The sequence below is a fragment of the Hemiscyllium ocellatum genome, chromosome 12 (assembly GCF_020745735.1).
Source record: "Hemiscyllium ocellatum isolate sHemOce1 chromosome 12, sHemOce1.pat.X.cur, whole genome shotgun sequence".
Lineage (NCBI taxonomy): Eukaryota > Metazoa > Chordata > Chondrichthyes > Orectolobiformes > Hemiscylliidae > Hemiscyllium > Hemiscyllium ocellatum.
In genome coordinates this window covers 73,982,285-74,270,642 of record NC_083412.1, presented here as the reverse complement: position 1 = coordinate 74,270,642, position 288,358 = coordinate 73,982,285, and the positions used below count along the sequence as shown (strand labels likewise).

Genomic DNA, 288,358 nt, shown 5'->3' with positions numbered 1-288,358 from the left:
CTGACCAGGAGAACTTCAAACACTCCTGGTTTCTCCAGGAGAGGTAAAAAAAATTCCTACTTATGAATCATATGTTTTTAGGCCACTTCTGACTTGGTCTCCTCTTTCCACAGAGCTGTGATCAGACATCAATGTTTAAATAATGACCCTGTTGGCTTAAGCATAAGACTGTAAAAGATGGAAGGCCATTTGACCTATCAAGACTGCTGCTCCATTCACTGAGGTCATGACTGATCTGATTACGGTCTTAACACCATTTTATTGCCTGTCAACCTTCATCCACGTAAATCAGGGGTCTGTCTGTATCTAGGCTTGGTATACATTCAAAACACTATTCACTGGGGAAGTACATTTCCAAAACTAACAACTCTCTGAAAGTAGAAATTCCTCCTCATCTCAAAACTGTTGTTAAACTGTACCCCCTCAGTTCTACATTCCCTGCCAAGGGGAAAGATTGACTCTGCATCTATCCATTTAATCCCCTTCCAAATCTTACAAAGGTCAATAAAACCATTTCTCATTCTTCTGCTATCTCCAATCAGTATAAGCCCAACCTGCTCAAGCTTTCCTCATAAGACAAGCCCTTTATCCTAGGAAACAAACTGCTGAACCTTCTGAACTGCCTCCAATGCAAGTTTACCCCTGATTTAATGGACTAAAGCTGTACACAGTAATGAAGGTGTGCTCCCACCAAAACCCTTTACACTTGTTAAATTGTTAGATTCTGCTACCTTTATATTCCATTCGCTGTGCAACGAAGCTGCTCAGAAAAGTGCAGGTGAAATATCTAAGCTGTTTGGAAGAGAGCAGAGCATTATGGTAAATCCTTGATGAAGGTTTCTTAGAGCAGGCTGTGTTAGAAAGACCCTTTCAATTCAAAACTTTATTGTTGTTTTATTTCAACGTGTTCAAATACTCTTTAAATGGAAAACAATAGTGACCCACTATTGACAAAACCTGCCCAGAAAAGCAGCTCAGGACAAAGCAAGAGCAAACAAACACCAGGCACCTGTTTTCAGGCAGACCATATGTAACAATGAAGATTAAATATTATTTAATAAGGCAACAACTAAGCAGTGGACAGGGCAGGATAGGCTTCCCTGAGCTAACACAACAGGAATGAAGGCTGAACACATCATTCAGCATCTCAATCTAGCCAACAGAGGCTAACTAACTCAGTTGGAGCATTTTAAAAACAAATTACTCCATAACAAAGAATAGGACTCACCTCAAATTACTTAGCCCCTTTAAGAGTTTCTACTCACATATTGTTGCTCACGGTGAAAGGAGAAATTAATATGAAGCAAGACTCCCACCCCCAAGATCAACAAATCATGACATGATAAAGTTACTTATTTCTGTGCAGCATATGTGCTTAATGAAGCTCTTACACATTCATGTGAGGGCAACATATATGACCATTGAAGGACAATAAGATGTTCACATAAGAGAGGCTTGGCATTCTAACTGGGGACTGGGTAATATTATCTAAAGATTTCCCAGACTTTGCATTACTAATTCATATCAGCAGGAATGTCCTGTTAGCAATTCTAAATCTTTTAATGCAGGAATAAATGGCAGTTTTGCGGAGGAAATTATGTTTCTCTTATGATTAAACTATGAGCCAAAGTAAAGTAAGTTATTTGACAGGAAAATAATTTTACATAATAATAAATCAGGGAAAAAAGTCATTTACATCTCAATGTAACCTCCACAACAAGCAAAGGGACTAAAACAAATGGTCACAAAAACCAACATCCAGACTGTAGAAACAATTTATTATGGTATTCATGTGAGGAGATTGTAATTTGTCCCTGAGATTGCATTTCATCCCTGATTTGGTTTGGCTTTAGTTCATTTCACATCAGAAAGTTACATGTTTATCAGAGGAAGCTGTTTCTGGTTGCATTTAAACATAAATAGCTTTTACTCCCCGATCTATTAACTTGTAAAATTGCTTTCTGATTTAAGCAATTTTGTTTATTAAGCACAAATAAATACAACAATATGTTCCACTGTAGGACAAAATGTTTAAATCAAGCATGCAGATAAATAGCAGTGGTTTTACATATATCAAAATGTATTCATTCCTGCCTGTGTTTACTCCAAGAGCTGAAGAATTTCAAAGGGTGTTTGTGAAGTTTTTTTTAGATCTTTGGGGTTGGCAAACAAAGTGGCGATCCATTTTTTCCTGATACAGGTTGTTCAGTGGTTGTATTAATCTGCTTAGATTTGTCATTTTTACAAATCTCTCATTCCTATGTGTGTTTTAAAAGCTCCAAAACAACAGTCAACTCGTCAATACTAAATCATCTCTGCTCTGAATCCATTCAGATTGAATTGCAGCAGTGACTTGGTGAATTCCGTTTACAAATCCTTATCACAGCAAGTCTCTCTCGCGAACATATGAGAAGTGGGAAAACTATGGGAAATGGATATTAATCTAGATGTTTATGCTTTGTTTAGAAAACCAAAGGACTTCCTTTCTGTGTCACAGATTCTCTTTTTGTTATAATTTCTGAATTTCTTCAGTTGTTAATGAAGTTTATTTTCACATTTCACATCTTACCAAATGACTGACTGCAGGAATATTAACTAAAGTTAACTAACAATTACAACATTTGGTTTGTCTTCTTGGTTTTTCTTAACTTTTCTTAACTTCCTCAATTTTTTTAAAAATGACAAAAATGAAGAGCCACTTAGATAAATTTATGACCATTTCATTCTTGCTCACAAAGAAACTTAATAGTTATGAATGTAGCAGGTGGGAACTATGACCTGCTAGTAATCCAGAACATTACACCATAAGAGACATTTGTTTCATGAATACAGCGTAATTTTCAGCAAACAGTAACTACACTCTGGTTTCAGAAATAAAATACACTATATCCCTTTCCACAAACCTCAGGGAATATAGGTTGCCTCTACAGCCTTCAGTTTTAGTCAGTAGTTAGACAGTGTACAAGCTATGATAAGTTCTCAAAACAGTCCTGAGAGTTCAGTGGAAAGTCTATACAGTATCTTGCAGAATCACCAGTAAAGGTAACAAAGTGATGTAAAAGAGATATTCCAATGGTGATCAAAAATCTACATTATTACACGATATGGCGAAACTCCACGATGGATATTCTCTGCCAGTTCTATTTTTTAATCATGCGGTTTATAAAATCATGAGGGCCATGGAAAGGGTAAATAGACAATGTCTTTTTTCCCAGGCTAAGGGAGTCTAAAACTAGAGAGCATATGTTTAAGGTCAGAAGGGACATAAGGGGCACTTTTTCATGCAGTGAGTGCTGTGTGTATGGAATGAGCTGCCAGAAGAAGTGGTGAAGGTTGGTACGATACAACATTTAAAAAGCATCTGGATGAGTATAGAATAGGAAGGATTTAGAGGGATATGTGCCAAATGCTGGCAAATGGGACAAGATTAATTTAGGATATCTAGTCGGCAAGAACGAGTTGGACTGAACAGTATGGTTCTTTGCTGTATGTCTCTATTACTCTGTGACTCCATGATTGTGGGCAATTAAAAAATTAACAGGAGAAGGAGGCTCCACAGCTATCCCCATGATCAGTGAAGAGGGGTCCAATACATCAATGCAAAAGAGAAAACGAAATCATTTGCAACCATCTTCTGTTAGAAGTGGCAAGTCAATGATCAATGTCAACCTCCTCTTGTGGACACAGTCTCACAAATACCAGACTTCAGTCAATTACGTTCATTCCATGTGAGTCTAAGAAGTGTTGAAGACATGAGATAGCACAAAGATTATGGTCTTGACAACTTCCTGGCAGTAGTATTTGTGAACTGGAAGTAGCTGAACCTCTATCTATACTATTCCAGGACAGCTTCAGTATTGATATTTACCCAACATGTCTGGAAAATTGCCCAGATATTTCCATCCAATCCATTACCAGCTCCTGAGTCCACTCTCGTTGTCAGCGCAGTGATGGAAGATGTCATTGACAGTGTTGTAAAGTGGCATTTACTCAACAACAGCCTGCTTACCAATGCTCTGTTGGATTATATTAAGACCACTCAGTTCCTGATTTCATTGCAGCTTTGGTCCAAACACAGATAAAAGAGCTGAATTCCAGAAGTGAGATGAAACTAATTGACCTTGACATCAAAGCAGCATTTGACAAAGTTGAACATATGATGGGTCCCTTGCAGCTTTGAAATAATTGTAAATCTGGGGTGAGGGGAATACTTAGCACTAAGAAAGACATTTGTGGATTTTGGTGCCGATGACCTCAGTCCTGGGACATCATGGCAGAGATTTGACGATAAGATCATGAGATGTAGGAAGAAAAGTAGGTCATTCAGCTCATCGAGTCTACTGTGCCATTCAACTCAATCATTGCTGACTTGATTTGCTGCCTTATTCTCTTACTAATTAAAAATGCACCTCAGACTGGGACTTGCCCTACCTGCCTGTCTCCTTTTCCACCTATCCACTCCACCCTCCCCTCCCTGACCTATCACCTTCATCCCCTCCCACACTCACCCATTGTACTCTATGCTACTTTCTCCTCGCCCCCCACCCTCCTCTAGCTTATCTCTCCATGCTTCAGGCTCACTGCCTTTATTCCTGATGAAGGGCTTTTGCCCGAAACGTCGATTTCGCTGCACTTTGGATGCTGCCTGAAATGCTGTGCTCTCCCAGCACCACTAATCCAGAATCTGGTTTCCAGCATCTGCAGTCATTGTTTTTACCTCGTTGATTTTAAATCTACTAAGACAACCCAGTCTTGAGAGCCCTCTGCAGTAAAGAATGCTGCATATTTGCAACCCTCTGAGATACATAAGATCTCCCTCTTCTCTGTTTCAATGACCAACTCTCACACTGAGATTATGCCCTCTGTTCCCAGACTCACCCACAAGCAGAAAAAAACCTTCCCACATTTACACTGTCAAGCCCTCCAAGAATCTTATTTGTTTAGTTTGATTCTTCTAAATTCCAATGAATTCAAGTCCAACCTACCCAAATTTTCCTCATAAGAAAATCCCTTCATCCATTGTGAATAATCTAGATCAATTTAATGAATCTTCTCTGGAGTGATTCTAACTGTAGAATACCTTTCTTTAGAGAAGAAAGATACATGGTTCACAGGACAGTATAGTTTTAGTTAGACCTATTTTTATACACCAGTCCCTCTGGGATAAGGGCCTACACATTTGTCTGCCTTATTTAGGCAAATAGAGAATTATTTTATATTCATTCTTAGGATGTGGATATGATTGGTTGGGCCAGAATTTGTTGCCCATTGTGACAACACTGTCACTTAACAAAGGTATTTTTGAAGAGAGGCTGTAAAGGCAAAGGTGCGCAAAAGTCTAGGGAGTTCGAAAACTAAAACAGTTTGACAATGGAATGGGAGTGGCCAGTTCTCCCAGTTCATGGCTTTATTAGGGTTTTGTTTAGCTGTAGCAGTCTCAAGATGTATGAGTCCAACAGGGTTGCAAGCTTCAGTAAAGGATTCCTAACTGACTTTCTCTGAAATCTCTCTGGATGTTGTTCCCACCTGCCTGTAAGAATCAGTGCTTGAATTTACTTTTTTGCTAAGGGGTGTGTTTATGGGATGTTACTATATTGGAACAGTTCATTAGTTAAATTGTTGTATCAGGTTGGTTAAGTGTCCCAATAGTTAAGTTATTTTAAGTTCTGCTTTGTTTCATTTGTGTTTCAACTGTAGTGTTTAAACAAATTCTGTTTTTCTTATAGCTGACTAGTTTGACCAGTTACATCATACCTGGAGCACCCAACTCACATCCACCTATAAAATAAGAAAAAGTTAGGGCCTAGGCTACCATCTTAAAACATTCTGAGGGGGTCTGGCCTGGTCCGTAATACCATCTCCAATTGCTCTTGAGAATGTGGTGTTGGTGTTGTTTTGAACCACTACAGCCTATTTGCTGTAAGCAGACCACAGTTTTATTTTTTTCTTTCTGGTAGTTGCAGTTGATACAACTGCATGGCTTGTTGAATTAAGGTCCACATGTAGGCTATACAAGCCTGGTGGTTTTGTTCTCTAAAGAATATTTCTGAAGATGGTGAGTTTTTATGACAATGATTTCAAGACCAACATTAGACTTTTAGTTCCACATTTTTAAAAAAATTATTGAATTCAAATTCCATGATCTAACTTGGTAGGATTTGAGGTTCCAAGAACATTACCTATGTCTCTTAACCACTATTCCTGTGACTATACTTACTAGGCTATCACTGATATCATCATATAGAACAGCGACTATGAGAGGTCTTTTAGATTACTCCCATCAATGTCTACTTCCCCTTATTATTTCTCATCTCTACCCACATGGATCCTACAGCATATAATTTAGACAATGTCTTGCTGCTGTATTTTTCCATCTTGTATAAATAAAGCTATGCTACCACCTATCTGTTCCTGCCTGTTTTTTTTTGAGAAAATCACATATCCTTAAATTAAATATTTAGTTCCCAGCTTTGGTATCCTTGTAACCATATCTCTCACTATGTTTATAAGATAGTACCCATTCATCTATATTTGTGCAGTTGATTCATTTATTTTGTATTGAACATCATTTACATTTAAGTGAAGAACCATTAACATTGTCTACTCTATCCCCCTTACTCTCCTGTCCTTTAGATTAGATTCGACTACTTGCAGTGTGGAGACAGGCCTTTCGGCCCAACAAGTCCACACTGACCCGCCAAAGCGAAACCCACTCATCCCCCTAGATTTGTCCCTTACCTAACACTAGGGGAAATTTAGCATGGCCAATTCACCTGACCTGCACATCTTTGGATTGTGGGAGGAAACCGGAGCACCTGGAGGAAACCCACGCAGACACGGGGAGAACGTGCAAACTCCACACAGTCAGTCACCTGAGTCGGGAATTGAACCCAGGTCTCTGGCGCTGAGAGGCAGCAGTGCTAACCACTGTGCCACTGTGCCACCGTGCCCTGCTCCTCCCACCTCTGACTTGAATGGTTTCCTATACCATAGTGCCATGCTCAGTTAATTTATCATGCCTATAGTCCCCAATCTCATTCACATTGTTTGTAAGAACGTCATGATTATCAGACAATTGTAGGATCAGAGGCTTTTTGAGAGTTGCCCTTTTCATCCCCAGATGTGCCTCACTTACAATCAAACCCTCATGTACTTGATCATAAACCAAGTTTGATTACCTCATCTAAATGGTGTGACTGTATTCTGCAGTGAATTATGTCAATAATGTTTCTCCTCCCTTAAGGGTGCAATTTCTGCAGTGATCCTCAGGATAATGTCTTAAGCTCATTTATCATCAATAATGTTGTCAATGAATCTCCATCCAACTTAAGGTCAGAACCTCCAGGATGCTTGCCTGAAGACTGCACATTGCAATTGAAGCTCCTCAGATACCAAAACCATCCATGTTACAGCACCAACACCAAGGGATTATTCAGACATAGGTTAATATAAATTCATATTCAAGCCATACAAGTGACTGGCAATGACCATCTCAAACAAATGAAAATTAAACACCCCCCCCTTGAGGTCTAATGACATTCCAATCACTGAGTACCCCATTTTCAATGACAGGAGTAGATCAGAGACTGAGTCCAGGAACAGGTAAATCGCTTTCTGACTCCCAGTGGCTGTCTACAAGGCAGAATAATTCATCACGTACTTGGGTGAACGCAGATTTAGCTCATTTGAGCATTCATGCCATCTGATAGGAATGAATGCATTTGACAGGTGTCCGCCCATTACACCTGAAACATTCATACTCTCCACACTAGTGCACAATGGCAACAGTGTGTTGTTTCTACAACATGCACAACAGCATTTCACCAGGACTCCTTCAACAGCACCTTCCAAATCCATGATTTTTATCACCTGTCAGGACAAGGACAGCAAATGCATGAGAACACCACATCCAAAAGCATTTCAGTGAGTCAGACAAAGTTGTGGTTTACAGTCTTCCTTGAATCATTGTCAAGTGTTAGTCAGACAAATCCCAGAGCGATCCCCAATAGGTGTTTATATGTAAAGTAGCCATAGTCCCAGAGGAGCACAGGGCTGTTCTCTCATTAGACAGAGGGCCATCACATCTTCAGCATGGGGCATGGGGTGAGAAGGTGAGATCTTCATAGTGACTTCAGCTGGTGCAAGAATTGAATTTAGGCTGACTGGCATCACTCTGCATTGTAAACCAGCCATTTGTGTATAGCTACACCATGTAGAATGTAGCCATTCTAAAAAAAGTGGTTCAGTGTCTGCTACACAAGGATAATTAATGATGGGCAATATGTACTGGTTTTGCCAGTGATGCTTACCTCCCACAAATGAGTACTAAAATATCTCTGTTATTAACAACTGCCATGCTAGTCCACAGCCAACAGATCAAATCTAGGCTCTGCAGAATGCTGGTGAACAATTAAATAACTCACCAGAGGAGGAGGCTCCATAAATATCCCTGGACTCAATAATGGGGTGTCTACCAAGTTAGTGCAATAGATAAGACTCAAGCATTTGAAACAAATTTCAGCCAAAAGTATTGCATGGATGAACCATCTCAGCTGCTTCCAGAAATCCCCAGCTTCATAGATATTTGTCTTCAGCTAATTTGATTCATTCCACGTGATAGTAAGAAATGGTTGGAGGCACTGGATACTGCAAAAGCTACGAGCCATGACACCATTCTGGCAATAGTGTTGAAGATTTGTGCTCCAGAACTTGCCGCTCCCCTAGCCAAGCTATTCCAGTACAGCTACAACACCTGCTCCTACCTGACAATGTGAAAAATTGCCCAAATATGTCCTGTGCACAAAAAGCAGGACAAATCCAATCCAACCAATTATCACCATGAGTCTCTATTCTTGATTATCTTGTAAAGTGGTGGATGGTGTATTAAACAGTGCTGATAAGCAGCATCTGCTCACTGATACCCGGTTTCAATTCTGCCAGGGCCACTAGCATGGACAAAAGAACTCAATTCCAAAGTTGAGGTAAAAATCTTTGATCCCAAGACAGTATCTGACTGAGTGTAGCATTGAGGAGCCATAGCATGACTAGAATCAAGAGGATCCAGGGGAAAACCCTCCATAGCTGGAATCATTCTATTATAAATGAAGATATTGGTGGTGTTAGAGTCATCTCAGCACCAACACTTCTGCATGAGTTCCTCAGGGTAATGTCTAAGGCCCAACCATCATCAGTTGTTAATTAATGACCTTCCTCCCATCATAACGTCAGAAGTGGGGATGTTTGCTAATGATTGTGAAATCTTCAGCACCACTCATGACTCCTCAGATACTGAGCCAGTTCATGCCCAACAAGTAGCAAATACCATTTGCACTGATGCGTCCTTAGCCCTATACTGTACTCCCTGAGTAGCCACGATTGTGTTGCCAAATTCCAAAATAATGGCATTTACAAGTTCGCTGATGCCACTATCATAGTGGGGCAGATACCAAAGAATGGAGTGAGAGGGCTTGTTGATGTAGTACAATGAGAACAACCTCTCTCTCTCAAAATCAGCGAAACTAATGAACTGATCATTGATCTCAGAAAGAAATGAGAACACGCCCCCATCTATATCAACTGAACTGCGGTTGAGAGGGTAAAGCGCTTCAAGTTCCTCGGAATGATGATAACCAACAACCTGCCCTGAGTTCCCATGTAGATGCGATAGTCAAGAAGACACAAGAAAGCCTCTTCTTCCTCAGGCAGCTCAGGAAATTTGGCATGTCCATAAGAACCCTCACCAACTTTTACAGCTACACCATTGAAGGAAACTGTCCAGGTGCATAATGGCCTGGTGTGGCAACAGTTCTGTCAAGGCCCATAAGAAATGACAGAAGGCAGTGTGCCCAGCCCAGGCCATCATGGAATCCAACCTTCCATACATGGATTCTATTTATACTGCCTGTTCTCAAGGAAAGGCTACTAACATCACCAAAGACATATTGCACCCCAGTAATGATCTCCTACAACCTCTTTCATCAGGCAAAAAACACAGAAGCCTGAACACACATGCCAGCAGATTCAGGAATAGCTTCTTCCCGGTTGTTATTACACTGATGAATGGACTCTCTAGCGTCAAGTTATGCTGATCTCACCTCGCACACGGCCTGTGCAATGTAACCTGGCTGTCTCTGACTAAGTCATTTTGATTGTACATTCTTGCTTACCATGATCTGCCTGTACTGCCTGTACTGCTAATAAATAAAGCTTTTCACTGTACTTCGGTACATGTAACAGTAAATTAATCAATCAATCAGTAATGCTAGCCAATGACTATCGCCAACAGGGCAGAATCCAATCATTTTGACATTCAATGGTATTACTATTGGTGAATTCCCTACTATCAACATGCTGGAGCTGTTGACCAGAGACTATACTGAACTGAACTAGACTAGCCATATAAATGCTATGGGTAAAACAGCAGGCCAGAGGCTAAGAATCTTGCAGGAAATACCTCACCTCCTGATTGCCTGAAGCCTGTGCATCATTTACAAAGCACAAGTCAGAAGTGTGATGGAACAATCTCACTTTCCTGGAAGGGTGCACTTCATACAAGAATAAAGAAGCTTGACAAGACAAGCTTGGCTTCATTGCTCAGACATTTGAATGTAGGAGTTGGAAAGTCATGTTGAGGTTGTACAAGACATTGATGAGGTATCTTCTGGTGTCCTGTGTATAGTTCTGGTCACCCTGCTATAGGAAGGATATTATTACCTTCAAGAGGGTTCAAAAAGGATGTTATTGGAAATGGAAGGTTTGAATTATAAAGATAGACTGGTATTTATTTCACTGGAACATAGGAGATTGAGGGGTAGCCTTAAAGTGGTTCATAAAATCTTGGGGACCATACATAAGGTGAATAGCCAGAGTCTTTTCCCTAGGGTTGGGGAGTTCAAAACTAGGGGGCATATTTTAAGGTGATGGGAGAAAGGTTTAAAAGACAATAAGGACCAATATTTTTACACAGAGACTGGTTCAAATGTGGAATGAACTGCTAGAGGAAGTGGTGGTTACAGATACTTACAACATTTAAAAGGCATTTGGATAAGTACATGAATAGGAAAAGTTTGGAGGGATATAGGCAAAACACAGGCTAAGTAAGACTAGCTTGGTTTGAACATGATTGGCATGGATTAGTTGGACCAAAGGGTTTGTTTCCATGCTTTATCTCTACGCCTTTATGATAAAGGAGCCTGCTTGACTGACACCACAAGCATATATTCCCTCCATCACTGACGCTTATAACAGCAGTGTGTGCCATCTTCAAGGTACAGAACAGAAACTTACCAAGGACACCCAGTAGCACATTTTAAACCTAAAGCCATTACCCTCAAGAAAGACAAGGGCAGCAGAAAATAGGGAGTACAACCAGCTACAATTTCCCCTCCAAGGAAACTCACTACCCTCACCTAGAAATATATCACCATTACAGTGGGGTCAATATCCTATACCAACTTCCTTCTCAGCAGTGTTGGGTACCTGCACCGAATTGACTGCCAAGGTTCAAAAAGGCAGCTTCCCAATACCAACTAGGGATGGGCAATTAATGTTGGTCCTCTGAGCGATGCCTGCATCCCATGAACTCTTTTTTTTAAAAAATACCCAGGTTTGTTCTATTTTTGGCTAAACGTTCGAGTTCTTGAAAAGACCCAGCAATGAAAATTGGACAAACAGATTCACCAGGGTTATTTTCAGTTGTCAGTTTCATTTCTAATGGAGGGCTTCTGTCCGAAACATCAATTTTCCTGCTTCTCGGATGCTGCCTGACCTGCTGTGATTTTCCAACACCACTCTAATCTAGACTCTGATCTCTAGCATCTGCAGTACCTCACTTTTGCCTAGGAAGGTAAATTGTGTGTTTTTGCTATTCAGCTCTGATGCAAATCACATACAGTTCACTTTCTGAGTTTGTGCAGTGCTCCCTGTGCTGTCTTTACGGTTGGATTTCAGTTCTTGGAAGAGAATCAGAGTCCCACAGTATCGCTCAGACCAGCTAAGGAGGTATATGGAGGCTGCTTCCATCTATTGTGTAGTATTGAGGATAGGAAAAAGATCAATTAGATGTCTTTCAATGAACTGGCATCTTTAGTACAGTTGAATGCTAATAAATAGCTCACAAAAATAGGCTTCAATTAGGATTATGCTTGGAGGATTTCTGTAAAATGTAGATATTAAGAGCTAATTAGGAAACATTTGGAGCACAGGCCATTTAATCAGTCACTCAGTAACTCAGTTGAAACAAAACTAACAGAAAACGCTTGACAAAAACATAATCTTTGATGATTAGATTTCTAAAAGGTGCTGCTGTTTCTGAGTGGAAGTTGGCAGTGGGCTGATTATATTTAGCAAGCACACCATTCAAGCTTGGATAATTAGGGGGCATATTATGCTGGGATCAGAATTTTGTATTAAAGTGTTACGCATGGATCAGAAATTTTGAACAATTGAAATGAATGTTAATGTTATTTGGTACACTGGAATTCTATGGATAGATTAAGAATTCATTAATCAGGATAATAAAACACTTTTGAAATATTCCAAGCTGGGATCAATCAATTAGAATACTTTTGCTTGACTTCCAGTTGTACGTCATTTCATTTTCTTTAATAAACAAAGTCTTGTACTTCATTCTAGTATCCAGACAGAAGTAAGCTACTGATAACCTTGAAGGGATTAGGCGGGTATTAAAAAAAAACTTTCTTTTTGGGGCCAACAAGCCATTTGCCACATACTTAACCTTTGTTAATTAATACCAAAAAAAAACTTCCTTGGCATATGCATGCAACTATTGATGAATTTGTTCTAGTTTGTATGAAAGTTTTGTTTCTCCCAGGCATATTCATTTCATAATGTAACATGATACAGTGTTTATGTGACTTTAATCATATAAGGATTACCAGCAATTGCAAGAAAGCATGGGATAGGCCTCAGTTTCAGGAAAGTAAATACATCCTCAATAAAGCAAACATGCCAAATGCTGTAAAATGAAACTGGATAAATGTCTCCTGAATATCATAAACAGATATCAATATTATTGCTGTGGTACCTTTTGGTAATATTGTGGTAAGCCTTTTAAATCTCTCTTAAGGATATTGGAATTTTCTTGCTATCCTACAGATATTTGTCAATTTTTGACACAGTAAATTGAAGCCTATACATGATTCGAGAAAGCTGTCAGTTTGTTTAATGCAAAGAATATGAAGTTATTCATAAATATTATTGGAAGACCATTATTGATTAATTATAGTTTGACCCAGATATTTTCATAGTTTATGTAAGTAGTTATGTAAATGATTGGAGTCATTTACATAGGAAGATGGCTCTTGTTGCTGGACGTCAGTCATCTCAGCTCCAGGACATCTCTGCAAGAGTTCCTCAGGATAATGTCCTAGGCCCAACCCTTTAGCTGCTTTGTCGGTGACTAGGAGAAAGTGAAGCCTGTAGATGCTGGAGAGACAGTTGAAAAGTGTGGCAGTGGAAAAGCACAGCAGATCAGGCAGCATCCAAAGAACAGGTGAGTTGACGTTTCAGGCATAAGCCCTTCATCAGAAATGTAGGCTGATGAAGGGCTTATAGTGAAATGTCGACTCTCCTGCTCTTCGGATGCTGCCTGGCCTGTTGTGCTTTTCCAGTGCCACACTTTTTGACTCTGCTTTGGCAGTGGCCTTCTAAGGTCAGAAGTGGGAATGTTCACCAATGATTGCACAACATTCAGCACCATTCACCATTCCTCAGATACTAAAGTAGATCATGTCCATATGCTATAAGACCTGGAAAATATCCAGGCTTGGGCTGACAGGTGGCAAGTAACATTCATGCCACATAAATGCCAGGCGACAACATCATCAATAAGAGACAATATGAGCACTGCCTCTTGACATTCATTTCAATATGAAGAGGTTGATTAGTTTGACATTGTTCCATCTGTGGGAGGTGTTAAGAATGCAATCTCAGGATCTTGTGGCATCAGATATAATCAACTGGTTATATTGTATCTGTTATGTATTATAAAATCTGGAAAAGGAAGAATATGCATGGAATTGGGGGCAAGGCAGAGAATGGCAGCATGTGATTAGTTACTTAGGACAGCCAGTATGGATTCAAGATTGAATGGTGTTCTGTGCTGTAACATTTTTAATCTATCTTCTCTTTGATAAGCCACATTTCTTTTGTTGGCAGAATAAACAGATTCTGGAAAGGCCACATCTGCCGCAAACATCACACATAATGTTGTCCCTTGGCAAAAGGGCAGGATGGTCTTGACTGACATCCTGTTTGTAGGCCTTCTCTTTTGGAACTTCTGAAACCACATGGAACTCCTGCCCAATGCTGTTGTCACTCTTTGCATCGATCATCAACTCAGGTTTCCCATAATTGATATGGAGGGCTTTATACACCACTCTTGAATCAAAGCTTTGAGCAACCTGTTGGTGTCTTAGAACAGGCTTCCTCCGAATGTTTGGAGGAAGGATGCCACTAAGAATGATTATCCTATGTTTTTTTTTAGTCCTCATGAAAAGAATGCATTGAAAAGGTAGGCAAAAATCTGGCCAAATAACAAAACAGGTGTGGGAAAATATGGAATGAAATAGGGCAAGATAATAAGATTTTACATTGTCTTTCTCAAACTTTGAGCACTAAATATAAGTATTAGACCATAATATGCTCTGCTATGGCAGCAATGGTAACTGTAAAGGATTCTGAAGGTCTGTAGAGGGTTCAGGAACAATCAAAATAGTATAATCTTGGTGTTTTGAAGATACTATTTGAAGTGATTGGTGCGAACTTTCATCCTCCTGTGCATGGATCTGCTAGAGCAGTACAGGCCTGAAGAATGTTGGCCAGAAAGGAAATCATTTAACTCTGATTCTATTTAAATGAATGGATGGAAATACAGACACTCCCTAGTATAGTTTGGTACTCTCCCTAATCAATCGTACCCTATGCATGGTCCCAAGTGATCCAATGCCCCAAAAGGAATCAAATTAAACTCAATTCCATTCACTTCAGAAGAACAGCATTGAGGAAATATAATTGAGGATTTTTAAAATGATGATTTTTTTTGGCCGTCCCTTAGGATCAAGGGTGACTTAGAGTCGAGATTATTTACAATGTATTAAGATGATTAGAATGATGTCTAGCCTGTAAACCACTACTGAAAGACTCAATGGGCTGTCTTGGAGTATTTATTTCACATTGAATTTGCAGATCCAGGAATGAATTATGTGATGAGTGTCCGGCCATTACAGTGCTCTAAAAGGGAATTTGACAAATCCCTGAGGGAAAGGGACTCTTCTAGTTAGATTTGTGATATATAGATGAATCTCTGAAATCCTCTGGGATTACTTGTGTTAGTGATCGGACCTCATCACAGCCAACTAAATAAAATAAATCAGGTGTAAATGAGTTCAATTTCAAGGACTGATATCTAGCCCACTGAGGTGACAGAAGTCTGCAGTTCTACAGCATTATTCAGAAGAGGACAAATGTCCAATTCAGTTAACCTCGAGTGTCTTAGTGGGGTGTGGTCTGGTGGGGAGCGGAGGGGGTTAGAGATAGTGATACTTGCATTTAGCCAATTCTGAGTTTGAATTTCTCGGGTTTGTGTGAGATTGGATCACTGGCTGATTGCTGATGGCATGATTGGCCTGGTCATATTATCTTGTTCTTTTATATTTATTAAGCCAATTGTGTAGGACAGCCTACACTGTGGAGTGCCATCCACAGATTCTATCAACAAACACATCGACCTGGACCCAATATACCGGCCACTGCAGTGGACAGCTAGAACTGACAACCGGAAGCGGCAGAGACAAGCCACTATAAATGCTGGAGGAAACATCACAGAAGCGCTTCACAGGAGGGTCCCAAGCACTGAGGATGTCACCTAGACAGGGGATAAAACGTTTGCAACATAAATTCCCAGCTCGGCGAACAGAACCACAACAGCTCACCCTCTGCTCGGATTTGGATGATACCACGATGCCTTGAGGTAATGTTTGCCCTGAAAAATAATATCCATTAGGAACACAAAGTCTAGAGGCCATTGTCAATTGTCATGATGACCAAATTGCATTCACCATGAATTACTGCGTGATTCAACATATATGTTGAGATCATCAGGAATAAATAATGTCCTGCTATTTGGCATGTGCCTCAGACATCATATAGTAGAGAGTCACAAAATTAATCTTCATCTGAGACATTTCCAATCAAGGTTAGTGCATAAGCACAGATGATGTCAACAACACTTCAATGAGATGATGTACATAGAGAGATGATGCGTTTAGAAATTGTTACTGATGGTTCAAATGGATCAGTCAATCTGTTGTTGACTGTGAAGTCTATACAATGGTCATTGTGGTCTCCTGCTTTCTTGGCACACCATTAGAAGGCACAGTTATTCTAATGCTTGCCGACTATTTCAAATACTCTGGTCTTCTGAAGAGTGGCAGTGTTGCTATCAAACTTGCATAGCCCACAGTCAATCAGTGCCACCTTGTGTTGCAGTAGAGTGTAAGTCATTGTTCATTCCAGCATCCAAGTTGGTAAATTTCTCCTTTCTTTATAATATGTCAAGGATGGTTTTGATATATTACCATTGCAAAAAAATATTATTGTTGTTTAGAAACTTGGGCCCAGATTGGACAGAATTATGTATACCTTAATGTTTGATTCATATTTCTCTTTTGTGTGTTAAGGGGAGAAACCATAGTTTTAGTTTTACTTTTGATTTCAGTGCTGACAAAGAAGAGATAGAAGAGGGAAGAAAAGAACACTTACCTAACAACAAGGTGTCACATGGCACAAGAAGATAGAGACAGAAAAAAGTCTGTTAGAGAAACAAAATCATCCAGCAGAACATTCAGAGAGAAAAAAAATCTTGTAGCATCATCAATGAAGTTTCACAGTCCCCAAAAACATTGGGGCAGAAGATAAGAATGGCTTAAAGTCATGAGAAGAAAAGTTCCAGAAACAGAAATCAGTGGAAGAAGAGTTTAAGGAACTCATGTTAAGAAATAAGTATTAGCAGTTTGTTTGAAGCTCTCAGGAAGAGATATTAACAAAAGAAACAACTTTGGGTGAATGCAGAAATTCACTGAAGATTACAACTTGCCCACTGAACAAGGGACTTTGAAGTGCAAATAGGGAGCCTTTTACTATGACTTGAATATCTGTAAGAACTTTGCTTAGGGTAAAATGGCTGAATCTTTATTTCTGATATGTGTATTAACTTCATTTTGACCAGCTCTTTTGTACCACATAAAATAATTCATGCTTCTCTCCATTTATGTAATGAACATGAATGTGCTTTTGTTCAAAAAATTCACTTTTGGTAGCCACTAATGAATAAACTCCATGATTGATGACCGTGCTAAATAAATTGTAAAAATAAAACTTAAGGTCTATCAAACCTGATTTCACTCTGGGGTCTGACTTATTAAGTATCACAATAAACTGGGATTACAACAAATTACTAATATTATATTCATTATTATATTATAATTTTAACATATAACTATATCATATAACTATCATAATCAATGCTGCTTTTCATCATTTATATAACTAATTTGAATGTGAACATAGGAGGTATAGTTAGTAAGTTTGCAGATGACACCAAAATTGGAGGTGTAGTGGAGAGCAAAGAAGGTTACCTCAGATTACAATGAGATCTTGATGAGATGGGCCAATGGGCTGAGGAGTGACAGATGGAGTTTAATTTAGATAAATGTGAGGTGCTGCATTTTGGAAAAGCAAATCAGAACAGCACTTATACACTTAATGGTAAGGTTCTTGGGAGTGTTGCTAAGCAAAGATACCTTGGAGTGCAGGTTTATAGCTCCTTGAATGTAGAGTCGCAGGTAGATAGGCTAGTGATTGGTATGTTTTCCTTCATTGGTCAGAGCATTGAGTAAAGGAGTTGGGAGGTCATATTGCAGCTGTACAGGACTTGGTTAGGCCACCTTTGGAATATTGTGTGCAATTCTGGTCTCCTTCCTTTCAGAAGGATGTTGTGAAACTTGAAAGGGTTCAGAAAAGATTTACAAGGATGTTGCCAGGGTTGGAGGATTTGAACTACAGGAAGAGGTTGAATAGGCTGAGGCTGTTTTCCCTGGAGCATCGGAGGCTGAAGGTTGACTTTATCGAGGTTTATAAAATCCTGAGGGGCGTGGATAAGATAAACAGACAAGGTCTTTTCTTGGGGTGGGGGAGTCCAGAACCAGAGGGCATAGGTTTAGGGTGAGACGGGAAAGATATAAAAGAGACCTAAGGGGCAACTTTTTCGCGCAGAGGGTGGTACATGTATGGAATGAGCTGCGAGAGGAAGTGGTGGAGTCTGGTACAGTTACAGCATTAAAAGGGCATGGTACATGAATAGGAAGGTTTTGGAGAGATATGGGCCAAGTCCTGGCAAATAGGACTAAATTAGGTGAGGATATCAGGTTGGCATGGATGAGTTGGACCAAAGGATCTGTTTGCATGCTGCATATATCTATGATTCTATGACTCTATCTCATCACAGCCTTGATTCAAACATGGACAAAATAGCTGAATTCAAGAGATGGGGTGAGAGTGAAGGCCCTTGACATGAAGGCTGTATTCAACCAAGTGTGGCATCAAGGAGCCCGAGCAAAACTGGAATCAATGGGTATCGGGGCAAACTGCCTGCTGATTGGAGTCAAAGCTGGCATGTAGAAATATGGTTGTGGTTGTTGCAGGTTAGTCGTTTCAACTCCAGGACATCTCTGCAGGAGTTCATCAGGGTAACGTCCTAGGCCCAAGCATCTTCAACTGTTTCATGAGTGGCCTTCCTTCCATCATAAGATCAGAAGTAAGAATATTCAGCACCATTCACGACTCCATATTCAAATACAACAACAGCTGGATAATATCCAGGCTTGGGGTGACAAGTGGCAAGTAAAATTTGCGACACACAAATGCCAGACTATGACCGTCACCAATAAGAGACAATCTAACCATGGCTCCTTGACATGCAATGGTGTTACTATCACTGAATCCCCCACTATTAAGATCCTGGGGATTATCCTGATGAAGGGCTTATGCTCGAAACGTCGAATTCTCTATTCCTGAGATGCTGCCTAACCTGCTGTGCTTTGACCAGCAACACATTTGCAGCGATTATCATTGACCAGAGAATTAACTGGACTAACCACATAAACACAGCGGCTAGAACAGCGGGTCAAAGATTAGGAACACTGCAGCAAGTAACTCACCTCCTGACTCTCCAAAGTCTGTCCACCATCTACAAAGCACAAGTCAGGAGTGTAATGGAATATTCCTCACTTGCCTGATAGTTGCGGCACCAAAAACAGCCAAGAAGCTTGATACAATCCCCACCCTTATCTACATTCTGTACGGACCATTCCCTCCCTGACCCCACCAACCTCTAAATACATTGTATCATCCTCTGCCATTTCCACCACCTACAAACAAACCCCACCACCAGAGATATACTTCCCACTCCACCCGTATCTGCATTCCGTAAAGATCACTTGTTCTGCAACTGTTTTGTCAGGTCCACACCCTCCACTAACCCACTCTCACCTCTTGGTACCTTCCTCTGTCCCCACAATAATTGCAAAACCTGTGCCCACACCTCCCCCTCACCTCTGTCCAAGGCCCTAAAGGATTTTTCCACATCCATCCGAGATTTATCTGCACTTCCACACATGTCATCTACTGTATCCGTTGCTCCCGCTGTGGATTGGGGAGACAGGAGCCTACTTGCGGAATGTGTCAGAGAACATCTCCAGGACACACGCATGAAGCAAACCCACTATCCCGTGGCCGAGCACTTTAATTCCCCCTCCCATTCCCCCAAGGACATGCAGGTCCTGGGCCTCCTCCATCACCAAACCTTTACCACGTGCTGCCCGCATGAAGAACGCTTCATCTTCCGCCTTGGGATCTTCCAACCACATGAGATCAATGTGGATTTCACCAGTTTCCTCATTTCCCCTCCTGCCACCTTATCCTAGATCCAAAGTTCCAACTTGGCACCACCCTCTTGACCTGACCTACCTGTCCATCTTCTTTCCCAACTATCTGCTCCACCCTTCTTTCTGACCTATCAACTCCATCTACCTATCACTTTCCCAGCTATCTTCCCCCCAGCCACACATGCCCTCCCATTTATCTCTCAGCCCGTTTTGTCCACTAGCCTCATTCCTGATGAAGGGCTTTTGCCCGAAACATCGATTCTCCTGCTCCTCGGATGCTGCCTGACTGGTTGTGCTTTTCCAGCATCACACTCTCAACCGTTCAGGACAAAGCAACTCGCTTAATTGACATAGAACATAGAACATAGAACATTACAGCGCAGTACAGGCCCTTCAGCCCTCGATGTTGTGCCGGCCTGTCATACAATCTGAAGCCCATCCCACCTACACTATTCCTTTCACGTCCATATGCCTGTCCAATGACGACTTTTTTGCAGCAGAGAGCGGCGGGAGCTGGGCAGAAGTGAAGTAGGAGCGCAAAGCCGGTCGGGAAGATAAGTGATTGTTATTTGAGTGGGTGTGTTCTAGACCCCAGGTTCTACAAAGTACGGCCTCCTCTAACCTAAATTAAAAGTCCACAGACTTGCCCCAAAAAGCGGGTCCAAGGAAGTTCCTGTGGATTGAAGTGTGAGGCTTTAGCGTGAAGCGTGGAGAGATAAGCTAGAGGAGGGTGGGGGTGGGGAGAAAGAGTGAGTGGTCAGATGCATGGCAGATGCAGTTTAATGTGGATAAATGTATGGTTATCCACTTTGGTGGCAAGAACAGGAAGGCAGATTACTACCTAAATGGAATCAATTTAGGTAAAGGGGCAGTACAAAGAGATCTAGGTGTTCTTGTACACCAGTCAATAAAGGTAAGCATGCAGGTACAGCAGGTAGTGAAGAAAGCTAATAGCATGCTGGCCTTCATAACAAGAGGGATTGAGTATAGAAGCAAAGAGGTTCTTCTACAGCTGTACAGGGTCCTGGTGAGACCACACCTGGAGTATTGTGTGCAGTTCTAGTCTCCAAATTTGAGGAAAGACATTCTGGCTATTGAGGGAGTGCAGCGTAGGTTCACGAGGTCAATTCCTGGAATGACGGGACTACCTTACACTGAAAGACTGGAGCGACTGGGCTTGTATACCCTTGAGTTTAGAAGACTGAGAGAGGATCTGATTGAGACATATAAGATTATTAAAGGATTGGACACTCTGGAGGCAGGAAACATGTTTCCGCTGATGGGTGAATGCCGAACCAGAGGACACAGTTTAAAAATACAGGGTAGACCATTTAGGACAGAGATGAGGAGAAACTTCTTCACCTAGAGAGTGGTGGCTGTGTGGAATGCTCTGCCCCAGAGGGCAGTGGAGGTCCAGTCTCTGGATTCGTTTAAGAAAGAGTTGGATAGAGCTCTCAAGGATAGTGGAATCAAGTGTTATGGAGATAAGGCAGGAACAAGATACTGATTATGGATGATCAGCCATGATCATATTGAATGGTGGTGCAGGCTCAAAGGGCAGAATGGCCTACTCCTGCACCTATTGTCTACTGTCTATTGTTATTTGTCTATTGGCTTAAATGCACTTCAACCTGGCGAATCTACTACCGACGCAGGCAAAGCATTCCATAGCCTTACTACTCTCTGAGTAAAGAAACTACCTCTGACATCTGTCTTATACCTATCTCCCCTCACTTTAAAATCGTGTCCCCTCGTGTTTGCCATCCCCATACTTGGAAAAAGGCTCTCCCTGTTCACCCTATCTAACCCTCTGATTATCTTATATGTTTCTATTAAGTCACCTCTCAACCTTCTTCTCTCTAACGAGAACAGCCTCAAATCCCTCAGCCTTTCCTCGTAAGACATTCCTTCCATACCTGGCAACATCCATTAAATCTCCTCTGCACCCTTTCCAAAGCTTCCACATCCTTCTTAGAATGCGGTGACCAGAACTGTACACAATACTCCAAGTGTGGCCATACCAGAGCTTTGTACAGCTGCAGCATAACCTCCGGGTTCCAGAACTCAATCCCTCTATTAATAAAGGCCAAGACACTGTATGCCTTCTTAACAACCCTGTCAATCTGGGTGGCAACTTTCAGGGATCTGCGTACATGGACACCGAGATCTCTCTGCTCATCTGCACTCCTAAGAATCTTACCATTAGCCCAGTACTTTGCATTCCGATTACTCCGGCCAAAGTGTATCACCTCACACTTGTCCACATTAAACTCCATTTTCCACCTCTCAGCCCAGCTCTGCATCCTATCTATGTCTCTCTGCAACCTACTACATCCTTCGTCACTATCCATAACTCCACCAACCTTAGTGTTGTCTGTAAATTTACTAACCCACCCTTCTAAGCCCTCATCCAGGTCATTTATAAAAATGACGACAGCAGTGGACCAACACCGGCCCTTGCGGTACATGGCTAGTAACTGGACACCAAGACGAACATGTTCCATCTGTTTTCTTTCAGCAAGCCAATTACTGATCCAAACCGCTATGTCTCCCACAATCCCCTTCCTCCGCAATTTGTATAATAGCCTACTGTGGGGAACCTTATCGAACACCTTGCTGAAATCCAAATACACCACATCAACCGGTTTACTCTCATCTACCTGTTTGAACACTTTGTCAAAAAACTCAAAAAGATTCATTCGGCACGACCTACCCTTCTCAAAACTGTGCTGACTGTTTTCTAGATGGTTATAAATCCTATCTCTTATAACCTTTTCCAACACTTTACCAACAACTGAAGTGAGACTCACTGGTCTGTAATTACCAGGGTTATCTCTACTACCCTTTTTGAACAAGGGAACCACATTTGCTATCCTCCAGTCCTCAGGCACTATTCCTGCAGACAATGATGATTTGAAGATCAATGCCAATGGCTCGGCAATCTCTTCCCTTGCTTCCCAGAGGATCCTAGGATGGATCCCATCCGGCCCAGGGGACTTGTCTATTTTCACACTCTAATACCTCTTCCTTGTGAACCTCAATCTCTTCTGGTCTAGATGCAAGTATCTCTGTATCTTCCTCACCAACATTTTCATTTTCTATAGTGAACACTGTCTAAAAATATTTATTTAGTGCTTCCCCTATCTCCTCTGACTCCACACACAACTTCTCACTATTATCCTTGATTGGCCCTAATTTAACTCTCGTCATTCTTTTATTCCTGACATACCTATGGAAAGCCTTAGGGTTAACCCTAATCATGTCTGCCAACAACTTCTCATGTGCCCTCCTGGCTCTTCTAAGCTCTCTTTTTAAGTCTTTCCTGACTTCCTTTAACCCTCAAGCGCCCTAACTGAGTTTTCACGTTTTGTCCTAACATAAGCCTTCTTCTTCTTCTTCTTGACCAGGGATTCCACTTCCTTAGTAAACCACGGCTCACGCGTTCTATATCTTCCTCCCTGCCTGACAGGTACATACTTATCTAGGACAACCAGCAGCTTTTTCTTGAATAAGCTCCACATTTTTAATGTGCTCATCCCTGCAGTTTCCTTCCCCATTCTACGCTTCCTAAATCTTTCCTAATTGCATCGTAATTTCCCTTCCCCCAGCTGTAACTCTTGCTTGGTGGAGAACACCTATCCCTTTCCATCACTAAAGTAAACCTGACAGAATTGTGATCACTGTCTCCAAAGTGCTCACCTACTTCCAAATCTAACACATGGCCAGGCTCGTTACCCAGTACTAAATCTAAAGTGGCTTCGCCCCTTGTAGGCCTGTCTACATACTGTGTCAGGAAGCCCTGCTGCACACTCTGGACAAAAACTGACCCATCTATAGTACTCGTACTGTAGTGTTCCCACTCAATATTTGGATAACATGCAAACATGCACGCCCTCCACCCTTGACGCTCAATAGCAGCAATGTGTACTATTTACAAGATGCATTACAGAAATTCACCAGCAGCACCTTCAGACAGCACCTTTCAAATCCATGACCACTTCCATCTAGAAGGGCAAGAGCAACAAATATATGGGAACACCACTACCTTCAAGTTCCCCTCCAAGTCACTCACCATCCCGACTTGGAAATTTATCACTATTCCTTCACAGTCACTGAGTTAAAATCCTGGAATTCCCTTCCTAACGGTATCATGGGTCAACTCACAGCAACCCACTGCAGGGGCTTAAGAAGGCAGCTCACCACCACCTTCTCAAGGGCAACTAGGGACAGGCAATAAATGTTGGCCAGTCAGCACCATACACATATCCGACAAATAAATATTAAAAAAGCACTGAAAAGGTCAGAGCATTAGATGCAACGAGTTTAAATGATTCACTTAGTAGAAACCTGGAAAATGAGGTTTGTTTCACAAAAGAGCCTTTCTATCTGTGTCACGTTTTTCTGTGCATTGATGGAGTGTCCTTTACAGAAAAATTCAGCAACAATTCTCAAAGGAGCAATTAAATATTAGATGTATCCTTTATACAGTATCAAATGAAGATATTTATCTTCTCCATAATTTTACATATTTAGAATTTCATTTGAAAATACTGTTAATTGCTGCCCCAGCTGCAAATTTATAATGATGAATAATACCCCAATTTAGTCTATTCCATCTGTTTACAGGGTGGTTCAACTGCTTCCCAAAGAAATCCACCTTGCATTCTGCAGGCCCTCAAATCAGACTGACAGGAAGCACATGGCAGGTTAAATAACAGGAAACTGCAGAAGAAAGTGTCACCAGGCGACTCTAAGACGGCTTTGAAATGGACGCTAAGCCCCACGAGATCAGTGAAAAGGTCAATCAATGGAAGAGGTTTTGCCTTTTGAATCTGGCTATTATTTATTTCTACAAACATTAATTGACCCAAGGAGGTGCATACCTGCTGCTGCCACTCAGCTTACTAAAGTACAACAAATATTATGAGTTACTTGCCTATAGACCCCATTCTCTACCTTACCTTTGATTACATTGCAAAGTTGTGGTTAGCTTTTTATTCTCTCAAATGCAAAAGTGAAGTTAATTTGTTTCTCACTTTTCTAAGGCAATTTTCCATTTTGAAATTTTAAGCTGGGGGAAAGTGGCAGATCCAAATGTTGGTTTCAAATTGAATGCCCTGTCTGCAGTTCTGTGTTGTTGGCTGGCAGCAGGCTTTTAAGGGCTGCTAACTCCCTGGCTAAACTAACAGGGATTCCAGACCATATCTGCACTATATTCAATCTGTACAGGGATTATAAATTCCCAAAGTCACATAGGGATGTCACTGTGCAGTGCTTCCACACCATGCGAACAATCCATCCTTTTCCTGCTACTGCAATGTTGGGTACGCAATGAGTTCTCTCACACGTTATGTGGCTTTTGCAAAATATTTAGACCATGGATTCGAATCCTCACTAAAACATCAACTGTGTTTATCCAGTGTATGATATTTAAATGTGGCACATGTCGATCCTGATACACTCGTTCAAGATGATGTTTTGGTCTTCAACAATGAGTAATGAGCCTATCAACTTGGTATTTCACTTTGACACTTTCCTTACATCTATATTAGAACTCTGAAATGAATTGTTTTATAATCATTGCATTGACTACATAAAAGAAACATGATTGAATCATATCATTGAACGCAATCAAAATAATCAAAGAGGATTGGTGAGGACAGAGCGGTAGGTGTGATCTATATGGACTTCGGTAAGGTGTTCAACAAGGTTCCCCATGGGAAACTGGTGAGCAAGGTTAGATCTCATGGAATACAGGGAGAACTCGCCATTTGGTACAGAACTGGCTCAAAGGTGGAAGACAGAGAGTGGTGGTCGAAGGTTGTTTTTCAGACTGGAGGCCTGTGACCAGTGGAGTGCCACAAGGATCAGTGCTGAGTCCAATACTTTTCATCATTTATATAAATGATTTTGATGTAAGCAAAAGAGATATAGTTAGTAAGTTTGCTGATGACACCAAAATTGGAGGTGTAATGGACAGCAAAGAAGGATTACAATGGGATCTTGATCAGATGTGCCAATGGGCAGAGAAGTGGCAGATGGAGTTTAATTTAGATAAAGTGAGGTGCTGTATTTTGGGAAAGCAAATCTTAGCAGGACTTATACACGTAATGGAAAGGTCCCAGGGAGTGTTGCTGAACAAAGAAACCTTGGAGTGCAGGTTCATAGCTCCTTGAAAGTGGAATTGCAGGTAGATAGAATAGTGAAGAAGGCGTATGGTATGCTTTCCTTTATTGGTCAGAGTATTGAATACAGGAGTTGGGAGGTCATGTTGCGGCTGTACAGGACATTAGTTAGGCCACTGTTGGAATATTGCATGCAATTCTGGTCTCCTTCCTATCGGAAGGATGTGGTGAAACATGAAAGGGTTCAGAAAAGATTTACAAGCATGTTGCCAGTGTTGGAGGATTTGAGCTATAGGGAGAGGCTGAATAGGCTAGGGCTATTTTCTCTGGAGTGTCGGAGGCTGAGGGGTGACCTTATACAGGTTTATAAAATCATGAGAGGCATGGACAAGATAAATAGACAAGGTCTTTTCCCTGGGGAGTCCAGAACTGGGTTGGGAAATGCAGCATGATGCTGAACACGTTTAAAAGCCTCGTGTTTGGTCCTTCAGCTATGCTGAGGTGAGCTGTTTGCAGCTGCCATGATGCTGCTGAAAAGTTGCGCACTTGAAAATTGTATCCCTTTCTACTCAGGTAGGAGATATGGAATTCTGGTTGATTACCCCAAGTCTCTAGCTGATTCAGGCAAGACATATTTTCTGTTTGCCCCACATGATATCAGGTCAAGAGTTAGGCCTACTGGAATGCTGTCATCTGGTCCTTCCAAGCACCAACGTGATTTTTCCCAACGTGATTTATTTTCACATCATTGGTTAATATGGACTATTGACCTTTAATTTCATCAACTGATTGAAGACCTGGAACTTTGTTTGAGAGAAAACACCTTTAAATGAAACAAAGAATCCCTGCATTAAAATGGCTACAGAGGTCAATTGATCTATAGAGACTAACTTTCTAAAAAGCCTCCAGTGTAGACCAACAGGAGACATGTCTGCAGAATGTCACCCATGATATTGTTCGAACTATTTGGAAATCAGAAACAATCATCTAATCTTCAGAAACTGTCAGCAACAAAAGTTAATGTATCAAAATCTATTTCAGAAAAGAGTGTGGAAAGATTTACCTAGCTGTATCAATGGCATCATGATAGATTTGACAATGGGATACTGAAACGCTTTTGCTTCCATGGACTGTGTGCCAATAGCCAGTTGTTGGATGATTGATACTCTGTTGGGAAAAGCTATGATTATAGACTTATCTGTTTGTTACAGGGGGAGTAATGTCAAGAAGGCCTATGGGATGAGATAGCAAAATGCTCACTTTCTCTCAACATTTTCTTTCAAAGTCAAACATTGCCTCTGTCACAAGTTAGAACAGAACACAGTGTCAGATATGTTAACAATAAAGGGAACATCATGTATCTTATCATCCACAGTGGAAAATAGTTGATTGCAGTTTAAAGGAGACTGTCTCCAGAAGAACAAGCAGCTTACAATGGCCACAATGCTACAGAAATCTCAAGACCGCTCCCCCACCGCCCCCCTCCCCCACCCCCATCTAACAAGCCTCAGATCTTTACCAGAGTGAGTTAAAGAAAGTGACTCTTTAATTTAATATGTTATATATCACTGGAATAGTGCACTGGAAATCAAGCCATATTATTCCTGGAGTCATAACAAAAGTTAAAGATTTAATATAAGTACACAAAAGTCCTAAATTTACCTATATGTTAGATCCAGGCTGACAGAAAGCGCAGGCCAAGTTTCTGTACCATTTATTATAAATAAATAGATTCTAGCTATAGATAAACAAATGTAACTATCAAGATATAATTCTACTAGTTAAAACTTTACTTCCCTTATAAAACTCAGCTTACAGACAGACACACAATAAAAAGCTTGTTAAAGGCTGAGAAATGACTGTGAGGCAGATCAATGGTCCCTGTCCACAGTGCACTGAGATGATCATTTTCACTTGTCTGCTTGATCTTCCTTGTCTGGGAAATTTCACTTGCTTGCAGGAGGCTTAGAGCAGTTGATTCACATTTATAAATTCTCTGGTTAAGACCCACAGCTTACAGCAGCAGAAGAAAATCAATTGGCTTTCCTCATTGGCTTGAGGTGATTTTACTAAAGAAAGAAGGCTCTTTCCCTTCTGAAAGTCCAAAAGCTCTGACTATATTGTTCACACCCACAAGCTGTCTAGCTACCTGGGAGCCAATCACATGGCGGTAGGCAGGCAGAAGGCCTTTGGCAGCAACAACAGGTTACCATTCCCAGTACCAATCAGCCAAATGTATTTTTTTGTTTTTTTTCAGGAGATTCTCAATCTCCTAGTTATAATACCCACTCCCCCTCCAACAGCAGTGGTGCTATTTCCTGGTTACATTTTGTTTTATAATTATCCCCACACTACCACCTAACAGTGGTAGTGCTTATATTTTTCCCAGCACCCATGTTGTGTGCATGCAGGTGTGAGACACAGTGAAAGACACAAGGTGTACAAATCATTATTCAATTACCACCACTAGGAAGAAAGGAAACACTCAAGTGGCCAGTGATCAGCCAAATTTATTGGATGATCCTCAACCAAAAGACATCCCTTGGTTTGAGCTCATCTGCAACCAGATTTCCCTGACCATTTGAACAAACAGCAATGGAAATAGCACCAACAATAAGTGTCAGGTCAGTTGTTTTGAATAAATGCAGAAATGCTTTCCATAATCCTTGGCTTTGAAAACATTTGAAAATAATGTCCTTTTCCTATTTTAGACCACAAAACAAAAATAAAGAAAAACACAATGATGAAAATCAGTAATTTTCAATTATTGCTGTTGTCTGTTTGGCTTGTTCCTTCATATAACTTTACACATGGTCAAATACATATTACATTGAAAAAGTAGATATATTAAAAAATTCAACTCTGTTATAATCAACCTCAAGAGTGAAAAGACAGGAATTTACTTATGCCTCCAGACTTGGTTTGTAAAGTTATGTCTGAATGAAGCTAATGTACAGTAGGTGGCATAACCATTCATTGCTGGACAAAGGGCTGATTACATCATCCGATTTCTTAAGAGTAGCCCATTAACTATCCTATGGATCTCAACTAAGGTGCAGCACTTTATTGAAAACAGTATTTTTTGTCTAGATTTCTTGGCATTCTGCTCCACTAACCATTGATGTAGGTTGATAAGGTGTGTACTCATCTCAGCCCACCATTCACATTCTCATACCCTGCCGCAAGGTACATCTGAAACAACTGATCAGTTGAAAAAGATGTCCTGCAGAACCTACCCTGGCCAGTGGAGAATGCCACAATTTGGCTTGCAACATAAGGCTTCTCTAGGAATCACAAAGCTCATTCGACACTCGCCTTTAATGGCCCTCTTCAGTTCCATTGCCCGTGGAACTATTCAGTACATGCATAATGTAGGCTTTCATCAGACCCTGTCTAAAAGGGCAATCAAGGTCCTATTCATGGTATAGACATCAATTTCCATATTAAATGAGGACTACTGCATGAAACTGACAGGCACTTTGGACCAGGTGGTACCTCCTTTCAATATGGAGCTGATTGCACTGCCAGTGTTAACAGGGCAGCAAGGCTACAGATCCCTTCTTTTTAGTTATTACCATTCCATTGAAAGCAATCAAATTCAGCCTCACTAACTGCAAATCATTTGCAGCTAATTGTTGCAATTTGAGGGTGAAAGACTACCTGGATGGTTGAATAATCTGCAGGTTTATTTTATTTATGGTATCCTCCCATGTTAATAAATGACATAGATAACAGAAAGCTAATTCTTAGGGTTGGAGATTGTGATTGGTTAGTTTTATTGGTCACTTTATTCAGTTTTGTGTAGTATGCTACTAGTAAATTCCAGTAAACTCACAGATTACGGCAAAAATCAGCCATTTAACAGAATTATGACAAAGAAGATAAATCTATGACACAATTAATGGCTTTTCCAGTCCGTACATCAGATATCCAGGAAACTATCAAGGAACACTGGGGCATTCCTCTTTCCTGTGCAAATAGGGGTATCAAGTGGCCATGAAGATATTATTAATGCAGCTTCAACAAATCACTGCATTTTACATAAATTGGAAAAGGCAACTTCATTAAAAAATGTAAGAAAATTAAGAGTTTCACCAGTTCAATCATTTTTAAAGATGTATGATTTTAAATTTTTGCATACCATCACTTTAGTTAGTTTTAGAATCTTGTTTCAAGTAATGTCAGGAATTTTATCAATAATCTGAATCAGAGGCATTCTGGCGACCATCAATCATAGAAAAATAAATTATTTTCACATCAGTGATTCGTGAAATACAATTGATTTATCCTAGCTCTCTGGGGGCAAGGGTGAGTGTCTAAGCATTAGTGCTCCTGTGGAAGTACATCTCCACAGTTACAGCAGAGAAATGGGAGATTAATAAATGGAGGTGTAACTGTTTCGGGGGTGTGGGGAGAGACAGAACGGTAGAGTTATGGGTGGAAGTTAGATGTTGACCAGTCTTTTGTTGATTGCACAAGCATCTGTCAGTAGTTCTTATGCCTGATGTTTTTGGTGAATTGATCAGCCCAAGGAGATTCCTTTGGCTGCCCCCCAGGGGTGCATTTGTATCATATTCTCCTTGTTGCATAGTAGAGTTGATGAGGATTGGGGGAGGGGGGGGGAGGGGAAATGTCAGAGTTTAGGGTCAGTCCCTATGCCAGTTCTCTAACAGATATGACAGACGCATATTTCTTCTTCACAGTCACCAGTGTCAGCTAATCCAAACTGAGTCCAAGCAGGGTTGAGTCTTAAAATAACTGACAGCTAAATGATCACCACCACAGAACGATCAAGATGAAACCTACTGATGCCCTAATTCAGGAGTGGTTGATCCCTTGGCTGCAGTCAATAGCATATTACTCTGGTGTCCTCCTCTGCTGAAATGATAGGTCTCAAAAAAGGCTCAGTCAATGATGCCAAGAAGGATTTTTTCTAACAAGTAGGAGATTTTGAAAGATCCCAGTCAGACTTTGTGAGACACAATTTTTCCATTGAATAAAAACAGAGAAATATGGTTGAACTTAAGTAAGTCTGGAAAACAATAACTGGCAGTTCATTTATTCTGAAGGACCAAATGGTCGAATGCTGGAATATAGACTTTGTCGGCTCTGAAATCTGGGTTGAACTGGTTCAGACACAGGAAACAATGGTTTCCTTTCTCACCAACAGTTGCTGTAGCTTCTCAGTGAAGGATCTCAAGTAAAATACGGTCAAGCAGTCAGAATTTATTTTGCATCGACAAAATTCTACAGCCCTAAAATCATCCCTAGTTGTTAATATTTCTCCAAGAGGTCATGGGGAGAGTAAGTGGGAGGATAGAGCAATGATTGAATGTCTCCAGAGATGAAGGAGTGATGGCGTTGATGCTTTCAGATTGGTCTGTGATCAGCAAAAAAAAACTCTGTATTAAATCAAGCCATGCCGTACCTGGCTAAGTATAGTTGGATTCTACCTTTTTACTTTCTAGCTGAACAATTTTGGCTAGCTGTATCATTAAAAAGATCATACAGATTAAATTGACTGGCATTGGCTGCTTAGCAGTGTTGATTTCTGATCCTTAGGCAGAAATGACCATGCACTGCACAATTCTCAGCAGCATATCATTCCCACCTTGTGTGGCATTTTAATACTTTAATGTAGTTACTTTTGGATTTTTTTTTATTTAACCTATCTTTCTAATCAACTTATTCAGAGATGTTATTACACACATCTGCAGCAGATCGAATTTGAACCTGGGTCTCACAACTAAAGCTGAAAATGTGTTGCTGGTCAAAGCACAGCAGGCCAGGCAGCATCTATTCCTGAGATGCTGCCTGGCCTGCTGTGCTTTGACCAGCAACACATTTTCAGCTGTGATCTCCAGCATCTGTAGACCTCATTTTTTACTCTCACAACTAAACGTAGGGACGCCACCAATGCTCCATAAGAGGGCCCATAGGATACCAATTTCCTTCCCTAAATGGCATTAGTGAACCAGCTGGGTTTTTCTAACAATCAATTCATGATCATTATTAGACTCCTAAATCCAGTTTTTTATTGAATTCGAATTTCACGATCTGGTATAGTGGGATTTGAACCCAGATTCCCAGAACATTACCTGGGTCAGTGAATTAACAGTGCAGTCATAATTCTAATAAGCCATTGCCTACTCTTAAAAAAAAGGTCAGAGGAGGCCATGAGCACTGCTCTCCAGTACCACAAATTTTGGATGTGAGTACTGTATCCCATGTTTAGGGACATTGCAGCTGTCAGCACACCCAAAGTATGATGGGATAGCCTCACCCTAGCAGAACCACTTTCATGATCATGTTTTCTCCCTTGCCAGGTAAGTACAGGATGAATAATATGAGAGAATTTATTTTCGAATAAAGGCACAAAAATCCTTTGTTCAGAGTTTAGTTTTTAACCTAATCGTTTTTGAAATTTACAGGTGGATACCATTCAGTGGAGAGGGTCAGAATTTCAGAACTGTTAAGACACAGAAAGAGGCTATTCAGCCTATCATGTCTGCACTGGCTTTCTGAGCAGCTAAACTTAGCACCAATCTCTTGTACCATAGCCCTGCACATTGAGGAAGATACAAAGAACTCTTACTGAATCTTGTAGACCGTGCACTCTGATGCAACTGAGTGGCAGTGGTGGAGGGAATGGATGGTTGTAGATGTGCCAATCTAGTGGGCCTCTTTGTCCAGGATGGTGTCAAGCTGGTTGAGTGTTGTTGGAGATGCACTCATCCAAGCATATGGAGAATATTCCATTGTGACTTATGCCTTATATATAGTGAATAGTCTTTGGGGAGTCAGAGTTACTACTGCAGGATTGCTAGTTTCTGGCTTGCTCTTGTAGCCACTGTATTTATATGGCTAGCCCAGTTCAGTTTCTGGTCAATGGTGACCCCAAGATGTTGATGGAAAATTCAGTGATTGTAATACCATTGAACGTCAAGGGATAATGGTTAGATTTTATCTTATTGGAGATGGTCCCTCTGTCGTTTGTGTGGCGTGAATGTTACTTGCCACTTTTCAGCCCAAGACTGGATATTGTTCAGGTCTTGGTGTTTGGACATGGGCTGCTTCAGTATTCGAGGAGTCATGAATGGCATTGAATATCATGTAACTATCAGCAAACTTATCCACTTATGGGAAAGAACAGCAAGATTTAAAAAGTCACTGCTCTCACTCACTAGGAGCTATCTAAAGTCAAAGAAGAGAAGTGTTTTTCACCTGCATATTATTGGATTTTATTAACATTAATAGTTTCAGTAAAGTCTGCAAATAAGGTTAAGCATTCTTGATAATTCCCACTTTCCGGCACTTTTTACAACTATCCTACGCATCCAGTTGCCCTGAGTTTGTATTCCTTAAGGATATAGATGGGTGGGCAACCCCACTATATATCTTTCTCATTTATTGACTTGGTCTCAGTGCTCAAGCTAACACATCATTTATCTGTCCAATATTACAAGTTCATCTAAATCTGCTAGAGCGAGTCAGGCTAACAGTTAACTATTTGTAGAGGATGGTGACATTAGTAAAGGGAAGAAGTTCATGTTTGATGCTATCCAGCAGATCTTTGATGACAATAAGCAGCAGAGTAAGGTTATGAAGTGAAGTATGTTTCCCTGAGGAACTGCTGCATTGAAATTACAGCCAGTAGCCCACTGCCTATATATCAATGCCCGATCTTTGTGTTTTCTGAGGAGGGTGAGCATTTACCTCGACAGCTCCTGGATATAACACAAGAGAGCAGTTCTCAAATGTACCTTTTCAAAGGCTTGATTTATATAACTACACTTTCTATGACCTGGAAAATGAAATGCTGCCTCAGAAAAAATTGTATGAAAACGCACATGTGGAACTAAGCTTCGCTGAGTAATTGGTAGAAAATAATGGGGATCATGCATCCACATTGCAAACTATTCCTCTCACCGTTCAAAGCTGTAAACTAGCTATGCTAAAGTCAAAAAGATGCTCTTATTTTAATAAAACAATGGAATGGTTTTGCAATAACATCTTGATAAATAAATTGAACAAAGTATTGCAATAAAACATTTGATCTGTACTGACTCAATTTTAACATTTTCATCCTTGATTCCAAATTCCATCATATTCTCATCCCTTGCTGTCTGGGCAAACCACATTACCCTCTGAACTCCTTCAGTTCTGTGCATTTCTATATCACCACTTTTAATTCCCCCATCACTCATAACCAGACCTTCAGATGCATTGGTCTAATGCCCTGCATTTTCCTCCTCCTCTCTTCTTTTAAGATGTTCCTCAAAATCTAAGTGTTTGACTAGGCCACAGGCCAATGACTCCTAATCTGGATCAGTTTCAAATTGTTATCAAGTAATACTCTTTGCCATATGACAATAAAATTCATCAATGTGACATTGAAAGTTTCAAATAGATACATTTCTGCTCAGACAAAGAACTTTGTGAAAGACAAATGGTTATTACGACATGGAGTTTGATAGTGTCGGCTTCCTTAACTGCTAGATCATATCTCGAAACAAAAGCTGGAATATCTGCTCACATATTGTCAGGCCTGAGAGCTCGATAAAATGCAGAGATGTACTCAATGGAGGGGCAGACTGCCCAATCCCCTGACTAAAAAGTCAAACAGAAACTGACTAAATGAAATCGTGCCCTCCCTGCAATGATATTGCTCTGTGCTTGGTGTTACACAGATAATAATGTGATTTCCAGCAGCTCTTGCAGTCTTAGCAGTAGCAGAGTTTGTGAGAGGTCATTGTCAGGACTACAGACAGATCCATGAGGAAGGCATCCAACGGATTCTGGATCAAAGTAGACCAGTGTGGAGCGAATGGAATTTGTCAGGGTGGGATTGGAAGATGTGAGGCTGTATTTTGCAGTGCAGGTAAGGAGGAAGGAAGGGGTTTACTCAATTCTGTACATTGTCCCTGATGAGCGAGGGACACCTTTTGATTATATTATCCCCACCTCACTGTTCAAAAACACTTTTTTAAAAGAGCTATCGATTCCCAGTTAGCTGCCCACAACAACCATGTGCAGTGTACTTCCAGGATCAATTAAGCATGTATCAATCTTAATTGACTTATGATTATTTGTTTACATATGGTGACCATATGATGCAACTGTATTGTGCAGCTAAGCTAGTGGATTATGGGAAAGCTTCTTGACCTATTTTATCGGCCATCCCTCCCTTCCAGTGTGGGCAAATAACATCAACCCCTGTTTTCAGCAACAGCAAACAAGCTGAAGTGTAATTTAATGCAGAAAGGAAATTGTTTGCCTCCTCTCACCTGTTCTGCCTTTTCCTTTTTCAAACATAATGGCACTCTTCTCATACTTTGTGCAATGTTTTTTTTCTTTTCAAAGCCCAGTATTCTGAGACTATTTGTCTGTGGAGGACACTGAAATCAAATCTTATGTTGACCCAATGTCCATATTTTTCCAACAGGGCTAACAGTGCATTAATGAATTTTCGCCTTCCTTACCACTGAGGTACTAAGGGCCACTGGAGAAAAAAAGACACTTGCATTTATATAGCAACTTGCATAAATGCAAACATCCTGAAGTACTTTGCATCAATTAGGTAGGTTTGAACAGTAATAATTTTCGTAGCATAGAAAACATATTATCTATAGCAAGTTCCTACAAATCATGACAAGATAATAACCATGCAATCTGTATTTGTGATGTTGATTGAGGGATAAATATTGGCAGAACACCAGGGAGAATTTCCCTGCTCTTCTTTAAAACAGTGTTGTATATTTTACTTCAACTGATGAGAATAAGCAGCACATTACCTTAGAATCTACTGGTAGTCACCCTGTCACTGCTGCACTCTCGGTAAACCTGAGCTAATCCAAAGCTCTGCTGCCAACGTTCTAAGTTCCCTTCACTTACCACTTCTCGTTGGCTGACATGGTCTTCGATATTAGAACTCTCATCCTTACTTTAAAATGCTTTTATATCCACACCCTTTTCAAATTGTCTAATGCCCTTCCAGTTCTTGTTCTCCTCCAATTCTAGCCTTTTACACATCTCAGAGTTTAATCAGTCTACCATTAGCAGACATACCTTTCGGTATTTTTACAATAAACATGTTACATCTCTCCCTTGACCCTGCACTGATGTAAAAAACCTTCTTTAACCAAACCGTTTCAACTGTTATTTATCTGTCCTAACTCCTCCTTTTGCGGTTTTGTTTGTTATTTATTCCTGTGAAGTGCATTCACTAAGTGAAAAGTGCTATGTAATTCAAATTGCAGTTAACATCAAGGGTGGAGTAAAAAGTTAACTATACCTTTACTCACAGCATAGCATGTGCCAAAGGGCTATGCCATAGTGATATGAGATTGCATGGAATTGGACAAAAAAACCAAAGAACTGAAGATGCTGGAAATCACTGCACTTCCTTTTCACCTCGTCAATCCTCAAAGCCAGACATTTCTGCTCACTAATAAAATTTCCCTCTACAGATGCTTACTAATGAGTTTTTTCAGCTTTATTTTACTTTTTATTTTTAAATGATATTGCCATTTGAGGGACAGTATTGTGTTTCCTATGTTGAGGCTGTGAGTACACAGCAAGAGGGGGTTGGTTAGCTCACTGAGTTGGTTTGCAATGCAAGGTGACACTAACAATATGGGTTCAATTCCTACACTAACTGAGGCCTTTACAAAGGTTCTACCTTCTCAACCACACCACTTCACCTGTGGCACGGTAACCCTCAGGTTAAACTCACCAGTAGTCATCACTGTCTAGTGAGAGAGTTGTCCTCTGGGATGACTGTGACTTTAGCTTTACTTTACACTTCAGTTGGCTTATAAAATGCTGTGAAACTTAAGGTGACCATGAAATGCATTATAAAAGTCTGATTTTTTATCTGCCTCTGGGTGAAAGAACACAGAGAGTTAGAAGACCAGTAGTTACTGCTCCCAACCACAGCCCTAAGCACTGAGATCCATTCAGTCAGGGTAGTTTTGTTTCGAAAGGACTGCCTACTGCTAGGAATTGTCAGCAACAAGGAAGAGCTACAAAGGACAGGCAACAAAGCTCATCAAAGCCAGATGTTGAGTCCACTGAAACCAGCAGTTCAAGAAGGTAGATGCGGAGCAATCACTTCAGCATGTTAATGGATGCCTTTCCGATGATTCCATATTAAGCTGGGAGTCAACTGCAGTGTTCCACTGCAGCACAGCTGAATTTGTGCAGATAGCTGATGTCCCATTAGCTTAAACAAACATACAGTGAGTGACAAAGAGCTTGTCATATTATAGATTCCACAGAGCTGCATGTATGAAGCAGATTAACTGAAGTTTGATTCTAGACAAAGATAAGGGAGCTTTCACATTGATTGGACGCTGCATCAAATCCTTGCTGTATAATGGGGAAACATCACTTTTGTGTCCATATTTTTGGGCATGAAAAGGAAGTCAAATCCATGAAAATCATTTCCGGTTGTCCAGCCCTTGTAGTTTATGCTACTTCAAAACATCCGTCCGAACGACTGTTGTGAAAGCAAGAAAACAATGAAACACAGAAATGAACCAAAATGAACAGAACCATGATCAAACAATTCTACAGAACGGGAAGCATCACACACACACACGCGCGCGCACACGCGCACACACACACACACACACACACTACACTGAGCTTTGGCTTCATGATAACTCAAGTGTGAACATTGCTGTCCAACAAAGCCAGGGACCCAGGTTTGATTCCTGGGTGGCTGTATGTGTGGAGTTTGGGCTACCTTGGCCATGACTTCCACTGCATCTTTCCTCAGCCTCCCTAACTGCTCTATCTCTCTATGTCCACCTCATTGGCTAACCTTCCAACTGAATATCTCCTTACATGGCTTGGTGTCATATTTTGTTTTCCAATATGCCTATCAAGCACCACAAGAGTATCATTATGTTAATGGTGCTATATAAATAGAAGTAGTTGTTATCACTGTTGCTGTTGTTGTTGAATTCAACTCCCTTGACTTCCAACCTCACCCCTGACAGGGCTGGAAAAATTCAACCCTATATTACAAGAATTTCTGTGGGGTTCAGTATCTATGGATCAAGAAAGACGATATCAATTACGCAGGAGCATTTTCTGTTCAAAATCTGAACGTAGCTCTCCTAAATTACTTAAACTAAAACTAAACACTGACACAATCATATTTTAATGTTAAAAGTACACCTTATGATCTATTTCCTTTCTAGAAAAGTGTTCCAGTAAAGTTAAGTTCTCTTCACTAACTCTCAAAGAGTAGAGTGATGTTACTTATCAGCATTTCCAAAGTTAAGCTTAAAACCAGACAAGATTTGGCTTAGGCATTCCTTTATACCCATTGCCACTCGAGTGGAAGCTGGGCATGTTTCACTCTTAAAATTATTCTTTTTTCTAACTCATTTAAAAATCCTTACAGACACTGTACATCATACAATGGGTATTTCAGGAGATGCTGATTGGGGAGTTTGATTCCAGAGCAATCCTTAATCAATGAAATGAATAACAGTACCCCCTTCACGAAATCGTACAAACAGCAACAATCATGTAGATTGTGTCGACACTTGTATGAAGTGACAATAGATCCCGTCAACACAGCAGTGAGTCAGCCCATCCCATCATGTTTAGTTTGTTCACTAAATTCACAGTAAACTGTCACATACAATTTACAGACAAATTAACACCAGGATTATTGATTTCTGGCAAAGAAACCCCCCCATAAGCAAAATGTCAAATTATCTGATCAAAGCAGCTGGATTTGAAATGGAAACACCCAACACAACTCTGGATTCACATTGACATATCTGTATCTACCAATCACTGTAGATTGTGATTGAGATAGAGTATCATCTAAAGCATAAGCAATTATGAAGGGGAATGGGAGTTGCACTGCCTCTGATTGTCTTTACATGTAACTTGGTCTTCTAATTAGAAATAGACTTGATGGTGGAAGAAAAAGAAACCAAAAGGTAACTGGAGTGATTTGGTGATCTGGATATGAAAAGAAAAGGACTAATAAAATACTATTATTTAATAGAAAGGAATTGAACATAAAAGTAAGGATGGAGATAGTGACGACTGCAGATGCTGGAGATCAGAATCGAGAGTTTGGTGCTGGAAAAGCACAGAGGTCAGGCAGCATCTGAGGAGCAAGAGAATCGACGTTTTGGGCATAGTTTTAGTTTCCTTATTTGAGGAAGAATGTAAATGCATGGAGGCTGTTCAGAGGAGGTCTACTAGATTGTTACTTAGAATAAATGGGCTGTGTTACCTCAAATGTTTGGACAGACTGAACTTGTTTCCACTGGAGTTTGAGAACGAGGGATATCTTCATTAATGCTGTTGACAAAGTGGATGTGGAAGAAATGATTCCTTTCATGGGCAAGCCCAGAACCGGGTTTAAAAATTAGGGGTAGTCTTTTTGGAACAGTGATGAAAGGAATTAGTTTTCTTAAAAGGTTGTGCGGCTTTGCGAAACACTGTCTCAGGAGCCAAACATAATCTCCAACATTTACCCTTTCAGGATTATAACCATGAGGTACAGTAGAGGTATTCAAATCCTCTCAAGGTTCATTAAAATTATCTAGATCCTTCTGCATTTCTGTTGGTAAACACTTGTCCTTCCTGATACCCAGCATCTCCAGAATATGCCTTGCATGAGTTAAGTGCAACATACTCACATCTGTCCCAACTCTTTTCCCCCCATGTGTTTAGAAGTCAGCTGGTGACTGCACAATGTTCAGCACAATTCGTGATCCCTCAGATGCTGAACCAGTCCAAGTCCAAATTTAACAAAATTTAACAAAACAGTGGGCGGCACGGTGGCACAGTGGTTAGCACTGCTGCCTCACAGCGCCTGAGACCCGGGTTCAGTTCCCGACTCAGGCGACTGACTGTGTGGAGTTTGCACGTTCTCCCCGTGTTTGCGTGGGTTTCCTCCGGGTGCTCCAGTTTCCTCCCACAGTCCAAAGATGTGCGGGTCACTTGAATTGGCCATGCTAAATTGCCCGTAGTGTTAGGTAAGGGGTAAATGTAGGGGTGTGGATGGGTTGCGCTTCGGCGGGTCGGTGTGGACTTGGGCCGAAGGGCCTGTTTCCACACTGTAAGTAATCTAATCTAATCTAAAAAAACCTGCACAACCTCCAGGCATAGGTTTCTAAATGGTAAGTAATATTTGAGCCAGTGCCAAGCAGTGACCATCTCCAACAAGATAGAAGCTAACCATCACACATTAACATCCAACAGCATTACCATTGTTATGTCCTCTACTATCACCAACCTGGGGTTACCATTGACCAGAAACTGAACAAGATCAACCATAAAAGGCAACAAAGAATTACTGAAAGATTAACAAAAGTGGGAACATTTGGAGTAGGAGAGAAGGTTATCCAAAAATATAAAAACAGATACGAAAGGGTTTTTTTTGGTATTTAAAAATGAGTTAACAAAATAAGTATTGGTCTTAAGAAAAATGTCAAGATTAGAATGGGGCTGGAAATGCACAACAGGTCAGGCAGCATCCGAGGAGCAGGAACATCTATATTTCAGGAAGGAGCCCTTCATCAAAAATTCCTGATGAAGGGCTCCTGCCCAAAACGTCGATTCTCCTGCTCTTTGGATGCTGCCCGACCTGCTGTGGTATTCCAGCAACACATTTTCAGCTCTGATCTCCAGCATCTGCAGTCCTCACTTTCCCCTAGTGTCCTACATTAACCCCTGCTTCGTAGCTGCTTTCATCTGGTAGGCCTATCTCAATGCTGTAGACACCCCTCAGAATGGCAAGAATTAAAGAAGCCCATGAAGTCTTTTCTTTTTGTTTGGGTGACCAGTTGTAGTTGGACACATTATTGGAGACTTCAACAAACACTTTCCATTTCTCACGGCACTACTCAAACAGCCTTCACCCCACCACCACAAATATTCCTACAACTAATAAAGAAAAATGCTTGAAGCCAACAAACGTTATTATAAATATCTCTCCGATTTAGTTTCTGGTTCACTCATGGCAGTGGGATATTTAATTCTTGGAGACTCCAGAGCAATTATAAAGAGTTGACAATCTCAGCTTTTTAAATGTTCACATGTTGTGAAGGTGGCAATGCCTGTGTTTCATCTTTCATTAGGTACAGCATCTCGGTTACCTTGTTTTGACTGGGAATGTCAGATGAAGATTACTTTTCCTGAATGCTTTCTTAACAGCCAAGTATAGGTTCTCTGAACATGAGGCTGAAATGCTCTGCTTCTGCTGAGTGTAGCAGATATTCCTACTGCTCATTCTGTTTAACTCGAGCTTCAACTAGTTACCATCTATAGTCATTTCCCAGGGAGCTTGTGCCAGCCTGTTTGTAGGAAAAGGGAATTTGATTTCATATGTGTATATACTATCCAGGTTTGCCTATTTCATGAATTGGCTTTCTGTATTCCAGTAGAAAAAGAAATACCGTACTTAAATTTTCCTTTCCTCACAATGAAATGAGTTAACTTAAACATATAATGGAAATCCCAGACTTTATATGACATTCTAGAAACCATGGGTGTAACCAATATTGAAGAGTTGTTAGCTGCACTTATAGAATTCAAAGAAGGAGAGAGGCACCGACTCATGAAGACTTGAATACTAAGGCAGAGTAGCTGCAGATGCTGGAAGCTTGAAATACAATGGAAAATTCCATACATGCTCAGCAGAATCTGTGCCGACAGAAATGGAGTTAAAAGTTTATGACTGTGATCTTGCATCACCATGGGATGAAAGATCCAGGGGTGTTGCCAATTTGCTGGATATTTCCAGAATTTTTCACCTACAAATAGTTCAAAATTTCTAAAAGCATCTATGAAACAGCTACTTCAAATCGGTGTTTAACAATCATAGATAGACACAGACTCATATGGCACAAAAGCAGCAATATGGGTCAACTGTCTTAATAGTTCATTTAGTTTCACAATGTATGTATACATTGACATAATGAATGCAGTTGCCTCTCCTGCATGGTTACATTGACCTCTAGTGGCAAATATCAACAATACAACAGCAATCATCTAATATTCATTGTGACTTGACTTCTCCTGACTAAAAAATTCAAAAACACTGCAATGATTTATTGACCATGAAGAAGGATTTCCTGTAGCATGCCACTCAATCTTTCTAACAAGGATGTAGAGCAGTTTGTTCATATAAAGCTAGAGTATTGCTGAAAGGAAAAAGCATGTTTTGTCAAAACATTTTGTCATACACTCATCTGGACAATTTTCAAGAAAAAGAAAGGGGAAGAAATATCTTTATATGGTATGAAAAGAAAGTGCTGCTTGGTTAAGTTCAAATTTAAAGCAAATAAGTTGACTGAAATTGGCCAAGGCATTGCCCTGAGAAATGAACCAGAGAATGTCTGTCACCTATTTTGTTGACTTGAAACATACATAGTGTGGATCCATGCTCTGTCTGTCTGCAGGATAATGGCAACTCTGATCAGGTCACTTCTCTCTGCATATTGCACAAACTCATAAATAGGCCAACAGGCATCACGTTTAGTTCTGAAAAATGTCCAGTCTACATCAGATTCTCAAACATTTGAGCAATGGGTGAAACTAGCTGTTTCACACCGCTACTAGCCAGGAGCAGTCTCCAAGCCAAAAGGATGCTCTGCTTACCGTGCAAATAGGTTTCTTGTGTATAAATTTCTGTGCTGGTGTGATGACAGGTATAAAGGGGCTATACCCCAAGGACTGGAAGATAATATCAAACACTATATTACTTCAGCTGTTCACATTAAGGTCCTGATTATAAGCCATGAGCTCATACTTGCAAAACTCAAAAGGCAGTCTTTAACATTAGATAATTCTACAATTGGACAAAAATGCTAAATAATCCTAAATATGCTTAGAATTATGTCGAAAATCAATTTGAAATAGCTAGCCTTGCAGTGTGGTGATTCGGTGTATACTGGAAGCAACAATTGTTAATTCATCAGGTACAGAAAATTTCAGACTGAAAGAATATGGCACCACATCCACAAATACTCACAATCTCCACCTCCAATGCTCAGTAGCATCAGTTTGCATCATCTACAAGATGCACTGCAGAAGTTCACCAAGACTCCAACAATAATGGGAGAGATACAAAATGAACATTTTGTGACATTTTCTACTGTGGAGAAAGAAATGGAGGCTAAAGAATTCAAGGAAATAAATATTGATGTGTTGTAAACTGTTCACAATACAGAAGAGGATGTGCTGAAGGTGCTTAGAAAATAAAGGTGAATACATACCCAGAACCTGATCAACTGTATCCCAGAACATTGTGGGAAGTTAGGGAAGAAATCGTGGAACCCCTAGCAGAGATACTGGTATCATCTATAACCACAGGTGAGATGCTGGAGGACTGAGGGGTGGCTAATGTTATGTCTTTAATTGAGAAAGCCTGGGAAATATGGACCTGTGAGCCTGATATCAATGGTGGGTACATTGTTGGAGGTGATTCTGAAAAATAGTATTTACGTGCATTTGAAGAGGCAAGGACTGATTAGGGATAGTCAAAAATATGGCATTGTGCAAGGGAAATTGTGTCTCACAAGCTTGATTGAGATATATGTGAAAGTAACCAAAAAGATTGATGAGGGCAGAGCGATAGATGTTGCTAATATTGACTTTAGTAAAGCCTTTGACAAGGGTCTGCACGGTAGACTGATTAGTAAAATTAGATCATATGGGATTCACAGTGAGCTTACCAATTGGATACAAAATTGCCTGGATGGGAGGAGACAGAGAGCAGGGGTAGAGGGATGTTTTTCAAACTAGAGACCTGTGACCAGCAGTATTCCACAGGGATTGGTACTGGGTCCACTTTTGCTCATTATTTGTGTAAACAGTTGGATGAGAACGTAGGAGGCATGATTAGTAAGTTTGCAGTTGACACCAAAATTGGTGGGGTTTGTTTTAAAAGCTATTCAAGGGAAGTGGGCATCACTGGCTAGGCCAGCATTTATTGACCAAAGGGCAGTTAAGAGTCAACTACATTACTGTGGGTCTGGAGTCACATATAGGCCAGACCAGGTAACCCTAACCCTATGCTTCCCTAAAGGACATTAGTGAATCAGGTTAGTTTTTCTGACAATTGACAATGGATTCATGATCATCATGAAACTCTTCATCCAGATTCTTTTGCATTGAATTCATATTCTGCCACCTGCTGTGGCAAATTTGAATCTGGGTCCCCCAGAACATTATCTAAGTCTCAGGATTAACAGTTCAGCAATAATACCACTAGGCCAGTGGCTAGTGAAGAAGGTTATCTAATATTACAAAGATATCTTGATTAATTGGGTCAATGGGCTGAGGAATGGCAATTGGAGTTTAATTTGACTAAATGTGAGGTATTGCATTTTGGTAAAACAAATAAGGGCAGGACCTAGACAATTAATGGTCGGGTCCTGGGTAGTGCTGTAGGACAGAGAGACCTAGGGGTTCAAGTAAATAATACCTTGAAATTTGTGTCACAGTTGGAAAGCATTTGACAGGCTTGCTTCATTGTTCAGATCTTTGAGTATATGAGTTGGGACGTAATATTGAGGTTGTACAAGATGTTGATGAGCCCTATTCTGGAGTACTGTACACAGTTCTGTTTGCCCTGTTATAGGAAGGTTATTATTAAATTGAAGAAAATTCAGAAAAGATTTACCAGGATGTTGCCAATACTGGAGAGTTTGAGTTTTAAAGGAAAGGCTAGATATGTTGGGACCTTTTTCACTGAAGCATAGGTGACCTTATAGAGGCTTATAAAATTATGAGAAGTATGGATAAGGTAAGTAGCCTTTTCCCTAGGGTGGAGAGTTTCAAACTACTAGACATATTTTTAAGTTGAGAGGAGAAAGATTTAAAAATGTCATGAGGAACCACTTTTTCACACTGACAGTGGTTTATATGTGGAATGAACTGTCAGAGGAAGTGATGAATGCAAATACAGTTATAACATTTATAAGACAGTTGGATAACTCCATGAATAGGAAAGGTTTGAAGAGATATGAGCAAAATACAAACAAATAAGTTAGTTTAGTTTGGGAACATGATTGGACTGAAGGATCTATTTCCATGCTTTTGACTCTATGACTCTCAATAGCACCTTACAAACCCATGACCATTACCATGCAGAAGGGCAAAGGTAGGAACACCAACAAATATAAGTTCCTTTCCAAGTCACTTACCATCCTGACTTGAATCCTGGAATTACTTCTCTAATGGCATTGTGGTTTTCCTGAGAGCACATGGACTGTAGCCATTCAAGAAGGCAGCTCACCACCACCTTCTCAAGGGCAAATAGAGATGGGTAATAAATGCTGGCCCAATCAGCAATACCCAAGTCCCATGAATAAATAAAATAAAAATATACAAATGCTGTCCTGCTTCAATTCAACAAAATAGGTCTCAGCGACACATTGGTACACTTCTCAGTGCAATACCTTAACTAATCAGGGTTAACTTGCCTGCTTTAAATTTAAACAAGCTTGGCAGTTAACTATAGTCATCATCTAACTAATATATTCTGCTTGGCAACTCTACCGAACAAATTCCACTTGCCGACCAATTAGCAGCCTCTTCTTACACAGAATATTGCTTTTCTTTAACATTATTATTCTTGCAAACTGTCTTGTTAATGCAAGACTAAAACGTTTGACAAAATGTGTCTATTTTCCAGAAATACTCAAAATTAATATCTTCAGTTTTGTGCTGCACTGACGCCAGTTCTATGGAACTCTAAAGTTATAAACAGTGTCACTGTGCCAGGAGATGTCCCATTCTGGGCCTGCCGCTAACATGGACATGTTGTGCATTCCCTTGTTTACTTGAGGTGAGGTCACATTTGTGATATTGATCCTTTGTTTCAAATTGATTTGACACTTGTTTCCCTACTTTGGTCTGCACTTGCCTAGATAAATGCAGCTCCATAGCACTCAAAAGCTTGACGCCATCCAGGGACAAAGCAGCCCACTTGATTGGCATCACATCCACAAGTATCCATCCTCTCCAACACCGACACTCAGTAGCACTTACAAAATGCAATGCAGAAATTCTCCAAAGGTCCATACATACCACCTTCCAAACCCACAACCACTTTCATCTAGAAGGATGAGGGCATCAGATACATGGGAACACCTCCACCTACATGTTCTCCTCCAAGCCACTCACCATCCTGACTTGGAAATATATCACTGTCCCTGGGTCAAATCCTGGAACTCCTCTCCCTAAGGGCGTTATGGGTCAACCGACAATATGTGGACTGCAGCAGTACAAAAACTCAGCACATCATCACCTTCTTAAGAGCAACTGTAGAAGTGTAATATATGTTAGCCAGCCAGCAATGTCCACGTCCCATTAATGAAAAAGGGAAATTCTGTATTTACAGTTTCTTCCTTTTACAATATGAGGTCAGCGCATCTAAGAACTTGGTGTATCAAAGGCCTCTGTTGGTCAGCCTCAACTGACTATTCATAGCACAAGGAGTTTCCTTGTTATGGCGTTATATGAAGGGACAGCCATACAACTCACAGGTCAGATGCTATTGCCTTTCTATGACAGTAAATGAGAAGTAAATTGTTTTCAGGGGTTTTGAGGTGAGCTGCTGCATACAGTTAGGGAAGTCAAAGTTTTTGGTTACTCATGTCTACACAAGATACAAGGGCTGTGGTTTCATTGCCTGTTGTCTACAACCAACCAAAATGGAGCAGAGGCTATAGGGTGGGGAAGATCTGTGAAGCACAATATGGAGGTGCTGATGTTGGATTGGAGTGGACAAAATTAAAAATGACACAAAACCAGGTTATAGCCCAACAGGTTTATTTGGAAGCACTAGCTTTCAGAGAGATGTTTTGTCAGGTAACTGTGAAGCAGGATCATAAGTCACAGAATTTGTAGCAAAAGATTATAGTGTCATGAAACTGAAATGAAACCTGCAACCCATTTTAAATGATGAAAAACTGAACAGCAATCTAGGTTTGGTCAATATATCTTTTCAGACGTTGTGTGATTTTTAACAAGAGCTGTGAAGAGAGAGAAGGTGACGAACTGTTCATGCAAGGTCCTATACACTTTGTGTTCTTCAAGAGCATTTTTGTTAGCTCCATCTGATCCAAGAGCAATTCCTATCAACACAAGTTGGTGGCAGAATAGACAGTGAAGAAGGTTTTCTAAGATTACAAAGGTATCTTGATCAAATGGGTCAATGGAATGAAAAATGGCAGAATGGCATTCAAACTGGATAAATGTGAGGTATTGCATTTTGGTACAATAAATGAGGATAGAGTTTATACAATTATTGTTAGGGCCTTGGGTAGTGTTGTAAATAAGGAGAACCTAGGAGTTAAGGAATATAATTCTTTAACGTTTGCATCACATATAGACAGGGTGGTTAAAAATACATTTCGTAAGCTTGCCTTCATTGGTCTGTTCTTTGAGTATAGGAGTTGAGAAGTCATGTTGAAGTTGTACAGGAAATTGATGACGTCTGTTCTAGAGTACTGTGTCCAGTTCTGGTCGTCCAGTTATAGGAAGGATATTATTAAGCTAGAGAGGGTTCAAAAGAGATTTACCAAGATATTGCTGGGTATAGAAAGTTTCAGTTATAAAGAAAGGCTGGATAGGCTGGGCCGTCTTTTCATTGGAGCATAGTATATTGAGAGGCAACCTTTTAGAAGTCTATACAATAATGAGGGCTATAGATAGAGTTAATGGTAGTTGTCCTTTCCATAAAATGGAGGTTTCAAGATGTGGGGGTTCATTTTTAAGGTGAGAGGCTAGAGAATTTTAGAAATATATGAGGTTTAAATCTTTTACACAGTGGGTGGTTCACATGTGAGGAAGTGGTAGATGTTGGTATAATAACAATGCTTAAAAGATGTTTGGATACATACATGATTGGAGAGGTCTGGAGGGATATGGGCCAAGAGCAGGCAGGTGGGACTAGTTTTGTTTGGGATTATGTTCAGCATGGAGTGGTTGGAGCGAAGGGTCTATTTCCAAGCTCTATGACTCTAAGAAGGTAATCACAGAAGTGGCTACCACCTTTAACTATCAGTACATGTAATTTATTTTTGCACAGACAGTGGTTCATTTGTGGAAACAACTTCTAGAGGATGTGGTGGTTGTGGATTACAACATCTGAAAGATATTTAAATAAGTTCATGAATAAGAAATGTTTGGAGGGATGAGGGCCAAGTGCAAGGAGGTGGGATTAGTTTAGTTTGGGATTATGGTCAATCTGGACTGGTTGGACCAAAGGGTCTGTTTCTATGCTGTATGACCCAATGACTGTATAACTCTAAGAGTAAGGAGAATGAGAGAGGCTTTAATTGAAATGGGATATAAGATATGAAAACTAAATTAGGCCATTCAGCTCTACCTACTGATCATTGCTGATATGACTCTCATTCCATTTCTTGTCTTCTCCCTGGAATTCTTGATCCCCTTACTAATCAAGAACCTATTTATCTCTATCTTAAATACATTAATGACTTAGCTTCTTCAGACTTTTGTGGCAATGAGTTCTGCAGATGCATAACCTGTTAGCTGAAGAAATTCCTCCTCATCTCTGTTGTAAAGGGTCATCCCTTCACTCTGAGGCTGTGACCTTGGGTCCTACTCTCTCCTACTATTGGAAACACTTTCTCCACATCCACTCTATCCAGGCTTCTCATATTCTGTAAGTTTCAATCAAATTCCCCCATCATTTTTCTAAATCCACTGAGAACAGGCCAAAGGTCTTCACCCATTCCTTATACGACAAGTTCTTTATTACTGGGATCAGTCCTGCGAACCTCCTCTGGACTGTCTCCAATGCCAGCCCATCTTTCCTTAGATATGGAGCCTAAAACTGCTCACAATGTTCCAAGTGCATTCTGTCCAGAGCCTTATACAGCCTCAGCAGTACATCTCTACTCCCGTATTCCAGCCCTCTCACAATGAATGCTAATATTGCATTTGCTTTCCTAACTGACAACTAAACATACATGTTAACCATGAGAGAATCCTGAACTAGTCCCTTTGCACTTCCGATTTCTGAAGCCTTTCCCCATTTAGAAATTGTCTATACTTCTATTTCTTCTGACCAAAGTGCATAACCTCACACTTTCTCACATTGTATTCCATCTGTCACTTCTTGGCCATTTTACTTGCTAGTCCAAGTTCTTCTGCAGCCTTCCTCAACACTACCCACTCTCTATCTATTCTTGTATCATCTGTGATTTATCAACACTCAGAATCCTAGCTTCTCCAGCACCTTCTCCTGAGTGATGGTCACTACGCTAACCTCTGTTCCCTGACTCTCTTGAAGTTCTGGTATGTTACTGGTGTCTTGCACAGTGAGAACTGAAGAAAAGTTCCTATTCAGTTCCTCCTCCGCTTTTTGTTCCCAAAAAATACTTCTCCAGCCTCATTTGCCAGTCCACTCTTGCCTCTCTCTTACTCTTTAGATTTCCTTAAAAATTTCTTAAAAACTTCTTTTACATTGTTAGCTAGATTACTCTCATATTTCATCTTTTCCCTCCTTTTTAGTTATGCCCTGCTTGTTTTTAAAGGCTTCTCAATCCTCTGGCTGCACCTGAATCATGCTGTCAGCCACCATTGCCTCACACTCCCCTTAGTATGTTTCTTCATCCTTGGGATGAATTTCTTCTGTGCCTTCTGAATTAGCCCCAGAAATACTTGCCAATGCTGTCAGGATCCCCTTCCAATCAACTCTGGCCAGCTCCTCCCTAACGTATTCATAGTTATTGTTACATCTGATCTAAACTTCTCCATCTTAAACTGCAGGATGAATTCTTTCATATTACAGTCACTGCCCATTAGGGCTACCTTCACCTAAAGCTCCCTAATTAGGTTTGCCTCAGCACACGTCACTAAAGCCAGAATTGTCTGTTCCCTAGTGAGCTTTAACACAAGCTGTTCCAAAAAAACATCTCACAGACATTCCACAACTGCCTTTTCTTGAGATCTACTACCAACCTAATTTTCCCAGTCCACCTGCAACTTGAAGTCCCTCATAAATATAGCAACAGTGCCTTTCTTACATGCGTTTTCTATCTCCTGGTTTATTTTCTTCCCCACATCCTGATTCCTACTATTATCTGTTTGGTTTGTTTTTTTTTAAATTTAGCCTCTAACTGCTCAAATTCCCTCAACAGAACCTCAAACCATTCTGTCTATCTTTGGTACCTACATGGACCGTGACAAGTGGATCTTTCCCCTTCCACTCTAAGTTCCTCTGCAGCCCAGATGAAATATCCTGAACGTGGGCACTAGGCAGGCCAGACAACCTTCAGGGCTTTCGATCCTGGCCACAGAGAACAGTGCCTGTTCACCTAACTATACCATCCCTGATTACGACTACATTTCTCTTTTCTCCCTCTTCTTGAATAGCTCCCATGGTGCTATGTTCATTTTCTTCATACTCCCTACAGCACCCACTCCCACCCAAGGAGCAAACATCCCAAAGTGTTCGTCAAGCTCAAGGGCTGAGGCTCCTTCAGAACTACCTTCTGGGTCCCTCTACCTGCTTCCCTCATACTCACATCCTCCTGTCCCTGATCACTTTCAAGGTAGTTCATCTAAGGGGTGTGATCTGCCTCCTGAAACATAGCGTCCAAGTAACGCTTTCCCCCTCCCAGATGTGTCACCCTGCTCAAAGCTTAGACTCCAGCTCATCAACTCTGAGTCACAATTCCTCAAGTAATCAACATTTTAGATTAGATTAGACTACCTACAGTATGGAAACAGGCCCTTCAGCCCAACAAGTCCACACCGACCCTCCGAAGAGTATCCCAACCAAACCCATTCCCCTTCATTTATCCTGAACACTATGGACAATTTAGCACAGTCAATTCACCTGATCTGCACATCTTTGAACTGTGGGAGGAAACCGGAGCACCCAGAGTAAATCCACACAGAGGCAGAGAGAATGTGCAAACTCCACACAGACAGTCACCCGAGGGGAGGGACTCAAACCCAGGTCCATGGCACTGTGAGGCAACAGTGCTTACCACTGAGCCACCATGCAGATGCAATCACTATGAACCACAATGGGGTCTACCAGTTCCCATATCGTACAAGCACAATGCATCACCTGACCCTACATCTCCATTTTAATTACCTAGTTCTTAATTTGATTTTTTAAAACTTTCATACTTGTCCTTTAGCCTGTAAATATTTCCCTATTCACCTACAATCTGAAAGTAATCTATAATAGATGGTCAAATTTGTTGCTATCACCAATGAATTTATGGTTTATCTGTTTCTTCAGACAGAGTGGATGTTGCATACCATCACAAACTTTGAACCTTATTTTAACATGTAATGAGCAACTGCCTGAGGACATTGATAGCTTGTACCCCAATGTTCCTGATGGTTCTGTGGTTCTCATGAGGATTGTGTTGGCTTCCCATAATCACGAGACAGGTTGGGGGTGTGGAGGTGCGATGTTATTAGCCTCACATACAGGAATTAACTTTCACCCTGAAAAGCCATCCTCTGGTTTTCAATGGAGGCATGAAGATACTGGAAGTGGCAAATCCCCTCAGGATAAATGGATCATGGCTGTTACCACAATAATGAGCAGTCTCTGGCCTAATGTACAGTGCTTATGACAGTATGTTAATAGATTTTTGTTTTGTCTTTACTCTGTTGTGGCATGTAGATGTTATTGACAAAGCCAGTATTTGTTTGTTCTTGTTTTTGGCATTGGCCTTCCTGCGCCATTTCAGAGGGCAGTCATGAGTTAACCACATTGCTGGGGGTATGGAATTATATATAGCAGTCACTGTTGTGCCAAAGGATAGTAGTGCTGCTCTCCTATTTGACAGAGATGATGGATGGTGAGTTGAACCTGAGGGTCACCATGCTTCAGGTGAGGGCTGGGGTGGGATCTTTATGGTGACATCAGCTGGTATGGGAATTGAACCCATACTATTGGCATCACTGTGTAGCACAAACCAACAATCCAGCCAACTGAGCTAACCAACTCCACCTGATCCAAGAAGTTATATATAGACTAGGTTGGGTAAAGACAGCAGATACTGTTCCCTAATGGAAAACAGGATAGAGTTTTGTGACAATCAGTAATATTCATCATGATCATTATTCCTGAGACTAACTTTCAATTCCAGACTCTTTTCTGAATTAGCTATTATGGATTTGAGCAATGTCCCCAGAGTGCTTGCCTTGTTTTCTGTATTATTGGTTTAATGACATTACTACAATACCACCATCTCCCCAAATGTAGTGCCTTGTGTACCTGGACCTTATTCCAATGTTACAGGATCCTTGCAGAGTCAGAACCTGCGAATGATGGCAGTGTGTACATCTGGAAATTCTGTGATCTTGCCAAAACCACATGCCCTCTCACCCTGTCTCTCCCAGCTAAAGGACAAAATGATACTTAGTTTCCATGGCACAGATGCTTTTTCATTAATAATCCACTAAGGAGTAGATCATGGAGACTTGTCCAATATGTCCCATTCTACCAAGCGGAAAAATCCAGATGCTCTAAACTGCAATGTTAACTATTGCCTATGCATTCTCTAACAGTGACATTGTTCGACCCAGAAAGTAGGAGGAGGCCATTTGGCACTTTGAGCCTGTTCTGTAGTTCAACATGATCAGTGCTGATCCTCCATCTCAACGCGATACTCCAGCCTTCTCTCCAGACACTCACCGCCTTTAATATCTAAAAAAAGTCATCAATTTCTTTCTTGAGCATACTCAGTGACCTGGCTTCCCCAACCTTCTGCAGTATCAAATTTCATAGGTTGACCACCTTCTGAGTGAAAGAAAAGTTTCCTTATTTCAGTCCTAATTGGCCAACGCTGATATCCTAAGACAGTGGCCCCAGGTAATTGACTCCCCAATCATGGGAACTATCTCTGCAGTTTCGATCTGGCCCTGTTAGAATTTTAGAGTAAAAAGTGAGGTCTGCAGATGCTGGAGATCACAGTTGAAAATATGTTGCTGGTTAAAGCACAGCAGGTTAGGCAGGATCCAAGGAATAGGAAATTCGACGTTTCGGGCATAAGCCCTTCATCAGGAATGAGAAGGGGGTGCCAGGCAGGCTAAGATAAAAGGTAAGGAGGAGGGACTTGGGGGAGGGGCGATGGAGGTGGGATAGGTGGAAGGAGGTCAAGGTGAGGGTGATAGGCCGGAGTGGGGTGGGGGCGGAGAGGTTAGGAAGAAGATTGCAGGTTAGGAGGGTGGTGCTGAGTTGAGGGAACCGACTGAGACAAGGTGGGGGTAGGGGAAATGAGGAAACTGGAGAAATCCGAGTTCATCCCTTGTGGTTGGAGGGTTCCCAGGCGGAAGATGAGGCGTTCTTCCTCCAACCGTCGTGTTGTTATGTTTTGCCGGTGGAGGAGTCCAAGGACCTGCATGTCCTCGGTGGAGTGGGAGGGAGAGTTAAAGTGTTGAGCCACGGGGTGGTTGGGTTGGTTGGTCCGGGCGTCCCTGAGGTGTTCTCTGAAGCGTTCCGCAAGTAAGCGGCCCGTCTCCCCAATGTAGAGGAGGCCACATTGGGTGCAGCGGATGCAATAGATGATGTGTGTGGAGGTACAGGTGAACTTGTGGCGGATATGGAAGGATCCCCTGGGGCCTTGGAGGGAAGTGAGGGAGGAGGTGTGGGCGCAAGTTTTACATTTCCTGCAGTTGCAGGGGAAGGTGCCGGGAGTGGAGGTTGGGTTGGTGGGGGGTGTGGACCTGACGAGGGAGTCACGAAGGGAGTGGTCTTTGCGGAACGCTGATAGGGGAGGGGAGGGAAATATATCCCTGCTGGTGGAGTCCGTTTGGAGGTGGCGGAAATGACGGCGGATGATACGCTGTATACGGAGGTTGGTGGGGTGGTAGGTGAGAACCAGTGGGGTTCTGTCTTGGTGGCGGTTGGAGGGGCGGGGCTCAAGGGCGGAGGAGTGGGAAGTGGAGGAGATGCGGTGGAGGGCATCGTCGATCACGTTTGGAGGGAATCTGCGGTCCTTGAAGATGGAGGCCATCTGGGCTGTGCGGTGTTGGAACTGGTCCTCCTGGGAGCAGATGCGGCGGAGACGAAGGAATTGGGAATATGGGATGGAGTTTTTACAGGGGGCAGGGTGGGAGGAGGTGTAGTCCAGATAGCTGTGGGAGTCAGTTGGTTTATAGTAGATGTCTGTGTTGAGTCGGTCGCCTGAGATAGAAATGGAAAGGTCTAGGAAGGGGAGGGAGGAGTCTGAGACAGTCCAGGTGAATTTGAGGTCGGGATCGAAGGTGTTAGTAAAGTTGATGAACTGTTCAACCTCCTCGTGGGAGCACGAGGCAGCGCCGATACAGTCATCGATGTAGCGGAGGAAAAGGTGGGGGGTGGTGCCAGTGTAGTTGCGGAAGATGGACTGTTCCACATATCCTACGAAGAGACAGGCATAGCTGGGGCCCATGCGGGTGCCCATGGCAACTCCTTTAGTTTGGAGGAAGTAGGAGGATTGAAAAGAGAAGCTGAACACCCCCCACCAACCCAACCTCCACTCCCGGCACCTTCCCCTGCAACCGCAGGAAATGTAAAACGTGCGCCCACACCTCCTCCCTCACTTCCCTCCAAGGCCCCATGGGATCCTTCCATATCCACCACAAGTTCACCTGTACCTCCACACACATCATCTATTGCATCCGCTGCACCCAATGTGGCCTCCTCTACATTGGGGAGATGGGCCGCTTACTTGCGGAACGCTTCAGAGAACACCTCAGGGACGCCCGGACCAACCAACCCAACCACCCCGTGGCTCAACACTTTAACTCTCCCTCCCACTCCACCGAGGACATGCAGGTCCTTGGACTCCTCCACCGGCAAAACATAACAACACGACGGTTGGAGGAAGAACGCCTCATCTTCCGCCTGGGAACCCTCCAACCACAAGGGATGAACTCGGATTTCTCCAGTTTCCTCATTTCCCCTCCCCCCACCTTGTCTCAGTCGGTTCCCTCAACTCAGCACCGCCCTCCTAACCTGCAATCTTCTTCCTAACCTCTCCGCCCCCACCCCACTCCGGCCTATCACCCTCACCTTGACCTCCTTCCACCTATCACATCTCCATCGCCCCTCCCCCAAGTCCCTCCTCCCTACCTTTTATCTTAGCCTGCCTGGCACCCTCTTCTCATTCCTGATGAAGGGCTTATGCCCGAAACGTCGAATTTCCTATTCCTTGGATGCTGCCTGACCTGCTGTGCTTTAACCAGCAACACATTTTCAACTGTTAGAATTTTATACATTATAAGCTTTGCATGGTCAGGAAGGAGAGATAAAATCCAGAGTGAGACACAGCCCAAATGAAGATATGGTTTGAGGAATATAGAGGCAATGCAGGAATTCAGCGTAGAAGGGAAGAAGTATTTTTTGCTCACTTTGTTAGGATCATAGTTACAAGATTTTCTTTAAAAGGAATAGGGACCCAGCACGAAACAGATAAACCATGAATTCATTGGTGATAGCAACTAATTTGACTATCTATTATAGATTACCCCCTACACCTCACTCAGGCCCTTCACAACCCCCAGACCTGATGTCTGGACCCAACTGACCCCTGACCCACCACACTTCCACATCATTACCCCGACCCCTTCCTCCCATTGCTGGACCTAATTTGACAACTCTTCCTCTGCCACTTGGCCCATCCCATGTTCCCTCCCATCACACCCCAACCAACCCAAACCCCCACTCTGGTGATCCAGGTCTGACCTAATCCACCCCTGCTGACCAACCTGACCTAAACACACACCCCACCACCCTGTGCCCCACCTGAATGGACCCAGCCCTCCTGTCAGTATTGTTGCCTTTGCTTCACTCTCACCTCAACTGACAAACTGGACTTGACTCACCTGACACCCCCACCCCACCATTGGATCTGCTTTAACCCAGAGACGCCAATGAATCTTAACACCAGGTCACTTATTTGGCCTCCTTGCCACCCTGCACTCTAGCAACCTAACACTTTCCCACTTGTCATCCTACCCACCGGGATGCTTACCCACTTACTTAGCTCATTATGATGTAATAATTTGACATTGTGCCCCGGCACTCTCGTCCCTCTCTACGTGATACTCTACCCAGCTGCCATCCTATTTACTTGTCCCCTTGGCAATTTACCTACCTGGCACCTGACCCAATACTCACCTGGCATTTTATCCTTCTGCCCACCTGATACCTTACTTACCTGGCCCTCTATCCATCTGGTATCCTGTCCTCTCAGCACCCAAATATCACACTTATCTTCTGTGTTTATAGTTTCACAACAGCTGTTGTAAACCATTTCACAGCTCACTACTGTGAAAAGGGGATGTGGCTTGACTTCCTCTGACAGCTCTGCACCACAAAACAACTGTCAGGAAATGCAGCTCCATATTTCTGAAGGTCTCTAGTGAGACTCTCCTCTTAGAAAAGCAGAGCTCCCAACTTTTGTAAACAAAAAGGAAGTGCTAGAGTGACGATCTGCAGAAAATCCGAGCCTTAGTATTTACAGATCAGAATACACTGTCTTCTCAAGATTCAATCTCAAGGATAGAAGAGGAAACTAGACCCAGTATAACATGGACACGTTATATGTGTTATTGGATATATCGTATTCACCTAGAAAACTACATTTCACACCATTATATGCATTATTACATTCTCTGACTGAAAGATAAATAAAGTTGGATGAGGAAATGTTGTTCACAAAGGGTTTAACTATTCAAAATAAAACAAACTATTTCCCACTGTGAATGTATATAGAATGCATGGAGGTAAAACATGATTCACTGTGAGATTGAGCAGAACATTTTGGTGTCCATTGCAATCGTCCGATCAGTACTGAAGCAGAAACATAGAAACTAGGAGCAGGAGTAGGCCATTCAGCCTTTTGAGCCTGCTCCACTGTTCATATGATCATGGCTAATGCTCTACCTTAATGCCACATTCCCATTTTCTTGCCATATCGCTAGATGCCTTTAAAATCTAAAAAATTATCAATCACTCATTGAATATGGTCAGTGACGTGGCCTCCACAGCCTTCTGTGGTTGACAATTCCATGGGTTTACTACATTTTGAGTGAAGAAATGATTCGTCATCTCGGTCCAAAATGGTTGACTGTACATCCTGAGGCTGTGTCCCCTGGTTCTCGAATCCACAAACCGACAAAAACATATTCTCTGTATTTAGTCTGTCCAGGCCTCTGCCACTTAAAGTTTTCTACATTTCAGTCAGATCCCCTCTCGTCCTTCTAAAACTCCAGCGAGTACAGGTCCAGTTGAACCAATCTCAACTTACAGGACAGTCCTGGCATCCCAGGTACAAACATTGTGAACCTCCACTGCAGTCCCTCTATGGCAAGTATATCCTTTCTTAGGTAGGGAGACCAAAACTGCATGCATATGTTCAGGTGCAATCACAAGAAGGTTCTATATAAGTACAGTAAGACATCCATCTTCTGAATTCAAATCTTCTTGCAATGAAGGCCAACATATCAATTGGTTTCCTAATTGCTTGTTGCACCTGCCTATCTATTTTCATTGATTAGTATACAAGGACACCAGATCCCTTTGTATATCCACATTTCCCTATATATTGTCATTTAAATTATAATCTTCCTTTGTGTTTTCACATTCACATATATACTTTCACATTTAGCCATGTTGCACTCGCACACTTTTCTAAGTCAAATTGAAAGCATCTTTGCATATTTCTCAACTCTATCTTTGACCGTTCTGCATTATCAGAAAACATAGAAATGTTACATTGATTCCCTCATCAAAGTGCTTTCTATATGTTGGGAAAGCTGGGTCCAAGCACCAATAGTGTTTGGCTTGACAGTACAAGTAAAGCTTTCATTTATACTCTATATTTTCAGAAATCAACAAATGATTTACAACTTTATTTTGTTTCATGTGACCTTACCTAACTGGTGGAGAATCTCACATTAGCCTCACTGATCTGCAATATTGGATTTTCCTCTTAACTTGTTTGTAATAGCATCATTTAAAATTACTTTTGATAAGTTCAATTCATTTGACAAATCTTGTTTCTTTTATCTTGCAATTAGATTGTACAATTTACATTCAATTGCCACTAAATCTTAAGAAAAATACCTACAATCATAAAATATAAGAGACCCATCTTTAACCTCTTTTAATATACACAAACATTTTATTTTCCTATTTCACTTTGTTAGACTACATAACTTTGTTAAAATGCATGGAATTCTGACTCAGGGGTAAGAATGCTACCACTCAATTCATGCTCAATGTTATACTTTGCACAAATACTTGATGAAAACAAATAACTAAATCTTGTGGATTGTTGAGGAAAGAAGCGCAAACCCAAAGCTCATCAGGACAGAATCACAAGAATGCCAAATCTCAATGAGAACAATAATTCATATTGCATGAGAAAATTTTGCTGATTGGTTGACAGGTACACTCTGATTGGTAGAGACACTGGCCTGGACAATGCATTGGGAAACGATTCTCTGCCCAGCTTCTTTTCGTATTTGGAACAGGCAAATCAGCTCTGACTGATATCGGCATTTTCTTGGGGAATACATCAGAAAATGGCTTTCTCTCAAGCATTTATTTTGTTGAAAAACACAAAATGCATGGACATATGCTTTCTATTTGCAAAGGATGAGGACCTATGCGAATATGAGTCATTTCTAACTAGCATAAACGAGACTCACAGGTGATGTTAAACTGGTTGTCTTGTCGGAAGGGAAAAGCCTATTGGTACTGCATAATTTTGTTTTTATTAAACTGCTTTGGTACTGCTGTCCATTCATGACCTTATGAGGTAAGCAGAAGGCAATGTCTGATTTGGGGAACCATTAATGTTTTGGCATGCTTTGGTATTAGGCTGAGAAAACAGAGTGGGACCTGTTTCCAAGATCTCCAATGAGGTCAAACTTACAAGAGCATGAAATGAAAGGAATCCCATCTCTTATTTTGATAAGTGAGGATGGGCTTGCAGTAGACACTAATAATGAATGCTTTAGTGGATTCCTCAACATTCATATCAAGGGTAGGGAGTTTATTTGATTGCTCCATTTCAAAAGGTACATTTAGTGTGGGATGAGGTATATTAAGGTGTGTAAGGAAATTTGTTCAGCAACTGCAAAAAAACTATGCAAGAGGGAGAAGGAGGGACAAGGCAGAGAGCGGGGGTTGTGGGGTGAGTTCACACAGTGCTTATCCACCAGGCCAATGTTATGAGTGTGGTGGAGGGTCAAGTTCATCACTGCATAGCAAGACTCAAAGCACATGAGCAGAAGGGCAAATTCAACCCCAGAATGCACTGGGAAATTCACTTACAGTGACACAGTAAGCTTCATGAGCTACTCCTCCAACCAGAGTTGATTTGCCTGGCTTGCATACAAACAAAAGCTTGACAGTTTAATATTTCCTGACCCCCATCAGCAGCAAACTGAGAGGGAAGGTGCAGTTATGGAAGGAGGAGATGATAAGAAAGGGCAAACAGAAAGGGAGGTTGCCAGGTCTGAGAGGAACAGAAGAAAGCAGCAAGTGGATGGGGAAGAGGGAATGATGGTACAAAGAGTGGAGAGAGAGGTGGAGGCTGCAAGTCAAATGAGAGAGAGAGAGAGAGACATGCTGCAAGGGGTGGGAGAGAGATGGAGGTTGAAGACACTCTGTAAGGGGACACAATAAAGGAGGGAAGATGCAAGAGGAGAAGAAGAGGGTGGGAAACTACAAGATGGGATGTGGAAGAGAGATGCTGCAAAAGATAGCAAACAGTTTTAAACTTGGCAACAAAAGAATGCTCAGCTAACTGGAATCTGGGAAAGCTGAAAGTTAGGTAATGAATTCCTTGCAAATTAGTACGGACTCTCTAGTTTAAGGTTGAATATCTTCAGTAGCTATTATAATGAGGAGGGGAAATTAGTGTATGGTATTGTAATGAACGCTGTATTAACTGTTCAACTTTAAATCTGAGACTGAGACCAAGTGAAAAGGATAGTTACTGACTGTGCACCATTTGGAAAATGTAACATGATATGGAAACACATTAGCAGTGACCTCACCCATCTGCAGAAGGTGTGTTTAGAGCAATGGCTTTTTTGGGTGCAGAAGTTTATCAGTTATTTTGAAAATACTATTTGTTGCTAACTTATGCCTGTTGCTTTGTGTCAATCTAGATAATGTGGGATCTAAGAATACAACACATTCATTGTGTGTTGTGGCTTCAGGATGAATGGAGGGTTGGTTTTCACTGCGGATATTGATGTATTCTTTGAGTTCTGCTTCTGTACAGGTCAAATTCCTCAAGCCAACAGAAAGATAAAGGGCCTTCTTAATATGTGAGTGTTCTAATTAGCTAATTAGAATGAAAAAAGGGCCCTGAAAACCAAAAATTGAATAGTAATAATTGAGAAAAACACGAGAAGAGTCCAAAGAAATAAAAATTGATTCCTGATCCTAAATTCTGAGGGATGTGAAAGTGAGCAGTAAAGTTGGTAATGGTGGTGAGGGAGGCAGGGTGGGCAGGATGAAGAAACTAAGGATAAAAAAAGCTCCACAACTTCTATCCTTCTTACAAGGAGGCCAGGATCATTTCATATGGTACAAGCTACATTAATAAGGTAGACATTGTTACTAAGACTAGAAACTGCAGGCAAAACTCACCAGGTCCAACACATCTGTGGTGAGAGAAAGCAGAGTTAGTATTTTGGAACGAGATGCTTCTAGACCTGCTACATTTCACCAGCAATTTCTATTTTTGTTTCAAATCTCCAGTATGTACAGTGCTTTGTTTTAGTTTTGTTATTAAAACTACAGGGAGGTTTGTAGATATATGTTTCCACTGTACAAAAGGCTAAAGCCTTTCCCTACCCAAGACCCTATGGGTGGAGCTCAATGAAATCTATAGCAGCAAATCCCAGAACCTTTACCTTATACAACAGTATATAGCTTAGGAAGTGTAACTGCCCACAACAGAGAGACCCGGTAGCAGATATCTATATCATTGACTACAACAGCACACAACCCTATCATGCCAAACTCTGCAAGACATGTCAGATCATCGACATGGACACTACCTTCGCACATGGCAGATACTCATGCGAATCAGTCAATGTTGTCTATCCCCAATGCTGCAGGCAAGGATTCCCCAGACATGGTTTATTGATGAGACCATGCAGACACTGCGAAAACAGATGAATGGACATTGAGCAACAATCATCAGGCAGGAATGTTCTCTCCCACTTGGGGAACACTTCAGCAGTCAAGGTCATTCAGCCTCCGAGCTATGGGTAAGTGTCCTCCAAGGCAGGCTTTGAGATACACAACAACGCAGACTCGCCCAACAGAAACTGATAACCAAGTTCAATACCCATGAAAATGGCCTGAACCATGATCTTGGGTTCATGTCATGCTACATCTGACCCCACTATACTGTTCTATATTTGTAAAATTTTACTTACTGTCCCGTTTTGATACCATCAGCTTGATAAATTGTCATGATCTCTCTACCTTTATTAGCTTGTGGGATTTTGGATTATCTATTACTTTGGTCAGACCCTCGGCATGCAACCCTTATACCTATTATGTTATTCTACCCATTTGGTTTGTCTCCAACACCATCCTCAGTTGTATGATTTTTTAATCTCTCTACCCATTGATCTCTCTGCCTATAAATGCTCTGCGTGTGTGCTTCTCTCTCACTTCTCCTGATGAAGGACCAACACTTTGAAAGCTTGTGATTTCAAATAAATCTGTTGGAACTATAACCAGGTGTCATCTGACCTCTGACCGTATTTTGTTCCTAGCATTGGTTTCTTCAGATCCCCTTATTGCATTCATAGAAGTTTTCGAATTCTCTGCCTATTGACTGAGTGGATGGATTTTTTACCTAAACCTGTTTCTCTCTGTTGCCAAATAAATATTGAACACTTTTAGCAACACACCTACAGTTTAAGGTGTGGTCTGAATTTTTAAAAGACAGATAATTAATTTCTCAGAAGTTTGCCCTAAAGGTTCAGTTGTAACTGGCATTCCCAATTGTGAAATAAACTGGCTGTAATAACTTCTTAATGACTTCAAAGCAGTTGAATACCTCGCATAAATCTGAGTGAATATCTGGCCTATCATTTGAAACATCAGCTCCTCGGTAAATATATTTGCCAATATCAACTGCGATCCTGTTTTGGCTTGATATAAGGCATAAACCCTAGCAAATGAGGACAACAACCATTGTTACACCAGATATGTTCCGAATAAACCTGCTCAGAGATGTTATTGTTGACCTCTGGAGCAGGTGGGACTTGAACATGGGTTTCCTTATTCAGAGGGAAAAAGTAAGTATTGCAGATGCTGGAGATCAGAGTCAAGAGTATGGTGCTGGAAAAGCTCAGCAGGTCAGGCAGCATCTGAGGAGCAGGAGAATGGATGTTTCAGAATGAAGGGCTTATGCCTGAAACGTCAATTCTCCTGCTCCTCGGATGCTGCCTGACCTGCTGTGATTTTCCAGCACCACACTCTCATTCCTGATCCAGAGGTATAGATGTTCAAGCTACACCACAAGAGCTCCTACCACATTGTACAACCATCTTGGACTCAAAATATTAGCTCTGTTTTTCTCTCTCCATAGATGCTGCCGGACCTGCTGAGTTTCTGTCATGTCTCCAGCACCCAGCTTTTATCTTGGGTTTGTGACCCTGGTTTTCAAGTACTTGGTTACACATTTCTAATTAAACTGTTCAGAAATGTTTTTATGTACCGCTGGAGAAGGTGCGATTTGGTCCAAACATAGGGACAGTACCACTGCTACCACTTTGCAATACAATTTCAATGTTGCAAATTGGTTCCAGGTGTCTTTCAGCATTGGGAGAATTAACTACTTTGGGGACATATATTAGTCTTAGGTAGGACAAAAGAATGGACGATAATAATATCAGTAGTAATGACTGCATTTTTTTCAGACTTGTTCTCATTCAATAACCTTCTGACTTCATATTAGAAGCCTGACCATTGCAATGGATATTCTTTGTTGTTTTTCAATGGTCATTACTTCTTAAAAGAGATTTAAGTCAAATCATTTCATCTTACACTTTTAGAATTAGAATTTGTTTTATTGTCACATGAACCCAATGAGTGCAGTGAAAAGTTTGCAATGTCGCCACTTATGGCACAAGTTTAGGTACAGAATACCTAGGTATAGATACTTAGGTATTTGTTACAGAGTTGAAAGAATAATAAATAACACCCAGCATCGGAATACAAAGCTTTAAAAAAGTACTCTAATTACTCAAGAAGTCCAGCAGAAGAATAAAACGTTTTTTAAAAAGTACTTTATTGGTCAGAGTATTGAGTGTAGGGGTTGGAAGGTCATGTTGCCGCTGTACAGGACATCGGTTGGGCCACTGTTGGAAATTGCGTGCAATTCTGGTCTCCTTCCTATTGGAAAGATGTTGTGAAACTTGAAAGGGTTCAGAAAAGATTTCCAAGGATGTTGCCAGGGTTGGAGGACTTGAGCTATAGGGAGAGGTTGAATAGGCTGGGGCTGTTTTCACTGGAGCATCGGAGGCTGAGGGGTGCTCTTATAGAAGTTTATAAAATCATGTGAAGCATGGATATGATAAATAGACAAAGTCTTTTCCCTGTGGTGGGTGAGTCCAGAACTAGAGGGCATAGGTTTAGTGTGAGAGGAGAAAGATATAAAAGAGACCTAAGGGGCAATTGTTTCACACAGAGGGTGGTATGTTTATGGAATGAGCTGCCAGAGGAAGTAATGGAGGCTGGTACATTTGCAATGTTTAAAAGGCATCTGGATGGGTATATGAATAGGAAGGGTTTGAGGGATATGGGCCAGATGTTGACAGGTGGGACCAGTTTGAGTTGGGATATCTGGTCGGCATGGATGAGTTGGACCAAAGGGTCTGTTTCCATGCTGTACATCTCTATGACTCTATGACTAGTCAAATTGCAGTCCTTTTCACCAAGTCTGCCAGCTTGGAGCCTCTGGACTGCACTGGGCCAAGTCTCCAGACCGTGCTGAGCTTCAAAACCTGAAGCCTTGATTGTAGTTCAAAGGGGTCTCACCTCACCTGTGGTGGCCTCTCATCTGTTACTCACCTCCAGTCCAGGACTTGCCTCTTCACTGCAGCCTCCAGTCCGGGATTCACCTCCTTGTACCGCACCTCGATCCGGGACTCGCCCCTACTGAACTGTAAACAAAAATCCAACTTTAAAAAAGAACCGACAATCTATATAGTGTAAGTAGAAGGTGCTGATTGATTGGACAATGGTGTTCATACAGTTGCAGCAGCAATTGTTCAATGTAATTCTTTCTGATCTAATGAAATTCAAACTTGGCTATTGGATAACATTCACTAAATAATCCTAACTCTGCTAAAAATGCCATGAAGGAAAAGATTTAAGATTATGAACCAGTATGGTTCAATTGTGAATACTGGAGGCTATATATATATTCAAACACAGGGTGTGAGAATGCACTCACTAGCATTGATCATTGAACGTTTTGCAACAATGTGTCTCAGCTAGACTACTGGAATTGACAACAATGAATATTTGTGCCAATTACCTTTATGATTCAAGATCCACTCAAACAACTTGAGATCAGGACAGTACATAAGGAGTGCTACACTGCTAAGGAACTTCCTAGAAAATGTAATGTTTTACACAGAATCACAGCAGCTTGATGTGGAAGATCGCTTGGGATTTTATCAAAGGAAGACAGTGGATCTCTACATTGTTTCAATCAATATCCAACCCTTTACTAAGAATACGTGAGAAAACACTGAATTAATCTGGAACTGAGTCAATGTGGATATCTGAGTGTGAAATTACTCCATGTCATTTGTAATGACCAACACAAGATTTGAGCTCTCTGCTAATTTAAGTGATATCACTGTGTAGCCTAATGCTGAAGGTGAATTGTTACAAAGTCAACTTGCTCCTCTTAAAGGCAAAATCCATTGTAACTGCAGCAAGGGTTGGGATTGTTTTGAGAACAGTTTCAGCAGAAAGAGAAATGGAAATAGTGCAAGATGCCAGAGTGTTTGCTCCATTGGGAGCTATGCTATAGATGGTTGTCAGGAGAAGAAAGTCTTCTTCTTCTTGGGTCCAGGAAGCTCTGCAGACAGGCATTATAAAGGCAGTGGAAGCAGCTAACTATAGATCCCAGGATAGCAGATGCAGCTGCAGTACAACAACATTTTTATTAACATTAAGAATAGTCAAGGTCAGTGAAAGTATCTTTACATACCTTATCTGTACAAATTAAACACTAGTCTTACACACTGCTTCATTCATCACTCTCCTCCTGCACACTCTTTACCTTGCATAACTCATATCTAACATTCTTGGTCTCACCCCACACACTTAGAGTTGATCCAACTCTTACATGTACATCTCAGTTGCAAATACTGCCAGCTATTCAACAACATAAGATACTCAATCAAAGACATCATAACAAGGGAAGTCAGGGACAACGTAAAAGCAAACAAAAAAGCATACAGTGTGGTGAAGGTTAGTGGGAAGCCAGAGGTTTGGGAAGACTTTAAAAACCAGCCAAAGAAAACTGAAAAAATCAATAGAGGGAAAGAAGATGAATTATGAAAGTAGAGTAGCTAGCAATACAAAAGAAAATTGGAAAGAGTTGTTTTTAGATTTCTGAAAGTAAGACAGAGGCAAGAGTAGACATTGGACTACTGGAAAATGAGGCTGGAGGAGTAGTAATGGGGAACAAGAAAATGGCAAAGGAACTGAACAGGAACTTTGTGTTATCTTCATGATGGAAGAAACCAGCAGCACACCAGAACTTCAAGAGAGTCAGGGAACAGAGGTGAGTGTAGTGATCATTACTAAGGAGACCGTGCTGGGAAGTTGTAAGGTCTGAAGGTGGATAAGTCACTCAGATCAGATGGACTGCACTCCAGATTTCTGAAGCAGATCGCTGAGCAGATTGTAGAGACATTGATGGTGATCTTTCAGGTATTACTGGAGCCAGGGAGAGTCCTAGTAAACTGGAAGATGGTTAATGCTTAAGAACAGAAGAAAACAGAAGACAGGAAACTATAGGCCAGTCATCCTGACCTCAGTCCTTACTAAGATTTTAAAGTCCAGTATTAAGGATGAGATTGGAGAAGAATGAAAGGTAAAGTAGAGCTGAGTCAGCACGACTTAGTCGTGGGGTAGTCATGCCTGACAAATCTGTTGGCATGGTAATGCACAAGTTAGAGAAAGGAAAGCCAGTGGATGCGATCTATTTTGATTTCCAAAGTGCTATACAGGAAGTTGTAAAATTAGATAAGAGCCCATGATGGTAGTGTCAAGGTACTAGCATTGATGGAGAATTAGCTGATGGGCAGAAGGCAGAGAGCATGGATAAAGGAGTCTTTGTCAAGATGGAAACAGGTGACTAGAGGGGTTTCTCAGGGGTCCATATTGGGACCATAATTATTCAGGTTATACATTACAATTTGGATGAAGGCTATGAGGGCAGTGTTGTTAAGTTTGCAGATGACACATAGGTAGAGAGCTGGTAGTGTTGAGGAAGCTAGGATATTGCAAAAGAATCTGGACAGGCTGGGAGAGTGGGCAACGTAGTGGCAGATGGAATACCATGTAGGAAAACATGAGATTACGCACTTGGGAGAAAGAATAAAAGTACAAACTATTTTATGAATGAGGAAAAGCATTTGAAAACTGAAGCAGAAAAGTAACTGGAACCCCCAGTTCAGGGTTCTTTTGAGTTTAAAATGCACTTTTAGTTTGCAGTTAGGAAGGCAAATGCAATGTTAGCAATCTTTTCAAGGTGGCTGAAATGCAAGAGCAGAGGTCATCTGCTGAATCTGTTCAGATCATATTTGGAATATTGTGAGCAGTTTAGGGCCCCGTATCTAAGGAAGATATGCTGATGTTGGAGAAGGCCAAAACGATGATTCAGGGGATGAATGATTTGTTATGTGAGGAGTAGTTGAGGACTCTGGGGGTGTACTTGATGGAGTTTAGAAGGATGAGGGAAATCTGATTGAAAGCTAAGGAATATTGAGAGGCCTGGATAGAGTGGAAGTGGAGAAAATGTTTCCACTGGTAGGTGAAACCAGGATACGAGGGCACAGCCTCAGAGTGAAGGGACTAAGCTTTAGATCTGAGATGAGGAGAAATTTGTTCAGCAAAAGAGTGATGAATCTATGGAAGTCATTGCTACAGAGGGCTGTAGAGACCATGTCATTGAGTGTGTTTAAGGCATAGGTTCTTGATTGCTAAGGGAATCAAGTATTATGGGGAGAAAACACGAGAAATGGGTTGAGAAACATAGCAGCCATGTTCACACTTGATGGGCTGAATGGCCTAATTCTGTTCCTCTGTCTTATGATGTTAAGACCACTCTTGGCATTTTGCACAGTTTTGGTCTCTGTATCTGAGGAAGGATGTTCTTGCTATAGAGGGATAGCAGGACTGACAGATGAGGAGAGGTTGAATTGGTTAAGATTATATTCACTGGAGTTCAGAAGAATGAAGGGGAGGGCTCATAAAAATTACAGTAAAATTCAATCAGGAGTGGACGTGATCGATGCTGGAAGGGTATTCTCAATGGAAGGACAGTCCAGACCAGGGGTCACCATCTAAGGATACAGGGTAACCCATTTGGGACCGAGATGAGGAGAAAACCCTTCACCCACAGAGTGGAGAGCCTGTGGAATTCATACCATAGAAAACAGTCAAGGCCAAACCATTGTATTATTCCAAAAAGGAATTGAATGTGATACTTGGAATGAAAGAAATCAAAGAATATGGAAGAAAAGCCAGGTACTCCAAATAATGCCTGGGAAATATGCAAACACTTTGACCAGTTCATTAATCATAAAACACATGTAACCAGATGGTCTTACTGTATGAGACAAACAAAGTACTGCAGTTCAATATAGTTTTATTAAAACACTTACAAGTTAAAGAAAATGATATTCTTACACAAATTGAATTACCTTTTTTTTCCCAAACTCGGCTGATTGCCTGAAAAGCACGTATACTACCTTCTCTGGTGAACATAATTGAGTTGCTGGACCCATTCACTGAGCTCTGTCAACTGTGCAATCAGACTTATTTTGGTACGAAGGTGGATCTCACACGGACTCCTCACCAGCTGAGTCTTTGTTGAGGGAATGGCAGGCATTCCATACTATCCTCCCTTTCTGAACCCTTCTGGAATATTCTCTGATTTCAGCCAATGGGTTACAACACCAAATCATTCTTGTTGTGTCCATCCCCTTTCCAAGGTATGATTACTGCACAGAGCTAAGCTATGTGGCCAAAACTGGGGAATACACAAACATATTGTTTCTCCCTAATGTTCCGTCTGAGTACATCTTAATGAGTTTTGGGTAATAACAACTCTCCCATTGTTAGTGTCAAGTATACCTTTTCATTTTGCAAAACAAATCAGGGTTGGTCCTTGTTTGCTTTTGACTTGTAGTAACCTTGGCCTCTTTACATTCCATCAGGCCCTGTCAGAAAGTTTAGCCAGTTTTATATTGGGTCTATTTGCTTAGGCCATTGGCCACTTGGCCATACAGGTTATTGAATTGGATGATCAGCCATGATTAAAATGAACAGCAGACTAGACCAGAAGGTCCAAATGGCCTATCCCTAGCTCTATTTTCTTCATTTCTATGTAATTAATGGAAAACAGGCAGGGTTACATGTCATCAAATAAAAGAGGGGATGCTGCTTTCATTTTAGAGAAATCAGTGGTGGGATTGAAACTTTAGGGGTAGACCTAAGACGTTCTTACCTACATCTCCTTTTCATATACACTTTCTCCTCATCCTGTGATCTCTTCTGATTTATTAGGTGTAGATGGTGTAAAAATACAGCTCCTGTTTTCCATCCTCTGCCTCATCTCATCCTGACCATTATGCCTAGATCCCTTCACATGTACAAGGAGTGCCACTGGTCACTGCTCTGGGAGAATGCCATATACAGGAACACGGGGTGTCACAGCGACTCAGTGGTTAGCACTGCTGCCTCACAGCGTCAGGGGCCCGGGTTCGGTTCCAACCTCGGGAGACTGCCTGTGCAGAGTTTGCACATTCTCTCCGTCTCTGTGTGGGTTTCCTCTGGGTGTTCTAGTTTCCTCCTACAATCCAAAGTTGTGCAGGTCAGGTGAATTGGCCATGCCAAATTGCCCATAGTGTTCATGGATGTGTAGGTTAGGTGCATTAGTCAGGGGTAAATGTACAGTGATAAAATAGGGGAATGGGTCTGGGTGGTTTACTCTTCATGGCCTGTTTCCATACTGGAGGGATTCTATGAAGAATAAATACCATAGTATAATCTGACAATCACCAGTGCTGATACAAACACCACACACTTTACAGGGGAAGATAAAGAGGCAGGACCTGCACATAGTATGCCATTGAGCTGCAGCCAAGTGAGGATGAAAGGATTTTATAGCTGCTATGGTCTCAGCCAGGTTAGGAGAGGACTTGAATAGGAAAAGACTGATGGGCACGCATTTGGAAATAGTTGTTACATTGGCCTGTCAGTGAGAAAATCTGATGGCACTGCCAATGAGCACAGTGGAATCTGTCTTCCATTTTAGACAAGCCTTTGCATAGAAATTAGAACCATTCCTATTCAATGCAGAACTTACATTTATGAACCAGACATAGTCAAAAATCACATGACACCAGGTTACAGTCCAACAGGTTTATTTGAAATTGCAAGCTTGTGGAGTGACACTCCTTCATAAGGTGTAGTGAGAGAGGGCTCACCGACACTGAGCTTATAAGCACAGAAATCAAAGGATCGTAAAATTGGAGTAAGTGGAGTGAACAAACTGAAGATGGCAGATACAGAACTCTGCAAGAAAGTAGATGCAATTTTTGATTGATTAACATGCAAATTCAGAATCTGTTCCAAGTCACAGCCCAGAGATAATTAAAAGTTTTATCAGTATTTGCCTAACTTTCCAAACTTCAATTAGGCATAGATACAAAAGGGGACACCTCAGGTCAGACACTGAATTGCAGGTGTGAGACCTCGTTCAGAATCTGTCTCTGAGTTTTTTTTCCGAAAGCAGGAATTTATCAATGGATGTTATAGCTCAGTTTCTGTAGCTTCAGTGAAAAATCAGATTGAGGTCACAAAATCTCCATTTGGTGTCATGCATTCTCCTATATTGCCACCTCCGGAGCAGACATCAGTACTCAATGGCTTGCAGAATCTCATGTAGACAAACCAAGCAGCATCAGGAGGTGGAGAAGTTAACGTTTCAGGTGTAACCCTTCTTCAAGACTGGGGATGGGTGTAGGGGAGCTGCAGATAAAAAGAGGGTAGGGGGAACAGGGTGGTGAGATGGGGATAGGTGAACACAGGTAGACAGTATGACCGGTTGGTCGATGGGACAAATGATTCCAGTAGGTGGCTGAGAGGAATGGAAGGGAAGGGAGTTGGGGTATGAAATTGGAGAACTCAATGTTGAGTCCTTTGGATTGTATGCTAACCATGTGGAAGATGAGGTGTTGTTCCTCCAATTTGCAGCTTGATTCATTGTGGCAACGGATGAATCTCATAGCAATCCTGAAATCTGTTATCCAACAGGTGGTGCAACCTGAAGCCAGAGCTGCTTGAATCCACCGCGCAGTTTCCCCAGTGAAATCAGCAGCCATTGTGTGTATAGTATATCTCAAGCGACGTGCACACAAAAATCCAGTGTATGCAATGGACGGTGCCCTGCACCATAAGAAACCTGCGGACTTGGCAGAGCCACATCCTCACTCTGGTCAGAGAGAACATAATGACCTACCCTTTGCTGACATAAAGAGGATTTGCAACTTTTCCAATGCAGCTGCAATGAACTGCCATATGATTCACACTTGCTTCATGCACAACAATTCAGGGCAATAGTCACAGTTACAATCACTGCCAACACCACTTTTACCATGCTCTGAATCTGCAGATCTGGTTGCAAGGGAAGGCAGAGTTCTGTGAGAGTTGGAGTAATGATTCAAGATGTGCATAAGTATAAGGGGCAAGAAGGTGACCAAAAGAAAATGGCCGACGTATGAAATTGACTAACTTAGCTATAGCAGCAGCACTAACACATAGTAGATGGCTGAAGTAGTAAACAAGTTGCAGCTGTTTCGAAGCAAGACCACAAGGTCAGCAGAAGTCAGAAAACAAGCAGCTAGATAGATAGCAGAATAATGAAACCCCTTGACAGATAACAAACCAGACAATGGGCGACCTTACACATAGCAAAAACAAGTCCAGACAGCAAAACCACAAGGCCGAAAACGAACCTCGTGACTGATAACGAGGGACAAACGTTGAGAAACAACTTGAGGTGGACAATGGGTGGTTGTCAGCTGCCTGGGAAGATTGTAAACACTTGAGGGGGAAATGTGTCCAGCTGCACTTGCAAGATTGGGGTAAACAAGTAATGGAAAAGTACCGGTTGCTCGAGATTGAGAATCACCTGACTCAACAGGGGTTGGAGTTTAAGGGTATATCAGGGGATGCTTTGTAACGATCAGGGTCCCTTTCTTTGAGGGGTACCCAACTCTGCAGACTTGCTAATTGCTAATAAACTTTGTTTTCCTGAATTCGTCTTGAGCTGACTTTTTTACGTCTAACAACTTGGGGGCTCGTCCGGGATCGACACTCCGGCTGCGAGGGGATTGAGAAAGGACATCGGGGAAGGTGCACCCTGCCGAGTTTGGCAGTCCCTGAGTGCTTGCTCGTCGCCCCACGCGGCTTGAGCGAGTGATATCCGGAGGACTCAGGAAAACAAAGAACAGGGGACCGAGGCAGAAGGGACGTTTTTTTTCGATCGAGTAATTTTGGTGCACCAAACCCAGGTAAGATACCTTGCAGATGTCTGGTTTAAGGAGGAGCATGCGTCACGGGGTCCTACAGGCCTTCTGTGGAGGCGTGGCACACGCGAATCTGAGAACCGGAGGGTCCTGCTTGTGTTCCTGGGCGATCGAGGGCGCAGAGGTCTGGTTTAAGGAGGAGCGTGCGTCACGGGGTCCTGCAGGCCTTCTGCAGAGGCGTGGCACGCGCGAATCTGAAGACCGGAGGGTCCTGCGGGGTAAGTGTGTTTTGACACGGATACTTGCAGAGGTCTGGTTCAAGGAGGAGTGTGTGCCACGGGGTCCTGCAGGCCTTCTGTAGAGGCGTGGCGCGCACGAATCTGAGGACCAGAGGGTCCTGTGAGTGTGTCTTGACACGGGTAAATCTTCGTAAGTCCTCGGAAATGGGAAATAAGGAATCAAAAGCAAATAAGGAAGAGGGAGGTCCGAACGTGGATAATGAGAATTTTTTTTTACCAGCAGCTTGCAGTAAGACCGACAGAGAGAGAGAGTGCGAGAACTGCTCGAAAAACATTTAACCCTCTGTGATTCGGTTTGAATGCACATTGGTTTGTTAGTGATTGAATGAGGAAGTTTTATTCACTGGAGCTTGAGTTCCAGGATTGTTTTAAATGTGAACTTTATGTAAACTTAACATGATTTATTTTCAATATGTGAAGGACAGTTGTAGTTTCAGTTCAACAGTAGACTGTCGGAAAAAAAAAAGACGATAACTTCCATGGTTATTATCTGAGACCTTGGATTCGGCCATTAGAATTTTTTTAAAAAAAATACTTGAATTGACAAATTATTGTAAGACAGCTCTGATTATTTTACGACCTAAAGTATTGTAATTAAGAAATAATTGGTCAGGAGTACATAAGAAAACTAATTTTGGATCTAAATTAGAGTACTAAATCTGGGTGATTAAAGTGGATTTCAAAATTGGGAACTGTATGCATTTTACATTTTAAATATTAAATACTGAATAAATGGACGTAAATATATAAATATGTTTACAAGTTAGGAACAGGCTTTAAAGTTAGTCAAGCATGAATTAATAAATTGGTGTTTGAGGATATGAGAAGCTAGGAACATTGCAATATTTCTTAAAAAAGGAAGAACGTATCGACTAAAGTGCCGATAGGGGACAAGGAGATTGGGTTTGTGTGTGACCCCCTCACCAGTGGGGAGGTCGGAACATTTAGAAGGAAATGACGGTCCTGGATGAGAATCCGATAGGATTGTCAGAACAAATCAATTTTTGAGGCCCAGTCTGTATATGTGGGCTGAGTTAATGTCTATTTTTGAATATACTATTTACTGGGGGAGAAAGGAGACTTATATGGGGATACTGGATAGGGAAAGTGTTAATTGAGATTAAAAAAACTAGTAGCAGTGCCAGTATTAAGCTTGCCGGACAATTTGGCATGAGAGGGGGATGGTTAGGGGTGAAGACAAATATCTCCTTCAGAACCCTAACTGGGACCACCACAATATAGAAGGGTGGAATAATATGTTAGACATGCAAAATTTGATAATCCAAGGGATACAAACTTGCATCCCCAAACAACAAATTTTAGCTAAGGTTTTCGACCTGAGGCAGGGAAAGGACGAGTCTCCCTGTGCATTCATACACAGATTAAGGGAGTCGGTTAGGAAATGTTCGGGTATAGACCCAGATGGGGAAATAGGATGACGGATGGTAAAGGTTCACTTCGTGACAAAGACATGGCCTGATATCCAGAAGAAGTTACAGAAGATAGAGAACGGGAACGGTAGAAATGAGTCGGAGTTGTTACAGGAGGTTCAGAAAGTATTTGTATAGAGAGACATAATGGCGGAGGAACGGAAGGCTAAGATAATGGTAGCAGTAGTAAGGGAGGACTGTATGAAAGACAAAAGGAGTCGGATAAATAAGGTGGTTATCTAAATCTGAATATTTATGTCTTTGTGGGCCGGCCCCGATAGGAATTTTGTGTTGGTGAAGATTTGTGTGTGTCTTTGTGTGTGTAAATTTGATTGTAAAAAAGTCTCTGTGGATGTGAGAAGTTGTGTTTGTGTATGGATTTTTTTTAAAAAAAGGCTTCTCAGCTAACAAGCAGTTTAACACTTTGTGCTCTGGCTTGAATTCATCTGTTTGTTAATGGTTTTATGTGTGAAACTTGTTGTTTGTCATTTGATTCAGTGTGCTATTTTTGATTGTAATTTTCTGAATGCTCAACGTTATTTTTTTTCTCATGATATGATTTTATTAGAACTTAAGGAGGACCCTGATACTGGGAGAAAACAGCAGTATAGGTGGACTATCTTAGCTGAAGGTTTTACCGAGTCACCAAACTTGTTTGGACAGATCCTAGAACAAGTTCTTGAGGGCTTGACTTTAAGACCAACTTTAAAGTTAATTCAGTATGTGGACGACCTCCTGTTGTCCGGTCCCACCCAAACTGACACACAGCAGGGAACCAATGATTTATTAAACTACCTTGCAGTGAAGGGATTGCGAGTTAGTCAGAACAAACTACAGTATGTGGAACGGGAAGTAAGATATTTAGGACATCTATATGAGGCAGTGCTCTTAGATAGAGTGGACCTTAAGATAGAGGTGGGAGCATGTTCAAATCCGGCTGACTTCTTATGGAAAGGAGGACCATTCATGAGATTGAGTGCAAAGTAGTAATAAGTTAGAACAATTCCAAATTCACACGACATGAGGGGTGGTATCCACCTTCAGGAAAATGAGGCAGGGGAGCAGTGGCTCTGGAACAGATGTACAAAGAAAAAGGCTGCTGATAAGGCAGGGGGGAACAGAAACTCTGAGGGTAGATGCGACTTAATATGGGTAACTTGAGAGTGAGTTTCAGGACGTTGAGACAGTAAGTAGACTGTATTGCGCTGAGATTGTTCGTGGGGGCTATACGGCGCGTAGGGCTGCATTGAAAAACGGTAGGTAGGGAGCGGGAGCTCCAGGGGCGGATGCGCCCAGACACAGGGAAAACATTACATTTGACAACTGCGATGTGCTTGAAAGAATTAAAATGTTACTGACAACCGACCCTGAACAGTTCCATATGTAGAGCAGTGACCTCCGGGAAAAAGGGGGGGAAGATCTGCCACATGGGGACTGCCCAGCAGTACTGGAGACTGCGAGTGGAGATAGTTGTGGAAAAGAATTAGCACTTGAAGACCTGGTGGTCGAGGGGAGGTCGCTATGAGCTCCGATGCGCAGACACAGGAGACAGTGACAGGCAGACATAGACAGAGAGACCAACATCGTATGAGAGAGAGAGAGAGAGAGAGAGAGAGAGAGAGAGAGAGAGACTGGCTGTGTGTGAGGACCTACAGAGAGAGAACGGAAGCTATTACATTTTGTTGTGTTTCTGGCTGAAAGTCATCTGTTCGTTAGTGCATGAATGTTTGAGTGTTTATCACCTAGAGCTTGAGTCACGAGATATGTGTATCTGTAAATATGTTGAGACCCTGGGCTTCGCTGTTTCTCGTTTACTTCACCAGGGACTCCTGACTCAGACACCACCTCTGGATTTCGCTGTGCACACTATTGAACCCGGTGAAGGGGTTTTGATCAAACACTGACGACAGTTAACTCTCGAACTTGTGTGGGACGGCCCGTTCCTAGTACTCCTCACCATTGAACGGCGGAGAAAAGCTGGCAAATGGCCAGTCACCTCTCCAGTTAAGAAAGGAGTCTGGACAGCCGAATCAACACGTGACCCACTATAACTCAGACTGAACAGACTTTGGTTAACTGACTATACTATGGCGACGTGAGTGCGGGGACTGTTTCTTCAGAATTGTATGTTAATCTTGTTTTGTGCTTTGATATATTGTTTAAGTTCTTAGCACTAGTCAGAATTATGCTGCTATTCCTGTTACTTCTGAGTTTTGCTCATATATCTTTTTCAGATGTTGTGTTAATGATTTCTGTTTCGGAATTTCCACAAGTTATAAAAATTGATGCTTGCAGCCTAAGTAGAATGCCCAGATGTAGAGTTTCAAAGGGAATATCTTTCCTCCAAGATATTTCTTCACACCCTACCGAACCGCAAAAGCCACCGCCTAGCATCACTATCCATAGAGCCCCCTTTAGCCCAGCCCTAAACTGTTTCGACAGGAAGTGTCATCCTATATATATATCTCACCATTAAAAATGCTTCCTCTGAAGACTCATTTCCCCATAAAAATGGGTCTCAACTCCTTAGTAAGGATTTAAAGATAGAGATGACAGTGTATGGGAAGCGTTTTGTGGGCTATTGTTTTTGAATTGGCGTCGGACGGGGACAGCCTTTGGGATTCCTTGATTCTAAACTGCAACCTTTAACCCCTTACACTGATCCAAAGTCACTGCAGATTATAGAGGTTAAAGACCTGAGACAGACTCTTGAAATAGAAACAGGATATGGATAAACAAATGCCTGGATTGAATGGGTTAAATATACTGTAAAAAGCCTGAACAAAAGCAATTGCTATGCATGTGCCTCCGGTAGGACAGTGTCTCAGGTAGTTCCCTTTCCGCTCGGGTGGGAGCGAAACAAATAGGGCATGGAATGCACGATAGCCCTATATCAAGATGAGACTGCATGGAAAAATCCGAATTGTGCTTCTTTGTCTTTGATGTTCTCTTCCTTGAAAGGACATAAGAGGCAAGCTCCCCCTGTGTTTTCTGCCGCTGTTGGGAATCACACATCGTGTGTTTATAGACAGGGTGGATCTATTGATTTGGGGGAGCTGAGATTGTGTTCGGTGATTAAAAATGTTACTGAAGCAGTGGAAGGAAGAAATTACTCATCTTTAAACGTTCCCCGAGCGGATCTGTGGTGGTATTGTGGAGGGAAAATACTGAGACCTACCCTGCCCCTTGATTGGAAGGGGATATGTGCAATTGTACAATTGGCAATACCATTCACCTTGGCATTTGAAAGAGAACATTTAGTTGAGAAAAAAAAGGAAGAGATAAGAGATCACTGCTATCCACTTCTTTTGATAAAGGGATTTATCTTGATTCAATAGGGGTCCCTAAGGGGGGTGCCTGATGAGTTCAAAGCTCGTAACCAGACTTCAGCAGGCTTTGAATCATCCCTATTCTGGTGGGTTACTAGTCGTATGGCTTGGGAAAATAGACTGGCCTTGGACGTGCTCTTAGCTGAAAAGGGGGGCATTTGTGTCATGATAGGCTATCAATGTTATACTTTTATTCCCAACAATACGGCCCCTGATGGCTCGGTGACCCGTGCCCTGGAAGGTCTCCAGGCACTGGCTGATGAGATAGCTGAGAATTCAGGTGTAAATACTAATTGGACTGGCTGGCTAGAGCGGTGGTTGGGTGTTTTTGCCCTGCTGCTAATCCTTCCTTACCTGATCCCCTGCTTTCAGTCCCTGATTCAAAAGAACCTATCCCAGCTTGAGGCCATGGCCATTCCTCAACATGGGACCCGTGAGCTTAAAGTCATGTTGCTTCGCAAGTCTCCTACCTGACTGATTCCTTATGCACATCCTGAAAAGAAAAAGGGTGGATTGTGAGAGTTGGAGTAATGATTCAAGATGTGCATAAGTATAAGGGGCAAGAAGGTGACCAAAAGAAAATGGCCGACGTATGAAATTGACTAACTTAGCTATAGCAGCAGCACTAACACATAGTAGATGGCTGAAGTAGTAAACAAGTTGCAGCTGTTTCGAAGCAAGACCACAAGGTCAGCAGAAGTCAGAAAACAAGCAGCTAGATAGATAGCAGAATAATGAAACCCCTTGACAGATAACAAACCAGACAATGGGCGACCTTACACATAGCAAAAACAAGTCCAGACAGCAAAACCACAAGGCCGAAAACGAACCTCGTGACTGATAACGAGGGACAAACGTTGAGAAACAACTTGAGGTGGACAATGGGTGGTTGTCAGCTGCCTGGGAAGATTGTAAACACTTGAGGGGGAAATGTGTCCAGCTGCACTTGCAAGATTGGGGTAAACAAGTAATGGAAAAGTACCGGTTGCTCGAGATTGAGAATCACCTGACTCAACAGGGGGTGGAGTTTAAGGGTATATCAGGGGATGCTTTGTAACGATCAGGGTCCCTTTCTTTGAGGGGTACCCAACTCTGCAGACTTGCTAATTGCTAATAAACTTTGTTTTCCTGAATTTGTCTTGAGCTGACTTTTTTACGTCTAACAAGTTCCATATGTGCATACGTCTCACCTAAATTGGGGTTAGTGTTCCAAGAACACCTTTGATAGATACGTCCTGCTGAGATTCTAACTTACTTGCTAGTTGTTGATTACATCACGCTTGCAAACTATTCTTTTTTTCTACTGATATATGTTTAGCTACATATATATATTTAAGAGAGGGCATTAGCTGAAATGGCATGGTGAAAATGACAGTACTGATTTGATATCAGCACTTGTTATGTAATCTACTCTGCGCAATTCCTCCTAACACAGTCATCAAGAAGACACTCAGCGCAAATGTGTTGCAAATGTGTACATCTGAAATGGACACAATGTTGCTACCAAAATACCACCTATGGCTCTGAAACTAGGGGTACAATAGAATCCAATTTTGTGGTCTCTATTTGATTATTTACCTGTTTTTTGTGGAAGCTGGCATTTGTAATTTGACTTCCATATTTCTCTTTGGTACAACAGTGATTAAACTTCACTGGCTTTTTTTGGATGTTGTGACTATATTCTTTGCAACACTCATTCTATTTACATTAGTTACACAGATGCCAGTCAGGTGTAGATAAAAGTAACTTTCATTTTCAATGAACTGATTTACCGAGTTGACCACTCTCAGACAAAATCAGAGACTCCATACACAAGAAAATATAAAAGAAATAAATAAAGTTTTCCCTCTCCAGCAACATTTCTAATAAGTAGCACTTCTTAACATTAAAGAGTTCCTGTTAATGCCACAGACTTAAATTGAGTACTTCACACATCAACAGCCAACCACCCAACCTCCTTGAATCATGAATCTACCCTTGCAGGGTCTGCCTCAGTTGTATAACTTCTGTTGTTCTCAATCAGGCACAGAATGATTGTTTTAATTTCAAAATATACTTTATTCATAAAATAAATCTTTGGTCTCTGTACACTTTGTCATGTCGTTCACAGATATACACATTGCATGTCTTAACCTTACAAATAAACAGATTGAATTAATCGAATTTACAGTTGTCATATTTATCATATTTACAGTCCCTTTATTAACTAACCAGCTCTTATTATTTAGCTGTGGCTTCAGCGGAACCCACCTAGTGAGTGGGTGCCCTGTTAAATGATTGCAAAGGAGCCTTCTTTAATCCCCAGTTTATGGGGTTACCATTGTCCATTTGACTGTCCTGTCTCTGGGGTAGCCGTCTGCATCCCCAAGGTGAGCTCGAACTGCTGGACCTTCGCTAGGCTGAGGTAGCTATCCAGCTCCTCACTGGGGTCATTTACCCGCTCTGGTGTCATTGAGCCAAGGCAAGGGTCTGCATCGTCCAGTTCTGTGTCTAATAATGGGACTGTCAGAGGGTCACAGCTTTCAGTTGCTTGTAGTTGTGGGCAGTGGGTACCCCCGGTTCTCACTGGGTGGAGTGTGGACTTCGGGGGGTCCGTTGTTTCCTGGTTGGGAGGAAATGCGCTCCTCATTATCTATGGTGCTCTGTCTCTTCTTCTATTGGTGGTGACCTTCTTTGCGCCCGTCTTCCTCATCCGAAGCGCTGTCTGTCTCTCTCTCATGCAGCTGTCTTTTCCCCCTTTGCTGGGAGTCTTTGGGGGCCTGGCAGGATTTTCTCTTCCTGTTTTTAACAGGTATCCACTCCTCTGCCTTCTCGATTACCTCCTCCTCCATTGCTTCCATCTGCCCAGCTAGAGCTAGGATCAGCTGCTGTGTCTCTCCGCTGGCTGCTGCCTCCTCCACTCCAGCCTGTTCTTCTTTCTGGGTGCCACCAGTCTCCGTTTCCCTGCTGTCTGGGTGAACCTTGCTGGTCTTTGGGGGTCCACGGCTCACATTGCCACCTCCAGCCATCTGTGCGTAAGTGGGGGCCCCTGTCTTGGGCAGGTCTTGTACATGTGGCCCGCCTCTCCACACAGGTTGCAGCTCTTTGCTTCCTGACAGTCCTTAGTCAGGTGACCCTCCTGTTTGCAATTCCTGCAGATGGTCACCTTACAATCCGCCACCACGTGTCCCGCCTTCCCGCAGGTTCGGCACACTTTCGGCTGCCCTGCGTATGTCTGGTAGCCTCTGCTCCCTCCAATTGCGAAGCTCGAGGGTGGGTGGAGAATGTTCCCATTACCAACGACCCGCAGAGTTACCCTGACCTGCCATTTACTGGTCCAGATCCCAAAGGGGTTGATCACATCAGTGGCTTCTCCCTCAACTTGGACGTACCTTCCCAGGAAGGTCAGGACATCAGCCGCTGAAACATAGGGATTGTACATATGGATTGTAACAACCCGACTCCTCTGTGCAGGAAGCACACACAATGGGACCGCCGACAAGATGGAGAATAGCGGCTCCCCTTCCTTCGCCTTGAAGACCTTCAGGAGCTGCTCACACTGCTTCACACTCCTGAAGGTCGGGCACAGAATGATAGATAAGAATGAAAGAGGGTAAACTATCAAAGTGACTGAGAATATATTACAAAATTAACAAGCATCATAACATTTAAATGCAAAGGTCTACTTGTTGCAGTTGACAACATTCAGCAACAGTCATTAGTTTTCCAAGGTCTGCAGGTACACACTGATACAAAGTAATGACATTCAACTGCCACAGTCACTGAGAATACATATAATAAACAAATAACGTAAAGCATAAATGCAAAAACTCTATTTGTAACAGATGACCACATTCTGCAAAAGTCATTAGTTTTCCAAGGTCTGCAGATATGGTCTGAAACCTGCGGATCACCCTAGCATGTCCTCATTCACTTTATAACATTTCAAGCATGAACTATTCTATCTAGGTCACCTTCAAAACAAACGTATTGCATAAAAAATTTAGTTCCCAAACTATTCAAAATGTCAAACATAAACAGCATAAGTGATAAAATGTGCTGCAAACATTGCCAGAAACTTACAGATGTCTTTAAATAAAGCTTTTAAATCTACTTCTTTAAGGACACCGTCACAAATAAAGTAAAAGTGATGAAATCTATCAAGTCTTGCAGATTTTGCCAAATGATCAGCTTTTCTTTGCCTCAAATATATCATTTGTAATCTAAAACCAGTAATATTTATTTGTCCTGCATACTATTTTTTATCAATGTTTCGATTTACTGTGCAACCTGTTGCAATCTCTGAGAAACCATCTTAAGTGAATTTCTGTAGAGGTTCTGCCAAACTGAATTTCTAGTTGATCATTTATTTTATTTTTGTAAGGTTTCTTCCTACAATTCCTCCTACTGCAAAAGAACTGGGACATCTCTTCCTGGCTTAGTTTTCTGTATTTTATCGTGTAGACTGGGACTGCACTCACTAGAACGTAGAAGAATGAGGGAGGGATATTATAATTCATTGAGGCCATGTTTTTGCTTGTAAACAAACAAAGTACTCGTGTTGTTTGGACTGATGTCTGAAGTAGGACATTGTACATGGACAGATATAGTAGACTTAGTGTTGGATTATCAGTCTCTAGAGGGATGCAGAAGTCAGTGACATTTCTAAACTGACAGTATCATCACCACATTAAACTGCACTTCGGAAAGAGAACTTTTAATACTCAGGTAGAATTAGCAGGTGTTCAATCACATGCAACTGAACAAATCTGACCATCGACATATTATTAAAACTTTGTTCCATAAAATATTTTGTATCACTTTGTAGGACTACAGGATAGATTGGATAAAATATTCTTTATCTATTCAGAATAGCAATCTCATTATCTTCCTATTGTAGGATCTATTTCTTGAATGAGCTCTTGCTTTAAGTAGACTTGTGGTAATCCATTGCATCTTTTGATCACCATCAGAATGAATGTATTCTGCAACCTTAACACGCTCTCCTCACCTCCGAAATTGGGGCCCTGTTCTACTGTTGTTTTGCTATTTTTGGAAGTGTTATTCCACACTTTCATTCTCAATTCCATTAAAAATCCTATACATGTCCATAAATGACTTCAACCACAATAATAAATTTCATTGAAGGGTGGTTCTATAATAGGAAGCCAAACTGAAATACTAGGTTGCGTGTTCAAGCAACATGATGAAAAGCTAGCCCTCTTTGTCTAAAATATTTCATTCTAACATAAAATAGTCGACAAAAAAAATTGGAGTTCTCCAGGCACTGTAGTAACATCCCTAACTCTGGGCTGAGTTCAAGACCCACCTGGAACCCTGGAGATATCATAACGTGTTTGAAATTATTGATTAAAATTACTATTAAAAATAATTGTTCAAAAACACTCTGACATGTGAGTATAAATATGTAAAAGAAGTTTGAATTACAGAAGCAATGGGGACTAATTTCAAATTAGCTTTCTAGATATAACCTCACATGTCTGTGGTAGAATCCATAGATGCAAAGTCAAACATATAATTTTAAAATAAGTTACTTGAGAAATACAGTTAATTCATTGAGGTGAGCCACTAGTGCAGGAAGCTCAATAGATAAACTGGGTTGTATGATTCCCAGTTGACCATTCAAAGCTTTCACCTTAAGGTTAACATATTGGATTTTCCAGTTGCTTCCACCAACAAGTGTGCGGATGAGTCCAAAAAGTTGCTCAAAGATATCCACACACTGTTTGTTCTTATGAATGGTTCCTACCACAGCTATGGCAGCTATCCCATGTAGAGAGGTTGCACATCTCATTCCATTCTCACTGATGTTGGGATTGAAGACCAGTTCTTCATCCTTGACCACTGGACAGCAAGCGCAGACTGATGATTCTTGAGCTCTGATATTGCTCTGTTTTGTCTTCAGGGACAGAATAAGCAAAGTGAGGCATTGCATCATCCCAAAAATGCTGTGGACCCCACTCTTCTGGTTGTCGGCCAAATAAAGGATTTTGGGAATTCAGGAGAATAAAGAACCATTGGCAGAACTCCTTTCCTATTATTTGGCAGTCGCAATCTCCCCGTCTGAGATGATGCCTTGGACTAGAATGTTTTAAGAAACAGAAATAAAGTCAGATCATTAGAACATATAAGTTAAGAACAACAACAGACATTATTACATTTGTTGTGTAGGGAATGCAAGAGGGGGTTGCAACTTTGCTCTTTCTCCTTCCTGAGAATTAATGGTTGAAATTTTCACCAATAATTATGTGGTGAACACAGAGGAAATTTGTTAACTACTTGCAAGGACCTAAAATCTACAAACAAAAACCAAGATTTTCTCAGTTTGTGAGAAGAACACAGAATGCAACGAGAGGTCTTCCCTAGATCCTCAAGGAACATAAACATTCACAGAACAATAAATTGAAAATTACGGGATAGTATTCAGATCATTAAAAAGACAAAGAGCATGTTGCACCACCATACTATCTATCTCCTAAACTTCCATCTCTTGAATTAAGTTAATGCAATATGTAAGGAAGATGTCAGAGTTCTGTTCACAAATATGAAAAGAATATAGGAACAGAAATAGGTCAGTCACTTGATTCAATTAGATTGTACCTGGTCAGTATTTTCTCTGCATCTATTTATTTTTATTTACTAACTTATAATTCTCGTGTGTGTGTGTGGGAAATAGTGTCTCACAAACTTACAGTCATCAAGTCATATAGTACAGACACAGACCTTTAGTCCAACTCATCCATGCTGTCAAGGTTTCCCAAACTAAACTAGCCCCATTTGCCTGCATTTGACCCATATTCCTCTAAATCTTTCCTATTCATGTACTTGTCCAAATGTTTTTTTTAACTGTTGTGAATTTCCTTTGGCAGGTCATTCCACATACAAACTACTATCTATGTGAAAAAATTGTCCCTCAGGTCCCTGTTAAATCTTTCCCTGCTCACTTTAAACTTATGTCCTCTAGTTTTGAACTCCTCTACCCTAGGGTGAATTGCAAAAGTTTTTTCCCTATCTATGGTCCTTTATAAGGTCACTCCTCAACTTTAGATGCTGCAGGGGGAAGAAAAAACCTTTCTGCTTTTCCTTATAACTCAAACCCTCCAGTGCCACCCACATCCTTATAAATCTTTTCTGCACCCTTTCTAATTAGAGTGGTTTCAAATTGGTGCTACCAGCAAATATTCTATCTAAATATTTGCTTAGTAAACACTGCTATAAAACAAGACATAAAGGAATCCGGCATTTAGAAAATTCTATTGTTCCTGCAACACTCATGCAAGAAAAGTAGAAATCGCAAGTATTTGCCATCCATTAACAACATACAAAATTCTACCCAGTAACCATGGGTGTGAGAAGGTCAGACAATACCTTGTCTGCTCCACCCGAATCCCAAAAGAATATGTACGCCTGGATGCAGCACATCTTATTAACAACCCATTTGGCCACAAGCAAATTTCTGTTGTTGTGCAGTAACACTCCAGCAATTTGATACCTTCACCTTGCAAAGTGCTTTGCCTAATATGCAAATGATCTAGAATACTAATAGAATAGGCAACTCCAATTCTGGGCAACTTCCATCACCCAACGCATCTAAATGGTAATTTCTTTCCAAATCTGCATTCCTGAAAGAAGTATCACATATGTTTGACTGTTTCATTTTTCTCAGATTCTAAGATATTGATTGTGTTTTTAGAGAATGTAACCAAAAAAGATTGATGAGGGTAGAGAGGTGGACGTTGTCTACATGGACTTTGCAAAGCCTTTGACAAGGTTCTGCGTGGTTGAGTAATTAGTAAAGTTAGATCACATAGAATTCAGGGAAAGCTTTCCAATTGGATAAAAAATTGGCTTGACTGTAGAAAACAGAATGCTAGTGGAAGGTTGTTTTCAGACTGGAAGCCTGTGACCAGTAGCATTCCACAGGGATAACGCTAATTTCTGAAAAGCTTTTGCCCGAAACATCAACTCTCCTGCTCCTCGGATGCTGCCTGACCTGCTGTGCTTTTCCAGCACCATACTCTCAACTCTAATCTCCAGCATCTGCAGTTCTCACTTTCACAACAATAAGGGGTGGCATGGTGGCACAGTGGCACAGTGGTTAGCACAGCTGCCTCACAGCATCAGAGACCCGGGTTCAATTCCCACCTTGGGCAACTGTCTGTGTGGAGTTTGCACATTCTCCCCTTGTCTGCGTGGGTTTCCTCTGGGTGCTCCGGTTTCCTCCCACAGTCCAAAGATGTGTGGGTCAGGTGAATTGGCCATGCTAAAATTGTCCATAGTGTTAGGCGTAGGGGAATGGGTCTGGGTGGATTGCTCTTCAGAGGGTGGGTGTGGATTGTTGGGCCGAAGGGGCCTGTTTCCACACTGTAAGTAATCTAACCTAATATTATGTCCATGTTTGCTTGTCATTTCTATAAATGGTTTGGATGAGAATTTAGGTGGCACAGTTAGTATGTTTGTGGATGACATCAAAATTGGTGGTACAGTTTAAAGAGAAGAAGGTTATCTAAGCTTACAAAGTGATCTTGATCAATTGGGTCAATGGGCTGAGATGTGACAGATGGAGTTTAATTTGAATAAATGAGAGATAATACATTGTAGTAAAACAAAAAAGAGCATGACATACAATTGACGGTAGTGCCCTGGGTAGTATTGTAGAACTGAGAGACCAAGGGGTACAGGTATATGATACTATGAAGTTTGCATCATACATAAACAGGGTAATTAAGAAGGCATTTCACATGCTTGCCTTCATTGCTCAGACCTTTAAGTATAGGAGTTAGGATGTAAAGTTAAGGTTGTACAGGGCATTGGTCCGGCCTTCAAAGTTTGTGAGAAGATTTGTAGCTCGGGTGCTCGTTGTTGTGGTTCTGTTCGCCGAGCTGGGAATTTGTGTTGCAGACGTTTCGTGCCCTGTCTAGGTGACATCCTCAGTGCTTGGGAGCCTCCTGTGATCTTTCTTCCGGCATTTGTGGTGGTTTGAATCTGCTGCTTCTGGTTGTCAGTCCCAGCTGTCCGCTGTAATGGTCGGTATATTGGGTCCAGATCGATGTGCTTATTGATTGAATCTGTGGATGAGTGCCATGCCTCTAGGAATTCCCTGGCTGTTCTCTGTTTGGCTTGTCCTATAATAGTAGTATTGTCCCAGTCGAATTCATGTTGCTCGTCATCTGCGTGTATGGCTACTAAGGATAGCTGGTCATGTCGTTTCGTGGCTAGTTGGTGTTCATGGATGCGGATCGCTAGCTGTCTTCCTGTTTGTCCTATGTAGTGTTTTGTGCAGTCCTTGCATGGGATTTTGTACACTACATTGGTTTTGCTCATGCTGGGTATCGGGTCCTTCATTCTGGTGAGTTGTTGTCTGAGCTGTTGGTTTGTGTGCTGTTATGGTCAGGCTTTTTCTGGAGAAATGTGTGCAATCTGGTGAACCTGCTGTAGGAAGGATATAATTAAATTGGAGAAGGTTCAGAAAATAAACACCAGGATGTTGCTAAGACTGGAGGGTTTGAGTTATAGAGATTGGCTGGGACTTTTTTCACCGCAGCATAAGAGGTTGAGCAGTGTCCTTACAGAGGTCTATAAAATCAATGAGGAGTATAGATAAGGTGAATAGCAAAGATTGCCCACCCCCTCCCTATGGTGTGGCAATTCAAAACTAGGGGGGACATTTTTTAAGATGAGAGGAGAAAGGTTTAAAAGGGATCCAAGGGACAACCTTTTCACATAGACAGCGGTTTGTATGTGGAATGAATTGCTAGAGGAAATGGTGGATTCAGCTTCAAGTACACCATTTAAAAGGCATTTGGATAGGTACATGAATAAGAAACAAAAGATCAGTCCTCAGCAGAGGCCTTACCTTCATTCCCCTATGCCCTCGGATTAATGAGTTCAACACGCGGCGAGACATTGAACAATTCTTCCGCCGCCTTCGCCTCCGTCCCTACTTTTTCAACCAAGACTCTCGCCCACCCTCTCATGACCCCTTCTCCCGCCTCCAACACACCCCATCCACCTGGACACCCCGTGCTGGCCTCTTACCTGCCCTCGATCTCTTTATAGCCAACTGCCGCCGCGATATTAACCGACTCAACCTGTCCACCCCTCTTACCCACTCCAACCTCTCACCCTCGAAACATGCAGCCCTCCACTCCTTCCGCTCCAACCCCAACCTCACCATCAAACTGGCAGACAAGGGAGGCACGGTAGTAGTTTGGCGCACCGACCTATATACCGCTGAGGCCAAACGCCAGCTCGCAGACACTTCCTCCTACTGCCCCCTTGACCATGACCCCACCTCCCACCACCAAACCATCATCTCCCAGACCATCCATAACCTCATCACCTCAGGGGATCTCTCCATCCACCGCCTCCAACCTCATAGTCCCACAACCCCGCACTGCCCGTTTCTACCTCCTGCCCAAAATCCACAAACCTGACTGCCCCGGCCCACCCATTGTCTCAGCCTGCTCCTGCCCCACTGAACTCATCTCCGTGTACCTCGACACGGTTCTGTCCCCCTTAGTCCAAGAACTCCCCACCTACGTTCGGGACACCACCCACGCCCTCCACCTCCTCCATGATTTTTGCTTCCCTGGTCCCCAACGCCTGATCTTCACGATGGACATACAGTCCATGTACACCTTCATCCCCCATCACGAAAGACTCAAAGCCCTCCGCTTCTTCCTTTCCCGCCGTACCAACCAGTACCCTTCCACTGACACCCTCCTTCGACTGACTGAACTGGTCCTCACCCTAAACAACTTCTCTTTTCAATCCTCCCACTTCCTCCAAACTAAAGGAGTTGCCATGGGCACCCGCATGGGCCCCAGCTATGCCTGTCTCTTTGTAGGATATGTGGAACAGTCCATCTTCCGCAACTACACTGGCACCACCCCCCACCTTTTCCTCCGCTACATCGATGACTGTATCGGTGCTGCCTCATGCTCCCACGAGGAGGTTAAACAGTTCATCCACTTTACCAACACCTTCCACCCCGACCTCAAATTCACCTGAACCATCTCAGACTCCTCCCTCCCCTTCCTAGACCTTTCCATTTCTATCTCGGGCGACCGAATCAACACAGACATCAACTATAAACTGACTGACTCCCACAGCTACCTAGACTACACCACCTCCCACCCTGCCCCCTGTAAAAACGCCATCCCATATTCCCAATTCCTTCGTCTCCGCCGCATCTGCTCCCAGGAGGACCAGTTCCAATACTGTACAGCCCAGATGGCCTCCTTCTTCAAGGACCGCAGATTCCCCCAGACGTGATCGACGATGCCCTCCACCGCATCTCCTCCACTACCCGCTCCTCCGCCCTTGAGCCGCGCCCCTCCAACCGCCACCAGGACAGAACCCCATTAGTTCTCACCTACCACCCCACCAACCTCTGTATATAGATTAGATTAGATTAGACTTACAGTGTGGAAACAGGCCCTTCGGCCCAACAAGTCCACACCGACCCGCCGAAGCGAAACCCACCCATACCCCTACATTACCCCTTACCTAACACTACGGGCAATTTAGCATGGCCAATTCACCTGACCCGCACATCTTTGGACTGTGGGAGGAAACCGGAGCACCCGGAGGAAACCCACGCAGACACGGGGAGAACGTGCAAACTCCACACAGTCAGTCGCCTGAGTCGGGAATTGAACCCGGGTCTTCAGGCGCTGTGAGGCAGCAGTGCTAACCACTGTGCCACCGTGCCGCCCACGTATCATCCGCCGTCATTTCCGCCACCTCCAAACGGACCCCACCACCAGGGATATATTTTCCTCCCCTCCCCTATCAGTTTTCTGAAAAGACCACTCCCTCCGTGACTCCCTCGTCAGGTCCATACCCCCTACCAACCCAACCTCCACTCGCGGCACCTTCTCCTGCAACCGCAAGAAATGCAAAACTTGCGCCTCATTTCCCCACCCCCCACCTTGTCTCAGCCGATTCCCTCGAACTCAGCACCGCCCTCCTAGCCTGCAATCTTCTTCCTGACCTCTCTGCCCCCACCCCACTCCGGCCTATCACCCTCACCTTGACCTACTTCCACCTATCACATCTCCATCGCCCCTCCCCAAGTCCCTCCTCCCTACCTTTTATCTTAGCCTGCTGGACACACTTTCCTCATTCCTGATGAAGGGCTTATGCCCGAAATGTCGAATTTCCTGTTCCTTGGATGCTGCCTGACCTGCTGCGCTTTTCCAGCAACACATTTTCAGCTCTGATCTCCAGCATCTGCAGACCTCACTTTCTCCTCCTACATGAATAAGAAAGGTTCAGAAAGACATAGGCTAAATGCAGGCAAACTAATTTTGTTTGGGAAACTTGGTTGGTATGGATGAACTGGACCAAAGTGTCTGGTTCCATGCTGTATGACTCTATTACATAAATCTGATAAATCTCAGTTTTCAAATTTTCAATTCAACAGCTTATTGTGGGAAAGAGTTTCTGACTTCCATTGCACTGTGAGTAAAGAAATGCAAACATCCCCTAAATGACGGAGCTGTTTTGGACTCACCTAAAAAGAACAGAAAATGCCCTGAACCAAATGAAACAAAAGCAGGAAATACTGGAAAAGTACAGCAAGACTGCCCAACATCTGCAGAAAGAATATAAAAGTGTTTTTTTGGATGTAAGTATCTTCCTCTAAAGCAGAAGTCAGTTGAGGATCAACATAAGGTACATGCACTGCTAGCTTGACAATGAGCTTCTAGTATTTTCTGTGGTTTATCAGATTTTAACTGCTACAGTATATTGTTCATCCACAATAAATGTTGCCCACAGTACTGTTTTGGTGCTTTTCAAACTGGTATTAAGCAACAATGATAACTTGGAAAGATCAGTGACCTATGTCTTCAATATAGAAGGCACTGATGAAGTAGCAAACTTAATAAGATGCAGTGAACCACAACTTTAGATAATTGAGTCACATCCCAAATCAAGATATATATCAATTCTGAACCAAGTTATAGGAATGCAATTAATTAAAAATGTGAATAAATCATTTAACTCAATCAGTCTGGTCCATAATTTTGTTAGTCACATCTGTTTTATTGTTTTCAACCCAACTCCTTTTCCAGACCCCTTAACAACTATTTCCTTAGAAAGTATCTCCCATCTTTTATTATACATCATCTAATATTAAATCTACTACAGTTTGCATTTGCAATCTTTTGTGCAACTTTGTTTTTTCTGCAGATCATAGTGTCGATTTATGAACATATAATCAAAGCTAATGAAAAAAATTACTTCCTTCTAATAAACATGAACATATAAAGACCTTGAGTAAACTTTGGTAATGTAGAGGTTCAGACTCAAAATCTCTGCAAAACATGAAACATTTGTCATGGGAATTGTAATTACCTGTGCAATATTCAGATGTATGTTCATTTGCATTGTCAATTGCCTCTTTGCCTCATCCTGTGTTTGTGCTGTTATTTGTTCCTGCAATTTTCTCTTGATTCCCTCCTCAGCTTGTCTTCTCTGCTGCTCTTTGGATTACTAGATTACTTAATGTGGAAACTGGCCCTTTGGCCCAACAAGTCCACACCGACCCTCCGAAGAGCAACCCACCTAGATCCACTCCCCTAAATCTAACACTACAGGCAATTTAGCATGGCCATTTCACCTAACCTAGGCATTTTTGGACTGTGGGAGGAAACTGGAGCACCCGGAGGAAACCCACACAGACACGGGAAGAACGTGCAAACTCCACACTGACAGTTGCCTAGGGAGGAATTGAACCTGGGTCTCTGGCGATGTGAGGCAGCAATGCTAACCACTGTGCCACCATGCCACCCACAATGCTCACCTCACCTGCTCCTCACTTTTCCTTCTCTGCTCCTCGAATTGCCTTCTCAACTGATCCTCCCTTTGCCTTGCCTCCTCTATTTCTTTCCTTGCTTTTTTCACTTCTTGTGCCAGTGTTTGTATCTTTGCATTTTCGATTTCCTGCTTCACCTTTTGCTCAGACTCTTCTTTTCTAATTTGTGCCAGAAGGTTGTGTCCTGTTTTATCTGTTGCCTCTTTGCTCTTCCATTCTTGCTGCATCCAATAGAACCAAGCTTTATCAATAAGTTGCCGTTTGTCTGATGCAACAGATATGGTGACACCATGTTGGATTAAGTACTTCAATATAAACTCTCGTACAACCTTCCCCCATTTTAGTAGTTCTTCAGCACTTTGGCTACAGTTTAGAATGACACTGATGACATCTAAAAGAAAATCATGTACGTTTTTAAATTTTTCATATATGCAACATTCATATAACTTTCATGTAAACAACATTGTTCAGTTGCTTACTCAGTTTCAACTTGAAACCATTCTCTTAGGCAGTGCATTCCAGATCCTAACAAATCACCACATACAAGGTTTTCTTCATGGTGCTGCTGCTGCTCTTTCTACACTCACTTTAAATCTGGCTCTTGTGCTCAAGATAGCAGCTTCTCTCTCTCTATCTGTTCTGAACAGGCCTCGTGATTGTTAACAGTTCAATTCTGGTCTCCCTACTTGAGGAAGGATGTTGTAAAACTTGAAAGGGACCAGAAAGGATTTACCAGGAATTTGCCAGGATTGGGGGGGTTTGAGCTTCCGGGAGTGGCTGAGGCTGTTTTCCCTGGAGCATCGGAGCCTGAGGGGTGACCTTATAGAAGTTTATAAAATCATGCAGGGCATGGATAGGGTAAATTGACAAGGTCTTTTCCCTGTGGTTGGGGGAGTCGAAAACTAGAGGTCATACATTTAAAGTTAGAGAGGAAAGATTTAAAAGGGACATAAGGAGCAACCTTTTCACACTGAGGGTGGTGTGTGTATGGAATGAGCTGCCAGAGGATGTACTGGAGGCTGGTACAATTATAACATTTAAAAGGCATCTGGGCAGGTACATGAATAGAAAGGGTTTAGAGGAATATGAGCCCAATGGGACTGGATTAATTTAGAAAGTCTGGTCGGCATGGATGAGTTGGACGGAAGAGTCTGTTTCTGCGCTGTACATCTCTATGACTCTATGTTGAATGCTCTACTGCTCCTTCTTCTTATGTTTCTTCCTGCATTATGAAAGGGATAGTGAAAAAAATATAGGGTGTACAGCAGGTGCCAGCTTGATAATACAAGTCAGAACAAGGCTAAATACAGGAAGTTCAAGATGGAATTGATGAAGGAAATGAAAGAAGAGCGAGCATTAAATGATCCAAAAGTCTTTTAGCATGTAATAGTGAAAGAATGGATGGATTGACTTGGGATCACTAATGTGATCTATACATTAAGACTGAAATATTTATTGACTGTTTTACATCTGCACTTACAGTGAAAGAAAATGCAACCAAATTCATGTTGGAAGAGGAGGTATTTGACATGATGAATGTGTCTTAGTTGAACTTAGTTGAACAATGTTGTACTTGTAGTTGAAAAATCACCAGAACTGAATAGGATACATTGAATGAGAATGGGACAAATAAAGGCGGAAAATGCAGATGCAGTTGCCATATTCCTTTGATAAAGAATTAGTGCTGGAAGATTGGAGAATTACAAATATTAAATCTATATTTTAAAAAAAGGTATGTAAGAATAAGCAAAGTAAATACAAACCTGTTGGTACAACATGGGTGATGGTAAAGCTTTTAATAATACTAATCCTGAACAAAATTAACAGTCACTTGAACATTGGTGTATTAATTAAGGAAAACTTACATAAAGTTGTTAAAGGCAAATGGTGCTTAAATAATTTGGGTCACTTGATAAGGTAAAAAGAGAGGATTAATGAAAGTAATGCAGTTGATGTGTACAAAAGGTATTTGATTATGACCCACACAATCAAGGCTCAAGTTCAATTTAATGGAATAAGTGGGACTCAGAGCATGGATGTGAAGTAGACAGAATGTTAAGAAACAAGGAGTTTTTTGGGTTAAGTGTATCCAAACTGATAGACAGTTGGGATAAAAGAGGCTATTTTTGTAGGCTGGCAACTTGGAACTATTGGAGTGCCACAGTATAGACATTACTGTATAATGACTTGGAAGTTTGTAGGTGATATAAAAATAGGTGTGAAAACAAGTGCAGAATGGCACAAGAAGTCTGGAAAAGGTATTAACAAGTTAAGTGAGTCGGCAAAAACTTGGTAAATCAAACATAATGTGGAAAACTGTGCACTTTGACAGGAAGAAGAGGAACACAATGTTATTTAAATAGAGAATGACTGCATTAAGCTAGAGAACACAGGGAGTTGGGGGTGCTAATGCATGAATCACAAAAAGATAACATCCCTGTTCACCCAGTAATAGGAAAGCTAAGTGCAACATTGGAATAAAGTAACCCATAGGGAGGTCTTGCTAAACCTATAGAAGGCATTCATCTGACCACAGTTGGAATATTATGAACTGTCTTGGTCCCTATATCTAAGGAAGCATACTAGCATTGAAGGCAGTCCAAGGAAACTGATGTAAGGGATGGAAGCATTTCCTTATGAGAAGTTGAGTAGTTTGGGCTTGTACTCATTGGAGTTTCGGAGAATGAAAGAAGAACATAACAATGCCCTTTTCACTACTCTGCCTACCATGACTCCACTTTCATTGAGTGACAGATGTACAGCATGGAAACTGGCCCTTCTAATGCCATTTGTCAGCATTTGGACGATATCTTTTTAAACCCTTCTTATTCATTTACCCACCCAGATACCTTTTAAATGTTGTGATCGTACCAGCCTCCACCACTTCCTCTGGCAGCTCATTCCATACATGCACCACCCTTTTCATGAAAAAGTTGCTCTTTAGGTCCCTTTTATATCTTGCCCCTCTCACCTTAAATCTATGGCCTCTAGTTTTGAGCTCCCTCACCACAGGGAAAAGACCTTGCCTATTCACCCAATGCATGCCCCTCATGATTTTATAAACTTCTGTAAAGTCACCCTCAGTCTCCAATGCTCCAGGGAAAATAGTCCCAGCCTATTCAACCTCTACCTAAAGTTTAAACCTTCCAACTCTGGCATTATCCTCGTAAATTCTTCCAGAAGCCTTTCTCGTTTAACAACATCCTTCCTATAGCACGGAGACCAGAATTGCATGCAATGTTTCAAAAGTAGCCAACTCAATGCCCTGTACAGTCACAACATGTCCTCCCAATCCCTATGGTCAATGCATTGAAAATAAAGGCACGCATATCAAACACCACCTTCACTATCCTGTCTTCCTGCGACTCCACTTTCAAGGGACTATGAACCTGACACTCCAAGGTCTTTTTGTTCAACGACATTCCTCAGGACCTTACCATTATGTAATAAGTCCTGCCCTGATATGCCATTTCAAAATTCATCACTTCACACTTATCTAAATTAAACTCTGCCTCTGTTCGGCCCATTGGCCCATCTGATCAAGATCCCATTGTATTCTGAGGTAACCTTCTTTGCTGTTCACTATACCTTCCATTATAGTGTCATCTGCAAACTTACTAACCATACCTTCTATGTTCACGTTCAAATCATTTATATAAATGTCAAATAGTTGTGGACCCAGCACTGATCCTTGTGGGTATACTACTGGTCACAGGCCTTCAGTCTGAAAAGCAACCCTCCACCACCAACCTGCTTTCTACCTTTGATCCAGTTCTTTATCCAAATGGCCAGTTCTCCTTGCATTAACCTTGCTAAACTTGAACTAACCTTACTAACCAGTCTACCAAGAGGAACCTTGTCAAATACCTTACTGAAGTCCATATAGATCACATCACTGCTCTGCCCTCATCAATCCTTATTACTTCTTCAAAAAACTCAATCAAGTTCGTGAGAAACAATTTCTCATGCACAAAGCCACATTGACTTTCCAGCATCTGCACTCTTCACTTTCTCCTGATTAGGGACAGTCAGAATTGAATTGAAAAGTGTGGTGCTGAAAAATCACAGCAGGTCAGGCAGCATCCAAGAGCAGGAGAGTCGACATTTCGGGCATAAGCCCTTCATCAGGAATCCCTAATCAGTTCTTGCCTTTCCAAATACATGTAAATCCTGTCTTTCAGGATGCTTTCCAACAACTTGCCCACCATAAATATCAGGCTCACTAGTCTTTGGTTTCCTGGCTTTTCCTTACCACCTTTCTTAAATAATGGCCCACTGTTAGCCAACCTCCAGTACCTGACCTACAGCTTACAATAACAAAACAACCTCAGCAAAGGGCCCAGCAAACTCTTCCCTAGCTTCCCAAATAATTCTGGGTACACCTGATCAGGTTCCAGGGATTTATGCATTTTAAGACATTCAGCAGCTTCTCTCTATAATATGGACATTTTTCAAGTTGTCGCTTTTTATTCCCCTATGCTCTCTATCTTCCATACCCTTCCCCATAGTAAATACTGCTGCAAAATACTCATTTAGTATCTCCTCCATCTCCTGCAATTCCACACATACGTGGCCTTGCAATTCTTTAAGGGCCCCTATTCCCTCGCTAGGTACTCTTTTATCCTTCATGTATTTGTAAAATTCCTTTGGATTTTCCTCAACTCCATTTGCCAAAGCTAGTTCATGTCCCATTTTTGCATTCCTGATTTCCCTCTTAAGTATACTCCTCCTGCCTTTATACATTGAGAGATTCACTCTATCCCTGCTCTCCAGACCTGACATATGCTTCTTCCTTTTCCATGACCAAAACCTCAATTTCACTCATCATCTGGCATTCCCTACACATACCACCAAAAACTATGAACCAATGCCAGTAGATGTAGGAGCAGAAGTATGCCATTTCACCATTCAATGCAATCATGACTGATCTGATAATCCTCAACTCTGCTTCCCCACCTTTCCATAACTCTTGATTCTCTCACCCATTAAAAATCTATCTCAGGCTTGAATATACTTTATGGACCCAGTCTCAAGGGACTAGTGGTTCAGATTTACTACCCTCACAGAAGAAATTTCTCCCCATCACTGCCATAAATGGACAACCTCCATATTCTGAGATCACATTCTCTGGTCCTAGACTCATGATCATGGATGTTTTGTGTTTAATTCAATTTCCCCATCCAATCACCATATTGCTTGATTCTTTGTGGTCAAAACCCTGTCATCTCAGTCATAAATATACTGTATTCAACAAAGAAGCATTGCCAAACCCTTTCTGGACATAAATGCAAATATTCAGAATGGAGGAAGCGAGGACTGCAGATGCTGGAAATTACAGCTGAGTGTGGGGTGCTGGAAAAGCACAGCAGGTCAGGCGGTATCCGAGGAGCAGGAGAATCAATGTTTTGAGCAAGAGCCCTTCCCATATTCACAAATGCAGAGTGAAGCTCTTGCTTTATTTATCCTACTTCTACTTGTTCGTACGAATGTTCATGACTGGATCATAAGACCATAAAACACAGGAGTGGAAGCAAGGCTGTTTGGCCCATCGAGTCCACTCCGTTATTTAATCATGGCTGACGGGAGCATCAATTTACTTAGCCGCACTCTCCCCGCAGCCCTTAATTGATCAATCTCTGCCTTGAAGACACCCAACGTCCCTGCCTCCACGGCACTGCGTGGCAATGATTTCTGTGGCAAGGCCCACCACTCTCTGGCTGAAGAAATGTTTCCTCATTTCCGTTCTAATTGGACGCCTCTCTAATTTTAAGGCTGTGCCCGTGGTCCCTAGTCTTCTACCTAACGGAAACAACTTCCCAGCATCCACCCTTTCTAAGCCATGCATCACCTTGCAAGTTTCTATTAGATTTCCCTTCAACCTTCTAAACTCTAATGAATACAATCCCAGGATCCTCAGCCATTCATCATATGTTAGGCTTACCATTCCAGGGATCATCCATGTGAATCTCCACTGGACATGCTTCAGTGGCAGTATGTCCTTCCTGAGGTGTGGGACCCAAACTTGGACACAGTATTCTAAATGGGGCCTAACTAGAGCTTTATAAAGTCTCAGAAACGCATCACTACTTTCCTATTCCAACCCTCTTAAGATAAATAAAGCATCTTCCTTTTTAAATGCAGCCTATCCCACCTTTTGGTTTTATATGCTAATCTTTCACTTCCACTTATCTGGAACTGACCAGTTCTCACCCTATTATGAATTGGTACTGATTCAATTAAATATTTTTGCCATAGATTTAGTGTTATTCTCCTTATCTTGTGAAATAACTCCTCCACCTGACAGAAAAATGATCCTTTTAGGCAGCCATAGTTAGATTGTGACCTGGACTGTAATTACATGGACAAAAAAATCCAACCTATTAAGGGATTGTGTTTTGTTTAGTTCCAGGAAAGAGGGAATTAGTTGGTTGTTATGCATTCTTTGAGATGGTGCTGAAGTTAGGAGAATTGACCAGATATTTTGCCTAATGACCACAGTGCAATTCAGTCTAAAATAATGCAACTGAATGAAGAGCGTTCTCTTTGCCCGACCAAACTTCCTTCTCTGCAAACCCCAGTCTTGGGAGTCATAAGGCTGAGTAAGGCTCTTGTAACTGCAGTGGTGTATTCATCTTCTTTTTGGCAGCTGCTATTATCATTTTGATGTTCCACAATATCATTAGGTCTCCTCCTTTGTTAGTTGGTTCTTTAACCTTTTATTTGGTGTTGGCATACCTCTTGTTTGATTATAAACTAATCTACATTTTGTACTGTAATGTTTTGCATCTTTCTTTTTTAAAATCCTGGCCAAATTTAACATTAATATCTAGTTGCCATTACATCTCTTTGCAGAACCGTGCAGATGCAAGCATGTTTTTACAGTTTTGGAGGGGACATGCAAATGGAGTAACACATACTGGAATTGAGGAACCCCACCTGTTTCTGGAGAGCTGACATATTCTGAAACAAATAAATTGTCTTACATGAAAACAGAGAAACACCTCAAAATATTTAACAGCTCAGGTAGCATATCTTTTCTTGATGTAAACAATCAGCAGTGCAATCTAATTGTTCTAAACATATAAAAAGAGAAAAAACAACAGTTTGAGGTTCTGGTCCAAGATTTTGCCTGATAAGGAAAGGGCAAAAAATACTTTCCATCCTAAAATAACCTGGGACTGCTGAATTTTAAGTATTGTTTCCATTATGAAACATGATTAAGTGAAGTTTTAAGAGCTATTTAGGAATACAGAAAAACAATGCACACAAATTACCTTCACACATTTAAAAGTATCACAGACATTTGGTTACCAAAGTGTGACCAACACTTGTAGAACTCACTCTAAAGGTGAGCCCCTACCTTCAAAAGGCAGAAAACTATATCAAAAAATCAAGAGCTATTAAAAATAGGCCTGTTATATCCTGCTCTTTAAAAATATTGCTTTTGATACATTAACATTTGGAATTTTTAAAATCTCAAAAGTTTGTTTTTCTTGGCATCATTGGTTCAAATCGATCCTTTTTTCCCCATTACCGCAATTGAAATGCTGTCAAAATTACATTACATTGTGTATTAGTAAAATGATCTTAAATGCAGTGCAACTAAGTTTTAAACAAAGAAAAATATGCTTTCAAAAGTTTATGCATTATATTTGTGAAAATTTGTCCCATTCAATATTCTGAAGAGAAAAAGTTGCCTGCACTGATTTAAACATGCATCAAAATCTAGCCTACCTATCATCTAGTTACAAATTGAAAGCAGGTACAACTCTTAAGACACATTCTGGCAACTTAAGGCATGAGCAATTGCCTAATTCTACCTACCCTCTTTCATCCATATGTTCGTCAGCTTGTTGCTTACAGTGTCCTTCAGTGTATACAAGTCACTGGGGCTTACAGATTGTAGGATTTCAGTGCACCCTGCTTGTTGCTTCAAAGAAAAGTGAGAAATGCTTTTTTTGGTTTAAGTCTGAATTTAGTAAAATGTTTAAAACAAAACTGGAGAAAAAAAAATCTAATTTCCTTTAAATGGCAAAAGTGCCTCAGATATTGTTTCCAAAATTTAAAACGTTCAAAATACAGATCAGCGTACTTAAAGCGAAGTCAGGATAAAGTCAGGATGAAGTGAAACTTACAGAAACGAATTGCATAATGGAAAATTGAAACTCAAGACTAGCTGATGTGAACAGGATGTATCAAACAAAAAGTACACACAACTAATTTGTTTCACTTTGCTGAAAATGAGAGCTTTTGAAATACTCAACTCTGTAAAAACATTAGGGCCCTCCACCTTCATTAACTTAAATTTTAAGTAGTACACAAAATTATAGCAACAACAACAGACCCACAGATACCCAGATGTGACTTGAGATTAAACCTAAAATTTTGGCATTACATTGTGAAGGTGCCTTCAAAATAATCTGACTGCAGTCCCAGTTAGTGTGGTAAGTGGTTAGAGCAGGAGAGGCAGCAAGTAGGAGAACATGAGCAATGGGATTTGGCTCAATATCATATCATTATGAAAGCATACAACCTTATTTTTGTATCAATGCACTTTATACAGTCATCATCTTCAGGTAGTAGATGGCTTTAATTATAAACAACAGCTTAATTTTACTCTGGTTAAAAGTCTTGGCCAAATTATATCACATAGCTCCAAGTAAGCATGTTCAGAAATGCTCCAGGGAATTAAATTTATTTTCAACAAAACAAATCCAGCAGTTACTGTGATCAAGGACTGACTCAGCGACCAGTTTTATTTGTTGAAATATGATACAGTACCTGCAATTCAAACACACAAAGATCATTTCTATTTATAACACATTCACATTTCATTATGTCTACAATATCTTACATTAACATTTGTTAACTATAAATCCAATCTTCAATAATAATCAACAGAAAATATATACCAACAATCAGAACTAAAATATTGAAATGTGCATTTAGGAAGAACATAAATGTAGAGCTGGTGCCAAATAGATCGTTGAGTCCTACTGTTCATACTTCAAATGGAGTGCTAACAAAAAAAATTTAATTTTCAGCTGTCTTCAAAATGGATGCACAATTAAAGTTGAATACTTTGAAGTGTGAGCTTTACAGATCTGTTCACAATGCTTGTGTCATACTCTTAATGCATACTAAAAATGTTAAAATTATATTGGTAAATTTGGACAGGACTATCATATTTCAACACGGCAGGCACTTTGGAGGTCAGCTATGATATAGTTAAATGGCAGAAAGGCTGAACAGCCTACTCTGTTCCTATATTGAGGAGATTCCTGGCAGAAACAAGATGGCTCCTTAATGATACTCAGCATATTGGACAAGCTGCTTAACCATTTAACTAAGCTCCAACAGTTTCGTTTTATCAATGGACCCAGCTGATGATATTTTGGAAGAAATTTCTCATCTATCAAGATTAAGTGCAGGTAGAATTAAGTGTCAGCAGAGTTGAAAATGGTATTAAGTAACGCCTGGTGGGGTACCTTGGGAGGTGAGCTAGGTATTACCTCTTTCTTTTCCTTATATCTGCTTTTTTTTGGGTGAGTGTGGGAGGCAGATGTGGTTGCCCTATGTAAACCAAGATTCTATAAATAGCAACGTAATGAGTGAGTAGCTAACTTGTTTTCGACTTCTTCAACCAATACTGACAATTTTAATTTGTGACAAAAACAAGCCACTGAGGACAGTGGAAATCTGAAATGTCCACAAAATTATAACATGCATTCAACAGATCTGGTAATGTGGAGATGGTATCAGAATTAATATTTTAGGTTTTAAAACTTTCAACAGTTGTTAAACATTAACTCTGTTTCTCTCTACAGATGCTGACAGACCTGCTGAGAACCTCCAGCATTTCCTATCCTGAATTTTGGATCTCATCTGAGGATCAGCAACTTCCAACTCTATAATACTGCCACAGCACTACCATACAGCATCAACCTAGTTTATTTGCTCATCAGACTAGAAGGAGGTCAAAGCCAATATTCTTAGTCAGGAGCCAAGTGCCAGCAACAAGGAGTCAAGCCGAAACTGAGAAAATAGCCTTATAAAATACATAAATCAATTATGATCTAAGAGGAGAGCAAATATTCATCAGCAGCAATGGTAGGGGCAGAAAAAGCGAGGGAATCTGGTGAAACAACATTTGTCTGTTGAAGGCCAATTTTGTAACATTTCTTCGCTCAGGAATTTTGACAAAATCGCACATACTGGTAGAATGCTGTATGAGCAATAGTCTGTTTCCATAAGTTTTTATTTGGCACCAGCATTTACACACTAGCATGAATGGTAGTACTAGTTGCAGCACAATATAATTTATTGCCTTCTAGCACAAATGGAGCGTTACTGCTTCATAAAATCTGAAGTGCAATGAGCAATTAGCAGACAACAATCTTCATAAAGGGCAACAGGCCACACAGGTTCAATCACAAATTCCTCAGCTGTGTTCTTCAAACACTTGCAGTAGCTCATTGGATTCATATTTAATGACAGGTGGCTCTGAATCGTCACTAGTCTGGAGAGTTGGTGTTGTTGTTGTTGCACCATGACCAGTGATCTTTAGGTGAACAAACTTCATCTTCCAATTGTTCTCACTGCTCGGGCAACGGATAAGACCAAAGATTTGCTCAAAAATTCCCAGGCAGACTGACTCTCTGTGAATGGTACCAGCCACTGCAATAATAACTAATCCATGAGGTGAATGGATGCACTTCAGTCCACTATTAGTCAGGTTAGGATTCAGGAATAGATGTTCCTCTTTCGTCAATGCTAATAAACGAAGGCTGACCATAACTGCACCACTGTAAACCTCCATCTGCTGTTCAGAAGTTCTGTAGGAAAATTTAAGTATAACATCTTCCCAAAAATGTTGGGGGCCCCAGTCTTTCGACTGTTCTTCCAGTAATGGATTTTGAGAGTTCAGAAGCTGATAAAACCACTTGCAGAATTCTAGACCCATTGCTTGGTAATCGTTCCTGTAATTGGCTGATAAATCATTCTGTGGGACATAACTTGCTGATGTGCTTCCTGAAGAATTATTTGTCTAATAGAGAGAGAAAAAAAATGTACATTTATCCACAGCAGAGAATACACTCTGTGTCTGAATAATAAACAGATTGAGCGAGGATTTACTTTTTGCTTCATTTCATTTGAAAGTAGCTATAAAACCATGCACAAATTTTCTGTCACAAGATTAAAATTGAGTAACTGCATTTGTGAAGACCTCTTTCTTGTATAGGATTCTCTAATTAGCCACGATTTCATTGAATGCGGAGTGACTCTATAAGCTAAATGGCCTACTTCTCTTCTTATGGACTTGAGTAAGGGAAAGGGCCAGAAGAGCATGAAGGAAGCAATAAACAGATAATGGTGTGGCCCTTTTCATTCATACCTTGGGTACACCTAACCATTTTTCTTGCTACTTATGTAAAATCCTTGTTCCCAGTAGTCCACCCAAGCACTGTTGTCACAATGCTATAAAGTACTGATTTTTGAATACCACTTTGATTTAACAAATGGATTTTTATTAACTTAAAAATGATTTTAAAAAGAGCAAAAAATGATGACTTCAGTTGGCCACACAGATCATCTAATCAATGTAAATTGGGCAAGTTCCTGAAATTATTGTGGATCAGATAAAAGACAACCTGAATGGAAATTGACACATTTCCCCAAGGTTAATGAAACCAGTCAGCCAGTTTCTTGGAAGGTGTGCAAAGGCCCTCATCTCCTATTTTGAATTATACCAATATGAGAATAATCACACGTTGGAGATGAAACCTTGCCTACAATGATCAAGTCTGAAAATAAAAGGAGACGGGGAATATTTTGGTGACAAAAACAGGAAGGCAGATTGTTATCTGAATGGTGTCAGTTTAGGAGAAGTTGAGGTGCAACAAGACCTGGCTGTCAAGGTAGAACAGTTGCTTAAGGTTGGCATGCAGGTACAGTAAGCTACAAAGATCAAGGGGTATGGAGAGAAAGTGGGAAGGGGACACTGAAATTGCGTGATGAACCATGATCATATTGAATGATGTGCAGTCTTGAAGGGCTGAATGGCCTACTCCTGCACCTATTTTCTATGTTTCTAAAGTCAGTCCGAGCTCTGCTCATGTGCAAACTGTCTCGCTTGTGCAGGTGTCATCTTCCCGAGTGACACAGCCAATCCAAAGCTCTGTCTCATGTATCACATTCATCTGGCTTATCCTCCTACATCTGTATTCATTTGCACATGGGACTGGGAGTAATATGGAGAATACTACATTTGAAATCCTGCTTGATAATTGTCTGCCTAGCTCTCTAAATTCTGATTGCAGAAAGACGTTATACGTTGGGATTATTTCCCTTACGTTATCTTTAATCTATTTTAGATTACTGTACTTGGTATGCATTACATATATTTGTACATTATTTTGGTTGTGATTTTCCCTCAATCCTGGTATCTCTCAATTAAATCCCAAGTATAGCAAATTCTCTAAAATACTTCTTTAAATTTACAGCACTTTCAAGCCAGCTCATTATAGTAGTTTATCACCAACCAAGGTGTGACTTTTCCTTCACTCTCCTTTCAAACACAGCATGGGGCTGGGTCCAACCAGCTGAATGATGTTTCTCTTTCATTGCCATCGAAGCAGTGTAAGCCTCATGACGTGTTCATGATTTACAGCCTCCCAACAAACTCTCCAACCCATATTCAAGACCTTGACTTTCCCCATCTCATGTGTTCAGCATATTGACCTCCTCTGCTCACTTCCTCGTTTTGCTTTTTAGCCACATTCACCTTCCCACTGCCAACCCTACTTCCTTTACTGTTTATCCTAGAAAATAACTCTCCGGATTCATTTAGGGCTTAATTTTTAAAATCCCACTTTCTAATCTTTGGCCCTTCATTCATCATGACAGATTTGCAGTTACCTCTTAGCTCAAGCATGTCCTTGACTCCACCTGTAAGTTCCTCATCCGCTTTTAAAATCATTAGCCTCACACAATCTGGGTGCTGTCCAGGCACGAACCCTACCCCAGTCCTATAAGTCCAAGAGATGCAGTCTTAAATGGATATAGTGGACAATTGCTTTATGCAGTCAGTTAGATCTGCTTAGGCCTTAAAACACCTCACTAGTTCTGCTTCCATCTGATAAATTGCTCACTTTCCCAGGATCATTATGAATGCAAAGGTAACACCCCAGATTCTCTCTCTACTGCAAACCTTCCTAAATGCTTTTCTCCTGTGTCCTCCATTCTCACATCCAACAATAAGCAGGAGCAGCTCATGGGTTTCTTTGTAGCAAAGATTAAACCTTCAGGTCGTCTACTTCGGCCACTTCCCTCTCTTCCCCATATCTATCAAGCCAATCTTCCAAAGATCCCCCTTGCTCGATCCACTGTCCACACTATCTCTCTAAGCTCATCTTGACCACAAGATTGATCGAGATTTTTGAGAAAGTAACTAAAAAGATTGTCGAGGACAAAGTGATAAATGCTGTTTACATGGCCTTTAATAAAGCCTTTGATATGGTTCTGCATGGTTGACTAAGTTACAAAGTTAGATCACATGGGATTCAGGGTGAGTTTGCCAACTGGATACAAAATTGGCTTGACAGTAGGAGACAGGGGGTGGTGGCGGGAGATTGTTTTTCAAACTGGAGGCCTGTTACGGACTAGGACAGACCACTCAAAACATTCTTAAGCAGGCAGCCTAGACCGTAACTTTGCAATTTGTTTCAGTAAGTGTACAGTGAAAATTACTTGGAGTAAGTTAGCTAGATTGACTACCAACATTTAAAACAGACAAAACTTTATTCACAAAATTACGGAATGAATCACAAAGACAGAATATAGAATACCCACAGAACTCAGACTATCCCAAACTAGACTTAACTATGCTGTTCCGAATAGACACAACAGTCCCGATAAATAAACCCCTTAAACACAGAACAAAAAATAAAACAAAGGCTTACAGGTTGAAGTTAGAAGAGCAGAAGGACAGAGCATCCAGCAGCCTGTTTCCACACAGCTCTACTGCTGAACTTTCTAACGTTCTGAACTGAACTGCTTAGCTAGAGAGCTGGTCATACCCCTTCACTTGGACAACTTACTTCTAAAAACATAAAAGCTTTGGCCTAAAGTCTCATCTGCTTACGTATAAACAAAAAAGCCTCCCATAACCTTTTATTTCCAAACCAAACCCAATGATTTCAGAGCCCAGAGTGTTTTACAACCCCTCTGAAACAAATCAAGGACACAGTATCCTTGAGAAAAGGAACAACTTTTAGAGAAAAAAAGGACCAGCAGTGTTCCCACAGGGATCAGTAGTGGGTCAGCTTTTACTTATCGTTTATATATAGAAGCTATGATCAGTAAGTTTGCAGACGACTTCAAAATTGGTGGTATGGTGGACAGTGTAGGAGGTTATCTAAGATTACCAAAAAGATCTTGATCGATTAGATCAATGGGCTGAGGAGTAGCAGATGGAGTTTAACTTGGATAAATGTGATGTAGTGCATTTTGGTAAACAAACAAGGGCAGGGCTTATCCAATTAATCGTAGGGCCCTAGGGTAATGCTGTAGAACAGAAAGACTGAGGGATTCAGGTACATAGTTCTTTGAAATTTGTGTCACAGGTAGACAGGGTAGTTAAGGAGGCATTTAACACACTTGCCTTCATTGTTCAGACCTTGCAGTGTAGGAGTTGGGATGTCATGTTGAGGTTACAGAGGATGTTGGGGAGGAGTCTTCTGAAGTATTGTGTGCCATTCTGGACATCCTACTATAGGAAGGATATTATTAAATTGGAGAGGATTCAGAGAAAATTTACCAGTATATTGCCAGAAATGGAGTTATAAAAGTAGGCTGGGACTTTTTAAATCACTGAAGCCTATAAGGTTGAGGGGTGACCTTATCGTGGCTTACAAAATCATGAGGGGCATGGATAAGGTGAATTAGCAAGAGTCTTTTCCTAAGGATGGGGAAGTTCAAAACTAGACTGCAAATCTTTAAGATGGGAGGAGAGAGGATATGAAGGGCAACTTTTTTTTTAAAAAACACAGAGTGTGGATCGTGTGTGAAATAAATGGCGAGAGGAAGTGGTGAATGCAGGTACAGTTACAATGCTTCAAAGATATTTGGAGAAGTACATGAATATGGGCCAAATGCAAGTGGCTGAAAATGTGTTGCTGGTTAAAGCACAGCAGGTTAGGCAGCATCCAAGGAACAGGAAATTCAACGTTTCTGGCATAAGCCCTTACCCAAGCATTTTTTACCCAAATGCAAGTGGGACTAGTTTAGTTTGGGAATGTGAATCTAGTTGGACCGAAGAATCTGTTTCCATGCTGGATGCCTCTATGACTACCCATTTCCTGCTTCTTTGACCCAATTCATATTAAACTACCAAACATCAAGATTCTCTTCCTGGCTTCTGCATTAGCTGAGATCGTTAATGATTCTCACCCCTCAGGCACTGTCTTGTCTCCTTTAGAGCAGCTGGCATTTCCCACCCACACCCCCTCCGAAAAAAACTGGGCTCCCAATCCGAGCAAACTGCTGTTCAATTTCCAACTGCCGACCTTTCCCCCACCCACTCAGTCTGTAAGTATAAATCTGCCTCTAAAGCCTGAAACCATATTTTGCTGAACAGTGTCTGAACATCTCAAGTCAAGATTTTGCCTTAGCCATAGTTTCAAAATGGATATTACAAGTTATAAATGGCATCCTTTGGGACTCTGACAAAGATGTACTCTCTCTCTCTCTCCATCTTTCTATAACTTTTGACATTGTTGACCACACCATCACCCCCTCACATCTCTCCACAGCTGTCTTTCCAGATGGGACTGTATCAGCGAAAAATGGCTTCTTGTCACAGTGGTTATGGTAGTAATGTCACTACCCCAGCAGTCACGAATCCGAGGCTAATGTTCAGAGATATAGGTTTAAATATCACCGATGTAGACAGTGAAATTTGAAGTCAACTAAAATCTGGAATTAGAAGATAATTTAGTAGTGACCATCTAATCACTGCTGATTGGTACAAAAACCCATCTGTTTCTCCACTGCTCTTTAGGAAGATGCTTGTAACACTGGGGCATCGTACAGGAATTATGAGGAACTTCCATATGGGGAGACAGTGGTGTGGCGGCAATAGGACCCAAGCTTTCACTCTAAGGTAGAGGCTCAAATCCATAATAGCCAGTGGAATTTTGTTAATTTAGTTCAAATTAAAGTAAAGAAACCTGGAATTGGAAGCTAATCTCAATGAGTGATGACGGATGTGTGCAAAAACTGATCTAGATCATTAGGAGGTATGTCCTTTAGGAGGAATAACATCAAAATACTGCAGAAGCTTGAAATCTCAAACAAAACCAAAATGCTGGAGAAACTCAGCAGGTCTACCAGCATCTGCACAGAGAGAAAAACAGGGTTAACATTTCAAGACTCTCCTTCAGAACAGAATTCCCTCTAGAAGGAAAATCAGTTGTACTTATCTGGTCCAGACTACATCTGACTCTAGACCCACACCAATGTGACTGATTCTTGACTGCTCTCTGAAATGGACCCTAGTAAGCCACTTAGTTCAAGGGCAGTTAGGAAATGGCAGTAAATGCTGGCCCAGTCAGTGATGTCCATATCCCAAGAATCAATATAAATGGAAAAGAAAAATTCTGATGCACCTCAAGGACATATGTTCAGAGCCCTCCTATTTGATATCTACATGCTACCCTTACATAACATAATCCAAAAACCTTTGGTTTACAAATACTGATAAAAACCAGCTTGACCTTACCAATGACTCTGCACTGTCTTTAGATTGCCAAAACTGCTTGTCTATCATTCAATAAAAATTAAGAAAACTGAAGCCATTTGTCCTCAATCCTGGTTCTGTTCCCCAGCTACACACCTGTGTCATCACCGACTTTTCTGGCTCTGTGCCCCTGTCAATGTCAGCAATGCATGAGGTCATCTACTGCTGAAACTCTCATCTAACATTTTTTATTTTCAGTCGACCATTCCAACAAACTCTTTGTCAGTAAACAATGATTTGCAGTCTGGAAAATGCTGTTATCCAAAATATTGTTGTTCAAGTTCTAATGCATCCGATCCACCTATTCCTTACTTGCACTGAGCTACACTGGCTCTTGCCTTAAGCAAGATCTTAATTTTGAAACTCTCATCCTTACTTTTAAATCATTCCATTGCCTCCCATCCCTCCCTATCTCTGAAAACTCCTCCAACTCCAAAACCTTTAAGAAATTTGCATTCTTTCTTCTAAATCATCTATTATTCTTGATGAAATCCAACTTCTTTGACCAAGGTGCAAGTCATCTGAGCTAGTCTGCTTAGTTCTAAATTCTGCTTCACAAAGTTCCACTGAAGTGCTTTGGGACATTTTACTTTGTTAAAAGGTGACAGATAAATTCAAGGTATTGTTGTAGCTTCAAAAAGATAAATTGACGAAAAGAATACGCAACCTCAGCAGTAATAATAAAGAATGCTGTGTTTTAACATACTAATAGGTTAGAAAATTCTCTTGCTTGAATTCAAATCAAGGTTGGAAATACAATTAACTAACTAGAAAGCTGGACTTCAGTGACCAACATTCTCTTCAATCTTTACTTCTATCTCCACTTGGCAATAACATCACAGGGCAAGGCATTATTAAAGCTGGTAATAGCTGAGAGTACAAAGACACAATGGAATTGAAAAGGACTGATGTAGGAAACAACCCAGAGCACACAACTTCTACCTGGCCAACCTAATTCAAATAAATGACTAACTGTGGTTAAATTACTGCTTTGAGGAGAAAATACCTGCAAATTGGCATAAAAGTTATTCAGGCAAGATCTCTATGGGGTTAAGATATGCTATTTGCAACAGGAATTCATAATTTTATCAACTGGTCATATAAACATAGGTGAAAATGTGTTGCTGGTTAAAGCACAGCAGGTTAGGCAGCAGATGCTACCTAACCTGCTGTGCTTTAACCAGCAACACATTTTCAGCTCTGATCTCCAGCATCTGTAGACCTCACTTTTTACTCGAAGATATAAACATAGGACCAGGAGTAGTCCATTCAGCTCATTGAGCCTGACCCACCATTTAATATGAATATGGTTGATTTTTTTTATTCATTCGTGGGATGTGGGCATTGGCTGGCCAGTATTTGTTGTCCATTCCTGGTTGCCCTTTACAGATAACTGCGGTTGTGTACCCACTTCAATGTCTTTCTCCCCCACACTGTCCTCATATCTATTCGTGTCACTGGTATTTAAAAATCTGCCAATTTCTACTTTAAACATCTTCAATGACTGAATTTTCAAAGTCCTCTGGGGTAGAGAATTCCAAAGGGACACAATGTTTTTCAGTAAATGATTTCTCCTCGTCCTCCTCGTGGCGTCCCCCTCATCTTGAAATTGTATTCCCTTGTTCTCAACTCTGAAACAAGGGGTACACTTTATCAGCACCTACCCTGTCTACCTCTACATATTTTGTAAGTTTCAATTAGATTACCATTTTTTAAAAGGAATACAGGCCAAGTTTCACCAAGTTCTCTTCATGAGATTTTAAAGGTGAGAGGAGAGAGATTTTAAAAAGGCATGAGAGGCAATTTGTCTTTTTTAGCACAGAGGATGGTTCGGGTGTGGAATGAACTTCCTGAAGAAGTGGTAGATGTGGGTACAATTACAACATTTGAAAGACATTTGGATAGATCATGAGTAGGAAAGGTCTGGAGGGACATGGACTAGGAGTAGGCAGGTGAGACTAGTTTAGCTTGGGATTATGTTCGGCATGGAGGGTTGGACTGAAGGGTCTGTTTCTGTGCTATAGGACTCTATGACAATTGCCATCACAAAGAACAAGCCTTGTGAATCTTTAATGCACTCCCCCTATGGTAATAGCATCTTTCATAAGGAACTGCTAGCAGTATTCCACACGTGGTCTAACCACAGTTCTATATAACTGAAGCAAAACTGTGCTATTACTGAGTGCAAATCCTCTTCTAACAAAGGCTAACATTCCATTATCTTTCCTACTTGTTTGCTGCACTAGCACATTTGCTTTCAATGACTTACTACGTTTTGCTTTGGTCACAACTAGAGTATGTGTGCAGTTCTGGTCACCACATTATAGGAAGGAAGCGATTGCACCGGAGAGGGTACAAGGAGATTCACCAAGATGCTGTCTGAGATGCAGCAGATTAGCTAGGAAGACAGTCTGAATAAGCTCGGGTTATTTTCTGTACAGCAGAGAAGGCTAAGAGGGGGCTGAGGTGTATAAAATTGAGAGACAAAGAGGGTGGATATAAAGAAACTGTTCTCCTTCATTGAAGGGTCAAAACAAGGTGGCATAATTTTAAGGTGAAAAGCAGGAGGTTTAAAGCAGATTTGAGGAAAATATTTTAGACACACATTCTGAAATGCACTGCCTGGGAGGGAAACTGAGGCAGGAAAACTCTCAAATCCTCAAAAAGCACTTGGATGAACACTTGCAATGTCATAACATTCAAGGCTATGGGCCAAGTGCTGCAAGATGGGACTAGTGTTTTTTGTTGATATAATACAATGGACTGAAGGACCTCTCCTCCACTAAATGCTTTTATGATTAACGAGGAGGATCAGGTCCCTTTGTACATCTACATTTTACATCTCATACTATCAACGAAACATGCTGTGTGTCTGTTCCTCTTAGCAAAGTGGATAACTCATTTTTCAACATACATTCTATCTGCTACATCCTTGCCCACTGACCAAATCAATCCAAATTCTCTTAAAACCATCTTGCCCACAAACTTTCATACTTAGTTTTGCATCATTCACAAACTTTGAAACATTAAAGTTGGTCGCCACATCCAAATCACTAACATACATTGCAAACAGTTTGGGCCCAAATACTGATCCTTACAGTACCCATCAGTCACAGCCAGTCAGCATGTGAATGACTAAAGTAATTCTACTTTCCTGCCTGTTTACCAATCCCTAATCTATGCCAAATCCTTACGTTCAATTTAATTTGCTTTACATTTTGTTAAAGTACTTCCTGTAAAGGACTTGAGCAAACTTTCTGAAAATTCAAGTATGCTCTGCCCACTGACTCCCCTTTATCAATTCTGTTAACAACATCCTGTAAAAGCTCCAAAAGATTTGTCAAACAGCTTCACTTACACAAATCCATGCTGACTATGGCCAATCATTATTATCCAAGTACCTACTTATTGCATCCTTTATAGAAGATTCTAGTATTTTCATTACTACAGATCCAAGATGCTCCCCAGTACATTCATTATGTCCACAGCTATCTCTGTCAAAGCTCTGGGATGTAGAATATCATGTACCAGGGACTTACCAACCATCAGTCCCATTCATTTCTTCAAACTAACCTCCCTACTAATACGATCTTCCCTCAGTTCTCAATTATTGCCCGTCCTTTGGGTCTCTAATTCTTACATCTTTCCTCAAGATGACAGACACAAAGCAATTATTTAGCTTCTCTGCCATTTCTCAAATATAAATTCTCCTATTCTGCCTGTACGTCTCTTAGCCAAATGTTTCCTTTTTACATACCTACACAAGCTTTTACTGTCTTTTCTTGCTCACTCATATTTTATTCTCCCTTCATCATCAAATACAGAACTCTTTTTCCCAAAACTAAAGATACCTTTGCTAAACAAAGGAAAGGACACTGACTTGAAGTGACTGCTATTTTGCATCTGTGAAGACACCATTCCAATCCATGGAGAGGCACAGGAATCCCAGAGACAATTACACCAAAGAGGGTTGAACAACTTCTTTCTGGTGGATCATTTATTCACACAATGTCGGAACATTAAATATTCAATCACCTTGACAATGACTAAAAGGAAACTGAGTCATGAACCAGTCACCTACATTATTTAGAGAATGCAACCTACATGGAAAGATGCCATGTGATCAGACAAATCTTCTCAACACTCGCTAAAATGTTTAGTGTGAATATTTCAATTTGAAATTTAGGTAGAGAGCACCCAAGCTGCCAGAATAAGGCCCTAACCGACTATCTCTCTGGGAACTCTCAGGAAAGCCTTTGAGTCACGTTTGTAGCATGATAACCCATGTTAAATCTTTTCTGTTGCAGGGTATCTTAAAAAACAATTTCAACTCAGCAACAGTAATTCCAGGGGAAGGGGATCCACAGCTATCACCACAAAGCAAATGTTTCAGTGAAAAACATCCAGATGCAGTCAGTAAATTCATAATGTCTGTACATTTTAACCTTCATTTTTGCCTTCGCCAAGTTTAAACTTGGGATAATCTGTAAAGCACTATTTTTCTACATGCTTGAAACTTGAATGGGTGCTCGGGCATGTTAATGCAAAGTTTACATTTTTGCCATTTTCTAAATATTTTTACCTAAGAGGGCATGAGCAATAAAATTGACGATCCATTTGTAACTAGAAGTGGTTAGGCCTACGACTCCATTCTTGAGGAACAGTTGCAGTAACACACTGGTCCAGAGATAATTGTTACCCAGCAATCAAAAGCACGTTCTTCTTTTGTTCAGTGTGATTTCACAATCGGAAGGATGTTGGGTAACTTGAAAGGGTTCAGAAAAGATTTACAAGGATGATGCCAGGGTTGGAGGTTTTGAGCTATAGGGAGGGGTTGAATAGGCTAGGGCTGTTTTCCCTGGAGTGTCGAAGGCTGAGGGCTGACCTTATAGAAGTCTATAAAATCATGAGGGGCATGGATAGGATAAGTAGACAAAGTCTCTTCCCTGGGGTGGTGGGGAGTCCAGAACTAGAGCGTATAAGGTTTAGGGTGAGGGGGAAAGATATGAGAGAGACCTAAGTGGCAACTTTTTCACACAGAGAGTGGTACGTGTATGGAATGAGGTGCCAAAGGAAGTGGTGGAAGCTAGTATGATTGCAACATTTAAAAGACATCTAGATGGGTATGTGAATAGGAAGAGAGTCAAGATTAGAGTGATGCTGGAAAAGCACAGCAGGTCAGGCAGCATCCTGATGAAGGGCTTTTGCCCGAAATGTCAATTTTCCCTGCTTTCTTGGATGCTGCCTGACTTGCTGTGCTTTTCCAGCACCACTCTAATCTTGACTCTAATCTCCAACACCCACTTCTACCTCTATGAATAGGAAGGGTCAGGTGCTGGCAGGTGGAGCTAGATTGGGTTGGAATATCTGGTCGGCATGGACGAAATGGACCGAAGGGTCTGTTTCCGTGCTGTATATCTCTATGGCTCTATGACCAAGTAGAAAGTTCTCCTTCCAAGTGCCATTGAAATTCTGGGGGCATTCCATGTGGCCACATTTGATTCTCGATCTTAAGAGCAATCATTCTCACCTCATCAAGAAGCAACACCAAAACTGAAAAAAACTGAGGGCTACTGAAAAAGTGATGTAAACAGAGTTAAAGATATGGATGATAATTTAAAATCTATCAATATGGCTCAAATTTCTAAAAGAAAGGGTCACGATGTTACCCTCATCCAGGATGATGATACTGATAGTCCAGTTGGACATGAAATATTTGCTTAGTCTTTCACAGAAGAACATTATTAGGAACAACTTTTACAGAGGCAGAAAAATACAGAACTGATTATGCACAGGAGACTACTGATTAAGATAAGGACCCATAGTCATCACTTGATGTCACAAGGAATTAAGGGCTACGGGGAGAATGTGGGTAAGTGGAGTTGAAATGCCCATCAGCCATGATTGAATGGCGGAATGGACTCGATGGGCTGAATGGCCTTACTTCCACTCCTATGTCTTATGGTTTTATAAAGGTTGTTAAAGATTAATATCATTATAATGAGGTTTAAGAGATTATATATAGGGATTATTTCTAAAGGTAAACTGAATTACTTTAAGGTAAACTAAGTGGTCTGTGCTCATGTCTGCCTGACTGCAAATCAAGGTGCTTTAGTTTTTGAGATTTAAAAGAGCTTATTTTACTAAGAAAAAAAGTGCAAAATGTTTACACCGGGAGACAATGTTAGTATCTTGTGTGCTAACAATAGATAATACTTAGACTTTGGAAACTAAGTGTAAGAATGTCAAGTTGTAAGCAGTCCATTTACTTTTAAGACAAAAAAAAGAGAATGGGCTTTAAGAGGGAATGGGTTTCTAAACAACCACAGAAAAGTGGGCTAGAATGCCAGGATGCAGGAAAGGGAGAGCAGCTACAAACAGCAAAATGCTATAGCCCATGATGAGAGCTTGCGTCTGTAGCACAAGAGGTCAAATTTGTTACGGTTAAAACAATGTGGGGAAAAAGATCTTCAGAAAAACATGAACCACGAAAGACAGTTCTGAATTAAATTGCAGGCTGGAGATGGAAAAGATCAAAGACAAACATTCAACAGTTAAGAATCTGTTTTGCATTATTCTGGGAGAGTTGAATGTCTATTTAAAATATGGTATATGATTACTTGCATTAATTTTTCCCCAGTCATATTAAAATATCTGTTCTGCAGTTTAAAATACAAGTTGGCAACTAAAATAACATTTAGTCAATCGGGCTTTTAGTCTTTTTTTTTACAGTAACCAAAGTAAAATATCATGCTGTGTTATTCTTTTAGAAATGAACTGAAAGTTGAAATTCTTTTTGTCAAAATGTAAACAATCTTTACAGGGATTAGAATAATTAACTCTTCCAAGAGAGATTATCCTGTATCCAATCTGTTCAAATTCTTTTTGAACAAATCTAAATCAGCTGGACACTAGTCCTCAAAAATAAAACAATTATTTGAAGAGAGTAATCTGAATTTCAAAATCACGGTTTTCAAACTTAATTTTGTTTTGAATTTCATTGTAAAAATATTTGAAAATAAAACTGTTACAAGACGATGCCACTTCAAGTGAAGTACCTGGGTTTCAGCGCAGTCTTCACGCCAATATTCTATAACTTTCTGAACAAGCTGGTATTTCTCCGCATTAGATGGCATAACAATATTATGTCTTGCTAAATATTGAAATATTATCTCACGGTGGATCTTCTTTCTTTTCAGCAGTTCTTCGGCACTCTGACTGTAACTCAGTATCGCATCTATGGCTTCTGCAGATGAAACAGCAGTAAGATGGTTATAAAAGTTAAAATGCTAATCCAAGGTGCACAGAAATTATTTTGGCTAAGCCTTTTGAAAACTCTCAACATTGTAGTTCATTCCCATTTCTGTGGTTATTTCTCCCTATTCTTGCACCCCCCCCCTCCTTCCCCCGCCATCGTTCCTTCACTTCTTAATAGGACAATAGCATGGTTGAAGAGACCTTCACTGAAAGGAATAGCAGACTTAGTCTCCTGAGAAACTTCTCTCCAGTACTTGTTGCATTAAATGTTGAAATGTAATGTTGATAAATCACAAAAGTCCCTACAGAATAAAAGACAATCTTGCTTTGATTGTTCAAGATTTATGAACATTCTGGCATGCCATTTTTTCCATTTCCATGGTTTGAGAAATATACTCACACCCCAAAAGTTTGTACTAATACCAACTGATTGCCTTGATTTCCTCAGGTCACTGCTTTTCCTCCTACATTATGCAAAGGCCAAATACAGACTAAGAAGAGAGTTAACATTTCCAGTCCATTATGACTCTTCTTCGAACTGGCATGAACTGGTTCAGAACTCTGCACAGTCCAGCTGGGTTTCTCCAGCATTTTGTTTGTGCCAGATTTCCAGTATTTTGCTTTCAATGGATTAAGAAAAAAAAATTGATCTTTCCAGCAATTATCCACATACATTTGACCAAAATCTTAAAACCAATGTGCTTTATATTTGTCATCAGCTATTTGGGGTGGGATGGGGTGTTCGATAAGTAAGGAGTTACAGGACTTTCAGCCAGCAATGAAGGAACTGAGATATTGCTCCAAGTCAAAAGGTGTGCGGCCTGCAAGGGAACTTGTAGGGTCATGGTTCTCACGTGTATCTATTGCAGCTCTAGTGTCAGAGGCCACGAATTTGGAAGACATTGTCAAAGGGACCGTGTGGAATTGTTGCAATGCATATTGTAGATGTATTATATCATTACGACCAAGCTGGGGGGAAATCAACCCTGGTTCAATGGTAAGGAAAGGTGGGCTTGCCAGAGATGTCTAAAAGATTAGATATGAATGTGGCGAAGATACAACACAGGACCTATATTGCATGCTGTTTGGCATGCAGATATAGAGCTAGGTGACCACCACCCCTCAAGTTCTAGCTCACGTCTAGCCAAACTGTCCCACTGCTACAAGACGGGAATCTACCAGATGTGAAAATTTGCAAAGGTAAGTACTACCCAAAAAAAAAGGGCAAACTGAACATGGCCAATTAGTGCTCTATCTGAGGCATTCCTTGACTTTCATGTTTGTTTCAATATTAAAAATGTGTCTACGAAGGCTATACGTCGTGGTATTGTGCTTGGGAATTGCAGAAATGATCCACCAACTCGGACCAACCGTTTCACTGCACAAGCATGACTACAGTATCTTTGAAAATGCACTGTAAACTATATATAGCAAAGTCATATTTGAGTGGTGGGCAATGAAGACTATTGGCTACAAAGTTGAGGTTAGTGTTAAGGGGAACAAAGTTACTTGGCTAGCTTTCACAATGAATTTAGTTGAGATTTTCTGGTTTTTGGATGAGGTCATGTGATTTTCAGTTGCAAACCCTTAACTCTAATTGAGGCTGTTTCATTTGGTCCCTAAAACAAACCGATTCGGTTCTGGTTGCTCCATCACAGGAAGGATGTGGAAGCATTGGAAAAGGTACAGAGGAGATTTACCAGGATGTTGTCAGGTCTGAAAGGAAGGTCTTATGAGGAAAGGCTGAGGAACTTGGGTCTGTTCTCATTGAAGAGAAGGCGGCTAAGAGGGGATTTGATAAAGACATACAAAATGATCAGAGGATTAGACAGAGTGGATAGTAAGAGTCTTTTTCCTCGGATGACTACGTTGGCTTGTCCGAGGGGACATATCTGCAAATTCACAGGTGTTTGATTTAAGACAGATGTCAGAGGCAGGTTCTTTACTCAGAGTGGTCAGGGTGTGGAATGCCCTGCCTGCCAATGTACTTAACTCAGCTACATTAGGCACATTTAAACAGCCCTTGGATAAGCATATGGATGATGATGGGATAATGTGGGTTAGATGGGCTTCAGATTGGTTCCACAGGTTGGCGCAACATCAAGGGCCATATATGTTCTACGCTTTATTGTTCTATTTTCTATTTGTCTACACTGTCTACACAGCAAGGCAACGGAAGTTGTCAATGCAGTCAAGTAGAATTCGCTTTGCAATACACTGCTCACTACCCTTTAGTTCCTGTTTCACTAAAGCCACTCGGCTCCTGAGCCCATTACACCCTTGCTCCAAGCATGGACAAAAGAGCTGAACTCCATTGGAGAGGTGAAAGTGACTGCCCTTGACATGAAGGAACCCTTGCAAAACTGGAGTCAATGGCAATTAGGGAGAAAATTCTTCACTAGTTTGAAACATATCCAGAACTAAGGAAGATGGTTGTGGGTATTGGAAGTCAATCATCTCATTCCTGGAATATCACAGCAGGTGTTCTACAGGGGAGTGTTCTGCCCAAATATCTTAATTTGCCTCAATGACCTTCCTTCCAATCATAAGGTCAGTGGAGGCAATTTCTGCTGATGGTTGCACAATGTTCAGCACCATTCAGATACTGAAGCAGTCAGTGTACATTTGCAGCAAAACTTGGGCTGATAGGTATCAAGCAACTTAATTGTTTAAGTACCAGGAAATGACCACCAAAAAACAAGAGAGAATTTAATAATTTCCCCTTGAAATTTAATGGCATTACCATCACAATCCCCATTGACCAGATCAGAGGCTGTGAATTCTACGGCACCTACCCACCACTGACAGAGCACCAGTGTGATGGTATACCCTCCACTTGGATGAGTGCAGCTCCAACAACATCAAAAAGCTTATCATCATCCAGGACAAGACAATCTGTTTGAAAGGCAACGCAGCCATCACCTTGAAAATTCACTTCTTCCACCACCATTGCACAGTGTAAACAACTTCTTCAGCTCTAGACTAATGAGTACCTCAACCGCCAATAAATGAAGCACTATTTATATGAGCTGTATATGGACATCGGTCTCCTGGCAAATGATTGGATCACCCTTTTCACACATTGTGAAACAACCACAAACTGATAATTTCCATGGTTTGCAGCTTGATGCAGTGCAGAGGCTTGAGTGTTGCATTGATCCCAAGAGCAATGCAGTCAGTTCTCAATTCCTGGCAGGACCATCCATGACAGTAAGTTTGAAGGGGAGGAACCAGACAAGGCACAATCCAAAACAGGTCCTCGATGGTGATCCCAGGCAGTGGATAGTTGTATCATTTTAATGGCTTTGATGATGAACAAAGGCTGCAGCAGGAGGAAGATCACTAGTTGTCAAGATTTCCTTGCCACTGGAACTGGATCGACTTTCTATCAAAGAGTGTATGCCGACTGATGTGCAACAGTGTTCCATCGTTAAAAGATCCCGCACAAGTGTCTACCTAAAGGAATTCAAACTCCCAATCCCAACACACACATGCACGTCCTGCGGTGTTTGGCAACAGATAATGGGGACAGGATTGAGAGATCTGAAATGCAGGTGATGAAATTTGAGTCAGTCATTTCACTCTTGGACTAGGAACAGGAGTGTGTTTTAGCAGCCCTCTTCAGGATCAACTCTGCTTGCCCCACATAGGGAAGGGGCTAGAAAAGGTGCCCTAAACATAGTGTGTTCCATCACCCACTTGGCTAGAAAACCACATCTAGCAGGCTCATCAACCTACAGTGCTCAGCAAATCCAAGTGAAATACCAAGAGCAACACCAACCATCCTACTGGTCTTCATTGATCTGACCAAGGCTTTTGACTCAGATAATCAGAAAGTGCTATTGAAGAACCTGTCAAGGATCAGCTGTCTACTCCAATTCATCAACAACAGCTGAACTTTCCACAGCAAGGTTTTTGCGATGGTCGTCACCAACTCTAATAGAGAAGAAGTCTGAGGTCAAAGGAGTGGTCAAGCAGGGATGAGTCACCGCCACTCTTCAGCTTGTCAATAACAACCTTCCTCGTGGTGTGGACATTGACTGCAGCATTGACAGGAAACTTTTCAACCTCAACTCATTAAATCCAAGAGGTAAATGACATCTCACTTGCAGAATTTCATTATGCAGATGACAATGTTGTCTCTGCTCTCTCATAAGAAAATCGGCAAGCTTTGCTTAACATCTTCAGGGAAGCATATTGAAGAATTAGTCTCAGCCTCAACAAGACTGACATCCTTTAATGACTCCTCACTGGTTAAGTTTCAGTTCCTCTGATTTGAAGGAAACAATTGTTCAAGAATACCTGTTGGCGGAAGGAAGTATGAAAAAAAAGAACAGGAGAAAGGAATGCCAGCAACCTCAAGGCTGAGGACCACTTCCACCACCTGGAAACACCTGCCAAATGCAGGATTAGCAATGTGGCTCCAGGATCAGGCCCTTTAGCCACACGAGGATGCACAGAACCCATGACCAGTGACTCAGAATTTCCCAGATAGGTGAACTACTCTTTAGCATGATTGCTAACAACAAAACATCTTCAATGATTGTAGTTTGTGATTCAAAGTTTATAACACTGACTTCCAAAATAATGGTCAACGTCACATTCACCCTGACTTCAGGTTTCAGCTATCTGGCAAATAATATCTAAGATTCAAACAAAGAGTAATTTTACACACTTAAAAACATACTGGCAAGAGTGATGCTGTCTAGGCAAAAGAAAGTGTTCATTTGCATTACTGTTGACTACACTACAGAAATTGACAGAAAGAGAAAGTGAAAGTCAGGGAGGCAAGAATTCAGTTTTGGGGGGAAGGGAATATCAGGAAGATGAGTCAGTTGGGCTGGGGGAGATAATTTAGGAGCAATCCAGAGTAGGTGCTGGGTCAGAAAAGGGGGCAGTCTTGGGGCAGACTGTGAGGGTGATGGGGTGGGGCAGACTGTGAGGGTGATGGGGTGGGGGGGTGGGGCAGACTGTGAGGGTGATGGGGTGGGTGGAGGGGGAAGCAGACTGAGAGAGTGATGGGGGTGGAAGGGGGGTCAGACTGTGAGGGTGATGGGGGTGGAGGGGGGTCAGATTGTGAGGGTGATGGGGGTGGAGGGGGGTCAGACTGTGAGGGTGATGGGGTGGGTGGAGGGGGAATCAGACTGAGAGGGTGATGGGGTGGGTGGAGGGGGAATCAGACTGAGAGGGTGATGGGGGTGGAGGGGGGGGTCAGACTGTGAGGGTGATGGGGGTCAGACTGAGAGTGTGATGGGGAATCAGACTGTGAGAGTGATGGGGGTGGAAGGGGGGTCAGACTGTGAGGGTGATGGGGGTGGAGGGGGGTCAGACTGTGAGGGTGATGGGGTGGGTGGAGGGGGAATCAGACTGTGAGGGTGATGGGGGTGGAGGGGGGTCAGACTGTGAGGGTGATGGGGTGGGTGGAGGGGGAATCAGACTGTGAGAGTGATGGGGGTGGATAGGGGGTCAGACTATCAGAGTGATGGGAGTGGAGGGGGTCAGACTGTGAGGGTGGGGGGATCAGGGGTCAGTCTGCGAGGATGATGGGGGGTGTGGGTCAGTCTTGAGGTGGGGGAGTGTGGGGGTCAGTCTCGGAGTAAGGTGTGTGTGTGTGTGTGTGGGTCAGCCTCGGGGTAGGGTGCGTGGGGCAGTCTCGGGGTAGGGGTGGGTGTGTGGGGCAGTCTCGGGGTTGGGGGTGTGTGGGCGGGTCAGTCCAAGGGTGGGGGATGAGACTCAGGGTGGGGGGAAGAGACTGAAGGTGGGGTGTGAGTCTGTGTGGGGGGGGGGGGGGGTGAGTCTGAGGGTGGGAGTGAGTCTCATGGGGGTCAATCTCAGGGTGGGGGATTCAGTCTCAGGGTGGGGGTGAGTCTCAGGGTTGGGGGGGTCAATCTGACGGTGGGGAGTAAGTCTCGGGGTTGAGGCTCAGTCTGAGGGGGGTGGGTCAGTCTGAGGGTGGGGTGTGTCAGTGTCAGGGTGGGGGGGGGTGGTGTATGGGGTCAGTCCGGCCCGCCGGGCCCACCTCGGACGCCGTCGATCTTTAACATGCGGTTGGTGACGGTGTCGGCGACACTGAAGAGCTCACAGTGGCCCAGGCTGTGCAGGATCTCGCGGAGGCCGCCCCGCTCCCTCTCCGTCAGCACGGCCATGGTGATGGGCACCCGCCTCCGCTCCGGGCACCGCCACAGCCCCGCGACAACGTTCCCCCACACACACCCCCGGCACCGCCTTAATGAGGACCCGGAGCCTGATCCCCGCACACAGCGGGCGCCATGACACTGACGGAGGGAAGGCCCCGGGGACCGCTGTGAGGAGGGACCGTCAGGCAGACTCTGTCTTTATCGCTTTAGGATTTAAAACAAAAGAAACATGATCAGGTCGAATCAATAATTCGACTCTCTCGGGGTGGGGGTGCGGAGGCTGTATTTTGTCGATCTGTTCTGATGTTGGTCAGAATGTCCTCGGTATCACGGTCCGGCCGGAAACATTTGACGGGTGCACCTTCCCCCCCACCAATCCCCCGGCCGGTGTGTAGGGAGGGCACTAGGACCATGAGGAATCTGCAGTCACCGGGAGGCTCTCTCTCTGTGTGGGTCCACCCTCCACCCGGGAGTATCACACAGTACCGCGTCTATCAACCCCAGAGAGAGACAGGAGACTCCACCCCCACCCCACCCCACCCCCCCCCCCCCGGGGGAGACTCCACCCCCCCACAGACAGACAGAGAGTATACACCCCCAGAGTGTGTCCTCCGAGAGAGAGAGAGTTCACCTGCACACCGAGAAAGTAAGTGAGTGTGCGCGCGCGTACCCTTGACGAGTGTGTGCGCGTACCCCTAACGAGTGAACGCACGCGCGTACACTTGGGTGAGTGAGTGTGCGCGCGCGTACACTTGACCGGGGGGGGGGGGGGTGTGCGCGCGCACGTGTACCCTTGATGAGTGAGTGGATGAGTGGGTGCACGCGCATTTACACTTGGTGAGTGAGTGAGTGAGTGTGGACGCGCGCGTACCCTTGAGTGTGTGAGTGATTGTGTACGCGCGTACCCTTGACGATCCCTGCCCGGATCTACCTCCTTCCCAAGATCCACACACCTGACCACCCTGGCCGACCCATTGTCTCAGCATGCTCCTGCCCCACTGAACTCATCTCGACCTACCTCGACACTGTCCTATCCCCCCCAGTCCAAGGAACTCCCCACATACGTTGGAGACACCACCCACGCCCTCCACCTCCTCCAAGACTTCTGTTTCCCCGGCCCCAACGCCTCATCTTCACCATGGATATCCAATCCCCCTACACCTCCATCCGCCATGACCAGGGCCTCCAAGCTCTCTGTTTTTTCCTCTCCCAACGTCCCCAACAGTACCCTTCCACCGACACTCTCATTTGTTTGGCCGAACTGGTCCTCACCATTAACAATTTCTCCTTTGAATCCTCCCATTTCCTCCAGACCAAAGCGGTAGCCATGGGCACACGTATGGGCCCCAGCTATGCCTGCCTCTTTGTTGGCTACATAGAACAGTTCATCTTCCGTAATTACACTAGCACCACTCCCCACCTCTTCCTCCGCTACATTGATGACTGCATTGGTGCCACGTCATGCTCCCTCGAGGAGGTTCAGCAATTCATCAACTTCACCAACACATTCCACCCTGACCTTAGGTTTACCTGGACCATCTCTGACACCTCCCTCCCCTTCCTGGACCTCTCCATTTCCATTAATGACGACCGACTTGACACTGACATGTTTTACAAAACCACCAACTCCAACAGCCACCTGGATTACACCTCTTCCCACCCTACCTCTTGTAAAAATGCCATCCCGTCTTCCCAATTCTTTCGCCTCTGCCGTATCTGCTCCCAGGAGGACCAGTTCCACCATAGAACACACCAGATGGCCTCCTTCTTTAGGGACTGCAATTTCCCTTCCCACGTGGTTAATGATGCCCTCCAACACATTTCGTCCACATCCCACACCTCCATCCTCAGACCCCACCCCTCCAACCATATCAAGAACAGAACGCCCCTGGTGCTCACCTTCTACTCTACAAATCTTTGCATAAACCAAATCATCCGCCGACATTTCCGCCACCTCCAAAAAGACCCCATCACCAGGGATATATTTCCCTCCCCACCCCTTTCCGCCTTCCGCAAAGACCGTTCCCTCCGTGACTACCTAGTCAGGTCCACTCCCCCTCCCATCCTGGCACTTTCCCCTACCACCACAGGAACTGTAAAACCTGTGCCCACACCTCCTCCCTCACATCTATACAAGGCCCTAAAGGAGCCTTTCACATCCATCAAAGTTTTACCTGCACATCCACCAAAATCATTTATTGTATCCGTTGCTCCCGATGCGGTCTCCTCCACATTGGGGAGACTGGGCGCCTCCTAGCAGAGTGCTTTAGGGAACATCTCCGGGACACCCGCACCAGTCAACCACACCGCCCCGTGGCCCAACATTTCAACTCCCCCTCCCACTCTGCCGAGGACATGGAGGTCCTGGGCCTCCTTCACCGCTGCTCCCTCACCACCAGACGCCTGGAGGAAGAACACCTCATCTTCCGCCTTGGAACACTTCAACCCCAGGGCATCAATATGGACTTCAACAGTTTCCTCATTTCCCCTTCCCCCACCTCACCCTAGTTCCAAACTTCCAGCTCAGCACTGTCTCCATGACTTGTCCGGACTTGCCCTACCTGCCTATCTCCTTTTCCACCTATCCATTCCACCCTCTCCTCCCTGACCTATCACCTTCATCCCCTCCCCCACTCACCCATTGTACTCTATGCTACTTTCTCCCCACCCCCACCCTCCTCTAGCTTATCTCTCCACGCTTCAGGCTCACTGCCTTTATTCCTGATGAAGGGCTTTTGCCCGAAATGTCGATTTCGCTGCACTTTGGATGCTGTCTGAACTGCTATGCTCTTCCAGCACTAATCCAGCGTGTGTACACTTGCCGAGTGAGTGAGTGTGTGCGCACGTGTACACTTGACGAGTGAGTGGGTGTGTGCGCGCACGTATATACTTGATGGGTGAGTGGGTGCGCGTGCATGTACACTTAGTGAGTGAGTGTGTGCGCGTGTACACTTGAGTGTGTGTTTACACTTGAGTGAGTGCATGTGTACACTTGACGAGTGAGTGAGTGTGTGCGCGTACACTTGACGAGTGAGTGAGTGTGTGCGCTTACCTTTGACGAGTGAGTGAGTGTGCGCACACGTACACTTGACGCGTGAGTGTGTGCGCACGTATACACTTGAGTGAGTGAGTGTGTGCACGCACGTGTACACGTGAGTGGGTGAGTGTGTACGTGCGCATGTACACTTGAGTGAGTGTGTGCACACGTGTACTTGACGAGTGAGTGAGTGTGCACGCGTACACTTGACTGAATGAGAGTATGCGCGTACCCTTGACGAGTGAATGAGTGTGCATGCGCGCGTACCCTTGACGAGTGAGTGTGCATGCGCTTACCCCTGACGAGTGAGTGTGTGCGCACACGTACCCTTGACAAGTGAATGAGTGTGCGTGCACACTTGATGAGTGAGTGTGTGCGCACGTACACTTGACGAGTAATTGTGTGCACGCGTACCCTTGAGTGAGTGAGTGTGTGCACATGACGAGTGAGTGAAGTGACTGTGTGCGCGCACACTTGACTGGTGAGTGTGCGAGCATGTACACTTGACGGGTAGTGAGTGTGTGCGCACGCATGTACACATGATGAGTGAGTGAAGTGAGTGTGTGCGCGCGTACACTTGACGAGTGAGTGCGTTCGCGTACTCTTGACGAGTGAGTGAGTGTGTGCGCGCATACACTTGACGGGTGAGTGATTGTGCGCATGTGTACTCTTGATGGGTGAGTGAGTGCGCGCACATGTACACTTGACGAGTGAGCGAGTGTGCGTGCGCATACACTTGACGGGTGAGTGAGTGTGCGTGTGTACACTTGTCGAGTGAGTGAGTGTGTGCGCACATGTAAACACTTGATGGGTGAGTGGGTACGCGCGCATGTACACTTAACGAGTGAGTGAGTGCGCTTTTACACTTGAGTGAGTGCACGCGTACACTTGACGAGTGAGTGAGTGTGCACACGCGTACCTTTGACGAGTGTGTGCGTGCACGCGCATACCCTTGAGTGAGAATGTGTGCGCGCGCGTGTACCTTTGATGAGTGAGTGCATGCACGTGAACCATTAACGAGTGAGTGTGTGCGCGTACACTTGATGACTGAGTGAGTCTGTGACGCGCATACACTTAACAGGTGAGTAAGTGTGTGCGCGCGCGTACACTTGATGAGTGATTGAGTGTGTGCATGCGTACCCTTGACGAGTGAATGAATGCACGCGCACGAACCCGTGACGAGTGAGTGAGTGTGCGCGCATGCACTTGACGAGTGAGTGAGTGTACGCGCGTGCGTACAGCTGATGAATGAGTGTGTACGCACGTACCCTTGAGTGAGTGCGTGAGTGTGCGTATACTTGGCGAGTGAGTGTATGCACACGTACACTTGATGAGTGAGTATGTGCGCGCGTACCCTTGACGAGTGAGTGCGTGCACGCGTACCCTTGACGAGTGAGGGAGTGTGCGTGCACCCATACACTTGACGAGTGAGTGTGCGCGCGTACACTTGAGTGAATGAGTGTGCGCACGTGCATACACTTGACGAGTGATTGAGTGTGTGCCCGCATACCCTTGATGAGTGAATGAGTGTGCGCGCACATACCCTTGACGAGTGAGTGAGTGCACACGCATAGACCCATGACGAGTGAGTGAGTGTGTGCGCGTGCACTTGTCGAGTGAGTGAGTGTGCGCGCGTGCGTATACTTGACGAGTGTGCGCGCGCGCATACAGTTGACGAGTGAGTGTACACACGTGTACCCTTGACGAGTGAATGCGTGAGTTCGCCTACACCTGGCGAGTGAGTGTGTGCACGCGTACCCTTGACAGGTGAGTGGGTGCGCGCATGTGTACACTTGACGAGTGAGTGAGTGCGCGCACGTGTACACTTGACAGGTGAGTGGGTGCGCGCATGTGTACACTTGACGAGTGAATGTGTACATACGCGTACCCTTGACGAGTGAGAATGTGTGCGTGCGCGTGAAGAGCGAGCGAGTGCGTGTGCGCGTAGGTATACTTGAAGAGTGAGCGTGCACTTATGATCTGGAGGAATCGGTGTTGGACTGGGCTGGAGAAATCAACTAGGAGAAAGTGAGGACTGCAGATGTGGAGATCAGAGCTGAAAAATGTGTTGCTGGAAAAGCGCAGCAGGTTAGGCAGCATCCAAGGAGCAGGAGAATCGACGTTTCGAGCATAAGCCCTTCTTCAGGCAGGCTGGAGAAAGTTTAAAATCACACAATGCCAGGTTTTGGTACAATAGGTTTATCTGGATAGACCACACCAGACTCCATCCTGTCCTCCCCTCCGCCCCGCCCCACCCCACCCCACCCCTCCCCTCCCCACCCCACCCCACCCCTCCCCTCCCCACCCCTCCCCTCCCCAACCCCAAAAAATAATTAATTAAGGAGATAGGCTTAGACCCTTTTATTCTGAGACTGTAACCTCTAGGTCATGATCCTATAGCCAAGGAAATCTCCTTTGCAGCACTTATGAATTTTCCATGTTTCTATGAAATCACCTCTCATTTTCCTAAATTATATCCAGGTAATCTCCTCAGGTGACAGTGTCACCGTTCCAGGAATGAGTTTGATGAATCTTTGCTGCACTCTTTGTGTAATATATATACATCTTTAAGCAAGGAAACCAAAACTTTGGAGACGTGTACAGTTGCAGATAGACTTCTTTGCTTCTGTTCCCAAATCTTTTTGTGATGAAGGCTAACATATTGTTTACCTCTCAAGTTGCTTGCTGCACCTGCGTACTGGCTTTCAAAACATCAAAACTTTCCGACCTCTCACCATTTAAAAAAAATGCACTGCTTTACTACTGTCAGAGTGGAAACCTCACACCCATTTATATTATATTGCATCTGCCACTTTTTCCTCACTTTCACTGCTTGTCTAAATCCCTATGAAACATCTTTGGATCCTCTTCATAACTCTTATTCTCACTAAGTCTCGTATCATCTGCAAACGTGGAAAAGCTGCATTCGTCTGTATTTGGATGCATTTCCAAGTAACATATGTTGGAGACGCTGATACAGTTTCACTTGCTTATTATAAAACCATTGCAGCAGAAATAGGCCATTCAGCCCACCGAGTTCACTGACATTCAATAACATCATTGGCTTATTATGGTTATTATTATAAATCATGATAATAAAAGTACCAGTGCCCAGGACTAGAACTTTTATAGGAGGTATCTCCAGCTGCAGCTCCTGAGAGCTTAAGTTTTGGAGCTGGTGTAGCGTTTGGGACACTGCAGAGCATCTGCAAATCTGAGAGTATTGTGGGTACTATATAGAGAGGTAGTTACTCCACAGGCTAAAACTCCACAAATAGGGAGTGAATGGATAATTACCAGGCAGAATAAGAGTGCTTGACAAACAGTGCAGAAATCTCATGTGGTCATTACCCTGCAGAACAGATTTATCATTTTCGATACTGTTGTGGGGGAAATGGCGTCTCAAAGGCAATGGCCAAGTTCCATTGCACCTTTGTTAGCTCTGCTCCGCAGGAGAGGAGGAACAAATATGGAAAGGCAGTAGTATTGAAGGGTAAGTAGATAAATATTTTAGTCACTACAAAAGCAATTTGCTAAAATAAACTAAGAACTGCAGATGCTGGAAATCTAAAGCAAAAACAGAAATTGCTGGAGAAACTCAGCAGGTCTCGCAGCATCTGTGGAAAGAAAGCAGAGTTGCTTCTTGGGTGCTAGGGTCAAAGATATTTCACAGGAGCTACAGGATATTCTGAAATGGAAGGGTGAACAGCCAGTGGTCATGGTATACATCAATACCAGCAATGTAGTAAAAAAAAGGAATGAGATCCAAAAAGCAGAGTGTAGGGAGTTAGGAAGCAAGTTCAAATACAGCATCTCAACGGGAGTGATCTCAGTTAAGTGTAGAAAATAGCAGGATATTATCAAATAAATGTGTGGCTACAGAGATGATGTGAGGGGGAGGGTTTGAGATTCCTAGGACGTTGGGACTGGTTCTGGGGAGGTGCGACCAGTGCCAGCTGGATGGGTTGTACCTGGACGGGAACTTGTCTCCTATGGATGTATTTATTAGTGTGTTTGGGAAGGGTTTAAACTAAAATAGAAAGGGGATGGGAACTATTCTAAGAGACAGAACAGAGGGAAACAAGTGAAACAAAAAAAAGACAGAATGGGAATAAACAGTGGTAGACAATTCAAGGGCAAGAATCAAACAGAGCCACAGTGCAGAATAATATGAACAAGACTGGGCATGTTAAAAAGGCAAGCCTTAAGGCCTTTTGTCTTAGTGTGTGAAACATTCAGGATTAAGTGGATAAGTTATTTGTGTAAGTGGATCTAAGCTGGTCTGATATAGTTGGGATTCCAGAGGTGTGGCTGTAGCATGATCAGGGAAGAAAATTGAACTTCCAGGTGTATTCAGTTTTTTGGGAAGACAGGCAGAAAGGGAAAGCATTACTGGTTCATGAGAAAATTAAGGCAAGAGTGAGGAAGAATATTAGCTTTGGTGAAGTTGAATCTCTATCAATGTGTAGAAAACAAAATACCATGGGCAGATAATGATTCCAAGCATTGTATATAAACACTCAAATTGTAGTTGCAATGTTAAGGAAGGTATTCAACAGAAAATTAGAAATCCAAGCAATAATGGTACAGCTGTAATTATGAGTGATTTTAATTGGTATTTGGAGAAGGTAAATCAAATCATTGGTGTGTCATAAAGGAAGAATTCCTGGAATTTATATGGGATGGATTTCTGGAACAATACAGTGAGTAATCAACTAGATATCAGACATTCTTGATTATGTATTATGTAATGAGAATGGATTAATTATCAATTTAGCTGTGTGAGAACACTTGGGGAAGAGTGACCAGGGTATGATGGAATTCTTCATTAAGATGGAGACTAGCATAATTGATTCTGAGACTAGGTCCTGAATCTAAATAAAGGAAATTACAATAGTATATGAAGTGGAGGATTGTTACTTAAACGGATAAAGGTGGATAGACAAAGGCAAGCATTGAAATAGTGACTGGATGAACTGCAGCATTCTTACCTGGCACAAAAATAAAACGAGAAAGGTGTCCTGACTGTTGCTAATAGGAGAGTTTCAGGATAGTATTATTGGCATACAAATTGGCCGCAGACCTGAGGATCAGTTTCAGTTTCAGCAAAGGAGGAAAATAGATTATGAGAGTAAGCTTTCGGGGAATGTAGAAATTGAGTGTAAAATCACCTAAAAGTTTGTGAAGAGAAAAGGATTAATAAAGGCAAATATAGATACCATACAGTCAGAAACGGGGAAAGTTATAGTGTGGAACAAAGATATGGCAGACCAGTTAAATCCTTTGTTTCTGTGTTCACAAGTAACATATAAGAAATATTGGGATACACGGGGTTTATTTAGTGAAGGGAAGAGCTGAAGGAAATCTGTATTAGTCAGGAAATTAGTGTTGGCGAAATTGACAAGATTAAATGCTGATGCATTACCGTGTTAGAGACAAAAAAATTGCAGATGCTGGAATCCAAAGTAGACAGACAGGAGGCTGGAAGAACACGGCAAGCCAGGCTGGATGGAGGTGTGGAGACGTGATGTGCTACTGGATGGAGGTGTGGGGGTGGGGGTGGGGGTGGGGGGGGGGGTGGGGGTGGGGGTGGGGGTGGGGTTGTTGGGGGGGGGGGGTGGGGGGGGTGATGTTCTAGCAGGTTCTGCATCTTTTCCATTTACAGGGAAGGTACCTGGGGTTCGGTTGTGGGTGGGGCGGGGGGGAAGTGGGGGAGCGGTTGGTCGTTGGGGTCAGTGAGGAGAGTGGCACAAACCAAGGACTATCGAAGGAAATGGTCCTTGCAGAAGGCAAAGAGGGGTGAGATGGGGAAGATGTTCTTGGTGGTGAAGTCAAGTTGGAGTTGGCAGAAGTGTTTAAGGAAGACGCGTTGGATGCGGAAAATGGTGGACTCGTAGGTGAGAACAAAGGGGACTCTGTCTTTGTTATGTTGGGGGTGTTTAGAGCAGTGGAATGAGGCATGGAAGTGGTGCAGCGAAGGGCTGTGTGGATGGCAGAGGGAGGAAAAGTACATTGCTCAAAATAGGTGGACTTTGGGATGCTCGCGAGTGGAGTGGCTGCTCATGTGAGCAGATGTGACAGAGCCAGAAGAATTGGGAGAATGGGATGGAATTCTTGCAGGATACTGGGTGGGAGGAGTTGTAGTGCAGGTAGTTATGGGAGTCTGTGGGTTTGTAATAAATGTCCAACTGGAGACTGTCACCAGAGATGGAAATTATGAGGTCCAGAAAGGGGAGGAAGGTGTCCGATTGGATCAACTGAATTTGAAGATGGGGTGGAAGTTGTAGGCGAAGTCGATGAACAGCTCCTGTTCAGCCCAGGTGCAGGACGCCTCATTGATGCGGTCATTGATGTAATGGCATAAGAGTTGGGACACAGTGCCTGTGTGGGTACTGAAGGGGAACTGTTTGACATAACCAACAAAGAGGCAGGTGTAACGGGGGCCCATTTGGGTACCCATGGCTACCTCCTAGAATTAGAGGAAGTGGGAAGAGTTAAAGAGAGGGTAAGGACCAGTTCGGCAAGGCAGTGTAAGGTATTGGCGGAGGGGCACTGGATGGATTTATTGGAGAAGAATATGCGGAGGGCCTGGATGGTGTCCTTGTGGGGTATGGACATGTCTAAGGACTGTACTCCATAGGGAAGAAAAAGCACTGGAGGCCAGGGAACTGGAAGTTGCTGAAGAGATGGAGAGAGTGGTCGGTGTCGCGGATGTAGCTGGGAAGTACCTGAGCTAAGGGGGACAGGATGGAGTTGCAGTGGGATGAGAAGGGTTCGGTGGGGCAGGAGCATGCCGAGATGGTGGGTGGGCTGGGGTAGTTGGGCTTGTGGATCTTGGGGAGCAGGTAGAACCAGGCAGTGCAGGGCTGGGGGGCTGAGAGTTTGGAGACAGTGGAGGGGAGATCCGCTCCCCACCTCTCTCTGCCTTTTGCAAGGACCATTCCCTTAGACAGTCCTTGGTTTGCACCACTCTCCCCATCGATTTCCACCCCTTCCCTTCCAAATAGAAAAGATGCAGAACCTGCCGGTACACCACCTCGCTCACCTCTATCCATGGTTCCAAACAGTCCTTCCAGGTGTTACAGATGTTCACCTGCCTCTCTTCCAACCTAGTTTATTGCATGAGGTGCTCCTGATGTGATCTTCTCTACATCAGGGAGACTGAACCTTAACTTAGGGAACAGTTCAACGAGCATCGCAGGCAGGCCCACAGGAGTCAACTGGACCTCCCAGTCACTGCCCATTTCAATTCCCCCAACCACTTCCATTCCGACATGACCATCCTTGGCCTTCTCCATGGCCGCAATAGAGCAAATTAGAGGAACAACACATCATCTTCCGTCAGGGCAGCCTACAGCCCGGCGGACTCAACATTGAGTTCTCCAATTTCAAATAACCTCCCTCCCCATCCCTGACTCCCTCCCCCTACCTTCCATTCCTCCCAGCCAGCAAACAGATTCATCCCTCCTATTGTCCAACCAACTCGTACCCTCTACCTGTCTTCACCTATCCCCACTTCACTATCCTGCTCCCGCCACCCTCTTTATCTGCAGCTCCCCCCACACCCACCCCCAATCCTGAAGAAGGGTTGCACCCAAAACATTGACTTCTCCACGTCCAAATGCTGCCTGGCTTGCTGTGTTCTTCCTGCTTCTTGCCTGTCTATGATACATTACCAGGGCCCAATATTCTACATTCTAATATACATAAAGTGTAGCCATAGAACTCGTGGATGCATTGAATTGAATTAGCTTTATTGTCATGTGTACTCAAATGAGTTCAGTGAAAAGTTTATATGTCGCCACTTACAGCACCATCTTAGGTCCAAAGATACCTAGATAGTCTCTTCAGTTGCAAGATTAGTTACAGTGTAACAATCCCACCAACACAAGGCATCGTCTTTGATACAGAGTAGCCAGGTGCAATCTTTAGTTACAGAATAGAGAAATGAAGAATAAAGTTACATTATAGCTATACACCATATCGACATTGGTCAGAAAAAACAAAAAGCAAAATTAAAAAGGCAGTTTCACAGTCTCTGTCCAAGGGTTGTTCGGAGTAAACCAGCACAGGGCACCTCCATGTGCCCACAAGCATACGCTCATAAACATAAATAAGAACTCATTATATTAACAAAAAATTGACAAGCCACTTATATCATCAAAAAATTACTTATTGTTAATGCTGTACATTCACAGCATTTCACAAGCAGTTCTCATTGTGTGTTCATCTTGTTGTGAAACAATTGTTGCATCAGCTTAATCTCCTGTTACATTCCCCACCCAGATACATCCTGCACCCAATTTCTAGATTGCTAATTTCTGTATTCATTTCTCCATTATCCCAGTAAGTGACTATGAGCTTGCTTGCCAATAAACAGTGTCCCATTTTAGCCCTTGGTCACACCTTGGCCCAAGTTAGCCATACACCAGTATCCTCTATTTATAATTGACCTGGGGCCCTCAAGGCACCATAAATTTCAGATATACTCAAAGCCACATGTCTCTAATGACTTTGCATTTGATATTTCTCTATTAGCCTCCTCTAGTTCTGGATAAATGTGAGCAAATGGAGCAATATAGACCAAGCTATCATTGTTTTATTTTGAGACCTCTTACTGGTTGGTTCTAGTTGGCTCCTTTTTAGTTTAGTGCCACTGTTTTGGCCTTTGTTAGAGCTTTAGCAAATTCTTCATTTCACTTTTACTTCAAACTGGACAAAAGAGATGGGGTCCATGATGAAGTGTGGAGCAGGCTCTGAGACTGAATGGCCAACTTCTGCTGTAATATCTTTTGTTCTTAGGGAGGAATGTAGATGAGGCTCTCGGAATGTTTCAGCAAAAGATTGGGAATTTAAGTTTTCATTATTGTCAAGATAAAAATAGTTACACATTTTGGGACAAGTTTGTGACTGACTTGGTTTTACTGTTTTCAAGGCTATCCACATACCAAAACATTAGCATGACTTCCCTTTAAAGGGTGCACACATTTGCTGAGGGCTTCTGCTTTTATCATTTCCGTTTTCAGCAAGTTTTAAACATATTTACGCAACCTGTTTGGATGTGCTATGACATATTTCCATTGCCATCATGTCCTGAGGTGGGACCTTCATTTATTGTTTTGCAGCATTTGGGTGTCACTGGCTGGGCCAGCAAGTATTTCCCATCCTTAGTTGCCCTTGAGAAGGTGCTAGTGTGCTGTCTTGAACTGCTGTTAGGGAGGGAGTTCCAAGATTTTGACTGTGTGACAATAAAGGAATGATGGTATATTTTTACACCAGGATGGTGAGTAGATTGGAGGGGAACTTCTAAGCAGTAGTGTTCCCATGTATCTGGTGTTCTGTCTTTCTGGAGGGAATTGGTTGTGCATTTGGTGTATGATGTCTGAGGAGCTTTGGTGAATTTCTGGAGTGCAACGTGGAGACAGTACAAACTGCTGACACTGAGACGTAGTGGTGGAGGGAGTGAATGTTTGTGGATGTGGTGCCATCATGCTATCCATGTACAAGGATATATCCAGGTATAAGGAGAATATTTCATCACACTCCTGAGTTGTGCCTTGTATATGGGGTGGGCAGGCTTTAGTCAATGGTAATCCCTTTGATGTTGATCCTGGTGTATTCAATGATAGTAATAAGCTTGCACCTGGACCTCCTGGCCCAGGTGTAGGGACACTGCTACTCAGCCAAAAGACCTGTTTTGCAAACTTTTAATGTCAACATCTACAGAGTAAGAAGTAAAATCTATATAGTTTCAAGAGAGATCTAAATGCAAAACAATTGTGTCAAATTGTCTTATTTATTTTGAAGGATGTAAATTTAAACTTGACCCATATTATTGTTGTTATTTGGCGTATTTAATTAATTATTTATTATGTCCATTTTCTTTACCATTGAAAAATCCATTGTCCACTGTTTCTGGCCTCTTGGGCAATTGTAAGTATAACTGCTCTTCCTAAAACCTACTTCTTCGACCAACTTTGGTCATCTGTCCAAATATTAGATTACTTACAGTGTGGAAACAGGCCCTTCGGCCCAGCAAGTCCACACCGACCCGCAACCCACCCATACCCCTACATTTACCCCCTGCCTAACACTACGGACAATTTAGCATGGCCAATTCACCTGACCCGCACATCTTTGTGACTGTGGGAGGAAACCGGAGCACCCGGAGGAAACCCACACAGACACGGGGAGAACGTGCAAACTCCACACAGTCAGTCGCCTGAGGCGGGAATTGAACCCGGATCTCTGGCGCTGTGAGGCAGCAGTGCTAACCACTGTGCCACCGTGCCGCCCCAAATATCTCCTTGCTTTGTTTCAAAATACTCTTGAGAAGTGTTTTGGAATATTTTGTTGTAATAAAAATACTACATAAATATTTATTTTAAAAGAAATTCTTTCATTTATACATTGCAATTCAAAATCACTGGATTCTCAAAGTACTTTAAAATTTGTAATTTCCCTTAGACAAAAGAAAATCCCTGGAAACGCAACAGCATGTTCAATGGAATTGAAAAGGCTGTGCCAATGTTTTGGGCTGAAATTATTCTCTTGTAGAATATGAATAACAAGAGTGACTAGCATTTTAACTGAATCTGTGAACAAGTGGCAGAGCTGGAGAAACAAATATAAGAAAAATAGGACATTGTATTTGCCGAAAATAATCTGAATCAGGAAAGACAAAAGACAGAATAAAGAATCCAAGAACACTTAACAAAAGGAGTGAGAGAGACAAATTGCAGATAAAAAGAAAAAACCTAAATATCTAATGTACCTTTTTTGACTTTAGGATGTTCCAAATTAATTCATAAAGTCTTGCAAAAGCATAGCATCTCTCTCAATCTCAGGAAGTCCCAAACTGCTATACAGCTAAAGAAATGGACACGTGAGAAGCTGTTGCTGAGAAAGTTTGTAGCTTTACCGTTACGCATCCGCTAAGGAAATGCAGGAAAGCGCTTGACCATGGTCGTCAGTGCCAATTTGTTTCGAAGAATTGGGGACATGTGTTCTTAGTGGTTCGGTGTAAATAAGGTGAGAACATTTGTTCACTTGTGCAATGTGTGGCACTATTTCTTTCTCACCTGGGGGCTGGAGACACACATGTTTCACAGCGAGATGTTGGATAACTAGAAATTCTGGTTATTTTGAAGACTCTTAACAAAACTCATACTCAGTAGGAAAAGAACTTGTGATTTAATAAGCTGAGTGGAAAATGCACATTATAGAATAATCCTGATACACTTTAATGCATACCACACTGAGCAGATGTGAATTTATGAAGCTGAGTTCCTCATTTTGACTGTTCTGGAATGTGAATGTCTCATTACCCTTACAGGCTAGGAAAACATGAAGGCTAAAAACTGACATAGAAAGGAAATTGGAAGATGTTCATGTGTGAGTGAGAGAGAGAAAAAATTCTTCTATAAATTACATTCACTGACCGAAGGGTTCAAGGTTCACAGAGTGAGAGAGACAGACAGAGAGACAGGACAGAAGCTGGTGGAAAGATTAACCCTTTGTGGTCTGATTTGAGTGAACATTAGCTTGTCATGGATTGAATGTTTGTGTGTTGTTCCCTGGAGCTCGAGATCTGAGAATGAGGTAGCAAAACAGGATTGATGAGGGCAGAGCAGTAGATATGATCTATATGGACTTCAGTAAGGCGATCGACGAGGTTCCCCATGGGAGACTGATTAGCAAGGTTAGATCTTATGGAATACAGGGAGAACTAGCCATTTGGATACAGAACTGGCTCAAAGGTGGAAGACAGAGGGTGGTGGTGGAGGGTTGTTTTTCAGACTGGAGGCCTGTGACCAGTGGAGTGCCACAGGGATTGGTGCTGGGTCCTCTACGTTTTGTCATTTCCATAAATGATTTGGATGTGAGCATAAGAGGTACAGTTAGTAAGTTTGCGGATAGCACCAAAATTGGAGGTGTAGTGGACAGTGAAGAATGTTACCTCAGATTAGAACAGGATCTTGACCAGATGGACCAATGGGCTGAAAAGTGGCAGATGGAGTTTAATTCAGATAAATGCGAGGTGCTGCATTTTAGGAAAGCAAATCTTAGCAGGACTTTTACACTTAATGGTAAGGCCTTGGGCAATGTTGCTGAACAAAGAGACCTTTGAGTGCAGTTTCATAGCTCCTTGGAAGTGGAGTCACAGGTATATAGGATAGTGAAGAAGGCGTTTGGTATTGCTTTCTTTTATTGGTCAGAGTATTGAGTACAGGAGTTGGAAGGTCATGTTGCGGCTGTACAGGAAATTGGTTAGGTCACTGTTGGAATATTGCATGCAATTCTGGTCTCCTTTCTATTGGAAAGATGTTGTGAAGCTTGAAAGGGTTCAGAAAAGATTTACAAGGATGTTGACAGGGTTGGAGGATTTGAGCTATAGGGAGAGGCTGAACAGGCTGGGGCTGTTTTCCCTGGAGCATCGGAAACTGAGGGGTGACCTTATAGAGGTTTACAAAATTATGAGGGGCATGGATAGGGTAAATAGGCAAAGTCTTTTCCCTGGGGTTGGGGAGTCCAGAACTAGAGGGCGCAGGTTTAGGGTGAGAGGGGAAGATATAAAAGAGACCTAAGGAGCAATCTTTTCACACAGAGGGTGGCACATGTATGGAATGAGCTGCCAGAGGAAGTGGTGGAGGCTGGTACAATTGCAACATCTGGATGGGTATATGAATAGGAAGGGTTTGGAGGAATGTGGGCCGGGTGCTGGCAGGTGGGACTAGATTGGGTTGGGATTGCTTGGTCGGCATGGACGGGTTGGACTGAAGGTCTGTTTCCATGCTGTACATCTCTATGACTCTACTTAATTTGCATTCTGTGAATCTAAGATGATTTTAAAAGAAAAAATGTTTTGTCGGACAATGATACTGGACATGTTAGCTGAGAAAGGTTACTTCATGACCTTTCTACATAGTTTAGAGACTAGTCTCTCATTATGATGTATTGTTAAAAGGGAAGGTTATCTAGCCAAAGCAATCAGCCATTTGGGGCCTTGCTGGATCAAGGTTTCCCACGTTGGTGTGCATGTGGTTTAAGTAGTCAGGCGTACACAGACCTGTCAATGAGTTTCTCTTCCTCTGCAAACTTTTGCCATTTTATTGCTGCTTGTCTGAATAAGGACATGTGGTGTTTTTGTAATTTTAATACCAAATTTTGTATAAAAATAGCTTGTTTGCAGCAAGAAGGAGTTGTAGCCTGAGAGAGCTCTTAGGGGTAAGAGCTGGCACCACTACTCTGCTAGTGTTTTCAGAACCTTAGCTCAAGCTTGGCTTGTAGGAATCTATGTTATAGTGTAACATTGATGCCATTGTTAAATAAAGGTAATAATTTAAACTAAACTGTCTGTAAGAGTTTTATATTCCACTCTATCACAGAGTACGATCTCCAGGACGAACCCAGAGAGGCTTAAGGGTCGAGTCCATCAGGGATTCCTGAGCTGTCTCAAATTGTTACTTTAATATTGCAATGCAGGAAAGCTAGAATCGTACATAGTGTAATTTGTACACAGTAGACTTTACAACCCAAGGATATAAGGAATAGGGCAGGAAGAGACTAATTAAGACTGCTTCATCATTCAATATGATCATAGTTGATCTTGAACTTCAACTTTACTTTCCAGGTGCTCCACAAAGAGCAGTGAATGACCTGACTGGATAATCTACCTTTCCAGTGATGGTGGTAAAGATTTAAAAAATAGACTTTCCAATATTTCTCTGCTTTTCCGATAGTGCCATGGGATCTTTTCCATCTACCTGACAAGGCAGTGAGCACCTCAGTTTAATATCCACCTCAAAAATCGCACGTCTGACAGTGAAAAAGTCATACAGTTCTGTATTAAGTGTCAGCCTAAGTTAGTCTTTGGAATGGGACTTCAACTGCTAAGGCATTGCACAAGTGTCTCGCAGGAATCTTATGATTGAGACAAGTCTTCCACTCAAAAAGCTTCACAACATGCCTAAAATTATAACAAGGTACTGCTTATACAATGCAGACATATGAAATAGGAACAAAAATAGATCCTTAGGCTTGCTTCCTCATTTAGTAATGGCCGAAGACAAATGCTCACTTTACTTTTTTACTTTTTCACCATCTGTAGTGACTCCCCCTATCCATTCTTACATTCCAAAGTAATTTCCTCACAAACAACAATTTCTAACTCTTGATTAACCTTTTTAATCGTTCTCTGCATGCTTTGCATTCTGACCAATCATCTCACCTGCTAAGTTATCGTTGTGTCGTAGGTTTGCTCATCCCAGAATAGAACAAAGATTCAAATCTTCCTGCTAAACTTTAACCCACAGTTTGGGAATCAAAATTGTGCTGTAGTCATAAATGGTTTTGAAGGACAGATAAGAGCTGTAAAAGTGTCGTTATCTGAAGTTCCTTCAAAATCTAAATTTAGGGGAAGACAATGGCCTGGTGACATTGCCGCTGGATAAGTAATTCAAGTAATCTTCTGGGGACAATTCTGACAATTGTCGGAAAGGTCCTTTAGGGTAGATGACTGCCTTCCTTACCTGGTCTGGCCTAAGATCCACAGTAATGTGGTTGAATTTTAAATACTTCCTAAATGGCCCAGCAAGCCATGTATTAACGTCTAGAAGGGAAACAAAAGAATGAAACCAGACAGACTACCTGGCAACAAGTAATGTACTGGAAGTAACAAAGGCAAACAGAACCTTATTAACCCAAAATCCTCTTTAATAACTTCTGGGGACGAGTGCCAAACTTGGGAGAGCTGTCTTACAGACTGGTCAAACAACAGCCGGATTGTAGGCATTCTCACAAAATTGTACCTTACACACAATGTACCAAACAACACCATCACCATCCCTGGCACTGGCAGGGCAGTCCCTGCAAAGATGGTGGCACAATGATACGCAGTTGGGAGAGAGCTGTCCTGGGTCTGATAAACATTGATTGTGAACCCTAGGAAGTCTGATGGCATAAGCAAGGAACACTGAAGCTAATGATCATATTACATCCACCCTCAGCAGATGAATCAGTACTCCTCCACGTTTAACAGCATTTGCAGGAAGCACTGAAGATGGGAAAGGCATAAGCTTACTCGGGGGATCTCAATGCTCACCACCAAGAATGGCTCGGCAGCAGCACTACTGACCGAGCCAGTCGAGACCAAAAAGGCATAGCTGAAAGACTGGATCTGCAGCGCGTGGTGAGGAAACCAACAAGAGGGAAGCGCATATTTGACCCCATCCACCTCATCTGTTTGTCACCGATGGATCTGTCCATGATAGCATTGGTAAGAGTGACCACTGCAGGGTCCTGTGGGGTTGAAGTGTTGTTTCCACGGTTCACAAAGACAGCTCACCACTTCTTGAGAGCAACTCTAAACCGGCAATCAGTGCTGGCCCAGCTGGCGATGTCCACAACCCGTGAGTGAATGAATAACGAAAATTCTCCTTTTTAAAACCTGAAATAAAACAAGTTAAAGCTGTCTGAGGGTGGAAGAAACTTTGCTGGACTACTTTGATTGACGTCCAGGTTAGAGAGAAAAGAAATACCATTTGGTTTTAGATTAGATTACTTACAGTGTGGAAACAGGCCCTTTGGCCCAACAAGTCCACACCGACCCGCCGAAGGGCAACCCACCCATACCCCTACATTTACCCTTTACCTAACACTACGGGCAATTTAGCATGGCCAATTCACCTGACCAGCACATCTTTGGACTGTGGGAGGAAACCGGAGCACCCGGAGGAAACCCACGCAGACACGGGGAGAATGTGCAAACTCCACACAGTCAGTCGCCTGAGTCGGGAATTGAACCCAGGTCTCAGGCGCTGTGAGACAGCAGTGCTAACCACTGTGCCACCGTGCCGCCCATAAATATCAGTTGAGTACTTTCTGAAGTTGATTGAGTTTCAAAGACAACAATTGTCTCTGTATTCTGAATTCACAGTTTAATTAACAGTTTGAAGGAACAATTGAAAAACTGTCTAAATGGAGGATTGCTTTGATAAAGAAATTAACCAATTCAGCACATTTAAAGGTTTGTTTAAATGAGTTTTTTTTAAAAAGCTCTCAAGTGTGTCTTGAGTGACAGGTCTGAGAACGTAACATGTAGGATAAGAGGTCGGCCATTCAGCCCATCAAAACCACTACGTCATTCAATGAGATCATGGCTAATCTTTTAATCCTCAACAGCAGCTTCTTGTCTTTTCTGTATAATACTTGATACCCATGATGATTAGAAATTTCTCTATCTCAGTCTTGGATATACTCAGTAAGACAGCTTTCTGTAGTAAAGAATGCCACAGATTCACTATGTTTTGAGAGATGAAATTCCTCCTTATCTGACGTAAATGGGTGACCCCAGACACTAAAATGGTGCCCCCTGGTCCAAGACTCCTCCACAAGGTGAAATAAACTCCTCCATATACCCTGTCAAGTCCCCTTGAAGTCTTGTATGTTTCAGTAAGGTCATCTTCTAAATTCTAATGAGTACAAACTCAACCTATTTGACCTCTCTCCTTAAGAAAATCCCTCCATACCCAGGTTATACTTAGTGAACTTTCTCTCACCTCACCCCCAATGCCAGTAAATTTTTCCTTAGTTCAGGAGACCAAAACTATTCACAGTCTTCCAACTGCGGTCTGGCTTGTGCCTCATACAGGTTTTGAAAGACCACCTTACTTTTACACTCTGTTCTCTTAGAAATAAAGGCCAACGTTGCATTTATCTTCACTTTCACCAGCTGAACTTGGATGCTAGCTGTGTGTGATTCATGCAGAAGAACTCCTAAATCCTAAATTGGTTTCTGCAGTCTTTATCAATTTAAATAATATTCAGCCCTTGTTTCTTCCTGCCAAAGTGTATAACCTCATGATTTTCTACAATTGTATGTGAAATTTGTTTTAGATCTTGTTTTAATATACCTGCACAACTCCAGTGTTTTTCCAGTAGATAAGTGGCTATGATGGTGACATGAGGAGTCTGAAGGAGCTTGTAGAGGTAGGTTGTGGGGGATGGTGGTGGGAGGAATGAATTGGTATGGAGGCCGTGATGGATTACTACGAATAGTCCTAGCACAAGAGGGAATGCAGCAAAGACTCACTAGACTGATTCCTGAGGTGGTAGGTTTGTTGTATGAGGAGAGATTGGGTTGACTGATATCCACTAGTTTTGAGAAGAATAAGGGCAATCTCATTGAAACATGTAGCTGGATAGGCTGGATGTAGGCTTGATGTTTCTCATGGCCAGGGCTGTCTAGAAGAAGGTGTAACGGTCTCAGGATATGCAATTAGACTGAGATGGGGAGAAACCTCTCCACTGGAAGGGTGGTGAACCTGTGAAATTCTGTATTACAGAATGCTACAGAGGCCAAGTTGCTGAATATGTTTAAGAAAGAAATAGATATATTTTGAGAGACTAAAGGTGTCAAAAGTATATGTGGAGAGAGCACAGTGTACTGCTGAGATAGAGGATCAGCCGTGATCATGTTCAATTATGAAGCCGGTTCAAAGGGTCAAAAGGTTTCCTGCTGCTATTTTCGATATTTCCATGAGTTGACATGTGCAGGTGATGGTGGCATTGGCATGGGGGTATGAAAGTTTCTAACTTGAACTCACCACCGCAGTAGCAGAATTCCAGCCTCTAATAGGCTGTGCCCCACCAGGATGCTGTCAGAGAAGTTTGATCTGAAGAGCTACTAACTGGATCCTCAAGTGGTTGCAATTATTTATTTTACATTCCCAAATTATTCAGTGGTAATAATAATAGGTTTGATGTCACTGAAGGTGTTTTGTGACCTCATTGAAGTGGCTCTGGGTTCCAAACTTATTCTTGAGATTTTACTTTGCACAATTGTGGGATGACTTCTGTACTGTGGTAGTTTTGATTTGTGATTCAATGGTATGTGAATCATTATGATTGATAGATCCATGATTTTTATTCTTGTATATAATATGTATGTCAAAGTTTTGGGGACTACTCTCGTGCTTAGGTTTGTTTCAAAACTAGGAGACTTCTGTATTTGCTTTCATGTAGGGGAGCATTGATTGGCATTTTCCATTTTGCGGCACCATTGTGCAGGGCTGGAGTGTTGAACGATGTCTGGCTCATGATCTCCACCAAGGACAGGGTATGCCAAGTTGGGCTGTAAGTTAGCATGACAAGAGTTTACTGATGAGCTTCTCGGTGAAACGCAAGTCTTGATGCTGAAGTCCTACTTAACCAGAAGCTGGTTAGAGGCTGGCAAGCTTGCCAAACAAAAGCCATCCCCCAATTGGGTAAGGCTGCCATCCTGGTTTTAAGTCTAGTTACATTTCTGCTTGCCAGGAAAGCAGGTATTTGAGCTAGTGGCAAATTGAGGGTCGTAATAGGCCACGTAATGGGCCTTAAATGCTGGCCAGTCTAGAAGGTCTCACAGATCTTCTCATTCAGCACTTAATTACTGAGTTGCAAGAAGAGTGCAAGTAATTCTCCAGGGCCTATTTGCCCTTTTTGCAAACTTTCACACCACCTTCAGTGAATGCACAATTGTCCCCGAGGGCAGAATTTTTTTTGGCTAAATCTGTGATGGATTGAAATGTTTGGAATGTTGTTACTGTGAGGCCTAGTGAGTTATCTTATCTTATCTTAACAAACTCGCTACATTAATTACCTACACAAAATTGACTTGATCATAGAAGACAGCATGTTGAGGGGGGATGTTTTTCTGACTTGACATCTGTAACCAAGGATCAATGTGGATCTCCATTGTTTGGAATCTATATAAATCATTTGGATGAAAATGTCAGCAGTCTGAATAAGTTACAGATAACATGAAAATTGGTATAGAGCTGTGGATCGTGAGGAAGGTTTCCAAAGGATGCGGCAAGATATAGTTTAATTGGAAAGTGGGGTGGAAAAATAACAGATGGAGTTTAATCCGGACAAGTGCAAGGGAATGAATTTTGGGAGGTCAAATGCAAGAGTAAAGTATACTGAAAATGGTAGGCCTTTAAGAGCATTGATGTGCAGTGGGATTTTGGGCTACAAGTCCAAGTTCCTTGAAAGTGGCAGCACAAATGGATAAGGTAGTAAAGAAGGCATATGGCATGCTTGCCTTCATTGGTCAGAGCATTGAGCATAAAAGTTGCAGTATAAAACTTTAGTCCTCATTTAGACTATTGAGTCCAGTTCTGGACGCTACATTATAGGAAGGATGTGTAGGCTTTGGAGAGCATGCACAAGAGGTTTACCAGGAAGTTATTTGTATTGGAGTAAATTAACTAGAAGGAGAGTTTGGACAAACTTGGACTGTTTTTGTGCGAGCATTGGAGGCTGAAGGGCAACCTGATAAAAATTATGAGATGCCTGGATAGCATGGATATCCCAGTCCGAAAATAACGAGTACTTGGGGATGTAGGTTTAAGGTGAGTGTGAGAGAGAGAGAGACTAAAGGAGATATTCGTGGCAGGTTTTCTTACACATAGAGTGGTATGTGCCTGAAATGCACTGCCAGGGATAGTGGTAGAAGCAGATATGACAGCAATGTTTACAAGTCATTTAGACAAATACACGAGCAGACAGCGAAAAAGCTGACTATAATGGCATCATGGTCAGCATGGACATGGTGGGCCAAAGGATCTTTTGCTGTGCTGTACTGTTCTATGTCAGTAATATAAAATGAGATAACTTATATAGTAAAGGAAAAGCTGAACGTGTCTAACTCACTCGTTCTATCTTTTACTTACTTTAAAGAAATGGAAATGTTTATGTTAATAGATAAACTATTGTGCCATTACATTCCTCCCAGTCAAGTTAATCTTGTCCAGACAGCATTATCTGAAAACTATCTCAATATCTGTTAGTTTGATGAGCTAGATTTGCTGGTTTTAGAGCCATTGCATGAGACCTCTAGTCTAAGAATATTGACTAAACTTAGTAGAATTTCCCTTTTTGTTCCTCAAAGTGAAGCACAGCATTCAGAACGCATCTCAAATCAGTACTTGGGTTGCCACTAATGCCCACCCAAATTGACTTTCATAAGTCTTCAGAAAGAAGAGAAAATTCATAGGAAAGCAAGTTCTGACTGGATATTTTAAGATGTCTTATTTGCAGTGTTTTCTTCTCTACAGGTCATGAATGGTCTGATCCACTAAATTACTGTTACACATTGGCCCTGTAAGTATTTTTAAAATAATACTCAGTTTTTTAAAAAGAATTTAAACTGTTGGCAAATTGTAGCATTGAAGATGTAAATTGTTATCCATGCTAAAATCTCAGTCATGTATGTAATAAATTATCCCAGCTTGGTTATTATGATTGTATTTTGTTAATATTTAATTCTTAATGCAGACACTTAGCATGGTGTGTAGAATGTCTTGCTTGAAGATACAAGATTCACTTTTGGGGTTATGTGTCCAGTGGGCCCGATGGCCTCACTAAGTAGGGATTCTTTCCGCTGCTCACTATTACCCTGTCCACTTAAATCCCTGTTATGTGAAGTGATAATTACATACCGGAGACACTCAGTTGGCTCACTGGTGGGAGGACCAGTTGACACCAGTTAAATTGCTGCTGATAACGTTGAGATGGGATGGTGGGGGGCACGATTGTGGGCAAGCAACATGCAAGTCAACCATTGGATTTTATGTGCCTAACCCAACTTCAAAATCAGCATTGAAGAAACATACAATCCAGACCTATGCTCATAAAACCACAAAACAAACGGTATGTACCAATATAATGAAAGTATATTAGTACACTGAAGCAAAGTATTACAGACGTTGGACATCTGAAATAGATTGGAAAAAGCCAACTATGAAGGAATTACAAAAGAGTCCCGGAAGGTAGAGTGAACACTTTTGAAAAAAATGCCAAAATAGATCAGTAAGAAATCAATAGAGCTCACTAGTTAGATAAATACCATGTAGAATTAAAGGTTAGGATTAAGTCTAAAGAAAAAGCCATTTATAATGTCTACTAACAAGGAAGAGGGTAACTGAAAGGGAATGTAATATGTTTAAGAAAGACACTAAAAATGGTCAATTAAAGATGTGGAGAAAATATAAAATGAAAAACAGAATAAGAAATTAAAATATGCTACAAACAAATGATAATTAAGATAATGGTATACTCAAATGATAAGCTCTCAGAAAATGATTGAAATTATGCAACCACAATATGATTAAATTTTACACTCAAATTGGAAAAGAGAAGATTGGTGCTAAGACTTAAACGTAAAGACAACTATGTGGCTATAAAGCTGAGCTAGCTGAAGTGAACTGGTATACTAGGCTAGGGTATAGATCAATTCACTTGGGTTGAATCTTACGTTTTGTTTTGGTGAAGTCCTAGTAGTTTTGAGCTTTTTTAGTATTTGTATTTTGCCGCGAGGCTGAGCAAGTTTTTCTTTCCCGTATCTTACCAAACCCAGCTCACTAATTGCTTACCAAGCCCCTGTGGCATGTCTCCCATCTGTTTCCCACTCCATTTTACTGTGCATTGTTCTGAAACAGTTATTGTGAGTACGTCCGCTGAGCTGGGAAGTTGGTTCACAGACATTTTGACATCCTCAGTGCTGTGGATCCTCCTGTGAAATGCTGCTTTGGTTGGAATTTAGTTGGTTTCATTCCCGCTGTTTCCGGTTGTTCGTTGCAGTGGTCGGTATATCGGGTGTAGGTCAATGTGGTTTTTGATGGAGTCTGTAGCTGAGAACAGCCAAAGAATTTCGAGAAGCATGGTATTCATCCACAGCCTCCATTAATAAACACACTGACCGAGACTTGATATACCAAGCAACTGGAAGTAGGGGAATGAAACCAAATAAATTTGTGTGGCACAGTGCCAGAGACGCTGGTTCAGTTCCCGCCTCAGGCAACTGTCTTTGTGGAGTTTGCACATTCTCCCCGTGTCTGTGTGGGTTTCCTCTGGGTGCTCCGGTTTCCTCCCACAGTCCAAAATAAAATGTGCAGGTTAGGTGAATTGGCCGTGCTAAATTGCCCGGAGTGTTCAGTGAAGGAGTAAATGTAGGGGAATGGGTCTGGGTGGGTCGCGCTTTGGAGGGTTGGTGTGGACTTGTTGGGCCAAAGGGCCTGTTTCCACACTGTAAGGAATCTAATCTAATTTAACCACAGTAAAGCAGCACTTCACAGGAGGTTTCACAGCACTGAGGAGGCCACGTAGAAAGGGGACAAAACGTCTGCAAACCTAATTCTCAGCTCAGCAAACATACCCACAACAACTGACTAAAGTAAAGATTGGTCCTTTAGAGGATGAGAAGGGGAATTTAGTAATGGGATATGTGGAAATGGTATGAGTTATTGAATAGGTATTTTGTATCAGTCTTCACAGTGAACATCATGAATAACACGCCAGAAATTGACAAAGCGGTAAAGGTAGGTGAGGACCTAGAAACAATAATTATCATGAAAGAGGTAGTGTTGGGTAAGCTAATGGAGCTAAGGGTAGACACGTCTGCCAGTCCTGGAGGAATGCATCCCATGGTATTAAAAGAGATGGCAGGAGAAATGGCAAATGCACTTCTGGTAATTTTCCAAAACTCATTGGACTCTGGGACAGTTCCGGCAATTTGGGCAACAGCAAATGTGATGCCACTGTTTAAAATGGGAGGCAGACCAGTTAGCTTAACTTCTGTCATGGGAAAAATGCTTGAGTCTATTATCAAGGAAGAAATGGCAAGGCATCACAATAGAAATTATCCTGTTGGGTAGACAGAACATGGGTTCATGAAGGGCAGGTCAAGCTTAACTATTCTGCTAGAATTCCTGAAGAAATTATGAGCCCAGAGAATAGCAGGGACCCAATAGATGTGGTATATCTAGATTTCCAAAAAGTATTCAACAAGGTGCCGGACAAAAGGCTGCTGCATAAGTTACAGATGCAAGGTATTACAGACAATGTATTAGCATAGCTAGAGAATTGGTTAACTAACAGGAAACAAAGAGTGGGAATAAATGAGTGCTTTTCTGGTTGGCAATCAGTAACTAGTGGTGTGCGTCAGGGATAAGCGTTGGAACCACAATTATTCACAATTTACATAGATGGTTTGGAGTTGGGGACCACATCTCATATCAAAGTTTGCGGGTGACACTAACATGAATGGTAGAGCAAAGTGTGCAGCGGACTGTGAAACTTTGCCAAGGGACTTAGGTAGTTCAAATGAGTGGGCAAAGGTTTGGCAGATGGAATGCAATATTAATAAATGTGAAGTCTTCCATTTCGGTAGGAAAAACAGTAAAAAGGACCATTACTTGAATACTAAAAAGTGTCCTTGTACATGCATCACAGAAGGTTGGTCTGCAGGTACAATCAGTAATTAGGAAGGCAAATGGAATTGTGTCCTTCATTGCTAAAGGGGTTAAGTTTAAAAGCAGGGAGATTGTGTTGCAACTGTATAGGGTGCTGATGAGGCTGCATCTGGAGTACTGTATGCAGCTTTGGTCTCCTTACTTGAGAAATAATATACTGGCACGAGAAGGGATGCAGGGGAGGTTCACTAGGTTGATTCCAGAGTTGAGGGGCTTGGCTTATGAGGAGAGACTGAATAGACTGGATTATATTCCTTGGAATTTAGAAGAATGAGGGGGGATTTTATAGAAACATATAAAATTATGAAAGGAATATATAAGATAGAAAAAGAGAGGATGTTTCCACTGGTGGGTGCAACTAGAACTAGAGGGCAATGCCTAAGATTAAGGGTAAGCAGATTTAGGACTGCATTGAGGAAGGACTTGTTCATCCAAAGGATCGTGAATCTGTGGAATTCACTGCCCAATGAAGCATTTGAGGCTACCTCGTTGAATGTTTTTAAGACAAAGATAGATTTTTGAACAGTACAAGAATAAAGGGTCATGATGAGCAGGCGGGTAAATGGAGCTGAGGCTTCAACATGATCTTATTGGCTGGTGGAGTAAGCTCAAAGGGCCAGATGGTCTACTCCTGCTCCTAATTCTTATGCTATTTATGTTATGTTCTAACTACAGCTGGCATCCAAGCTACAAATCTTTACACAAACCTGGAACAACACGCCACTCAGCAGCTATCCACTGTAATAGTGGCATCCCTTGTATTTGCACTGTCTTTAAAAGCCCACTGTGCATTCAGGCAAACATTTGTCAGTCCAGAGCTATTCCACATAATTCCTGACTGAGATGTGATAGACAGAGGGAAACTAGTGACTGCTTTGTGAGAAAGAACTTAGAGGTCCTGCTGGATTGTATAGTGGAGAAGTAAGACTTTCTCTTACTCCAGAACTAGCAGTGGAGGCCTTGACACCAGACCATTAAGATTAGATTAGATTACTTACAGTGTGGAAACAGGCCCTTCGGCCCAACAAGTCCACACCGACCCGCCGAAGCGCAAACCACCCATACCCCTACATTTACCCCTTACCTAACGCTACGGGCAATTTAGTATGCCCAATTCACCTGACCCGCACATCTTTGGACTGTGGGAGGAAACCGGAGCACCCGGAGGAAACCCACGCAGACACGGGGAGAACGTGCAAACTCCACACAGTCAGTCGCCTGAGTCAGGAATTGAACCCGGGTCTCAGGCACTGTGAGGCAGCAGTGCTAACCACTGTGCCACCGTGCCGCCCCCCAAGTCTGGGATTGCCACCCTGATTAAAGCAGTCTCAGCCATCTGGAGGAATGCTCAGCACTGTAGGAAGAAGATCAATGATCTCCATTCTGACAGGGTAAGTGCCACCGTCCTCTCTCTGATACCTCACACTGTCTCTATCTCTGCTACTTGTCGTATCTCCTACTAAAGCTCATGCTGTACCACTCTCAATCATGCCTGCAATATCTTTCTTCACTCACTGTTTCCCACCACAACTCCTGACATCACTAACCATCTGTGCCTTCTGCCCTGCTTACTCATTTGGTTGGGACATCTCCCCACATGCACCAACAGTAACAGCTTTGCAACCCACTTTCATCTCCCATAACACTTGCCTGTCTCACATTCCTGGTGGTGACCAGCCCACAATGATGGCTTGCATCCTGGGATCCTAAAAGAGTGTAGGCTTGGATGTAATTTTCCTAAAATCCTTGGATCCTGGAGAAATATCGCGAAGATGTCAATGTGTCACCCCTATTCAAAAAGGAAGAGAGGCAAAATGTGGGCAATTGTGGACTGATTAATATCTATATTGTTGGAAAAATATTGGAATCAATTATTAAAGAAAGAATAGCAGCACATCTGAAAACTCATAATATAATCAAGTAGAATCAGCATGGCTTTGTAAAAATGAAACATGTCTGTCTAATTTATTCTAGTTCTTTGAGGAAAGCCTAACCATATTAAATAGAAGGGAATCAGTAGCGGTATTGTCTTGTAGAAGTCCGAATACATTCAACATGGTACCCGACAAAAGGGTAAGGCATAAGATGAGAGGCCATGGTGTGGTAGTATATTGGCATGCATAGAGAATTAACTAATGGATAGGAAACAGTGAGCGAAGATGAGGGGTTCTTTTTCGCACATGTGACCGGTAGTCAGTGAGGTTCCACAGGGATCAGTGCTGAGACCATATTTTAATGACTTAGAAGAAGAAAGCAATGTACTTTAGCCAGGCATGAACAGATTGTTTATAACTGAGTGTTTTAATATTAATGGGATTATATTTTTACTGTGTGTTTTAAAAAGTTTATTATAAGTAGATGGTTTGCTTTATTCTATTCTAATCATCATTTCTTTTGTTAAAAAACATCTGTTGTGCAACATTGCATGCTTATGTTTCATCAAGAGACCACTGTGTTGAAACCAAAATAAAATCCAATATGATCTATCCAGATAGGTTTCAGTCTAGGATCTAACTTGTCCAGTAATAACATCTGACTTACAGAATGGTAACATCACCACTGAGATACCTTCCTATCTATGCATTTGTCTGCTCAGCCTGTTTAATAGCATCTCCGCTGGATTCTTAGAGTTGACACATGAATCGAATTAACATTAGGATACTTTAGAATTCACACCCACACTATCGGTACAATACAATGGGATGATCTGTGCCAACATGTATAACTATGAAAATATGTAGAAGTCCCAACTTAGTTATTGTATATTGTATACATTGTCTACAATTCCCACTCTGTTTTAGAGAGTGGTATTGCTCTTTTATCAACTTGGGATAAACTTTATTTCTGAGCAAGAAATGCTAAAATGTTCAGTGTTTACAGGAAGTAAGAACAGAGTTTAGGGAGTGAACATTTTTTTAGTCATCTGTGCTTGACTGTACTAGGGTAAACTGAGATAGGTGATCTCACTTCAAAAGTAGTTTATTTTTGTGACGTGTTTTGAGATGAGCCGGAGGCTGTGAACTGCGGCTGTTAAATACAAGCACTTTTTCTCCTGTAACCTGAGCTCATTTGGGGCAATTCTATCTTTTAGAAATTGAGAATGCAGTGCCAGGCACACGGAGAAGAAGGAACAAAGGGACACAGCGTTGATAAGCCACAGTGAATGACTTATTGTACAAGGCAGCTGTGAAGGAACTCCAACAGTAGGACATAAACAAATGCAGATTGGCAAAACATTCTTCAGTCCACAAATCTGAAATGGAGGCAGACGAACCAGTGGCCCTGCAGGAATTAAAAGGCAGGATTACAGTTTACACTATTGCAGGGTGTCTTCATTGTTTACGGGCCAAAGCTCGCTTGAATAATCTGGGTCTCCCGTTTTTTGAAGTCAATTTAAAGGATAGTCCTGAGATACATCAGCAGATTATCAATCTCACTGGGTACCTTACTGTACCACAAATCTTCTTTAACAACATCCATGTTGGTGGAAACAATGATTTCACAAATTTGGTACGTATAATTGGTTATAAATATACAATCATATGATAATGCAGTAAGTGAGTAGGATGTTTTCGTTATGAATGTTCAAGCTTCGGTGTAACTGTCTCATTTTTATTTGATTGGTAGAAATTCAAGGACAAAAATGTTAGTGTTAGAGAAAAATTGCCAAAGTGACTTTGCTGGGTTAATGGATATTTGTAGGTACTGCGACAATTAAAAGATGTCTCAAAGTGCATGAAGTGTTGTGGTCTGTCACTGAATTAGCATGTCATAATGCAAATTGGTTGATCCTCAACTGTTACAGCCTAATTAGATTGTCAAGAATAATTTTGTTTTGTGTTGAGCATGTGTTATTTATAAGCTGCCAACACTGATGTAAAAGCAAAGCAATTTTCCAGTATTGTAGTTTGTGAATAGTGTTTAATGTATAGAAAGTTTTAATCTTTCATGTATCTCGCAACATCAGCAGATAGAACAGATATCCATTCCATTGAATCAACTGGTTCAACCGGTTCTGACAAAATAAAATGTTTGAAATCATTAAGGTTCATTTGACTCTGCCTTTCTTGGTGCAACATGTTATTGAACAGGAATGAGTAAGGCAACAAAAACTGTGCAAGTTATCAGGTCAGGCAACATTTTTGTTTCTCTCTCCACATATACTACCTGAATGTTCCCAGTAATACAGTTTGAATTGAATACGAAGAAGTAACATAACTTGTGGTTAAAGATCTTGATAACATTGTCACTATGCAGTGATTTTCACAGAAGAGCAAAGCAATATGAATTAAATAAAAATCGAAATAGCAGGTCAGTCAGAATCTGTGGAAAATTAACACTTTTAATGACCCTTCCTCAGAGCTTTGGAGGTAACCTTAATTCCAAAAATATGAAAATGAACAGTGAATGGGGGAGGTGCAGATTCAATAAAAAAACTTTGTGAATGCACTAACTTCTGATTAACTGAGATCCCTCCAACTTTTCCAGTCTATATGCACATTGAAACATGCCATGATTGTTGCCCTGCCTTTCTGACAAGATTTTATTACTTCCTCCTCCATGTTCCAATTTATTACAGTAGCATACTGATTACTACGTTAATGCTGCCATTGTCTCAATAAGGGAGGAGTGAATAGAGAAATGGAATAGGATAAAAATAAATGACTAAATAGTTGGCAGCACAAAGATAAGAAGTTTTATTTTAGAGGTACCTAATACAATACATGTTGTCTTGTGGACGAAAAATTTCCAACAATTTGGAATGTTTGAAGACAATATCTTAAGAATGGCCCTTTGTAGGAATCTTTTTGTTTGTATGATTGTCTCGATAGCTCTCTGTTGGGTTAAAAACTATGAGCAGTTCTACAAATGAACGTTGCAATGTACCTTTTTTTTCCGATTACTGCAGTACAGTAATGAGAGACTACAAATCACTCCTTTTTTCACCAGTCACCAGATGAGCTGGACAATCTGATTGACAATGTTAAGAATAATCCAGTACCTTCCGATGCACCTCCAATTCCTGAACCAGAAACAATTGTAAAAAAAGCACCAGTTGAAGGTAAGTAGAAAGGAAGATAACATATATACTAAGGATAACTATTAAGATCATAAGACATAGGCCATTCAGCCCATCCAGTCTGCTTTGCCATTCAGTCATGGCTAATAAGTTTTCAACTCCATTCTCCTGCTTTCTCCTCATAGCCTTTGATCCCTTGATAGTCAAGAACTTACTTATCTCAGTCTTAAATATCCTCAACTACCTGGCCTCCACAGCCTTCCTTGGCAACGAATTCCATAGATTCACCACTCTTTGGCTGAAGAAGTTTCTCCTTATCCCTGTTCTAAAGGGTCTCCCCTTTACTTTAAGGCTATGCCTTCAGATCTTAGTCTCTTCCACCAATGGGAACATCTTCCCAACATCTATTCTGTCCAGGCCATCCAGTATTCTGGTTGTTTCATTTAGATCCCCTCTCATCCTTCTAAACTCTATCGAGTATAAACCCTCAAACGTTCCATATATATTACATTTTTCATTCCTGTGACCATTCTCGTAAATCTCCTTTGAAAACCCTCCAGGACCAGGACATTCTTCCTGAGATATCGGGCCCAAAACTGCACACAATAATGTGGTCTGACCAGAGCCTTATAGAACCTCAGAAGTACATCCCTGCTTTTATATTCAAGTCCTCTCAAAATAAATACCATCATTGTATTTGGCTTCCTAACTACTGACCTGACCTGCAAGTTGACCTTGAGAGAATCCTGGACTAGAACTCTCAAGTCTCCTTGCACTTCAGACTTTTGAATTTTCTCCCCATTTAGAAAATAGTCTATGCCTCTATTCTTCCTCCCAAAGTGCATGACCTCACACTTTCCCTCGTTGTACTCCATCAGCCACTTCTTTGCTCACTCTCCTAACCTGACCAAATCCATCTGCAGCCCCGCCCACCTCCTCAATACTACCTGTCCCTCTACCTATCTTTGTACCGTCTGTAAACTTAGCCAGAATACCCTCAGTTCCTTCGTCTAGATCGTTAATGTATAAAATGAAAAGCCGTGGTCCCAACACTGAGCCTTGTGGAACATCTGTTGTCACTGGCTGCCATCCTGAGAAGGACCCTTTTATCCCCACTCTCTGCTTCCTGCCAGACAGCCAAGCTTCTATCCGTGCTAGCACCTTGCCTGTAACACCATGGGCCCTTATCTTACTCAGTAGCCTCCTGTGCGATATCTTATCAAAAGGCCTTCTTGAAGTCCAGGTAGATAACATCCATTGGCTCTCCTTGGTCTAACCTGTTCATTACTTCCTCAAAGAATTCTAGCAGATTTGTCAGGCATGGCTTCCAAATGTAAGGTAAGTACACCAACCAAATATGACAGGCTGCTGTGTCTAATTTTGTTTTCTATTCAGTCTATAATTAGTTGAATATTCAAAAGCTAAAAATTATTAAATGTATCTTGAACTATTCAAGAATGGATGAAGGATGTCACAATTTATAAAATGTTATATTATTGTTGAATAGCAATATTAAAATGATTCACCTTAATGGGATATGAGGTATGTGGAAAATTAGAAACAGAGTCCGAGAACTCTATAGTGTAGAAAAATGCCTTTCAGTCCATTGAGAGAAGGGGACGGAGTGGACGGGAGAAGGGAACAGTTGAGGCGATAGGGAGAGGTGTGCAGATATGTATAGAAGGAGCCCAGAGGGAGATATGAAAGTGGTAGGTAAACAAGGAGATGAAGGATAGCAGGAGAGAAGAGAGGCTGAATAAGTGGTAAAAAGAGCTAAAAATGAGAAAACGGGTTAAGCTATGCTGAATGCAACCCACATAATGTGACAATGGGCCCAGGAGTACATGGACGTGGGTGACTGTGCTAAAAGCAACTCATTTGTTAACATGACCGGGTTTGGGGGGGGAGGGGGTGTTAAAAAAAACATGAAAAATGGAATCAGGCTCAAAAGTTGAATACAATGTTGAGTCCTAGACGTTACAAGGTTCCCAAGTAGAAAATGAGATACTGCTCTTTGAGCTTGCATTAAGGCTTGTTGGAACACTGTAGTTGACCTGCAACAGAGATGTGTTGAAATGACAGACAATTGAAAGCTGTGGGTCATTTTGCAAACTGATCAAGTGACCACCCAGTCTGTGTTTTGTCTCCCCAGTGTAGAGGAGACCACATTGTCAACAGTGAATACATTAGAATAGGCTGAATGAAATACTAGATTGGCAGGGGGGTGGAATCCTGAGCAGCAGGGAGGCAAATACAAGGTTCAAAGGAGATACAGTAGTCAGAAATAGGAAGTTGAAGAGACAGGTGAGGCTGGAACATGATAGGGAGCAAGGAATGCCTGTTGGATTAAATGGCATTTATCTCAATGCAAGAGGGCTGACAGGTAAGGCTGATGAACTTGGGGCGTGGATAGATAAGTGGGACTGGGATATTATAGCCATGACAGAAACATGGCTGAGGGAGGGACAGGACTGGTAGCTTAATGTGCCAGGGTACAGTTTCTTTAGGAAGGTACAGAGGTGGTGGAAGGAGAGAATGGGGAGTTGCATTTTTGATTAAGGCATGTATCAGATGAAATAATTAAACGATCATCCAGTGAGGCTTTGTAGGTGGTGCTAAGAAATAAGCAGAAAATGGTGACATTATTGGAGTTGTACTCTAGCCCCCAGGTAGTCAATGGGAATTAGAGGAATAAATAGCAGGGAGACTGGGGAGACTTACAGGAACAATAGGGGTGTCACAGTAGGGGATTTAAATTTTACTAACATAGATTGGGACGGCCAGAGGGTTCAGAGCTTAGATGGGGTGGAATTTGTTAGGTGCTTTCAGGAAAGTTTCCTCAAGCAGCATACAGATAGTCCTACTTGGGAAGAGTCAGAACTCGACCTACTCTTAGGAAGTAGACAGGACAGGTGACGGAGGTGACAGTGGGGGAGCACTTTGGGATCAGTGACCATGTTCCTATTAATTTTAGAATTGTTATGGAGAGGGACAAAACTGGTCCACTGATTCAAATTCTAACCAGTATTTTTATGGAATTAGACAGGAGCTTGCAGGGGTTGTTTGGAGTAGTTTGTTTGCAGGCAAGGGAACCTCTGGCAACTGGGGGCCTTTAAAAGTGATATAGCTAGAGTTCATGGTCTGTAAGTTCCTGTGAGGGTGAAGGGCAAGGTTGGCAGGAATAGGGAGCCCTAGTTGATGAGATATTGAGGTTTTGACCCGAAAGATTAGATTAGATTAGGTTCCATATAGTGTGGAAACAGGCCCTTCGGCCCAACAAGTCCACATTGACCCTCCAAAGAGTAAACCACCCAGTCCCATTTCCCTCTCACTAATGCACCTAACACTATGGGCAATTTAGCATGGCCAATTCACCTGACCTACACATCTTTGGATCATGGCTCAGGTACAGGAAGCTGGGATCGAGGGAAACCCTAGAGGAATACAGAAATTTACTGAAAAAGGAAATCAGGAAGTCGAAAAGGGAGCAGGAGATAGCCTTGGCCAAGAAGATTAGGGTGAATCCAAAGAGGTACTTTAAATATATTAAAGGAAAAAGAGGAACTGGAAAAAGAATAGGGTCCCTGAAGGACCAAAGTGGATATGGATGTGTCATACCGCAGGAGGTGGGCAAGGTTCTCGATGAATATTTCTTCTTTGTGTTTACCTTGGAAAAAAACATGAAGACTTAGGAACCTGGGCAAGTTAGTAGTGATATCTTGGGGACAGTCCATATCACATTAGAGGAAGTGTTGGATGTATTAAAATGTATGAAGTTGGTTAAATCTCCTGGTCCTGACCAGATAGATCCATGAAAACTGCAAGAGGCAGAGAAGAAATTGCAGTGGCCCTGGCTAATATGTTTGCATCATCGTTAGCCATAGGTGAGATCCAGAAAGACAAGAGGGTAGCGAATGTTATGCATTATTCAAGAAAGGCTGCAAAAAAAAGCCTGGGAACTATAGACCAGTAAGCTTAACATCTGTGGTAGGTAAGTTACTTGAGAAGATTCTGAGGGATAAAATATACATCCGTTTGGAAAGACAGAGTTTGATTAGGATTGATCAGCATGGCTTTGTGAGTGGGAGATCATGCCTCACAAATTTGCTAGAGTCCTTTGGTGAAGTGACCAGGATGGTTGACAAGGGCAGGGTGATTGACATAGTCTATATGGATTTCAGTAAGGCCTTTGATAAGGTTCCATATGATAGGCTGCTCTGGAAGGTTAGATCGTATGGAATCTAGATGAAGGTGCAACTTGGATATAAAATTGGCTTAATGGTAGGGAACAGAGGGTAATAGTGAAGGATGCTTGTTGGACTGGAGGCCTGTGACTAGTGGAGTGCCTCAGGGGTCGGTGCTGGGCCCATTACTATTTGTTATCTATATCAATGATTTGGATGAGAATGTACAACGCATCATTAGATGACACTAAAAAAGGCAGCATCGTGGACAGTGAGGAAGGTCATCAGAAATTGCAACAGGACCTTGATCAGCTGGGGAAATGGGCCAACAAATGTCAAATGGAGTTTAATATAGATAAATGTGAGGTGTTCCATTTTGGTAAGTCAAATCAAGGTAGGAGTTCCATGGTGAATGATAGAGCCTTAGGGACTGTAGTGAAACAGAGGGATCTTGGAGTTCAGGTTCACAGTTCTCAGAAAGTGGAGCCACAGATAGACATGGCAGTGAAGAAAGCTTTTGGCACACTGGCCTTCATCAGTTGGGGCATTGAGTACAGAAATTGGGAAGTTATGTTGCAGTTATACAGGACGTTGGTGAGGCCGCACTTCGAGTATTGTGTTCAGTTTTGGTCACCTTGGAAAGATGTTATTAAACTGAAAAGAGCGCAGAAAAAATTTTCAAGGATGTTGCCTGAACTCAGTGGTCAGCTTGCACAAGCTAGGACAATTTTCTTTAGAGCATACGAGACTGACAGGAGACCTTATAGAGGTGTACAATATCATGAGAGACATGGATAGGATGAATGTACTTAGTCTTTTCCCAGGGCTGGGGAATTGAGGACTAGAGGGTATCAGTTTAAGGTTAGAGGGCAACGAATAATAGGGAGCCTGGGGGGCAACTTCTTTACACAGAGGGTGGTACGCATGGTGAATGAGCTGTCAGCGGAAGTGGTCAAGGCAGGTATATTAACAGCATTTAAAAGGCATTTGAATAAATGTATGAATAGGAAAAGATTAGAAAGATATGGGCCAAGTGTAGAGTAATGAGGTTAGCATGAGCAAACATTTTGGTTGGCATGGACCAGTTTGGGCCAGCGGGTCTGTCTCTGTGTTGTAGGATTCTATGACTACAGGAAAGTTGTTGCTTCACCTGGAAGGTACATCTGGGGTCTCAGATAGTGAGGAGGGAGAAGGTAAATAGCAGTTATGACACCTCCTGTAATTGCATAAAGAGTGCTGTGGGAATGTGGCAAAATGTTGGGAGTGGAGTAGGAGTATCCCCAAAATATCCTGAAGGGAATGGTCCCAAAGAATGCTGACAAGGGAGGGGAGAGGAATATTTGTCTGGTTGTAGCTTCCCATTGGAGGTGATGGAACTGGCAGCTGACAGTCCTTTGGATGCAGAGACTGGAGGGGTCATAACTAAGGACCAAAGGGACACTTTCCTTGCTGTGGGAGGGAAGGGATGAGGACAGAAGTGCAGGAGATGTGTAAAACACAGAAAGGTCTCTGGGGAATCCTTGGTTGAGAAAAAATGGTGGACTTTTCTGAGGCTGCCCTGCTGGAGGTAAGTATGGTCAGAACAGGGAGATGGAGAAATGGGATGGAGTCTTTGCAGAAAATGGGATGTGAGGATGTATAGTCGAAGTAACTGTGGGAGTTGGTGCGTTTGTCTTGGATATTGGTATCTAATCAATCCCCTGAAATGGAGACAGAGATGTTGAGAAAGGGACGAGTCAGAGATGGACCAGGTGAAGTACATTGGTACCAAAGACTTGCATAGGAATTTAGGTAGCAAGTAGGATCATAAAGTAGTAATCTCAGTGCCACATGCAAGTGAGTACAGAAGTTGGAGGATAAAGGCAGGTGAATGTGTGTCTGGAAAGATGATGCAGGAGAGAGGGCTTTAGATTCCTGGCACTGGTACTGGCTCTTGGGAAGACGGGCACCTATAGAAGATGGACAAGTTGCACCAACAGAGCTGGGACTGAAATCCTTGTGGGTGCTTCGCTAATGTTATAGGGATGCTTTAAAATTACTTTTTAGTTTTTTTTTAGGTTAGATTCCCCACAGTGTGGAAACAGGCCCTTCGGCCCCAAATCCACACCAACCCTTTGAAGAGTAACCCACCCAAACCCATTTCCCTCTGAATAATGCACCTAACACTATGGGCAATTTAGCATGGCCAATTCACCTGGCGTGCACATCTTTGGATTATGGGAGGAAACCGGAGCACCCAGAGGAAACCCACACAGACACGGGGAGAATGTGCAAACTCCACATAGACAGTCGCCCGAGGCTAGAATTGAACTTGGGTCCCTGGTGCTGTGAGGCAGCAGTGCGACTGTAAATTGGCAGGGATCTGGGAATCAAGGGAGAATAATAGAGGAATGTAGGAACAAGAGTAAGCCATTTAGCACCTTGAGTCTGTCTCAACGTTCAGTAAGGTCTTGGCTGATCAGTCGCCTAGCTCCATATGACTGTCTTTGGTCCATATCCCTTAATACCTTTGCTTAACAGAAACGTCTCTATCTCAGATTTACTAGAGCTTACCAGAGAGTATCAAGTCTTAAAGAATACTTAATACAGCTGGCGCTAGCATGGAGAATAATAAATTAATAGGTGAAGTTGGAGAAAGGGAGAAATATATCAAATCCAAATCAGAATTATTGTGCATCTATGTAATGCCCAATGTACAGTAAATAGAACTGGAAGTTATAGGTGCAGATTGCCATGTCAAAATATGATGTAGCAATAACAGAGACCTAGCACAACGAAGGGCAAGGCTGGGTATAAATATTTCTGCATATAATTTATTCAGGAAAGATAGAAAAGAAAGGAAGGGGGAAGTAATCTTGGTTAAGGAGTATATTGCTGTACTGGAGCAAGAGAGTGTCTCAGATGGTTCAGGGACAGAGTGAGGAAGGAGGAGTTGAAAGGGCTAGTGTTACCTTCTGCGATTAGATGGGAAATGGATATTGAATATATAGTTTATTCCCAGAAATGGAAACACTGAAGTCAAATAAGGTGAGGCAAGGATGGAAAATAGAAGTAAGATTGATGAACTTTCCAATTCAGGACGAGAGCAGACTGACATTGTTGTTGTTCTGGGGAATGATTGGTGGGTGGAGTGCCCAAGTCGGACTGGAACAGTGAATGTTCCAAAAAGAGGCATGCGTGGTTAGGACCCATGCATGTGTATATAGCCACACCTTTGACCTGGAGGAATTCGTTTTCCCTGTTTTCCACTGTTTTTGAGCTACACCAAACATATACATTTTGTGAGCTTTTCCACCACACTGTCTGAAATATTTGTGCTCACAGGCGTCTTCTAAGTCCTTCACCCCTTTACCCAACACAGAGCTAGTGACCTTCCACCTTTCTCAACTCCTGAGTCTTGACTCCAATACTTATGTGCCTGCTGGTTCTTATTACAGCTTCCTGAGGTCCAATAGGAAGTTATTCACTGCACTTGGCTGCCTCCCAGTTCTACTACACAGCATCTTGAGTAGTTCAACTGTCTTCTCAGTGAATTGCAACATTCCAACATTGGTCCTACCTCTCTCTGTCTTTCTTTCTGTAATTTCCTGTATTTTTTTGAACTGTTCTTTAGTCATTTCCAAACTGTCCTGACTGAGCTATTGAAAACCTTGCAGTAAGCCTGTCCCCTCCCCTATGCTGGCCAGAACTGCATGTTATTAACTGCATCTGAAACAGTCTCTTGGAATTGAATGTACATGGATGGATAAATTCTTGCAGAATGCTGGAAATGGGTTTCATCATAATTGGAGTGACCAGAAATTTACCTGATTTGATGGAATAATTATGTGGTTAGATTTTGTGGATGTTGTTCAAAGACAGAACAAGCTCAATCAAAGAGTTGTGCAGAATGGGGACTGTTCATGCCTCTTTTCAAGAAAGAAGACCTGTTTTGATTAGGGACGGTTATATACATGGTGAAGAGGAGGTGGCTAGGGCTAGAAGACAACTTTTGGTTTTGGTGTTAGGTTTTGTAAGTGAAATGGGCTTATAAATTACCTGAAACAGAAGTGTGATTGACATGGATAAGCATTCATTATTGAGCATTAATTTGCACTTGACAATTCAGCTATACCGCATTGTTGGACCACAAATCAAATTCGTAGAATCCCCACTGTATGCAAACAGGCTATTTGGCCCATCGTGTCCACACCAACCCTCTGAAGAGCATCCCGTGCCTTATCCTGTAATCTTGCATTTTCCATGGGTAATTCACCTATTCTGCATATCCCTGAACACTATACGCAATTTAGTATGGCCAATCCTCCTAACCTGCACATCTTTGCGACTGTGGGAGGAACCCAAAGGAAACCCATGGAGACATGGGGAGAATGTGCAAACTCCACACAGATAGTCGCCTGAGGCTGGAATTGAACCTGGATCCCTGGTGCTTTGAGGCAGCAGTGCTAACCACTGAGCCACCGTGCCAGCCCAAATCTGTCCCCAAATGTCTGATTATTCCAGATTGTATTTGCTGATGAGAAAACTAATCTAAAATGTGGAGGTGGCGGTGTTGGGCTAGGGTGGGCAAAGTCAGAAGTCACACGATGCCAGTTTGTGGTCCAACAGATTTATTTTAAATCCCAAGCTTTTGGAGCACTGCTGCTTCATCAGGTAATGCTTTTAAAGCAATTTTAATGCATCTATACCCAAAAATGCCAGAATATTTTACTTGCTTTACAGAATTGAAAAGCAAAAGAGATGAATATGCAGACCTGATCTTGGAATTCAAGGAAAGTGGTATTATTGGCAATCACTGGTCTTGTCTGAAAATGCATCAAAATACCTTCACTGGGAAGAAATTAGTCAACTGGCTGATGGAAGTCAAAAATCTTGGTGAGTCAGCTCGGTGAAGCTTCTTGTACACACCGTGATTTGAAAAATCATTCAAACAAACGCTTCCCGTCTCTCGGTTGCATACAGAGGTTTGCCTGTGTGCAATGATAACATTTTAAAATTCTGAGAAATTACATCAAGTTGCATGTTTAAAGAAGCTCGGGTGCCGCAATTAATTCATCAAAAGGAGAAGTTCTTTGTCCATGCTTTACGAGCACAATTTTTAAGGGGATAAAATTTTGTTCAAAACAGTAAGTTTTTTTTTAAATTAAAGTGAATAACAAAGTGTTCTTTCCAAATCTGTACTTTGTTCATTTCAACAGCATGTTGGATTTGTGCCACACAGCAGCATGACACAGCACTTTTTAGAAAACAAATCTGCCTGTAATTTTCCAATCGCCTAATGTAACCTTGCATTGTTTACAGCACCAGTTTCAGCTGGCATAAGGGAGAAACTAAGATATGAATCTGATATTTACATGGAGTTAGGGAAGGAACTGGGGGGAGGGGGGCACTTTTAACAGCGAAGATGGCTAGTAATGTTCAGACTGTGAAAATTCTTCTGTATGATGGACAGCAGGTGAAGTCTCTTACACCCTTCTGCCAATTGCGGGCATTAAGTGGCAAAATATTGGGAACTTCACTTCCTCATCTCACTACTTTTTTCCACGTGGTAGGTGTCTGTGACTGATATAACTTGATTGGGCTTCCAGGTGGGAATTTGGGGTGGAGGGAGCAGAGAAAAAGTCTCCTTCTGATCAGAGTTTCCTCCAACTCGCTCATAATCTGTGCACCCAGCGACTTCCCTGCCACCTCTTATCGTGGGCCCCACGAGGACATCTCCTGCCGATCCACTCCAACTTACCTGTCATTCTGTTCCTGTTTGAGAACTGCACCCAGTACCAGCACTAACCATGGGGCGGGAAAAGGGTGGGGACGGGATAGCAGAGACCTACCTCCCATTACATTGTTCCATAGCTCTCAGACATGGGACTTTCTCCACAGATGGGGCAGAAGACCCATCTCAAGCCAATTAACACGCCTCAGATCATTAAATAGCTGTCTGGCAGCTTCCTTCCCCAGAACAAGTTGGGATTTTCGACAGTCCTTCTGCTGGGAAAAGCAGGAATCTCCACCACCTGTAAAGTGAAAAACTATGTAAGGGTATTTGAGACAATATTGGTACTGGATACAGTGTGGATCATTTTCTTTGCATGTGAATACTGAGATGGCAGGGCGGCAGATTGAGGGCTTGTAATGGAAGGGTCAAAAGAGACAAAGTTTTGTTAACACAACATTTCATTTTGTAGTACTTGGTATATTATTTACAAGAATCCCCGAACATAGCTGTATTGGTGTTTTCACAGATCCATTGCGAATCAAGATGATCATCTTCATTTGTGCTTCTAAAAGTTAATAGCAGTAAAGAGATATCAAAAACAATTATTTTTCAATGTGCATTGTAAAGCAAAAGTAGTCAGAATTTAAATTCAGTCCGCAGTGTTATGCATCTCCTTTCTTGTTCAACTACCCAATTTTGACACTTTTTTAATTAAGAGGTGCCTCATTCAAACTTTTATACAAACACTTGGCTATTTTAAGCATGAACTGATACCTGGTGTTTTGATTGGGAACACTTTATGAATGGAGTGTCCAGTTCTGAATGACTAGAATGGAAAACTGGTAGATTTAGCACATAATTTCTTCATATCTGGGGTTCCATTTTAAAACAAATTAGTCTGAAACAGAATGTGTCTTTCACCAATTCGATTACAAAAAGGAAGCCATAAAATTCATTTTTCCGTAGCTGAACAAATAGAGGTGGGATAGAGTGGAGGAACCTTTTTATTCTGCATTTGACACCGCTGTATATATAATGGAATGCTTCATTCTGACTGAATGTGAACATTATGGAATGGTGTTCCATTTCCTATCACTCCCATTTCCAAATGTAGAATGCTCTACATAATGTAGAACAGAAGAATTAGCAGCAGGAGTAGGCCGATTGGCTCCTCAAGCCTACTCTGCCATTCAGTAGGATCATGGTCAGTATGATTGTTGCCTTAACTACAATTTGTTTCCTGTTTCCTATATCAATCTGTGAATAATTTAGGGGAGGCAGTGGCCTAGTGATATTACCACTGGACTGTTTATCCAGAGACCAAGCTAATAAATATTTTGGAGACAGGACTTGTATCCTACATCTCTATGACTCTAATAAAAATCTGGAATTAAGAGAGTCATGGTGACCATCCATCCAAATCCATGACCATAAAACCCACCTGGTTCACTAATGTCCTTTAGCGAAGAAAACCGCCACCATTACCTGGTCTGGTCGACATGTGATTCCAGATCCACAACCATGTGATTGACTCTTAACTATCCTCTGGGCAATTAGGGATGGACAATAAATGCTGACCTATCAAGTGATGCCCTCATCCCGTGAATGATTTTTTAAAAAAACTTAGGATAATGGTGTCAATGCTGAGCTATTAATTATAGAATGTCTTTTGTTATGCAAGTGACATATTCGCTGGGTTCTCAAGGAATTCTTCAGTTACAGATTTCCAGGTAGGAAAAGGGGAAAGAAGATGATCCTAGAGGAAAGATAAAATGGCTAAAGGAACATGAAAAGTTGGGTAGGCCAAATGGTCACTTGAACCTGCTTCAAAATTCAATAAGATCATTGTTCATATTCTACCTCAACACCTAATCTCTGTATTGCTGAATTCCCTTTCATGGAAGTTTTAGTTCAAAGATTTTATTTCAAGAACAAATTAGCAAAGGGAATTTCTTTTCTTCCCATTGCATGAGGGGAAGGGTGAAGGACTGGGCAGTAAACCAGCCGTCAATATCTGTACAGGAAAAATTTAGAACCTTACTGCACTGGTGCCTTACACAGAGGAATGGTAGGGAAAACTGATGTGTAAAAGCAAAAATACTAATTTAACATTTGAATCTATTATGTGTTTGGATTATTGAGCATTTACCAATGAATACTTTGTATCTTTTGCTGATGGATCTTTATTTAACATAGAAAATGCTGCAGCAATTGACATAGCGAAAGATTTGATGGTCAAAAAGTTTTTAAGCCCTTTGACTGCAAAAGAATTTGAAGACAGCGACACTCTATACAGATTAATGGAGCACGATTTTACTGCATCACTAAACACTGGAGCTACAGCAGAGTATGATGCAGTTTCTGGTAGGTAATGCCTTGTGCCTGTTTCACTGATGTCTACTGCAAGGTTGTTTAGCAAGAGTTTCACAATTGTGATGGATAACATTTAAAATATATTGGTTACTGTTAATAAATTTGGCTATCTCTCTCCACGCTCAAATGGTTTTAATATCAAAACAATACTAATTGTGATTTCCATCTACGAAGCCTTATTGTCAACCACTGCAATCGTACATTCAATATTTTTGCTTAAACATTACTTTACCATCCCTAACCAATATTCTAACTTTAAGAATGATGTCAGATTGGGCGAAGGAATATTCAAGACTGAGAAGCAAATTACAGAGGACATTAAATTTGCAGAATGGATAAATAATTGGCAAGTGAAGTTTAGCACAGATAAACATGAGAGAGTACCACCTGCTGGGAAGATTAAAGATATCACTTATTACTTGGAAGTTGTGGATGTAGGTTGGTAGAGGAATACAAAAATCTCAAAGTATAGATATAACAATCATTACAAATTACCTCACAGGTTAAACAAGGCAAACCATCAGATCACGAAATATTGCAGCATTTGTAGGCCAATTGGCTCATCAAGTCTGCTCCAGCATTCAGAAACCTCACTTTCATGACTTTCTCCCCCTTGATTCCCTTACTGATTAAAAATTTGACTATCTTAGCTTTGAATATGCTTAACAACCCAGCTTCGACAACCAGCTACAGTAAAGAATCTTACAGGTTCACTATATTCTGAGAAAATAAATTCCTGTTCATCTGTGTCTTTAATGGGTGACACCTTCCTCTGAGATTATGGCTTGTAGTTCTAGTCTCTCATACACTGGGGAAAAGAACTCTTAGATCTAACCTGTGTCACTCCTTAAGAACCTTATATATTTCAATAAGTTTGCTTATTCTTCAAATATCCAAATGAGTACAGGCTTAACTTCTGAACCTTTTCTCATCAGAAAATACCTCCACCACTAAGATCAACCTAGTGAACCTTCCTTAGACTGCTTACAATGCTCATATACTTTTCCTTAGATAATAGGCCCAAAACTGAACAGTGTATTCCAGATGTGGTCTGACTGGTGCTTTGTGTAATTTTCACAAGACTTCCCTATTTTTATATTCTACTCCCTTTAAATTAAGGCCAACACTCTATTTGCTATCCTGACTACCTGCTGAACTTGGATGAAAGCATTTTTTGTGTTTACACCCGAGGTCCCTAAATCCCTGTCTGCTGCAGCTTTCTGCAGTGTTTCTCCATTTAGATAATAGTCAGCTCCTCTATTCTTCCTTCCAAAGTGCATGTCATCATGTTTTAACATTATATTTCATCTGCCGAGTTTTTGCCCACTCACATAACCTCCCAGAATGTATCAACTCTCACTTTCAGGATTAAACTGCATCGCCCACTGTTCTGTTCATCTGACTAGCCCATCTATAATCATTTTGTATTCTAAAGCTTTCCTCCTTGCTGTTTGCTGCACCACTATTTATCGTGTCACTTGCAAACTTACAGAACAAACCAGCTAAATTTGTAGCTAGATCAGTATGAACAATACAGAGGAGCATTGAACTCTGCAGTACACTGTACATAGAAACATAGAAAACAGGTGCAGGAGTAGGCCAATGGACCTGCACCACTGGTCAATATGATCATGCTGATCATGCAGTTTCAGTAACCCATTCCCACTTTCTCTCCAGACCCCTTGATCCCTTTAGCCACAAAGGCCACGTCCAGCTCCCTCCTGAATATAATGAACTGGCCCTAACAGCTTCCTGTGGGAGAGAATTCCACAGATTCACAACTCTAATTTGAAGAAATTTTTCCTATCTCAGTCCTGAATGGCTTACCCCTTATTCTTAGATTGACACCCCTAGTTCTGGACTTCCCCAACATTGAGAACATTCTTCCCACATCTAGCCTGTCCAGTCCCTTCAGGATTTTATCTGTTTCTATGAGATCCCCCCTCATTCTTCTGGATTCCAGCAAAGGCAAGCCCAGTACGTCCAATCCTTGTTCACATGTCAGTCCTACCATCCCAGGAATTAGTCTGCTGAACCTTTGCTGGACTCCCTCAATAGCAAGAATGTTCTTCCTCCGACTAGGAGACCAAAACTGCACTCAATACTCAAGGTGTGGCCTCACTGAGGCCCCGTAAAACTGCAGCAAGACATCCCTACTCCTACACTCAAATCCTCTCACTATGAAGGCCAGTATGTCATTAGTTTTCCTCACTGCCTACTGCACCTGCATGCGAACCCAGGTCTCGTTGCACCTCATATTTTCCGAAACTGCCACCATTCAGTTAATAATCTGCCTTCCTGTTTTTGTGACCAAAGTGGATAATCTCTCATTTATCCACATCATATTGCATTTGACAGATGTTTACCCACTGAGCCAGCCAGTCCTAGTCATCCTGCAGCCTCTTAGCATCCTCCTCACAGCACACTCTGCCACCCAGCTTAGTGTCATCTGCAAATTTGGTGATATCGCATTCAATTCCTATGTCCAAATCGTTACCGCTAACTCAAATATCCAGTCATCAAAAACAGCCTTCAATCACTTCCTCCTAATGTTAAGTCAACTTTGAATCCAGTTTCCCAAAGAATCCTGAACCACATGGATTCTTGCCACCTTGTCCTATCATATAACACCCTGTCAAAAGCATTACTGAAGTCCATTTGGATGACACTAATAGCTGACTACCCCTACCCTCATTAAACTTAAAAGGGTGCAGAAAAGATTTACAAGGACGTTACAAGCGTTGGAGGATTTAAACTTTAGGGAGAGGCTAAATAGAATGGGATTATTTTCCCTGTAGTGTCCGAGGTTAAGGGGTGACTTTATAGAGGTTTATAAAATCATGAGGGGCATGAATAGTGTAACTAGTCAAGGTTTTTTTCCTAAGGTGGGGAATCCAAACTAGAGGGCATAGTTTTAAGGTGAGAGGTGCAACCTTTACATGCCCAGGCTGGTGTGTGTATGGAATGACTGCCAGAGATGTGGTGGAGACTGGTACAATTACAATATTTGAAAGGCATCTGGATGGGTACACGAATAGGAAGGGTTGAGAGGGATATGGCCCAAATGCTGGCAAATGTGACTCGGTCAGTTCAGGATATCTCACTGGCATGGAAAAATTGGACCAAAGAGTCTGGTTTCATACAGTACAACTCTGTGACTATCTACACACACAGTCACCTCAAAATGTTGAATCAAATTGTTAGACATGATCTCCCCAGACAAAGCCAGACAGACTATCCATAATTAATGTTTTTCCCTCCCCATGAAGGTTAATTCCGTCTCAGAATTTTTTCAAAATTTCTTCTACCGCTGATGTTAGACTCACTGACCTATACTTCTCTGGTTAATCCCTCCCGCCCTTCTTCACCATATAGCTGTCTTTCAGTCCTCTGGCACCTCTTTTGTGTTGATAGCTGCTAAGGTTAGGGACTCTGCAATCTCCTCCCTTGCCTCCCACCTGAGAGCAACCTGGGACACATCTCACTGGGCCTGACAATCTATCCAATTTTAACCATTAATATCACTTTTCCTTGGAGATAATTTATTCAATATTATCATAGTCCCATTTGTAGATTTCTGTAGCTACACCATTCTTATTCGTAGTGAATGTGGATGCAAATGTAGAGAATCCCCAAATGTCTGATGGCTCCGCACACACATTGCTATTTTGGTCTCTAATGGGCCCTAATCCTTCCCTGGTTATCTTTTTTGCCTCTAATATAAACTGTTTGGATTTTCCTCTGTTCTACCCACCTGTGTTCTTTCACGTCGCTGTTCACTAATTTCTATTTTGAGTAACTTCCTACATTTGAAATGTGCTTCTCAAGCTTCTGATATTTTCAGCCCTTGTGATAAACTATAAGTTCCCCTTACTAGTGTAGATTACCAAGAAGTTGCAGAACATGGCAATTTCCCAATAAAGCCACCCCCAAAGACATGAAGAGTGATCAAGTGATGTTGAACATTTCCAGCTAAACTCCCATCAACATCAACTTGCATTTATAGAGTGCATTTAACAAAGTTAAATGCCCAAGAAGCTTCATGAAAGTTGTCAAAGAGAAAAGTTTTAAGGTGTGTGTGTGTGTGTGTGTGTATGCGCACGCACGTATATACACATGTGCGCACTTACATCTCCAGTGTTTAGAGCCTTTACAACTGAAGGTACTCTGGAATGAAGCAAATCATACAATTCAGAAAGCCAGATGTTACAAGAATAGGGAGAAGTGAGGCCATGTAGTATTGTAAACAAGGAAGAGAATTCTCACATTTCCTCCCAATCTGTTAACACTGCAAGTTGGTACGGGTTGGAAAAGACCAAATGCAAATTAAGATCCAAGCATCAGAGATTTGAATTCTGGATGTAGGTTTCCTCGCTGAGCTGCAAGTTTGGTTTCAGACTTTTAGTCACCTTACTAAGTAACATCATCAGTGAGCCTCTGGATGAAGCTCTGGTGGCCCACTTTTTATTTATGTGTTTAGGGTTCTTTGGGTTGGTGATGTCATGCCATGATATCATTTCCTGCAGTGATGTCATTTTCTGTTTTTCTTCTCAGGGGGTGGTAAATGGGATCCAAGTCAATATGTTGTTGATAGAGTCATAGAGATGTACAGCACAGAAACAGACCCTTCGGTCCAACTCGTCCATGCCAACCAGATATTCCAACCCAATGTATTCCCACATGCCAGCACCCGGACATATCCCTCCAAACCCTTCCTGTTCATATACTCATCCAGTTGCCTTTTAAATGCTGCAATTGTACCAGCCTCCACCCTCCTCTGACAGTTCATTCCATACTCATATCATGCTGTGTGTGAAAAAGTTGCCCTTCGATCTCTTTTATATCTTTCCCTCTCACTCTAAACCTATATCTTCCAGTTCTGGACATCCCCACACCAGGGAAGAGACTTAGTCTATTTATCCTATCCATGTCCCTCTATAAGGTCACCCCTCAACCTCCGATGCTCCAAGGAAAGCATCCCCAGCCTATTCAACCTCTCCCTATAGCTCAAATCCTCCAACCCTGGCAACATCCTTTGTAAATCGTTTTTGAACCCTTTCAGGTTTCACAACATCCTTTCAATAGGAAGGAGACCAGAATTGCATGCAATATTCCAATGTCCTAGTGGCCTATATTCCAATATTCCAATGTCTTCTATAGCTGCAACGTGACCTCCCAACTCCTGTACTCAATGCTCTGACCAATAAAGGAAAGCACTCCAAACGCCTTCTTCACTATCCTATCTACCTGTGATCCACTTTCAAGGAGCTATGAACCTGCACTCCAAGGTTTATTTGTTCAGCAACCCTCCCGAGGACCTTACTATTAAATGTATAAGTCCCATTAAGATTTGCTTTCCCAAAATGCAGCACCTCGCATTTACCTAAATTAATCTCCATCTGCCACTTCTCAGCCCATTGGCCCATCAGATCAAGATTCTGTGGTAATCTGACGTAACCTTCTTCGCTGTCCACTACACCTCCAATTTTGGTGTCATCTGCAAACCTACTAACTCCACCAAGGACATGCAGGTCCTTGGACTCCTCCATCGCCAGACCATAGTAACACGACGGCTGGAGGAAGAGTGGCTCAACTTCCGCCTAGGAACCCTCCAACCACAAGGGATGAACTCAGATTTCTCCAGTTTCCTCATTTCCCCTCCCCCACCTTGTCTCAGTCAAATCCCTCAAACTCAGCACCGCCTTCCTAACCTGCAATCTTCTTCCTGACCTCTCCGCCCCCCACCACCCCCCCCACCCCCAGCCTATCACCCTCACCTTGACCTCCTTCCACCTATCGCATTTCCAATGCCACTCCCCCAAGTCCCTCTTCCCTACCTTTTATCTTAGCCTGCTGGACACACTTTCTTCATTCCTGAAGAAGGGCTCATGCCCGAAACGTCAATTCTCCTGCTCTTTGGATGCTGCCTAACCTGTTGCGCTTTTCCAGCAACACATTTTCAGCTCGGATCTCCAGCATCTGCAGTCCTCACTTTCTCCTATTCCGAATCAGTCCTTGCCTTTCCAAATACATGTACATCCTGTCCTTCAGGATTCCCTCCAACAACTTGCACACCACTGACATCAGGCTCACTGGTCTATAGTTCCCTGGCTTGTCCTTACCACGCTTCTTAAACAGTGGCACCTCATTAGCCAACTTCCGGTCTTCTGGCACCTCACCTGTGACTATCAATGATACAAATATCTCAGCAAGAGGCTCAGCAATCACTTCTCCAGCTTCCCACAGAGTTCTGGGGTATACCCAGGGGTGTTAAGTATTTAGATGGAGTACAGGTCCTGAGGATTTACCCACTTTTATGTGTTTCACGGTATCCAGCAATTCCTCCTCTGGAATATGGACATTTTGCAAGATGTCACCATCGATTTCCTCACATTCTATATCTTCCATGTCCTTTTCCACAGTAAATACTGATGCATAATACTCGTTTGGTATCTCCCCCATCTCCTGTAGCTCCACACAAAGGCCACCTTGCTGATCTTTGAGGGGCCCTATCCTCTCCCTAGTTACCCTTTTGTTCTTCATGTATTTGTAAAAATCTTTTGGATTCCCCTTAATTTTGTTTGCCAAAGTAATCGCATGTCCCCTTCTTGCCCTCCTGATTTCCCTCTTAATTATACCCCCACTGCCTTTATACTCATCTATGGATTCACTTGATCTACCCTGTCTATAATTTACTTATGCTTTCTTCTTTTTCTTAACCAAAAGCTCAATTTCTTTAGTCATCCAGCATTCCCTATACCTCCCAGCCTTTCCTTCCACCCTAACAGGAATATACTTTCTCTGGACTCTCGCCTCATTTCTGAAGGCTTCCCATTTTCCAGCCGCCTCTTTACCTGCAAGCATCTGCACCCAATCTGCTTTTGAAAGTTCTTGCCTAATACCATCAAAATTGGCCTTTCTCCAACTTAGAACTTCAACTTTTAGATCTGGTCTATCCTTTTCCATCACTATTTTAAAATGAATAGAATTATGGTCGCTGGCCCCAAAGTGCTCCCCCACTGACACCTCAGTCACCTGCCCTGCCTTATTTCCCAAGAGTAGGTCAAATTTTGCACATTTTCTTGTAGGTACGTCCACATATTGAATCAGAAAATTTTCTTGTACACACTTAACAAATTCCTCTCCATCTAAACACTTAACACTATGACAGTCCCAGTCTATGTTTGGAAAATTTAAATCCCCTACCATAACCACCCTATTATTCTTACAGATAGCTGAGATCTCTTTACGAATTTGTTTCTCAATTTCCCTCTTACTATTAGGGGCCTATAATAAAATCCCAAAAAGGTGATCATCCCTTTTTTATTTCTCAGTTCAACCCAAATAACTTCCCTGGATGTATTTCTGGGAATATCCTCCCTCAGCACAGCTGTAATGCTATCCCTTATCAAAAACACCACTCCCCCTCCTCTCTTGCCTCCCTTTCTATCCTTCCTGTAGCATTTGTATCTTGGAACATTAAGCTGCCAGTCCTGTCTATCCTTGAGCCACATTTCTGTAATTGCTATGATATCCCAGTCCCATGTTTGTAACCATGACCTGAGTTCATCTGCCTTCCCTGTTAGGCCTCTTGTCTTGATATAAATGCAGTTTAATTTATCAGTTGTGCCTTGTTCTCTGCTTTGTCCCTGTCTGCCCTGACGGACTCGCTTCTTTTCTCAACTGTACCAGTCTCAGATTGATCTCTTTCCTCACTATCTCCCTGAGTCCCCCCCTCCCCCACCTTACTAATTTAAATCCTCCCGAGCAGCTCGAGCAAATCTCCCTATCAGTATATTAGTCCCTTTCTAATTCAGGTGCAAACTGTCCTTCTTTTACAGGTCACTTATACCCCAGAAGAGATTTCAATGATACAAAAATGTGATTCCTTCTCCCATACACCAGCTCCTCGGCCATGCATTCATCTGCTCTATCCTCCTATTCCTGCCCTCACCAGCCCGTAGCACCAGGAATAATCCAGATATTACTACTCTCGAGGACCTCCTTTTTCAATTCCTGCTTAACTCTCTGTATTCTCCCTTCAGAATCTCATCCTTTTCCCTTCCTAGGTCATTGGTTCCAATGTGTACAAGGACCTCCTGCTGGCCCCTCTCCCCCTTGAGAACATTCTGCACCCTCTCTGAGACATCCTTGATTCTGGAACCAGGGAAGCAACACACCATTCTGAGTTTTTGCTGCTAGCCACAGAAACGTCTGTCTGTGCGTTGGACTAGAGAGTCCCTTAACACAATTGATTTCTTGGAACCCAATGTACCCCTCATTGTATTAGAGCTGGGCTCAATACCAGAAACTTGGCTGTTTGTGCTACATTTCCCTGAGAATCCATCACCCCCTATATTTTCCAAAACAGCATACTTGTTTGAAATGGGGGTAACCACAGAAGACTCCTGCACGAGCTGTCTACCTCTCTAACTTTTCCTGGAGTGAACCCATCTAAGTGACTGTATCTGAGACTTTCCCCCCTTCCTATAACAGCCATCCATCACATCCCCTTGCTCTTGTAATTCCTCACTGCCACTAATTGTCTCTCCAACCGATCCATCCGATCTGATAGTATTCACAACCAACAGCATTTATTGCAGATATAATCCTCAATAGCACGTAAATTCTCAATAAGCTCCCACATCCGACAAGAAGAGCATATCATTCTACTAAAGGCCGTTTTTGCTTCTTTCAATCTACAGACCCAGAAAAAGCACTGTCTTATTTCTCCACAAAACATTGCTCCGGGCTAACATAATACTAATGGCTTATATTTTTAAGTTTACTCAAGACACATTCTGAATAATGCATATAATCAAGAAAGAACCCAGTCTACTCACTACTGCAGACTTACTGTAAGGTCACACTTGGAATGCCATGCTTCTCGGAATTCTTGTACATGTCTCTGTTTGGCTTGTCTGAGGATAGATGTGTTGTCCCAATCGAAATGGTGTCCTTTCTCATCTATATGTAAAAATACTAATGAGAGTGGGTCAACTGGCTCAAAGGTGGAAGACAGAGGGTGGTGGTGGAGAGTTGTTTTTCAGACTGGAGGCCTGTGACCAGTGGAGTGCCACAAGGATCGGTGCTGGGTCCTCTACTTTTTGTCATTTACATAAATGATTTGGATGCGAGCATAAGAGGTACGGTTAGTAAATTTGCAGATGACACCAAAATTGGAAGTATAGTGGACAGCGAAGAGGGTTACTTCAGATTACACCAGGATCTTGACCAGATGGGCCAATGGGCTGAGAAGTGGCAGATGGAGTTTAATTCAAATAAATGCGAGGTGCTGCATTTTGGGAAAGCAAATCTTAGCAGGACTTATACACTTGATGGCACAGTCCTAGAGAGTGTTGCTGAACAAAGACACCTTGGAGTGCAGGTTCATAGCTCCTTGAAAGTGGAGTCGCAGGTAGATAGGAGAGTGAAGAAGGCATTTGGTATGATTTCCTTTATTGATCAGAGTATTGAGTACAAGAGTTGGGAGGTCATGTTGCGGCTGTACAGGACATGGGTTGGGCCACTGTTGCCTGCAATTCTGGTCTTCCTATCGGAAAGATGTTGTGAAACTTGAAAGGGTTCAGAAAAGATTTACAAGGATATTGCCAGGGTTGGAGGAATTGAGCTTTAGGGAGAGGCTGAACAGGCTGGGGCTGTTTTCCCTGGCGCATCAGAGGCTGAGCAGTGACCTTATAGAGGTTTACAAAATTATGAGGGGCATGGATAGGATAAATAGGCAAAGTCTTTTCCCTGGGGTCGGGGAGTCCAGAACGAGAGGGCATAGGTTTAGGCTGAAAGGGGAAAGATATAAAAGAGACCTAAGGGGCAATCTTTTCACACAGAGGGTGGCACGGGTATGGAATGAGCTGCCAGAGGAAGTGGTGGAGGCTGGTACAATTGCAACATATAAGAAGCATTTGGATGGGTATATGAATAGGAAGGGTTTGGAGGGATATGGGCCGGTGCTGGCAGGTGGGACTAGATTGGGTTGGGATATCTGGTCGGCATGGATGGGTAGGACCGAAGGGTCTGTTTCCATGCTGTACATCTCTATGACTATGACTTTATATCTTTTTGTGGCTAGTTGATGTTCATGTATCCTGCTGGCTAGTTTTCTGCCTATTTGTCCAATTAGTGTTTGTTACAGTTCTTGCAGGATATTTTGTAAATGACATTAGTTTTCGTTGTTTTCTGTATAGGGTCTTTCAAGTTCATTAGTTGCTGTTTTAGTGTGTTTGTGGGTTTGTGGGCTACCATAATGCCAAGAGTCTGAGTAGTTTGGCAGTCATTTCCGAGATGTCTTTGATGTAGAGGAGAGTGGCTAGGGTTTCCGGACGTGTTTTGTCTGCTTTTTTGAGTTTGTTGCTGAGAAATTGGATTGTGTTCGTTGGGTACCCGTTCTTTTTGAATACACAGTATAGGTGATTTTCCTCTGCTCTTCGTAGTTCCTCTGTGTTGCAGTGTGTTGTGGCTTGTTGAAATAATGTTCTAATGCAACTTCATTTGTGGATGGTGGGATGATTGCTTCTGTAGTTCAGTATTTGGTCCATATGTGTTGTTTTCTTGTAGATGCTGGTTTGAAGTTCCCCATTGGCTGTTCATTCTACTGCGACATCTAGGAATGGCAGTTTGTTGTTGTTTTCCTCTTTAGTGAATTTTATGCCAGTAAGGATATTATTGATGATCTTGAAGGTTTCCTCTAATTTGTTTCATTTAGTGATGACAAAGATGTCATCCATGTAGCAGACCCAAAGTTTGGATTGGATGGTTGGCAGAGCTGTTTGTTCAAGTCTCTGCATTACTGCCTCTGCTCAGAACCCTGATATCGGAGATCCTATGGGTGTTCCATTGGTTTGTCTGTCAGTTTTGATCTTGAAGGTGAAGTGGGTGGTAAGGCATAGGTCCACTAGCTGGACGATATTGTCTTTGCTGATGAAGTTGATGGTGTTTGTTGTATGTGTCTTTGGTTCTTCTAATAGCATAGTCAGTGTTTTCTTGGCCAGGTTGATGTTGATGGATTTAAACAGGGTTATTACATCAAAGGAGACTATTATTTCATCCTCTTCTATCTTGGTGTCTTTGATGGTCTTCAGGAATTCTCGGGTAGAATGAATGGAATGGCTTGAGTCTTCTACTAAGTGTTTTAGGCTTTGGTGTAGCACCTTGGCCGATCTGTAAGTTGGTGTTCCAGGAAGCGAAACTATGTGTCTGAGGGGAGCTCCTGGTTTGTAAATTTTAGGTAATCCGTAGAAGCGTGGTGTGTTGGATCCATCTGGTTTAATGTTTTGGAAATCGGTCTTTCTATTTCTCCGGATTTCTGAAGTTTTTGAGTAGGTCTGAGATTTGGTTCTTTAGTTGTGGGATTGGGTCTATCGCCACTTGTTGGTATCTGCAAGCAGTGAGTTCGCTTTCTAAATGTAAAGTCTTTGATTTAAAATGGCTGTCAAGTGTCCTTTGTCTTGTATATTTTTGGAGTCCTTCTAGTGCTTTCCTTTCTTGTGTACTGAGTGTGTTTCCTTCCTTTTTCCTGCTTAATGTTGATGCAACTGTCTGTCTGATGGTTTGCTAGGTTCCTTCTGTGAGTTTGTTGTCTTTCAGTCTTGTTTCTAATGCTGCTAAGAAGTCTTTCTTGTCCGCATCCTGGAAGTTGTAATTTAATAGAACATAGAACGATACAGCGCAGAACAGGCCCTTCGGCCCTCAATGTTGCGCCGACCTTTGAACTATTCTCAGCTCGTCACCCTACACTATCCCATCATCATCCATATGCTTATCCAAGGATTATTTAAATCTCCCTAATGTGACTGAGTTAACTACATTGGCAGATAGGGCATTCCACGCCCTCACCACTCTCTGATAATCCTCTTACTAAGATGGCTTTTTCAATGTCTGTTAAGGGTCAATCAGATAAGTTTTTTATCCATGCTTCTGTGTTGTTATTTTGTGTAGGTTTGTCCAGTTATGTTTTCATTTTCTGTGTCTGTTGCTGTCAAAAGGCTTGTTGTACTGTGTCTGTCCATTAATGGTCTATTGCATTAGTGAGTAAAGTTTTTTGGCGCAAAATTTCCCGGTTGTATTTACAAAGTCTGTCATGGGCATCATTAATCATCTCTCTAAGCATTCTGTGACCGTTTTGCTCTGCTATTCTTTTGGCCAGTGGGGTGTTAAGGGGAGATTTGTATATGACATCCATCCTAAGACAAACCAAACAGACACACGTGAGAATTCCTAGAAACATGGCATTCCAACCTGAACTGTACAAACAAACACATTGACTTGGATCCCAATTACCGCCCGTGAGAAAAACACAGGAAATGACATCACCACAGGAAATGACACCAACCCAAGGAAACCTAAACGCATCAATAAAAAGCGGGCCATACCACCAGTGCTTCATCCACAAGCTCACTGATGATGTCACCTAGCATGGTGTCAAAATGTCTGAAACCAAACCTTCCAGCTTAGTGAGCAAACTTACATCCAGAACCTCAACCTGAGCTGCAACTTTTCTCAAAACTCGCTAGAGTTTTGAATTGGCTAAAGTTTATAATGGAACTTAATTAGAACATCTGAGATTTTCAAAGTACATGAACTAGGAGAAAGTGAGGACTGCAGATGCTGGAAATCAGAGTCGAAGAGTGTGATGCTGGAAAAGCACAACAGGTCAGGCAGCATCCGAAGAGCAGGGGATGTTTCAGGCATAAGCCCTTCATCAGGACTGAGGTTTGTGGGCCAACCGGACTGAGAGATAAATGGGAGGGGGGTGTGGGGAGGTAGCTGGGAATGCGATGGGTAGATGAATGTGGGGATGATCGTGATGGGTAGGAGTACATAGATGGAAAGGAAGATGGGCAGGTAGGGCCATTCAAGAGGGCAGTGCCAAGTTGGCAGGTTGGGACTGGAATAAGGTGGGGGGAGGGGAAATGGGGAAACTGATGCAATCCATATTGATCCCATGTGGTTGAAGTGTCCCAAGACGGAAGATGAGATGTTCTTCCTCCAGGTGTTGGGTGGTAAGGATTTGGCAATAGTGGAGGCCCAGGACCTGCATGCACTTGGCGGATATGGAGGGGAAGTTAAAGTGTTCAGCTACAAGGCGGTGGGGTTGATTGGTGTGGGTGTCCCAGAGATGTTCTCTGAAACGATCCGCAAGTTGGCATCCTGTCTCCCCGATGTAGAGGAGACCACACGGGGTGCAACAGATACAGTGGATGATGTGTGTGCAAGTACAGATAAATTTCTGTGGATGTGGAAGGATCTTTTGTGGCCTTGGATGGAGGTGAAGGGGGAGATGCAAAGATGTCGTCTTCTTTGGGAAGTAGGTGGATGAAAATTGGAAAGAAACATAAATAAAAGCAGAAATAAAACCTGCAATACTGGGGACTTGAAGTGAAACCAGAAAATGCTTCGAAAGAGCTGCTGCATACTTCCATAACTGAAGTACATTGACGGATTTTCCAAAGTGACAGCTGAATTTTAGAGTATGTTTGACCACACAGTGTAATAATTTGCTAAATAATTTTGTTGCAGAGTGTGGTATCATGGCGTTTACTCATTCGTAATTTTCTGCATCTTGAAGCTGAGATGTCCAGTAAAGGCAAAAAATTGGGCATTAATAAAACAAAGTGAAGTGCTCCCTAAACCAGCACAATGTCCCTCCACCATCCTCCAAAAAGAACAATTGTATTAATAACTTAATTTTTCATGTTCACTTTTAACATTAACCTGCTGAATATTCTGTTATACTTCAGCTTCTAAACACTCTGAAGCTATGAGAGACTTAACTCTGAAGCTATTCTCAGAACACATTACACCTGATGGCAAGGTTAGTCAGTTTATTTTTCCTGAAAAAATAGTCTATATTTAATACTCACTATACATTGTTAAAGTAGTATTGAAATGTTCAACCTTAATCCTAGTTTTAGTAATACACTGTATACATTTAAAATATTAAGTGCCTACTTAGATTTCACTACAATATTTATGATAATTATTTCATGAATAACTTTAGCTTGACTTGAGATACAATTAGGAAATAAAATTTTCATTACCAAAATGTAATCTAAAATTGCAGAGTAACTGCAGCAAATTAATCAGTAACATTTTTTTTTCATTGTAGTTGGTAGATTACAAATCCATGGTGAACAGTCCAGTTTTTGATGATTACTGTGAACTTGCAACACAGCTACAACGCATGGATGTTGAAAGTCTCACGAGAAAGGAGAAGCTAGCTTTCTTCATCAACATATACAATGCATTAGTTATTCATGGAAATATTAAACATGGATCACCAAAAAACGTGTGGCAGAGATATAAAGTAAGATGTTGTTTCACGATGAATAACAACTTGCACATGTATTAGTGAGTGTTTCATAAAGAAGCCTCATGTCTGAGTATGGTTAGAGTGTGTGCCAGGGAGGGAGGTTTGGAGAGTTAAAGAGAACGTCAAGGCAATAGAGCAAGGTAACGATACAGGTGATCGTAACCAAAGTGTGCCAGGAAGTGAAAGATTATGCAAGCACAAAAGTCAACAAATAAGGTCAGAATAGGGAAATACAATAAAAAAAGTAGGAGGCTCTTTTTTCTGAATGCGGACACTTAAGATCAAACGTTAAAATTTTAAAACCTTGAACACATTTCAAATCACTTTCAGGTTTAATAGAGGCAAGCTGAAGAGCAATCAACCAACCCGCTCCTAGGAGACAGCTTGGCAGTTTAAATAATCTTAATGAGGCTGGTCGACTCTGATTAATGTGTTTTGCAGATTTAACTGTTGTGCAGGGTTTCTGAGGAGACCCCAAAGTGAAAGAGGTGAAAATGTCTTTATAGCATTGCTTGTGGGTTAGGACAAGAAAGATGTGTTCCCCCTGCCCTCAAATTAAAAAAAACCCTTCTCCAAACTCCCCCAGAATGAGGAATTTGCCAGACCCCACTGGCTTGTTCAGATACATGGGTGTTATTAGTTTCATGTCACAAATTTCCACAATTACCCTTCTTTTGAAAGCAAAGGACATTGCTGATCTTGAGGTTATTTATGGCAGATTTTAATTCATAATTATCACATTGGAGGTTGCTTGATAAAATGCTCCCATGTGATCAAAAAAGGATAGTTAGTTTAACAATTTTAAAGGATATCTATTGTGTGTATATATATATATATATATATATAGAACCATCTAAAACTTGGTTTCTGATTGTTGTAGCAGACAGGGATTTTCATACCAATAGTTGGACCTAGATTCAAATCTAGATCATGCAGGTACAGGACTGATTTCTAATCCATTGAGTCACCCTGTTTGCTACATAAACATTTATAGTATTACTTGCTTAATGGTCATTGATACAATTTATTAAAAATTATAATATTTCATGATGTAAGTGTCACAATATCTCATGCCATCATTTGTAATCTTGAGTGAAAATGCTGTAGCAATCTACCACAGCATTCTTATTCATGTTTAAATCTACCTCTTGAGTAGCTTTGATTTGCTTGCCATATTGGAATCATCTTCTGAACGTAATTTCTGCATTTTGTTTTTAGTTTTTCAATTCTGTAAGTTACGTGATTGGTGGAGAAGTCTATACGTTGCAAGATATTGAAAATGGGGTACTTCGTGGAAACCGTAAAGGCATTGCTCAGATCTCGAAACCATTCTCAAAGGGCGATCCACGTCTTAAGGTCAGTTATTAATGGTCTTTCTGTGTACTGCTGAGTGTATGTAAATAAGAGAATTCATTGGGTGATTTCTATGTATATAATTACCTATAGATTGATCATTTTTGTTCTTCCCAAAATGTATTAATTTTAAAATTATAAAACTGGACAGAAATCATCACATGATGTCATTCGAACATATGGCCTTTACCCTGCTCAAGATGCAACTGTTTTAAGTTTCATCAAATCTTATTAGTAAATCCTTCAAACTGGAAATCAAAATAACCGAACAACCTTTAATAGTTAGCTGTATCTGCCCAGTACAGCCAAGCAGTTCAAATATTAAACTCAGAATTTGATTTGAGGCAGAGGGTAATTTATTTCAATAATTGTTCTGATCCAACTAAATTTTAAGATTAAAAATAGCAAATTTTAAATATTCAGTGAAGGAGCCAATGAGGACTTTCCAAATTAACTATACAGGAAATTATTCTTAATGTTCAAGTCGCCATCACTATATTTACTCCTCTCCTAACTGATTACTGATGCTTCCACATTCAGGTGCGAAACTAAAGATGCTGGTGTTCTGCTTTATTCATCACACCCTATATGCAATTATTATAGCAAATTGTAATAATTCGCTGAAAATTTTACGACTGTTAAATCATTTTCATATTTCTCCACAGTTTCATCTTTGTGTGGGTCATGTTTTGTGTTCCATGCTTTCATTGAAATCAGCTGTTTTGACTATCAAAGGCTTTCTTCACTGTTTTGTAAATGAAAAGTTGAACAGCTCAGATAACCTGAAGAGCTTGACATTATCTTTTAGAATTTTTTTCCAAAAATATGGGGTATTTAGAAAATTTGTACAAGTACACTACATAAATATACTAATTTAATATTACAGGTAGTAGGCACTTTGTACAGCATTAGAAGATACAACCTTATTGTATTTCCTGTAATATTAAATTGTTTACTTTAATACAGTACAAAGTGCCTCCTTGTACTCATTATTACAGGATTTAATTACCTTGCATATTTAGATTTTAGATTCAAATCAGTTTGATACTGTAGACATAATTTTTGGAAAATAATTGTTAGAATTGCTAGGGGAGGGAATGGCCTATTGGGATTAATGTTAGACTGTTCACCCAGACACTCTGGTAATAATCTGAGAATCCAGGTTTGAATCCTGTCATGGTAGCTGGTGGAATTTGGATTCAATTAAAAATCTGGACTTTAGAGTTGAATGATGACCATGAAACTGGTGTTGATTATCTGAAACACCCGTCTAGTTCACTGATGTCCTTCAGGGAAGGAAATCTGCTATTCTGACCTAGCCTACATTGGACTCCCAAGCCACATCAATGTGTTGACTTTTAACTGCCCTCTGAACAATTAGGGATAGGTAATAAATCCTAGCCTGGCAAGAGATGCCCAGATCCTGTGAATGATTTTTTAAAAAAATGTATTTGACATTCAATCATCATTGTTGTAAGATTCCATCTGGCTCTTCAAGTCACTGAATCGTGACCATAGACCTTTGAACACATCAGGCAGGGTGTTTTTCCTTCTGTGCTGTCACTCTGTCTCATCAATAAGGCATTGGATCTCAAAGCTTGATGACATTGTTGTTGTCATTGTTGGTGATCCATAGCAAGTTCCTCATGTCACACTTCAAGGACAGCTTTAGAATGTGTGTTTTCTATATCCTGACCTGGAACATTGGCTATTCTTTTTCGATAGCTGAAATAGGTTCAGTAGATTGGCTATTGTTGCAGGAGTATTCTCTGAATGCCGTGGATCTGATCCTTTGGTTTACTTCGGAAGAGATAGTGGGACCATGGCTGATGCAATTTCTGTAGCACTCTTGTACATTGCTGATACACACTCCAGATCTCAGTACACTGTACTTTTGTTCAGATATGGAGACCTTTGTTGACAACACTCTGTCATAGTTTTTACATGGTTGAACTGGCCCATCTTAACTGGCACTGGATTCTGTCATCAATGGTGATCTTTTGAAAAAGGTATTTGCTGAGGTATGGGAAGTGCACAACATATTCCAAAGTTTCTCTTTCAGCATCTGTAAAAGGTGGAATATTTGACTGACCAGGCGTGAGTCAATATGAGTTCTGTTCTGGCAACATTTGAGGACAGGCTGAGTTTCTTGAATGCCGAACTGAAGAGTGAGAGTGATTTGCAAATTTTTCGTAGAGTGGATAGCATCACTGTAGTTGTCCACAAACTACACATCACGTGTATAGTATCGTTTCGGCATGGGAGGTCAAAGAGTTTGTCATGGACAGTGACACCGTGGCCAGTCGTGAAATGCCCCTGTCACATTGATGATAAATAGTATACCGGTTACCTCTCAGCTTTGCTTAACAAGAATCTGAATTTTAAATGCATCGATTTCAGACTTCCTAATCAAGACAGTTTAGCTCTATGGTCTGGGTTCAAGTACCACCTCCCCTGGAAGTGTGCCATACCCTGTCCAACTGGTTGATTGAAAAATACTTCTTTTATCACGATGAAACATTTAAAAGATTATGAAGATACTTGATCATCCATATCTTTGGAACATAGACCATAGAGCCTTGTGGTTTACTGAGTCAAATGCCTTGATCTGATTGATCAATGCAATGAAGAGTTCCTGCTTTTGTTTTCAACACTTCCTTTGGATTGTGTGGCAATAGACACCAAGTTAGAGGTCCCACTAGTAAGCCTAAAGCCACGCTGCATCTCTGAGTGGATTTCCTTAGGAAGTAGGCCATTTAGGAGAATGCGTTTGTCCTGCTACGGGCAGGAAGGAAATAACTCGGCTTAATTTATATTGCTTTGTGAAAATAGCTACAATTGTCAAACTCCTGAAGTCACTGTGACTGGAGATGGTGGTGGTGTTTGTGGATGTGCGTGGATTGGGGTGTCAGAAAGTGGGTTCGATGGAGTCTTTTTCCTCCCAAATCCATAGGACATGCACATGGTGTCTTGATATGAGCAAGAGTAACAAACATAGAATACCTCTCCAATCAGAACTACTGGCTGTGTTGTTTTTCATACATTTGATTACATGCTGCAGCTCACCATTCATGGTGTTTCACCATGATTCTGCTACAAAGTGATTCTAAGATGGTAGCAGAGTAGGACTCCTCAGCTAGGGCTTGTCTGCTTTGTCCGCTCCTTTCTTTCCCCTCTCTTTTGTGTTTTATTCTTTCTTTCTATGCAGTGATGTCCTGAACTCCTGGCTTCATGGACTTGGTAAAAACAATGACTGCAGATGCTGGAAACCAGATTCTGGATTAGTGGTGCTGGAAGAGCACAGCAGTTCAGGCAGCATCTAAAGTGCAGAGAAATCGACGTTTCGGGCAAAAGCCTTTCCTCAGGAATAAAGGCAGTGAGCCTGAAGTGTGGAGAGATAAGCTAGAGGAGGGTGGGGGTGGGGAGAAAGTAGCATTGAGTACAATGGGTGAGTGTGGGAGGGGATGAAGGTGATAGGTCAGGGAGGAGGGTGGAGTGGATGGGTGGAAAAGGAGATAGGCAGGTAGGGCAAGTCCGGACAAGTCATGGGGACAGTGCTGAGCTGGAAGTTTGGAACTAGGGTGAGGTGGGGGAAGGGGAAATGAGGAAACTGTTGAAGTCCACATTGATGCCCTGGGGTTGAAGTGTTCCGAGGCGGACGATGAGGCGTTCTTCCTCCAGGCATCTGGTGGTGAGGGAGCGGCGGTGAAGGAGGCCCAGGACCTCCATGTCCTCGGCAGAGTGGGAGGGGGAGTTGAAATGTTGGGCCACAGGGCGGTGTGGTTGATTGGTGCAGGTGTCCCGGAGGTGTTCCCTAAAGCGCTCTGCTAGGAGGCGCCCAGTCTCCCCAATGTAGAGGAGACCGCATCGGGAGCAACGGATACAATAAATGATATTGGTGGATGTGCAGGTAAAACTTTGATGGATGTGGAAGGCTCCTTTAGGGCCTTGGATAGAGGTAAGGGAGGAGGTGTGAGCACAGGTTTTACAGTTCCTGCGGTGGCAGGGGAAAGTGCCAGGATGGGAGGGTGGGTTGTAGGAAGGGCGTGGACCTGACCAGGTAGTCACGGAGGGAACGGTCTTTGCGGAAGGCGGAAAGGGGTGGGGAGGGAAATATATCCCTGGTGGTGGGGTCTTTTTGGAGGTGGCGGAAATGTCGGCAGATGATTTGGTTTATGCGAAGGTTTGTAAGGTGGAAGGTGAGCACGAGGGACGTTCTGTCCTTGTTACGGTTGGAGAGGTGGGGTCTGAGGGCGGAGGTGTGGGATGTGGACGAGATGCTTTGGAGGGCATCTTTAACCATGTGGGAAGGGAAATTGCAGTCTCTAAAGAAGAAGGCCATCTGGTGTGTTCTGTGGTGGAACTGGTCCCCCTGGGAGCAGATACGGCGGAGGCGGAGGAATTGGGAATATGGGATGGCATTTTTGCAAGAGGTAGGGTGGGAAGAGGTGTATTCCAGGTAGCTGTGGGAGTTGGTAGGTTTGTAAAAAATGTCAGTGTCAAGTCGGTCGTCATTAATGCAGATGGAGAGGTCCAGGAAGGGGAGGGAGGTGTCAGAGATAGTCCAGGTAAATTTAAGGTCAGGGTGGAATGTGTTGGTGAAGTTGATGAATTGCTCAACCTCCTCGCGGGAACACGAGGTGGCGCCAATGCAGTCATCAATGTAGCGGAGGAAGAGGTGGGGAGTGGTGCTGGCGTAATAATGGAAGATCAACTGTTCTACGTAGCCAACAAAGAGACAGGCATATCTGGGGTCCATACGTGTGCCCATGGCTACCCCTTTGGTCTGGAGGAATTGGGAAGATTTGAAGGAGAAATTGTTAAGGGTGAGGACCAGTTCGGCCAAACGAATGAGTGTGTCGGTGGAAGGGTACTTTTGGGGACGTCTGGAGAGGAAAAAACAGAGAGCTTGGAGGCCCTAGTCATGGCGGATGGAGGTGTAGAGGGATTGGATATCCATGGTGAAGATGAGGTGTTGGGGGCCGGGGAAACAAAAGTCTTGGAGGAGGTGGAGGGCGTGGGTGGTGTCTAGAACATATGTGGGGAGTTCCTGGACTAGGGGGGATAGGTCAGTGTCGAGGTAGGTAGAGATGAGTTCAGTGGGGCAGGAGCATGCTGAGACAATGGGTCAGCCAGGGTGGTCAGGCTTGTGGATCTTGGGAAGGAGGTAGAACCGGGCAGTGCAGGTTCCCAGACTATGAGGTTGGAAGCTGTGGGTGGGAGATCTCCTGAGGTGATGAGGTTCTGTATGGTCTGGGAGATGATGGTTTGGTGATGGGGGGGTGGGGTCATGCCTCTTGGCGGATCCAGCATGGCAATCTCTTGGCCTGGTGTGGCAGTCTTTCAGCCCACCTTGGCCTCAGCGTGGACCTTTGGCCTCCAGATGATTCTGGAGGGCTCTCTAGGCCCTGCTAACCTCAAGGTGAAGCCCGTCAAGGCCTGGTGTGGACTAGATAAGAGGTGTCAGAGGGGACTGGATTGGGAGAACTGTTATTTCTTTATTTTTCTAATTTCTTCCTATGATCTGAAATGCTGGACATTTATTCCTTGATGTTTCTAAATTGTTTTTTCCCTAAGGATTTGTACTTAAGAATCTGTACCTAGGTACCTTTGCGTGCAAGATGGTGTAATCTTTCTACTGTACTCATTTGAGAACATGTGACAATACAATCATAGAATCCCTACTTGTGGAAGCTGGCCATTCAGCCCATTAAGTCCAGACTGACCCTCTGAAGAGCATTCCACCTAGACCTCCCCTCCCACCCACCCTGTTTTATCCCAATAATCCTGCATTTCCTCTGGCTAATCCACCTAACCTGCACATTTCCTGGACACTATGGGCAATTTAGCATGGCCAATCCACCTAATCTGTACATCTTTGGACAATGGGAGGAAACCTATGCAGGTCTGGGGAGAATGTAGAAACTCCACACAGAGAGTCGCCTGATGGTAGAATCAAATCCTGGTCCAATGCGCTGTGAGGCAGCAGTGCTAACTGCTATGCTACAGTGCCACCTCATGATAAATAAAGCTAATTCTAAGGTAATGGAGAACGGCCTGGCAGGTACCAACTGTCACTGTAGTCAATTTTTCAAAACATTTTTCCATTTGTTGCCAGGTGGGGTGTGTGGGATAGAGAATGTCCAACAGACTCTGTGTGCTGACCATCATGACAGGCCAAGCTTTTTTGAAGCCAGTCTTTTGTAGTCTGATGTCAAATGGACAAAATCCCCTTCATGCACAGGATGGTGTGTCATCAGCACTGATATCAGTATTGAAACCGTTGGGACAGTCTCCACCTGAACCAAGCTGGGACCAGTGTTCTGGTGAAAAGGGAAAATAGGGTGGTCAACAGGACTTTAAACTAGGAAGCTGGGAGGAAGGAAAGGGTAAAACTCCAAGACGTAGAATGGCAATGCAAAGCAAAGCTGCAGGTTAAAATCAGTGGGAGTGGATTCAACTGCACTGAAAAAAACAAAAAGAAAAGAAAACTCATGAGAGGTTATTAAAGTCTCCAGCACACAAAATAGAACCGAGTGTTTGGAAAGGGTGAGGAATTAAACTTCAAACACAGTGGGTAAACGAGTGACAATGAGAAGAGAGAATGGTAAATACAGGACTGAAAGAGTTATATCTAAATCCACACAGTACAAGGAAGAAGGTAAATGAGCTTGTGGGCAGATCGAAATTGGCAGTTAAGACATGGTGGCTGCAAGGGGATTAGGACCAGGAGCTAAATATCCAAGGATATGCATCCTATCAAAAAGACAGGCATGTGGATAGAGGCATTGTTCGTAAGAAATGAAATTAAATCAATAACAATAAATGAAATAGGGTCAGATGATGTAGAATCTGCGTAGGGAGAGTTGAGGACCCATGACGGTAAAAAAACCGTAATGGGAGTTATGCACAGGCCTCCAAACAGTAGTCAGGATGTGGGGCACAAGATACATCAGGAAATAGAAAAGGTGTGTAAGAAAGGCAATGTTACAGTGATCATGGGGAATTTCAATGTGTAGGTCGACTGGGAAAATCTGGTTGTTAGTGGATTGCAAGAATTGGGTAGCACTGGTTAGCAATGCTGCCTCACAGCACCAGGGTCCCAGGTTTGATTCCAGCGTTGGGCAACAGTCTGTGTAGAATGTGCACATTCTCCCCGTGTCTGCATGGGTTTCCTCCGGGTGCTCCGGTTTCCTCCCACAGTCCAAAGATGTGCAGGTTAGGTGAATTGGCCATGCTAAATTGCCCATAATATTCGGTGCATTAGTCAGAGGGGAATCAGTTTGGATGGATTACTCTTCAGAGGGTCAATGTGGACTTGTTGGGCGGAAGGGCCTGTTTCCACACTGTAGGGAATCCAAACTAATCTAAAAAGATATTTGTGGAATGTCTATGATATCACTTTTAGGAGCAACTTGTGGTGGAGCCCACTAGGGAACAGGCATTTCTTAAGGTAAAGGAACCCTTAGGAGACAGTGACCATAATATGATAAAATTTACTCTGCAATTTGAGCGGGAGAAGGTGGAATCAGGCGTAACAGTATTACAGCTGAATAAAAGCAGCTAAGGAAGCTGCTGACCAGAATGGACTGGGAGAGGAGCCGAGCAGGAAAGACAGTGGAACAGCAATGGCAGGAGTTTCTGGGAGGAATTCAGGAGACATAGCAAAATTCATCCCAAGGAAATGAAGCACACTAAAGGGAGGATGACACAACCATGGCTGGCCAGGGAAGTCAGGGGCAGCATAAAAGGAGGAAGCATAGAATGTGGCAAAGAGCAGTGGGAAGCCAGAGGATTGGGAAGCCTCCAAAGATCAACAGAGGACAACAAAGAAAGAAATAAGCAGGGAGAAGATTAAATATGAGGGTAAGCTAGCCAGTAATTTAGAAATGAGTGCAAGGGTTTCGTTATGTATCTGAAGGGCAAAAGAGAGGCCAAAGTGGACATGGGACAGCTGGAAAATGATGCTGGAGAAATAAGTGCTACACAGAAGGCTGCTGAATAAGATAAGGACCCATATGTTAGAGGCAAGGGACTAGCATGGATAAAAGATTGGCTGTCCGGCGGAAAGCAAAGAGTGAGGAAAAAAGGGTCCTCAGGATGGAAACCTGGTGACTCGTGGTGTTCTACAAGGGTCAGTTGTACAGTGTTGGGGCCACAACTTTTAATTTTATACATTAATAATCTGGACAATGGAACTAAGGGCATTCTGGCTAAGCTTGCAGATGATACAAAGATAGATGGAGGGATAGGTATTGTTGAGGAGACTGCAGAAGGATTTGGACAGGTTAGGAGAGTGGGCAAAAAAGTGGCAGGTGGAAAATAGCGTAGGGAAATGTGAGGTAGAATTTTCTTTCCACTTTGGGAGGAAGAATAAAGGTGTGGACTATTTTCTAAATGGGGAGAAAATTCAAAAATCTGAAGTACAAAGGGGCTTGGGAGTCCTAGTCCAGGATTCTCTTAAGGTTAACTTGCAGGTTGAGTCAGTTGTTATGAAAGCAAATATAATGTCATTTATTTTGAGAGGACTAGAATATAAAAGCAGGGTTGTAATTCTAAAGCTTTATAAAGCTCTGGTTAGATAATTTTTCGAATATTGTGAGCAATTTTGGGCTCCATACCCTTGGAAGGATGTATTGGCCCTGGAGCGGGTCCAAAGGAGTTTCACGAGAATGATCCCAGGAATGAAAGGCGTAATATATGAGGAGTGTTTGAGGACTCTGGGACTATACTCGATGGGGTTTAAGAAGAGTGGTGGGGATCTAATTGAAACTTAACAGAATAATGAATGGCCTGGACAGAGTGGACATTGGGAAGATGTTTCCATTAGCAGGAGAGGTGGGTACCCAAGGGCACAGCCTTAGGTGAGACACTTCAGAACAGAGATAAGGAGAAACTTCTTCAGCCAGAGAGTGGTGAATCTGTGGAATTCATTATTACAGAGGGCTGTGGAGGCCTGGTCATTGAGTACATTTAAATCAGAGGTAGATAAGTTCTTGATTGCTAAGGGGAGCAAAGGATACAGGGAAAAAGTGAGAAAATGGGGTTGGAAAAACTAACAGAGTTAAGAATGTGGTGCTGGAAAGCGCAGTAGGTCCGGCAGCATCCTAGGAGCAGGAGAATCGACGTTTCAGGCAAAAGCCCTTCACCAGAAATCCAGCATCTGCAGTCCTTGTTTTCTCCTTGGAAAACCTATCAACCATGATTGAATGGACAAATGGCCTAATTTCTGCTCCTGTGTCTTACAGCCTTATGGTCTTATCATTGTGCATTTGGCACATATTGAAGCTATGATATGTTTCCAAATGTTTCAAATGTGATCCAACCCCTTGACCACTTCTAATTGGAAGGACAAAGGCTACAGATACATGGGAACATCACTATCTGCAAGTTCCCACCCTTGAATATCGCTGGGTCACTAGAGCATTGTGGGTCAACCAAAGCCGGTGGACTGCAGTGGTTCAAGAAGGCAGCTCACCACCACCTTCTCAAGGGGCAACTAGGGACAGATAGCCAGAGATGCCCATATCCCACAAGTGATGTAATGAAAATAAAAACAGAAAAGGCTGGAAAAGTTTAACAAAATCGTAGAACAAAATGAAGCTGATGGTGGAGGTCAGTATTGTTTCTGTATAATTTAAAATCAAAATCTCAAACAAATATAGGAGTTAGGAAACAAGGACAGCAGGAAGAACGTAAAGAAAGGTAGGAGAGACTAAATGACAGCAGAAAAATTATGCAACATAAAAGGTGGGGGGTGATAAAAGAATAAATAAAGAAAGCAATTTATGGATCTGAAGGTGAAGCAACTGGTAATTATTATATTTATTATAGTTTTATTATAGTTTTATTATAAATTATAAAATTGTTGAACACAATATTAACAGCAAAAGGCTATAAGGTGCCAAATTGACATTTTGGCTCTAGCAACTGACGCTTCTTAACGAAGCATAAGGATTAGCAGCTCATCTTTCAGGTTAAATTCTGATTTAATTGTGCAGCCTAGAAGAATGTCGCTTGTCACCTTCATTCCCTGTTCTGAATTCTACCTCTTATTTTAAACGTGATAACTTTTGTTTTTTCAGGTTGCTCTGGAAGAAGTTGAACCGCTGATCCACTTTGCTTTAAACTGTGGAGTCTTAAGTTGCCCTCCAGTCAAGACCTATTCCGCCAAGGTTTGTCTTGAATCATTCCAAGATTGGTTTGTGTGTGTATCACACTGTTGCCATCTCCCCTTGCCTTCATTTTGGATGTTGCTTTAGAACAATCTCGTATAATGGAATTTTTAACCTCTCATTAACTGTCAAAACTTAATAGTAATCCATTTCTCTGATCATTTTGTATAGTGAACTATAAGTAATAGACTTTGTGAGGATATTAAACAGCTTAGTGGAATGGATAAACACATGCGATTTAAATTTAATGCAAAAAGGTGCATATATATATATATATATATATAGGTAGGAAGAACAAGTAGACATCAAATGAAACATACATTTCTAAAGGGGATTTGGCAGCGAGAGATCTGGCATATATGTGAACAAATTGTTGAAAATTGCAATGGAGATTGAGAAAACAGTTAAAACATCACATGGGAACCCAGGCAGTTTAATTAATCAAAAGCAAGTAATGTAAAAGCGTACATTTTTTACAAAACCTCATGTGGTTTAGCTTCAGCTTAATTAGTGTTTAAATCTAGATACCACGTTTGAAGAAAGATGTGAGAGTATCAGAGAGAATGCAGAAAGATATTGATGAATGATTGCAGAGCAAAAGACCTTCCGATACATGGAGAAGCTGTTGCTGTTCTTAGAGCAGAGGAAGTTGACAGTGGATTTGGTAGAAACGCTCAAAGTTGTGAGGGATCTAAACAAGAAAAATCTGTTCTCAACCAGAGGACAGATTTAGCAATAGAACCCAAGGGGCCTTGAGAAAAGAAGTTTGTGTTTGCAGCAAGTAATTAGAATCCAGAAAGTGCTTCCTGTGTGTGTGTGTTGGCGCAGATTCAGTTGTGGCTCACAAATCTAAAAAGCTGAATATAGGGTTCTTAAGGGGCTTGAGAGAGTAAATGCAGAGAGGATATTTCCCCTCATGGGAAAGTCTAGGACAAGAGGGTGCAATCTCTGAATAAAGCTGCGTCAATTCAATGCTAAGAGGAGGAGCAATTTCTCCTCTAAGCATTGAGAGTCTTCAGAATTCCTGCCGTTGAGAGCTGTGGGGGCACAGTCATTGTGTATATTTCAGGCCAAGAAAGATAAATTCTTGATCAGTTAAGAATCAACGGCAGGAAGCTTGAAATTATTTTTTATTCCTTCACAGGATGATGGCATTGCTGGCTAGGCCAGCAATAATTGCCCATCCCTAACTGCCTTTACGAGTTAACCACATTATTGTGGGCCTGCCGTCACATATAGGCCAGACCAAGTAAAGATAGAAGTTTTCTTCTCACAAGACATCAGTGAACCAAGAGGAATGATCCTATTGATTGGCAGAGCTTTAATTGCTGGTCTACCGTAAGTTGGCTGATTTCAGTTGGGAAGCAATGGAACACACAAACAGTTGGCCTGTTTTCCCAAGTGTAGGGCAAGTCTATAGCCTATCGAATTATTCGTACAGTGTGTGTATGTATCCAGACGCTGATTGTGAATAAAATTAAGCTCAGTTGTTTACCTTCCACAAATGAATATATGCACGAAATGCTGAGGCCATGGGTAAGAAGCAGGAGAGTTTTTGGAACCTTGTCCAGACACAAGCCATTTAAAAGAAATTTGGGGAGAGGAAGCAGATAATGTAGAATCTGGTCAATGAATGGTGTATTTTATTCCATTTCTTACAGCATATTGACAAGCAGCTGAAGCTTTCAGCTGCGGCTTTTCTTGATGGTCCTGATGGCTGCCAGGTTGATGTGTCCAAAAAGGAAGTTCGCTTCAGCCAGATTTTCAAATGGTACAAGATTGACTTTGGCGGAACCGATGAAAAGGTAAAGAAATAGTCACATGAACTTCACTCTTGCTGTACACAAGTGAAAATAAACTAATGAGTCTTTTTATAACACTATGTTTTAAGGCACTGTACTGGATTTTTATTCTGAGGCAGAAAGGGGGCTGGATTGAAATCGGGGAAATTCAAAACAATTGACAACTCTCAGTGTTTCCAGCAGATCCTGATTGACTCTTTTTTTTTGTTGTCTCCGAGCCCCAGCCAGTCAGTGAGTCTGAGAGGTTGGCTAGATGTCAGACAAGTAGGCAGCCAGGGAGGGAAGTGGATGGAGAGGGTTGTGGGGATGAGAAGCCTCACGTGGGAGGTTCCTGCAGGGATGGAGGTTTTGGTTCCTCAATCTTGATAGGTGGGTGAAACAAGAACATTGGATCCACCAAGTACGAGGAAAAACACTCAGCATTTACACCCAGCAGCCCTGATCTTTTAGATGTCAGGTTTTCTCTCAGGAACCAGACCAGCAAACATTAAATTTCAAATCATCCATTCATGTGAGGTTCCTCCTGCTTCATAATATTTAAAAAAATTTCAAACTACTTCCTGGAAGTAGGTTGGTTGCCCTTGGCCTCCAATGTTTCACATTCATATTGCCTATCATAATCTGAAAACATGACAGATTTCACACGTACACTAACAATTACAGCTCTTCTACTCCACCAGCACCTTTTAACGGTTGCTCTGCCTGCAGTTCATCACAACGCTTGATAACATCAAGTATGGAATGACTAGAAACTTCTTCCAATAGAAGTTCTGGAAGACTGAAGATACTGCCATTAGTCCTTGCCGCGGACTTCATTCCTTAGTGACTGATTCCATCAGTTTTTGAATGAACTACCACCACACGTTTGCACCATCAGTAAGACTGCCTACCTTCACCTCTGGAAAATCACTTAATTCTTTGGTTCATCTGATGTAAAAACAGTCACCCTTATTAGCTCTAGAGCTATTCCAATATTCCAATTCCATTATAGTGACCTCCCATTTTCTATCTTGCCTAAACTTAAGCTTGTCCAAACTCTCTTGTGTCTGCATTGTTACTTGCAACATTCACCCATCATTCATGCATAACGAAATATTTAAATGGAGAAACACTTCAGAAAGCCACAGAACAGAGGAATTTGAGAGTCTTCATTCATGAATTATGAAAAGCTAGCATCCAAGTTCAGTGGTAACAGGGAAGGCAAGTGGAATGTTGCCCTTTATGTGGATCATAAAAGTAGGGAGGCTTTGCTAAAACTGTACAAGGCACTAGTCAGATCTCAGTTGTGAACAGTTTTTGGCTGTTTGTCTCTGAAAGGATATACTGATATTGGAGACAGTCCAGAGAAGATTCACGAGATTGTTATCAGATATGATGGGGCGGTCTGAGTAGAAGTTGAGTAGATTGGGCCTGTACTCATTGGAATAGATAGGTGACTTTATTGAAACATTTAGGATTTTTAAAGGACCTGACAGGAAAGTTGTTTCCCCTCACTGGGAGAGTCTAGGACAAAAGCATATAAGCTCAGAATATGGTGTCATATGTTGAAGATAGAGACAAGGAATCTCCTCCAGGAGGATATATATCTGTGGAGGGGGGTGGGGCTGGGGAGAAGGTAGCCAAGAGAACAATAGGTGGGGGTGAGGGTGATAGGTCAAAGAGGTGGATAGGTGGGAAGGAAGATTGGCAGGTAGGACAGGACATGATGATGGTGCTGAGCTGGAAGGTTAGGTGGCGGGTAAATGAGGAAACTGATGAAGTCCACATTGATGCCTTGGGGTTGAAGTGTTCCGAGGCAGAAGATGAGGCATTCTTCCTCTAGTACACCTTGAGAATGTAATTCTGGCATTTACATATTAAAGAACCTAAATCACTATATTCCATTCTGAAAGATGAAACACTTAATCTAAACTCGTTTAAGAACAAGTTGCGTGATATTTAACTAAAGTTGTTTAATATACCATTATGACTCCATGACACTGTCACCGTTTTGCTATACATTCTGTGTTGTATGGTGATGTTCCACAACCACCTGATGAAGAGACAGTGCTTCAAAGCTAGTGCTTCCAAGTAAATCTGTTGGACTATAACCTGGTGTTGTGTGAGGTTCACATGTGGCATTCAAGAGAGCATTGGATGATTATACAGATAGAAATTTTGTGTGAGGGTATGGAAAAAAAAAGCAAGAGATTAGCACTGGGTAATGATGCTTTATTTGAAGAGCTGGTGTAGGCAGAAATGGTCGTCTTCTACACCTTAACAACTCTTTGAAGAATGCATATGACTTAACATAAATATCCTGAGATAGCCTGTAGAGGTCATTGCTGAACGTTCACAAAGTCGAGCTTTATCATACAGAAACAGATGGTCAGCTCAGAAGACATGTCAGCCTGATAGAAGAGTAGTTTTCTAGTTTATAGAAATCCCAAGACTCCAAGGGTTTGTTAGTTTGTAGCAGTTTTCAGGCCATCAAACCTAGGAAAAACGTCTTAAGCTGATGCACGAGGAAAAACTGGGAGGAGTGATTTGAGTGAGAAATTAAAGAGTTTAAAATAGGAGTGATACTTCACTGAACTTGAGTAATTAATGGATGTTGTTGGGAGAAGGATCAAATCTTAATATTTGTTCTTGAAATTAAGATGTTTCTAAATTCTCTGAAAAAATATTGGTTTGTTTATTTTACAAACCTGTATTTTTTGTTTTTAAAAAAAAGTGAATATATTCAGTGGCCATTGAAGCTAACTAAACCCTAAAACTAAAACTTATTATTTATCAAGCCAGGTTAATATTGAGATCTAACTTGTTCAGTATTTTCATCTGCAGGGACTATTAGAACATGAACTTCTCTTGACAAAGCCTTACTTTGAGAGTCAGGGCCACATTTTGTCTGATAAAGTGCCTGTAAAGCAGGGACTGTTTAACTATAATAACGTCATTGTAGAAATGCCAATTTTTGAGCTGCTGCGTTGTCAAATATGAACATGAACAAACCTTTAGCACAATTAGATAGAGAATTTTCCTAGTCTTCACCCTCAATTTTAGAACTTGCAAAGAAATAAAACTGCTGGTTATTCATCTGTTTGTAAAATCAGGTGTGCAAATTGACAGCTATGTCATACACTAATAAGGCAATCGATTGGATAAGTAGTACTTTAGGATGACCTGTGGTGATAAGGTACTATATAATACACTGATGGTGAATGATCACCACCTTTCTTAAAAGGTTAAATCACACTTTGCATTCTTCAGTATAATACATAATTTTATTCAATTTGAAGGTAAATATTTAGTTTAACATATTTGCGCTTTGTCCCTTTGTACAGCTATTGAGTTGGGTATTGGAGCATCTAGGGGAGTCACCAAAGAAGAAAGTACTAAAAGAACTCCAGGCTCAAGGGGACATCAAAGTTACATATCTTCCATATGACTGGTCTTCAAATGCTAAAGACTGATGACAGGTAGAAGTGGAAGTTACTGACTGCCTGCAATGCACATTCCAAGCAACCCATTGCATATGCTCTGTATGTCTTCCGAAATAGTAACCAAAGCTCTTTTGAATAGAAATTTTAATATAAATTTCTATGAATAAACGTGGAATTGATTGCGTGACAACTTTGCGCCCAAATTCAAGCATTGCCACTAACAATTCTATGATTTTTTGCAAGGTTTGTACTTTCTTTTCTGCAAGGGAATCTTTTCACTTTATTTTCTCCTAGTGGGGTCTGATCTGAAATTGCATCTTTTATTCAAAAGGATAGTCTGTTCCATTTGCATTATTACCATTCTCTCCAAAGAAAGTGAATGGGAACATAGACACTGTTAATTGCCCTTTAATAATTGTCTTTCAACTATCAAAGGTTGTAAGGGATGAATTATAATTTCTAAATTTTGTTTTTCTACAAGCTTGTTTTCTGAATCAAAATAAAGTCGGTGCAAAGCAATATCTAGTTCCTGACCATTTTTTTAAACTGATTAAAAAGCCATCTAAGCCTGATTGGATTTCCTGTCCAAGTTCTTATACACTCCCATGGAAGTGTGTACTTAATATATTCGCCTGTGCCGTTGGGCGTTCTAAGATATTCGCCTTATGGGTGGTACGGTGACACAGTGGTTAGCATTGCTGCCTCACAGCGCCAGCGACCCGGGTTCAATTCCCGCCTCAAGCAACTATCTGTGTGGAATTTGCACATTCTCCCCGTATCTGCATAGGTTTCCTCCAGGTGCTCCGGATTCCTCCCACAGTCCAAAAAATGTGCAGATTAGGTGAATTGGCCATGCTAAATTGCTCGTAGTGTTAGGTGAAGGGGTAAATGTAAGAGAATGGGTCTGAGTGGGTTCCTCTGTGGAGGGTTGGTGTGGACTTGTTGGGCCAAAGGGCCTGCTTCCACACTAAGTAACCTAAAGAAACCTCAGCAAAAGGTTGGATGCGTTGCTCAAAGATGCTGATACAGCACCTTGGATATGTTTTTAGTTCCTTCAACATAACATTTCAAATCATTTTGCAAAGCCATGAAGAACAGTGTGCACTCTGTCAGAGAAAGCAACACTTGTGTGGGTGACCAAGAATTTGGTCAGTTAGTTTTGAGGAACAGGTGGGAGCTAGGGCAGGGAATTGCAGTACAGGTGAGCTCGAGAGGTTTTACATGTAGGGAGACAAAATCATGGGTAGGTTTAAATTTGTATTTTCAAGGACTAGGTATTTTTAGTGTGATCATTAGAAATTATTAACCTTTTGCACAAAATGTTAAATGTTTAGCAGAAGTGAAGATTCAAGACTGAGACACAAATGTCATGTTGTAATTTATGAAGATAAAGTATGGATGTGTATATCAGCAGTATAGAGGAAGAAATTGCACCAGGTTTAGTAGCTGGTCTTTTGTGATGGAAATTACATTAATTGGGAAGTTAACTCAATCAGATTTCTTTGTGGATAAATAAGATTGCAGAATTTGGATGCAAATGCAAACCAACCATTCATGATTGACAGAATGAGGTTGCAGGTCTACTTCTGCTCCTAATCCATTTGTTCATGGGTCACTTAGAATGTCAAGGTTAGAGCAGTCAGCTTTAACTAGAGATTGTGACCAAAGGGGATGATAAAATCAATGCCAAAAGCAGAAAGTACATAACACGGATCCAACAAAAAACGTAAGAATGATTGCTCAAGATATTGGGATGCTTTATTGAAATGGTATAAATGAAAATAAGTTGAGAATTTGGAAGTGAAAGCAACAGTGATCTCAGGACCTCACTTGTAAATTGTGTACTACGTTCAGCAAATATTGTTGGAGAAAGTGCTGTAAATGTTTGGCAAACATGGAATTTTTCAGGGTCCTGGATAGTAGTGCAGGAAGAAAGCAAACATATATGTATTATATTTCTTGTATCTACACAGAAAGGTGTCAGAGAAATAGGTTGTTTCACGATGGATTGTACAGCGATAATGGTTCTGGCCAATCCCAACACTCTAAAGCCTGGCCCAAGGCGCAACTAGGACAGAATACACTCCTGCCTGGATGAGTGCAGCTCCAACAATACAAGAAGTTTAATAAAATCCAGAACAAAGTAGGTCACTGGCTCGGAACTCCATCTATCATCTACAACTTCACTCCCTTTGTCACCAGTACAGTGGGAGCAGTGCATATGGTCCACAAGATGCACTTCAAGTCATCAACATCCCCTTCCAAACCTGTGATGTCCACAATTCAAAAAGCCAAGGCCACCACATGCTACCTGCAAGTTCATCTCTAAGACGCATATATCACCTGGATGTAGGTTTGCTCGCTGAGTTGGAAGGTTCATTTTCAGACATTTCATCACCATACTAGGTAACATCTTCAGTGAGCCTCTGGACGAAGCACTGCTGATGATTCCTGCTTTCTATTTATATATTTGGGTTTCTTTTGGGTTGGTGATGTCATTTCCTGTGGTGATCCTCCTGTTCTTTTTCTCAGGGGGTGGTAAATGGGGTCCAAGTCTAACAACAAACACATTGAGTTCCAGTTGGAATGCCATGCTTCTAGGAATTCTCATGCATATCTCTTATGTGTTCCAGCCACAAAACAACATGACCCTCTCCCCCTAGTATTCTTACATACAGATAAGGAAGGACACCACTTCGACTGGGACAACACATCCATCCTAGGACAAACCAAAGAGAGAGAGACACGAGAATTCCTAGAAGCATGGCATTCCAAACGGAACTCGATCAACAAAGTCTTGGACCCCATTTATCATTCCCTGAGAAAAAGAACAGGAAATGACATCACCAACCCAAAGAAACCCAAACATATAAATAGAAAGCAGGAATCAGCAGCAGCGCTTCGTCCAGAGGCTCACTGTGAAGATGTTACCTAGAATGGTGATGAAACATCTGAAAATGAACCTTTCAGCTCAGCGAGCAACTCTTTTTGACCAAGCTTTTGGTCACCTGAGATAATACTTCCTTTTGTTGCTCAGTGTCATATTTTATATTATAATGTTGATGTGAGATGCTGTGAAATGTTTCATTATATTAAAGTTGCAATATGAATAATTAGCAGTAGTTATCCAATTAAACTTTATTATTTGGTTTGTTTAATGTAAATCACTTTGCTATGACCAAGCAAGAATTCTCAATTCCAATTCTAAGCACACCCCAGGTAAGATAGCATCTGTGGGAAAAGAATGAGTTGAGATTTCAAGTCATGCATGACCTTTCTTCACATTTTGGACAGCTACGCAGAACATTACCTTTGGTCCTGTCTCCACTTTCCAAATACTTCCTAAATATTTTCAGTGTTTGTGCTCATGGTTTTAGTATATCTATGTATGTTGGACCTTAAAATTCCCAATAATGTCTTCCCCTCCCCAAATAAGGTTATAAGTAATACCATAATATACAGGAGCAGAATGAGGCCATTTGGTCCATCAAGTTACTCCTTAATTCCATCATGGTCGATATGTTTCTCAAACTCATTCTTCTGCTTTTTCCCTGTAACCATTGATCCCCTTACTAATCAAGAACCTACCTATCTCTGTCTTAAATATTCTTGACCTCCACAGCCTTCTGCATCAATGAGTTCCACAGATTAACCACCTTGTGACTGAACAAATTTCTCATCTTAGTTCATCCTTTCAAAGGGTCATAGTCTGCCCTATGTTTGGGGACATGTTTTCCACATCCATTCTATCCAGGCATCTCAGTATTTTAAGTTTAAATCAGGCTTCCCCCACCCCCTCACAATTTCTGCTCCTTATATGACAAGCCCTTTAACCCTGGGGTTCTTCTTACAAACTTCTAATGCCAGCTCATCCGTCCTTAGATACATCATGCACAACTTCTCAAAATATTCCAAATGCAGTCTGACCAGTTCATCTTTACTTTTGTACTCCAGCCTTGGAAGCATTTCAGAAATAAAAATAAGTAATATTAACACTGTGAATGGCAAATAGAGTTTAAAAAGGCAGGTCTAAAATGTGTGTCTCAGGCATTATTAAAGAGATCCTTGTATCAGTTTAAACACTACATACTCAGGATGTCGCTGATACACACTTTGTGTATTCAGAAGATATAAACATAAAATAGCCATCATTACTTTGAATCTTTTTAGCAGTTCATTGCTTGTTGGAAGCATGACCCAGTGCTTTACAGACTGAGGTGCTAGATAACAGGCACTAAAGAGTAGGATTTTCTATCATCCTGAAACTGAGCATAGTGCTCAACATTATCAGCCAAACCCTGCTGAGGCATGTCCCACATGCATTTTCCGTTCCTTCAAGGGCTGCTGACAGGCTCCAGTGTCAATATACAGACTGTACAGGTGACAAAAATGGACTGGTATCAGTATAGCCACTGTTGTTACATTTACCAGTGTGCATGTGTGGTCAGGGGCAAGGTTGAAACAGTTAGAAAGAAGCAAAAGGGGAAAAAAAAATCAGGTGAAGAATAAGATTTTATTAACGACTGCACCAGAAATGGAGGATAATGCAGTGACAGTTCACAATCACCATGTAGAAATTTTGTGGGCCCTTAAACTTCTCAAACTCCTTGTTGTAAATCCAGTCTTGAAAGGACATTCAAGTATCTGACTGATTTCATACAACATTGATAATCTCATGGTCACCATTGTAGCTTTTTTTAAAAAAAAAATTTGATTTAACTAACTGCATTTAAATTCCCTGGCCGTCATGGTGGAATGTGAATTTGTAGCATTCATCCAGGCCTTACTAGTCCAATAACATAAGCACTTTGCCATTGTACCCCCTGGTGGCAGAAATGGTGTTGTTAAAGTCATGGATTAGTTTACCGAGCTGGTGTGCTTTTCTGCAAATGTTTTGTTAACTCGCTAGGTGATATCATCAGTGCATCTTTGACAAGGTGTTGGTGGTATATCCTGCCTAGTATGCATATATTAGATTAGACTTACAGTGTGGAAACAGGCCCTTCGGCCCAACAAGTCCACACCGACCCGCCGAAGCACAACCCACCCATACCCCTACATTTATCCCTTACCTAACACTACGGGCAATTTAGCTTGGCCAATTCACCTGACCCGCACATCTTTGGACTGTGGGAGGAAACCGGAGCACCCGGAGGAAACCCACGCAGACACGGGGAGAACGTGCAAACTCCACACAGTCAGTCGCCTGAGTCGGGAATTGAACCCGGGTCTACAGGCGCTGTGAGGCAGCAGTGCTAACCACTGTGCCACCGTGCCGCCCACCAAGGGCCCACCATACATACCATACATATATCTAGTGTGGGGTGCTGGAAAAAGCACAGCTGGTCAGACAGCATCAGAAGAGCAGGCGAGTCAATGTTTCAGGCAAAAGCACAATCTGATGAAGGGCTTTCGCCTGAAACATCGACTGTCATGCTCCTCAGATGCTGCCTGACCTGCTGTGCTTTTCCAGCACCACAGTCTCAATTCCAAATCGCTAGCATCTGCAATCCTCACTTTCACCCGGTGTTGTTAGTTGTTACAGTTCTGTATCTGAGTGGTTTATATACAGGGTCCAGTTCAATATGTCAATTAATTGAGTTCCGTTTGTAGTGCCAGGCATAAAGAAACTCTCTGGCATGTCTCGGTTTTGCCTGTGCACTAGGATGGTTACACAGTCCCAGTTGAATTTGTGTCCTTTGTCTGTGTTTAATGAGAATGTGCTGGTCATGTCTGGCAGTGGCAAGCTGATGTTCGTGCACTCATATGGTCAGTTTTCTTTCTGTTTGCCCCGTGTAGTGGTTTTCACTGTGTGTACTGGAAGAACACCTATACCAACCAGATACTGAACTATAACAGCAACCACCTAGATGCACAAACGGAGCTGCATGAGGACATTATTTAAATGGGCAAGGACACACTGCATCAACCAGGAACTCCAGAAGACAGAACAGGAACACTAATTCAAAGGATTTAAATGAAACAGGTATCCTCAGAGCACTGTCCTCTGGAACCCATGGGACAAACCCAAAGATGAAAACACTACAAAACCACATAACGACCATACCATACATCAAAGACATATCAGAAATAGCTACTTGACTATTCAGACCCACAAGCCAGTCAACATATTCCACCAGCTCCTCACAAAGTTTAAAGAACCCAACACCTACATCCAACAGGACAAACATTACCTACAAGATACCCTGCAAGGACTGTGAAAAACACTACATAGGACAAACAGGTAGAAAACTGACCATACGAGTGCACGAACATCAGCTTGCCACTGCCAGACACGACCAGCACATGCTCGGACAAAGTAGGACACAAATTAAACTGAAATGATTGAATTGTAGCACAGGCAAAATAGACATACCAGAGAATTCCTTTACGCCTGGCACTCCAACTGGAACTCAATCAATAGATATATTGATGTGGACCCCATATACAAACCATTCAGATACAGAAGCAGAATAAACAACAAAGAGATACCTCTGAACACCTTATCAAAATTGCATGATGATATCACCTAGCGAGGTGATGCATCATTTGCAGAAAAACACACCAGCTCAGCGAATGAATCCTTGACTTCATTCCACAACCCAAGCTACAAATCTTCTCAAGAATGGTGATGTTAATTTAGTAAATGTACTTAGAGTCATAGAGATGTACAGCATGGAAATAGATCCTTCGGTTTAACTCATATTAATGAAGTATCCATGTAGCAAGGTCGAAACAGAAGAATGGGAATCAGGACAAACTTAAAACAAAGGTCCTGTCTCGCACCTTGGAGAGAAATCCTCAGTCGACGACAAGAGAAAACTCCTAAGAAATTCTGATGAGAGATTGTAACCAAAACCAAGAGGAAAAAAGATTTTTATTTTGTTTAAAGTGAAATATTGAGCAGTTCCTATTTTCTTTTTTGGGGGGAAAGAGAGACAGAGAGGAGGGGAGCATAGGCAGAATAAAGCTATCTTAACACTCCTACACATACGGTCATAGCCAGCACAGACTTCAGTTAAGGCTGGGCAGCTTTCACCACCAGATCCTGGTCAGAATAAGTTACACTTACTCTCAAACTTACTTTTAGTTCTCATCAAGTCTTGGCACAAGTTGCTGTCTAGGTTACTGAGTGCTTCACAGGAAGTCTTGGATTGTTCGCAGTTTATTTTGTAGCATCCTGTGTGGACAGTGTCTAAATTGTCATTAATGAAGTTTTGGCCATTAGATTTGTCAAATCCATGGCTAATGCATTCTGGGGAAGACGTTATAAAACATAGTAGGGGACTGTGAAGGGTCGGGTTCAGATCCTGGACTGAAGTATGCAGTGGAAATTGGTAATCACTTCTGCTTTCTTTTGACATCATAAGCAGCAGGTCCTAAAATTAAAGTCTTATCCATTGGTGTCATTCAGTAAGTTTGGTTCTTTTAGACCTCCATGGAAATCATAAAATAGAACATTTCAAAAGTAAATGTGTTTCCTTTTGAGGGCACACGATTTTGAGCAATATTTAGGAAATGATCAGTCACAATAATTTTGAGGTTTTAAAAGATCATTTCATAGGATGCAAGCATCATTGGTTCGGCCATCATTTGTTGCTCATCTCTAATTATCTCGGAGTTGGTGGTAAAGAGCTTCTTTGAACTGCACAACATAGTAGGCAACCTGTAGTTTGTTGGGGAGCTCTTGACTGTAGAGGAAAGGTAAAGTTTTCTAACTTGAAGTTTTGCACGCTTGGAGAGGAATTTGCATCTAAGGACTCTTCCTTTAGATGGAGGAGTTTGCGTCTTTGTAAGTTATTGCCACAACAGTCTGCTGAGTTCTTGCAGTAAATCAAATGTATACACATTACAGATAAGATACATAGGTTATGGAGAGGTAAATGTTTAAATTAACAAATAGGGTGCTAAACAAGCAAATTATTTTGTTCTAGATTATATTGAGCTTCTTGAATGTTGCTGGACAAATAGAGAACATACTATTTCATTCCTGACTGATGCCTCATAGATGGCTGTTTGACTTTAGGAAATCAATCAAGTTACTCACCATAATACCCGAACGCTGACTTAATCTTGGGGCCATTCAATTTATATTGATAAACAACAGTAAACCCAAGATGTTCATGTGGGAAAATTCAATGATTGCAATGGTGTTTGGATCAGGGAATATAGTTGAAGATATTCATTGTGTACTATCTGTGTGCCTCAATCACTTGCCACTTATCAGCCCAACCCACAATATTATCCCAGCTCTTGCTGCATGTGTTTTGAAGTGACCCACATCCAAGTTCAGTAATTCAGTGACTATCCCCACTTCTGACCTTATAATAAAGGAAGGTCATTAATGAAGATGTTGGACCTAGGACTCTATGCTGGGGAATTCTTGCCACAGTGTGCTGGAACTAAAATTATTGTATTTAACAAGCATTAGCCCTTGGGCTTGGTATGACTTCATGACCAGATGTACCCTTTATTCCCAGTGTCTTAAATTTTGCTATGTCTTCTTGATGCTTATAGTCTGTCTTTCAATGTAACAATGCCTTTTATCAGTGTTTAATGATAGACAAGAGAATCAACAGTTAATGGGGGGGGGGGGGGGGGGGGGGGGAAGAGAGAAGAAAGAGAGAAAGGTAGGAACTGTGGAATTAAGACCACGAACAGTTCAGTCATCATCTTAGTGAATAGCACAATATGATCAAAGGACCAAATGACCTATTCTGGCAGCCAAGTCCAATGCTGCTACACCAAACGCTGCCTTCCTGTTAGGGATGGTCACTCACCTGACCCCTTCCTCCCATATTTGAGCTAAGGCTATATTGGTGTCAGGAGTCCTTGTGGAAGACAAACTAAGGGTCAATGAGTGGATGACTGCTATTTTAGTGTCATTTGAAAGCACTATCAATGATACATTCCATCATTCAGGCGATGATCAAGTCCAGTGACAGGGAGATCATTAGTAGGATTTAATTTGCTCCTTTTCTTTGTGGTGTATGCTAATGTAGCAGCTGTAATGAAACAACCTATTGGAGAACAAGCTCTAGCATAACAGCCAGGATGCTAATGGGGTTCATATAACTTTTCTTGTATTCAATGCTATCTTAGGGAACCCTGACCATAAAATTTCTTTCCTATTAGTATCAAGTTTCGAAGTAGACAGAAATTAAATTCCAGGTGAAAATATTTCTAATATATAGGAATATTAGCACTGCTCTGGAGTAACCAGCAGCATTAGTGTATTCTGGCTCATTTGATTTGATTTGATTTATTGTTATCACAAGTACAGTGAAAAGTTCTGTTTTGCAAACACAACATACAAGGACATACAGGTCATAGGGTTACTCATGTATGCTATATTTTAGTGCATAAATCCTAATAATCTTTTATGAAAATAAATTCCTGAATTCCTTTTGCTTCCAAAATAATTGGTTTTGTATCTTTTTGTTATAGACTATTTGGAAAATAACCTTTTCAGTCACATTCAAAATTATGAAAAGAATTGCATGTTCTATTCCGATAATATTTTATGGGAAAGTTTCACCACACCTTCCCTTGTAGCAATTTTCTAAATGTTCATGATTGGAACACCCTTGGCCCCAATTCTAATCACCTTATTTTGCAGGACTAAAATGTCACTTTAATCAAAATGAAGGACATGATTATTGAATTTATGCCGTCAGTTTCCCCAGAGTCTTGATCGTACTTGCTATGCAACATGGGAATAAAATTAAAAATTTTAATTCAGCCTGGTTTCACAAAAATTGTTCATTTAGACAATGAGGGGAGAAGTATAAAAGCAGGTCATCAATCCCAGTTGCTTTGCTCAGTAAATAATTATTTTTCAGAAGGAGAGTGGGAAAGAGAGCACTTTTATATTAAGCCAGCTGCTAACCCACTATTGATCACAGACCACAATGCAATGTACTTACCCACTCATTGTGCAGTTGGATTTTGGGAAATGTAATACATACGAATGGAGACAACAGTGATTTTTAATCAGTAAATTCAGGCAATGTACAAAAACCTAACTTTTTGAATCATGTTTTCAGAACTGCATCAAAATTAAACTCTAGACCATAAACTCAAAATGACTGCTGTTCCTTTATGGCTCAGCTTGAGCTTTATATTAACAAGCATAAAAGGTAGAATAATGTACAATGTTCAACAAGAAGCACAAAATGTAGAACTTGCCAAACCAAATTTTAAATAGTTCCATTACAAATAATCAATAGCGAAAAGTGCAAAAGTTAACATTTCAAAGTGTATTTAATCTTGCATGGAATTTTCTTCCAATCTCAGTTTAAAAATACAAGAAAACATTGATACCACATAAGGCTTTCCTCCCTTAGTTATCAGTGCCTTTTTCAATAAGGAAAAGAAATAAATAGTTCTTTAAAAGGAGCTTTTTTGAATTATCGCAAAACTAAGAGGAAAAATAATGCTGTGATGGAAAATCCCAGAAAAATGACCTGAGAATGACAATTGCACTTTAAAGTGCTTTAAATGAAGATCTGAACTGCTGCTTGTTTAAGGTGGGCGATTTACAATCGTTAATTGTTTGCATTCGTCCAAGCAGCATTGCATGTACAAGGAATCTGCATATTACTCAAATTTTAGTAGACATGTTGTTCATAGTTTTTACTTCCTCTTAAGGACTAGGTTTGTAGGAAACCTTAGAGTTAATAAATCAGATTGCAAAAAATTAAAAATATTTTCCAATGTACATTTTCCTACTTAAAACAGTAGCTTTATATTATTTTGTTACAGGACACAACAGTAACTGTCAACAGATACATCATATCCTTAAATAGTGTAATGCACTACTCAGGAATTTGTAATTTGTTTCATTGTGCCTTTATCCACCGGTCATTTACTATCTTACCTAAGACATAGCTATTTTATTCAGGACTGGCAATTAATTCAACAGGAACATTTTCTAGGTTGTTTTAATGCACAGATGTTAAAACTGGACAACACTGAAACCTTATGCAATGTGATAACAGGAGAAAGCCCAAATATAAAATTAGATGCATGGATATCTAATCCAAGTATTTAATTCTGTCAAGATTTAGGACAAATTGAAATGGCATCTGCTGCCTTACCACAAGTTATTACAAGTTTTCACCTGGGCTTAACCATGCTTCCAATTTCAGTCATTCATCTGACTTGATCGTTCCTATTAAGGTTTCATTCCTACATTGCAAAGTTCAGCTATTAAATTGGATAAATTGGTACTCCTATCTAAAAGTCAGTAATCAGAAATTAGTTCCCTAATTCTTCCAACCTTGATCCTTTTGTCTTACATGCATAAAGATCTCTTAAAAACAAGGCAAAAATGCTAAAAAAAAAACCAGAGCTCAACAGGCCAAACTGACCTTTATCCATACCTGATTTTTTTTAAATGCAAGTGATCAATTTAGTGTTGTTACAAAAATACTTTATCAAATTGCAAGCAATATTGATGATGCAAAAACCCAATATTGATGGGTTCTACCACTCTAAAATGTTCAAATGTAAAAAACTGGTCTTCAAAAATTATTGGATTGCATGCAGTTTGTCAGACTATTAGGCTTGTTCAAGATGAATGTAAAACAAACTATAAATGACTGATGTAAGCTTCATAAGAAGCTATTAGAAAATAAAATTGTGCTGTACTGAAATTTATTACACATGTTCATGTACCAGAGAATAAATTAAGAGGTGTGCTCTCATTTTAACTTGTCATGGTGATCATCTTTCTAATTTTACATTGCTTCAAAACTTGTGGTCACATATTTTGTCCAAAACTAAGCCTACGGGAGTGATAATTCCTCTACACACACACAACGCGGTAACTATGTGCATGTAATACTATTCATTAACAGACTAACCAACAAACAGTGACCTTGGTCCTGACTTTGAACTTTGCTGAGGCAAAGAACTTCCCTCAACAAGTAGAATGCTAACATTTATCTTTCTTGCTCTTCTTGCTTGTGATTTATGGTTTATTTATACAACTTTAAAACTGAAAAAGCAAACTCCTTAAAACTATCTCACCTAACTTTCTGAAAAGGTTGACTTTCTTCAACATTTACCAGATCAAGGAATATTTAGCCAGCTGCTTGCATTGTTGCCTCATTTTCCAATCACAATTACGAATTCCAAGACTAGCCACCACACAGTAATATCATAGATGCAACAGTAGGCGATGAATTGTTATCATGGATACTTCATTATTATTTGCAGAGCAAAGATCATTGATCAAAATTTAAAGCAAAATTATTAAATTTCTAATGTATAATTTAAAAGAAGATCAGCACTCTTTTGCAGTTAGTAATCTCCCTGCATTCAACATAAGGCATTTGAGCTGAGGGCCTGTTTGGCCAAGTAAGTTCTCAGTGTAAATTGAAGAAACTTGATTTTTGCATATCACCTTCAGATGTATCATTATTGCTTTTCCCCCTCCCCCATTTCTTGTAATGCATGGATAGGAACACATTTAGCATTTGAGTTTTGTGACAGTAAACTCATTTTTCTTGACTTCTGTAGCATTTCCAGAGATGTAAAGTGAAGGCCATCCATCGCTGTTTTCCATTCAGATCAAGGCGATTTTAAATTTCACAGGTGACTACTGTTGGATTGTTACCCTTTCATTTTCATATTGGAAACAAACACTAATTAGGAGCAGAATGCTTGCATTTTCCTCTATAAGTCAGTCCAATTTCACATTGGATTTTTTTTTGAGTTAAGACGAACAAAATGTTCAGATTTGAAAAGCTCTGTCAAGAGCTATTTTAGTGCATTAGGACTAAACTTTCGCACACTGCTTGAGGTAAACAAACATTCTAAACAAAAAACACTACATCCTTAATGCAGCAGTCTTTTAAGTAGCTAAGCATTTTGCATGTTATACCAAAGTGCATGCTATTCTGAATGCCTTATAAAAGTAGAAAAACTGGGAGTCAGAGTCCAGTGTTTAACAATAACAGCCTTAATAATTGTAATATGTACAGTCAATATCCTCATTGTATCACAACAGAAGATAAATGCACCCAGAAAGAAAAAAAATCTTTATTATGCTAGTCAACTTTGAACTTCTTGTTCACCTCTCATTTCTTCAGCACACATTAAAGAGCAAAAACTCTTCAACATTGTGCTTGTTTTGGAAGACAATTGGGCATATACATCAGGAATTCCTCAAACTGTTACAATGAATAGATTTATACTCTTCAACTGTGCTTAACTAACTTGGGTTTACCACACCTATCCTTAACAGCATTTACAATGGCCTACATGTTCCAGAAAAGATAATCGTTTGTATGGGATGCATGGTATTATTAATATGCAAATTGGCCAGCATGTTCAAAAGAGAAAAACCATTCAGTTATGAACCTCCAGAACATTCTGGTCAACTTTTGTCATTCTACCATTTGCCTCACGTTCAACTACATCTCCCCTTAACTTGCTGGTTTTGCACAACAATTGCCAGATTAAAACCTCTATTTCATTAATGCTCATAATTAACAACCCAATGATTAATTCAACTTCACTCAAAATCTCTGCTCTCAATTTAAATCATTGAGCCTCAATCCTGCATGCAGTAGCTTCTTAGAGATTTAGACAAATTTTAAAATTTAAATTATTTATTTTGTTCTCTTAATCCAATCTTTATTTCCTCACATATCACTTTCTTCACCTGATTAGAGTCAATTCACAAACATTTTCTTCATTGCCACTTCATTTACTGATACATAAACTTTACTGAGTTAGATATACTCTCGTTCTGCTTTTGACTAAGTCCCTCACTGGTGCCCTGTTGCGAGTTCACATTTCCAGCAAGATACTACACAAATTATATTCAAACTGAAGGGGGCTGAAAAAAGTCAAACAGTGCAGGCTGCGAGATGCCATACTCCAACAAGATTTAGCCCACACATGTTTTCTGGTTCTCTCCTATTGTGCTGTTAGACTACTTCCCTTTTTGTAGTGCACTAAATTTCCAATTTGATGTGGCAGGACAAATATTCATGCATTTATGTAGATCTGCACTTCATATCCATTTCTACAAAGTATCACAGATTTATCCGCACTTTTCATGACTCTTCAGTTGTAGGAGCACTTCGTGAGTAAGTGCTACTGCTTTTAAATTTGGTGTCCATCTCAAACACGTATGCTTGATATTTTGTCTTCTTTAACCTTTTCACTGTGCTGAACTTATAGACCTTACATGGCACTTGGATTAAGTTGAGATGAACTCTGTACAGTAAAATTGATATCCTAGTTTGACTTATCAATTGATATGTCAGAATGTCCATTCTCTTGCAAGGAATTCGTAGGAACCTGGAAGGCAGAAATGAACCATAATCATTCATTCATACTCATTTTACTTAAATTGAATCTTAAAGATGGACATATACAGTATAATCTATAATTCAAATTAGGAGCCCATAGACTGGATAACTTGATTTTCCAATTTGAAGTTTAATTTTGCTAAGATAATGGTTCAACAAATGCAGAATGAATATCCCAAGTAATTAAATTGAAAATCAATGACAGATACTAAACTAACATGGGAGATAGCTCTATGAACAAAAGCAAGTCTCATTTGTACATCAGATCCAATTTCGAAAGAGATCTCAAAATATTTGTCCAGAGAAAGGCATTCATTTTGTTTCCTACAGTCAATTTGATTACATTAGTCAACTGCTCAGGAATGGGCAGGATTGGCAGCTTAATTTTCCAGATACAAATGCTACAGGAAGGACAGAAACGGAGGTGAGAGAGGAGAGGGAGTGGCATTTTTGATAAGGGATAGCATTATACCTGTACTGAGGGAGAATATTCCCAGAAATACATCCAGGGAAGTTATTTGGGTGGAACTGAGAAATAAGAAAGGGATGATCACCTTACTGTGATTGCATTATAGACCCCCCGAATAGTCAGAGGGAAATCGAGAAACAAATTTGTAAGGAGATTTCAGTTATCTGCAAGAATAATAGGGTGGTTATGGTGGGAGACTTTAATTTTCCAAACATAGACTGGGACTGCCATAGTGTTAAGGGTATAGATGGAGAAGAATTTGTTAAATGTGTACAAGACAATTTTCTGACGCAGTATGTGGATGTACCTACTAGAAAAGGTGCAAACCTTGACCCACTCTTGGGAAATAAGGCAGGGCAGGTAACTGAGAAGTCAGTGGGGAAGCACTGCGACCATAATTCTACTAAATTAAAAATAGTGATGGAAAAGGATAGACCAGATCTAAAGGTTGTAGTTCTAAATTGGAGAAAAGGCAATTTTGACAGTGTTAGGCAAGAACATCTTCCGCAACTACACTGGCACCACCCCCCACCTTTTCCTCCGCTACATCGATGACTGTATCGGCGCTGCCTCGTGCTCCCACGAGGAGGTTGAACAGTTCATCAACTTTACTAACACCTTCCATCCCGACCTGAAATTCACCTGGACTGTCTCAGACTCCTCCCTCCCCTTCCTAGACCTTTCCATCTCTATCTCGGGCGACCGACTCAACACAGACATCTATTATAAACCGACTGACTCCCACAGCTACCTGGACTACACCACCTCCCACCCTGCCCCCTGCAAAAACGCCATCCCATATTCCCAATTCCTTCGTCTCCGCCGCATCTGCTCCCAGGAGGACCAATTCCAACACCACACAGCCCAGATGGCCTCCTTCTTCAAGGACCGCAGATTCCCCCCAGACGTGATCGACGATGCCCTCCACCGCATCTCCTCCACTTCCCGCTCCTCCAACCGCCACCAAGACAGAACCCCACTGGTTCTCACCTACCACCCCACCAACCTCCGCATACAACGTATCATCCGCCGCCATTTCCGCCACCTCCAAACGGACCCCACCACCAAGGATATATTTCCCTCCCCTCCCCTATCAGCGTTCCGCAAGGACCACTCCCTTTGTGACTCCCTCGTCAGATCCACACCCCCCACCAACCCAACCTCCACCCCCGGCACCTTCCCCTGCAACCGCAGGGAATGTAAAACTTGCGCCCACACCTCCACACTCACTTCCCTCCAAGGCCCCAAGGGATCCTTCCATATCCGCCACAAGTTCACCTGTACCTCCACACACATCATCTATTGCATCCGCTGCACCCGATGTGGCCTCCTCTATATTGGTGAGACAGGCCGCTTACTTGCAGAACGCTTCAGAGAACACCTCAGGGACGCCCGGACCAACCAACCCAACCACCCCGTGGCTCAACACTTTAACTCTCCCTCCCACTCCACCGAGGACATGCAGGTCCTTGGACTCCTCCACCGGCAGAACATAACAACACGACGGCTGGAGGAGGAGCGCCTCATCTTCCGCCTGGGAACCCTCCAACCACAAGGTATGAATTCAGATTTCTCCAGTTTCCTCATTTCCCCTCCCCCCACCTTGTCTCAGTCGGTTCCCTCAACTCAGCACCGCCCTCCTAACCTGCAATCCTCTTCCTGACCTCTCCGCTCCCACCCCACTCCGGCCTATCACCCTCACCTTGACCTCCTTCCACCTATCCCACCTCCATCGCCCCTCCCCCAAGTCCCTCCTCCCTACCTTTTATCTTAGCCTGCTTGGCTACTCTCTCTCATTCCTGATGAAGGGCTTATGCTCGAAACGTTGAATTCTCTATTCCTGAGATGCTGCCTGGTCTGCTGTGCTTTGACCAGCAACACATTTTCAGCCAAGAACTTTCAAAAGCTGATTGGGGGCAAATGTTCGCAGGCAAAGGGACGACTGGAAAATGGGAAGCCTTCAGAAATGAGATAACGAGAATCCACATTCTATATCTTCCATGTCTCTTTCCACAATAAAACTGATTTGTTTAGTATCTCCCCCATTTTCTGCAGCTCCCCACAAAGGCTGCCTTGCTGACTTTTGAGGGGCCTTATTCTCTCTCTAGTTACCCTATTTCCTTAATGCATTTGTAAAATCCCTTTGGATTCTCCTTAATTCAATTTGCCAAAGCTATCTCATGTCCCCTTTTTGCCCTCCGATTTCCCTCTTAAGTATACTCATACTGCCTTTATACTCTTCTCAGGATTTCCTCTATCTATCCCGTCTATACCTGACATATACTTCCTTCTTTTTCTTAACCAAACCCTCAATTTCTTTAGTCATCCAGCATTTCCTATATCTACCAGTGGACAGCGAGGAACGTTACCTCAAATTACAACAGGATCTTGACCAGATGGGCCAATGGGCTGAGAAGTGGCAGATGGAATTTAGTTCAGATAAATGCGAGGTGCTGCATTTTGAGAAAGCAAATCTTAGCAGGGCTTATACAATTTATGGTAAGGTCCTAGGGAATGTTGCTGAACTAAGTGACCTTGGAGTGAAGGTTCATAGCTCATTTAAAGTGGAGTCACAGGTAGATAGGATAGTAAAAGCACCATTTGGTATGCTTTCCTTTCTTGGTCAGAGTATTGAGTTCAGGAGATGGGAGGTCATGTTGGGGCTTTACAGGACATTAGTTAGGCCACTGTTGGAATATTACCTGCAATTCTGGTCTCCTTCCTGTCGGAAAGATGTTGTGAAACTTGAAAGAGTTCAGAAAAGATTTACAAGGATGTTGCCAAGGTTGGAGGATTTGAGCTATAGGGAGAGGCTGAACAGGCTGGGGCTGTTTTCCCTGGAGCGTCGGGGTTGAGGGGGTGACCTTATAGAGGTTTACAAAATTATGAGGGGCATGGATAGGATAAATAGGCAAAGTCTTTTCCCTGGAGTGGGAGAGTCCAGAACTAGAGGGCATAGGTTTAGGGTGAGAGGGGAAAGATATAAAAGAGACCTAAGGAGCAGAGTGGTACATGCATGAAATGAGCTGCCAGAGGGAGTAGTGGAGGCTGGTACAATTGCAACATTTTAAAGGCTTTTGGATGGGGATATGAATATGAGGATTTGGAGGGATATGGGCCAGGTGCTGGCAGGTGGGACTAGATTGGGTTAGGATATCTGGTCGGCATGGACGGGTTGGACCAAAGGGTCTGTTTCCGTGATGTACATCTCTATGACTCTATAGCAAGAATTACATTATCAAATTATTAAACTTTAGGCTAGTTAATGCAATTATGGGCTACCAGGGTTGGTACAAAACATTATGCAGCTTTTCTACACTTACTGCACATAGATTTTTGCATGGATGATTAAAAGTCACTTAACATCAGTGTAATTGATTTTTGGAAGTTTGATACCATACTTTAATGACATTTATTGTGTCAAAAAAAAAACCTTCCTGATTCAGATTTGCACTATACTTAATCAGACTTCTACTTACCAACAACAAATCCCACCTGACTGACTCAGCAGAACTAAGTATGACGGATGGCTTCTGCTGGACTTATACCTGTGTAATGAAAGGACGAACAGGAGACGCAAGACACACTGGGAGTAAGCAGTCTGTTTGCTATTACTCCCCCTGTGACTCGTTTGTGCTTCAAGCCAGTTTTATGTTTCAATATAGGAAAATATCATCTGCAGGAAACTTCACACGGTCCCATCATCAAGAAACATCACATCACTTTTAGCACTGTAACCTACCTTTTCTTTTTATATGTAATCTCTTTTAAGCCCTTTCCAAGAGTTGCTTCAAATTAGACATTTCACAAAGTACACAAATTTCCCATCAGCTTAGTCATTCATAGCCCCCTTTGAAAAAAAAATTATGGATGCACTCAATAACCAAGTTAATTATTCATACTTTGAGAACTTCAACCATTCCACTTACCTTAATCACTATCCGATTCCATAACAAAGAGCGGTCTACAATTGTCCCCAGTGCTGTGCCCTTCTAACGCTTCAACGCTGTTGAAGATCATGAAGCACTTTCGACATATGTGTCTTTCATTTTTCACATTAACTGCATTTGTATGTGAATGGGGGGGCTGATTTGAATCTGTGGCTAACTTCCTTCGTTTTGGCATACTGATATATCGTTCATCTAGGTAGCTTGGAGGCTGTGGTCTGTAGTACTTTTGTAATCTGCCATAGCCCTTATGTTCGTCCCTACCACTATTACTCTTCTGCTCTTGGCTAGAGGATGCATGCAAAACTGGAGGAACATTACTCTGTGACAGATCGCTGGCATTCTGTGACACTTCCATTACAGCACCTTTTGAAACACTGTTATTCAACACTGCTGGTGTAGACTCCGAGCTTGAAGCATCTGTTGTAAGCCGAGTCTTATCTAAATCAGCAACACCATCATTTGATATATCACCTGAGTAAAATGGATTTGTAGGGTTTGACTCACTCGAAGTGTCTTTCAAGTTACTATGCCCATTTACTATTTGTTTATTATTAATACAACAGCTTTCACTGCCTGATTCAATAGGCAAGGTCTTCTCATCTGATTCAACTGAAATATGCAGAGTATCAGTTAATTTGCCATCTCCATTTTGATTTCCACTTTGCTTGCTAACCATATTGTGAAGGTAGGTCTTTGGTTCCAATAACTCTTTTCTTGACTTCCACAGTGGAACGAGCAATTCCGTAGGATTCTGTTCACCTTTCAAACATTTGTCTTCACTTGCCTTTTCCTGGTGGCTCTGGACTTTGCTTGTCTGAAAGTTTCTTTGATCACATTCAGTGAGTCGGATAGGTTTGCCACTTAAGTAATGTTGTGCCTCATGCTCATAAAGCATATCAAGTTCATCAAACAATTTATCACAGTCACGAAAGCTGCACTGTGCCCGAAAAGCTTCGTGACCCTTGGTATGAGTTGCAAGTTCTGAAGCAGATTTAAATGTCTGGCCACAGCCACACTGTAAACAGAAATACAATTTTGGATACTGATGCCTTTTAAGGTGGTCAATCAAATGCTGGGAATGTGTGAATTTTCTTTGGCAATAACGGCACTTGCCCTTATACCACTTCATTAGGTAATCTTGCACATTTTCATCAGAGGAGTGACATTTCCGTGCATGCTTAGTCAGAAATTGAATCTTACTGAAGATCTTTGAACAACCATGGCCTGGACAACAGAGGAAACTTTCACGTTCACTCTCATTTTCCAACTCTTCTTTCGAAGCAGAACTATCTTCTGTCTGTTCTTGGCGGCACAGAGCTCCATTATTTTTGTGAGTGGTCAAATTTTGTTTAGTAAGAACACAGTTCTTCACGTTCTTTTCAGCTTGAACAGCTGCTGTATCCGAACCAAATATTTCCTTTGTCACTTGATCAACCACATCATCATCCAGTTGAGGAGCAACATCTTTATTAGGATCTTCCTGAATTTTCAAACATTCATTCGGTGGTCCATGTAGATCAGTTGAACACTGTGGCTCATCTGGAGCATCAGCAATATTAATTTTATTATCCTCGTCCTCTGTTAACTTTCCGAGTTTAGTCTGCTTATCTACACGAGCAGTTTCTGAAGTAGCTGACCTGTTTTCACTACCAAGAACTCCATTTATGAGGGTACAGGTTTCCTTCAAACCATCATTAACACTGGAAGATTCATGAGTATTTGTCCGAGCAGCAAGTTTTTGCTTTTGAAGCTTTCGCACGTGAGTCTTTAAATGTTTAAGCATTTGTCCCCTCAATCTGAATTTTCTTGCACAAATTAGGCAAGAGAAGGCACCTTTTTGTGGATGAACCTGTGCATGGCGTACAATGTGCCCACCAAGAAATTCCTTTTTACATAACACACAGCGATGCATTGAAGCAAGGTGGCCATCTGCTCTGGATGCACCTGGGATTAACTGTGGCATTTTAGTAGGTTTTTCCTTAGTCTTGATTTTTGAATTTCCGTTATGAGACAAGGTATTTCCATTCTTTGAAACTAGTTTACATCCATGAGTTAAGGCTACTTTGTCACGCATTAAAGCGAGACAGTTTTTCTTCAAAATCCGCCAGTCCCAAAATTCTGGATCAAAAGGCCAGGTGGTTTTTAAAACAAGCAGCAGCTCACAGCGAAGGAAACTTGGAACCAAACTAGTATCTTCTGTGTACAGCTGATCTGGCTGACTGTACAGACTTTCAACAGCATGGAAAGATTCCAATGTGCACTCAGAGAAAAAAACTGTAATGGTGCAAGCTCTACAGAAATCCAAATCATTTGGCAGCAGATAGGAGAGTGTTTTACACACCAAAGTTTTAGTATTTGGTTCATCTTGGTAATCAATCCGTAGAGCACGTGCACAAAGCTCCACACAGAACTGCAAGCCTTCAGCACCAACCTATGTTTAAATAATGCATATGCAAAATTATTTGATTTTGCATTTAAAACCAAAGAACAAAAATGCACTGTCACAAAATACATTAAGGCTTTAGAGAGAAGTGTCAGCAATAGCAAGGTGATTCATAATTTGCACCTCTGTAAAATAAGCAGAATAAGTCCAGTGCTATATAGATTACAGTAAATAAAGATTTTGGAGAGGCTGCACCTAAAATAAGTAGAACTGAAATCTTCCTTTACTGCAGCCAGTAACACAGCTTTTTAAAAGTTCATACAGAAGATGTCACTAACCAGGCCAGCACTTAGTGCCCATCCTTAAAATATCCAATTGGCAATTAAGACTCAACCTGGGTTAAGTCCCATGTAGGCAAAACCAGATAAGGATGGCCACATTCCTTCCCTAAAGGACATTAGTTAAACAGATGGGTTTTCATTACAATCGACAGTGGTTGTATGATTATTATAGAATTAGCTGGTTTTTAAAAAACACTCGTTTTTTTTTGTTGACGTCAAATTTCACCTTCTGTCAAGGTGGGATTCAAACCCATGTCCTCAGAACGCTAAAATGGAGTTCTAGACTATTCGTCCAGTAACATTACCCCTGTACTGTTGCCTCCCTACTTCTTAAGATATAGTCACCAGGAAGATATACATTTGTACAAACAAATAAGATTCTCTAAAATATTTCTTTTAAAATCAAAAGTTCAAATATGCAGAATCTTCATAATAAAGGAAAATGGTGGAACCAGAGAAGTGTGGAGCTTGCAGCTGCTCCTGAGTTGCAGCCTTGTCTTATGGGTTTCTTATTGGCATGATATAGCAGAAGTAGAAAATTTTCAGTTGTAGATTTTTTTTTTGGAACTTTTATAGTCCAATGTTAAGAGAAAGGAAAATGCTCAAGTGCATTCCACCCGCCTCCACATGTTTGTCAAGTGTCGATCTGGAGAGGGAGTTTTTGTTCTCGGTTTAAAACTTTTATAGTTTAAAAGAAATATGCAAAAAAAAAACACGAAGGAGGAGAGATTGTTTTACACACAATTGCTTGGGAGAGGCTTGTCTAAATGTTTGCTCGACAGTTCTGGAGAGTGTTTTTGTATTTGTCCAGAGATTTGAAAGCTGACTGATAGAGGACTAGAGGAGAAGGCTTTTTTCTGGTATCAGATAAGTTCTTGGGGGGGGTCAAAACTAGGGGGCTTATTTTTAAGGTGAGAGGAGAAAGATTCAAAAAGAACATGATGGGAAATGTTTTTGAACATTATGGTTTGCGTTTGGCATGAACTGCCAGAGGAAGTGGTGAATGCACGTACAGTTACAATGTTTTAAACACATTTGCATATGTACATGAACAGGAAAGATTTGGAGGAATATGAGCCAACTGCACAAAAGTGGGACAAGTTTAGTTTGGGATTGGCGGAGACTAGTTGGACTGATGGATCTGTTTCCATGCTCTACGACTCTACAATTTTAAAACTAGCTGGTCATCCAATGAAAAACACCAAAAGTCTGAAGCATGAATGATCAAATTTTCCAGAGAAGGCAATAATTTATGATTGAGTAAAACATTTGTACAGTACTGGCCTGCAATTAAATAGTAATTAAGGTTAAAAGGAGCTGAAGTTTCAATATTTCAACACATAAAATGATAAATTATCACTGCTACGCACAAAATCAACTAAGATGATGGGAAGGCAACGGCAGAGCCTTATTGCAAGACTATTAATCCAGAAGCTCAGCTAATATTCTGAGACCCAGGTTTGAATACCACTATGCCAGATGGTGGAATGTGATTTATAGAAATTGCCTGGAACTAAGAATCGACTGATGACCTTAAAACAATTGCCGATTGCTGGAAAAAAACCCACCTGGCTCACTAATTTCTTTCATGGAAGGAAATCTGCCATCCTTACCTGGCCTGGCCTACATTTGACACTAGAGCCACAGCAATGTGGTCCACTCTCAACTGCTCTCTGAAATGGCATAGCAAATCACTCAATTTGATCAATCTCAACAAAGAAAAACAAGAAACAACAAATTACCTGGCAGCGACCTAGGCACCAGTAAAGACAATGGCAGAAACAGCCCCTCCTCACCAGCACATTCTCAAGGACAACTAAGGATAGACAATAAATGCTTGCAAGCTAGATGCCCACATCCCACAAGAGAATATTTAAAAAAAACTTTGCTACCTCTCTAATTGATAAACTAAACTAAGATTTATAACCACTTTATGATAGCTTTGCAGGAGTAAACAGATAATTTCTCCCATCTGTTTCACCAATGAGATCACCGCTGATGTTCATCTTAAATCCATAATACCCTTGATTAAGCAAAACTCATTAACCTGATTTACAATTAACAATTGAAGCAACACCTGGCAGTCACATAAGCAATTCTAAACTTTTATCATAAATTATTCACCTAATCCCAGATTCCCTCATCAAATGGAAATCATTCATTTCCAACTGTCCTTAATGTCTTGAAAGCTTTTAATAAATAACAATGCTAAACCCCTGGGAACAATTTTAGTTAAGGGCTCTTATAGCACAATGGTAGTTTCCCCTCCTTCAGGCCAAGAGGCCCAGGTTCAAGTCCCACATGCTCCAGGTGTGCATCACATTAAACAGGTTAATTAAAAATATCTACAATCAGAGTTGCGTAACATTTCCTGTTAATTTAACCCCTGCACTGTAGTTACCAGTCTGCCAAGGCTAATATATTCTTCCTCAGCTGTGGTTAGTCTAGGGTTTTTTTATAACTACTGCTCAATCTCTACATCCTTTTCATTATAGTCCTCTCAATAGAAAGCCCGATAATTTGCTTTTCTTACTATTTTCTATAAATGCCCACAGTATTTTAATGATCAATGCACAGCAGCAAGTTGCTTACCTCATTCTGAATGACCCTAATAAAGAGGAAGATATGATTCACATTTCTGGATGTTAATAAAAGATGACGACATTTCTCTAGAAAGTGTTGCTTGGATGAATCAAGTTTCAGCTGCAGTTTGCTCCACACCAGTATCAATTCCCTGTATAAAATTAAAAGCTTACAGTAAAATTGAAGTTATCCTTACAACCACTGGAGGATAGTTTGAGGCTACTGCCCAATTAACTAATGTGCCATGTCTGGTTTACCCAAGTAGGTTTTGCACTAAACAGTTTAGAAAGTTCTTCTCTCCAATCCATTGTCCAACCCATCCAAAACAAAAACAATGTCTCCAGCCCAATTCAATGTAATCTGGCAAGAAAGCAGATTAAATCTTATAACACTTTTTTTCAAAATTCATTACTCTTAGTCCTACAGCTAGCACCACAAACATTTCAAGCGAATGTTGCTAACATTTTCCAAAGTAATGCAACTTGGATACACTAAACTACAAGCCTTTACAAATCGTTCCAATCATGACAGCATATCAATGGAATAATGAAGTATATTTTGAGGAATCAAGGTGAGGAAAAAAGGTGAATTAAAATTCAGGGCATTGAAGGAAGTCAGATCCATTAAGTGTCTTCACTTTGTCAATAAAGTGCCACAATTTTTGTTAACAACCTTTGCATAAGAATGATAAACACAAACTTGTGGAATTAATGACTCCCATTTTTTTTTAAATTAAGGAAAAATGTATGAAAAGGAGGCCATTTGGCCCAGAAACACAAATCATTACAGTGTAGGAAACAACCTTCAGTCCATCAGATCTGCAACATGAGCATTATGACCTGCGCCATTCTCTAGCCTTATCCTGTATCCTTGCGCATTATTTCCATTTAAATATTCATCTGATGTCCTCCTGAATACCGCAATGAAATCTGCTTTCACTACTCTTTCAAGCAGTGCATTCCAGACCCAAACTACTTGTGTGAAAAAGCTTTTCTTGCATCAGATTTGTTACATTCCAGTCATTTTAAAGTTGTCCTCTTAGCCTTCTCTCCAAGGAGAACAGTTCCAATCTCCCTAAAGTGGCCTCATAGTTGAGATTTCTCACCCCTGGATATTTTTCTAAATCTCTTCAGTACTCTCTCCACTACATATGTATCTTCAGAATATGTGTAATCTAGAACTATACGCATTACTCCAGCTGAGACTGAACACGTGTTTTGTACGAGTTCAGCAGCATCTTCAGCATGGTCTTGTACTCCAGATTCCTACTAATAAAGCCCAGGATACTGTATACTTTATTAACTGTTCTCCCGATATGTCCTTTTGACTTCAATTATCTACACACATGCACTTATACATCCCTCCGCTCCTGTACGCCCTATTCTGTATTGTCTACCAATGTTTTTCATACCAAAATGCATCACCTAACATCTGCTTGTTGAGCTGCTATCAACCTATGTTTATATCCTTTTCAAGGTCCACACTATCCTCACAGGATGGAATTATTCCAATTTTTCTACCATCAGCAACCTGTGCTCTGCACACAAAAACCTGGTTCATTTATGCATAAGGGGAAAGAAAGGATCCGAATTCAGACATCTGTAGCACTCTACTACAAGACTGCCTTCAATCTGAAAAATATTTATTGGCGTCTCTTCATTTCCTATTTCTCAGCTATTTCCAAATCTATACTGCGTCTGCCTTTTTTATTGCATGCATTTGTCTCAAGTTTGTGGTGTGACATTGTATCAAACCCTTTTCTGGAAGTCATTTATACTACATGAACAGTATTATCCTCATTAAACTTTCCTGCTACTCTTCAAAAGAAAACTCCACCAAATCAGTTAGCCACCATTGTCCCTTTATGAAAAGCCAGTATGGTTTTCTAATCAACCCACCTTTTCACATGTGGTTAATATATAAAAACAGGTCTAAAAGCTTCTTCATCACTAATATCAAACTGATCGGTCAGTATTTGCAGGGCTCATCCTGCAACTGTTCTTGAACAAAGGAGTAAGGAGTGTAAATCTCTAACTTTCTCAACATTTCCCCTACACTGGTTTAGGGAAGTCGAATTTTATTTCAATGCCCCTGCAAATTCTACTTACTCTTCCCTCAACAACCTTTGATGTATCTCACTCAGTTCTGGTCAACTTCAAGTATTGACAGCCTCAACACCCCCCTCTCCTCATCTTGTGATAAATTTCCTCCTCTGTCACAATGACTTGGATAGAATCCACCTTCTTGGCATAGCCAATTATCTCTTCAGTTTGACACCTCAGTCATGCCTCTGGCTCCCAAGTGCAAAACCTGAATTTGATCTCTAACCAGCCCTATTCTTCCTATTACCACAATCTTACTGTTGATGTACCTCAATATTTTTGTGATACTGTTTTATGTTGACCACCGGTCTCTTCACAGTCCCCCTTTGCATCTCTAATTTGCTTTTCCACCTTCCTCTAAACCTTCTGTCTTCCTCTTGGTACTCAATTGTGTTTTCTCTTAAGCCTGCCACAAGCACACTTTCCTATATTTGAGTTTCTCGAGGCCTCTGGATCGGTTAGTCATCTCTCTTTTGAGGACTAGACCCAAACCATCACTTTGAAAGTAGTTCATTGTTTAGCCACGGCTTCTCCTGCCAACCTTTTGTTCCAGGCGAAAGTAAAGACGGCAGATGCTGGAGATTGGAGTCAAGAGTATGACGCTGGAAAAGCACAGGTGGTCAGGCAGCATCCGAGGAGGAGAGTCGATGTTTCAGGCAAATGCACTTACTGCTCCTCCAATGCTGCCTGATCTACTTTTCCAGCACCACATTGTCAACTCCAACCTTTTGTTCCAGTCTATCTGACCCAGCTTTGATCCTACTCCGAAGTACACTGTCCCCTAGTTAATTATTCTTAGTCTAGAATGCTTATTTTCCTGTTCTATCAACCCAAACCTTAGGATACAATGATTGCTGTCTAAATATCCTCCTACTGAAACCTGGAAATGGAGTGGACTCAGAACCAGGTAACCTTTCTTGCTGAAAGTGAGGACAGCAGATGCTGGAGATCAGAGTCGAAGAATGTGGTGCTGAAAAAACACAACAGGTCAGGGAGCATCCAAGGAGCAGGAGAGTAGATGTTTCAGGCAAAAACCCTTCATCAGGAATCAGAAACCTTTTCCCCTCTCCACCTTTTGTTTGAAAATGCTGTCCTAGTCTACCTTCTGCTGTTAAAGTACAGTCTTCTCTGAGCATCTTGTACCAAGGAATATTTAACACAGAAAACCAGAGGAGCAAGCCATTCAAGCTTTAAAAAAAAATGGATGTTTCTCAGTTTATCAAATGGATCACCATGTCCTCAGTCAATGCAAGAGGCTGAATCGCAGGTAACAGCCCATCGCATTCTCTTCTCACTTTGAACTGAAGTTTTGTGAAATTACATCATCTATCTCAACAGCCTTGGATGCACACATACCCACGGTCACTGCCACAAGAAGTTAGATCAGCCTTCTTATGAGTGATCCCATGGAAAGAGACTGGCCCAAATGGGAGTCCTCGGCCATGCACTCAGACGCTGTGTGGACCAACTGGCAGGAGTATTCACAGACATTTTTAACCTCTCCTTGCGACAATCTGAAGTCCCCACTTGCTTCAAGACTATCCTCATCACCCGTGTACCAATGAGGCAACATATCATTCTGGGGCCTGGCTTGCAGCCACAGAAATACCTTTACAACTGATTTGGAGATAACTACTAAGTTCTCACACTTGTTACTTCTCCACTGTGCAGACCGAAACATGGTGCAACAAATTTGGCTATTGTTGCTTTCCCTTGAGGAGCAATAACCCTCAACATGAAACTTAAAAAATTCACTTGTTTGCTTTAAATGGCCAATCTTCTTTATTTCAGAAAAGCAATGAACTTAGTTCTAGATTATTCCAAAAGAGCCACCAAGCCTTCTACGTCCACTTTGTCAAGACCACACAGGATGTGTTCTGATCTTACTCTTTCCAACTCAAGCTTATCGAAGCCTAACCTGTCTTATTTTTCTGCAAATAACATACCCACCCTGCCATGACTACAACAAATCTTCTCTGAAGTTCTTCCAATGGATTTACATCCTAACTTAAATAACGAGACCAAATAAACAGTACTCCACATGTGGTCACACCAGTGCCCCATATAACTAGAGAATTCCCTACTCATATTCAATTCCACTAGCAATAAACAAAAACATTCTATTAGCTTTTCTAATTAATTGCTCTACCTGCATATTAGTTTTTTGTGAATCATGTATCCAGGATACCATCACCCATATTTAGAAAATATGCAAGTTCTGGTTTTTCTTATTGCAATGGACAATTTCACATTTTGTTTCATTTGCCAGATTCTTAACCATTTATTTAACTTATCACTTTATAGCCTCCTGAGATTGAAAATTGTGTCATCAGCAGCTTTAAACACCATGGCTTCAAAGACATTTATGTAAATTGTAAGTAGTTAAGGTCACAGCACCAATTCCTGTGGCATGTCACTCATTACATCTTCCTAACCAGAAATAGAGCCATTTACACCTACTAGCTCTGGATAATGAGGTAATCATCTATCAATTACAATATAATGCCCCTACATCATAAGCCTTTATTTCCCACAGTAAACATAGATTTGAAGCTTATCAAACTTCTTCAGCAAGTTGGCAGAAAGGGAGGACTGCAGATCAGAGTTGAAATGCAGAGCAGGTCAGGCAGCATCTGAGGAGCAGAAAAGTCGATGTTTTGGGCCCAAAGTGTTGAATCTCCTGCTCCTCGGATGCTGCCTGACCTGTTATGCTTTTCCAGCACCACATCTTGGCTTCTTCAGCAAATTGAAGTACAGCATATCTACTGGCCATCCTTTATTCACAGCACAAGTTAATTGAAACTCCAATATATTTGAAAATTTACTGAGTTACTGGTGCAGGAGTTTTTTTGCCTGTTTTTAAATAAAAGATCAATACTTATAAACCATTAAAGTAAGACTACAGAATAAAAGGGTCAAATCTACAAAACTTTTCAACATAAAATATATTTTGCCACTAAAGAAAATCACCTTAGTATTTTAAATTTTTAAGAGCAGTTAACATTGGAATTCTTAGAATAGAACCCGGCCCTGAATGAGAATCAAAATTTCAGGAAAATTAATGCACTTTTCGGACTGTTTAACTTATTTAGACTTGTATTGCAACAGCAAATGGAGGATGTGCACCCTCTCAATAAGGAAATTAATTAGAATGTCCATGTAAAATCTGCTTATTACCTGGTAAAGTATTTCAAGCTATTACTCACACAGCACCAATAATTTCATCTCCTAAATGAAAGCCTCAGAAGCAATAACAATATTTACCTCGTACAATACATGTCTCCATTCCGCAACTGCTGAGTAAGGAATGCCACACACAAAATCCAAGCTAATTCCACCTGCCCTTCTGAATCCAATTTGCAAATAACATCAAGAGCTTCCTGGCAGTCAATTTGGGCAATCTGATGTATTCAAAAATAGGAGGAAAAATAATCAATGAATGCTTTTGATCTGTTAATTACATTATGATCGAAGAGAAGTATATCCTTGTCAGTGAGCGGTTTGTCTTTCCTTTGAACATGATAAACAGTTTGTGTTTCTGTTCTAGCTCTTTTCAGGATCACTTTTATTGATGCCAGTTTATTATTTCCTGATTATTAAAGTAGATTTACATTCACTGCAGAATACGAGCTAGGATTCTCTGGACTGCTAGTCCCACAACATAATCATGTCACTACCATCTCCACAGATGGATAGTATGCTATTTTAGAATGCTTTGGTCATCAGATGGAGACTGAGCTGAGAAGAAATTTCTTCTCTCAGAGGATGCAGTGTTTATGGAACACCCTGCCACAGAGAGCTGTGATGGCAGAGTCGTTGTGTATATTTAAGGCTGAGATAGATAGACTCTTATCAGTCAGGGAATCAAGGGTTATGGGAAAGGACAGGAAAGTCGAAGTGAACAGTGTCAGACCAGCCACGATCCTTCTGTGAAGCAGAGCAGATTTGAGAGTCCAAACAACCTATTCCTGTTCCTATTTCTTATGGTCTGATACAACATTTGGAACCATGCATGTAAAATGTGCTCAACATAACAAAATAAAGGAATTCATACAAGGGAACAGGTGTTAAAAAGGGCTAAAATGTCCATTAGGTAACATAAAAAGAAAACATTAAATTTGATGCTCTTAGGTCCAAAAGATTTGGGAGAAGGCACCGATTTAAAGGTAAATAATGGAGATTAAATTTTAAACAAAGGCAATTAAATTTTTACTGAATAGGTAGTAAATGCAGTGTAAAGTTTACAAAATAAGACAGGATAGCAAAAACATTTCATGCATTCAAAATATAGATGAATGCTAACCCAAATTTTGTAGACAAAAATTAATTTTGTGAAATACTACTGTATTTTAGATAGGCAGCAAAACTGCTAACTGAAATAATAAAAAAAACCTGCAAATATTCAACAGTTCAGGCAGCATCTGTGGAATCAGAGGCAGAGTTATCGTTTCAAGTCAATTACCTTTCATTAGCACTCGGAAAAGTTAAGAGATGGTGCAATAACTTAACTACCTGAAAGGGAAATGTGGGAGAAAACAACACAACGAAATGTTTTCAATGGGGCCAAAACAAGATGAGATTAAAATTAAAAAGGGCTCATGCTAAGAGGTTGCAGAAGCAGTAACGCATTAAATGAAACAGAAATGTTGTGCTTGGAGGCAGTGAGAATTGTAGAACTGAAAAAAAATAAAATTTAAACCACAATAGCAAAGAAAAGGGGATCTGATACTACAATCTAAATGTCTTAATAAGATGTAGTAGTAGAAGCAGCCCATCGTGTTTGCTCCACCATTGAATGAGATGATGGCTGATCAGGTAATCCTTTGTAAAGTTGCAAAATGCCCAGGTGAAAGAGGAGTATTATTTCTTGAATTTCATTAGAACACTGCTGAAGATAGGTCAGAAAGAACAGAGTGGGAGATAAGTAGAGAATTAAAATGACAGTCAGCTGAATATTTGGACCATATTTTGAAATGAATGGAGGCAGTTCAGAGCATGGCTGCCCAATTTACATTAGTTATGCAGGTAAATTATTGGTTCACCTGAAAGGAATTCTTGAGGGCTTGGGACAGTGAGAAGGGAAGAGATCATGAAAGGTATTGCATTTTCTGCTCTGCTTGTGTAGAAAGGAGGGGGGCCTTGGGTTATCTAGGCAACTGTCCCTTTGCAATGAAGAAAGGGCAGAAGGAAAGAGAAAGATGAATTTCTTTGTAGCATCACAAAGTCATTGACAGAAATGGCTGAAAATAGCTATTGAATACAGGCTCATGGGCTGAAAAGTGAGAACATAGGGCACCCTAATGTGGTTCTGTTTGAAAGGGAAAGATGTGAGATCAGACATGCATGAAGTAGATGCAACAGAAACAGAAATTGACAGAATTGAACTGAAACCCAGGTGAGAAAGACAAGATAGCTGTGGGAGCACATGGGATTAAAGTGAACACTGGTTCATTGCCTTTATTTCTAGGGGATACCCAAGAAGTAGAGAAGTTAAGAGTCACAGCGAGTTTAGAGAAAGGTGACATAAGGAAACAAAATGGCTTTAATTTTGCAATTCAGGGAATGTGGAAGAAATTATAACAATACACCATTAATATAACAGGGGAAAAAGAAAAGAGATGACAGAGGGGACTGTAGGGCTGTTAACAATGAATGTTCATATATTCCATAAAATAGTCGGCTTAGACAAAACCATAGGGTACACCTAACAACAAGCAAGTCAGAGAGATAAAAAGAGAATTTTTTTAACAGAAGAACATGTTCAAACAGAGAGAAGATTGGTGGGTTGATGGGGTCTTATCTGGCCATCATTTGAGAAAGAAGCAGAAAACATTCATATGCCTATGTGGGATGCAGACATGGAGATGGTGGATGCACTTGCTGAAGAGGGAACTTTAACTGATAGATAGCATTGAAGAAACAAATTATTTTTCAATTTGCTCATTGCTACATAAAGTATGTTAGAGTACTTTCAAAATAAGTTATTTTACCTACTTGCTCATCACTACATAAGATGTTGGGTGGACTGGCTGTGATAAATTGTCTGCAGTGTCCAGAGATGTGTAGGTGTTATGGGGATAGGGTAGGGGTTAGGTCAATGTGGGTCGATGCAGACTCAATGGTCCGAATGGCCTCTTTCCGCACAACAGGGATTCTATAATTCTAAAGTCTATTCGAGTACTTGCAAAACCTGACAAAAAAGATTTCAATTTTTCTTAACAAATGAAACATATCATGCAACCTTACCTCCTGCAACAGAATTTCTTCTGGTGATGAGCGGCATAGCCATGTTAAAAATAAATGGAGAAAATACTTGTTTGTGCCAGTTTGAGGATGGTTTACACAGTATTTGGTCAACGTGATTGCTTCTCCAATATGCTTGTACTTCATCAAGTATTTCACTCGATATTCAAAGAACATTGGAGATTCTGATCCCAAGTATTCATTTACTGTTTAAAAACAAAAAATTGACAGGAGGACACAAATAAAGTTTGCCCAACTGAAGTACATTTTTAGAATCTTAACTTAGATTAATCAATTTCTGTGAATTGCAAAATCAGGTAATCATATAATGAGTCTAAAACTATTAAGCAGGCTAACTAACAGACATTAGAACTGCTGGTACACGAACAAAACATATGACTCTACTTGCAAATTGTAAATTGAGATGGTCAACCTTTCTTAGACACTCCTTCAGATTATAGATCTAATTTATTTTCTACTGTATCTTTTAAAAACAAGCTCACAATGAAGTATAGTATGCTTTCTTAGCAAACCCACCTTCATCTGCTTTATCGTCACCTGTCAAAATTAGGTGAAGCACAATTAATTACTACTCTATGCAGAACAAAAGTGCAGAAGAGCAAAAATGCTTAACTGCAGTCATCTTTGCCTATTTCGTAAAACTATGCATGTGCAGGCTTGTAACTTCAATTTTTGTTTCAGTTCAATTAATAATTGACACTTAAGTTTCCAATAATTCTTTCAGTAATGCCATGCATTCAGCATTAATCATACCGAAGTAAAACAGATTCCAAAATTTACTGCGTTGTGTTTAGCTTATATTGTAATGTCAGGCAGTGTTTAACTACCAGCATATGTGCAAGTAAACAAGCTGAACATTTTAACAAGAATATTTGAGCAACAATAAAACCTTTAATTTGGATGTACACAAACTATTATACCGAGAGCTATTGCTTAATTAAATGAGCTGTGCAATTAAACTCAAGTACAATCATGTCAAACTGATTAATTGATGCAATAAGCATTTGAATCAATAAGTGATTTGCGCAGGCTATGCCCAGGTACTAAACAGGCTTGCAGTTAAAACCATGTTGTTGATTAGGTAATTCCCTTTGCTGCTTTCACCACAACTGCTGAGACAATCAAGGGAATTCCAATCTCCTTGGACTGGTTGCTTTTCAAGTTCAGTTTGCATGTTGGTGATGTCGAGATGAAACATCACAGGCAACCAAATGTCTGGCAGAGCTTTGTACTTTATTAATTTTTAAAACACGACTTTGAATAAATATAATGGTCCACTGACAGCCCAGTGCGCATAAAAGTAGCTTAAAAAAGGTCTCAGGTTTCATTTTTGTTATGTTAGTTAAGCTAACATGGGGCTATGGTATATGGGCCACAATCTAGTCCATGCTTTGAGACTACTAGGATGAAGGGCAGAAAATAATAATTTGTGCTTCAATTCAAAAAATTCTGCAGGCAAATGTAAGTGTGTGGAGATCAAATGAAAACAGAATTTGCCTTATTGCAACTACTTATATTGTTCATAGGCCTATTGAATCTCATCTAATCTCACACATGAAGATTAAAGGAAGGTGCTGGAAAGAGTATACATATCCAAACTGTATTCCAGAATAAAGGTGAAACTGTTGGAATTTTAAGACTTTACCACTATTCTATCTATTCCATGCCCACAAATACTTATTCAGTCGCTACTCCATTTCTTAGTGTGTTCTTATAAATACAATCTATTCTCAACCAGTTTGTTTTAAAAAAAGGTGACATATTTTATTCAATTGCCCAACCTTGCATTTTGAAATGATTAAGACTGGATGGAAAACAATCTGCTCACCTAACTATAATTCGCCTTTTGAGAACTCCAGTCCTTGAATAGCCACTTTTTTTTTGCTGCATACCTGATGAATCTCTCAACATGCTGTACTATCCATTAATTTGGAATTTGATGTTTAAATTCTAATTTTGCTTTAAATGAAATATTTTGGGTTTTCCAGTGTGTATTGTTATGACTCATGCAGGGAGTAATTGGGTGTAATTACCCAGGGATGTCCAGACAATAGACTAAACAGTTAATGTACTCAGTTTGAGGCCATCATACTCTGGCCATCAGCTTATTACAACCAACCATGCCTGATCTTAATGCATGATAATCAATCTGTCCCAGATTCTGAACAGAGTTGCCCACCAAAATAGTGATTTAAGGTTTCTTTGAATGGATCCCCTGCTAAGTTTCTGAACTCATATTTCCCTTGCACAGCTAGAACTTTTAACTTGCCTGAAATTTGTTTCACCAGGGTTTCGAGTTGTTCAACCAATGAAATAAGAGCAAATGGCAACAGATTTGACATATCATTTTCATTTCCATTGTAGATTTCAGCAATCCACATTGAACAGATCAAACTCCCACTAGAAAATCAGTTTTAGATTGTTTTGCACTATTGAATATTCAATTGTTACTCAACAATAAGTGCAAATTTAGATTGTATTGCTCTCCATTACCATCTCTGGTTGTTGGTTTTGAGATTCCAATTCAATGCAATGACAATTTATGGATTGCAACAAGCACCAATAGCCAGTACGCTTTAATTTTAAGATAAAGCAACGTTTTCTGTTCAACATCTGTCAACTTGAGCCAACAAACTAATAAAACAAAATCCAAAATTATATCCTAGGTTATTAAAGGAAGCAGTTCGAAATAGTGGATTCGCAGTAGCCATGTCCCAGGAATCCTTAGATTCTGGAAAATTCCAGGAGGATTTTGTTACAACATGGGATAAACCCCTCTACTAATTTAAACTGACACAGAAGCTCACCTCGTGCCATAATCTGTTAAATTGAGAGGTAAAGAACCATCCCAGATCTCACTAAAGAATAAAACTGTTAATTTTTACTTTAAGTCCAAAAGATATCATTAGACAACACCTATTTGCAATTCCTCTCTCTTAAACCTATCTTTTACCTCCTACTCTACAATACTGGGCCAAATTTTTCTCAAAATCACATTTCAAAACCAGCCAACTTTATCGACTCTCCTTTGCAAGTTTTTCCCTGTATTTTCCTGGACCATCTCTTTGGTCTTCTGCTGCACAACTTTTCTTTTGGACAGGTAACTTTCAGAGAGCTATTTGCATAGTAGTCAGGACTTGCTGGTGTTCTTGGCAGTTCTCGCCCGAACTGTTCAAAATGTCCGATTTTATACCCCAAAATATCGTATTATTTCATTGGTTTGATGTCAGCCCAAACAGTAAAATTCAAATTCCCTGGGATTTTGGTATCTATGGCATAATTTAAACTGATTGGCCAAATTTGAATTTGTTTTTTTTCCATGGCAATGCAACTCCAGTTATTTGTTTCAACTAAATGTTACATTTAATTGTTCAGCACACTCTCTGCCTCTCTAGGTCTGTGCCAGCTGCCACTCTTAAAGGCACAGTACACACAATTTGAACAATAACAATAACAATTTGAAAACTTCCCATGTAGTAGTTTTATTTTAGGAAGTGAAAGAGACAAAAAAAAAATTATAGGTCATCAGAAAAGAGTTTAGAGTCTATAATAAAATATTCTAATAGCAGAACATTTAGAAATGCAGAATATGATCAAGCAGAGCAAGTATGCCTTCACTCATGCCTGACAAATTTAGCAGAATTCTAAAGGTAACAAACAAGATAGAAGAGCAAGCATTAAATGTAGTACATTTGGATTTTCAGACAGCATTTGATAAATTAACACTCATCAGGTAACTTGATAATAGCCCATGGTGTTGGAGGTGGTGCATTAGCATGGGTCGAGGATTGGCAAACTAACAGACACCAGAGTTGGGATAAGAGGGATATTTTCAGGATGACAACTTGTAACTGGTGTAGCGGCACAGGGATCAGTGTTAGCACCATTATTATTGACAATGTATATTAATAACTTAGATAAGGAAAGCGAACATAATTCACAAACTATGACCATAGGCGGGAAGGCAAGAGGTAAGGATGGCTCAGTAGCTGCAGTGGGATATAGACAGGGGTTAAATGAATGGGCAAAAACTTAGCAAATGCAGTGTGTAGGGAATGAAAGCATATGCACTTTGGCAGGAAGAATAGAGGAGCTGACCATTATTTAACTGTACAAAGACTGCAGAAAGCTATGGAACAGAGGGACTGGATAAGCATAGAAAGCTAGCATCAAATTTCAGTGCGTAATAGGGAAGACAAATGGAATGTTGGCAAAAGGAGTGAAGTATAAAAGTCGGGAGGGTTTGCTAAAATTATACAAGGTATTAGTCAGACCACAGCTGGAATACTGAATACCTTATCTAAGGAAAGATGTACTGAGGGGCAGTACAGAGATAGGTTCGCTAAACTGATACCAGGGATGAAGGAAGTATCCACTGGACCAGTACTCATTGGACTCTCAAAGAATCAGAGGTGACCCTATTAAATGATACAAGATCCTTAGAGGATTTGACAAAGTTGATGCAGGGAGGTTGATCTCCCTTGTGGAAGGATCTTGGATCAGTGGGCATAAACTCAGATTAAGGTGTCGCACATTTAAATCAGGCATGAGGAGGAATTTCTTCTGAGGGTTGTGAATCTTAAAATTTCTTTACTACAAAAACTGTGGAGAATGGGTCGCAAAGTATTTTCAAGGCTGAGATAAAGATTTTCAGTGAGGAAATCAACAGTTATGGGGAAAAGGCAGGAAAGTATGTTGTGAATTGTGACCTCATTGAATGGCAGACTCGATAGGCTCAATAGCCTACCTGTGGCCTTATAATATGGATGAAATAATTAAGAAATTTGAACATTTGACAAGAATTGCAATATTTTTCAAAACAATTTAAATTTAGTCTACTGGTTTTGCAAGGTGAAACAAGATTAGTTTTCATATTGAGAAATGTCACCCAAGTGTGATCAGTTAGCATGTTAGCTTGTTTTAACAGCAAAACCATTTTGATCAGTGTTTTTTTAAAAAAATCACATGATGTCACACTAAGTTCAGCAAAAAAAAAGACATTAAAATTAGGAGCAAAAATACTGTTTACAAACTGATATCCATATGTTCAATTAGGTAGCAAATATGACTGAAATTTACAAAGATGATTGCATAAATCTGTAGTTTAGCAACAACTGTAGTTTTCACCTTATATTCAGAAGCCTGAATCCTCTCTAAGGAAACCCAGGCACGAATACATCTGTGACAAAAAGATAGGGTAGTTGGAAATTATGATCCCCACTCCGGTCAGCTGCTTGGACCTGCTAATTTGGCCAGGCCCAGAAGAAGGTCCTCTGATTTATCGAAGAGAAAGCGAGGGCTGCAGATGCTGGAGATCAGAGCTGAAAAAGCGTAGCAGGTCAGACAGCATCCAAGGAGCAGGAGAATCGACGTTTCGGGCATAAGCCCTTCTTCAGGAAGGACCTGAAGAGCTTATGCCCGAAACGCCAATTCTCCTGCTCCTTGGATGCTGTCTGACCTGCTGCGCTTTTCTAGCAACACATTTTTCACCTTTGATTTATCCACCACTCTGCACCAGGTGCCCAATGAACAAAGGTTTTTAAAAAAACTAAACAGCGATGTACCTGTCCTCAACCAACATATACATTGTCCACAGTCTGCATTACATGCAGAATAAATATTTGAGCTTGGAAACCATGAACTACTTTAACTTATAATTCTACATGGCTGCAGCAATCAACATTATCCATACAACGTCCCTTATGGAAAGCTGGATGACTCCCATGTAGACATTCCTCCAATAGGGAACCCCCAATCACTGGTAGAATAGGTGTGCCCAGGCCCATAGATAAAGAAAGCAAAGTGGATGGTGTATAGCAGAAGCCTATATGGGAAACTCCTCCATGCCATAGAAAAGACACAAAAAACACATGATGGGCACAGGCCCTTAGAAAGGTTCTGCAATTGGAGGCCGATGAACAATTCCACTCGAGCAGGTAATTTTAAGCCTAACTTTCTTATTCTGGATACTTACAAAGGAAATAGTTTCTGTCACAACAGATTTTTATAAGCACCTGTTGAGATATCATGACACATCAGAAGTATGGGTTCAAATCCTTCCTGCTTCAAATCCAACCTTCTGGCTCAGAGTAGTGACATTACCACCATGCCAAAATAGTCCTAGTTTTTGAGGAAATATTTTTTACCAATCTGTCTGGATACGTTATTACACACCATTGAGACAGGTAGGACTTGAACCCGAAACTTTCTGGCCCAGAGGAAGGAACATTCCACTGTACCACAAAAGCCCCAAGAACCCAGTTCTTAGCTTTTAAATCAGCTTGTTCATGAATATTATGACATCCCTGCAGCAGATGGCATTTGAACCATTAAGAAAAAAAAAGCATAAATAGCTCTCAATCAACCCTAGAGTAATTCTGGTTTACTTTTCAGAGGTACCTGAATTTTGAACTCTGACACTCAGCTCCTGTGCTTATTCAACAAGATCATGCCTGACCTGATTGCTCACCCAAAATAATCTTTCATACCACTATCAAGAATCTATCTCTGCCTTCAAATGATTCAAAGGCTCTGCTTGCACTGCCTGTTGAGGAAAAAGTTCCAAAGAGGGGAAAAAAAAATCCTATCTTAAATGGCTGGTCCCTTATTTTTAAAATGGCTCTCTGGCTCTAGAGTACTATAGAAAAATTGTTTCCATATCCAAATGATTGAGACATCAGGAAATATTTCAAGTTTTCAAAAGTAGTACTAGAAATATTTAGAAGGTCAGGAAACATTGGATTTCTCTCTCTAAAAACAATGCCAGACCTCAGTATTTCCAGGATTTGCAGTACTTTACTTTTATTAAATCAAGCAAATTAGAGGTTCTGGCCAACTGGAGTGCTGGGCTCAGCACTAAGAAACTTTTCTAGCTCAGATTAACCAACTGGCAGAGCAGCATTTGCATGGTATCATTCTTTGCTGGTACGTATCAGGTACAACTTGCTCCCTTTATTTTTTCTTGGAACTTTTACCTTTAAATAATGATGCATGCAGTCAAGTCCTTACTCTGGACTAAGTTTCAAAAGGGGATCGGTTAGCTCAGTTCACTGAATGGCTGGTTTGCAATGCCAACAGCACAGGTTCAATTCCTGCACTAGCTGAGGTTACCATGAAAGACTCTCCATTTCAACTTCTCCCTTTGTGTTAAAGCATAGTGACCCTCAGCTTAAAGCAAAACCAGTTGTCTCTCTCAATAGTCTGGTAGGAATATGGCAACTTTACCTTTACCTAGGCTTCCAGAAATTCTTCACTCTAAGTTCAAAACTCAAACCCAAAACTGGCAGAGCAGGACATAAAAGGAACGGCTGTTAAAGCATTATCAGTGTGCATTACTGAGTGCATCCAAGTTCTTTAAATTACAGGAACAGCAGACAGGGAAAATGCTATTTGAAATAATACAATTGTAGTTCAACATTCTGCCAAATTCCATCCTTGGAGAAGATCAAGCCTAAAAATTAAGTTTTAGCAATGCCAATAACGCTAGTTTAAACATTTCAAATGAGATTTTAGGGAAATAAAATGCTATTAATCTACTAAATACATACCTAATTCCTGAGTTACTAACTCTTGGTTAAGGATGGACATCAGTACTGGATTTTGCCACGGGCCTCCATTTCTACTCAACCTGATTAGTACATCAAATTCTGCATTTAAGTCATTTTGTAAAACAGTGTGACATTCCTGTAGAGAAAATGTAGAATGTAAATAGAAATCAGTAGACAGGGTCATAAATACATTGTTTTAAATTAAAAGATGTGATAATAACAAGAGACAAAGCAAGCATCTTGTGACATATTGAAACTAATTTCTGTAATTAACTCCTGACATGTAAAAACAGAAAATATTACCTGAATGGTTTTTAAAAATTCGTTCCAGAACCCTTTAGATGAATCACCCTCAATGCAATACAGCAATACTTCAAAGCAGCTCCTATTAACAATGCAGAAAAGTTGAAAGTACAAATATTCTAGATCTTTGGAAACAATACAACTATTCCAGTTCATGGTGTTGCAACAAATGCTTTAAAAAACTTAAGTAGAAAAATTACCAGCCAGAAGCTAAGGAACACAAAATCAGCAAAAGTTTGATAAAGATTAGATTAGATTAGATTAGACTTACAGTGTGGAAACAGGCCCTTCGGCCCAACAAGTCCACACCGACCCGCCGAAGCGCAACCCACCCATACCCCCACATTTACCCCTTACCTAACACTACGGGCAATTTAGCATGGCCAATTCAAGTGACCCGCACATCTTTGGACTGTGGGAGGAAACCGGAGCACCCGGAGGAAACCCACGCAGACACGGGGAGAACGTGCAAACTCCACACAGTCAGTCGCCAGAGTCGGGAATTGAACCCGGGTCTCAGGCGCTGTGAGGCAGCAGTGCTAACCACTGTGCCACCGTGCCGCCCACTATAAAAGATGATGCTGGAAATACTCAGGTGGTCAGGCAGTAGCTGTGAAGAAGGAAACAGAGTTAAATGCTTCATTTTAATGACCTTTCATCAGCTGCCAAATTACATATACCTTTTGTAAATTTCCAGCAGTACATAATGACAATTTTCTATGGCAATACTGCCAAGTTCATTAGTTCATATTGAAAGTTACATACTGATCCAGCATTTACATTCCCATCAATTGAAATTTATTAGCTTGACAAAGGAAAGTTTTCATAAACATATCCTATCTTTTTTCCAGGACACTACACTCTTCACAGTTATAGAATGATGATAAATAAAAGATATTTCAAAAGCCATAAATGAATCATGCGTGACAAGGTACCAAAAATCTCTCATGTTTTGGTTCAAATATTCTCCTAAAAGTTCAAAAGAGAAAACAGATAAGTGAAAATTGATCTGATTTCCATGAAATTCAAGAGACATCTCAAATACTTGGGAATGTTGGCATTGGCAGAAACACTTGCATCCCATAAAAACCAAAAATAAAAAAAATTATCAAATCACATCTCCAATGGTTTGAAATGTCTTATTTTGGGTAACTGCAGCAGCTCTTTCCTGCAAAGCAGGTTTCCACAAAGAGTAATTTAATGAATGATCAATGAAGCTGTTTTTGGTTTAAGAAATAATGTTAGGTCAGCTTTCTTAACAGTGCCAATTCATCATTGATTAATGCAGTGACATTTAACATTAAGTAAAAATAGCAGACAGGACCTCACTTTATCATACCAGGATATTAGCCTGAATTGTGATTCATCCTAGAGGGGGTCTGGAGCTCTCAACCATTTACCCAAAATTAAATATACTTCCAGTTGAGCCAAGTTACCAACTAAGTAATGAAATATATACTGCATAATGAACAAAGGTTTGATTGGGCCCTCACCCATTTCTGAATGTTGAGACCACCACAGGTTTGACTAAATGATTTTGGCTACTAAAGAAAAGTACTATGGATACTGGAGATCTGAAATATAAAGTGCTGCAGACGCTCAGTAAATCTGACACCATGTGGCGAAAGAAAGAAAAAGAATTAGCATTAACTTCAATATGACTGCTCAGAAAAGATTTCCCTACTAATGGTTGATAATATCAATATAAAAAAAAAATCAGAATTTAATGGAAAATCTATGTTTATCGAAACAGGGTAGGATTTCATACAGATTGCTACTCCAGAGTTGACACAGCTGAGCTAATAGAGCTGCGTAACGATATGGGTAATGATAACCGGATAGTGGCAGGAAAGGAGAGAGGTTACAAACAGAGGTACACAAACAAATAAGGTCAGAAGTCAAATAGAGACAATATTCGAGGCTCTTAATCTTAATGCATACAGCAATTATAACAAGGTGGGTCAAATGGCATTCCTTCTGCCTAATAATTGCAATTCTGTGAAGATGGATGCATTGACAGTAGAATACACAAACAGTTGTGATAACCATTTCAGAGACAAGATTGCAAATTAATAACAGCCAGTATCTGAATATGCAGATACGTTCTATTTTGTTCAAAAAGCGCACGATTTGTTGACAGTCAATATTTTATAATCCACGTGACATTTTATAAATTCCTACTTTGGAAATAGAACCAGTCTGATTCAAGGTTGGAATACATACAGACTTGAACCTCACAACTTTAATGCCTTGTCTGAGCTAAGAGGTCACTATTTTTTTAAAATAAAACCTTAAGTTACCTAGGGAATGTGACTTGAAAGTAGTTCTGGGATTTTAATCAAAACTGGCAGCCCATTCTAAATGATGAAAGACTTAACAGCAATCTAGGTTTGTTCAATATATCGCATTGATGTATGACACCATGATCTTTTGCTATAAATTCTGTGTCCTACGATGCTACTCCACTAGCTACCTGATAAAGGAGCAGTGCTCCGAAAACATGTCCTTCCAAATAAACCTGTTGGACTATAACCTGATGTTGTTTGATTTTTAACTTTGTCCACCCCAGTCCAACACTGGTACCTCCACATTATCTCCTAATAAAGGATGAGGTTGGTGCACCATCATTGCGTGATCGAGGCAAGCATGACCGTGATGTGTCTGAAATTCACATTCCTTTTAAGGGCAACAATGTTGATGGAGGTAAGAGATTTAAACCTAAAAATAAGTAATGCAAGATCTTGAAGAAAAAGATGTGGACTGGGAAAGCACATTTAAAGGTAAGATGGTAGAAAAGCAGTGGCAGCCATTTATGGAAATATTTTAAAACATTCAGCAAAGATATACAAAGGAACCTCAATTATCCTAAGGACACTGGCAGGGACTCTCTGTTCAATCGATTGTCAGATAACATAGCTAGCCACGCATCGAGTCCTTGCAATCTTGCTCGGATCATCTGAAATTTGGGTTAATCAAATGTCAGGTAATCTAGGGTCCTCTGGATTCCATTAAAAAAGAAAGATCTTATAGGAACAATGTACCATTTGAGGTTAATTGCAAAACTTAACGCTGTTAGTAGAAAAGTACAGTACAGCCAGGGATTGATAAAACTTCAGAAACCAAAGGATGACTAAGAAAATAAAAGGGAGAAATTAAATCAGTGTGAGGAGAGAAAACCGGTCTCAAAACTTATAAAATATACAAGAAAAAAGGAGCAGTTAAGATGAATCTGTCTAAGTAACAGACTTTTGGGGTAAGCATTGTGTATCTATCTTTAAAGTAGAAAATACATCAAAAATAGAACAAACAAAAGGGGTGAAGGAATGTCAAATAATCCTGGCACTGGAGAAAGTATTAGGAAAATTAATGGAACAAAAAGCTAGCAAGTGCCCTGGACCTGTAGCGATCTGTCCTAGGAATCTTGAGAGTGCTCAACAGTGGATAAATTAGCTGCCATCTTCCAATACTCACTACATTTAGAAAAATTTTTTTAAGCTGGAAATGTGCAAATGTAATATCAAAATTCAAGGAGTCGACAAACAAAACAAGAAACTATATGGTAGTTAGTCTAATCTGTCACTGGGGAAATAAAAACATCAAAAAATGAGGCAGTAGCTGGATTGCTAGAAAATCAGACAAAATAATTTTGAGAAAGGCAAGTTGTATTTCAAAAACTTACAATTTCTTCGAGGACGTAATAAGTAGGATGGATAATGAAATACCAGTACGTTTGGTTATTAAGATTTCCAAAAGGTATTCAATTAAATTCTGGACTTAGTTCTATGTAATGAGCCAGTCTGCAGTTTCAAAGAGAGAAGGCAAAATTGGATGTAACGGTGTTACTGTTAAATAAAGGTAATTACGTAGCATGAGAGAGGAACTGATGAAAGCTGACTGGAAGCAGAACCTAATGGGGAAGGCAGTAGAGCAACAATGGCAGGAGTTTCTGGGTGTAATTGAGGACACAGTACAGAGATTCATCCCGATTAGAAAGCCATGGTTAACAAAGGAATCAGGAAATGTATCAAAGAAGAGAGCCTATAAAGTGGCCGAGAGCACTGGGAATTCAGAAGATTGGGAAGACTACAAAAACAGAGGATAACAAAGAGAGAAATAAGGAGGGGATCAAATATGAAGGTAAGCAAGCCAGTAATATTAGAAATGATATTGAAAGAAACTTTTACTACATCAGAAACAAACAAGAGGCAAAAGCAGAAATTGAGTTGCTCCAAATTGATGCAGGAATGCTAGTGATGGGAGATAAGGAAATAGCTTAATGAGTACTTTGTGTCAGTCTTCACAGAGGAAGACAAGAGCTATATCCCAACAATTAAGGAGAGTCAGGGTGTAGAGTGGAGTGTGGCAGCCATTACAAAAGAGAAAGTGCTAGAAAAGCTAAAAAGGTCTAAAAATTGATAAATCTCCTGGCCCCGATGGGCTAAAAAACAAAGAACAAAGAAAATTTACAACCCAGGATCAGTCCCTACAGGCCTCCAAGCCTGAGCCAATCCAAATGTTTCAAACTGTCGGTCAATTCCTAAGCATTTGTATCCCTCTGCTCCCCACCTACTCGTGCATCTGTCCACACGCATCTTAAACGAATCTACTGTGCCTGCCTCTATCACCTCTGCTGACAACGCATTCCAAACGCCCACCATCCTCTATGTGAACTACTTGCTGCATGTAACCCCCTTAAACTTTCTACCTCTCACCTTGAAAGCATGACCTCTCGTTATTCAATCCTTCACCCTGGGGAAAAAGCTTGTCTCTATCCACCCTGTCTATACCGTTCATGATTTTGTAAACCTCAATCAGGTCTCCTCCCCATCATCTTTTTTCTAGTGAAAATAAACCTAACCTACTCAACCTCTCTTCATAGCTAGCACCTTCCATACCAGGCAACATCCTCGTAAACCTTCTCTGCACCCTCTCCAAAGCGTCCACATCCGTTTGGTAGTGCGATGCCCAGGACTGTACACAGTATTCTAAATGTGGCCGAACCACATCCTAGAGTTCTCGGGGAGGTGGCTGAGGAAATAGCAGAGGCGTTGGTTGTGATCTTTCAAAAATCACTGGAATGAGGGAAAGTCCCAGATGATTGGAAAACTGCTATTGTAACCCCCTTGTTCAAGAAAGGATCAAGAGAAAAGACAGAAAATTATAGGCCAATTAGCATAACCATGGTTGTAGGTAAAATTCTAGAATCCATCATTAAGGATGAGATTTCTAAAGTCTCGGAAGTGCAGGGTCGGATTAAAACGAGTCAGCATGGGGAAATTGTGCCTGAAAAACCTATTAGAATTCTTTGAAGAGGTAACCAGTAGGTTAGACCAGGGAAATCCAATGGATATTATTTATCTAGACTTCCAAAAGGCCTTTGATAAGGTGCCTCATGGGAGGCTGTTGAGTGAGATAACGGCCAATGTTGTTTGAGGTGAGGTACTAGCATGGATTGAGGATTGGCTGTCTGACAGAAGGCAGAGAGTTGGGATAAAAGCTTCTTTATTGGAATAGCAACTAGAGACAAGCGGGGGCCCACGGATTACTGATCTGGACGAAGTGATTGAGGGCTTTCTGGTGAAGCTCGCTTATGATACAAAGTTAGGCGGTCAGGCAGGTAGTTCTGAGGTGGTGGGGAGGCTGCAGAAAAATTTAGACAGCTTAAGAGAGTGATCCCGGAAATGGCTGATGAAATTCAACATGAGCAAATGCAAGATCTTGCACTTTGGAAAAAAGAATACTGGCATGGACTATTTTCTAAATGGTGAGAAAATTCCTAAAGCCAAAGTACAAAGGGATGTAGGACTGCTAGTCCAGGATTCTATAAAGGTTGACTTGCAGGTTGAGCCCATGGTTAAGAAAGCAAATGTAATGTTGTCATTTATCTCAAGAGGGTTGGAATATAAACGCAGCGATATGCTACTGAGACTTTATGAAACTCTAGTTAGGCCCCATTTAGAATACTATGTCGAATTTTGGGCCCCACACCTCAGGAAGGACATACTGGCACTGAAGTATGTTCCGCGGAGATTCACATGGATGATCCTTGGAATGGTAAGCCTAACATACGATAAACGGCTGAGAATCCTAGGATTGTATTCATTAGAGTTTAGAAGGTTGAGGGGAGATCTAATAGAAACTTACAAGATTATGCATGGCTTAGAAAGGGTGGACGTTGGGAATTTGCTTCTGTTAAGCGGGGAGACTAGGACCTGTGGACACAGCCTTAGAATTAGAGGGGGGTCAATTTAAAACAGAAATGAGGAGATATTTATTCAGCCAGAGAACGCTGAGCGTGTGGAATTCATTGCCACGGACCACAACGGAGGCCAGGACGTTAAATGTCTTCAAGGCAGAGATTGATAAATTCTTAATCACGCAAGGAATTAAGGGCTACAGGGAGAGTGCAGGTAAGTAGAGTTGAAATGCCCATCAGCCATGATTTAATGGCTGAGTGGATTCAATGGGCCGAAAAGCCTTATTTCCACTCCTATGTCTTATGGACTTTAAATGCCAAACAAAAGGTTACCATACAAGGAAGAGCTTGTTGGAGGTGATAGCTTACCATATATAAAGGATTGACTAACAGGAAACAGAGTTATTACAAAGGGCCAGTTTGTAGATTGCTGGTTAAAGTCCATTGAGAATACCACAACAAGCAGTGCCAAGGCTCAAATTATTACAACCTACAATAACTTGGGCAAGAATTTTGCAGATGGAGTACAGTACGGCGAAATGCAAGGCTGTTTAAATGGCAAGATACTGCAGAACACTGAAATAGGATTCTTGCATCCTTACTTCTGAATTACAAAATAGTGGGAAAGTTGGTACAATAAGCATTCGAATGGTCAATTGAATGCTTGATTCCTATCGCAAGTTAGAACATTATCACAATTGTTACGGCATTGGAGCTGTTCATTTGACACAGGTGCTAGTATTCTCATACACGTGCTGCGCTTGCCCTTATAGATGGACATGGTCATGGGTTTGGAAGGTAACCCTCAGGAGTTGGTAGTGACAGTTCTCCATTTTTATGCCATTATAAGATTATGAGTCCTGAACCATCTGAAATGGACGAGAAAATAAGTTAAAGGAAATGATGGTAGATTAGCTATGGCAGACATGAATGATGATATTTCATAGCTCGAAATAAAGATCCATTTTACTGAGAAATAAAAACTCTGGGGAGCATGAACCATCCATGATAAATTGAGACAATTAAGAATGACATCAAATTGGTAAAGTATATAATGTGAAGATTAGCAATGCACCAGAAAATTGGAGAAATACTATAAACCAGGTTTGGATAATTGAAGGAGAAAACTAGCAAGAAATGTCAAAAAAGACAGGAACAGCTTGTACAAGTATATAATAGTAGCTAAGTTGGCCCCTTGGGTTGGGAAATTAATAACGGAGCCAAGGACGATGCAGAGACTGAAGAAATAATTTTACCAACCATCACTATAAGAGAAATTAAAGTAATAATAATAATAAACAATCAAGGGGAGAAAGAGAGGAGGAACTTTAAAGTGTTAATTCTTGTTGGAAGAAAACTTAGGACGTAAAATTGACAATCCTGAACCTGACGGCTTGCATACTAATTCTTGAAAAAAGGTTGCTACAGAGATAGTAGACACATTGAAGAATCGGTTTGGGATGATTACAGCCAAAGGTAAACTGCAAATGTAAACTCCTTTTCTAGAGAGAAAGGACAAAGGAAACAACAGTCTGGGTAGCCTAACATCTGTCATCAGAAAAATTCTGGAATACACTATTAAGGAGCTAGCAGCAAAACATTTTTAAAAAGTGCAATATAATCAGAGGTGACATGGTTCACGTGAATGGTTTGATGAGGCGATTCCAATGCTCTGAGAACATATTGAGCAGAAAGCAAAAAGGGAAACCAAGAATGCAGCACTTTTAGATTCTCAAAAGGCATTTGATAGTGTGCCATAAAAAACGTACCCACACAACAAAAATGATCTTGGAATCGTGAAGGCAAGGACGGGGTGGGTGGGGGGGGGGGGGAAAGAGGAGGAGGTGGAAAGGTTACAGATAGTGACCAGAAATCTGACAGATGAGAATACAAGAAAACCATTGTGAAACGATCATGTTGGCAAGGAGGGAAAAGAAAAATCTTATTCAAATTGAGAGACTCCAGAATGCCACAATACATAGGGATAGGATGGCCTCAAAACATGAAATCACAAATGGTTTATTTTACTTACCCATGTCTGACCTAATGCTAAGAACTACAAAGTACACAGAATAATACACATGTGCATTAGAAGGCAGTTGAAAATATATGTCTGAAAGTACAGAGTAAAGACCATTTTGCTGTACCTTTCCTCATAAGGCAATCCGCTTCATCCCAGAAAGCGGTTCAGTGAACCTCCCCTGAAGTGCTTACAAAGCAAGTATATTCGTTTTGATTAAGAATAAAACAAAACAGTATTCTAGGTGCAACTTCACTAATGTAAAGTTGGTTACAAGACTTTCTTATTTTATACTCCATCACCCTTGTAACAAATATTCTAATTGCCTTGCTGAATACTGGTTTTGTATACAAGTGTGAAACAATTAATGGTCTTCCTATCTTTAAAAGGACAAGGTAATAAATAGATTTTTAAAAAAATTACTTACAATGCCAGACGGCTCAAGACATATTGGATGTGTTCACATTCTGGAGCAAGGAAGGGTCTAGCTTTGGTAAAACAGCAAATAGCACTTTTAAGCACATGAACTAGTGGCAAAGGTACCTGCCATCTTCCAGCATGCCATTCAGTTACCTGTTCAAGGAAGAGAAGACTAAAGGTTAAATATTGTTGCAAGATCCTCAACTATTAGTTTCAACACTTCTATTATTTCACTAAATATAAGTTCCCTGATGTTTTTGCATCAAAATTTACACTTTTAATTGCTGTTTTATATATAAAATCTAAAGTTAACCATTCATATAATACCATTCAGTTCTACCTATCAGGAGGAAACAAAGCTTTGGCAAATTACACTCGAGTGCAGATTAAAATCTAGGAGGGAAAAAAATTTAAGGGTCATTTCATAAGAATATCATGAAGAACTTGGTGCTGCATCCCAACAAACCCTTTACCTGGCATCAGAATTAAACTGCCATGAGAAGAGGAGAAACAGGGCATAGAGATCACTATATCAATGAAGGAACAGCTGCAGGATAGGAAACATTGAAACTCTGCCTGTAGCTCCGGCTCATTTAGCCGGCTGTATTTTTTGTTTTTCTTAATTTCAATTTTGTTTCAAAGTTCACCTTTTCTTCTTTACTGCAGTTGTAGTGGTGGACGGCAACAGCGTGGCGAATCCAGACGTCCATTTCTCGTGGGCATAGTGACCATGGCTTTACCGAAGGCCTCATCTCTGATGGGTCTGGTCTGTTCCTCCTGGCAGCAGTTTCAGCGGTGACTTTAGTGGTGGTGCACAGTGGTTCTGGATCATTCCTTGTAGCTATGGCAACATGGTGGTTTCAGGCAGCAACTGAAGTGGTGACAGCTTCAGTGTCAGCAACTTGATGGGTCTGATCCATCCCTGATGCAGTGGCTTTGGTGTCGACTTGAGCAGCATGATGGGTCCAGTCCAAAATTCCTTGCTTTGATGGCCTGAGAAGTGGCTTCAACAGCATGGTCTTGTTCCAATCCAGAAACCCAGACTGCCATGGATAGAACATAGAATGAACTTTGTCCTAACTTTGTCTCAATTATTTCCTTTTACAATTTCTGTAATTAAGATGGCACCGAATTGTGGCAACTTATACACATCTCACTGTATTTTCATAAAGTGAAAATAAATTGCTATTCTATTCTTTATTGGCAGATTTTTGCAAAGTCAGTAAAACGTTACTTAACTAGTGACCGTGCCAACAAGTGCCATTAACCCGAATGGTTTTGAGAAACCAGCGCTTACAACAAGATGACACTTTGCTATTTAATATGTTGGTCCACTCGTGTGAATTGCAGCAAAAATGTGAATTATTAGGATGACACCACTTAGAATCCTTAAAATATATTACTTAAGTAAATCACATTCTGTTTATAGGAGTCTGACTACTAATGATTTTGATTTGTCAACTGTCAATTGAGCAGAAGTATACCAATCTAAAACAAAAGCCTAGGAGGGTAGAAACAGTTAACCAGTTGATTTTTTCCTCCCAAATCAGCAGCATGTAAGCAAGACTTTGGTTATTTAAATGGGAGCAGGTCCCCCAAAACTGTCAAAAACATACTGATAATAATGTACCTTGTGCAGGATCATTTTCGAATAACAAGTGAAATCAGTAAATAGCTTCTCTATTCAACAACTACAGTGCAGTTCAAGGCAGCAATGAAATCTCGAAGTGCAGTAGCCTCTATACACAGTTCTTTTATATATATTAAAATTCTATCACTATGGTTTTACATCGTTTTATCTATTGCACATAAAAGCTTGTGCACCATCTCCCATGGAAGCAGAAGAGTGCTTAAATATTGGCTAAGTGCTGGCTGCTACTCAGATTAGTGTGTCTGTCTGGTCTGCTGGCAGAATTAAGAGGTGTTAGTCCATTTATCTTAAGTTTGTACATATTAGTAAAAGTTCCAGACCTATATACAATCTAAACAAATTAGAAATTATGCATACACTAAATAAAAGTATATTAAGAATATTAAACTGATAATCGCAGTTGCATCATGAAATTTATTTACCATCCATGGTTTGATGGTTCTTTATTACAGTCATAGTGTCTTAGAGATGTACAGCATGGAAACAGATCCTTCGGTCCATCCCGACCATGCCGACCAGATATCCAAACCCAATCTAGTCCCACCTGCCAGCATCTGGCCAATATCTCTCCAAACCCTTCCTATACATATACCCATCAAAATGCCTCTTAAATGTTGCAATTGCGCCAGCCTCCACCACTTCCTCTGATAGCTCATTCCATACACTTACCACCCTCTGCGTGAAAATGTTGCTCCTTAGGTCTCTTTTATATCTTTCCCCCCGCACCCTAAACCTATACCCTCTAGTTCTGGACTCCCCAATCCCAGGGAAAAGACTTTGCCTATTTATCCTATCCATGTCCCTCAATTTTGTAAACCTCTATAAGGTCATCCCTCAGCCTCCAACGCTCCAGGGAAAACAGCCCCAGCCTGTTCAGCCTCTCCCTATAGCTCAAATCCTCCAATCCTGGCAACATCCTTGTAAATCTTTTCTGAACCCTTTCAAGTTTCACAACATCTTTCCGACAGGAAGGAGTCCAGAATTGCATGCAATATTCCAACAGTGGCTTAACTAATGTCCTGTACAGCCGCAACATGACCTCCCAACTCCTGTATTCAATACTCTGACCAATAAACGAAAGCATACCAAATGCTGCCTTCACTATCCTATCTACCTGTGACTCCACTTTCAAGGAGCTATGAACCTGCACTCCAAGGTCTTTGTTCAGCAACACTCTCCAGGACCTTACCATTAAGTGTAAAAGTCCTAAGATTTGCTTTCCCAAAACGCAGCACCTCGCATTTATCTGAATTGAACTCCATCTGCCACTTCTCTGCCCATAGACTTTTCTGGTCAAGATCCTGTTCTAATCTGACGTAATCCTCTTCGCTGTCCACTACACCTCCAATTTTGGTATCATCTGCAAACTTACTAACTGTACTTCTTATGCTCGCAACCAAATCATTTATGTAAATGACAAAATGTAGAGGTCACAGCACCGATCCTTGTGGCACTACACTGGTCACAGGCATCCAGTTTGAAAAACTACCCTTCACCACCACCTTCTGTGTTCTACCTTTGAGCCAGTTCTGTATCCAAATGGCTAGTTTTCCCTGTATCCTGTGAGATCTAACCTTGCTCAATCAATCTCCCATGGGGAATCTTGTTGAACGCCTTACTGAAATCCATATGATCACATCTACTGCTCTTCCCTCATCATTCCTCTTTGTTACTTCCTCAAAAAACTCAATCAAGTTTGTGAGATATGATTTCCCACGCACAAAGCCATGTTGACTATCCTGAATCAGTCCTTGCTTTTCAAAATACATGTACATCCTGTCCCTCAGGATTCCCTCCAACAACTTGCCCGCAACCGACGTCAGGCTCACCGATCTATAGTTCCCGACTTGTCCTTACCACCCTTCTTAAACAGTGGAACCACGTTTGCCAACCTCCAGTCTTCAGGCACCTCACCTGTGACTATCGATGATACAAATATCTTAGCAAGAGGCCCAACAATCACTTCTCTACCATCCCACAGAATTCTTGGGTACACCTGATCAGGTCCTGGGGACGTATCCATCTTTATGCGTTTCAAGACTTCCAGCACTACTTCCTCTGTAATTTGGACATTTTGCAAGGTGTCACCATCTATTTCCCTACAGTCTATATCTTCCATATCGTTTTCCACAGTAAATACGGATGCAAAATACTAGTTTAGTATCTCCCCCATTTTCTGCGGCACCACACAAAGGAGCCTTGCTGATCTTTGAGGGGCCCCATTTTCTCCCTCATTACCCTTTTGTCCTTAACATATTTGTAAAAACCCTTTGGATTATCCTTAATTCTATTTGCCAAAGCTATCTCATGTCCCCTTTTTGCCCTTGTGACTTCCCTCTTAAGTATACTCCTACTTCCTTTATTCTCTTCTATGGATTCACTCAACCTATCCTGTCTGTACCTGACATATGCTTTCTTTTTATTAACCAAACCCTCAATTTCTTAAGTTGAAAAATGTGGTGCTGAAAAACACAGCAGGCCAGGCAGCATCCGAGGAGCAGAAGAATCGACGTTTCGGGCATAAGCCCTTCTTCAGGAATGAGGCTGGTGTGCCAAGCAGGCTGAGATGAAAGGCAGGGGAGAGGGGCGCTGGGAATACAATAGGTAGGAGGTGGTGAGGGTAAGGGTGAGAGGCCGGAGAGAGGGTGCCTCCGGCTTATCACCCTCACCTCCTTCCATCTATCGTATTCCCAGCGCCCCTCCCCCCTACCTTTTATCTCAGCCTGCTTGGCACACCAGCCTCATTCCTGAAGAAGGGCTTATGCCCGAAACGTCGATTCTTCTGCTCCTCGGATGCTGCCTGGCCTGCTGTGTTTTTCCAGCACCACATTTTTCGACTCTGGTACTCCAACATCTGCAGTCCACACTTCCTCCACAATTTCTTAAGTCATCCAGCATTCCCTACACTTACCAGCCTTCCCTTTCACCCCAACAGGAATATACTTTCTCTGGATTCTCGTTCTCATTTCTGAAGGCTTACCATTTTCCAGCTGTCCCTTTTCCTGCGAACATCTGCCCCCAATCAGCTTTCGAAAGTTCTTGCCTGATACAGTCAAAATTGGCCTTTCTCCAATTTAGAACTTCAACTTTTAGATCTGGTCTATCCTTTTCCATCATTATTTTAAAGCTAATAGAATTATGGTCGCTGGCCCCAAAGTGCTCTCCCACTGACACCTCAATCACCTGCCCTGCCTTATTTTCCAAGAGTAGGTACATCCACATATTGAATCTGAAAACTTTCCTGTACACACTTAAATTCCTCTCCATCTAAACCCTTAACACTATGGCAGTCCCAGTCTATGTCTGGAAAGTTAAAATCCCTGACCATAATCACCGTATTATTCTTACCTGAGATTTCCTTATAAATTTCTCAATTTCCCTCTCTGACTATTAGGAGATCTATAATACAATCCCAATAAGGTGATCATCCCTGTCTTATTTCTCAGTTCCACTCAAATAATTTCCCCCCCAACCTTACTAGTTTAAATCCTTCCAAGCAGCTCTACCAAATTTCCCTGCCAGTACTGCCCTTCCAAGTTAAGTGCAAACCATCCTTCTTGAATAGGTCACTTCTACCCCAGAAGAGATTCCAATGATCCAAAAATGCGAATCCTTCTCCCATACACCAGCTCCTCAGCCATGCATTCATCTGCTCTATCCTCCTATTCCTGCCTTCACTAGCTCATAGCACTGGAAGTAATCCAGATATTCCTACTCTCAAAGACCTCCTTTTTAAATTCCTGCCTAACTCTCTAATCTCCCTTCAGAATCTCAAACTTTTCCCTTCCTATGTCGTTGGTTCCAATGTGGACAATGACCTCTCGCTGGCCCCTCTCCCCGTTGCGAACATTCTGCACCCTCTCAGAGACATCCTTGATCCTGGCAAAAGGGAATTAACACATCATTCTGAATTTTTTACTGCTGGCCACAGAAACGTCTGTCTATACCTCGAACTAGAGTCCCGAACACAATTGATCCCTTGGAACCCGACATACCCCTTGTTACATTAGAGCCAGTCTCAATACCAGAAACTTGGCTCTTCATGCTACGTTCCCCTCCAACATTTTCCAAAACAGCATACTTATTTGAAATGGGTTTAGCCACAAAAGACTCCTGCACTAGCTGCCTACCTCTCTTACCTTTCTTGGAGTTAACCCATCTATGTGATTGTATCGGAGACTTTCCCCCCTTCCTCTAACTGCCACCCATCACATCCCCTTGCTCTTGTAAATTCCTCATTTTCTCTATCTGTCTCTTCAACTAACCCATTCGATCTGATAGGATTCACAACCAACAGCATTTATGGCAGGTATAATCTACTGTAATCCTTTAACTCCCACATCTGACAGGAAGCACATTTCACTCTACTAAAGGCCCTTTTCGCATCTTCACAATCTACACCTAGAAATTAACACAGTCTTATTATGCCACACACACTGACCCAGGTTAAATTATTAATTATGGCTTATATTTTAAAGTTTAATCAAGAGACATATCTCCAAAAACACATAATCAAGAACCCACTCTACTCACTACTGCAGCCTTTCTGTAGATCACACTTAAAACAACAATACACTTATCTACTTCTGTGCTGCGAATTTCACCAAACAGTTCCTCCAAGATCAGTTGTGAATTTCACGGTTTATTAATTTTCCCAGATGCACTCTGATGTCCAGCAATCCATGAATTCAAAACAGCATAGGCAGTGTCAGTTCCTTTCTTTGTCTCTCTCCTGCACTGACTTTATCATGTGCTTCCTTTGTCTGTTCTTCTCCCTTTTAAAACTGTTGTTGTTTTGACTTTATTTTCCCAAAGTTCCAAAGCAATGCAACAGCATGTAAAACAGTAATTGCTGCTCCTGAATTTGAGGAAATCACCTCATACACCTAAAATACCTCAAAGGAGCAACTGTTACAGCCAGAACTTTTTCCCGTCCTCCATCTTGGATTACCCAGAATCCATTCATTCATGCAATTTCACAACAGCACTTTTTTGGTAGTAAGTTTCTTAAAAAGGAGTTTAATATGTATATAAGAGGGACATACTAGTTCGGGAAATTGTTTGATGTGTTGTAATCTAGTCAGGTCCTGGGGGTTGGTAAGGTCTGATCAATATTAGCTGAAAATGTGTTGCTGGTTAAAGCACAGCAGGTTAGGCAGCATCCAAGGAATAGGAAATTCGACGTTTCGGGCATCTGATCAATATTATCATGTTTTCAAAGTTTTGGTTGAGTCATGGAGATACAGTGCCAGAAGAGTATTGCTTCTGAATAGGTTACGATATTGACATTTATTCAGAGGTAGCTTTGATGTAGAAATAAGCCTAAACACTGCTTCCAGCATGGGGCTAATAAGGATTTGAAGATGTGAAGAAGCAGTAATGCTTTGGAAGGAATGTTTTAATTTAGTTTATCTTGTAATAATAAAATGTACTACAAAAACACGGTTGTGAATGAATGAATGAAAACGTGTTATAATAAATAAAGTGAGTTAGTAAAGAGTTATGAAGGAATGTATGGGAATGCAGTATGCAAATATAGTAAACTGGCGAGTGAGTTAGTAAACAGACCTATAACATAATATCTCTCAATCCCTCCCCCCAACCCCCAACCACCTTTTGACTCTACTTGATACCTTTCAAAGAGAATAACAATTCTCATCCAAACTCAAATGTACCACCAGGGTCTTGCGGGGACATGGCTCATAGTTTGGTACAGTTCAAATTTTAAGAGTTTGTTGGCAACTGCACTTTGTGTAAAAAAAAAAGAGACAACATACACACTTAGAATAATAATAAACATCATGATGGTCAGTCAGTCTCTGGTTCCAGTGTATTGTAGGTCATTCATTTTATGTGTGAAACGTGAATCCAGGCCTCCTTCCCTTGGGCCTTGACAGCCAACTGGGTGATCAGCAGCATCTGGTCTGGTCCTTCCCACGTCACGCCTGAAGGTTTCTGGTCAATCTTTTTCACATGAACCCACTCAGCACTTCCTCTGGCAGGTTCTTCCATGCGGCTGATACCCGAGGCGGCAGAACCTGCAGCATCGGTTAGTACCTGACATGAGGATAACAGGGTGTCACTCATAAGATGATAGTCAGCCTTCTGGAGGTCTATTGTCCCAGGTAGGGACGCTGGCCCAGGTGTCACTATTTAAATGGACTCAGACCTGTCATGTTGTTTGGGGTAGCCCTGACACAGCACAGAGCTATTGGTAAAACCTGGGGTCAGGGCATTCTGTCCTGGTGGTATTTAGACAGTCGCTGGTTCAGGGGCTGATTCATTCTTTTCACTTGCCCTGACGACTGTGGATGATAAGGACAGTGAAAGTTCCAGTCAGTCCTTCTAACATCATGGGCAACTCCAAAATCATTATGCGAGTCTGTGTAAATGTTGGCAAACTGATCCATTTTTAGTAACCCACAGCCATCCTTGTCTTTACCCAGACAGAATGATCTTTTAATTCTTCCCTCAGTAAGGTTCTGATGGACCACATTATCTGACCATCTTGAAATGTAAAAATGAATTCAGTTGGGTGAGGATATCCATCCAGAGGAGCAGCCGGACGAAAGGTCCAATATAAAGGTTACTAACATAAATTCAGTGTGTGGAAGTTTGGTCCTTTTGATTCTATCAGCTCCTGCTCCATCAGCTATCTTCACTGTCCTTCTTAGTGGGAGTTTGGTCTCGTACCTCTGCAGAAGGCACAGAAATTCTGGTCTTGTGGTGTCGAAAAGACACTCCAGGTCAGCCACCCCCATGGTCACAGATCTTCCTTCTGGAGGCATAAAGCCGGTAAGAGCGTAAAGCAGCATGGGGGAGACTCTCAGTTTTTTTTGTCAACTTCAGCAGCTCCTGCTGGGAGGCTTGCTTGTTGAACTGTTCTAGATCAATCCTACTCCCATGTTCCAGGGTCTCTTCTTCCTTATTGTTTATTGGGTGACGTCTCCCTTTTCCCCTTTGCCAGCACCCTCTGCCCCAACAGCCTTCCTTCCTACATTCTTGACACTTCCCTGGGTGTTTCTCTTGAGTTTAAAGTTTGTCTCAAGATCTGCAGCTTGGGAGCTGGTTGAATTCATTGTTTGTCTGTTTATTTCTCTTGGGTCTTCCGGGAGTTACTGGGGGTCTGTTCTATTTGTCCTGCCTGTAGGGCTTGCAATTCAGCACTAATATCTCATTCCAGCCAGTGGGTTTGGTCAACTTGTTCATAATAATTAGTCCCCCTCTGGTCCAATCTGGTTTGGTCAGCTTTAACATTTTAGTGAGCTCAGGTTTAAGTCCAGTGGCAAAAGCAAATTTCCACAGACCATAATCGGCACCTTGAAAATCCCTGTCTTCCTGCACATTTGGGATACCAGCATATTCTTTCCAGGTCGTCTTAAGCCTTCCCTTATATCGGGGAACTCTTCTGTGGCTTTTTGACAGCAAGCTGTTACTTTTGTCCAATCAGTGTTAGGTGGACTCTAGCTGTGTAGCCAATGTTTTATTACTGTCCAGCCAGTTTGCAGCTCCTGCTCATACTCTCCAAGGGCACTTTTGACTGCCTCATGAAGAAGGCGCCCTTCTCTGTTAGTTACAATCATGCTCAGAATCTGTACCCCATTCTAGGGATGGAACATACATATTTCCCTTAACCAGTCTAGGCTTTCCCATGTTTTCCCATCCTCATTGTTTGGATGAGGCATTTCGTAAGACTACCTGTCCATGTTTTCGGGGGTTGCAGATTGATGCAGTGTGTTTTTCAAACCAGTTTACCAAAACATCCACCTCAGTGTTGTCCTCTAACTTTTGCCTGACGACTTTCTTGATCTTTACTATGTTGGTTTTAAAGGACCATAAAACATGGTGCTGGGGATATACAGTCCTCATCGTTTTCACTGCTAGAGGACCATCACTTTGTTCTTCTGTTTCCCAAGGGCAATAGCTTGGTTTTGCTAACCACTTCCTGGACATCATGGTTAGTCAAATACATATTCTATATGGATTTGGAAACAAGGAAAGAAACTTACAGGGACTGTTATCTCATCCTTCAATTTCCTGTTCTGTTTCAACCTCCTGCTTTTTAAGGTGAATTTTTTCCTGTTTTGACTTTTCTTTTTGCAGCTACTCATGTACCACTTTTAATTGCTTTCTTTAAGCAAGGTCACTTCACAATCATGGGCTGATCGGGATATACTTTCATTTCTCTGGCAAATTTGTCCCATTAATGCAAGGGACCATTTAATTCTTTGTTTATCTTACTGTCAATGATATTTTCCCTAGACCCATTTCATATCATCCAAAGTGCACTGTCCTTGGGTATATTATATTGCTGCCCAACTTTGGTTAGAATCTTCCCTCACAAGAACTGTACCTCAAGGCAGTTTTATAACTGCCGCAGAATTTCTTCTGCAGTTGTGTCAGGATGGGTCAGTCTGCTTTTGGAGGTTACAGGCAGCTTACTGGGTCACTTATGGTCATACGAATATACGTGTCACGGGCAATTTCCTGCCAATTTGGAGCAAGGTCTAGACATGGAGGCATTCGAAAAATGGCCAACTCATAAAAGATTCAGGATCACGTTCAGGTGGTAGATCTGACTAAGAAGGAAGCTTCTTACCCTCAAAAGGGCTGTCAGTGACCGGTCAGTTTAGGTAGTGACCCCAGCAATCCTACCGACTATGCCAAATTGAGAGATAGTGTTCAAATAACGAATGAAATCGGTTAATGGTAAAAATAGCCTCTTCATTCAGCAAGTGCAGCGGCACAGTTTGAGGCTGCAATTAAATCATGAAGTACAGTTCTTACAGTAGCCTCTCTATACACCGTTCTTACATATATTAAAACCTATCACTATGGTTTACATTGTTTTATCTATTACACACAAAAGTTTGTGTAACATCTGTCCTGGGGAAGGAGATTGCTTAAACATTTGCCAAATGCTGGCTGCTACGAGGATTAGAGTGCCTGTCTGGTCTGCTTGCATAATTAAAGCCCCTTTATCTTTTAAGTTAGTACATATTAGTGAAAGTACTAGACCTGTGTATGATCTAAATAAATTAGAAATTATACATACACTAAATTATAAAGGAGATTAAACTGATTATCACAACTGGGTCATGAGACTTTATTTACTATTGTTGGTTTGACAATTCTTTACTCTTTCATTAAAGCAATTTCACAACAGCACTGTTTTGGAAGTAAGTTTCTTAAAGGGTTTGCAGCCCTCTTTGATATTTATTTAACAGGTACAAAGTTAAAAATCACACATCATCAGGCTCTAGTCCAACAGTTTATTTGGAAGCACTAGATTTCGGGGAACTGCTCCTTCATCAGGTGGTTATGGAGTATAAGACCATAGACAGAATTTATAGCAAAAGATTACAGTGTCATGAAACTGAAATGATATAGTGAACAAACCTGGATTGTCAAGTCTTTCAGCTTTTAGAATGAGTTGCAAGTTTTGGTTCATTAATATGTAAATCCCAGAACCTCTTTTAATCACCTTCTCAAGATAACTTAGGTACGTACTAGTTGGGGAAACCGTTTGGTGTTCTGTAATCTACACAGGTCCTGAGAGACAGTTGATAAGAGCTGATTAATATTACATTTCCAAATCTTCGATTGAGTCGTGGAGACACGATCTCTGAAGAGTATTGTTTCTGAACAGATTATGATATTTATATTTATTCAGAGATAGTTTTGTTGTAGAAAAAGGCCTAAACACTGGTTGCAGCATGGGGCTAACAAGGATTGAAGATGTGAAGAAGCAGCAATGCTTTGAAAGGGATGTTTTAATTTAGTTCATCTTGTAATAGTAAAACTTAATACAAAAACATGGTTATATGAATAAATTAATGAAAATATATTACAGTAAACATAGTAAGCTAGTAAAGAGTTACGGATGAATGAATGGGAATGCGGTATTAGTAAATATAGCTAGCTGAGTGAGTTCGTAAAGAGACCTATAATACAATATCTCACATTTGCAACATGTTTTTACTATATGATTGCAGACAAGGAACAATCTTCCTCGAAAAACCACTAACTTTGTTAAAATTATTTCTTATAATAATTATAACGTCAAATGATTGGGATGCAACCGATCCTAAACCCACCTCCATACCTGCTCCAATTCAAACAATCCCAATTTACCCCGATCCCAATGCCGAATAACATGGACATTTGCATCAAACATGAAATTGGGCCAAACACTTTTGAGGATTACAGTGACTGTGTATACCCACAGTTTACACAATCTACTCATAATTCAAATGGGAATTCTACAGGAAAGCAACTAAGCTGGAAAAAGGTTGATCTGCAATTCTATCACCAAATGTACTTCACAGTATCAAAAAGAAAAGTTTGATGAACATGAAGTTTGCAACAGTTTAGTCTATTCAATGCAATGCAGAGATGAACCAAAAACATCGCACCTTGTCAAAGGCTAATCTTGACAGACCATGAGAGAGAGAGAGATTACTGCTATTGGTTTAACCTGAGGAGCACCACACCTCAGGTGAGAGGAAAGGCTGAGGAGGAGAGTTCTTCATGGTAACCTCAGGAAGTGCAAGAATTGAACCAAAGCTGTTGACACCACTCTACATCACAAACCAGTTATCCAGCCAACTGAGCAATTTATTTTCAAATAAAAGACAAACATTCATTTTGCTTTTCCAATTACCCACTGAATTTGGATGATAGCTTTTTGAGATTCATGGACAAAGACATCTATATCGCTCTGCCTGTAGTCTTCTACTGTCATTGGCTACTTAAGTAATAAGCAGATCTTCTATTTATCCTACAAAGTGTATAATCTCATTTCCTCACATTATATTCCATCCACCAAGCATTTTGCCTGATCAGTTAACCCACATTGCTCTGTTATCATCATCACCACTTCATGTATCACTGAATTTTGTCTCATTCAAAATCTTGGCTATAGTACATTCACTTTCCTCATCTAAGTCATTAATATAAATTATAATTAATTGTGGCCCCAGTACTGAACCCTGTGGCACACGACTAGTAACAAGCTGCCATCCTGATTGTCCCAATTCTTTCTTCCATGAGTGAGCCAACCTCTCCCCATTCTAATGGACAACCTCCAATCCCATAGGCTTTAATCAAATAGTTTGATGTTGCCAAACTCCTTCTGAAAGTCCAAATATAAGACATCAAGTGCCTTACCCTTATCTAGTCTACTTGTTACTTTCTCAAAGAATTCTCATAAGTTTGTTCAGCATGATTTCTCCTTCATGAAGCCATGCTGACTCCACTTGATTATGTGAAACTTAAATGTTCTATTACAGACTTTATAGTAGACTAACATTTTAAAATAACAGATGTGAAGATAAGTGGCCCAGAGCTACCTTTTTTGGTCTTTTTTTTAACCAAAATACTATTAATGGTAGTATTCCAATCTGCTGGGATTGTTTTCCAGAATCTACGGATTCTTGGAAGATTATTACCAGTGCACTCACCATCTCTTTAGCTACTTCCACTAATACACAAGAAAGCATTTAATCAGCTTCAATGGATTTCAGTCTTTAGCACCATTTGTTTCTCTAGCACTTTTTCCATTAATGATACTTATTTTATTTCCAATGCTCAATTCTGAAGGAGCGTCACTGGACTTGAAATATTAATTCTGCTTTCTTTCCGCACATGTTGCCAGACCTGCTGAGGTTTCTCAGCAATTTCTGTTTCTATTTCTGAGTTCTGGCATCCACAGTTTGTTTCTTTAAATAAATAGCTACTGACAGCTAGAAAATAACAGCACAAAGGAAAATTGTGTTCAAAACATTTATTAGCACTTTTTGAGGGTTCAGCTTGCAAAGTGAATAAAACTTTACCCGTAGTTGCGGGAGATACGAGCCCAGGCCTAACAATATGGTTGACTTTTAACTGCCCTCAAAATGACCTTACAAGCCAATCAGTTCAAGAGGCACTTAAGCATGGATATTTAGTAATACATGCTGACTAAATCAGGAACACCTACCTTCCCTGAACAAAAATAATAAATTTGAATTTCCACTTCAAGAATAGAAAAGCAGACTACTGTTCAAACTGACAAACATTTGAGAATGCTTCAGTACAGAGGAATCTGGATATTCTAGTATATGAATCACAAAGTTTGCAAACAGGTACACAGCAAATATTTTGGAAGACAAGTGGATTGCTGGACTTTATTGCAAAGGGGAAATATAAAAATACAAATAATTTGTTACCTTTGTATTGATGAGATGGCACCCAGAGTACTCTGTACAGTTTTAGTCTCCTTACTTAGGAAGGATACACTTGTATCAGAAGCAGTTCAGAGAAAGCTGACTCTGTTGATTCCTGCCATGAAGGGGTTAACATATAAAGAATTATTTAGTCTATACTCATGAGAGTTTAGAAGAATGAGTTATGACCATATTGAAATGCAAAAGACTTGGGAGTTTTGACAAGGTAGGTGTGAGGATGTTTTCTATCATAAGGGAATCTTGAACTAGGCGACATGGAGCTCCAAAAGTGTCTAAGTTGAGATGGAAATTACAAGAGTCATTAGTTTTTGGAACTGTCTCCCCAGACAGCAATGGAGATCATATCATTGACTATATTCAAGAGCAGAATTTAAACTACAACATTGTCAAAAGGTTATGGGAGGCATCAGGAAAGTGGAATTAAGGCCACAATAAGATCAGTCATGATCTTGTTGAATGGCAGAGCAACCTTGTAGGTATAAATCCTGCGGCTGTTCACCAATTCCTTATAAATGTGTTATTTCGCAGTTATTCAGTTGATAATGCTTCCTCAAGTATGATAAAACAGATCTGCAATTTGCTCAATTTGTTCCTCAACCTCCTTGTAATTAATGAAATTTGCAATTTAAATAAAAATAATCTAGTGCGCTTTGGAAAACTATAACCAAAGTTACCATTCCTTTCAAGATTGTTTTCACACCAATCAGGTTACAGAGACTAAATAATCTTAGGTCCAATTATTTTGTAATTCTTTTTTAAAATAGTATCAATCAAATAATTTGCTTCACTTGACATTTTGTAGGTTTCTCTGTGCCTCTTGTTTTCTGACCAAACAAAAAAAATAAATTAATTTAACAAATCTGTCATTTCCTTATGGCCCATGAAAGCCTCAACTGCTCCTGTCATTAACAGTCCTGCATTACTACTCACTCTCAACATATTTAGCTAAATTTGCACCATAAGTTTTCTTTGTGCTGTTTTTTTTCTCTTATTTGTATAATTTTTCTTGTTTATTAGGCTCTCCCGGTCATTCTTGTTTCTATCAAGTTTTCCTCCATACTTATTGGATAAACTAAGCTCCGTGGTTTGTGCTTCCTTACCATCAAGCTTCCCCTCCTACCCTGCTGTCAGTACACATCTGACTTCCTGTACCTTATGTAACTGCATCCTAGAGAAAACAAATATTTCTCCCTCTTTCAAAGTGCTTTTAATTTATTTCCGATCTCAAACAACTTCAAACAAAAGTGACTCAAGAAATATGCGTTCTTTCCCTTGTGTTTATAACATGCACACTTTCCATAACTTTCCACATTTGTGCTGCTAACGTTTGCATTATCCATTCTACACTTATTTATTGTACAGTAAATGGATGTAAGTTGATTTATATTTGTTTTTGAATATTTCTGAGAAACGTATTTACTTAATTTGATTATACAAAGCAGCTTGCTAGATTTCTACACTGTTCTGCTATTGATTTTGTTGGTTTTAAAGGGTTTGTTTCTACATTTTTCTGTTATATACTATCAAAAAGGACCCAACTTCTCAATGTGACTCTCAGGCATGGTGACCCTCAGGGCAAAGTACCAGTCTTCCCTTCCTGACAGAGCAGCTAGGGCAACTTTATCATTTGCTTCTTTACTTATTTCAAGTATTCCTCAGTAGAGAGAGACTTGGAATGATAACAAATAATAGATGAATGCATCTTAAGATTGCAAGTCAATTTTAATTTACAACTGAAGCAGTAAGAGACCATTTATTACATTCCACAGAAACCAGCAGGGACAGAGAATCTCATTTAAGGCAAAGCTATAATAAAACAACTTTCTACTCCAATTGCAACAGACAGGTTTTACAGACTTTGATGCATGCAGTAAGTATAGCCTCTGGTCTATCACACACCTTTAGGCAGTTCTCCAATCGATAGTTCAGCGATATAGCTCTCCACTACAATCAACAGATCAATTTGTTTCAGAAACAAGACCTACTGCAACACCAGCACTGTACAGGTAGTGACATGATTTAATTCTGACTCGTGGCATTGAGCATACAAAACTTATGTGCAACTTAAGTGACCTTTTCAGAAAAATAATTTGTACAAGCTCAGAAACTCAAGCAGCTTTGAAAATGACATTGATTTTGCCACACAAAATTCAAATTTGCGAGCTTAATTAAAGCAATGTGATAGCAAATCTTCCACTTGATATAATTTCATCAGAAATCCAAGAAAGTTGAAATGAGTAAAACAGCCTTTTTTTATATAATATTCTAAACATTATGAAATGCTGTAAGCTGCAAAAATTAACAGAGCAATTAAAGAAATAAGTTACCATAAACTGTGTCAACGATTTAGGCTGGAGTAGAAGGTAAAAGAGACAGACATTTATGACAACTGGCAACTGAAGGCAATGTCACCAGTGGTGGAACAATTAAAACAGGGCTTGCTCAAGAGGTCAGAATTTGAGGAGTGCCATCTCAGAAGACTGTGTGCTGGACAAGTTTACAGAGAGGGAAAGGAGAGGCCCTGAAGGGATTTGAAAACAAGGAAGAGAATTTTAAAATCAAGTTGATGAAATTAAAGAAAATGTAGGTAACTGGGCTTGGGTCAACCGGACTTGCCACGTGTTAGGTCAAGGACAAGAGTGTTTCAGATGATCTTAAGTTTACAGTGATAGAAATCTAGGAGGCTGCCAGAAATATACTGCAAGAGTTATTTCTAAAGGTAAAAGGGACATGAATGAGGGATCCAGCAGCACAGGAGATGAGGCAGATACAAGCAGAAATAGACAGTCTATGTAGTGGCACAGCTACATTGTTCGCATTCTTAATTTGATATGGTGCCAGTCAGTTTCAGCCTCAAACAGCTGCCCAAGATGGGAACGCAATCCACTTATGGGAAATAGAGTTTGCATGCAGGGCCCAATGACGATGGCTTCAGTCCTTCAAATGTTTAAGAGCAAACATCATTTCTTCCAGTACTGAATGTCAGAAAAACAATCTGACAATTCCAACTATGGAAAGATGAAGAGAGGTGATGAGGAGATAGATCTGGGTGTCATCAGCAATATAAGCAAAATCTGAGATTGTAATTTCATTGTTGAGGTAACATGTAGATAAATACTGCATATACAAGATATCTACAATACAAAAACACTGCTTAAAAACAAAATCCATATATAATGTTCAGCAGTTATAATGACCATTTCAATCAATGTTCCTAAACTTCTGAAATATAACACCTTTCTTCAGCATAAAAAAAATGCAGCTACTCAAAATGTGTTTAAGACAACTGGAATTATGCAAAAGTCTTGTGCAGCTGCATATTACTTACTGACAAATTGCTTTCTGAAACACAATCTGAACAGGTTTATCTTACAATCTCCCATCAGTCCTCCAAAGTCTGAAGAGCACCCCTTCTTATTTTTTTACTCCCAATTCATCCTTTTCTCCAGCTTAGTGTTTGTCTACCATCCAATGAGACACCGCACCACATTACAGTATCATTTTCACATATATGTGTACACATTGATGGGAAGGGGCACTGTATGAGTGTAAGACTAATCAGCTTAATGTCTGTAAACTGTGTAGCAAGTATTGTAAAACTTGAGGGAGAAAGCTTTCTATCAAATGCTGTCAAAAGTGTTGTGCTGGAAAAACACAGCCTGTCAGGCTGCATCCGAGGAGAAAGAGAGTCAACAGGTTTAGATCAGGACATAAAAAAAAGTAAAAGTTAAAATCTTAACAAATAGTCAATTATTCTCAAATGTGTATTTTTTCCCTCCAGGTTAATCAGTTTAGTTAAAGAAAAAGCAGCCAGTCTCTTCACACCATTGACAAAGCCCTTTGTAATTACCAGATTTTAAATTAACCACAACATCGAAAATTATTCATTGACACTGCACACCCAAGTCACGTCTTTACCAAAAAAAGACTTAAGTTGACGCCATAGAGATTGAACAGCAACGATGATGCATTTTGACAGTTAAATACAGGCCTGGGGGAGAAAAAAGTGAACCTTTCATTAAACCGAGATAAAACTGTCACAGCCTCACAGCCACGAAACAAGCTTCGGGAAACAGCTCGAAACAACATATACACAAATAAGATGGGAAGGGAGGTTGGGGTGGGAGAGAGGGGTAAAAGAAAGTGTGTGTGAGAGTGACAAGACAACTTTTCTCCCCCAAGAAATTATATCCCAACTCCCACAATTTGGCTTCGGGGGGGGGGGGGGGGGGGGGGGGAAAGTGCTGTAGAGAGAAGGGAGGGAATGGACTACAAAGGTAACCAGTGAGGCTTATTTTTAAGCTGTAACTTTGACGGTGTAATTGGGAGGGTGGCAGGGGCTGTCAAGAAGCTCTCACTCCAAGACTGTTGCATTCCGCCCCAACAAACACACACCCTCCCCCTCCCCCCCGCCTTCACAAGCAGCAACAACGAAATAAAAAGCAACAGCACACTCACTCGACAGAACTTCAGGCAGTACTCGTTAGACGCGCTGACTTGGCCCAGGGACATTCGCAGCTCGTTCTCTATCCATTCCAGCTCTTTCCTCAGACTCCCTACATCAAACTCCTCTTCTTCCGCCATGCTTCTAACCCCTACCTGCGCGTACCAGCGTCCACACGCCAATGCGTCATCGCGTTGCAGTGTCCGTGCACGCACAGGAACGAGCGCGCGTACCGACGTCCGCACTTACTTGCGTCATCGCGCACTCTCTGGTGGTGTGGGGGGGGGACGGGAGGTGGACAGACACCGTGGCGATCACGTGATCCCGCGGGGAGAGCGGGGCGAAGTCGTTGATTGACACCGGGGAGGGGCGGGGCGGTGACTGCCAATCACCCAGACCCCGCCCCGAAAGGCTGCACGTGGCGATGCTCCTGTGACCAGGTTGTACTGTAGTCACGGTGTCCCCTGTAGTTACACAATGCAAAAGCAGATAGTTTCCTTTTCAGATTAGGAAGTGCGCTTTTCTTGCAAGTGAGTTGCAGCTGAATTGAAGAATGTCGAAATTCTACTATATTTTCTGCAGTGTCTATTCTGTGTTGTACTTGTTTGTATTTACTTGTAGAAAATGTATGAATAAAGTATATTTTTGAAATTGTGGTGTCTTATAGAGCCATAGAGATGTACAGAATGGAAACAGACCCTTTGGTACAACTCATCCGCGCTGACCAGATATCCTAAATTAGTAGAACATAGAACATTACAGCACAGTACAGGCCCTTCGGCCCTCAATGTTGCGTTGACCTGTCACACAAATCTGAAGCCCATCTAACCTACATTATTCCATGTACGTCCATATGCTTGTCCGAGGACGACTTAAATATACTTAAAGATGGCAAATCTACTACTGTTGCAGGCAAAGCATTCCATACCTTACTACTCTCTGAGTAAAGAAACTACCTCTGACATCTGTCCTATATCTATCACCCTTCAATTTAAAGCTATGCCCCCTCGTGCTCGCCGTCACCATACTTGGAAAAAGGCTCTCCCTGTCCACCCTATCTAACCCTCTGATTGTCTCTATTAAGTCACCTCTCAACCTTCTCTCTAACGAAAACAACCTTAAGCCCCTCAGCCTTTCCTCGTAAGACCTTCCCTCCATATCAGACAACACCCTAGTAAATCTCCTCTGCACCCTTTCCGAAGCTTCCACATCCTTCTTATAATGCGGTGACCAGAACTGTACACAATACTCCAAGTGTGGCCGCACCAGAGTTTTGTACGGCTGCAGCATAACCTCATGGTTCTGGAACTCGATCCCTCTATTAATAAAAGCTAAATCTAGTTGCATTTGCCATCACTTGGCCCATATTCCTCTAAACCCTTCCTATTTATATAACCATCCAGATGCCTTTTAAATGTTGTAATTTGGCCAGCCTCCTCCACTCTCTTACATAAGTTCAGAAGATATCAGGGCTGAATCAGACCATTTGGCTAATCGAGTCTGCTCTGTCATTTGATCATACTGATATACTCCTTACCCCCATTTCCCTGCCTTCTCCCCATAACCCTTCAATGCGTTATCAATTAAAAATCTGTCTAACTCCTCCTTAAATTTACTCACTCTCCCAACATCCACCACACTTTGGGTGAGGGAATCCCTTGGATTCATATACTTTTGGGAGACGTAGTTTCTCCTTAACTCTAGTTTATGTTTGCTACCCCTTATCCTAAGACCTTTGTAAAATTTTACAACAAAATCATACCTTGGATATTGGTAAAGAATTGAGTTCTAACACTCACTCTTGTTATTTTACTTCTTGAATAAAAGCGAAATACTGCAATTGTTGGAAATCTGAATAACAGCAAGCGTTGGGGAAACTCAACACGTTTGGCAGCATCTGTGGAGACAGAAGCAAAGTTAACAAAAACAGAAAAGCCCCGCTTTCTGTTTCAAATCCAAAATGACTCTTTTCAGAATCAGTTGCACCTGAAAAGACAACTCTATTTCTCATTCCACAGTGACAGATCAGATGAGTTTATTGTTTCTTTCTAGTTCTATATCTATCTGTTTGTTTGTCTACCAGTGAAAGTTTTCCCTCTTTTTCTAAAGTTCTTTTCATCTTGGAAGTCAAGTCTTTTATACATGAATGGTACAGTAGATCGGGATCAAGAGTGTGGTGCTGGAAAAGCACAGCAGGTCAGGCAGCATCTAAGGAGCAAGAGAATCGATGTTTCAGGCATAGCCATTAATCCTCCTGATGAAGGTCTAAAGCCCAAAACATTGATTCTCCTGTTCCCTGGATGCTTCCTGACCTGTTGTGCTTTTCCAGCATCACATTCTTAACCCTAATCTCCAGCATCTGCAGCTCTCACTTTCTCCCTCCTGATACAGTAGAAAAGGGCTTATGCCCGAAACGTCAAATCTCCTGTTTCTTGGATGCTGCCTGACCTGCTGTGCTTTTCCAGCAACACATTTTCAGCTCTGATCTCCAGCATCTGCAGACCTCACTTTCTCCTCGAAGACTGTGTTTAAGTACCTAGTCTCTGGAATTGAAGGCTACCCTTGACTTACGATGCCTGGACCGTCTTACTCAAAGCTGTCCTCTTTGTCTGCACTGAGTATTGCTGCCAACCACGACCAACCTCCTTGCTTTGTGTCTGTGCTAAACAGAAAGATAAAAGTAATATGAGCCTGGCATTTTTGGCTGAGGGACAAGACCTGAAAAGGCAGCGCAAGGCATGGATGTGGATGTGGTGAGCATCTAGGTAAACTTAAAGTAAGTGAAGTCAAGACAGCAAACAAAGATCACAGAGAGGCAGTTTAGCCTCTTCATGAGCTGACTGTGTGTTCCTAAGCATATCGCGCATTACAGTTATAGTTACCAGTGCACCCTGAGGTACAGCATTGAAGACCAGAAGTGTACTATAAGTAGATCAGAGATGTCAATGAAGGTTATTAGCGGCTAGCACATGTGAACTGCCAATGTCCAAGGATGTGGGGTGTGAGGCTCTGGTTCCCATGGAGTTTGTCCTGAGATTTTTTTTGTTCATTTTCCAACATGGAAGTCCTTTGGAAAAGTAGCATGCTGAAGTTGCCAAGTGCCCATTCCGACTTTCATGTTATGAAATCCTGATGCCCAGCTTGCTCAGCATGTTTGGTAAGTTAGGAAGTGGAATATTAAAGAAATGAGTTGCAGTGTTCATGAGGTATTTAACAAGCAATCATCCACCTTAACAGCAAGTGCCTGCTGCCAAGCAAGAAACACATCTTCTTGCATGGCAAGTGCATAAAAGATGCAGCAAAATGCTCCGAACAATGAGATAGCTCTCACCAGACCTCTTGCCTGATTCTGCCACAGTTCTTGCCATAGCCCCCAGGCCTTCAGAGATTCCACCCTCTGTGTTTGTGTGGAACTCAGGACCCATCTGTAAAACTGAAGGCCATGAGAAGGTAAAGGAGAAACTAGAAACAGAGGTGGCAGATGGAGGTAAGTGGGGGACAATGCAGAAAAGGTGGTGGAAGTGTAAGCTTCATTTCTTTCAAGAAAAGTATGTGGAATAAGAAATTAAAGTATCAACTTTAGTTATTTGGGGTTGTGATTGTTTCAGTTGAGGGGACTGATACTCAGGATACACATGTCCAGCACTATATTCAAACATCCCCATCCAATAAATGATTCCAAACTTTTGAACTTACTTTTTTACTAATTTGGTTTCCAGCAAATGTATGTCTCAGTGTACGTCAAATATCTACGATCACTTACTGTGGAGCTCTCTTATATTCAATGCACGTCAACTGCATCACATGAATACCTTGTCAAGATTAGCATTGCTGCTTTACTTAGTCAGTGAATCATCATGGAGTCATGCATTATATTTATTTATTCAGGTTCTAAGCCACTTGACTGTTCCCAATTTCTATTGGATTGATTGAAATCTTCTTTAAAATAATTTTGCTGCTCTCACATACTCTTCACTTCTCTTCATCTGGTAAATAATCTTTTGTCTGTGTTTACCCAGTGGTCCTTTGGTCTTTGTTTTAATCCCCACTTACTCAGATTAAATCTAATCATTTTACCGGCTTGAGGTCACATTGATTCTGCCCAGCTCAATTCACTTCCTTTGACCTTCAAACTGGCTGATCCACATACTGCAAACATGAGAGACTTATCTTAAAGTCAGAAGTTGCAACCTGATGAAGGCATTAGTAAAATGGTGTGATCCTGATGCCAATATAATTGAGCCAGAGCTTACATGACTTGCAAATTGTAGTGGGAGGAGGCAAATGATCAGAAGATGCCAAGGTAAATATTCCCAGAGATATGTTTGTGAAAACCTAGTATGTTCCAGAAGGAGCAAAAGTGCTTACTTCGCCCACACAAGGAGTCTTTTGGCCACCTCTGTCTTGACCTTGCTCTGCAGAAAAAAAACCTAAAACAAAGTGCAGCACATGTGAATACAATAATTAACTAAAAATAGTTTATTCTAATATGTACAATAATTAGTGCTATTAGTCTCCTCCCTCTTTAACAAATATGGAATACAATGTTAAAAATTCCACACAAGTTACATACATGTCTTATTTTCCATTTATTATCATATCTAACTGAAGCACTGGTTTCCTATTTCTAAGATCACACCAATTTTCCTGACTCAGGATTTCAGAACTTAGGAAGAACATTGACACATTTTAGTCTGAAAGTAAGATGTTTTCTCCAACAAGTACTAAATTTTCCCCTGTTTTTCAATTGAATTTTCCCCTTAATCAGACATTTCTGTCTGACTATGCTCGGATCCAACCTAGTTTCAGGCACAATTTGTACGATCTCAGTCATGGCATAGATAATAAGTACAGGGAAGTTATGTTGGACTTGGTTAAGCCACTGCCGGAGTACGATGTTCAGTTCTGGATACTACACTATCGGAAGGATGTGATTGCATTAGAGCAAGTGTAAAGGAGATTCACTATGATGTTGCCTGGGAAAGAGCATTTCAGCCATGAAGAGAAGCTAGATAAGCTCAGATTGATTTCTTTGACCATAAGTCACACAACAGCAGGTTATAGTCCAATAGGTTTATTTGAAAACACAAGCCTTTGGAGCACTCCCCTTTCATCAGTTGAATGTCAGGTCACCTAATGAAGGAACAGCTCCTCAAAAGTTTGTGATTTCAAATAAACCTGTTGGACTATAATCTGCTATCATGTGACTTCTGATCTTGCCCACCTCAATCCAACACTGGAACCTCGACATCATGTTTTCTTTGGAAGCAGAGGAAGTTGAAGAATGACATGACAGAAGTGTACAAGATAATGAAGGGCAGGATGAATAGAAACTAGATATCGTTTAGTCAAAGGATTAATTACAAGGAGGTATAATTTAATAATGACAGACATGAGGTTTAGAGGGGATTTGAGCAAAGCTAATTTCAGGCGGAAGGTGGTGGGGGTCTGGAATGCACAGTCAGGGTGATAGTTAAGTTCCTCGCTTCTTCAAGGATTTCAGTGAGTCCCTCTCTCACTGCACCCCCCAGGTCATCTCCTCTGCCACCTATCCCACCTCCATCGCCCCTCCCCCTAGTCCCTCCTCCCTACCTTTTATCTCAGCCTGCTTGGCTCTCTCTCTTATTCCTGATGAAGGGCTTATGCTCGAAACGTCGAATTCTCTATTCCTGAGATGCTGCCTAACCTGCTGTGCTTTGACCAGCAACACATTTGCAGCTGTGATCTCCAGCATCTGCAGACCTCATTTTTTACTCGAAGATTTTAACCTACTGCGAATCCTCTTGCAAGGATGCCTTCCTTGAAGAAGCTCTCTTCCTCCCTCTACAAGGATTTCAGTGAGTCCCTCTCTCACTGCACCCCCCAGGTCATCTCCTCTGCCACCTATCCCACCTCCATCGCCCCTCCCCCTAGTCCCTCCTCCCTACCTTTTATCTCAGCCTGCTTGGCTCTCTCTCTTATTCCTGATGAAGGGCTTATGCTCGAAACGTCGAATTCTCTATTCCTGAGATGCTGCCTAACCTGCTGTGCTTTGACCAGCAACACATTTGCAGCTGTGATCTCCAGCATCTGCAGACCTCATTTTTTACTCGAAGATTTTAACCTACTGCGAATCCTCTTGCAAGGATGCCTTCCTTGAAGAAGCTCTCTTCCTCCCTCTACAAGGATTTCAGTGAGTCCCTCTCTCACTGCACCCCCCAGGTCATCTCCTCTGCCACCTATCCCACCTCCATCGCCCCTCCCCCTAGTCCCTCCTCCCTACCTTTTATCTCAGCCTGCTTGGCTCTCTCTCTTATTCCTGATGAAGGGCTTATGCTCGAAACGTCGAATTCTCTATTCCTGAGATGCTGCCTAACCTGCTGTGCTTTGACCAGCAACACATTTGCAGCTGTGATCTCCAGCATCTGCAGACCTCATTTTTTACTTACTGATAGTTAAGGCAGGAAACCTCAACTTTTAAAAAGCACTTGGATGAGTATTTGAAGGGTCATAATGTTCAAGGCTATGAGCCAAGTGTGGGAAAGTGGCACTGCTCTTCCACATAATTATATGATCCTATGATCATATAATCATTGATATTTTACCAATATACCAATAATCCAATTAATCAAAATTATTTGATTTTTTTTCCAAATCTTTTCTTCATGAACCTCTGAAGTTAAAACAATGACCTCAAAGTACAAATGTAATTTTTCCAGTATAAAACAGCTTCAATAAATATGTGCATGGGTTCACATATTTTTACAACTCTTCCTGTTATGTGTTTCAACCACAATGATAACCTTCATTCCCCTTAACCCTCTGGCTCAACCTGAGACTTCTTTCTTTCACAATATCCTTGTCACAACTCTCTTCCTGTATGGGCTGCTTTTCTTCACCTGACTGTGTTAAAAGGGGCAATGAAAACTTTATTCTAGGCTGAAATCTAAGCAAAAGCTCTGCTCGCGTTCTTCCAATAGAAGTATGAGGTAGCTGATAAACAAAAAAATTGTCAGTCCGTGATTCAATGAGACCTGACATTTCTTCCAATTTGCATCTTGCATTTACTTAACAAAAACATGTTAAATAAATTGTTACGACACAGGTAAACCCTTCTGCCAACTTAAACCAGCAACACAGAAAAGATTCACCCCATGCAGTAATCTGTTAAAATTTGAGAGGCAAAGAGCTATCCCAAAAGTCATGAATTAAAGTCAAAATTAAAACTTTTTCTTAATGTCCAACAGAGAATATTAACTAACAACTATTTACAACTCATTTCTGTTAAACCTATCTTTTACCTCACCCTGTAAATACTGGTCTGATAAAAATCCTGATTACAATTTACAAAAACAAAATCACGTTTGAATACTTGACTTTGCCATGTGTCCTCTGTAGGATTTCCTCTGTAGATTCTCTCTCCAGGTTGGTTTTGATTTTTTTTCTGTGCAAACTCCTTTTCCAGACAGGTACCTGTCAGAGACCTCTTACTAGCAGCCTACATCTGTTGGTCTTTTGGCAGTTCTCTTTGCCAATCAGACTAACTGTTAAAAAATGTCTGATATTTATACCCTAACACATCTGATTGTTTCATTGGTTTTAATGCTATCAAAGTACTAAATTCAAACTTGATTGGAGTTTTGTATCTTGGGGCATAATTTAAACTGATTGGCCGAATTTGAAGTTTATTTTTGTCTCATAGTGTTATGAAGATGTGGGTGTACCTTTAAGAGAGTTAAAAGCAGCAGAACTCCAGACACAGCATCAAGTGTTCTCACTAAGGCAATAATGTAACAGTGGGTCAAACAACTTGATTAGTTCGTTGCCTGGAGACAAAAACAAATTTGAATTCAGCCAATCAGTTTAAATTATACCCCCAAAATATAAACTCCAATCCAGTTTGAATTGAGTACATTGACAATCTCAAAGGCCAATGACAATCCAATGCTTTGGGGGTGAGGAAAATTGAACAGTTGAGAGGAGAACTGCCAAGTCCTAGCATGTATCAGACTGCTTGAAAAAATATCTCTCTTAAAAGTACCTTTTTGATCAGTAACTTGTGACACAGAAATTCCTAACAAGGAGAAAAGAAGACATAGGAAGATCCGAAGACAAGAGCGTACAGCTGCCTGGTTTTGAAATAAGAAGTGTTGTTTTGTAAATTTTAATTGGGAATTTTATCGGACTAGTATTTATAGAAGGGAAGGTAACTGATAGGTTCGAGAAAGAAATTGTAAATGGTGGTTAATTATTCTCTGTTATACCTTAAGAAAAAAATTGTTAATTTTTACTTTATATAGTTCTTAGCCACTTGAATTTTTACAGATTACTGCATGGGATAAATCTTTTCTGTGTTGTTGTTTTCAAATTAAGCAGGAGATTTTACCCTGTGTCGTAACACATAGCAACCCAGTTACTGCTAGCTGTTTGACCAAATGTTACATTGTTACTTTGTTCAGAACACTTTGTCCTGTGTCAGGTTGTCCTGCTAACTTTTTAACTCTCTTAAAGGTACAGTACACCTCTACACCTTCATAACACCTCCCCACTTAAGAAAACATGAACCATCATAATGAAAAAAAGGCTTCATCTTTTTCTAATCTTTAAACACATTACCAAAACATACTGATAACTTTAATCTAAGTTCATATTAACTACCTCCCACCTATCTATAACATTGAATAGATGTATTTTATCAGTACTTTATCAGTTAAATCTGCGATAATGCATCTGTGATTACATCCTTACCACCCACAACATGTACGATATGTAAATTAGAAATCTGTAACATAATGAAATAGTCTCATATCTTGTCTTTAAAGTGTTCTAAGAATGTAAGAGGATTGTGATCCGTGTACACAACCATCTCCGACACATTGTTCATGACATACACATTACAATGTTGTAAGGCCTGTACCAAATCAATAGTTCTTTTTCGATTGTGGAGTATTTCCTCTGGTGGATGTAGAGTTTCTTCAAAAAGTATCCCATCCTCATCTTCCTGTAGCAGTACAGCTCCAATTCCTATTCCTAAGTTGGATGGCAACTTTAAAAGGTTTTGAAAAGTTTCGTGTAAATAAAGCTAGTTTGGTGGTTAGTGTTGCTTTCAAATGGTCGAATGCATCCTGGAATTGTTCTGTCCACCGAAACTTTGTGTTCTTCAATAAATCAGTTTACGGTGCCACTACACTGCTGAAGTTTGGAACAAATTTCCAATAGAATCTGCTGAGTCCTAACAATCGAAGCACCTTTTGAGGTTGGTCGTGGAAATTCCTCGATGGCCATCATCTTTGCGTTCCGTGGGTCAACCTTCCGTGACTAATGTTATGTCCCAAGAACGTAACCCCTGGTTTCATAAATTCAGTTTTGTTTAAGTTTATTACCAGTTTGGCTTCTCATAGTCATTCAAAGAGCTCTGCCAACTGTACCATGTGATCTTTCCAGGACTTACTAAAAATCACTACGTCGTCCAAATAGACTGCACGGTTTGTTAATCCAGCCACAACTCTGTTCATGAGTCTTTGGAATGCGGGGGTGCATTCTTCATTCGAAAGGGCATCACTTTAAACTGATATAGCCCATATAAACTGAAACGCAAAAATTTCTTTCACCTTCTCTGATAAAGGTACTTGCCAGTAACCACGCAGTAAGTCCAACTTGGTGATTTAATTGATTTAATTGGCTTGTCTGATTCTCTCGTTACAGTCCTTCAAACTAGGAATTAGATATAAGTCTGATTTTGTAATGACGTTGACCTACTGATAATCCACGCAGAATTGTTGAGTCCCATCTGGTGTGGGAACTAAGATAATCGGCAAACTCCACTCGCTCTGGCTCGGTTCAATGATGTCCTCATCGAGCATGGCTTCCACCTCCATCTGGACCTGTCTGGCTTTGAAAGGATGAAGCCGATAGAGGTGTTGTTTTATCGGAGCAGTATTCCCTACAGCTACTTCATGTATAATAGCATTAGTCCTCCTCATCTGATTCTTACATATGTCTTTATACTGCAGTAATAAACTTTTCAACTGCGTTCAATGCTCATAAGGCAGACAGCTTACTAACCTATCCCACTCCTCAAGAACGTCTTCATTTTCTAATCTATTTTGAGACACATCAAAATCCACATCATCTGGATTTGATTCCTCACCCTGCGGGGCTGTAATTAACACCAGTTTCTCCAGCTCTTTCTCTCTAGTATAATACGGATTCAACATGCTCACGTGACATATCCAATATTGTTTTTTTTTCTATTTGGCATCTTTACTAGACGGTTCACCTGACTCAACTTTTTCTCAATTTGATAGGGACCACTTAACCTGGTTTTGAATGATCTCCTATCACTGGTAACTGTCCTAACACGTTTCCCCCGGGAAAATGTCCAAATGTCAGAGCTTTTATCTGCCACTGGCTTCATTCTACACTGTGCCCTCTTTAGGTGCTGTTTAGCTAAGTCACCTACTCGATTTAGTCTCTCCATCAGCTTCTCCAATATATAATCGAAGTGTGAGATCTTTGACTTTGGTCCTGTCAATTTTTCTTTAATTGATTTCAAAGGGCCTCTCAGTTCATGCCCGAATACTATCGTGAAGGGAGTGAAGTGAATAGATTTGTTTGGGGCATCTCTAACGGCAAACAATACGAATGGGATATCTTTATCCCAATCATTTGAACAATGCTGACAGTACGCTCTCAATATGGTCTTCAAGGTCTGATGCCACCTTTTGAAAGCTCCCTGGGATTCAGGATGATACACATTGGATTTAAAGTATTGTATACCTAAGCTATCCACAACCTCCTTAAACAGCCTAGGAGTAACATTTGACCCTTGCTCCAAATGAATCTCTCTGGGTAGTCCATACTGTGTGAAGAAAACTACTAACTCCTCTACCACTTTTTTGCCTTGATACTCCATAATGAAATTGCCTCTGGATATCTGGTAGATGCCTCCATTATGGTTAACAAGTACTGGTTCCCACTTTTAACTCATGGGAGGGGACCTATATAATCAGTTATAACCCGTATGAAAGGTTCTTCAAATGCGGGAATTGGTAACAAAGGTGCTGGTTTTATTACTGCATGTGGCTTACCTACCATTTGACATGTAGACACTTACGGCAAAAGTTAACCACATCCTTGTACGTAACAGGCCAATAAAAATGCTTTTGTACCTTTGCCTGCATCTTTTGTACCTCCTACAGGTAGTTCATGTTTGTATGCTACCGGCATCACAATCTGGTGCACTTCAGCCCATTTCTCCCCTGCACCAACTTGCTATGGTCTCCATTTCCACCTTAAGATTCCATCTTTCAGGTAATAACCTTCTGGAATATTCTCTGCCTCCTTTTCAGGGTATGCATCCACATATATATCTTTAATCACCTTATCTTGCTGTTGCAAGTCCCTTAGCCTTTCAGGAGTAAACATTTCTGTCTGACCCTCTGCCTGTTCAGGTTTTTCCTGCATCATTATGTCAAACAGCTTATTCGCTAACTGAACCTCAACTCCTTCATCTTTCTTTTAGTTTTTGCTTCATGCTATGACTTATGATAGCAGGATCTGGTTACTACATAGTTGTCAAAATACCAGGATATTTCTTTTTTAACTCTTCAGTTTCTTGGTCTTCCTTGGGCTTTTCCATAACAAGGGGTTTCACTCCCACCTTGGGTCCTGCTAAATCATTCCCAAGAACAAATTGGATTCCTGGAACTGACACTCTATCAATCACTCCCACTATCATGTCCCCAGTCTTGAGTTAGCACTCTGACCTGATCTTATACTGGAGAATGCTAAATTTCTATCCATCTATCCCACAAATTGCTACACTCTCAGGTAACAGATCAGAAAGGGTGTAAATTCACTCATCTCTCACTATCAGCGACTAGTTACGTGCTGTATCTTTCAAAATTATAACTTCTTGACCTTCTTCCTCTGTTCTTTCTGAGTAAACCTTACCCACAGAGGCAAATTCTTTGTAGAGATCAGGAACTAACTCCATACCCAGCCCCTGGCTAGGCTGTGCACATTCCTTCAGCTCCTCGGCTCTTCTTGGGGTTTCCTTTACTACCTTCACTAATGTCACTGGCTTAGCTTCTTTCAGCACATCTTTGCCCACAGCACCTTTCCTTAACCTACTTCTCGGTCGTGAAAACACATTTTCCCAGTGCCCTTCTAAAACCACCAGCATTATAATTTTTTGTGTCCCACTCCACTACAGTGAAAACACCTGAGGCCTTTCACCTCCTATCTACCCTCTTGGACTTCTTTAACCTGTGGCAAAACCTTACCAGTGCTCTCTACTCTTGGTTTCGCAGTGAAGGATCTCCCTTTCTCCCAACTTCTATTCCTCACAGGATGAAATTCTGGCCGGAAGCTTTTTTTTGCACCATCATCTGCTAATTCTGCTGCCCTTCTCACTTTCTGAACTTTCTGTTTCTCCACATGATTTCTTACCATCTCTGGAAGTGAGTATTTAAACTCCTCCAGCAGAATAATCTCTCTTAGAGCCTCAAAGGTCCTACCTATCTTTAAAGCATGCACCCAGCGATCAAAATGACCAAGTTTAATTCTTTCCAACTCAACATAAGTCTGACCTGGTTCCTTGTTTGTGTTTCTGAACCCCTGTCTATATGCGTGTAAAAAATGGGGTCTGCAGATGCTGGAGATCACAGCTGCAAATGTGTTGCTGGTCAAAGCACAGCAGGCCAGGCAGCATCTCAGGAATAGAGAATTCGACGTTTCGAGCATAAGCCCTGATGAAGGGCTTATGCTCGAAACGTCGAATTCCCTGTCTATATGCCTCTGGTACCAATTCATAAGCACTTAACATACCCTGTTTGACCTCTTCATAATCTCTTGACCCCTCATCTGACAGCACAGCAAATACCTCACTAGTTCTGTCTACCAGTTTAGTCTGAACAAGCATTAGCCATAAATCCTTGGACTATTCCATCTGCCAAGCAAATTTTCCAAATGAAGTAAAGAAGGCTTCAAAATCTTTCTCTTCAAAATGTGGCAGAGTCTTGACATATTTATATCACTACCTTCTCTTTTGATTTCCATCCTGTTACCTTGACTTTGCTGACTAAATTGCAACTTCTCAACCTCTCTCCCTTTCTTTCTTCCTCTCTCTCTCTCTTTCTTTTCTCTGCTCCGCTAAGAACCTTTTCTCTCTTTCTCTCTCTCTCTTTTTCCTCTCTCTCTTTATATTTCCCTCTTCTCTCTCTCTTTCTCTTTCTCCTCTCTCTCTTTCTCTTTCTCTCTTTTTGTTTGTCTTCTAACTCTATTTTCATCAATTGTAATTAAATTTTTCTACCTCTACTGTACTTTTTTGTTTCTCTAACACAACTTAAGTGTTTGAGTAATTCTCTTACAATTTCAGCTTTACATTAGTCCTTGTTAAACCTAAATCTAACTTCTTTGGTAATTCCAGAAGTATGGCCTTATTCTTTCCTTCTAAGATTTTTTGGCAAATTTGAGAATCATTTTCAAATCCCAGAACCTCTTTAGCAATTTTAAGAGCCATTTCTCTCATTTTCAATTTAATCAATCACAAGTCATTGAAAGTAAACAAATGGTCTCACCTACGTTGTATTTAAAAAATCTATGAGACTAACTTGCAAGTGTTTAAATTTACTGGGCTTTCTCATACCCCAACTCTATTCAAATCTATCCAAATCTCAGGCTTGATCTGATCAAACCTGTTCAAACCACAGATCCGAGACCCAAACTGTTCAAATCCTGGCGAAGAGCCCCCAAACTGTTCAAATCCCAGACAAGCCCTCAAACTGTTACAACATGGGGTAAACCCCTCTGATAATTTAAGTCAGCATCACAGAAAAGATTCACCTTTGTGCTGTAATCTGATAAAATTCGAGAGGCAAAGAACTATCCCAAAAGCCACTCATTAAAGCAAATGTTATCAACCTTTTTTTAAAAGTCTAACAGAGAATATTAACTAACAATTATTTACAACTCCTTTCACTTAAACCTATCTTTTGTTTCACCCTCTACAATACTGATCTAATAAAATCCCGATTATGATTTACAAATAAAATTTTAAAAAGCCAGTCAGCTTTGCCGAATGTCCTCTGTAAGTTTTCCTTTGTAGATTATCTTTCCTGGTTGATTTGATGTTTTTTTCTGTGCAAACTCTTTCACCAATCAGGTACCTCTCAGAGAGGTCTTACTAGCAGCCTACATCTGTTGGTCTTTTGGCAGTTCTCTTTGCTGCTTTGGCTTACTGTTCAAAATGTCTGATATTTATTCCCCAAAACATTGGATTGTTTCATTGGTTTTAATATTATCAATATACTAAATTTAAACTAGTTTGGAGTTTGGTATCTTAGGGCATAATTTAAATTGATTTGCCGAATTTGAAATTTGTTTTTGTCTCATAGCAACCCAGATACTACTAGCTGTTTGACCAAATGTTGCATTGTTACTTTGTTCAGAACACTTTGTGCTGTGTCAACTTAGCTTTTCAACTCTCTTAAAGATACAATACACCTCTACACCTTCATAACAAAATTGTGCTATGCACTCTGCTTCATTTTTAAAAAAGGACAAAATACATCTCCTAAAGCCATAGTAGCATCCTACTGATAAAATGAGAGGTTCACTGGTGTTTAATGTAACAACTATACAATTTTAAAATCATTCACGCAGTAGTAAGAAACAATGTTATAGTAGATGCTTTATCAAGAGCAAATGTGGAGGAACACAAATGCTACAATTAAAACAAGCTTGTACAGAATGTGTTTTTATGACAAGTTCTTGTGTAAATATATTCTTATTGCTAGAATAAAATCTACATTGGTAAGATAGAAATAGTTTGGAGGGGATTGTCTTGGAAAAATAAAAATGCCTCTTAAAGATACTTTTCATTTTTTTTTGCAGGAGGATATTAAGAACAGGAAATAATCCAGAATGTTCTTTTATTCTACTAAGTGTTTTCAACACTTTAAGTGAGGCTAATATTTTGAAACCAGACTGGTCATTCCCCAAGATAAAACCAAATCCTTCTGTAGGAATTGTTGCACTACCCCAACTAACAACTTTCCCACTTGCTAAGTCATTGTCTACCTAACTCTATGCTTTGATTTTGATTTTATTGTCAAGTGTATTTTACAATAAAAATCCAATAAAATACAGTGAAAAGCTTTCATTTGATATCATGAAACAACACCATGTTAAATAAGTTAAGAATATGGAAAAAAAAAGAAAATAAAACTGGAAGAGAGTCGATCAGTCCTGAACCTATATAACAGAACTAGTTTCTAACATTTTGTGTATACCCTTCACAAATCCTGTTGGAAACTAAATTTTATCCCAAGCCAGCATTAGTGAATGACTTGCTTAAGTGTCTCTTTGTATCATTATTGATTTACCTTGTTGATTAGAAATGTAAGGGAATACTTCTCTGTATACAGAATCTTCAAATCTTCCAAGAATGAGTATTTTATTTTTTGGAGAAGTAGACTAATCCCTATCTCTTTCAGATCAATATCCAGAACTTCCAGAAGTCTGATTTAGTTCAGCAATAGTCAGGGGAGAACTCACTTGACTATCCTGAGCCACTTCCCTCTTCCTAGTTTGGTTTAATACCAAATTCCTTTCTTGGTGCAACCTTTTTGGAGGATTCCTTAAACACTCTTAATACTTGAATCAGGCCTTTATTTAACTTCCAGAATTGACTTTTGATTGTCCAGTCTTATTATCATGACAACATATTATTTCCTTTACATTTAGATTCCCGCATATTTCCTTTATTATTTTGGCATCCTACCATTAGTTCCCTTAAACTAACAACTTTCCCAACACCGTATTTTCTATTCCTCCAATTTCTTTGTTGCTTCCATGTAAACATCTCCGTACAAATACTGTATGTCTAAGTTATCAAAGCTACCTGATAAATGAGCAGTACTCCCAAAGCTAATGCTTCCAAATAAACCTATTGGTCTATAACCTGGTGTTGTGTGAATTTTAACTTTGGGCCACCCCAATCCAACACCAGCAGCTTCACATCATGCGTTATCATAAACATCAGCCAAAGCTGCTGCTTCTAAGATCTTTATACTTGATACTCATCTAGGCTAGTCTTAATAGATGCCAGAATACTATATCAGAATTCTTCCATAATCTTGAATTGAATCATATTCTCAATTTTGTTTCTTTACCTCCAATGATCAAAACCTGATCCAAAAGCATTTGTTTTCTTCTTGCAAATTCTACAAATGCCTAATTAGGATTTGTTCTAATATTAGATTAGATTACTTACAGTGTGGAAACAAGCCTTTCAGCCCAACAAGTCCACACCAACCTGCCAAAGCACAACCTACCCAGACCCATTCCCCTACATTTACCCCTTCACCTAACACTACGGGCAATTTAGCATGGCCAATTCACCTAACCTGCACATTTTTGGACTGCGGGAAGAAACCGGAGGAAACCCACGCAGACACGGGGAGAATGTGCAAACTCCACACAGTCTGTCTGAATGGCCTTCTGATAAACTGGTGTACAATTTCATAGCTGTACTTATCAGGAACTCTGCAGCATTCAGATCCAAATGGCCATGTCAACTTTTTAGTTATCTTTCCAAATGATGTGAAATATTTTTTAACTCCATCCTCTGTAAATTTAGGCTCTAACCAAACTTCGTGTTCAGACCAAATTCCTCATTGGAATCGGAATCATCCACTAAACTGTTATTTCTTCTTCCTTTTTTTATTCTAAGCTTTTGTCTAGCCAAGTTACATTGCCTGAGTTTTATTTTTCTCTTGCTCTGGAGTCCAAACTTTTTACAATTCCATTTCCTATCACATAGCTTTTTCTTTTCTTCATTCCTCTCATTTGCCAGTCAAGTTTTTGTATTTCAATTTCCCTTTTTCATTCTCTTCTCATTCCATTTTTTTGTCTAATTTGCCTCCTTTTCTCCTTTTTCTCTTTTACTCCAACTCAATGTTTAAAAACAAAAATTCCACGGTAATTTTAACTAATTCTGGTAGTGACGCATCACTTCCATGTTTCTCTTCTTTAAGTTCCAAATGATGGGTGACCACTTTAGTCACATCACCTTCAGGACCATTTTGCTTCTATGCCTACCCTCAATTTATCTGCTCACTCTCTTAAGTTCCTCTTCATAAAATAATTTTACTTTTCCACTGTTTTACCTTCTATTCCTAGAACAATCTTAGCAATAGTCAAAACCATTTTGAAATTCCAACCCACGTAATATATTTCACAGAAATATCTGTTTCTAACCCAATAGTTCCAAACTTCTCACCTCTTTAAGAATTCGCAGATTCTTCTTAAATTCAAGGAGTTTTGATCCTGCAAGAGCTACTACTTTGATAAGATTCCAGCTGGTGTTCATACTGGGCAGGCTAAATTCCAGAGAAAAACACAGGCTCATTATATCTTAACTTGAAAAGACAATGGAGTAACTGAAGAGTGTATTTTTAACACAAAGAATAGATGTTTATTAAATAAGAAAAAAATCATGAACTGTATAAAATGAAAGCTTGAAAAGATTTTACTAAAGACATCAGAAAAGGGTTTGAGGCACATTATCCTTTTACCTCAATAAGGTTCTTACTCAAAACATAGTGGAGATTTACCACTATCTTCATATTAGGTCCCTTTGCTCTGACTCAGGCTGTGCCAGCTGTAATCAATTTCCTTTCAGCGCGTTTCTACGCAGTCACTAAATATTTTCTCCTTAATTCAGTGTATTTCGCTGAAACGAACTGAAAACCTAACTCTCTGTTACTTGCAAGATAACAATGGCTTTTTTTAACCTCTTTGATAATGCACTAACATGGCAAAAAAAACTCCTTCCTCCAAATTATTCAAGTTGCAGATTGTAAACCTTCATCAAAAATTGTTATGATGCCCAATCCCGAGACAAGGTCCCTCACGTTATTTCAGCTCCAGACATGATACCCCCTCCAGATAAGATACACTAAATTGTCAAGCTCCTAGGCGAGGCTGCGCGAAGTGACACCCATTTTTTATTCATCTGCACCCACCCCCCCACCCCCGGATTAGTCATAAAAATGTCAGATTAAAAAAAGGATATGTTTTCTTGTTGATGGCTTTCTCCCAAACCAAAAACCCAAATAAACTTACGCTTTAAAAGGAACAAATTTAATTAAGCTTTCTCGAGTTAACGAAAGGGCGAGTCTGTTCATTATGAAACATGGGAAGAAATGATAACACAATTCACATTCTCATAGATTAGAAGAGAGAGGTGAGTCTTAAAATAATCTATAAAGATATTCGAATCAATCTCTGAGATTCATGAAGAAAAGATAATGGGATATTGCAACCATTGAATTGAATAATGCTACTACACTGGCATTGGTAGTTGAGGACCAATGTTAAGATTTTGGATTTTCAAGTTAGCTGGATTTCTTACGCCTAGTTTCCTTTTGATGGTGGCTAGCTTGCAGCATTCAGAATGAGAGAATGTCTTCTCCCATCTACCTGCAGTGCAGGTGTATTTAATGGGCGTCCTCAAGCTGTGATCTTCATAACATACTAGAGTACTAACATACACAGCCCACAGTTGATTTTTAGTTTTCAGTTTTCATATATTCCTGGAAGGGTAAACACACAAACATATCTTTCAACTTATATCCCCTATTTAGAGTATACAACACACAGGAGATAAGTTTCCTGCTGAAAGGTGGTAATTAGATTTCCTGTCTATCTTCGAAGAATCTCTCTCTTTGAAGCTTCCAAGACAGCTACTGGCATTTCAATGGTCTCCTTTGCGGCTGTGGATAATCCACACAAATTTTCTGGACACTATATGACTCTATGACTGTAAGACTAAATTGCATTGCTCAGAACTTGTATTACCAGTTTTTATTTTGCTCTATGCGTTCTATTTAAAGTAAAAGCACATGTTGAAATTAAAAATTCAATTTGTCTGCAGATAATCTGGTGTCATGGTATGTTGTCATGACAAAACACGAGTAAACAAAACAGACTTCTAACCTTGTTGACATAACTGCTCCCTGCTCTTTGATAAACCTCTAAAAATGCCTTTGCTGCTTAACACAGAATATACAGAATATAATTCAGAATTAAATTTATTCATTAATGGTTGACCTAAGCAGCGGTTATTAATTCTGAATATTCCAAGACATGTGCCACCATATTCATAATTATTGTTACTTGCCAGGCTCAGCTGACAATGAACTTTAGCAATGCTAGCAACTTACTGTGAATCAAATCACACACAAATCTATCCTTTAATGATCACTCATCAAATACTACAAAATAAAATTGGATGGACATCTTTTTTCAAAACCATGAGAAATTTTCCAATATTCTGACTGGGCAATAGATCTATTGTCACCAACTGATAGCATTCCGCAATCTCCCATGGTTTGAGGCTGCAATGTTGCTCACAATTAAATACCTGACAGTGACGTGTCTTTTGGCTTAGCAGGAGAAAGCAAATTTTTGTGTGTTTCATACACTTCTGGGTCTGCTTTGATCAGAAATATTACTGTTTCACTTCTGTCACTGTGCTATTCATGGTCATGTTATCAGGAATATCCCGGATTTCATTTGAAGTTAATAATATTGAACCACTCCCCACATGCTGAATTTTGATCAAAATTGTATTCTCCCAGTTTCACAATAATATATGTCAAAGCAAACATCTTTTAAGGTTAGTCGACTCACTTAGAGTCATAGAGCTATAAAGATGTACAGCATGGAAACAGACTCTTTGGTCCAACTCGTCCATGCCAACCAGATATCCCAATCTAATCTAGTCCCACCTGCCAGCACCTGGCCCGTATGCCTCTAAACCCTTCCTATTCATATACCCATTCAGACACCTTTTAAATGCTGAAATTGTACCAGAATCCACCACTTTCTCTGGCAGCTCATTCCATACATGCACCACCCTCTGCATGAAAATGCTGCCCCTTACAACCCTTTTGTATCTTTCCCCTCTCACCTTAAACCTGTGCCCACTAGTTCTGGACTCCCCCACCCCAGGGAAAAGACTTTGTCTATTTATCCTATCCATGCCCCTCATGATTATAAAAACATCAATGAGGATACCCCTCAGCCTTCAATGCTCGGGTGAAAACAGCCCCAGCCTATTCAGCCTCTCCCTATAGCTCAAATCTTCCAATCCTGGCAACATCATTGTAAATCTTTTCTGAACCCTTCCAAGTTTCACAACATCTTTCCAATAGGAAGGAGACCAGAATTGCATGCAATATTCCTACAGCGGCCTAACCAATGTCCTGTACAGCTGCAACATGACCTCCCAACTCCTGTACTCAATACTCTGGCCAATAAAGGATAGCATACCAAACGCCTTCTTCACTATCCTATCGACCTGTGACTGTCCTTGTGTAATCATCACTTCCATGAAGTCCAGATTAGAAACTGAGTAAAAAGAAAACTTCCCAAATCCTCCACTGCCTTCCTGGAGGTTTACCAGCTCAAAGTTGTTCAGCTGAAAATATCCACAATTTCACCTCATCACCAAATGTAATATCTTTGTAGGATAGACAAAAACACTGGAAAGTCAATATCAAACCAAAACCAACTTATTCTGGTATATAAATACATACAAGTGGCCACAACAAATTGGACTTACTCTCTCTTTTTGTTACTATTATCAGTTCCCAATGTCCTAGCCTAAGTGTATCAAATACTATTCTTCTGGATCCTAGGTACCCTGAACCTTCTGACCTGATGTCCTGCATCAAAGCCGTAATATGTATATATTTTCTGTATTTCTGATTGTAGATTGAAATGATAACAAGATTGTTTTAATGTCAAGAATCATGGAAGAAACTGCTTCACGTTTAAAAATAAGTTATTGAAACTCATTGCACGTTGTGTTTCCAGTGTTACTTTACAATCAAGGGAGAAGGGTTTAAAATGTGGCATGGCAGTGGAATGCTTGTATACAGAGTGAAATTTGACTGGAAAGTAGCTGTTGGTTTGTGCAGTTATGACCAGTCATGGATATGAAAGTTTGCCAGCCTGATGACAACTCTCTCAATTGGTTCCTGGTTGGCTGAACAGCTTGTGTGTCTGAACGATACAGTGCGAAGCCTTCAGACCACTGGAAGTTTCTCTCTCTACGTTAAAGTTCCCTGCATTTTAAAGAAAGCCAGTTATTTTCTCCAATTAGTTGCGATCAGCTGTTGCCTTTAACCAGTGTCTAATAGATTTTGCAGTTAGTGTACCAATTGCCTGTGCCTTTTGCAAAGAAGTGACATGAACAAGGAGGAAATAGATTGAAGGAAAGGAGGTCCTGGCACGCAAGTGAATCATCTCAGTGAACCCTATGGATTAATTCTACAGAACTGAGGTTCTCAGCTTTCTCCCTCCACCCATAAAACCAATAGTTGTTGTTTGTCTGAGTCTGTCTGTGTATTTAGAAGGGAGTTAGAGTTTTTACCAGTACATTAACATGCTGATAGCTGTGATTAGAGTCATAGAGTCATAGAGTTGTACAGCATGGAAACAGATCCTTCGGTCTAACTCATCCATGCCAACCAGATATCCTAACTTAATCTAATTCCAACTGCCAGTACTTGGCCCTTGTCCCTCTAAGCCCTTCCTATTTATATTACCCATCCAGATGCCTTTTAAATGTTGCAATTGTACTAGCCTCCACCACTTCCTCTGGCAGCTCGTTCCATACATGCACCACCCTTTGCATTAAAAGTTGCCCCCTAGGTGCCTTTTAAATCTTTCCCCTCTCACCTGAAACCCATGCCCTCTAGTTCTAGACTCCCATACCCTGGGGAAAAGACTTTGTCTCTTTGCCCTATCCACGCCTCTCATGATTTTATAAGCCTCAATAAGGTCACCCCTCAACCTCCGACGCTCCAGGGACAACAGCCCCAGCCTGTTCAGCCTCTCCCTGTAGCTCAAATCCTCCAACCCTGGCAACATCCTTCTAAATCTTTTCTGAACCCTTTCAAGTTTTGCAACATCCTTTCGATAGGAAGGAGACCAGAATTGCATGCAATATTCCAAAAGTGGCCTGACCAATGTCCTGTACAGCTGCAACATGACCTAAATCCTCTCAACTCCTGTACTCAATACTCTGACCAATAAAGGAAAGCATGCCAATTGCCTTCTTTTCTATCCTATCTACTTGCCACTCTACTTTCAAGGAGCTATGAACCTGCACTCCAAAGTCTATTTGTTCAGCAACAATCCCAAGGATCTTATGATGATTGCATTCTTTAAGAGTGAATTCTGCTATCCTCAGCTGGTCTGGCCTCCACATGATTCCAGAGCCACAGCAATATGGTTGATTCTTAGCTGTCCTCTGAAATGGTTTGGCAAACCACTTAGTTCAACACTAGTTTGGAAGGGCAACAGCTGCTGTCTTTTCCAGCAGTGTCCAAATCCTACAAATGAATAAGAAAATAAAATCCAAGATATTCGGTGAGGTTCTAGTGTGTACTGCAAAGACCCAGTGTACATCTAAAAGGTTCTGCTGGAAATAGGACAAGCTGTTACGCATGATTCAGTTTCAGAAGAGATGGTGTATCCAGATTTATTCTCCTTATACTTCCTCTATGCTTCTGATATGTGTTCGTTTTTGAAGGAAATTGTGACATTTTATAATTTGGTTGTTCCAGCACAAAAACCCTGAATGATTTCTCCCAGATTTCAAGATCAATATTGAAACACTTTAGTTTAACCTTCATGTTGCCCTTGTGGTATTCATTTGACCAACATGAGTGCACACTCCAGATTCAAGCTGTCCATCAAAGATCTGCTTCAGTAAAAGACTTGTCGGCATCCTGGCTACATAACCAGTCTAACACAGTTGTGACTGCTCCAATATAGTGTGAAGGCTTGGCAAGCCTTCTTGGGCACAAGCCTCAGAGTCTGATATTTTATCTTGCCATCTGATCTTTAGAGGTTTCTGAAGACAGTTCAAGTGAAAGTAATTGAGCTTCTTGGCATTGGTACACAGACCAAGTCTCACATGCAGAGAGAGAGCAGACTGTCTGCTGAAGTTTACACATGCTTTGGTAATTCGCCTTTTTGTCTTGTATTCTCATCAACGTAGTGAGCCAGACAGAGTGTGCTGCTGAGATAAGTGTGTTTATCAACTGCTGACAAGTTCTGGTTATGAGCTGAACATTGGACCTAGGAATGTAGTGTGAGCTTGTTAAGTATTTATGCATAAAAGTACACTTGCTAGAAATTTTATCCACAAACACATTAAGCTTAGTGAATGTAGTAAAACTAACAGAGAGAAAAGAATTAATTCTTTATTGAACAGTTAATGTTCTCAAAATTACAAAATTATCTGAAACTGCTTACTCCCGCTAATTTTATTTCTTCTAGATATACTAAGGTTCAGAGTAATTTGGCACACTATTTTGAAATTTTCACTTCATATATCAAACCAACATTATAATTTCAAGATAGTCACTGTATTGCCTATGTAACAGCTGCAATTCTCAAAACCTTATTACTTGTTTAGAATTCTTTAACTTAGATTATATGTTTTGTTCAGACCTTAACCGCCAAGTAGGACAGTTTGGCCAAAAATTGGTTTTTGAGTCAAATGGATCGCAGCAGTGTCAGGTGGGAGTTGAGCCAGCAGAGTACAGATTTTGCGGAGGAATTAAGTCAAGACAAGAAATGCCATATGTCAAAATGTGTTCAGGGAAATGTCAGTCCAGGAAGCTAGTCATTTCAAATATCTCCTCACATTCAGATGATGAATAACTGGCAAACTGGAAGAAACTCTGACTGAACTCTCAGCCCTGAATTCACTTCAATGTTTGATGCCTTCATACTAAGTATGGTGAGTTGCTATCTAGCATTTACTGTAAAGTTAATCAGTTAATTAACAGATGGTCAGGAATGTAGCAACAAGTGTAATCCATTTAAGTCCTTAGTCTTGCTCCATCATTCAGTGCAACCCAGTATCGAGAGTACTGTAAAAGCAAATTACTGCGGATGCTGGAATCTGAAACCAAAAGGGAAAATGCTGGAAAATCACTGTTCTGTACCTCTTATTTCTTCATTGTCTCTCTTTCTCTCGCTCCCCACTCTCTCATCACCCTTTTCCTCTCCTCTTCCCCCTTTGCTATCCTTCTTCCCGTTTTCCATTTTGCCTCTGCTTCACCCATCCCCCACATATTTTGTCACATAGCACTGGCTTCAGCCTTGGTCATTCACAGCTACTAATCTCCCTATATGCACTGTCATTATCACTTCTTTATTGCTACGTTTGCTTCTAGAGCCATGACTCACCTTGTCTCAGCCTCGTATAAATACCTCCCAATTTCTTCCTTCTTTTTTAGCTTTGACATAGGGTCAGTTAGACTCAAAATGTCAGCTCTTTTCTCTCCTTACAGACTTGCTGAGATTTTCCAGCATTTTCTCTTCTGAGAGTACTATGTATTGTTGTGGTCTCCTTATCTAAGTAGGAAAATTTTTGCAAAGGAGCAAGTTCAGAGGAAGATCACAATATTGATTCCTGGGTCAAAGGGGCCATTTTATAATTAAGATTTGAGTGGGTTTGACATATGCTCATTGACCAAGAATTAAAAGGCTGGAGAAATTCAGCAGGTCTAACAGCATCTGTGGACAGCGAAACAGATTTAACATTTCAAGTCAGTTATATCAGTTGTCTCTCCCCATGGGTGGCACAATGGTTAGCACAGCTGCCTCACAGCGCCAGAGACCTGGGTTCAATTCCCACCTCAGGTGACTGACTGTGTGGAGTTTGCATGTTCTCCCGTGTCTGCGTGGGTTTCCTCCCACAGTCTAAAGATGTGCGGGTCAGGTGAATTGGCCATGCTAAATTGCCCGTAGTGTTAGGTCAGGGATAAATGTGGGGGCATGGGTGGGTTGCGCTTCGAGGGGTCGGTGTGGACTTGTTGGGCCGAAGGGCCTGTTTCCACACTATAAGTAATCTAATCTAATGATGCGTCCAGAACTGTTGAGTTCCTCTAATATTACCTGTGTTTATTTCAGGTTTACAGCATCGGTGGTATTTTCCTCTTACCTTTATAATCAGTTGGCATTTCTGAAAGTGATTGAATTTGTGGAGAGCTTGACAAGTAGAAGCTGAGAGTAAATGCTGCTGTTTCCCAATTTGTCAGGGAGGGGCTCAAAGGCGGGATAGTTCTAGAACTAAGGATTTTAGAGATAGTTGCATAGAGGTAACGTTATTGGACTAATTTCCCAAAAGTCCAGGTTAACGGTCTGAATTCAAGTCCCAGCTAGGGAAATTTATGTTTAATTAATAAGGTCTATTCTCTGTAAGTTAGCAAGCTAGTCTCAGTAATGGTGACCACCAATCAGCATTAAACAAATGGTCCCATCTGGTTCACCAATGTCCTTTCGGGAAGGGAATCTGCATCGTTACCTGGTCTGGCATACGTGACTTCAGATCAACAGTAATGTTATTACCTGTTAACTGATCTCTGAAGTGGCTACACAGGG

The 288,358-nt window shown here is 41.2% G+C and overlaps 3 protein-coding genes across 4 annotated transcripts; 1 reads left to right on the top strand and 2 right to left on the bottom strand.

Moving 5' to 3' along the window:
- Positions 1 to 99,500: 99,500 nt before the first annotated feature.
- On the bottom strand, positions 99,501 to 121,482 carry c12h3orf38 (chromosome 12 C3orf38 homolog). Its single transcript, XM_060833714.1, has 3 exons — positions 120,851 to 121,482; positions 114,633 to 114,820; positions 99,501 to 101,823 (listed from the first exon to the last, which is right to left on the bottom strand). The coding sequence occupies exons 1-3, from the start codon at positions 120,975 to 120,977 to the stop codon at positions 101,218 to 101,220; spliced, it is 921 nt and encodes a 306-aa protein (XP_060689697.1). The 5' UTR covers positions 120,978 to 121,482; the 3' UTR covers positions 99,501 to 101,217.
- Positions 121,483 to 121,508: 26 nt separating this feature from the next.
- zgc:152951 (uncharacterized protein LOC569013 homolog) lies at positions 121,509 to 196,192 on the top strand. Of its 2 annotated transcripts, none has more exons than XM_060833712.1 (12): positions 121,509 to 121,614; positions 144,105 to 144,150; positions 150,391 to 150,809; positions 152,250 to 152,361; positions 161,226 to 161,378; positions 164,416 to 164,583; positions 178,350 to 178,423; positions 178,718 to 178,915; positions 180,140 to 180,277; positions 190,360 to 190,449; positions 192,111 to 192,254; positions 195,575 to 196,192. In XM_060833712.1, exons 3-12 carry the CDS (start codon positions 150,558 to 150,560, stop codon positions 195,701 to 195,703), a joined length of 1,458 nt encoding a protein of 485 aa, XP_060689695.1. In that variant the 5' UTR covers positions 121,509 to 121,614; positions 144,105 to 144,150; positions 150,391 to 150,557; the 3' UTR covers positions 195,704 to 196,192. The 2 variants fall into 2 exon arrangements, with proteins under 2 accessions (XP_060689695.1, XP_060689696.1); XM_060833713.1 differs by lacking the exon at positions 121,509 to 121,614 and adding an exon at positions 139,264 to 139,282.
- Positions 196,193 to 208,634: 12,442 nt separating this feature from the next.
- LOC132821130 (zinc finger protein 654-like) lies at positions 208,635 to 263,055 on the bottom strand. Its single transcript, XM_060833711.1, has 9 exons — positions 262,915 to 263,055; positions 244,586 to 244,731; positions 235,943 to 236,024; positions 235,640 to 235,775; positions 228,075 to 228,277; positions 225,093 to 225,229; positions 219,736 to 219,877; positions 214,399 to 216,850; positions 208,635 to 209,989 (listed from the first exon to the last, which is right to left on the bottom strand). Exons 1-8 carry the CDS (start codon positions 263,038 to 263,040, stop codon positions 214,400 to 214,402), a joined length of 3,423 nt encoding a protein of 1,140 aa, XP_060689694.1. The 5' UTR covers positions 263,041 to 263,055; the 3' UTR covers positions 208,635 to 209,989; position 214,399.
- Positions 263,056 to 288,358: the final 25,303 nt, after the last annotated feature.

Bases quoted from the DNA above. Each gene is read 5' to 3' on its own strand.
- zgc:152951 (XM_060833712.1), top strand. From the start codon at position 150,558: ATGGAGGCAGACGAACCAGTGGCCCTGCAGGAATTAAAAGGCAGGATT. The intron at 164,584-178,349 runs GTAGGTAATGCC...GTTATACTTCAG, and splicing joins AGAGTATGATGCAGTTTCTG to CTTCTAAACACTCTGAAGCT. The intron at 178,916-180,139 runs GTAAGATGTTGT...TTTTGTTTTTAG, and splicing joins ACGTGTGGCAGAGATATAAA to TTTTTCAATTCTGTAAGTTA.
- c12h3orf38 (XM_060833714.1), bottom strand. From the start codon at position 120,977: ATGGCCGTGCTGACGGAGAGGGAGCGGGGCGGCCTCCGCGAGATCCTG. The intron at 114,821-120,850 runs GTGGGCCCGGCG...TTTCATCTGCAG, and splicing joins AAAGATCGACGGCGTCCGAG to AAGCCATAGATGCGATACTG. The intron at 101,824-114,632 runs GTACTTCACTTG...TCTCTCTATTAG, and splicing joins AAGACTGCGCTGAAACCCAG to ACAAATAATTCTTCAGGAAG.
- LOC132821130 (XM_060833711.1), bottom strand. From the start codon at position 263,040: ATGGCGGAAGAAGAGGAGTTTGATGTAGGGAGTCTGAGGAAAGAGCTG. The intron at 236,025-244,585 runs GTAAGTAATTTT...CATTGTTAATAG, and splicing joins GTCTTGAGCCGTCTGGCATT to GAGCTGCTTTGAAGTATTGC. The intron at 235,776-235,942 runs GTAATATTTTCT...TTTTCTCTACAG, and splicing joins AATTTTTAAAAACCATTCAG to GAATGTCACACTGTTTTACA.